Genomic DNA, 288358 nt, shown 5'->3' with positions numbered 1-288358 from the left:
ACATCAGCTCTACCCAGACCTAGCGGAGAACTTAGAAGACAAATATAAAGCTACTTTTTGGCTTATTTTATCATGAGAACTGGTCTTTTGCTGGCAGTTATGAGCAGGCCAAGGAGGGCTCCACCATCGGAGGGCTCAGGTTGGCCATGCCCTTCCCAGGGCTAGAATTCAAGTCATTTCTCTGAGTTCATGGCTTCCTTCTGAATTTCATCCTCTGTAGTTCAGTTGCCTTTCATTCCTGGCCATGTTTTAAACTAATTAGACCCTTCCTTTCTGGGAGCAGCCAAGCCAGGGAACAACAGAGACCCCTGAGGGGTAGCTAGCCCAGTCCTAGCTGGAATTCCATCACCTCCAAACCTGCTCATCATCAGCGTCTTAAAGACACAGATTTCTTGAAGGGGATTTACTGAATGAGAACCTCTGAGCGGGGGTGTCCCCACTCATCTGCCAAATTTCTCATCCAAACTGACATCCACCTCAGTTAGCCTGGACCGAGGAGAATCCTCCTTCTGTAGGCTGAATTCACAGCTGCCTTTCATCCCTGTAAATGGATGCTTCATGTGATCTTTGATTCAGGTGCAAGTCCAGGACACAGGAAGAGTCATAGCTGTGACTAATACTCGGATATCCAACAGCCATTTGCCTCTCTTCCTCCTAAGTCATAGATTTTTGCTATCAACTCTACAGTAGAAAAGTGATCGAAAGCATTTAACTACCCAGCTACTGCATCTATTTGGAACCAGTCAGTTGTTCTATGTCCAGTTCTGACTGTTGCTTCCTGACCTGCATACAGGTTTCTCAAGAGACAGGTCAGGTGGTCTGGGATTCCCATCTCTTTCAGAATGTTCCACAGTTTATTGTGATCCACACAGTCAAAGGCTTTGGCATAGTCAATGAAGCAGAAATAGATGTTTTACTGGAACTCTCTTGCTTTCTCCATGATCCAGTGGATGTTGGCGATTTGATCTCTGGTGCCTCTGCCTTTTCTAAAACCTGCTTGAATATCTGGGAGCTCACGGTTCACATATTGCTAAAGCCTGGCTTGGAGAATTTCGAGCATGACTTTACCAGCATGTGAGATGAGTGCAATTGTGCAGTAGTTTGAGCATTCTTTGGCATTGCCTTTCTTTGTGATTGGAATGAAGACTGACCTTTTCCAGTCCTGTGGTCACTGCTGAGTTTTCCAAGCACTTTCACAGCATCATCTTTCAGGATTTGAAATAGCTCAACTGGAATTCCATCACCTCCACTAGCTTTGTTCGTAGTGATGCTTTCTAAGGCCCACTTGACTTCACATTCCAAGATGTCTGGCTCTAGGTCAGTGATCACGCCATCGTGATTAACTTGGTCGTGAAGATCTTTTTTGTACAGTTCTTCTGTGTATTCTTGCCACCTCTTAATATCTTCTGCTTCTGTTAGGTCCATACCATTTCTGTCCTTTATCGAGCTCATCTTTGCATGAAATGTTCCCTTGGAAACTAATTTTCTTGAAGAGATCTCTTGTTTTTCCTAGTCTGTTGTTTTCCTCTATTTCTTTGTATTGATTGCTGAGAAAGGCTTTCTTATCTCTCCTTGCTATTCTTTGGACTGGGGGCGAGAAGGAGAAGGGGACGACAGAGAATGAGATGGCTGGATGGCATCACCGACTCGATGGACCTGAGTTTGAGTGAACTCCAGGAGTTGGTGATGGACAGGGAGGCCTGGCGTGCTGTGATTCACGGGGTCGCAAAGAGTCGGACACGACTGAGCGACTGAACTGACTGCATCTATCTCTAAGATAACATCTTACCAGGTAGTACAGAGTAATGGAAGTACATAGAATTTTGAATCGGAAGATCCAGGTGTTAAGCCTATACCTCATCCATCATTAGTGGATCACCCTTCTGAACTCCAAACTTACCACAACCACCACTAAGCTAACATTCTTGAGGCAACTGGAGCTTCTCTGGTGGCTCAAACAGTAAAGAATCTGCCTGCAGTGCAGGAGACCCTCGTTTGAACCCTGGATCGGGAAGATCCCCTGGAGAAGGGAATGGCAACCCACTCCAGTATTCTTGCCTGGAGAATCCCATGGACAGAAGAGCCTGGTGGGCTACAGTCTATGGGGTCACAAAGAGTTGGACACGACTAAGCAACTAACACTTCCATTTTCATGAGGCAACGGGGCTTCCCAGGTGGTGCTAGTGGTAAAGAACCTGCCTGTCAATGCCGGAGACACAAGAAACTATTTTGCAGGCACGATGCTGAGGACTTGACCGATGTCATTGGCTCTAATGTTCCCAGAGTAACATTGCACAGAAAACTGAGTCTCGAAAAGTCAGCCACTTCTGCTAAGTGATCATAGTGATGCCCGCCCTGGGTACTCCACAGGGTTATTGTGAAACTATCGGGAGATGATGATGCCATGATGGCCCTACGTATATGTTTCTCTCCTCAATCTGTAAGTTACTACAGTCAAGACTGTACCTGATTTGTCTTCTGCCCTGTCACCCAGCACTGTACCTAGCACATCAGTAAACAGCTGAATGAAAATGAATAAATGATTCTTAAAAAAAAATAAATAAACATTTGAATGAAGCTCTATATAAATGAAGGCCCAACTGATTAACCTACTACATCAGTGTGACATAGGCTCCAGAGATACCATGTTCTATATCCATGGTGCGCATTGTATTGCCAGGGTGGCTAACAGGGGTTCTGTTTATAAAGGATCTCCTTGAAGGAATGGTAACCAGACATCTGGAGGGTGCGCTCAGCCCTGTGGATCTGGGCCAGTGCTGCAAACTTCCATTTTGCTCCCCTGAAACCCCTTCCCCGCCACCACACAGCAGGCCTCTGATAGGAGCCTCTGCTAGGCTCCTTGACAAGCTCCTCCCGCATCTCATCTGGACTCCTCTCCCCTGCATCCTTGGCCTGAGCCTGCCTCTCTGGTTCCAACCTTGGCTGTCTTTCTGTTTTGCAGTGGGCATTAACTCTGTAGACTGCACCTGCACTCTGGACAAACTCCCTTCTCACTCAAGCTTAGCCTCCACGTCAATTGCCCACAAGGCTGATTTTCTCACCATGCTTGGTCAGGCTTCGTGGATCAGATTCAGACAGCAGACTGTGCCTCCTGGTCAAAACCAGGGCAAAGTCTTTCTCCTGCATTCTCAGAGAGGGCTTCCAGGGGGGCAGGGAGCCACCCTGGGACTGGACAGAGCTACTGTCCCCAGTCTCAGCTGATTAAGTATTGGTGGTAGGGACAATTCAGGTGGGATACAGCATTGTACCATCCACACAGAGTGAAACCAAACACTCAGAGATATTGTCCATGTCCCAAACCCATGGTAGGAGAGGGAGAGGATTCCCTAGAAATGATTAACTTTGGTCCATTAGCAAAATTCTAAGAATAGAAGCAAGATATTCCTGATTTGGGGGTCCCATGAAAATAACACTGGAGGTGACTTAGTGAGATGAAGTGGCAGAGAACCTAAAGATTATGGAAACGAGTAAAAAATTATAACATTGATCTAAATGGCAAAGCGAAAGGACAGTTCAGTTCAGTTCAGTCGCTCAGTCGTGTCCGACTCTTTGCGACCCATGAATCACACAGCACGCCAGGCCTCCCGACAGGCGGGCCTCAAAGCTGAGCCAGGCGACATTCATTTGTTGTTGTCGTCCGTCTCTTTGCAACTCCAGGGACTGCAGCAGGACATTGATTTAGTTGCTGTAAACCAGGAATTTCCAGCCAAGTCCGCCAAGGATTAGCCATCAGGGCCACCAGGTGGCGATAGAGTAAAGAACTTTGGCGAGGTCTCAGCTGTGAGCCCGGAGAAGGCGATGGCACCCCACTCCAGTACTCTTGCCTGGAAAATCCCACGGACAGAGGAGCCTGGTGGGCTGCAGTCCATGGGGTCACGAAGAGTCGGACACGACTGAGCGACTTCACTTTCACTTTTCACTTTCATGCATTGGAGAAGGAAATGGCACTCCAGTGTTCTTGCCTGGAGAATCCCAGGAACAGGGTAGCCTGGTGGGCTGCTGTCTATGGGGTCGCACAGAGTCGGACACGACTGGAGTGACTTAGCAGCAGCAGCAGCAGCTGTGAGCAAAGGAAGACTTGAGGATTTGAGAGGCTAAGGGTCCAGCAATCCCATGGGTGGCGCCCACAGGGGACGATGTGAAGACACACCTTGGTCTTCACACTCTTGACTGTCCTTGCCTAAGCTGGAAGCTAAAAGCGGGGGCATGCTCTACTGATTTCCTAGTGACAAAATCCCCAGCATGGCCTCTAGGTACTATTTCAAATAACTGCACTGGTGTGATACTGGACAACTCTAGGGTGCTGGTCACCTGGGGGGGGAAATGCCATTTCCCTCCCATTTTCCAATTCAGTGAGAATTCCATACTGTGATCCCAAATCTCACCAAATACGTAAAAAGAGCGTAGCCCAGTGCCCCATTAATATATTCCCTGTTGGCTCAGGTGGCTCTGAAACTGAGACCCAGGTTCGGTTCCTGGTAAGTGCCCAAGAAACACTAGCTCTCCTCGTAAGTAAGCCCCATCCGTCTGGCAATCTGCCTCCAGAGTCATGCCCAGGTTGCTTAGTGCCCCCTCAAAACTGAAAAAGGTCTCATAAAGCCTGTGGCCCCTCTGGCCAGAGACCCTTTTTGTCCCAGCGTCTTCCTTGTTCCAGATTTCTCACTGTGAGGCCGGCCTGGGCAGCTGCCAGGGGCCACCCCGGGAGCTGGAATCTCAGCTCACAAACAGAGCGCTCCACGCAGGCCTTCTGCCCCCTCCATGCCCGCCCTGCTGGCCCTGGCCCCGCACTCAGCTTCCAGGCCCCCTGCCCTGCACACTCCGGGTCGCCTGGGCCCGCTTCTCCAACAGTGTGTTTCTAATCTGCCCTGGAACAGTCCACCACGCTCGGTTTTCCTGCCCGGTGTAATCAGCTTCGCCTCTGGGCCTCAACGTCCCGGGGTGTGTAACCCGGAGGCTCGCACGGAGGTGATCAGATTGCAGGGAACAGTATGTTTTCCTCCCTGCCTCCGCTTGTTTCCTTCAGGCGCCAGGGCCAGCCAGCTGAGCGGTCTTTTTCTTACTCCATTCTCCAGCCCCGCCTCACACGTTGTCTGCTTTCTGAGGGGGCGAGAAAGGTCCGCGGTGAAATTCAAGGGGCGCGCGCACGGGGCTCCAGGAGTGCGTGTGAAATGTCCGCAGGTTTTCTAGGGGAGACAGGATTGCTATGGCTGCGGGGAGAGTGGAAGAGGAGGGAGGGACAGGAATTTGCGCCGACCAGACCTGGGCAGATCTCTTCACATGTTTTGTTTTTGCTTTGCTGCTGCTGTCGGGTTTTATTTTGTTTTCTTTTTTTTTTTCCCTTCCCTCTGCTGAGCTGTCATTTCTTAGTCCAGGCAGGCCCCTGTGAACTTCTGGTTCCTCTAGGCAGTAAACACCCTAGTTTCTCAGGCCATGCTATTGCTCCCTTCTCTTGTTTTCTTCCAACGTGCAGTTTCTCAAAAAATGAGAGAAGTGGCAACCTCAATGATAAGGGCAAGGTTCAAATCAAAAGAACAATTGAACACAATGTTTATTTACTCTGATACCTTCTTCAATTGTATTCTCTCCTTTCTTGTTGTTGGCAGCATTCAGATCAGAAATCAGCAGTGGGGCAATACCTTTAAAAATATTCACCCTTTTAGATCAATGTTAAAATAAATATTTTCAATAAAAATATTAAACAGTTAATAACTAAAGCATGAGCATGCTTATCCCTAGGAGGGGTCAGAGTTCCTTCTGGCTGCATTAAATTTTCCGAGGTGATTAGGAATGTGAGATGTGAGGCGGGCCTCTCAAAGGATCATGAGGTCAGAGGAGGGTGAGTTTGCCTCTGGTACTCCAGCCTCCGTCCTGTGTCATCTGCTGTTTGGACTTGTCCAGGCAGACGTTGGCTTGCTGACCAGAGATGGCTGTGGGCTTGCGTGGTGCCAAGCAAGGCCCATGTCTACCAGCCCATTGTGACCATGCCATGCACACTGGTGATACAGAATGCTTCATCACTTGGCTGAAAGTGGATTTTTTCTTTTTACTGAAAACAGTTTGCTTAAGGAAAAAACTTCATAGTTTCACCATAAGTGCAAAATCAAGATCACTTCTGTAAATAAAAAGGAAGCATAAAAATAGAGAAATGACAGCACGAAGTCATGAAAACAGAACGGTGATATTTCAGATACCTTGCAAGTAGCAATAAATCTCATCAATGTATACAAATAAGTTCCTCTGCAAGAAAAAAAACACTTTCTAATCTTCCTATTAAAAAAAAAAAGAATATCTGATTCCATGTGTTAAGTTTTCGAGGATGATGAAACATGACATCTGTTAAGCACAGTTTCGCAGGCACAGCAGCCAGACCTCCTGGATCTGAGTTCCAGCTCAGCATTTAGGAGAGGAGCTGGAAGACCATTGAGGGCCAGTTTCTCCATACCCCTGTGCCTTAGTTCCTTGTTTGTCAAGGAAGACTAATAATAGCACTGATCTCAGAGTTGTTTCTGACGACTGCATGAGTTAATATTATACATGCAAAACAATTATGACATGGCCTGGTCTGGCACTTAGTAAGCTCTCAATGAATGTTAGCTATCATAATAATTAGTAGTCCCAGTATTAGCATTAGCAAGATTCATGAATTTAAAATTCATGCTTACTAGAGTATTGAGTCTGAAAGATGGAAAAAAAATTTAACTATTTTCCTCAGTGAGACTGGTTACTAACAGTCAGTTTCTAACCAAAATGATGAAAGTGACTGTGGCCCCCCCAAATTTCTCCTTTTTATGAGGATTCCAAAGCAATCTCTACAATCTTAGTCTTATTGAGTTACCTTGTAATGTTTAGAAAATGAAGGAAAATGGGTTCCTCATCTACTCCCTACTGCATCCCTCTCTAGAAAAATAAAGATATTTTATTTCCTTTTCTAAAAATCCCTATGTAATATTCAAAACAATTTTCAGCTAGTTATTCTGATAAGTTCATAACTATATGGTTCAGATAATAAAAACATTTTCTGATATTTAAAATGAATTGAATGCTTGAATCAGCTTAGCAGACACATCCCGAGTCCTTGGTTTACTATCTGATGTCAGCTACCACTTACTGAGGATTAACAATGTGCTACGCAACATTAAATTATTTAATTCTCATAATAGTCCCAATGACATACATATTGTCTCCATTTTACAGCTAAGAGAACCGAAGCTCAGAGAAGTCAAGTGACTTAGGAGCAAATGACTAATGGTGGTTTCAGGACTAGGATTCAGGTCTGTTCACCTTAGGGCTTGCATCCCATGCTTTCCTGCTTTAGTGGGAGCTATAATGTCATTCGAGGTTACAGCTCTGCCTTAGCCTTACCCATGAACCTGGGCCTCAGAGCAGGGCACCAGGGTGGGATGTTCTGCCCTCTGTAGATTCCTGCTGGCCCAGTCCTACCTGGAAACCCAGATAGTGAGCAAAGAAGCCTTGGGCACTTGGGCATGAGTGTGCGTAACACAATCATGGCGTGAGCAGGGCTAACCAGTGGCCCCAGAGCCCACAGAGAAACCACAGTGCCTTTTCCTTTGCCTGGGGCTGCTCCCTCAGAGAAGGCAATGGCACCCCACTCCAGTACTCTTGCCTGGAAAATCCCATGGACGGAGGAGCCTGGTGGGCTGCTGTCTATGGGGTCGCACAGAGTCGGTCACGACCGAAGCGACTTAGCAGCAGCAGCAGCAGCAGCTCCCTACCCCAGTCCCTTCCTTTTATCCTTCTACCCCCTCCTCTATTACTGGTAAAACCTACCCTTCTGCTCCATTTACCACCTTTTCTACCTCCTTTTGTGAAACCAGCATAATTACCTCTCTTGGTCTATAGATCATGTTGGGGAAACATTGAATTAACATGTAGCAGGTCTCTAAGACATGCATGTGTAAATGATGGATATAATTGGAAATTTCTTTTATTGTAAGTTCCTCTAGGGTAAGAACTTTGATTTATCTTACTAGAACCTGGAATAGTGCCTAGCCCAGAGTAGGTCTCAAAGAGTCTCAGTTACTGAATGTTTGGCACAAAGGAGCAGTCTTTTACATCTTGACTATTCCTGAGGGCTGGTGTTTCTTATTAAAACAACTGAGATATGTAAAGTCAGGGGAGACTTGGAGGAAGCTTCTGAGGAGGAAGGCAGGAGGGGAAGGAAGCTGTCTTTGCTGGGAGCACCTGGGGAGGGAAGGATGTGTTTCTGGAGGTGCTCCCCAAGTGACAGAGGTCCTTATGGGGCAACACATCCAGGGAGGGTGGACACTGCTCTAAGAAATGAGCTCCCGATGGCCCCCAGAGAGTCCTGAGGGGCCCCAACCTCGCGTTGCCATGGAGAGTCTCATTGCTATATGACAACAGATTTCCTCAGCTGTCATCTAGCTTGTGACAACGGAGCTCTGAGAAGGGGAAGGAAGGGTTGGCTCCAGCCCTACTGAATCACTGCAGTTCACTCTTCTGCTGTTTGTCCACTACATTTCTTTAGAGAGTCTCAGGACTGTTCCTCACCGTCCCTCTCTGAGAATATTTTCAGTTACAGAATTCAACGTTGAATACAGTGTCTCCCGATAGGATCATGTGGCCTCCAGTTTTGACCATCTCTCCTACTGACTCACTACTCTCTTTATTTTTCTTGACCCCTGAGAGCTGTGTACTTTGGTGCTATTCTGCGCAAGCAATTTCAACTTTGTCTTTCTGTCCTGGCCAGCCGTGGCTCCCTGTTATGTCCATCTCAGCTCAATATCACATTCACTCAAGCCATGTTTTTGTAACCTGGTCCTGACATTCTCATGACTAATTTAGTCATCTCTCACCTCGAAGTCTCAGCCCAGCCCTGGGCACAATACAGGATGGGTCTTGGATGGATTTTTGAGTTTGACAGTTAAAGACATGAGATATCTAAACCAAATTCACATGTGATCCAGGGCTCTCAACACTACAAGGACATGTAGTGACAGTCCCTGGGTGTACTGCTGAACATGTTACATGCAAAACACACACCTGCTAGGTGCCCTTTGAAGGCGAGCTCCGACATATTTACTTACTCCTTTGAATCCTTAAATTCAGACCATAAGAAAGGCCACCCCTAACTGGGCCCATGGGGCATTCAAGTCAGGTCGTAACTATAACAGCCAGTATCTAAAGTACCAGCATTCTGTTAAGCACTTCTCAAGTGTTTTCTCATTTAATTTGATTGTTCTTGTAACAATCAACTATTATCATTTTATAGATAAATCTAGAACTTGGGAAGGCTAACTTAATTTGCCCAAAGTCATGTATCTTGCATGCTACAAGAAAGGACTTGAACCCAGGGAAGCCCAGACTCAAGCTTTTAACCAATTGCACTCTGAAACTGAGGTTTTTAAGGAAGAATTGTATTCTATGAAAGGAACTAACCACATAAGATTGGGATTGGGCTCCCCAAAACACTGTTTAGTTCTCAGAACAACCATGACAATGTTATTATCTCTAAGTTAATTAAGTTCCCCTTGAACCTTAATCTTCTGCTTGCACAATGTCTTGAGTAAACTGGTTTTAATTGGTATCCAAGTTCTTCCTCTTACTTGAACTATCACCAATCTTTAAAGAACAGTACTTAATTCTGATCTCCAAGATTTGTAAATTCTAATTTCCCCTCACAGAAACTTCTGCTTTTCTTTAGATTTATTATATCATGCTCTAAGACCTCATCTTTCCAGGCCAAAAGTCATGTTTGCAGTGTTTTTGTAAAGCAACTCTTATGTGTCCCTTCTGACCCCTTGCTCCAGGCAAATCAGCAATTCTAGACTGTTCCTTGTCTATGCCTTCAGTTTCCCATAACCTTTCAAACTGAAACAGCCTTCCCCTTTTCCCACCTATTTCTTATTTCCTCAAAGCCAAAATCTACACTTGAGGACTGGCTCAAGGATGACCCCCTCCTTGAAGCCTTTTTTAAGCTCCCAAATGGAAGTGATTTCACTCTCGTGTGAAATAACCTCAGGACTCTATACCCTTCGATCCTTTGCAGGGTACGTTTCACTTTCCCTTTTGGATTTTAGTGAGGCAAAATCTTTCATATTTTTCCTTTTAGATTATTGCTACTTGAGGGCAGAGTCTGTATCTACTTTCTAGGGACTTGTATTAAATTAGGTACTCATGTATTGGTTCAATGCATCAATGAATATATAAATTAATGGTTTTGCTTGATTTTTTTTCTGGAACATTTCTCTTTCTTTATCAGAATTAGATAGTTCTAACTGCTGGATAGGGCTTCTCAGGTGGTGCAATGGTATAGAATCCACCTGGCAGTGCAGAAGATGTGGGTTCAATCCCTGGGTCAAGAAGATCTCCTGGACAAGGAAATGGCAATCCACTCCAATATTCTTGCCTGGGAAATCCCATGGAGAGAGGAGTTTGGCAGCCTACAGTCCATGGGGTCGCAAGGAATTGGACATAACTGAGCAACTAAGCATACATGCACAACTGCTAGGAGCATTCCCTGTGATAGATTAGTGAGGATTTACACAAGGACAGAGAATGAGATGGCTGGATGGCATCACCGACTCTGTGGACATGAGTTTAAGTGTACTCTGGGAGTTGGTGATGGACAGGGAGGCCTGGTGTGCTGTGCTTCATGGGGTCGCGGAGAGTCAGACACGACTGAGCGACTGGACTGAACTGAACTTAACTGAATAGTTTGTATCTGACAATTTCGAACATTTTATTAATCATTTAAAACTGCAGGAGCATATTGATGGGCGAAGTAAGACAGAGAAAGACAAATACTGTATGATATCACTTATATATAGAGAGAGAATTGTAAGAAATACAATAAAGTGGTGAATATAACAAAAAAGAAGACTCACAGGTTACAGAGAACAAGCTAGTGGTTATTAGTGTGGGGGTTGGAGGAGCCATATAGAAATGAGGGCCAGGGGTGTAAGACAGGCTCAAGGATGTACTGTACACACAAGGGAATATAACCAATACTTTCTAGTAACTAAATGAAGTGTAACCTTTAAAAATTGTATAAAGTTTTTTAAATTAAATAACTAAAAATTCAGTAGTATCTTGAACTGAAGTGTTCTTAAAAAGCCTGAGACCTTTCCTGGATCAGAACAAGGAGCTCTGTACTTGTTTTTGCAGAATGGAGTGTGGCTATTTCCCTCATAAATACATTACTCTGCTTAACTTTAATCTGAAAATATCTTATATGCAAGTTGAATATTGCACTGGGCACTCTTTCAAATTATATGTCTTACACAGATATTATCATTTGCTCCTTGTGCCTTTACTACCCTTAGAATCTCAAAATGATAGACACCTTTGTGGCCAAAGGAAATGAGCATCTTAATTCACTTCTCCTAAAATGTAAAGTCTGCAATGAGTTGGCCTGAATTTCTGGCCAGCAATGAAAAGCAGAACTCTGCTGAGTAACTGGCTAAACTCTCATTCCCTGCACGTATACCATGAGTATTTTGACAAATAGCATTCAAAATATATTGTTTACCCATGTGCAAATGATGTACAGAAAATTGAAAGGCACAGTTTGCAAGAGTTTTAGAGCCGTAAGAGCTGCCTCCCAGATCAAAAGTTGTTTCTTTAGCAAGATCTGAGGGTATGCCAAGAAGAAAAAGAAATCATGATTATCTAATAGGTACTCCTGCAACCATATTATGTTACCTATGTGAATACCTTCTTTTGAGGCGATCATGCATACTAAGTCACTTCAGTCGTCATAGCACTTGCAAAATGAAGGCTTTCAACCCATTTTAACTTCTAATCTATTTTGCCACCATATCAAAAAGTTTTCCCTGTGTCACATAGATGAGGATTCCAAAGCCACTCCAGGAGCAGCAGAATTTAAAGGTTAACGTGCCTTGGTAACTGCCTAGGGGGCTTCTTGGCATATTACAGACTCACAGGCCCCACCTCAGACCCACTAATTCAGCATCCCTGGTGGTGTGGACCATAATGTATTTTTTAAATGCCCTTTTATGATTCCCATCAACTGTCCTGGGTCCACAGACTTTGAGAAAAAATCAGAAATGGTAAAGGGAGAAAAATTGTGGGGGAGTTGTCCCAATATCCAGGGCCAACAGAATAGAAAGGCACTTACTTCCTGTGAGTTGCGGGGTCATCTGCACCTTGCTCAACATCTGATCTGGGTCAGATTTGCCTGATTTGCCTGGCTCAAAATGTGTAATGGAAATGCCGCAGGCACAAAAAGACCAGGGTCCCTGTCCAGCCAGCTGTGAGATTTTAGGGAAGCCCTTTACCTTACAGATCATCATTTATGAACTGAGAGGTAGGCCTGATTATCTCCATGGTGCTGGACAACTCACCCACAATCTTTCTCCCTTTCAGTTCAGTTCAGTCGCTCAGTCATGTCTGACTCTCCGCGACCCCATGAATCACAGCATGCCAGGCCTCCCTGTCCATCACCAACTCCTGGAGTTCACTCAGACTCATGTCCACAGAGTCGGTGATGCCATCCAGCCATCTCATTCTTGGTCGTCTCGTCCCCTTCTCCTCCCGCCCCCAACCTTTCCCAGCATCAGAGTCTTTTCCAGTGAGGCAACTCGTCGCATGAGGTGGCCAAAGTATTGTAGCTTCAGCTTTAGCATTAGTCCTTCCAATGAACACCCAGGATTGATCTCCCTTAGAATGGACTGGTTTCCTTTCATATGCAGCCAAATTCTGGAGCCAAATTCTGTTTCCTTGCTCACCTTAAGGAGTGGCAGGTGGCTACTTCTTGCCTTCCCCTAGCTCTTCAGCAAACACCTTTGGGGGTGGCAGCCTCTCAGATGACAGTTTTGGGAGCCCACATTCACATTTGGAGGCCAGAAATCACTGATGGCTATGACATTTCTTGTTTATTGATAAGAGATATTTCATTTCCCACCAGACACATCCTGATTACTCAGTAGCCAGCCATTGAACATGGAGCTATAAAGCAGGGGCTTATAAGCTAGCTCCCTAGACCAAATCTGGTCTTCTGCCTGTTTTTTTTTTAATTTATTAATATCTTATTGAAGTACAGTTGATTCACAATGTTGTGTTTATTTCTACTGTACAGCAAAGTAATTTTATATATATATATACACACACACACATCCATTTTCATATTCTTTTCCATTATGGTTTATCACAGGATATTGAATATAGTTCCCTGTGCTACGCAGTAGGTTCTTGTTGTTTATCCATTCTCTATATAATAGTTTAAATCTGCTAACCCCAAACTCCAATTCCATTCCTCTTTCACGCCCCCTCCCACTTAGCAATCACAAATCTGTTCTCAATGTCTGTGAGTCTGTTTCTGTTTCATAGATAAGATCATTTGTGTCATATTTTAGAATCCACATATAAGTGATATCATATGTTGTTTATCTTTTCTTTCTGACTTAATTCTATGTATGATAATCTCTAGGTCCATCCATGTTGCTGCAAATCTGTCTGTGTTTTGTATGGCTCATTAACTAAGAATGATTTTTATATGCTTAATTACTGAAAAAAATGAAAAGAAAAAAATTTTATGACACATGAAAACTATATGAAATTTAAGTTTCAGATCCACAAATAAAGGTTTATTGGCACATAGTCCTGCCCATTCGTTTACATGTTGTCTAAGGCTATTTTGGTATAACAGCAGAGTTGAGTGGTTGTGACAGAGACCATTTGGGCTGCAAAGCTTGAATATTTACTCTCTGGTTCATTATAGGCAAAGTTTCCGTTCCGTTTCGTCACTCAGTTGTGTCCGACTGTTTGCGACCACGTGGACTGTAGCCTACCAGGCTTCTCCATCCATGGGATTCTCCAGGCAAGAAAACTGGAGTGGGTTACCGTTTGTTTAGAGGCCCCAAAAAGGAAGTGTGAGAGCTGGCCCTGGAGGACTGGCTGCCTCTGGCTCTGTGCCATTTGCATATCAGTAGGACTTAGCTGAAGTTTGGCTGAGTTGATTTAGCAAGCTTCAATCCAAAGAGATTCGGGCAGGGGACTTCCCTGGTGGTCCAGTGGCTAAGACTCTGAGCTAAGCTCCCAATGCAGGGGTCCTGGGTTTGATCCCTGGCCAGAGAACTAGATCGCATGGCATAACTAAACGAACCTGCATGCCACAATGAAGACAAAGATTCCACAAGCCCCAACTAGGACCTGGTGCAGCCAAACAAATAAACAACAAAACAAAGAGAGAAGGATGGACAGTAGAGGTACAGGGAGGTCGCCAACACAACAGAGGACAGATGAAGATGCTGGAACAGAAAGGAAAGTCAGGCAGGCCTAGATCAGGGGCTTGGAACAAAGTGAGACATTCCAGAGCCAGGATACTAGACAGGACCAGGATCAGAAGGGGTTCCCCATGGAAGAAGGGGTTCTAAAATGGGCTTGGCCAACTTTAGAAGACTGATCCATTTTCCTATGGAAGAGATTGCTTTCTTCTACTTTTTGGCTGTGTTGAGTGGCATATAGTATCTTGGTTCCCTGACCAGGGATCAAACTCCTGCTCCTTACAATGGAGGCATGGTGTCTTAAACACCGGACCACCAGGGAAGTCCCTACTGTGGAAAGAATTGGATTTGGGCCTTAACTGAAATGAGGACATAAAACAGTGACTATCTGCTCCTATTTGCTGCTTTCTCACCCTTAAGGTCTGCTCTTATCTGGAGGTGAGCTTATTTAACCTCTTTCTAAGTCTATTACTTAACCTGCATCCTCCCTTGACTGTCATCTCAGGCTCTGGATTTGGATTTTGTTGGTTGGTTAGTTGGTTTTCCTCTTGCCCTGGCTGGGTATGTGGATGATTGAGGGACAGTCTAGCCCAGGGCCTTGAGTTTAGGGGACCTTTCCAGGACTGTAATTACCTGGGATGTAGCTCCATCAAAGATCTGCTTTGATCCATCAACCCCTCATCCTGGCCCAACCCTTTCAGTTCCTGTAAGTCACCTTTGGGTAAAATAAAGATAACATTTATTAATTATTTTCTTTTAAACAATTGGAAAAATATGACCAAGCCTTTGAGGGGGGAAAAAACCTTCCCCTGACCTCTTTGATCCATTTCCTTGTGAGTTACAAATTCCTGGTAGTATTTCTTTAATGTGGTAGCATTTTTGCTGTATTATTCCATACTTACTCTCTTAACCCTTTTGATCTAATCATTTCTGCTTTCATTCATTTTTTAAAAAATTATTTTAAGTGCTTTCTTTTCCATCAACTTATTTTAGTCCAAGAAATAGTACTGTGTTGTAGGGAGGGTGCTATTGTATTTGTTCCCTTTTTGCAGATGCAGAAACTGAGGCCCAGAGATGTCAAGCAAATCTTGTTACACAGCTAGTTAGTGGCCAACTTGAGCTAAATATAGTCTTTTGACTGGGTTCATGATCTTTCTACAGCATTTTACTGGCTGCCTCTTATTCTTACACTCATCTTTCCTTGTCTCAATAATCCTTCCTCTCAACTCATTCTAACTTCAGTCTATACCTTCTCCACCTCCAGCCTCTTCCATCACATGTTCTTCCCAGCCACATTTCCATCACATGTTCTCTGAAGCAGCCACACTCATCTCTGGTCCCCTCAGCATCGCTCTTTGCTGGATCAATGGGACCACATTATTAAGAGTCCCTCTCTGCCCTTCATGCCCTTGGTCTTACTTTATGCTCTTATCCCATAATCTTTTGAGCCACAACACACTAGATGATATGGGAAAGAAGATAACTTTTGTCTTCCCTGAGAGAGAACATCAAACCTGAGATGCCCAGAGCTGAGGTTTCTAGCCAGGGTTCTCTTCAGCCCTAAAGCACCCCCAAGATGCTGGAAATTTTTCAGCACGTTCAAAGGTCAATGTTAGTTGCCTTGATTTTTTAAAATCATAAATTATAGAGTTGGAAGATACTTCAGACATTCTGTCATCCACCCTTTTCTTTATAGGTGAGAAAACTGAGGCCCAAAGAAGTGTGTGAAATTCACCCCTCAACTCTGTGTTTTAAGATTCGGAAATGAGCATCCTAAAATCTTGTAATGATAGGGACATTTCAGTGGTTAAGAATTTGGACTCCCATGTTTAAGACCTTACCAGATTGTTGCTTACCTAGATTACTGGAATGTTATCAGACAAGGAAGGACAAGGAAACACGAAAACCAAACTATACAAAATTTTTCTTCTGCAATTTATCTCTGTATCTTATTGAAGTAGATAGTAGCTTCACTCTTTAAGTCTTCTGTACATCTCTGAAATGTTACCTAGTCATTTGTTTATTCATTTAACTAACATTGGTTAGGCCATCTCTATGTGTCAGCTATTTTTCTAGAAATAAAAGTTATAATCCTCCCCATTAATCCTCCCCTTACAAAGCTTGCCATCTGCTTGAAGGAAAGGACACACCAGCAGGCACTCTTATGTAGTATGAGAGGTAAGGCCAGGGTGCAGGGGAACATTCAGAGCAGACACCCCAAGACCTGGGAGGTAAGCCCATGGCAGGGTAGTCAGGAATGATTTACACAAGGAGGCAATCGACTTCTAGGTGGAATTTGGAAGGACAGATAGAAATGAGCTACTCTTTCATTTATTCAGTAAATATTGCACCAGGCAGTGTGATAAAGCAATAAGAAATAAACAAATATTACAAACATGCTGGGAAGAAATAAGAAGAGTGCTGATACAGAGGACAAGGAGGGGGCACATGAGAATGATCAGCCTCTGAGAAGCCTATGTTAGGTGAGACCGGAAAGATAAGAAGGAGTTAACCATGGGAAGACAGGTAAGAGCATGGAACGTGAGGGGTGGGGTGAGGGTGGAGGGTGCAAAGGCCGTGGGGCAGAAAACTGCCAAGACTATATGCTGCTGCTCCTGCTAAGTTGCTTCAGTCGTGTCCGACTCTGTGCGACCCCATAGACGGCAGGCAGCCCACCAGGCTCCCATCCCTGGGATTCTCCAGGCAAGAACACTGGAGTGGGTTGCCATTTCCTTCTCCAGTGCATGAAAGTGAAAAGTGAAAGTGAAGTCGCTCAGTCGTGTCCAACCCTTAGCAACCCCATGGGCTGCAGCCTACCAGGCTCCTCCATGCATGGGATTTTCCAGGCAAGAGTACTGGAGTGGGTTGCCATTTCCTTCTCTGGCCAAGACTGTATACTAACTGCAAAAAGGCCTTTGTGTCTGGTGCAAGGTGACTATGAAAAGCAAAGATGCATGATATACTCTGGGGAGGAAAGCAGGGGCTAGTACATTCAGGGCTTGGTAGGCCAAAGTAAAAATGGGCAGCAGGGACTCTCCAAGCAGGAGTAGCCCATGTTCAGTTCAGTTCAGTTCAGTTCAGTTCAGTCGCTCAGTCGTGTCCGACTCTCCGCGACCCCATGAATCACAGCACGCCAGGCCTCCCTGTCCATCACCAACTCCCGGAGTTCACTCAAACTCATGTCCACAGAGTCGGTGATGCCATCCAACCATCTCATTCTCTGTCGTCCCCTTCTCCTCCCGCCCCCAACCTTTCCCAGCATCAGAGTCTTTTCCAGTGAGTCAACTTGTCGCATGAGGTAGCCCATGTAAAAGCCTACAAATGTGAAAACAGTTGATAGTTGGAGGAACTGGTATGTGAGCATGGTAGCCTAGAGCATAGCGGCGTACTCTCCATGCACAGCGTGAGCTAGGTACCTAGAAGCCTTGGTCATTCCTGATCTGGGTCTTATAAACCTTTCTAACAGACTAAAGTCATCGATCATCTCCCTGGATCATTTGAATGGCCATGGTTCAGCCTTTCTCATCAGCTGCTGGAGGCACAATTTCCGAGAGCAAACTAGAGACAGCAGCTCACCCAGTGTAGCAATGGGGATGAAAACAAACTCTGCAGCCCCTGGGAGATAAATAGAAATTCAGAAACGGAGAATGGCAAGGACAGCTGGCCAGCAGGGAGACAGGCAAATGGCCAATGGTTTGTGTTTGGATGACAAGGAAAGGAAGAATAAAATGCAAGAGAAAACAAGGACCCTCTCTTCAAAGAGCTGGGAAACACCCTCTGCTTCCCTTCACTTCCCAGCTGGGGAGGGTAGCAGCAGCAGGACAAGAGGTCAGGAGGAAGCTTTCAGTCCCGGACACCCTGCCTGCTCCCAGGAGACCTGTTGGGGTGGATGTCATTGGGCCGGATGCCGGAAACGGGACACACAGGATGCGGTGCCCAGGCCCCTGCCGATGCCAGGGCCTGCCCTAGAGAACTGAACGTCAGCAAATAGAAAACCATTCAGACTCTACGGCAGGCGGGGTTTCCATGGCAACCAACTGGTTTCCCCTAGCAGCTACCCATTCTTTCCCTTCCTGGATTAAACTTTGCATTGGATCACTTTGAGTCAAGTACAGGTTGGATAAGAGGTGCGGTGGGTATGCAAGGTGGTGTTGAGTATGGGAAGAAGAAATCAGGTTTTCCTATTAAGTTTGAGAATTAAAAGCCAGTGGAAGTCTAGGCAGAGATGTAATCAGGCTGTGTTTGGGGTTTTTTTTGAGCCTGACTTTGCTTCCAGCTCTGGCACTTGCCCGAGGCTTTTTTATAGCCAAAGGCCACTGGTCACTGCTTCCTCTTGGCCCTTCCCTAGCCATCACTCTTGCCTGCTGGAAGGGCTGCTCTGCTGCCAATATTGTTCCCAAGCCCAAGCTGGCTAAGGTCCCTCTGCCCCTTTCAGTGGCTGACAGATTAAGGGAAAGGGACCCTGAGAATATTAAAGAAAGTCGACTCCTGGGCTCCACCTCCAAGTTCAGAAGTCATTAAGCCTTGGGTGGAATTTTAGAATCTGCTCTTTTCACAAGAACCCTAATCTATGACGATTTTGATGTATGCTGAACATGTAGTAAAAAAAAAAGAAAAAAAAACACTGCTCTCAGGGATCACCTAGATTGGAATATAGCCCAAGCCATGGGATAAACAGACTTCCAAGCTATAGGTAGATTCAGGCTATAGGATGTATACTCCCCAGGCCATTCAGAGCAGCTGAGTATCCTTTAGCATCTTTAAGCTGACACTGTAACTTTTCAAAAGAAGGAGTTTCTAGGTCATCATCTGGTGAAATGTTGTCTTCCATTCCCTCTTTCAAAATGATTCCAGAGTCTCTAAGAATAGCAGAGTTCATGCCATGCTTGACTTAGATTTAAGTGGGTTCACTGGCTGTCATTTCTGATTCAAATGACCCAAATAAGACCCAGGGGAAGTCACATGAAGTGAACCAGAAAATGAACAGAAATGAGCATGACCAAAACGCTGGGAGGAATTCCTCTCATGTTGGAAACGGAGGAAATGTTTGTGTTGACCTTGCTTTCCTCTCCAGTGCTGATTAGTTTTAAGGGGGGTTGTTTTTATTTTTGTGTGCAGTGAATATATTTTGCTTTGAACCTCTCCTAGCCCTTGGTTTCTCTGCCATTTAAGGCAAAGAAATTAAGGAGATTCTTAAAGAAACTGACAGACAAGAAACACAGAGTAAGGAAGAAGTGGGAGGTGATTGAATCTCTGCTCTAGAGACAAAGATGAGTGGTGACTTGTGGAGGAAATGTGCCAGCTTCATATAGCAAAAGTTAGCATGTAGAGATTTCCCAGAATGGACCATCCACTGCTCAATGTGTCAGAGAACTAAAATTTAGTTCTCATGTGTCAGAGAACTAAAATTACCCTGGATGTGTTTTTTAAAAGGGTAATATCATGCCACATTTTTTTGTATCCATTATAGTATTCAGCATGATGTTGGCTAACTAGTAGGTATTCAAAAAGTCAATGTTAATTTGTGGACTTTAAGAGGTAATTTTGATGGAGCAACATGCATTCTGCAATGCATTTAGTGAAGTGTTTAACAAGACTTATAAATTAATGTTTTTTGGAAGCTGATTTGAGCTGCATTCTCTACAGTGTTCTTGCTATGAATGCAGGAGATACTTATTCTGTGATATGCCTATACATTGTTAGTAGGACATGTGATGAAATGTTTCTTTCCATCTTAAAAAATAAAGAAGTAATTTTGATGGTTCTAATGCCTGATCAGGCTACGTCTGCTGGATAATACCCTGGGGTTGAGATGACAAAGGAAGAGAACTGCAGTGTTTCTTCTGAGTGTTTCTGTGTCCTTGCAGTATTGGTAACTCTCCAGAGAGACTGGCCCAATATGAGCCTTCAGAGGCATCTGTAAGACTGTTTGATCACAAGTTAGGCTTCTGAGTTGAAGAATTAAATAAGAGAGGTACGGAAGAGTGCTAAAGACCAAAGAAGGTTCTGGACCCCCACTCCCTTAGCTAGAATCCCAGCTCTACCATTTATTAACTGCATGACATCATACAAAGAACTTAACCAGTCCTCATTTGTAAAATGGGAATTGTAATAGAATATCATAAGGTTACTGTTGAGGATTAAATAAGAGAACACACTTAAAGAGCGTTTAGAAAATAGCCTGATGCATAGTAAGAATTCAATAACATTAGCTATTATTAGTATTATCAAGCGATCTAGTATCGATACTAGTATTATTAGTGATCAGAACTGTATTGGCTCATAAAGGCTCAGGACTATAGCCACAGCTCAAACCCCTCAGAGACACTCAGGTGAGATTCTGCCTTGTCTGTGTTTCCTACCCAGGCTATTTTCTACCTGAATTTGTCACTGAATCATGGACTATAATGATACCAGATCCCCAAACATGAGGATTCTTTGCCCTTGTTTCTGTTTCAGTCTCATTTCTAACAATTCCATTCTGTACAAATGTCCTGTCCACCTTCTTACTGAGCCTCTAGATCATCTGGAACCTGAATAAGGAAGGAAAAGAGGGGAGTGGCACATAGCAAAATGTCTGCTCTAGAAATCACAGTTAAGTTGCGTGAATGCAATGGGAGCTTTTGATGAGGGAAACAAAGGAATCAGAACAAATCTCTTCCGTTTTCCACTAACAGAGGAATCAGCTAGTTTCTAAGGGAAGCTGGGTTCTGCTCCTAGGAGTAAGGAGTGAAGGGAACATCTCAACAGGTTCTGAAGTCTGCCATTCTTAAAACATTGTTCTAACCTTTGAAAACTTTCAGAGTCAACAAAAGAGAGCCAGAGAAGTCAGCCACCACACAGTTTTGGCCATAGGATTTTTGAACCATTGTCTCCAGGTCTTTTATGGACAACAGTAGCTTCATAGCTTTCTTCCCTCTGCTGCTGGTCCAAAGTGAACGTTACACAGTAAATGCCAGGGGAGAAGCATAAGTGTTTATATATATTTAAAATAACATCAGGACCCTGGGGTCCGGTGGTTAAGCCTTTTCAATGTAGGGGATGCTGGTTCAATTCCTGGTCAGGGAACTAAGATCCCACATGCCTCTCAGCCAAAACACCAGAACATAAAACAGAAGCAATGTTGTAATAAACTCAATAAAGACTTTAAAAATTGTCCATATAAAAATCTCAAAATAAAATAAAATAGCATCTGAATATATGCTCTGTTACTTCAGTCGTATCTGACTCTGCAACCCCAGGGACAATAGCCCACCAGGGTCCTCTGTCCATGGAATTCTCTGGGCAAGAATACTGGAGTAGGTTGTCATTTCCTTCTCCAGGGGATCATTCCAACATGCATTGCAGGCAGATTCTTTATCATCTGAGCCACCAGGAAAGCCCCATCTGAATATATACATACAATGAAACATTATGAAGCACTAAAAAAGGAAGGGAATTCTGACATAGGCTACAAGATGGATGAACCTTGAAAACATGCTAAGTGGAATAAGCCAGTCTCAAAAGAACAAAAGTACACTTGCATGAAATAGTTAAACTCACAGAGATAGAAAAGTAGAATGGTGGTTGGCAGGAGCTGGAGAGAGGGATGAATGAGAAGCTCTTGTTTGAGTACAGAGTTTCTGTTTGAGATGATGGAAAGCTTCTGGAGACGGATGGTGGTGATGGTTGCCCAACAATGCAAATCTACTTAATGCCACTGAACTGTACAATTCAAAATGGTTTAAATGGTAAATTTGATGTTGCGTACATTTCACTGTAATAAGAAACCACACAAAGCAGGAAGAAAAATGAGGTCCAAGTTGTGGCTGAAGTTTCTGCTCCAACCCTGTTATGTGAAGGTTTCCAGTCTTATAGGCAGATGTCACAGCAGATGTTTTTCAGTGGATGTCATCATCGGAGGGATGCAGAATCTGCTCTCACCTTCTGGTTTGCCTCACTAGTTCTGATGCCTCTTGAGGGTTCTACTAAGACAGTGGAGGGAACAGAAGGAGGAAAACATGACTGAAGGCCAGGTGTTTTCTTGCATAGCGTAGTGGACTTCCTAAGAGAAATGTAGGTTCTTGGAGTCATGGGATTTATGCAGTGGGTAACTAGAAATATTTCTCTTCAGTTCCCTAAATAAACAATAGACTTGTCACTGCCCAACAGCAAGTTTTGAAGATAGTGAAACCAAACTTCAATTTTACATTTCAGTAGCTTTCAAATTATCTTGATTTCCACCCCACAGTAAGAAATGCATTTTACATCAAGACACAATGTGTTCTTTCATACTGCAGAATTTATATAACTGAAACAACAGTTTTGCCAAATAATTCTTGCCCTTGTTACATGTAGGGGACTGGAATGTTGAGCCTTCTCTCAGTTCTTTTCTATTCTGTTGCATTTTTTGATGTTGTTGTTGTGACATTGTTAACTATTTATTGAATGATGCAGTAATAACAATGGAAAACGACACAGAATCCATGCTCTGCCACTGAGGGTTTGCTTTTTTCTTCTTCTCGGCAATTTCTCAAACTATTAGGAGGCTATTTCACCACAAAGGAACACGGTCTTTAAAGCCCCTGGACAGTTTCACAATGATGACAAAAAATCATAATTAAAAAAAAATAAATTGCAGAACTAGGGCTGTTTTATGTAAATTTCCCTTTAAAGTGCTAGTTGTACTGCATTAAATTTCTTCGGAACCGTCTAATGCATCTTGATCTACAGCTCAGAAAATACTATATTGTATCTGCCTCTTTGGGCTTCCCAGGTGGCGCTAGAGGTGAGGTACCTGCCTGCCAATGCAGAAGACAACAGTGTGTTCAATCCCTGGGTCGGGAAGATCCCCTGGAGAAGGGCATAGCAATCCACTCCAGTATTCTTGCCTGGAGAATCCCATGGGCATAGGAGCCTGGTGGGTTAGTCTATGGGGTCGCAAAGAGTCAGACATAAATGAAACAACTTAACACGCGCGCACACTTATCTGCCTCTCTAGCCATTGGGTTAATATGAAATGACTTGTTCCAGGGAGCTGACTATAGGTAAGACTCTCAGCTAGCAAGAGGAGTCTTCAGGTCAGTTACTTTTCAGTTTCAGAGGGAAAAAGCCTGATGTGACGCAGGAACTGATTGCAAAATAAGTGTGTAGGAGCCACAGGCAAGGCTCAGCAGGAGAGGTTTGGATCATGTATCTGCCCTTCAGCAGAAACAGTGAATATGGGCGTCAGCAAAATCTCCCCTTCTCAGACACCACCACAAACAATTATCAAATCAGATTTAATTTGGGTGATTGGGGAAGCGGCAGGGACAGGAAACCCTGGAGTCTTGCTAAGCCTTGCAGTAAGGAGTCCACAGAATATGTGCCATTTTTTCAGGGAAATTAAAGTCAGGTAACGTTTGAGGGCACGTGTGGTGTCATTGGATTTTTCAAAGCCTCAAAGACTCAGTTACTATCTCACTTCTGGGCCCATCTTTCCTGCCATGTTGTACAGGGACCTGGGAAAGGGAATCTTGAAAACTCGTGCCTGTTTTCTGTTTTGGTGGATTTTTCTGTGCATGTGAGAGAGTTCTGAAGGAAGGTAGGCCCACTGTGGGAATGTGTGCTTACTGGCCACTTACAGTCCAGTCTGAGATGAGCAGAATTAACATCCATTGAGATCATATGGGAAAGCACATATTGTGATAATAAAGTACCGCATGCACCATAAAAACACCTATTATTTTTGCCAGATATATTGAGATGATTCATTTTCCAGGGCTCAGAAACTAAACTAATAATTTATTTCCCCCTCAAAAAAACAAAACCCAAAGCAAAGTCTATCTAAACAGACCCCAGAATACTCTCTAATGTATTATAGATGTTTAAGAAAGTCATCCAGAGCAGCAACCAACACAACATTGTAATGTAATTATCCTCCAATTGAAAAAAAAAAGTCATCCAGCATCTGACACACTTTGCTTAGGGCATTCTCGGGCTTCTAAAGTTAGTGTGTATATCCTTTCCTACCAGGGTCTTCCCTAGTAGCTCAGCTGGTAAAGAATCCACCCGCAATGCAGAAGACCCCAGTTCAATTCCTGGGTTGGGAAGATCTGCTGGAGAAGAGATAGGCTACCCACTCCAGTATTCTTGGGCTTCCCTTGTGGCTCAGCTGGTAAAGAATCCACCTGCAATGCAGGAGACCTGGGTTTGATACCTGGGTTTGGAAGATATCCTGGAGAAGGGAACAGCTACTCACTCCAGTATTCCAGCCTGGAGAAGTCCATGGACTGTATAGTCCATGGGATCACAAAGAGTCGGACATGCCTGAAGGACTTTCACTTCACTCAGTTCTCAAAGATGTGCCTAACAGGAAGGGAGGTGGGCCTCTCTCTGCTACCTCATGTACTGACTCTCTTGGGCAACAACAAAACTGTGGCTTCCACAATGTAAAGAAAACTGCCACAATCGGAGTCTGTAGGATACATTATGGGTACCAAACAATTCAGGTTATCATCTTTAGTTTCACTGATGGAATGTCCTACTGGAACAATGTTTAAAGATCATCTTTTTCCAATTCCTTCAATACATCATCCCAAGTCACTTGGAATACATGGGAATGGACTTTACTTCCAAGCTCACCTCCTCCAAATCAATTCAACTCATCCTTTCCATTTTCTAAATCTGAATAAACAGGTTGTTCTCACCACAGAGTTCCACTCATCATTTCTCTCTGTTTTCTCCACGTGGACAGCATGCCATGTTTCCACTTACATTACAATTTCCCTCTCTGGCCTTCACCCTCTTTCTTCCCCAGCACATGGCATTGGACTCTGTTTGTTGACTGACCCCACAAAGTCTCTACTTAGTACATGTTCATTCAGACAGGAGAATAAGCTGTGAAAGGTGTGGCTGAATCTTCTCCTAAAACAAAGTTCAGCCAAAAGTGTGAATTTCAGATTCCCGTCTGACTAGGTGAAGGAGACTTTGCTGAATATTCCAAGATATTGCCTGTAATTAGCAAAGTGTGTTGATTATGGCACCTTGAGCTGCCTGAAAGAGAAATTGCGTGCTCAAGCGGGCTTAATGAATGTATTGCCTCACATAACTTAAAATCCAGAGATGGCATGGTTTCCAGGAGAGATACGGTTCAATGATGCTCAGTAATGTCATTAAGGACAAGGGTTACTGCAGCCCTTCCATTCTGCTGTCTTTAGCATTGGCCTCACTGCATGGTCGGTTATTCTCAATAAAACAGAATGGCTGCCCCTAGATATCACGCTATGTGCCCCTTGCTCATGCCCAGCAGAAGAGAATCGAATGAAAGTAGCTTCTCCCCAAAGCCCACTCCATTAGTCCTATTGGGCCAGAGTAAGTCATGCGTCCACCACTGGCTCAATGACAGTTGCCAGAGGAGTGCTATATGCTAGTTGGTGTACATCAAGGCTTCTACGTAGCAGCACTATTGATATTCTGGGTGGGTTGTTCTTTGCTGTCAAGTCATCCTATACATTATAGGATATTTAGCATCACCCTTGGGCTTTATAATTCCCTATTACTACAAGTCATAAGAATTAAAAATATCTCCAGACATTGCCAAATGATGGGGGTGACGGGGTAATCACTGCTGGTTGAGAGTCACTGATATAGACCAATCAAGCTACTTATTGGCGCTGTGCCTCAGTTTCCCCATCTGTAAAATAGGAATCATAGCAGTAGCTCTCTCATATGATCATTATGAGAATTAAATTAGTTAATTATTGGTTAATTTATTAAGCCTGGTGGCTCAGTGGTAAAGAATCTGCCGGCCAAAGCAGGAGACTCAGGTTCAATTTCCTGGTCTGGGAAGATCCCACATGTCTTGGAGCAAGTAAGCCTGGGCTCCACAATTATTGAGCCTGTGTAATAGAGCCCATGCTCCTCAGCAAGAGAAGCTACCACAGTGAGAAGCCCACACACTGTAACGAAGAGTAGCCCCCACTTACTGCAACTAGAGAAAAGTCTGTGTAGCAGCGAAGACCCAGCACAGCCAAAAATAAATAAGTAAAATTACTTTTTAAAATATCAGTTAATTTATTTAACAATATAGAGTATGCTGCTGCTGCTGCTAAGTCGCTTCAGTCATGTCTGACTCTGTGCAACCCCATAGACGGCAGCCCACCAGGCTCCCCCGTCCCTGGGATTCTCCAGGCAAGAGTACTGGAGTGGGGTGCCATTGCCTTCTCCGAATAGAGAGTATAGTCAGCACTATTTAAATGTTAGCTATTACCTTTATCCACTACTTCTAGTGACTGGAAGGCAGGAAGTACTCAGTAAATATTTTCTGAATGAAATAATAAATTCAGTTAAAGAGTCATTTGAATCTGTGAAACACTGATGTAGTTCAGCAAAACAGTATTCTGTAATGCCATTCCTCCTAAAAATTTCTGAAGTTGGGGTTGTACTCTGAGTTGGTGGGGCATTTAATTTCGTCACTTGAGAAGAAACCTTGTGTTCCCAATGGAAGATAATGTTATTCCTTGTTATTTGTATAAAGGTAAAACCTGATGCCGATCAGAATTAGCATGGTCATTACAAAATGAGAAGAGTGAGCTAGTAGGAATCAGCGGCCTTAGATGGACCTGATGATTTACTCATTTAACACATGGAGTGGGTCTTCTCTGCATTGTGTCCTGGAAACCAATGTTGAGAATATTTCCTTAGCTGAATGCTGTGGAGGGAAGGCTGTCTGAAGTCCAATGATTAAAAATGCTGAGGGTTGGGAGTTCCCTGTTGGTCCTGTGGCTAAGCCTCCGTGCTCCCCATGCAGGGAGCCCAGGTTCAATCCCTGGTCAGAGAATTAGATCGGCACATGCCATTAAGAGTTCAGAGCTAAGACCTGGTGGAGCCAAATAAATAAGTAAATATTTTATTTAAGTGCTGAGGGTAGTATCTTGGTGGCATAATTTTAAATTTTATGCATTTTCACTTTGTTAATGTTAATAATAACAATGCTTATATTTGAACAGTGCCCCCATACAGTTTTAAAATGAAATAATAACTGGGAGTGAATCCATATCATAAAGATATTTTGTCTACAGAAGCTGAGCTTAAGGAGTCCTGAAGGAGAACTTAGGCCACACAGATTGGCCAGAGTTCAAGGGCTGGAAATCACCAAGGTTGAGGAAGCCAGCTTATGGTCATAAAGGCTTGCGTGTGTGGACAGTGGTGACACAAGTGCTTCTTCAGGAACATTTCTTGGCAAATCAGCAGAGGTGATGAGTGGAGAGTGGATTAGGGGCACATGTGGTGGTAAAGGTAAGTGACATAGCTTCTGGATAAGTGTGGTGGGTTAAGACGTGATCGCCATCCTAAACGCCGCTAATGTGTCAGGGAAAAGATTTAAGAACCACATTACACATAACTATCAAGGACAAAGAGAATGGGACAGACGCCAACACTAGGTAAGAAACAGGAGGAGCTGGGAAGAAGACAAGGGCACGTGTGTATGTGTGCATGTGGGCTGGCTGAGGGGTGTGTGCGCATGAGATGCATGTGTGTGTGAGGTGTATATGAGATGTGTGTGGAAAGTGAGTGTGCGTGAGTGTGAAGCGTGTCTGAATGCATGTGTATATAAGGGCTGTGTGTGTGTGAGGTGTATGTGAGGTGTGAGTGAATGTCTACAAGTGTGTGCATTGTTCATATATATGCGGTGTGCGTGTGTTTGTGCATGAGATGTTTTGTGTATGTATGATGTGTGTGTGTGTGTGTAAGGAAATTGTAGGAAGAAGCTAAGGTCTCTTTTTCACAGTAGGAGGTTCTTAGTCTGCTCAGGCTGGCTTAAATGGCAGACATTTATTTCTGACAGTTCTGGAGACCGAGAAGTCCCAGATCAAGGTGTGGGCCAGTTTGGTTCCTGGTTGGCTTGAGGGCAGCCACCTTGTCATTGTGATCTCCTGTGACCTTTCCTCTGTGAATACTCTTAGAAATCACTCTAGTGTCTTCCTCATCTTGAGAGCACTAATCCTATCAGATCGGGCTCCACCCTTATGACCTCATTTAACCTTAGGAGTTGGTACTTCAACATATAAATTTTAGAGGGAAACAAATCATTCTGCAGCAGAAGTCAACAGGAGATATGAAATGGTAAAATTAAGTAGCATATTATTTAGAGAAATGGTGGTAAACATAAGAAATAGCTAAGAGTTAGAAGAGATTGACCCTGGGGCAAAAAGACAGGGTACAGAGGAATGAGGCATGGGATATATGAAACTGCTGATTATTATTATCTGCCTTTAAAATTCACTTCTTTCATAAAGTTTCCTTTGAACTTTGATTGATTAAGGCTGGGAGGAAGAGGAATAGATGGGGTGCCTTGTCATTTATCAACCAAGCTGGGACATGTCTGAGAATGAAAAGGAGCCCTATTACATCAGGACAATAGGTGTAAATGGAACAACCTTGGATTTAGGGTCAGCCTACTAAGGCGGTAACTAAGGCTTGGCTTTATTAAAAAATGGGGAAGGATTATTTCAGTGCTTTAGGGGCAGAAGGATGGCTACCCTTCCGGCATTTGTGGAGTGGCGGATAAACAGGTCAGGTCAAGTTAAATCCCCTCAACTGAGTGGCATCATTTTGGGAAGTTGTCCCTGACCCTTCTGCCAGGCATCCCAGGGCAGAATTCAGTGTTGCTCTATGCTTCCTAATGGAGAAGGAAATGGCAACCCACTCTAGTGGTCTTGCCTGGAAAATCCCACGGACAGAGGAACCTGGCCAGCTACAGTCCCTGGGGTTGCAGAGGCAGACACAACTAAGCGACTAAGCATGAGCATGCTTCCTAAATATCTTCTTTATATTTTCATTGAATAATTTACCACAGCTCCATTGAGACCATGATTTTCTTATTTGTGTCCTGAGCTCCCCTTGTAGGACTCCCACCTCCAATACTGGACTGACAATTAAACCATGGTCCATCCAAAGTAAGGAGACCATGCAGTATAACACATGACATTACTAAAGAGCATTTAATTACGTGGAAAAAGGTTTTTCAGGTATTACTTGAAAAGTTTGTAAGATGTGTATATGATACACCCCCGTTTTAATAAACAAGCATATCTAGAGAGCTTTCCATATCAGTATATAGAGAGATCCACTCAATTTTTAGCAACTGTAAACCACTTCATTTCATGGAAGCACCATGAATATTTAACTAGTACCTATTGACAATTAGATTGAATAAGCCATTTGTTACTATAAACAACAGTGCAACCATCTTTATATACATATATTTATACACACACACATATATATCCACATACATATATATCCACACATAATATTTTTCTGTACTATGCAAAATCTCAGGTGAAATGACTGGTTAAAGGGTACTTGTATTTTTAAGGCTTTGTAGCAGCTGTTCTTTTGCTTAAAGTGTTTTTTCCTTAGGTCTTCACAAGTCTTCTTATTATGAATTCTATCATATCATTCTATCTTATCTTTATAGTAGAATTCATCACTACCTGAGACTTTATTTCTTGCCTAGTGTCCCACTAGAAGGTAAGTTCCTTGAGAGAGGTCAATAAATAATTGTTGGAAATATGAGTGAATGGTGAATGTGTTATATGTATGGACCAAAAACAAGGCAGGCAAATGTTTATGTTCACTATGGTTATTTCTGTTTATAAGTGAGTTTATCTTTATGCTTATTTGAATTTTTCAAATTTCTTACCATAGAAATGTATGCTTTTGTAATCATATGGCTATTTAGTGTTTTAAATAAATTATACAAAAAATCACAGGAGGACTAAATCTTAGAATTTATTATGGGTCAAGTGTACTTCACAATTCATAGCCAGTGTCTGCTATTTAAATTGCAGAGATTAGGACTTACCTGATGGTCCAGTGGTTAAGACTCTATGCTTCCACTGCAGGGGTCCTGGGTTCAACCCCTGGTCTGGGAACTAAGATCCCACATGCTGTGTGGTGTGGCCAAAAAATATTTAAAAAATAATAATAATAAAACAAATTGCAGAGATTGCAACTTATTTTTAAAGTTTACCAAAACTATTTTTTTTTAAAGAAAAAGAGAGAAGAAAAAAGAAAGGAAGGAAGGAAGGAAAAAAGAGGGAATGAATGAAGAAGGTGGAAATAAGAAATAAAAACGCCAACAGGATATACTAACATAACTGAAATAAAAATATTTATTTCACCCTTGCTTACTTAACTTCCACATGTATCCACTTCATAATGACATTCTGCTGGAAACGTTGGTTGACTGTTTTTACTTTGACACAGACTCAACTTTCTTGGGTCCTATAGGGCAGCTCCTCCTCTGAAGTGGCACATCCCAACCAGGGAACAGAGACTCATGAGTAATTGTTGTTTCCCATCAGAACAGGGCAGCCAGGTTTCCCACAGATTTCATGTCCATAAACCAGGCACAGGGGCATCCGATGCAATTTGGGATGCTCCAGGAGCAGGGATGGGAAGGACGCAGGACTCATAGGGATCCCTTGCAAAGTCAGAATTTGAACTGTGGGCCTGATAAACTCCCAGAGTCAGAGGGAGGAGAGTAAATAGGAATTTCTGGGGGAAATTCAAGTAGCACAGATTTAAGTGGGATAAACTGACAGTCAAGACAAGTTAAAGAAGAAAATCAAAGTTGGTCAACAGTTGGACTAAAAGAGATCTTGCGTTTATCTGCTGATTAATTATTTCACCTTGATTGACGTCATGGGGCTGCACTGCATTTAAGCCCCTCTAACATTTTAAGAGCTGGATATTCCCAATTATTTTTTAAAATCTATTGGGTATTGAGATGAACTGATTGTTTCTCCTCCAAATTTCACTTGTTGAAGCCCTACCCCCCACCAACAGTATGACTGTATTTGGAGAAAGGGCCTTCACAGAAGTAATTAAGATTAAATGAGGACACAAAAGTACTGGTATAATTAGTGTCCTTAAAAGAAGAGGATGCGAGACCAGAGCACGCGCGCTCTCTCTGCGTGCACACAGCGAACCAAGGTCACATGAGGACACAGTGAGAAAGTCGCTGTCTGCAAACCAGGAAAAGAGCCTTCACCAGGAACCAACCATTACCGGCACCCTGATCTTGAACTTCCAGTCTCCAAAATTATGAGAAAATAAGTTTCTGTTGTTAAGTCACTCAGTCTGTGGAATTTTGTTATGCAAACTAAGACATGTTGGGAACAGAAAAAAATGTCCACTGGGATTGCTGCAGTCCCCACAAGCAAATGTTAAAAACAAAAGTACCCATGCTTAATAAAGAAAAGGTAAAGACACAACAGCCAGGGCCATCCTTCTTGCACACAGGTCAGATTATAATGCTCCTCTGCCTAAAAACCTCCCCAAAGTCCCTGAGTCCGACAGGACAAAATTTGAGTCTTTTGCATGGCTAACCTAGCCCTGCCCAGCCTGACAGAGCCCACAGTGGAGCCTCTTCTCTAGCAATTGTCACCACACCCTGGCTGGAGCATGTCACCTTGGAGGAGGAGCAAGCCTCAGAGGATCCAAGAAATGAGTCTGTGTCAGAGTTAAAAGCCACCAAGCAGCATTTCAACAAAAGGTTCACTCTAAGATGACTTCTCCCCTGCCCTAGAATTCGGCCACAGTCAATCCTAGATGTCTACTCAGGTGCTCTGGATTTTCAGTGTCTACTTTGCTCATGTTATTCCCTCTGAACTTCAGGAGATATGATCTGGTTACAGGTGGATAAGATAAAGGCTGAGATGTGGTTGCAAGAGAATGTTAAAGGGGACTCCCATTTTCCACCATGATGCACTAAATACCTATACTGGATGTATGAAGGAGGTGTCCGGAAATTTTTTTAGACCATTAGCTGATCACTTTATACAAGATGTTTAAAGAGGCTGAGAGAGGGGATAGTTTTTTGAAGAGTCATCTGTGTCCTGCAAGTCACAGGGAGGTGGAGAGAGAAAAGGAAGTCCTTTCCTCTTGTTTTATTCAAATCAAGCGAGGGGAACTTGCATGGAACCACCTGGAAAGCTCATTATGTGTTTTCTGCAGTTTGTAGGGCACAGAGGACTCTGTCACATGCCTGAGGCATCTGAAGGCAGAGAAGCTGTGGTTGCGAGCTTCTGGATCCTGGTCTGTGGGAAGGGCCAGGAGAAGCAGCTGTGTTTGACTCTTTGCACTCCAAGGATTTATCACAGCCAAGGGATTGATCAGGGCTTCCCTGAACCACATGTGGGCCATCGGAGAGAGCCTGTTGGGTTTCTTAAACCCCACCTGGGACAGCCTGTTGGAGGGGAGAGGAGGTGGGGATCCTAAGTGACCTGCCAAAGGATGTACCTGTCCATTCAAGGGAAGAGCAGGAGAGAGATTCCTACAATGAAAACTTCAAAGAATCCACCAAGTGCCCTGACACCGAGTCGGATTAAAATATGTACCTGCTGCGTGCAAAGGAACCAAGTGCAATCCATCATGGTCAGCCAATTGAGATCTTTCCTAAGCCTCTTCCCTCTTTCCCCACTCCAATCTTTCAGAGATTAGAGCCTGTAGTTTTCAAGTCTGGGAGTAAGGGGTGAAGAGGAAGAGAAGGACAACCAAACATGGTCCCCTTACTCATCATGGCTTCTCACCTAGAGCTGCCCTGAACTCAGGGAGGGGACAAGATGTAACCTTAAATAAAAATTGGGCCTGGCATTTAAATACTGGAAATGGAGTTGTTTGTGAAACTCAGCCTGACAAGAGGGTTTCTTATTATTTAAGAGTGGTCAGAAAAGCCAGGGACCTATTCTAGATTCATCCAAAAAGTATTTTTTAAAAAAACACAAACCCAAAACCTAGACCCAGAGAGCAGGATTGAAGGGCAGCCAGGTGTCAGAGGAAGAGGAGATTAGTTGCATCCTTGTGTGATTAATACCTAAAACAGTTTCAATGGAGTAATGGATACAGAAGTCAAACTGCAATAGGCTGCCAGCAGTCCCCAACCTTTCTGGCACCAGGGAGCAGTTTTGTGGAAGACAGTTTTTCCACGGATAGGGTGAGGAGGTGGAGGGCTTGGGGAGGGGTTGGTTCAGGCAATAATGTCAGTGAGCCATGGAGAGAAGCACCTCCATTCATCTGCTGTGCCCGCCCAGGAGGTGGATTGGGTGGTGGTGGGGTTCCTAAGAGGCCACAGGCTTAGGGGTTGGGGACCCATGGCTGAGCCAGAAGGAGCTGAGAATGTAAATGCATGAGTAGGAGAGAGAAAAGGCAGCAGCTGGAGGATTATGCAGGGTAGACAAGAGATTTTTTTTTTAAATGGGAGAAATTTATAGAGTATGTGCAAAAACCAGTGGAAAGAAGCCAGCAGAGAGGAGGCTGATCAGTGCATGGTCCCTGAGCAGATCAGAGGGGGCAGGACCCAGGCACAGCTTCAGTCTCAGACTGAGCGGGTATCTCTTCCATCAGAATAGGAAGGAAAGGGAAAGGGAAAGGGAAGGCACGAGGCAGGCAGGAAGCTGAAGGAGTTTTCACCTGACTACTTCAGTGTTCCTTCTGTTATTTAGGAGTGAAGGGAAAACTGAGGGTTCAGCCCCATGAGGAGGGTGGAGAAGGTGTGAAAGCATCATCTCGAGAGAAAAGGAGAGACACTTCGCTTGTGGAACAAGGTTGGATGCACTTAGGGTCTGGCTGAGTTAATTGAATATTCATCTGGACTCTCTGCTAGAACCTTAGGAAAAGACCCAACTGTTGGCACCAAGTCCATGGAGTTAGGGAACATCTGAGTGAAAACGGAACAACATGGTGATTGCTCGGATTCAGGGAAACCACTGGTCTGAGATGCTTTGAGAGCTTCTGTCCTACATGAATCCACATCATTCTATTACTTTGGGATTTTTTTTTCAAGTTTTTAAAATAAATGGATAGCACTGTCTAAGAAAACTTACAACCTGAGCCTATTGAAAAAGACATGAGAGATGATACAGGCCGTTAGATATTATGACTGATGTTTCTGCAGTTTCCGCCACTAGGGACACGCTGCCCTCAGTCTTGTCTCTACAAAAGTCAATGACAAAAAAATTTAAGGAAATAGATAATGACGCACAGGTCCCTGCTCTCTAATCTACTGACAGACTGATCTAGCAAAATCAGATAAGGACTGCAATAGGGTGGAGATGAGGGCGTGTGAAATGTGAAACATAGAGAGGAATAAATACATCACACCATTTTCCAAACTCACAATTTCAGATCAAGCTCTCAAAGGCACAGATTAACTTTTTAACTTTCACAAAAAAATGTTTTTAAATGGCATCGTCCAGAAAAAAGACGAGTCATCTGTTTTATTCTCCATGATTTCCACATCCCCTAGCACAGTGCCTGGTACAGAGGTAAATGCTTGATAAATAATTACATAATGAATACAATGAGCTCCCGGGTGGTGCTAACCTGCCTGTCTTCTGCCCTGTACTCACACACACACATACACTCTCATGGAAAGCTGCTTTTCTCCTCCAAATATCTGTGGGAATTTGCATGTTGGAGAAAAATTAGCATTGTCGCCGGAAAGGATTTCTTAGCCTGATAACGATGAAACCAGTAAGAGATGGATGTTGAGCTGAGGCAGGAGAAAATGGGTTTTTGGTGCAAGGACCATGGACACAGTGAGGCAGGCAGAAGAGCCGTGAACTTTGGGGTTCCAGGTCCTTCTGGATGTCTGTAACTCAGCTAAAGATAACTTTGCCCCATGGTTATTCTCATTTGTCCATAGTGATTTTGATGGTGAGCAGCTAATATGAAACTACTGGTATGGTAACTGCTACTAGCAAAGTGCAAACAGAAATTCTGCCTGCACAAAAGTACAGCCCTTACTATCTGGAAAAGCCTTGACAAACCCATTTGATGACTCATCCTGGGCTTTCAGGCTGTTTTGTCTTTGCTGAAATCCTTGGCATACAACTACTGAAGGATTTTTTTTTTCAACTTTATTCCTTTTCTTTTAAATGGAATCCAGACCCAGCACTGTCATCTATGTTCCAATGCCTGAAAAATTCATCACCTTGCATTTCTGTAAAGAGTTGTGTTTTTTTTTTTCAATTAACTTGTTTACCCCTTTTTACTGTTTAAACCATTGGTCAAAACTGAAATGATAAACCCTCCTCTAATCTTCTGAAAGAAGGAAAAGAAAGTAAATGAACATTGAAGTAAAGTGAAAGCATTAGTCGCTCAGTCACATCTGACTCTTTGCAACCTCATGGTCTGTAGCCCACCAGTCTGTTCTGTCCACAGAATTCTCCAGGCAAGAATTGAAAAGGAATGGAGAAGGCCATTCCCTTCTCCAGGGGATATTTCTGACCCAGGGATCAGACACAGGTTCTCCTGCACTGCAGGCAGATTCTTTACTGTCTGAGCCATCAGGGAAGCCAAATACTAAGTCTCTGAATTACAACTGAAAGTAATGCAAAAATGAATTGCACAAGCAATTTTAGTGCCGGAAGACTCCTGAGTAATGTTTGAGCTCTCCCATGGATGGTACACCCTGCTGCTTTTGAGAATAATACATGGAAAGATGTTTCCAGGGTTTGCTACACGGGAAGGTTTGCATGACTCAACTTGGTTATCCCAGAAGTAAGTTCCCCAGAATTCCTTTCTCAGCTCCTTCTGTCACCCTCTCCCCAGGTTCCCAAGGTCATCCAGCAAACTCCACAATCATCTCTCTGTTGAGAGGGGTCCTGATAGTGTCTTACTCTGAGAAGATTGAGCGGCAGAGTAAATGTACATGTGAACTAGGCAAACCTGGCTTAAAGGCTCAGCTCAACCACGGATGAGTGGGATAAACCACGTGTTTAAGTGATTACCTGAGACTCAAAATGCAGGGAGGCTGGCCCTAAAAAAGAAATGAGAGAACTTTTTGGAGCAATGGAAATGTTATATCTGGATTGTGGCTAGTTACATGAACGCATTCATCTGTTAAAACTCATTGAGCTCCACTCAGTAAATGAATGCATTTTAACGTATATAAATTACACCTCAATAAAGTTCATTAATTTTTTTTCATAGAAGGGTATCACTTGCCCTCCTTAGGAAACTAAATTGCTTCCAGGAATTTCTTCCTGTCTAGCAGGGGTGTGCCAGCTGCCACTGAGTTCCATCTCCTCTTACCTGGCCCTCAATGAAGAGGAATAATAGCTCATCAACACTCTTCAAATTCTTTAAGGCATTTAGCCAAGAATGATCCAAGCCCTGAAAACTATCCCTTTACAGAGTTTCCCTGCTGCTGCTGCTGCTAAGTCACTTCAGCCGTGTCCGACCCTGTGTGACCCCATAGATGGAAGCCCACCAGGCTCCCCCGTCCCTGGGATTCTCCAGGCAAGAACACTGGAGTGGGTTGCCATTTCCTTCTCCCATGTGTGAAAGTGAAAAGTGAAAGTGAAGTCTCTCAGTCGTGTCTGACCCTTAGCGACCCCACAGACTGCAGCCTACCAGGCTGCTCCATCCATGGGATTTTCTAGGCAAGAGTACTGGAGTGGCTTGCCATTGCCTTCTCCGTTACAGAGCTTCCCTAAATCATAATTATTCCTGCAAATAGACCCATTTTCCTCACTGCAGAGTCCTAAATTGCTCACATTTGGAGAAATAACCAAGGCAAGAGAAAAGCTTGAACTAGAAGGAATCCTGATGAGCTGTCTGATACTAATTTGTTCCACTTTATCCAAGCTAGACCCCATTTCAGTCAGGCAATCAAAAAATGTCTGTGATGTTCTCATCCCTTCTAAAAAGAAATGATACAAATGCACTTACAAAACAGAAAGAGACTCACAGACTTAGAGAACGAACTTATGGTTGCCACGGGGTAGGGATAGTTAGGAAGTTTGGGATGGACATGTACACACTGCTGCATTTAAAATGGATAACCAACAAGGACCCACTGTATAGCACATGGAACTCTGCTCAATGTTATGTGGCAGCCTAGATGGGAAGGGATTTGGGGGGAGATTGGATATGTATGTGTTTGGTTGAGTGCCTTTGCTGTTCACCTGAAACCATCACAACATTATTATTCAGCTATACCCCGATATTAAGTTTTTTAAAAATGTCTGTGATGTTCTGTGTGCTGTGTTTTGAGCTAATTACGGTTCAGAGCTTACTCTGTCCCTGGGCAGGGCTGATTACTTCATGTGAATAATACAAATTAATCTTCATAGTAATCTCATGAGATAGGTACTATTATCACCCCTATATTATAGGTGAGAAATTGAAGGCAGGGTGCTTAAAGGACTGCCTTATTGTCAGTAGGGAATCAGGACTAGAACCCAGAATTGTAGACTGCAGAGTATTTAGCCACTGTCATATACTGCTGATCCTGTTGGAAAGGTGGCTTAGAAGCATGAAACCAACCACACAGGGAAGTGGGGCTCTATACTATTTGAAAAGTCTCTAGAAAGATCCTATCCTATTCTCTTTTCCTTGTGCTAAGTCACTTCAGTTGTGTCTGACTCTGTGCGACTCCATGGACTGCAGTCCACCAGGCTTCTCTGTCCGTGGGATTCTCCAGGCAAGAATACTGAAATGAGCTGCTGTGGCTTCCTCCAGGGGATCTTCCTGACCCAGGGATTGAACCCATGTATCTTATATTTAACCTGCATTACCGGTGCTTTTTTTTCTTACCCAAGACCCTGAGGTCTTTGTGATTAAGCAAAATGATACCAAAAGAATAAACTGCATACCTGATCAAATTCCTGATTTATAGAGAAGACATGAATGAGATGCCGTAATTTTTATAGAGTGTTTGGAGAATGAAGCAAGGACATGGCATTCATTCATTCAATCATTCACTGAACATCATTTAAATATTCTGTGGCAGTTACTAAGCCAAGGCATTGTGTTGGTACACAGAATACAGAAGACATAGATCCTATTCTCTGTGTCTAAATGTTCTAACAATCATCATCTCCTATTAGGCTTTTCCTGTTGTTGGACAAATTCCACCTCCCAGTGTGCACCATTCATTACAACCGGACACAGCCAGCCCTGCCCCTGGGGTGACCCTCTGAATGCTACTTCCCTGATGGTGTAGCTTGGCCAAACAATTGCTCATGAAAGAATAGTCTCCCCTTTCCTATTCTCCTCCACCCTTCTCAGTGAGCTGTAAAGAAATGGAGAAATAATAAACCGGGATTAGCTCCAGGGCCTAAACAGCTCCGACATATCCCTCTGGCATTTTAAATAAAAAGATAATAGGAAGAATAGATCTCTTGCACAATTTCAAAATGGAAATTGAGTTTAATTCTATACAATAGGTTCTTAGTTACATCATAAATAACGGTATGGGAACATAGAGATCTGAGCCAGAGAGACAAACTGTTCCTATAATTTAAAAATTCCTGATGTGCAAACAAACATGAGCAAAAGAACAGTTTGATCCCCAGATGCTGGGAGGCTAGATTTCCCTGAAAAGGAAGAAGTCCTGGAAAGAGAAGGATTGGCTGGGGGCTCAGGCTGATGTAGGTCAGCTGTACAAAGTCTGGCACGTAGTAGGTACCGCTCTGTATGTGGTTTGCAGCTGTCCTAGCTGATGACGTATGACAGTGACAGAGTACACGGTGCCCCACCCTGCACTCACAGAGCCTGGTTTAGAGTAAGCATTCAGATTATTTTTTGGTGGATGAACAAGATACACCATGGGGACTTTGCCTCATATAAATGGAGCAATCCTACAGGATAATTTAAAACACACCACCCACATGACCTAGTCTGGTAAACAAACAAAACAAAACTGTCCCACCAGCCACAGATGGTTTTGCTAAAATTTATAAATGCACTGAACATTTACTGCATTTAGAGCACTGTTATGGTGAGGACAACAGGGAGTATGGGATGCTACCTGCCTTCTAGAAGCTACATCGTTGTAGCCACGCGTTCCGGGAAACAAACTCACTCAGAAGGACAATGCAGATAGTAGAGTGCAGTTTATTACAACGGCGGGCCCAAGGTAGAGTCTCCTTAGCCAAGGACCCCAACCATTTTTTGTGAAAACCTTATATACCCTAAGCAACCGTGCCCAAACCCACCTCCCCAAAATTCCCTGAAACTAGTCTGAACAAAAGAAAATGAAAGATACAATCAAAGTTAACCCGTGATTCATAAGCCTTAAGCCTAGGTAGTTAACAGTGGACAATTATCAATAGGCTTGTGGTCATACCCCAATAAGCATAATAGAAGGTATGATTCTATTCTGTTACACAGATAATTAGGGTATTCTTTTAGGCGATGGAGAACCCTGGGGCCCTTCCTTCCGGGGGCCTGGTTTTCCAGTTGGTATGTCATTTCCATAGATACTGGGCATATAGCTCAACGTCCAGTCAGGCCCAAGATGTAGTCCCAGTTTGAAGAGAGAGCCTGTTCTGTTTCCTCCTTCAACATTTTATTATGTGCATGTGTGTGTACAGAGGGAGAGAGGACAGGTACAAATGTAATAAGTATGATGAAAGAATACAGGCAATCATAGAAGAAGAAAATTCATACTCCTTGGAGAATCTAGAAAGCCTTCTTATTAGAAAAAGGATTGAGCTGAGCTTGAAGGAGGGGGTGAGGTACATATTCTAAGAAAAAAAAAATTTCTGAACAAAAGTAGAAATTCATGGGAGTAGAGAGCATATTTTGGAAAGGGCGAGAAGAACCTGTAAGAGACCAGTGATCTGTCTGTCCGTACAGTGAGGCTGTGGGTGCCTCCATGGCCCAGAAAGCAGAACAGGTTTAAGACCTTCACAAACCCTGCTGCTGCTGCTGCTGCTAAGTCACTTCAGTCGTGTCCGACTCTGTGTGACCCCATAGACGGAAGCCCACCAGGCTCCCCCATCCCTGGGATTCTCCAGGCAAGAACACTGGAGTGGGTTGCCATTTCCTTCTCCAATGTGTGAAAGTGAAAAGTGAAAGTGAAGTCGCTCAGTCGTGTCCGACCCTTAGCGACCCCACAGACTACAGCCAACCAGGCTCCTCCATCCATGGGATTTTCTAGGCAATAGTACTGGAGTGGCTTGCCATTGCCTTCTCCGTCACAAACCCTAGGTGTAGAAATTTTATTATAAGGCTCTCCAGGTGCTATGTGAAATTTTTAAAACACTAAATTACAAAAAAAGCTTAAGGATGCCCAACAAAGTTCTGACTGCCCATTTAGAAGAGTTCGATTTCTAAAAAAAAAATACAAATAAAAAACAACTCAAGTATCAAATTCTTAAAAAAAAAAAAATTCCAGAATCTCTGACTTGGAGATTCTTGAGTTAGATTAGGAGAAGCTCTGCTGCAAGAAGAATGAACTCTGGGGATCAGTCCTCATGTGCTTGGTTGGGGAAGCCCTCTTAGACAACACTCTCCCACATGGTAACTTCAAATTGAAGGTTCCTTGCAAACAGTGGCTCTTCCCTCCACTGGAGCTTCCTTGGAACCCTAAAGATTTGTCTCTCTGGATTTGGCTGTCAACTAGCATAAAGAGAAATTGTGGCATGTTGCCTAGTTAGGGTGCAAACCACACATCTACTCCTGTTCTAAGAGCCAGAACTAGGCTCATAGCCCTACCTACACTCTCCCTGCAAGAGAGGCTGGAAAGTGTATAGAAGCACATGGGCATCTGTTTCCTATGGCAGCTGTAACAAGTTACCACAAACCTAGGGGCTTAAAACAACATAAATTTATTATCTTGCAGTTCCATAGGTTAGAAATCAGATATGGGTCTCACTGGGCTAAGATCAAGTTGTCACCAGGCCTGCTTCCAGAGGCTTGAAGGGAGAATCTGTTTCCTTACCTTTCCTAGTGTCTAGATGCTACCCATATTCCTTGGCTTGTGGCTGTATTCTTCCATCTTGATAGCCAACAACAATGCATCTCTAATAAATGCTGACACCTAATTCAATGAATATTAATGTTTTAATCGTCAAAGGTTATATTTTTGTAGCTGTACTATGTCTTCATATTTTTACTTTAATCCCACAGTTCCAAAGTTATATTACATTTGGTGCTTTTTTGAATTTTACTTAATATAGTTGTCTAAAAATTGTTGAAATTTTCACCAAGATGTTACCTCCCATTTCAGCCTTGAAATGAAAAAGTTCCTAATGCATAAGTTCAGGCAGACACCTTGAGAAGTGAATCAAAGTTTGTCAGAAGAGGAGTGAGCACTCTGGCACAGTTTTTATTAAAGGAACAACCAAGTGTGTTTAGACCCGAGTAGGGTTTCATTTTGTTGGATAAACACACTGAAATCAGAGACAACAAACATCCAGGTGGAATAATTTGGTGTAAATGACTTACCCTTCATGAAAGGACTCAGACATAGATCTGACAAAATCTCCTGGCTGATTTTCAAGAGGAACTGTTTAACGATCCTCAATACATAATTTAATTAAGAAAACAAAATATCTGCTTAACCCAATAGGAAATATAGACCAAACCCAGATACTGCTTAACGCATCTCAAGTTCAAGGTCAATATTAAATCTGCAAAAGCAGTAGAACTCTCCCAAAATAGCAGCTTCTCACTACAATGCTCTGCATAACTGCCCATGGTCAAAATAAATAAAAAGAAACGTTAAGCCTCTATTTCTGTCCCCCACTCAAAAGATTTTGTTGAGTCAGTGAGGTGATTTAAGGAATTATGGTATTTGTAGCAATTCATTTGTGATACCTCTGTCAGAATTGATGGCAATACACCATGAGCAAGAAATATTTATTCATAGACTTTGAGGTCCCTTTCATTATCCTATGAGCCTGCAATCAGTGGTGTGCTGGAGCAAGGTTGCACTGGTTCTTAAGAGTCATTGTACGTATTTTTTTCTCCAAAGCTGTATTTAGTGATATATCGTGTTAATTTGAAATGGTTAGAGTATTTATACCACAAAAATTAAAAAATGGGAAATGCTATAAATGGGGACTTAATTGCTTTTATTATTTATTTCTGAGAGCCGATTGTTAAGCATTTACCAGCACACCACTGGCCCACATTGATTTTAAAACTGTCTTCAGGATCTATTTGCGGCAATTATCATTGTAACATACTGTTGAATTCTATTATTTTGGTGAGACTTCAGGATCAAGAGCTATAATGTCTTATGGTTTCTAGTAGTTGATGGCAACAAAAAACCAATTAGATTTCTCCCTGTTACTTAAAAGGAAGTGCTTTTGCACTATTCACAATAGCCAAGGAAACAACCTAAATGTTCATCAACAGATGAGTAGATAAAGAGGGTGTGCCACATATGGAATTCTGCTGCTGCTGCTAAGTCACTTCAGTCGTGTCCGACTCCGTGTGACCCCATAGACGGAAGCCCACCAGGCTCCCCCGTCCCTGGGATTCTCCAGGCAAGAACACTGGAGTGGGTTGCCATTTCCTTCTCCAATGTGTGAAAGTGGAAAGTGAAAAGTGAAAGTGAAGTCGCTCAGTCGTGTCCGACCCTTAGCGACCCCACGGACTGCAGCCCACCAGGCTCCTCCATCCATGGGATTTTCTAGGCAATAGTACTGGAGTGGCTTGCCATTGCCTTCTCCGTATGGAATTCTACTTAACCATAAAAAAGAATGAAATAATGCCATTTGCAGCAACATGGATGAAACTAGAGATGATCATACTAAGTGAAGTAAGTCAGAAAAAGAACAACAAATATCATATCATTTATATGTGGAATCTAAAATATGACACAAATGAACCTATCTACGAAATAGAAAAAGACCCAAAAGGCTCACAGACATAGAGAATAGACTTGTGGTTGCCAATGGGGAGGGGCTTGGAGGAGGGATGGAGTGGAGGTGGAAATCAGCAAATGCAAACTATTCTGTATAGAATGGACAAACAAGAAGGTCCTATTGTATAGCACAGGTGACTATATTCAACATCCTATGGTAAACCATAATGGAAAAGAATATGAAAAAAGAGTGTATATATATATATATATATATATATATATATATACATGCACCCATATATAAATATAACTGAATCACTTTACTGTACAGCAGAAATTAATACATGGTAAATCAACTATTTTTTCAATTAAAAAATTTAATATAAATAAAAAGATTAAAAAGAGGAAGTGCTTTTATTGATCATTGCCTGTTTTCTTTGCTAGAGTATAAGGGTAGGAATCTTCTTCTTTTCTGTTAATTGATGTAACCCAAAAAAGACAGGATGATCTCTGCTCATTTCCAAGGCAAACCATTCAATATCACAATAATCCAAGCCAATGCCCTGACCAGTATTGCTGAAGAAGCTGAAGCTGATTGGTTCTATGAAGACCTATAAGACCTTCTAGAACTAACACCCAAAAAAGATGTCCGTTTCATTATAGGGGACTGGAATGCAAAAGTAGGAACTCAAGAAATATCTGAAGTAACAGGCAAATTTGGCCTTGGCGTACAATATGAAGCAGGGCAAAGGCTAATGGAGATTTGCCAAGAGACCTCACTGGTCATAGCAAACACCCTCTTCCAATAACACAAGAGAAGACTCTACACATGGACATCACCAGATGGTCAATACAGAAATCAGATTGATTATATTCTTTGCAGCTGAAGATGGAGAAGCTCTATACACTCAGCAAAAACAAGACCGGGAGCTGACTGTAGCTCAGATCATGAACTCCTTATTGCCAAATTCAGACTTAAATTGAAGAAAGTAGGGGAAAACACTAGACCATTCAGGTATAACCTGAATCAAAACGCTTGTGATTATACAGTGGAAGTGACAAGTAGATTCAAGGGATTAGATCTGATAGAGTGCCTGAAGAACTATGGATGGAGGTTCATGACATTGTACAGGAGGCAGTGATCAAGACCATCCCCAAGAAAAAGAAATGCAAAAAGGCAAAATGGCTGTCTGAGGAGGCCTTGCAAATAGCTGTGAAAAGAAGAGAAGTGAAAGGCAAAGGAGAAAAGGAAAGATATATCCATTTGAATGCAGAGTTCTAAAGAATAGCAAGGAGAGATAAGAAAGGCTTCCCTGGTGATCGATGCAAAAAAATAGAGGAAAACAATAGAATGAGAAAGACTAGAGATCTCTTCAAGAAAATTAGAGATACCAAGGGGATATTTCATGCAAAGATGGGCTCAATAAAGGACAGAAATGGTATGGACCTAACAGAAGCAGAAGATATTAAGAAGAGGTGGCAAGAATACACAGAAGAACTATACAAAAAAGATCTTAAAGACCCAGATAATTGTGATGGTGTGATCACTCACCTAGAACCAGACATCCTGGGAGGTGAAGTCAAGTGGGCCTTAGGAAGCATCACTACGAACAAAGCTAGTGGAGGTGATGGACTTCCAGTTGAGCTATTTCAAATCCTAAAAGATGATGCTGTGAAAGTGCTTCACTCAATATGCCAGCAAATTTGGAAAACTCAGCAATGGCCACAGAATTGGCAAAGGTCAGATTTCATTCCAATCCTAAAGAAAGGCAATGCCAAAGAATGGTCAAACTACCGCACAATTGCACTCATCTCACACGCTAGCAAAGTAATGCTCAAAATTCTCCAAGCCAGACTTTAGCAGTATGTGAACAGTGAACTTCCAGATATCCAAGCTGGATTTAGAAAAGGCAGAGAAACCAAAGATCAAATTGCCAACATCCACTGGATCATCGAAAAAGCAAGAGAGTTCCAGAAAAACATCTACTTCTGCTTTATTAACTATGCGAAAGCCTTTGACTGTGTTTATCACAACAAACTGTGGGAAATACTTAAAGAGATGGGAATACCAGACCACTTGACCTGCCTCTTGAGAAACCTGTATGCAGGTCAAGAAGCAACAGTTAGAACTGGACATGAAACAACAGACTGGTTCCAAATTGGGAAAGGAGTACGTCAAGGTTGCATATTGTCACCCTGCTTATTTAACTTATATGCAGAGTACACCATGAGAAATACTGGACTGGATGAAGCACAAGCTGGAATCAAGATTGCCGGGAGAAATATCAACGACCTCAGATATGCAGATGACACCACTCTTATGGCAGAAAGCGAAGAACTAAAGAGCCTCTTGAAAGTGAAAGAGAAGAGTCAAAAAGTTGGCTTAAAATTCAATATTCAGAAAACTAAGATCATGGCATCTGGTCCCATCACTTCATGGCAAATAGATGGGGAAACAATGGAAACAGTGACAGACTTTATTTTTGGGGGCTCCAAAAATCATTGCAGATGGTTATTGCAGCCATGAAATTAAAAGATGCTTGCTCCTTGGAAGAAAAGTTATGACCAACCTAGACAGCATATTAAAGAACAGAGACATTACTTTGCCAACAAAGGTCCGTCTAGTCAACATATGGTAAGCACTCTATAAATATCTGCTGAGTGAATGAATCAGGGCCACTGTCTTTCTAGTTGGTGATTCCACCAGGCTTTTTCTGTCTTTAGTGTTGCAAATTCTCTGCAGGAACTCTTGTCAATAACTCCTTCTTCTTCATTCTCGTAGCGAATTAGAAAATACCTACATTATATGGGTGGTAACTGTGTACATTATAATCATGTTTTTTATAATACACATTGTGACTCTTCCATTATAATAGTAGCTCCAAAAATCAGAGTCAGTTTCCATTTTGTTTAATGTTTATTTCCTTTTGAAAAGTAGTATTTCACTTACTTTTTAGTATTTATTCTCATAAACATGTCACATGGTAAAGACTTGTCTTTGGCCATGACCCTTAGCCCAGTGCAAGCCCATTTGCAACAGGTGTGATGGCCAAATCCTCACTCCAGCTCTCATATTCCCTTGTGTCCTTGGCCCTGACAAGAGTTCAGGCTCAATACATGTTTGTGAAAGGAACAGTGCTGACTTTGCCTTTGAAAATGCTGGACAGCCTTCAGTAAAGCTCAAAGGAAGAAAAACTGAATGTCTTCCTATATAACTTTGCATGGTCTGTGCTCCCTACTCATATGTAGTAATTTATAACCTTGGTCTTCACACTAGTCACCTGTCAAAGCAAATCTTCCTTAAAGAGGCTTAAGCAGCAACAAAGGTATATTGTTCAGGACAGGGATATGTAGCCATTAATTTGTAATAACTTTAAAGGGAGTATAAAATATTGAATCACTACACTGTACACCTGAAACTAATATAATATTGTGAATTGACTAAGTTTCAATTAAAATCATAAGTAAAATAAGGGAAATAATTTTGCCCCCTGAAAATAAAAAAGAAGCTTACGCAAGAGGCCAGCCCAAGACTTGACTTCGATGGAAGCTGTATGTCTGAGTGAGGCTGACCATGTCCATGGTCTTGGCCACCCCATCTTGTGACTCAGAAATAAGCCAAGCTCCTCTGATGTCACAAGCTTTGAGAAATTCTGCTAAGCTGATTGACAAATCTTTTCCAGGACAGCCTGAGACGCCCTGACACTGCTTCATTGGCACACTGACAATAATGATCAAATTAAACAGCTTTCCTTGAGTTTTACCATTACCAAAGGCAGAGGCAATCTTGAAAACATGGGCCTTGAGAAAAATATGCTTGGAAAATACTTTGGCTTCTTAATGTGGGCTTCCCTGGTGGCTCAGATTGTAAAGAATCTGCCTGCAATGTGGGATAGGGCATTATGTTTCTAGCTTTCTAAAGGGTTTCAGGCTACTGGCATAAGCACAAGTGCCACTATATTGCAACCACTGAGAAATAAACAGAAAGCTACAACACACAGGGCCAGCATGCCCTGTACTGATGCTCTGTGGAAATTCCCTAGGGGCCCAGGGTTGCACAAAACTCAACAGGAAAAGACCATCAACCCCATCTAAACCCTGTGTACTCAATATAGAATTCTGTAATGTTTGAGCTTGCCAACTGTGGCTTTCAGAATTAATCTACCATTCAGCTGCTTCACAGAAAGCAATTTCCATCTGGGCAGCTCCTTCAGGAAACATTGGAGGTCAAAGCATTGTATGAGCTTTGGGGTCACTTGGCCAGAATACCAGGTAACATTTTCCCAGTCAATCAAGGTCAAAGCTTCAGGTGCCTGTTTGTGCTGGTGGAATACATATTTTTGTGTGTATTATGTATTTATGACTGTACAATGTATAATGGGATGGATACAGAGAGAATCCCTGTCCCAGAGGCAAACAGAAATGATGCTGCCTTCTAGTGGCAGAGAGAGTGGAAAATTGAGAGAAACAGCCATTTTGAATAGACTGGAGTAACTGGAGAGGATCTTAAGACTCCAGATAAATATACAATCTCTACTCCTCCCTGCCTTTTAAGAATCTGACTCTATACAATGCAAGAGATCCCTTTCTAAAAGTCTATGCAACCTTTCTTGGTAGCCCATACAAACCCACCAACCAGCATATTTTGTACTTTCTTTGTGCTTCAACATGTGTGTGGAATCATAGTGGACACCATGGAAATGTTAGGAAGGACTGTGGTGAAATCATAATCACAGGAAACTAGTTGATCTGATCACATGGACCACAGCCAAATGTGGTCCACTGGAGAAGGGAATGGCAAACCACTTCAGTATACTTGCCTTGAGAACCCCATGAACAGTATCAAAGGGCAAAATGATAGGATACTGAATGAGGAATTCCCCAGGTCGGTAGGTGCCCAGTATGCTACTGGAGATCAGTGGAGAAGTAACTCTAGAAGGAATGAAGGGATGGAGCCAAAGCAAAACCAATACCCAGTTGTGGATGTGACCGGTGATAGAAGCAAGGTCTGGTGCTATAAAGAGCAATATTGCATAGGAACCTGGAATGTTAGGTCCATGAATCAAGGCAAATTGGAAGTGGTCAAACAGGAGATGGCAAGAGTGAACATAGACATTCTAGGAATCAGTGAACTAAAATGGACTGGAATGGGTGATTTTAACTCAGATGACCATTATATCTACTACTGTGGGCAGGAGTCCCTTAGAAGAAATGGAGTAGCCATCATGGTCAACAAAAGAGTCCGAAATGCAGTACTTGGATGCAATCTTAAAAACGACAGAATGATTTCTGTTCGTTTCCAAGGCAAACCATTCAATATTACAGTAATCCAGACCTATGCCCCAACCAGTAACGCTGAAGAAGCCGAAGTTGAACAGTTCTATGAAGACCTACAAGACCTTTTAGAACTAACACCCAAAAAAGATGTCCTTTTCATTATAAGGGACTGGAATGCAAAAGTAGGAAGTCAAGAAACACCTGGAGTAACAGGCAAATTTGGCCTTGGAGCACGGAATGAAGCAGGGCAAAGGCTAATAGAGCTTTGCCAAGAGAACGCACTGGTCATAGCAAACACCCTCTTCCAACAACACAAGAGAAGACTCTACACATGGACATCACCAGATGGTCAACACCGAAATCAGATTGATTATATTCTTTGCAGCCAAAGATGGAGAAGCTCTATACAGTTAGCAAAAACAAGCCCAGGAGCTGACTGTGGCTCAGATCATGAACTCCTTATTGCCAAATTCAGACTTAAATTGAAGAAAGTAGGGAAAAACACTAGACCATTCAGATATGACCTAAATCAACTCCCTTATGATTATACAGTGGAAGTGAGAAATAGATTTAAGGGACTAGATCTGATAGATAGAGTGCCTGATGAACTCTGGACGGAGGTTCGTGACATCGTACAGGAGACAGGGACCAAGACCATCCCCATGGAAAAGAAATGCAAAAAAGCAAAATGGCTGTCTGAGGAGGCCTTACAAATAGCTGTGAAAAGAAGAGAAGCGAAAAGCAAAGGAAAAGGGAAAGATATAAGCATCTGAATGCAAAGTTCCAAAGAATAGCAAGGAGAGATAAGAAAGCCTTCCGCAGTGATCAATGCAAAGAAATAGAGGAAAACAACAGAACAGGAAAAACAAGAGATCTCTTCAAGAAGTTTAGAGATTCCAAGGGAACATTTCATGCAAAGATGGGCTCGATAAAGGACAGAAATGGTATGGACCTAACAGAAGCAGAAGATATTAAGAAGAGGTGGCAAGAATACACAGAAGAACTGTACAAAAAAGATCTTCACGACCAAGATAGTCATGATAACGTGATCACTGACCTAGAGCCAGACATCTTGGAATGTGAAGTCAAGTGGGCCTTAGAAAACATCACTACAAACAAAGCTAGTGGAGGTGATGGAATTCCAGTTGAGCTATTTCAAATCTTGAAAGATGATGCTGTGAAAGTGCTGCACTCAATATGCCAGCAAATTTGGAAAACTCAGCAGTGGCCACAGGACAGGAAAAGGTCAGTCTTCATTCCAATCACAAAGAAAGGCAATGCCAAAGAATGCTCAAACTACCGCACAACTGCACTCATCTCACACACTAGTAAAGTCATGCTCAAAATTCTCCAAGCCAGGCTTCAGCAATATGTGAACTGTGAACTCCCAGATGTTCAAGCAGGTTTTAGAAAAGGCAGAGGCACCAGAGATCAAATTGCCAACATCAAATTGCTGGATCATGGAGAAAGCAAGAGAGTTCCAGAAAAACATCTATTTCTGCTTCATTGACTATGCCAAGGCCTTTGACTGTGTGGATCACAATAAACTGTGGAAAATTCTGAAAGAGATGGGAATACCAGACCACCTGACCTGCCTCTTGAGAAACCTGTATGCAGGTCAGGAAGCAACAGTCGGAACTGTACATGGCACAATAGACTGGTTCCAAATAGGAAAAGGAGGACTTCAAGGCTGTATATTGTCACCTTGCTTATTTAACTTATTTGCAGAGTACATCATGAGGAATGCTGGGCTGGAAGAAGCACAAGCTGGAATCAAGATTGCTGGGAGAAATATCAATAACCTCAGATATGCAGATGACACCACCCTTGTGGCAGAAAGTGAAGAGGAACTCAAAAGCCTCTTGATGAAAGTGAAAGAGGAGAGTGAAAAGGTTGGCTTGAAGCTCAACATTCAGAAAACAAAGATCATGGCATCTGGTCCCATCACTTCATGGGAAATAGATGGAAAAACAGTGGAAACAGTGTCAGACTTTATTTTTTGGGGCTCCAAAATCACTGCGGATGCTGATTGCAGCCATGAAATTAAAAGACACTTACTCCTTGGAAGGAAAGTTATGACCAACCTAGATAGTATATTAAAAAGCAGAGACATTACTTTGCCAACAAAGGTCCGTCTAGTCAAGGCTATGGTTTTTCCCGTGGTCATGTATGGATGTGAGAGTTGGACTGTGAAGAAAGCTGATCGCCGAAGAATTGATGCTTTTGAACTGTGGTGTTGGAGAAGACTCTTGAGAGTCCCTTGGACTGCAAGGAGATCCAACCAGTCCATTCTAAAGGAGATCAATCCTGGGTGTTCATTGGAAGGACTGATGCTAAAGCTGAAACTCCAATATTTTGGCCACCTCATGCGATGAGTTGACTCACTGGAAAAGACTCTTATGCTGGGAAAGGTTGGGGGCGGGAGGAGAAGGGGATGACAGAGAATGAGATGGCTGGATGGCATCACCAACTCTGTGGACATGAGTTTGAGTGAACTCCGGGAGTTGGTGATGGACAGGGAGGCCTGGCGTGCTGTGATTCATGGGGTTGCGGAGAGTCGGACACGACTGAGCGACTGAACTGAACTGAACTGTGGGCTATAGTTCATGGGGTCGCAGAGTCAGACGTGACTGAATAACTAACACTTCTTTCACTTTTTTTGCCCTCAGATAATGTATGTATCATTCAGTAGGATGGAGCAGCTTGTACCCTAGAACAATCAGGGATAATTGCTCAAAGAATAAGCAGTGTGTGGCTCAGTTTATATGGCAACAGCCTGATCTTCCTTTTGCCTCTCTGTCTACTTGCAAAGATTTTCATAACCTGGTTTCCCATTCATATTCCATCTAGTTACATTTCATGCCACCTCTCTTACATTTTATATCCCAGTCACTCTTGGAACTGTCTGAAGGGTGACGAGTCCCCTTAGGGAGCTAAGCTGTAAGACTTTCTAACACATCACTAGAAATCAAGCAAAGTATAGAGAATTGAACTGTCCGAAGTCCTCAAGGAGTGGACATTATGTGAGACCCTATGATAAACTGCTAAGAGGAGGGAGTAATATCCCCCCTACACACACACACACACACAGAGGGAGCTGTGTAAGTAACAGATTTCTAAATTCCTGCACAATTTTGTTGAACTGAGTCAGGGGCCAAGAAATGGACTTGCTTGGGACGATTGAGATGAGGAATTGCATGTTGCCATCAGAGAGCCCTTCTAGTTTCCTCTGAAGAAAGTTGAAGGAAACCAGTTAAAAGTGAGCTGAAAGCTAAATGCCCATTTCCAGATGAATGAATAAAGAAGATGTGGTATATATACACAATGGAATATTACTCAGCCATTAAAAAGAACAAACTGATGCCATCTGCAGCAACATGGATGAACCTGGAGATTATCATACTAAGCGAAGTAAGACAAAGAAAGACAAATATCATATAACATAGCTTATTTGAGGAATCTAAAAAAAATGATACAAATGAACTTATTTACAAAACAGAAACACTCACAGACTTAGAAAACTAATTTATGATTACGAGGGGGGAAGGGTGAGAGAGAGGGATAGTTTGGGAGTTTGGAATTGACATGTACACACTGCTATATTTAAAATAGATAACCAACAAAGACCTATTGTAAAAATTTTTTTTTTTAATTTAGGGAACTTCCCTGATGGTCCAGTGGTTAAGAATCTGTCTTCTAATTCAGGGGCAGTGGGTTTGATCCTTGGTAGGGAAACTAAGGTCCCATATGCCACAGGACAACTAAGCATAGGCATCGCAGCTACTGAGCCTGCACACTTGAGAGCCTTAGCTCCAAAACTAAAGGAGCCTGTGTACTGCAAAAAAGACCTAGCACAGCCAAAAAAGAAATTTTAAAAAACTTTTTTGCAAAAGTGAGCTGAAAGGGGCTGTTTATGGGCTGTGAAACTATCTGAAATTCTCTGGATTTCCCATGGCATCTCACAACTCTGTGATTTTGACAGATTTGCCTGAAACCACCCCATTGATAGTCTATACTAAGTTAATCTCAAAACTCAACAAAAGCTATTACCTCCTCCAGAAAATCTTCCGTGACTCCACACTACACTCTGGCCTAGCCTGATCTGTGCAGATGCCCAACCTTTGTGCTTCCATTGTTGCCCATGCAATCTTTCTCACAGCAGTGTTACAATAAGCTATTGATAAATCTGACTCCTTCACTAGGCTGGATGCTCCCTGATAGGTATGAGTTGTGTTACATTTTTCTCTATACACATAGCATCTCTCCAGTTCCTGGTTATTTCTGGTTATTAGAGCTCTTTATTTACTAGGAAAGAGAGATCACTAAGAATGCCTCAGTAGTTGGATTCACAAACAAACACTTGGATTGGATTCTGGCCAACAGGTAAGTGGGATTTGAAGTCAGGGGATGTCCTTCCTGCCGGTAGAGTGATCCTGAGCATGAATATGTGAAACAAACAATAAAGAACACTAGCCCAAATGTGAGAAGCAAATGTTTTCCCACATATCTAATGAAGATCTAACAAAGTCCATTTCCTTTTGTTCAGTCCTTTCCAGACTATCAGAGAAATAAAAATATGGTGCATGCATGCTAAGACACTCCAACTGTGTCCAATTCTTTGCAACACTATGGCCCACCACACTCCTCTGTCCACGGGATTCTCCAAGCAAGGATACTAGAGTGGGTTGTCGTGCCCTACTCCAGGGGATCTTCCCGACCCAGGAATGGAAACTGCTTCTCTTACACCTGCATTGGCAGGTGGGTTATTTACTACTAGCGCCACTAAAAATATGGTATAAATGTGCAACTGGAATCGTGAGCACACAGAAACCTTGGTTGCCATTCTGGCCATGAAATCGTCTTCTCAGGAGCCATATGAATTCAGAGGACAAGATCCTTTCCAGCACATCCCCTTCCCATGACTCCCCCCCCACCCCCAATAAAGTCCCTAAACTGAGAGATTTTGTTCAGGTAGGTATCACAGCTCAAAGCCAAAAAGAGGCTGACCGGAATAGTGGGTCCTTGACCTCTCTACCCTTCCCACCCATAGGCTTACTTCCCATTGGTGGTACATCTGTTTTTTGAGCACTGGGTAGAAGATTATTTTTCAGACAAGATAGGGTTTATTTGTACTTTTTATGCTATATGTGTGTGTGTGTGTGTGTGTGTGTGTCTTCAGTCATGTCTGACTCTTTGCAACCCTATGGACTGTAACCTACCAGGCTCCTTGGTCCATGGAATTCTCCAGGCAAGCATACTGGAGTGGGTTGCCATTTCCTTCTCCACAGGAATCTTCCTGAACCAGGGATTGAACTTGCATCTCCTATGTCTTCTGCACTGGCAGCCAGATTTTCAACCACAGTGCTACCTTGCAAAGGAAAATATATAATACCATCGATTTTATTCCAGAATACATTATCTTAATAAAAAGCTTTTGTGTGCACATAAGTGCCAGTACATTTCTGAGACCCAAATTTTAACAAATAGAATAGACAAATTCATAAGACAAGAAATCATAGAGTACTTTGGCCAAAAAAATAAAAATATCTGGCTCAACATTCTGCTTGCTGGTTTTACATATGCTGTATGAACAGTGAGTATGGATGTGTTATAGCTTTCTTGACAGAATGAAGTAATGTCTAGCTCACTTTTCCAAGGTTATACAGGAACTACAATGCTCTTTGACAGCAAACAAGAAGTGCAAAGACTGCATTTCCACCATCTCAGTGCAAAGCACCAAGAACTTCCTGCAAAAGATAGCCAGCACGGAGAATCTGGTCAATGTCTGCAGCAGGAAAAATTAATGGTGCAAGAAAGGAGGGACGAGATGCATGGCTGGGAGGGGGTTCCAATTTCAGAGTGGCTCTGAAGCTTCAGAACATTTTCTCTGGTCTCAGGCCTGTCTCCCACTGGATTCTGTGTGCCCGGATCTAAATCTTTAACCAATATGAACCTGGATGACGATGACTCAGTTTGCTCAGAAGTTTGATTGAGGGCATCCTCCTCACTTGCTAAAACTCTGGGTGAAATTTCTATACCGAAGATGCAGTGTAGTTAATTAGATATTTTAGCTGAGGCTAGAGTGACAGAATTGCTCTCATTTATCAATTCCCTAGACTTGGGGACACCTTCCTTATCAGTTATCAGGTCATCACCTAGACCCCTAAAGTTAATATTTTCTACATCTTCTACTCCAGCTGAAGTGTCTGTTAATTCTTCTGTCTTCATAGATATGGCCTAATGAAAAGAGACTTGTGAACACTGATCACTCTGGGTAGCTATAAGATGTTCATTTGGGGACCATCTTTCAGAAAGATCTTTATTACCTGTCTGGCCCTCAGTTACTGTCTCTGATTGACAGATAACATCTTCAGATGTACTTTCTGAAGCTGGTTTACTACAAAAGACCAAATTCATGAAGTTCCTTCAAGGCTGCTGTTATAGATAAGCAAGATTCCTCTGTTTACTCCACAGAGGGCTAACTGCCACAGAGACTTAAAAAGACTTATATTTGTTCAACATTATTTTCTGGAAGCAGTACATCCTGAATGGAAATGGACTTACTCAAAATTTCAAAGGAAGGGTTTCATTTCTACTTCCATCAAGGGACTATCTAAGGTGAGATCAGATACACCAATGTTCTTGACATTAGTATTCTGATTGCCTGCTGAATTAAGCAAAGCAACTAGGGATTGTTCTATTGTATCTATTTACATAAGAGTTTCTGAATTTGAGGAGCCAAAGCATCCTGCTGCTAAAATTCTACCTGAAGGTAGAATATTTTTCTCTTAGCCTGTCTCCCTTCACTGTAGTTTCCAAACAAACACTTCTTATTGATTGTTACCTTTTTTCAAGAAGTTCAAGGTCTTCTGTGTTACAAAGATGTTCTCCACCATGTGAAGCATTTTGTCGTGTACTCTCATGCTGTTCATTCCTTGGTTCTTCATGTTGCTGAAGGCTATTTACTTGACTCAGGTACTGATATTCTGGATGCCAATTGTTTTCACCTGTAAGCCTCTGTAGTTCTTGCTTCCTAGTAGTTGTGACAGATGAACTCGCTTTCTGTCTTGTATGGAGATGAGATCTGAGGCCCTGGGTGTTTCTTTCTGCTTCCCAGGTGGCTCCAGGTGAAGAATCTGCAGGAGATGCAGGTTCGGTCTCTAGGTCTGGAAGATCACCTGGAGGAGGAAACGGCAACCCCACTCCGGTATTCTGAAGGGATAATCCGGTGGACAGAGGAGCATGGTCAGCTACAGTCCATGGAGTCGCAAAAAGTCGGACACAACTGAGTCAGTGACCGCACACATGCTTCTTTCAGCAGATTTCTCTAGGCCAACTGCACCCACGGCTTCTTTGAGTGAATTCCGCAAAGGAATAGCTGTAGTCTGGTTTGCAGGAGCACTGTCTGCTGAAGAAGCACAGTCAGAAAGGTCCTGTAGAGGAAGATGTTCTTTCATTTCTGAGGGTTATCTGGAATTCAGCTGAGGCCTTCAATGTCTTCACAACTTTAGGTTCAATGCTGTCTGGGTCACTGGGCTTGATCGGGGGAGCAGACTGAAGCAGAGACGGAATCAGTAAGACTTAAGAATTACCAGTCACGAGTGTCTGTCAGGAAGGATGGGCTTGATGGTTAAATGCATTTAAATTGGTGACAATGATATTCCCAGTGAGTTAGTTCCTTTACTGCTTTTTCCCTCTGGTCTGGGGCCCACTCCAGCTCAGTACACACACACTATACATATGCATTATGGCTTCTGACACTCTGCATCTTCTATGGATTTCTGAAGGGCTTCTGCTAATTCTTGGTCAGCAGTCTCCTCTGGCCTCTTACCTGGCCCCATATGCCAACGGGGTACACTCTGGTAACTCTCCCTCAGGAAGGAAGATGGTCTGAGAGCCTGTGGTGCTCATCATGAATACATTTTTCTTGAGGTCAATGGAACATTGATGCCATTTTAGCATGTCCAGTCCTGGAAGCACATCTACAGGCTCTTCCTAAAGTACAGAGAAGGAACAAGCCAGGAAATCTTCTTCCTTCTGAAGCTGAACTAGATGTACCCTTCCAATAATCTTCTGGGAGCCCATTCCTTTGGCCATCCCTGCCCACCAATAGTCCACCAGCCTCATTATATTACAGCTTTCTGCACAAGTTTGGTTCATCATAATCATCCGGGCACCAGAGTCAACAAACACTTTCACAGGATGTCCATTCACTTCGCAGTTAATACAGCACCATTACTCAGCCCAAACTTTCCAGAGCCTCTTCCATGGTTATTGCCATGTTTTCCTCCATGTTCTTTTACCTTGTATCTTCTATTTCTGCCTGAGTTTCAAGATTATAAGGGTCCACAGAAAAGAGACAAATCCTTTCTTTCTCTCTCCGTGAGGCTCCATCAGGACCCAAGAAAATTTCTCAAGATCTCCTCTGAGCTGAGCATCTGCCAGGGGTAGGTTGTGTTCCTTCAGCAAAGACAGAGGGGGCTGGCAAGCAATAGGTCTCAGAGCAAGGCTGGATTGACCAAGCCCTGAAGCTATTTCTCCAAGAGATGAGTGGGACTGCTGAGCTCCTTGTAGCTGGCGCTATGGGAATTTTAGGTTTTTGGCTTTAATTTTTTTCCTGGAAGGCTGATTTTATATTAAGAGGTGAGAGTCTTTCATACATATAAGTAAAATAGGCTATAAAAAATAAGTGCCTCAAAATAAAATGGCTCTTATGGCAAGCCACTCCAGTACTCTTGCCTAGAAAATCCCATGGATGGAGGAGCCTGGCTGGCTGTAGTCCGTGGGGTCGCTAAGGGTCGGACACGACTGAGCGACTTCACTTTCACACATTGGAGAAGGAAATGGCAACCCACTCCAGTGTTCTTGCCTGGAGAATCCCAGGGACAGGGGAGCCTGGTGGGCTTCCGTCTATGGGGTCACACAGAGTCGGACACGACTGAAGTGACTTAGCAGCAGCAGCGTAGCTCCCCATACCCACCTCTCTCTTCACACCTCTCACTTTAGAAGTACTGTTGACTGAAAGTACCCAGTTGTATTCCTTTGAAGAAAGCGTTCTGATAGACGACGGAGTCTGTTGGGTAAGTTTGGGAACTGCACCGGAGGCCGAGGGTCTGCTTTCTCCTTGTGCGGTAAAACCCCAGGGCCGCCGTCTTGTAAGCCTTCAGCAGCCCATGACCCGTGGTGCTCCGTGAGGTCTTTCCGCGGAGAGGGTCTGCTCTCAGCTGCAAGGAAGGCGGATTTCAGCCCGCACAGCGCCGGAGGCGTGCAGCTGCGAGTCGGCGTCGACCTGGAGGGAAAATGTCACCTCGAGGAAGACCCTCCGCCCCCAGTACACGGTGAGCAGCCTGGCCCGGGTGGACCCGGCCCTGCTGGGCGCTGCCTCGGCTGGGCGTCGGGGCGGCAGCGGGGCCAGGGGGTGCTGCAGGCGGCCGCTCGCCAGATAGTTGCGCCCCTCCCTACGGCGCTCGGTCGCTCGGCGGCCCCCTTGGCGAGCGGGGCCGCCGCCACCGGCCTGAGGCCGCTCCTGGTTTTACTTGAAAGGCTGCTGCTCGGGCTGTTATCTGGTTAAGCAGATGAAGGGTGGACAGTATTGACTCATACTTCCCTTTCTGGTTTTTGACGATGTTCTTCTGAAACAGAGACACTAGAGTTTTCTGTGTCTTGGCTGCATAAGAGAGAGGAGAGAGTTGGAAGAAAAGGAGAACACCCCTTCTTAGGGGAAAGGCTGAAATGATAACTGTGACACTGCCATGAGAGATTATCCTGGAACAACAACCTTAAGACCATGTTTTAAGACTGGAAGTGTTATATCCATATTTCCCCTCCAAAGCCCCCCGTTTTTAAGCAACCTTTAAAAAAGTCTTTATTGAATTTGCGACACTATTGCTTCTGCTTTAGGTTTTGGTTTTATGGCCAGGAGGCATGTGGAATCTTAGCTACTCGACCAGAGATTCAACACACACCCCTTGCCTTGGAAAGGGCTGCTAGTCTAAACCACTGGATCGCCATGAAAGTCCCTATAAGCATACTCTTATAAACTGTTTCACCTGCTTCTTCATTGCGGAACAGCTGAACATGCATTTAGAGAGCTGACCCTAACCTCTACACAAATCTTATTAATAAAAAACAATGTCAATTAAATGGATCATAGACCTAAATGTAAAAGCTAATACTATAAAACTTCTATAATACTATACAACTTCTAGAAGAAAGCATAGAGAAATTTTGTGACCAAAATTAGGTAAGGTCCAAATTTCTTAGATTTAGCACACAAAAAATAAACCATGAAAGGGGAATTCTCTGGCAGTTCAGAGGTTAGGGCTCAGCACTCTCACTGCTGAGTTTCCTGGTTCTATCCCTGGTGGGGAACTAAGATCCGACAAGCTGTGAGACCAAAAACTAAATAAACAAATAAAACTTAAAAAAATAAAAATAGAATATTCAACTGAAAAAAAATAAAAGGAAAAATTGATAAATTGCATGTCATCAAAATTAAACATTTTAATTTCATCAAAATCATTTGCTCTTGCACAAAAATGTCAACTGCATTGATTAATTCATTTTAAATAGTTATTAAATTTTTATCATGTGCCAACACCCTTTTAGGTGTTGAATTATGGCAATGAACTGGATTCCCTCTATCACACTGGAATTGCAGAAAAATGAAAATCTTTAAAAGCTTTTCAACAAACAAAAAACACAAAACAAAGCAAAGTTTATTAACACAAGCATCCCTGCTATATGTTTTTAAGTTTTTTGTTTAAGTACATGGACAGGATGCAATACCAGAAAATGAGGGGAAAATGCTGAGAAATAAGTATGTGTATTATCATTTGGTATTTGTTGAATCTTGTATCATTTGAGCAAGAATCCTAGGGATGTGTATGCAGGATAAAGAACATTAGAGCTTTGGAGGATGGTCTGAGGCCACATTTCGCTCCAGATTGTGTATTGTACTGTGGGACTTGAGAATTAGGCAACCATGGGTTAGATGATTAGTTCCTGCCATGAGCTGTGGGATCTCAGATTGTGATGAACATGCCTAGCTTGTAGAGTTGTTGTAAGGATTAATGAGGTAATGAATGCGCAGTGCGTAACTATACCTCAGTAAAAGGAAACTCACTGGATGATGACAGTGATGATCATAATAAAATCCAATCAGTTTCCAAAAGTTGACCGGGACTGAAAAAGTCACTTGTTAATTTTGAGAAATATGCCTGCTCCCTCGGGTTTGCGGGAGGATTGGGACACTTCCTTTCCTCTCCTCAACCCGTGCGTATGACAGGTATCACTAACCAACCCGCCACAGCACTCTTCAGTCAGCCTAGATCAGGCTTCAAAGTCCTGTCCAGGCAGACAACTCTCCAGTTGGCACTGGAGATAAATGTGTCTGCCATTCCTAACCTAAGGGTTCAGTAGACAACTGAAGAATGACTATAAATTTATTTTTCTTACAAAGGCCCAAGTTAAGCCTAACAAGGGATGACTACGGGTTCTAGAAGGTGCTTGGCCACAATATACTACAAGTTTATATCCTAAATAATCAGTCACTGGTTGACTTTTTATTTAGTTAAACTGTGTTCTGTTGGTTCTAAATTCAAAAATAAGTGATTGATCATTTACCCAACTCTTGGGAGTTCTTAAAAGTAGGTCTTTGATTTTTCAAGCCTAGAGCCACATACCTGCCATCTCATTTTATAATTAGAGGGGTTGTTCTAGGTTAGGAGGCCCTTGAGCTCTATCTGACAGGAAATAGCTCCATGAGGCAGAAAGAAAACCTGTCAGGTCAATGTTCTGGTAATCTGACTCAGCTAAGGCAATGATGCTCAAAAGGGCAGAAGCTCCCTTGCGGCATGGTTCTCAGCCTTGGCTACTGCATAGAATCAACTGAACAGTTTTTAAAACCCCTAATGACCAGGAATCGGTCCTGACCAACTATTAACACATCAGAGGCTCTGCATATGCTGCCCAAGTGTCAGCATTTAAGTTAAAGCTCTTACAGTAATTCTGTGTGCAGCCAAGGTTAAGAATTATTGTTCTAAGGTGTTTTGGACATTTACAAGGTGTCTCTATTGTCCCAATAATTGGGGCAGAGATTATTGCTGCCATTTTTCTTAGCAGAGATATGGATGAGATGTTGTTATGTCTTATAATGCCAGGACAATTCCTTCCCAATAAAAAAATTGCCCCACCTTTTGAATGTCCTACTGGATATCAATATGGTTGAAAAACTTATATGACCTGTACCTTACAAATAAACACAAAGTATTATTTGCATGTTTTTAATTCATACACACAGAATTTTCCTGGAATGTAATCAGCATTTAAATCAAGGTAAAATTTTACTTTATTTAGAAATTTACTAAGAGTTGCTTACCTTGTCAGATAATCATATCACCAATATCAGCACTACTTGTGGTATTTGAGTTGTCAGCATTTGTAGCTGTGGTTTCCATGGTGATGCTATAAATAAGTGACAGTCTCTGATGATCTCTTTGTGCTTGAATGTTTAGATATTGCAATGTATACGCCTTTCAGGGAAGACCAAGTTTTGTTTTTTTTTAGTGGCTAAGAAACAGTTAACAGGTTTTACCACAGTGTCAGTGTTTTGGGATCTCAGAGATTTTGCACCTGGACACTCTTAGGGCCTTTCAAAGTGGAGCCAGAAAACACCTTTTTCTGTTTGTTTGTTGTTTGTTTTTTCAACTGTCTTTTGCCTTACTGTCACCCTTCTATGTCATTCTTGCCTCCATGTAAACTTGTGAGAGCTATGGCTTCTGTTTAGGAAAGCCTTAACTAGGCGTTCTGTGCTTTTATGAACAGAAGAACTAAAACTATTCTTTTGGGGCTCATCCATAAATCTTAAAGGCTAGACTCTTAACATTTCCTTTCCGTTTTCCATCCAACCCTGACTTTGCTCACCTTGAGTACTGTATTTGCTAGTGAAGAGATTCATTTCCCTCATTCAGGGGGACACTGTCGAATGTTGCTGTCAGAGTCCATCCAATCTGTGCCAAATAAACTGTCAGGTCTTGTAAGCATAATATACTAGGGTCTTTTTCCAGGAGCAATCCTCTGTGTAACCCATTTTTCACTGCGAGGACCTTAAGTACCATAGTTGGAGGTGGTGGGGAGGGGTTCATAGCCATCTGTGGATTTCCAGCTGAGGAAGCACTGAAAAGGTAACATAACCCCATATTACAAAACCTCATATTTTGAATAGGATAATACACAAAGCATTCCAGATAGAGGAGGATCCATCTAAATGTTAAGGACCCTCCAGAATGAAGGTTTCACAGTGAGTATCCGACACCATCTAGTAATAGAATTTCTTCTTATTTAAGGAGAATTAGTATTTCTTGTTGCCTGGAGAATCCCAGGGATGGGGGAGCCTGGTGGGCTGCCGTCTATGGGGTCTCACAGAGTTGGGCATGACTGAAGCGACTTAGCAGCGGCAGCAGCACTATTTCTTGAGTACTAATTAACAGCTGGGAATAGTATTCAGACTTTTATACATTGTCTTCACTAATTCTCCCCAAAGCACTTAGAGTTAAGAACCATGAAGTCATTTCACAGATGAGAAAACGGAAATTCAAAGAGGTTAAGTTACTTGACCGAGTAAGTGGCAGAACCTGGACAACCCTAGTATGTCTAGCTTCATGGTTCAGGAGATCAGCTGCCACGCTTTAGGCTCCATTGCCTTACCTAACACGTTGTGTGTGCTGTAGTTTACACTTGCTTCCTTATATTTGCTCCTGGCGTATCCTCTGCTGCTGCTGCTAAGTCACCTCTGTCGTGTCCAACTCTGTGCGACCCCATAGATGGCAGACCACCAGGCTCCCCCGTCCCTGGGATTCTCCAGGGAAGAGTACTGGAGTGGGTTGCCATTTCCTTCTCCAATGCAAGAAAGTGAAAAGTGAAAGCGAAGTCGTTCAGTCGTGTCTGACTCTTCGCGACCCCATGGACTATAGCCTACCAGGCTCCTCCGTCCATGGGATTTTCCAGGCAAGAGTACTGGAGTGGGTTGCCATTTCCTTCTCCAGGCGTATCCTCTAGTCTGACTCAAAATCCTGTGTTTGACCAGAGCCCCCAGCTAACTGGACCAGGGAATGCTGTCCCTTGGAAATAAAATGTGAGTCACAACTTTGAGCCACATTTGTTAATTTTAGCTTTCCAGTAGCCACATTTTAAAAGGTAAAAATAAATAGATGAAATTAATGTTAATATGTTTTATGTAATCCAGTACATCCAAAGTGTTATAATTTGAGCATGTAATCAATATAAAAATTACTAATGAAATAATTTTCACTTTTTTGTACTATAACTTCATAATATGTTATATAATTACACCTCCAGCACCTCTCAGTACCCACATTTTAATTGCTCAGTGTGGCTAGAAGCTACTGAGTTGGACTTTGCCAATCTCGATGCAGAGATCTCAATCCTCATAATAATCGTAGGTGTTCTTCAGAGAATAGGAAAGAAAGAAAGAGCAAGTTTCTTGTTATTTGCTTGATTTAGTACAAGAAAAGAATAAAAGGAATAAACTCTATAATTTCCATCTACAACTATGGTCATATTTGCCTGAGAGCAGATGAGAAGCTGAGTGATGAGTCTACGCCATTGCATTCTCACTGACATTCTCTTAGAGGGATGCTAGACACAGAAGATTAGGAAGTCCCAAACCCTGTCCAAAGGGTGACCCATGAAGCCAGCTCACTGAGGACATCCAGTTGGGTCACCATCAGCTCTCAGTCCTCACATTCACTCTCACACCTGCCCCAGTATGAGAGGCAAGGTGCATGAGCCAGCCCTCAGGAGCATGGCACAGGCTCTGTTCTTCAAACACTGATTCTTATATCTGAAGAGCAGAGGGAAACCTCAAACCTTCCCTGCCCGCCCCCAGACCTATGGACAGTCCTCTACTCTAGTGTTTCACAGACTTCTGCACATATCACAGTCACCTGGAGGGCTTGTTAAAAGTCAGATTGCTGGACTTGAGCCCAAGAATTACTGATGCAGGGAGTCTGGTCTAGGGCCTGTGAATGTGCATTTGCAGTAAGTTCCCAGGTCATGCTGCTGCTGCAGGTCCAGGGACCACACTTTGAGAACCAGCACCCAATCCTAAAGAATCAATAAATAATTCAAGAGCAAGAACAAATCTAAAAGGCACAGGTACCATTTTCACCCTTAATGAGACCAATACGATTTTTACATCACTGATGTGTTTGACTGTTTTTCCCCTGCCTCCCATTATCTCCTCTAGTCCAGGAAGGGATATTGTGATTATGATGAGAAGAGACAACACTGAAGGGAAGAAATTAAGGGGGGTGGGAAAGCTGGAGGGACATAAGGAGAAGGACTGCGACAGATCACTGGGAGTTCAGGGTGGTGGAGAATCACGTGAAACCGGTACTCAGAAGGAAAAAGAGCAGCAGCACCCCCAACCCTGGCCCATTCCCCTCAGCTCGGACAGATGTACAGATTAGAGGCAAGTTTGCCAAGTCACAAAGGCATCTCAACGAAGATGATTTTCCTCTTTGCTTTTGAAGTGGGGACACTGTGTCTGAACTCTGTGTGACAGCAGGCAGTAGCAAATGCATCAGAGTCTGGGACACCTTTTGGTATGAGCTTCTTCATTTCTAACCTTTCAGGGCACCTGGATGTTAAAAGGAGGAGCAATGAGACTTGCTTAGTTGCAAGCAGCTGGGAATTTGGAATGCATCTCTGGAGATACATGCTGAGCCTGGCTCAGAACTTCCAAGAAAACTCAGTGGGAGGGAGGAAAAACAGTGCAATGACATGACGCCTGGTAGGGCTTGCCTCGGCCTTGCTGAGTCGCCCAGAGATTGCGTTCCAGCTGTACTGCAGTGACCCAATGTTCCGGTAAACAAGGGGGGATGGGCAGGACAGACCTCAGATCAGGCTGTGCCGAGGCTTTTAGAGTAGAACACAGGGGGCTAGCTGGGTGTGGTCGGGGTTGGGGGGTTGCCTTTGTGCATTTCCTGGATCAGGGCGGTACACCCACACCACCCACCGGACACACATACACATCCTCATTTCCAGTGGAACTTGGACAAATATCAAATTCTCAGCTGGTCTAATCTGCAATGGTCAGAAACTAGTGAACTCCTTTAGGACGCCTCCCAGGAACCCCAGAACAGGAGTGTTCAAAGGGGCCACTGAGTCAGGCCAAGGCAGGCTACCGACTAATACTGTCCACTCCCTAAGCAATATTTCTGCCTTCCAGAAAGACAGACCTGCTGCAGACAAGCACAGTCAGTCAGTCCATTTCCCTATTTGATTTCATGGTACAAAACAACTGACTGATGATCCTATGATTCCTTGGGTTTTTTTCCTACCCTCCCTGCCTCACCCCTCCCTGTCTCATGCCTATTTTCTTCACTTCATTTCACCAGCCAGTGAATGGGCTTAAGTAGAAATCAGAGGGATTAGTAAAAATATGAGGAAGAGTACTCGGGCTTAGAGAGCAAGGTTTTGGAAGTTCCTTCCCTAAGTGTCTGTCTGCCTGGAGCTTTGTAGCCTTATTAGCATAGATAGGTTCCCCCTCCCATCACATAAATGTGTGAGTGTTATTTTGGAGTCCACACGACTACTAGGTGAGCAAATGATTCATTGTCCATACTGGGACTGCTCTGAGAATTAGAGGTGGCGGGTGCTATTGAAACTTCCGGGACAAAGCCCTTACCCAGGACATATGGTCACCTGCATGACTGGTGGGTTCATTTCTCATCCTACATGTCACCATCCCACCTCACGTCACAAGTTACGTTGTTATTGTGGCCAATTTGTCCTTTCCCTTTCCTGGTTTTTGACCAACTATTCCTTTATTTTCTTGGATAACAGTGATCTTCAGGTGATCATTAGATCTCTGTGTTGAAGTGGGAAAAAGTCAGGTTTAAAAAATTCCCCATATGACTCCTCCACTGAAGGTCTGGGTGGTGTTTTCCAGCAATCTCCAGAAGCTGGTTTTCTATTCCAGAGACTTAGTTCATTCTGGATTTTAGTGCCCAGTGAGTATTGTGTCAGCTTTTACTCACCAAATGGTCACACCCCAGTTTTCGGACAAGCAGAACATGAAAAACGGTCATCATGTCTTAAGTACTCAGGGCAGGAAAAAAAGCCTTTCTCATACTGTTTCCTTCAGAATGAGGATAGTAGGCCAGGCCTCCTTTCTATTTCTCTAGTGTGTGTGGATTATTTCTAATGTTTATAGCCACTCTGTGAAGTTCTAATTATCCTCATTTTATTGACTAGGGCTGTACGTTGAAGCCAGAAAAAGGAAGTCGGCAAATAGTGTGTGTGCCTGCTCAGTTGTATCTGACTCTTTGTGACCCCATGGACTATAACCTGCCAAACTCCTCTGCTCATGGAATTTTCCAGGCAAGAATACTGGAGTGGAGTTACATTTCCTTCTTCAGGGCATCTTCCTGACTCAGGGATCAAACCCGAGTCTCTGGGGTCTTCTGTATTGGCAGGTGAATTCTTTATCACTAGCGCCACCTGGGAAGCCCCAGCCAGTTCAGTTCAGTTCAGTTCAGTCGCTCAGTTGTGTCCGACTCTCCACGACCCCATGAATCACAGCACGCCAGGCCTCCCTATCCATCACCAACTCCCGGAGTTCACTCAAACCCATGTCCACAGAGTCGGTGATGCCATCCAGCCATCTCATTCTCGGTCGTCCCCTTCTCCCGCCCCCAACCTTTCCCAGCATCAGAGTCTCTTCCAGTGAGTCAACTCATCGCATGAGGTGGCCAAAGTATTGCAGCTTCAGCTTTAGCATCAGTCCTTCCAATGAACACCCCAGCCAAGTAGTATCCAAATCCAGATTTACCTGGTCCCAGAGCCCATTCCTGTGCTCCACCAGGCCATCTATATACCTGCCTTTGCAAATCTGACTTGACTTCCTTCCCCAGGGACTGTGGGACCTATAGACTCTTTCGATGGCAGCCTTCATACAATGCTGAGGCCCTCTCTCATAATTGGCTAGCTTAGAATAACCTCCTGATGGACACTTGCTTGTTCTTCAGAGACCCATTTTTCTTTCTTTTCCATTATGTTTGGTGATGATTTCGTAGTCCCACAAGCCCTACTTACTGCACATCGAGACTCTGGCAGCCCCAGAAAAGTACTGGGTGTGATAGCACGTGGGCTGGGGGTCTGGCAATTTTGGCTAAAGTTCAGAGAGGTCAGAAAATCTCAGACCCGGTAATAAGATTAGATTAAAAACAACAGTGAGACGAAAGGTGTAGTGACTTTGGGTCTAAGTCTCCTCTAGGATCAAGACTCAGTAGCAAGCAAAGGTCTCCCAGGCCAAGCACCTGCCAGGGCAGCATTCTGTGCATGGAAGCAGGGAGCACATCGGCTTAGAGCTGGGACCAAGGTAGTGGAGACTGCTGCTGCTGCTGCTGCTAAGTCACTTCAGTCGTGTCCGACTCTGTGTGACCCCATAGACGAAAGCCCACCAGGCTCCCCCATCCCTGGGATTCTCCAGGCAAGAACACTGGAGTGGGTTGCCATTTCCTTCTCCAATGTGTGAAAGTGAAAAGTGAAAGTGAAGTCGCTCAGTCGTGTCCGACCCTTAGCGACCCCATGAACTGCAGCCTACCAGGCTCCTCCATCCATGGGATTTTCTAGGCAAGAGTACTGGAGTGGCTTGCCATTGCCTTCTCCGAGTGGAGACTAGGACAGACTAATTACCTGAAGTTCTGAATGTCCTTCCTCATCCCAATTGACTTACCTCTGATCATTCTGCCAGGTGTATACGTTTCTCTAGCCCTGAAAGACCATTTCTCACAATGCCTGACTTCCTTCTCTTCCCCTGCCTCTTTCAAAATATAGCATAGTGTGCCCATGAGCATGGGCTTGGAAATCAGATACCCCTGGATTTGCTTCTATTGGCTGTGTGACTTTGGGCATGTTCTAACTTTTGTTTGTAATCCTCATCCATAAAATGAGGATGATAAGTAGAACCTACTAGAAGGATTAAAATAAGTAAAGTTATCATTCACATGTTATAGGGTAAGCATTCAACAAATGATTAGTGTTCATATTACTGTTGTTGCTATGGCTTGAGGTTGGCATAATTTCTTCCTCCAGAATCCTCCAGCTTGAGTGCAGTAGGAACAGAGAACATGTAAGAGAAGGACTCTAGCATCGATCTAGTTCAACTTCTTCACTTGGGAAGGAACCTCGTGTTCAGAGAAGGTTAATTGGCTTGTCCAAGGTTATTTGCCTGAATACGTCCAACCTTCATATAAGGGAGTTAATTAGTCAAAGCAGGAGAAAAAGCTTTGGCTTTGGAATCAGACACGTGAATTTTTTTCCACTTGCCAGCTTGGAGGTCTTCGACAAGTGACTTGACCCTATTCTGCCTCATTTCCTCATCTTTGACAATGAGTTAGTAGAGCCAGTCTCCCAGGACTGCGGAGAGGACTTAGCAGGCTGGTATAGATCATGTACTCAGTGGGCACTAGTTGCTTGGCTCCCCACACATCATTAGAACCTTCCAGGGCCAGTTATTACGGTACAGCCTAGTAGAAGGAACTGAGTGCAAAGTGGAGCTTGGAAACACAATGAGCTTTGCCTGAAAGTTGAAACTGGGACATTGAGAAATAACTTTTGCTTATCAATCTGCAAATGCCCACTTTACAGAAAGTTGGACGCATTAATCAGACAGGAATTCCCTCTGATGAGGCTCAGAGCAAAGACTGAGAAGATGATCTGTGGTCTGACCTAGGATTCTAAATGAGGGAGAATGAAGAGAGCTGGGGCTGGAGTGGAGGGGAGTAGTCAGGGAAGATAATCTTGAGGACTTTAAACTGATCTCGTAGAATGTCTTCCAAAACAATTTTGAAAGCACCCTGGTTTTTAGACACAAATTGTATTTTGAATTGGTAACACAAAGTAGGGGGTGGCTTTGAGATGGGTGGCAATTTTTCAGATGCAGTGGTTTTGGAACAGGGAGCACAAGGCAAGTTTTGGAATGAAAAGTGAGTTCTGGTGTGTGTTTGTTCCAAGATGAATATGGAGAAGGACATAGATACTCCACAGAAGCTCAACCCCTGAGTGATCCGATTACAGGTTTTGAAATGGACCCAGGGACAGAATTTGGAAACTTAAAATGGAAAGGCAGAGGAGAAGCAATTTTGCAACTAGACAAATGACTGACTCTAAAAGTCCTCTGGGGAGAAAAAGGTTTGGAAAATGTTGTGTAAGCCATTTCTAAATGCCCCAGGGGAATTAGAATGTACTTTTCTAGGGATAATTAGGGTAAGATTGATTGAGTCTGAGAGAGGACTGTGGCCTTGTTCTTGTAATTCACCCAAATGCTGGGTGACCGGTGGAATGGAGAGTAGTGATGATTACCCTCAGTGGAAGCAAAGTATATGGCCCTGTTTAACAAACAAACAAGTGACAAACACAGCAAAGAAATTTGTTCTTAAACTATAAACTTCTTAAGTATTGGGCCTATGTTCTTGTCACCCGGTAGGCCTAGTGCCTGCCAGAGGGAACACATTCCATAAATATTTAAATGAAATAATGGCTTGGCTGCCTTAGAAGATAGTGAGTTCACCAGCATACAAAGTATTCAAGCAGTAGTCACGCAGCAGGAACTGTAGAGATGCTTTCAAGATCTTTGGGGTATAACTAATAATCATTAAGATTGTTAGCAATCCTAAGATTCTGGGCCTCCAGCATAGTATAGTGATTCTCTATAACAGTTGGATCTGATTTGAACATTGGGGTCCCAAGTAATAATTATGAAAATGTTCAAGGAACTCCAGAGAAGAATAGATGAACATAGGAAAACACAACAATCCAAAATCTACAGGATGCAGAAAAAGCAGTTCTAAGAGGGAATACAATACAATACTTTATAGCAATACAAGCCTACTTCAAGAAACAAGAAAAATCTCAAACAATCTAACCTTATATCTAAAAGAACTAGAAGAATACACAAAGTTATTAGAATGAAAGAAACAGCAGAATCAGAGCAGAAATAAATGAAGTAGACATTAAAAAATTAGAAAAGATCAATGAAACTAAGGTTTGGTTCTTTGAAAAGATTAAAAAAAAACAAAAACCCGGATAAACCTTTACCCATACTCATCAAGAAAAAAGAGGGCCCAAATAAATAAGATCAGAAATAAAAGAGAAGTTACAACTGACACCACAGAAATACAAAGTATCAAAAGAGGTTACTATGAACAATACACCAATAAAATGGACAGTGTAGAAGAAATGGATAAATTCCTCGAAACATGCAATCTCCCAAGACTGAATCAGAAAGAAAATATGAACAATCCAGTTACCAATAATGAAATTGAATCAGTAGTTTAAAAACTTGCCCCTCTAAAAAACATCCCCCCTCCACAAAAACATCCAGGGCCAGATGGCTTCATAGATGAATTTTCTCAAGCATATGTAGAACAGTTCAGTTCAGTTCAGTTGCTCAGTCGTGTCCGACTCTCCACGACCCCATGAATCACAGCACGCCAGGCCTCCCTGTCCATCACCAACTCCCAGAGTACACTCAAACTCATGTCCACAGAGTCGGTGATGCCATCCAGCCATCTCATTCTCGGTCGTCCCCTTCTCCTCCTGCCCCCAACCTTTCCCAGCATCAGAGTCTTTTCCAGTGAGTCAACTCGTCGCATGAGGTGGCCAAAGTATTGCAGCTTCAGCTTTAGCATCAGTCCCTCCAATGAACATCCAGGATTGATCTCCTCTAGAATGGACTGGTTGGATCTCCTTGCAGTATAAGGGACTCTCCAGAGTCTTCTCCAACACCACAGCTCGAAAGCATCTATTCTTCGGCGATCAGCTTTCTTCACAGTCCAACTCTCACATCCATACATGACGACGGGAAAAAACCATTGCCTTGACTAGACGGACCTTGGTTGGCAAAGTAATGTCTCTGCTTTTTAAAATACTATCAAGGTTGGTCATAACTTTCCTTCCAAGGAGTAAGCGTCTTTTAATTTCATGGCTGCAATCAGCATCTGCAGTGATTTTGGAGCCCCCCAAAATAAAGTCTGACACTGTTTCCACTGTTTTTCCATCTATTTCCCATGAAGTGATGGGACCAGATGCCATGATCTTTGTTTTCTGAATGTTGAGCTTCAAGCCAACCTTTTCACTCTCCTCTTTCACTTTCATCAAGAGGCTTTTGAGTTCCTCTTCACTTTCTGCCATAAGGGTAGTGTCATCTGCATATCTGAGGTTATTGATATTTCTCCCAGCAATCTTGATTCCAGCTTGTGCTTCTTCCAGCCCAGCGTTCCTCATGATGTACTCTGCATATAAGTTAAATAAGCAGGGTGACAATATACAACCTTGACGTACACCTTTTCCTATTTGGAACCAGTCTGTTGTTCCATGTCCAGTTCTAACTGTTGCTTCCTGACCTGCATACAGGTTTCTCAAGGGGCAGGTCAGGTGGTCTGGGATTCCCATCTCTACAGTTAATACCTATCATTCTCCAACTATTGTGCAAAAATTGAAGAGAAAGGAATACTTCCAAATTCATTCTATGAGACCAGCATCACCTTGTTAGCAAAACCAGACAAAGAAACCACAGAAAAGAAAATATCCCTAATGAACATATTTCCAGTGAACATTGATGCAAAAATCCTTAACAAAATGTTAGCAAACAAAATTCAACAGTACAGTAAAAGAATCATACACCGTGGTTACATGAGATTTATCTCATGAATACAAAGATGATTCAAATCAGTCAATTTGATATACCACATTAACAAATTGAAGGACAAAATCATATGATTATCTCAATAGATGCAGAAAAAGCTTTTGACAAAATTAAATATCCGTTTATGATAAAAGCTCCAAACAAAGTGGGCACAGAAGGAATATACCTCAACATAATAAAGGCCACAGATGATAAGCCCACAACTCAGTGGTGAAAAACTGAAAGCATTTCCTCTGAGATCAGGAGCAAGTCAAGGATGTCCTCTCTTACCACTTCTATGTAGTCTACCATTGGAAATCCTAGCCACCACAGTCAGACCAGAAATATAAATAAGAAGAGAAGAATTAAAATAGTCAGTTTACAGATGACATAATACTATATGGAGGAAATCCTAAGAATACCAAAAAAACATTGAAAGTGAAAGTCCCTCAGTCATGTCTGACTCTTTGTGACCCCATGGGCTATACAGTCCATGGAATTCTCTAGGCCAGAATACTAGAGTGGGTAGCCTTTCCCTTCTCCAGGGGATCTTCCCAACCTAGGGATCAAACCCAGGTCTCCCACATTGCAGGCAGATTCTTTACCAGCTGAGCCACAAGGGAAGCCTACAAAGGAAGCCCACAAGGGAAGCCACAAGGAAAGTACTAAAAAATCATTAGTACTAATAAATTCAGTAAAGTAGCAGGATACAAACTTAATATGCAGAAATCTGTTTCTATACACAAATAGCAAACTATCAGAGAAATTAAGAAAGCAATTTTGTTTACAATTGCATCAAAATGAGTAAAATACCTCAGAATATATCTAACCAAGGAGGTAAAAGACTTGTACTTGGAAAACTATAAGACATTGCTGGGAAAAACTGAAGATAGCACAGACAGATAGAAAGATATGCCATGCTCATGGATTGGATGAATTAATGTTGTTAAAATGACCATACTACCCCAAGAAATCTACATATTCACTGCAATCCCTATCAAAATATCAATGGCATTTTTCACGGAAGTAGAACAAATAATTCTTAAAAAACCCAAAAACCCTGAATATCCAAAACAATCTTGAGAAAGAAGAACAAAACTGGAGGTAATATGCTCCCTAATTTGATACCATACTGTCACTAAAACAGACACATAGGTCAGTGAAATAGAATAGAGACCCCAGAAATAAACTCACACTTTTATGATCAATTAGTCTACGACAAGGAAGAAAGAACATGCAATGGGAAAGAAATAGTTTCTCAGTGTATTATGATGGGAAAACTGGAAAGTTGCATGCAAAAGAATCAAACTGGACTTCTTTCTCACACCGTATATATTTGTGAAAGTCACTCAGTTGTGTCCGACTCTTTGCAACCCCATGGCGTATACAGTTCATGGAATTCTCCAGGCCCGAATACTGGAGTGGGTAGCCTTTCCCTTCTCCAGGGGAGTCTTCTCAACCCAGGGATCGAACATTGCGGTGATTTCTTTACTAGCTGAGTAGTCTTTATATACTTGAAATAGGTTAAAGTCTTAAATGTAAGACCTGAAACCATAAAACTCCTAGAAGAGTACATAGGCAGTACACTCTTTGACATCAGTTTTAGCAGCAATTTTATTTTTTTGAGATTTCAGTCAAGGGAAACAAAAGCAAAAATAAATAAATGGTACTATATTGGACTATAAGGTTTTTCAGAACAAAGGACACTGTCAACAAAGGCAGCCTACTGAATGGGACAAGATATTGGCAAATAATATATTCAACAAAGGGTTAATAACCAAAATATAAAAAGAACTCCTACAACTCAGCATCAGAAAATCAAACAACCAGATTAAAAAAATGGGCTCAGGACTTGGATAGACATTTTTCCATAGAAGACACAGATGGTCAGTAGGTACATGAAAAGATGCCCCAGATCACTAGTCATAAGGGAAATGCAAATGAAAACTTCAATAAGATATCACACCACATGTGTTAGAAAGGCTATCACCAAGAAGACAAGAAATAACAAGTGTTGGTGAGGATGTGGAGAAAAGGAAAACCTTATGCACTGCTGATGGGAATGCAAATTGGTATGACTACTAGGGAAAACATTATGGAGGTTCCTCAAAATATTAAAACTAGAACCGCCATTTAATCCAGCAGTTCCACTGCTGGGTCTTTAACCAGAGAACAAAAACACTACGTTGAAAATATATATGCGTCGCGGAGAGTTGGACACGACTGAGCGACTGAACTGAACTGAACTGAACTGAACTGAATGTTCATTGTACCATTATTTACAATAGCTAAGATATGGATGCAATCTAAGCGTTCATTGACAGACAAATGTATGTCCATTGACATATATATGTGTGCATGCGTGTGTGTGTGCGTGCGCTCAGTCGTGTCTGACTCATTGCCACCCCATGAACTGTAGTTCTCCAGGCTCCTCTGTCCATGGAATTTTCCAGGCAAGAATACTGGAGCAGGTTGCCATTTCCTACTCCAAGGGATCTTCCTGACCTAGGGGTCGAATCTTGTTTCTTGTGTCTCCTGCATTGGCAGGAGATTTCCTTACAACTAGTGCCACCTGGGAAGTCTATATATGTACAGTTTGTCCTTTGTTTTTGTTTCTCTTTCCTCCTAGTTGAATTTATAGCAGTAATAAAATAGCATTTACTTTTTCTAAAATGCAGTCTTGGGAAACAGAGAGATCTTAGCTTAAGGTTTTTTCTTTTTCCTTTACTGTAAAAATTGATTGCACTCTACATCACCAGGCTTCTGTACCATTTGTTTGCTTCTTGCCCTCAGAGGACACTTCTCCACAGGGTGGTCCCACCCAGGCTTTAGAGGTTCTAGGCAGGATTTATATGTTGGCTTACAGCTGCCCTAAGCAGTTGGCTGCTGCTGACTCCTCCAGGTTTGCATGGCACCTGGATGGGAAGGTCCCTGCCTGTTGTCTCCCAGCCTCCCCGTCCCTGGTCTTCCGACATGCTGTAGCTCCTCTGCTGAGCTAACAAGATGCTGCCCTGGTTCTTAACACCTGGGCTCCCACCTGCCTGTTTCCCACTATCCATGGAAGAAGTTGGACTTCTCTGGTGGTTCAGCTGGTAAAGAATCTGCCTGCAATGCAGGAGACTTGGGTTCAATCCATGGGTCGGAAGATCCCCTGGAGAAGGAATTGGCAACCCACTCCAGTATTCTTGCCTGAAGAATCCCATGGACAGAAGATCCTGGAGAGCTACAGTCCATAGGGTCACAAAAGTGTCACGACTGACTTTAAGGACACAACTGAGCAACCAAGCACATGCACCATGGAAGAAGGTATTCTGCAGTTGAGCTGCATGGCAGAGTGGAGCGAAGGATGGAAAGAAAGAGAAACGTTTGCTAGCACTTTTATCTTAAAATAATGATTAAGAATGCACTCTATAAAACAAATAAAAAAGTATTTTAAGTACAAGGCTTAATGGAGCAATCACAATAATGGGAGCTAACACCATGACGCTGTAAGCCTTTGCCCATTCTGTAAATATTTACTGAATTCCTGTCACCTGGGGATTCAGAACTGAGCAAAACAAACAGGCCTCTGACTGGGGAATTGCCACCCACTAATTATTTATCATTCCAATAAATGCCGTCATGACAACCTATGGTAAATGCAATAAAGGGAAAGTCCAGGACACTATGGGAGAGTATAACTAGAAAGTCTGTTTTGGAATGGGAAGTTAAGAGGGGACATTGAACCTAAGACCTGGAAGGCAGGAATGAATCAGCCAGATGTGGAACATGCTGGTCAGCAGAAACACCTAGGGTAAAACCTACCCATATGAAAGAAGATGAGAGAGTGTGGTCTGCCAGGAATATGGTGAGCAGAGGCGGTGGCTGGTCAGGAAGCAGAGCCTGATCACACACTCTGAAGCGGCCACATAGAGGACTTCAGATTTCAACTAAGAGTGATGGTTCAAAAAACTAAGATCATGGCATCTGGTCCCGTCACTTCATGGCAAATGGAAAGGGGAAAAGTGGAAACAGTGACAGATTTCATTTTCTTGGGCTCCAAAACCACTCCAGATGGTGACTGCGGCCACAAAATGATAAAATGCTTGCTCCTTGGAAGAAAAGATATGACAAACCTAGACAGCATATTAAAAAGCAGAGACATCACTTGGCAGACAAAGGTCCCTCTAGTCAAAGCTTTGGTTTTTCTAAACAACAACTACTCCGGTATGACCTCATTTAACCTAATTAATGACATCTGTTGTTTTGTCACTAAGTCATCTCCAACTCTTTTGTGACCCCATGGACTGTAGCCCATAGGCTCTTCTCTCCATGAGATTTCCAGGCAAGAATACTTGAGTGGGTTGCCATTTCCTTCTCCGGGGTCTCTTCGTGACCCAGGGATCGACCCTGTGTCTCCTACATTGGCAGGTGGATTCTTTACCACTAAACCATTAGGGAAGCTCAGTTAGTTACATCTACAAGGACCCTATTTGCAAATAAGGTGACATTCAGAACTACTGGGGATTAGGACATATCTTTTTAAAAAACTAAGTGCTAAGTCGCTTTAGTCATGTCTGACTCTTTGCAATCCGATGGACTGTAGCCCGCCAGGCTCCTCTGTCCGTGGGATTCTCCAGGCAAGAATACTGGAGTGGATTGTCATGCCTTCCTCCAGAGGATCGTCCCAACCCAGGGATAGAACCCATGACTCTTTTATCTCCTGAGCTGGCAGGCAGGTTCTTTACCACTAGTGCCACCTGGTAAGCCAGTTCAATTCATAGCACTAGGTATAAGTTTATATTCTCTTTTTAAAAATTTCCTGAGCCTAATTTCTTTTTGTGTAGTTCATGTACAATATTATATACGTTCCAGGTGTACAATATAGTGATTCACAATTTTTAAAGGTTATACTCCATGTATGGTTATTACAAAATTTTGGCTATATTTCCTGTGTTGTATAATATATCCTTGTAGTTTATTTTATACCTAGTAATTTGTGCCTCCTAATCCCTTTCCCCTTTACTGCCCCTTCCCCCTTCCCTCTCCCTTCTGGTAACCACTAGTTTTTTCTCTATAGCTCTGAATCTGTTTCTTTTTTGTTATATTCACTAGTTTGTTATATTTTTTAGATTCTACATGTAAGTGCTATCATACAGTACTTGTCTCTGTCTGACATTTCACTTAGTGTAATAGCCTCCAAGCCCACCCATGTTGCGGCAGATGGCAAAATTTCATTCTTTTTATTGCTGAGTAGTATTATGTTTTGTGTGTGTGTGAGTGTATCATATTTTTTACCCATTTATCTGTTGTTAAACATTTAGGTTTCTTCCATGTCTTGGCAACTGTATTTAATGCTGAAAAGGAGTACGTCAAGGTTGTATATTGTCACCCTGCTTATTTAACTTATACGCAGAATACATCATGAGGAACGCTGGGCTGGAATAAGCACAAGCTGGAATCAAGATTGCTGGGAGAAATATCAATAACCTCAGATATGCAGATGACACCACCCTTATGGCAGAAAGTGAAGAGGAACTCAAAAGCCTCTTGATGAAAGTGAAAGAGGAGAGTGAAAAAGTTGGCTTGAAGCTCAACATTCAGAAAACTAAGATCATGGCATCTGGTCCCATCGCTTCATGGGAAATAGATGCGGAAACAGTGGAAACAGTGTCAGACTTTATTTTTTGGGGCTCCAAAATCACTGTGGATGCTGATTGAAGCCATGAAATTAAAAGACGCTTACTCCTTGGAAGGAAAGTTATGACCAACCTAGATAGCATATTAAAAAGCAGAGACATTACTTTGCCAACAAAGGTCCATCTAGTCAAGGCTATGGTTTTTCCGGTGGTCATGTATGGATGTGAGAGTTGGACTGTGAAGAAAGCTGATTGCCGAAGAATTGATGCTTTTGAAGTGTGGTGTTGGAGACGACTCTTGAGAGTCCCTTGGACTGCAAGGAGATCCAACCAGTCCATCCTAAAGATCAGTCCTGGGTGTTCATTGGAAGGACTGATGCTGAAGCTGAAACTCCAATACTCTGGCCACCTCATGCGAAGAGCTGACTCACTGGAAAAGACTCTGATGCTGGGAGGAATTGGGGGCAGCAGGAGAAGGGGATGACAGAGGATGAGATGGCTGGATGGCATCACTGACTCGATGCACATGAGTTTGGGTGAACTCCGGGAATTGGTGATGGACAGGGAGGCCTGGCGTGCTGTGATTCATAGGGTCGCAAAGAGTCGGACACGACTGAGCAACTGAACTGAACTGAACTGAACTGATGAACATGGGAGTACATATGTATTTTCAAATTAGTGTTTTAATTTTCTTCAGATATATACCCAGGAGTGGAATTGCTGGATCATATGGTATTTCTACTTTTAGTTTTTTGAGGAAACTCCATAGTGTTTCCTACAATGGAATTTAACAGTTTTAAGGCTTCCGGTTCATGATCACAGAACAGTTTAAATTTAGGTGTGCGTTTTATGTTTTATCATGTTGAGGTTCTATCAATTTCTATGTTATTTGAAGTTTTCATGATGAATGGGTGTTGAAGTTTGTCAAAAGTCTTTTTAATAATCTCCAAAGATGCTAAAATAATATTTAACTTATAACAAATGCTGCTGCTTCGTCACTCAGTCATGTCTGACTCTCTATGGCCCTACGGACTGTAGCCCTCCAAGCTCCTCTGTCCATGGAATTTTCCAGACAAGAATACTGGAGTGGGGTGCCATTTCCTACTCCAGGGGATCTTCCCAACCCAGGGATCAAACCCATGTCTCCTGTGTCTCCTGCGTCGGCAGGCAGATTCTTTACCACTAGCTCCATCTGAGAACCCTGTAACAAATAGTATAATGAATTCTGTTAATGAATTTCATAATACTGAACCATCCTTTTTTGTATTCCTAAAAGAAATTCCATCTGATAAATATGAATTATTTTCTTAATGTGCTGAAAGATTCTTCTCACTAATACTTTATTCCAGAATTTTTGCTTTGGTTTAGGTCTATAGAATTTGGACTTTTTTCCTTTTTTTTTCTGCATTTTGGAATTTAACACTGAGAATTCCTGATCTTTGGTTTTTTGTTTCTTTTATTTTTCCTTTTCCCCAATTGTCTTTGGGTTTCATTAAGAACTCCTTCTTAAATTAAGACTGTCTTACAGCTCTCTCAGTTGTAGCCCACTGTTATACTGGAGCCCTGATGGTGTGGTGGTGAGGTGTTGGAGAGGATGTATTGTATAATCTTATGATTAGTTTCGATTTTTAACAAGCCTAAGTCCCTGGGCTGTGACCTTCAGAAATGTGTCTCATCATTTGTTTTTCCTTAGACAAAAAGAGTAGGGAGTGCTGGAGCTGATCCCTGTCCCATTGAGATAAAGGAAAATAGTTTCCCCTGGAGGGCAGGACTTTGCTGTGAAGAATGCCCTCTGGACATATTTCAAAAAGTTTTCTTTTACTCTGGGCACACTTGTAAATAGTTATTTTCCCCTTCCCCCTTCTAGAAACCCCAGAATATTTTTATTCACTCTTCAATGTGAAAACCTGGAGGTATAAACCCTTCAAAAATATGGATCCTCCCTAAGCCTGGGAATTAGGCTCGCTGCTGCTGCTGCTGCCAAGTCTCTTCAGTCGTGTCCGACTCTGTGTGACCCCATAGACGGAAGCCCACCAGGCTCCCCCGTCCCTGGGATTCTCCAGGCAAGAACACTGGAGTGGGTTGCCATTTCCTTCTCCAATGTGTGAAAGTGGAAAGTGAAAAGTGAAAGTGAAGTCGTTCAGTCGTGTCCGACCCTTAGCGACCCCACGGACTGCAGCCTACCAGGCTCCTCCATCCATGGGATTTTCTAGGCAAGAGTACTGGAGTGGCTTGCCATTGCCTTCTCCGGGGAATTAGGCTTAGAAATGTTTTAACTGTCAAGCTAGTCTATGCTCTGCTACTGCTGCTGCTGCTAAGTCACTTCAGTCGTGTCCGACTCTGTGCGACCCCATAGACGGAAGCCAACCAGGCTCCGCCGTCCCTGGGACTCTCCAGGCAAGAACACTGGAGTGGGCTGCCATTTCCTTCTCCAATGTGTGACAGTGAAAAGTGAGAGTGAAGTCACTCAGTCACGTCCGACTAGTAGCAACCCCATGGACTGCAGCCCACCAGGCTCCTCTGTCCATGCGATTTTCTAGGCAAGAGTACTGGAGTGCCTTGCTATTTCCTTCTCCGAGTCTATGCTCAGCCCCCAGCAATTAGTCAAAATCACCATGAAATGTTTCTACCAGTTAATGGCTCGAGTGACTTTGATCTTGGCTGTGATATCTATACTTTCATGTCTCTCCAAATTACATGGTGGACATTTGCCTTATGACTTCTCTTCTCTGATGGAACTAAGAAAATCCATTTTTAGTTAGTGCATTCAGCATTTTTCTTTTGTAAGAAGGGTGGAGAAGAGAATGGCAACCCACTCCAGTATTCTTGCCTGGAGAATCCCATGGACAGAGAAGCCTGGTGGACTATAGTACATGGGGTTGCAAAGAGATGGACATAACTGAGCAACTTACATGGATGGGTCACAGCAGAGCTTTGACAAAACATGGTCCACTGGCGAAGGGAATGGCAAACCACTTCATTATTCTTGCCTTGAGAATCCCGTGAACAGTATGAAAAGGCAAAAAGATAACACACTGAAAGATGAACTCCCCCGGTTGGTAGGTGCCCAATATGCTACTGGAGAGGCGTGGAGAAGAATTTTCAGAAAGAATGAAGTGGCTAAGCCAAAGCAAAAACAATGCCCAGTTGTGGATGTGACTAATGATGGAAGTAAAGTCTGAAGCTATAAGAACAGTATTGCATAGGAACCTGGAATGTTAGGTCCTTGAATCAAGGTACATTGGAAGTGGTCAAACAGGAGATGGCAAGAATGAACATTTTAGAAATGTTCATTTTAGAAATCAGTGAACTAAAATGGACTGGAATGGGCGAATTTAATTCAAATGACTATTATATCCATTACTGTGGGCAAGAATCCCTTAGAAGAAATGCAGTAGCCCTCATAGTCAACATAGTCTGAAATGCAATACTTGGGTACAATCTCAAAAGTGACAGAAAGATCTCTGTTCATTTCCAAGGCAAACCATTCAGTATCACAGTAATCCAAATCTATGCCCCAACCACTAATGCCAATGAGCCGAAGTTGAATAGTTCTATGAAGACCTATAAGACCTTCTAGAACTAATACCAAAAAAAGACATTCTTTTCATCATAGGGGACAGGAATGAAAAGTAGGAAGTCAAGAGATATCTGGAATAACAGGCAAGTTGGGCCTTGGAGTACAAAATGAAGCAGGGCAAATGCTAACAGAGTTTTGCCAAGAGAACGCACTGGTCGTAGAAAACACCCTCTCCAGCAACACAAGAGACAGCTCTACACATGGACATCACCAGACAGTCAATACAGAAATCAGATTGATTATATTCTTTGCAGCCAATATTGATTATATTCTTTATATTGGAGAAGCTCTATACAGTCAGCAAAATCAAGACCAGGAGCTGACTGTGGCTCAGATCATGAACTCCTTATTGCCAAATTCAGACTTAAATTGAAGAAAGTAGGGAAAACCACTAGACCATTCAGGTATGACCTAAATCAAAACCCTTGCGATTTATACAGTGGAAGTGACAAATACATTCAAGGGATTAGATCTGATAGAGTGCATGAAGAACTATGGATGGAAGTTCATAACATTGTACAGGAGGTGGTGATCAATACCATCCCCAAGAAAAAGAAATGCAAAAAGGCAAAATGGTGGTCTGAGGAAATCTTACACATAGCTGAGAAAAGAAGAGAAGCTAAAGGCAGAGGAGAAAAGGAAATATATACCCATTTGAATGCAGAGTTCCAAAGAAGAGCAAGGCAAGATAAGAAAGGCTTCCTCAGTGATCGGTGCAAAGAAATAGAGGAAAACAATAGAATGGGAAAGACTAGAGATCTCTTCACGAAAATTAGAGGTACCATGGGAACATTTCATGCAAAGATGGGCGCAATAAAGGACAGAAATGGTGTGGACCTAACAGAAGCAGAAGCTATTTAAGAAGAGGTGGCAAGAATACACAGAAGAACTATACAAAAAAGATCATGACCCAGATAACCACAATGGTTATCTAGATCACTCACCTAGAGCCACACATCCTGAAGTGCGAAGTGGCCTTAGGAAGCATCACCACGAACAAAGCTAGTGGAGGTGATGGAATTCTGGCTGAACTATTTCAAATTCTAAAAGATGATACTGTTAAAGTGCTACAGTCAATATGCCAGCAAATCTGGAAAACTCAGCAATGGCCACAGGACTGGAAAAGTTCAGTTTTTATTCCAGTCTCAAAGAAAGGCAATGCCAAAGAATGTTCAGACTACCACACAATTGTACTCATCTCACATGCTAGCAAAGTAATGCTCAAAATTCTCCAAGCTAGGCTTCAATAGTATGTGAACTGAGAACTTCCAGATGTTCAAGCTGGATTTAGAAAAGGCACAGGAACCAGAGATCAAATCTCCAACATCCATTGGATCATAGATAAAGCAAGAGAATTCCAGAAAAACATCTACTTCTGCTTCATTGACTATGCTAAAGCCTCTGGTTGTGTGGATCACAACAAACTGCGGAAAATTCTTCAAGAGACGGGAATACCAGACCACCTTACCAACCTCCTGAGAAATCTGTATGCAGGTCAGGAAGCAACAGTTAGATCTGGACATGGAACAACAGACTGGTTCCACATTGGGAAAGGAGTCTGTCAAGCCTATGTATTGTCACCATGCTTGTTTAACTTATATACAGAGTACATCATGCAAATGCTGGACCTAATGAGGCACAAGCTCGAATCAAGATTGCAGAGAGAAATATCAATAACCTCAGATGACACTACCCTTATGGCAGAAAGTGAAGAAGAACTAAAGAGCTTCTTGGTGAAAGTGAAAGAAGAGAGTGAAAAAGTTGACTTAAAACTCAACATTCAGAAAATTAAGATCATGGCATCCAGTCCCATCACTTAATGGCAAATAGATGGGGAAACAATGGAAACAGTGACAGACTTTATTTTCTTAGAGTCAAAGTCACTGCAGATGGTTAATGCAGCCATGAAATTAAAAGACACTTTCTCCTTGGAAGAAAAGCTATGACAAGACAGCATATTAAAGAGCAGAGACTTTCCTTTGCCAACATAGGGTCCATCTAGTCAAAGCTGTGGTTTTTCCGGCAGTCGTGTATGGATGTGAGAGTTGGACCATAAAGAAAGCTGAGCACCAGAGAATTGATGCTTTGAACTGTGGTGTTGGAGAAGACTCTTGAGAGTCCATTGGACAGCAAGGAGATCAAACCAGTCAATTCTAAAAGAAATCATACCTGAATATTCATTAGAAATTAGAATATTCATTAGATGCTGATGCTCCAATACTTTGGCCACCTGATATGAAGAACTGACTCATTGGAAAAGACCCTGATGCTGGGAAAGATTGAAGACAGGAGGAGAAGGGGACACCAGAGGATGAGATGGTTGAATGGTATCACCAACTCAATGGGCATGAGTTTGAGCAAGCTTTGGGAGCTGGTGACAGACAGGGAAGCCTGGCGTGCTGCAGTGCACGGGGTCGCAAAGAGTCAGAAACAACTGAGCAACTGAACTAACTGAACTGAATGGCTAACACTTTTCACTTTCAACAGCTGTTTATATGTCGGAGCTAAGCTAGAAATAGAGTGTTGATAAAAGTTCTCCTGTGAAATAATCAGGATCTTATTCATGTTTTGTAGGGTAGTGTCTTGATGGCTTTATTTCTTCTATGGAAATGTGTCTATTTAAGGTTTCTCTGTTTATGGGGGTCAATTTTGGGCCAATTTCAAGTATTTTCCTAAGAAATTATCTCAGTTATCTGGATTTCCAAATTTATTTGCTTAGGCTTTTTCAAGTTAATGCCATTTTTAGAAAGCTTCATCTTTTTTTCTTATGTTTTCCAGTTTTTTATCGGATCAGCTAGTGGTTTACCTACTTCATTTAGTTAAGAACCAGCATTATTAAATTATTAGTTCTTATTTTCTATTTCTGACTCATTAATGTTTGCTCTATCTTCACTGTTTATTCCATCTGCTTGCTTTCAGCTAATGTTGATTTTTTTCTTGAGGTAAGCTTTATATATTAATTAAACCTCACATTAATCCCCATGTCCAAACCACGGAATGTATGATATCAAGATGAACCCTAATGTAATCTGTTGACTTTGGGTGATTTTGATGTATTAGTGTAGGGCCATCCGTTGTACCAAAGGTACTATTCTGGGATGTTGATAATGCAAAAGGTTACACATGAAGGGGTGTATGGAAAATCTCTATATCTTCACCTTATTTTTGCTGTGAACCTAAACCTTCTCTAAAAAAATTAAATCTTTAAATATGAAAAAAGTGTGGGGAAAGGCATACTGTGTGTTAGTGTCTGGCATTTGCTTTCTCTTAAACATCAAGTTTCTAAAATTCATATTATGGTGTGGAGTGGGAATTTTTTATTTTTCATATAATATAGTAATCCAAGGTGTGAATATACTACAGTGCATTTATTCGTTTTCCTTTAGACATTTTGGATATTACAAGCAATACTGAGATGTGTGTTCTTGTAACATGACCCCTGGTTTACAAGTGCATGAGGGTTTCTAGGGCATATAGTTAGGAATGGATTGCTGAGTCATAGGGTGTGGGAAACTTTGCAAAATGGTTGTATCACTTACTTTTTAATATTTATTAACTCTTATCTTGTTAGGAGCCCTAACATCTGAGTAGCCAGGATAGGCCTGAGACCTTGCTTAGGCCTAGTTTCAATTTCCTGGAGACAGGGTGGAGGCTAAAGAAACTCCTCCCTAGAAGAGTCCCGCAGGCGCCAAAAATCAGGCCAATCAGAGGAAAAAGGGAAATCCCCCAGAAAAACCCCGCGCGCGCATAAACTGGCCAATGAGCTTCTGCGCGCGCATGAACTGGCCAATGAGCTTCTGCCAGTTTGATCTTTTGAACAAAAATAGGTGCTTATGTAATCTAAGACTATAAAAACCGCTGTGACCTGGGCTCGGGGCTCTTGTCCCACTCCACTGCGCTGGAGGAGGCATGAGCCCTAGCTCGAGCTAGAAATAAACCCCATTCTTGCTTTTGCATTGCTGCGAGTGTCTTAGTCTACCAGTATGGGGGGACCGGACTCAGGGCATCAACATTAAAAAAAAAAGAAAAGAAAAGAAAGAAAAGAAAGTTAGTTGCTCAGTCATGTCTGAATCCTTGCGACCTCATGGACTGTAGCCTGCCAGACTCCTCTGTCCATAGACTTTTACAGGAGAGAATACTGGAGTGGGTCGCCTTTCTCTTCTCCAGGGGATCTTCCTGATCCAGGGATCAAACCCTGGGTCTCCTGCATTGTAGGCAGATTCTTTACTGTTTGAACCACCAGGGAAGCCCATCAACACTTGGCATTAATATATATCTTAATTTTTTGCAAATAGAATCATACCTGTCTCCTGAGAAACCTGTGTGCAGGACAAGAAGAAATAGTTAGAACCGGACATGAAACAATGGACTGGTTTAAAATTGGGAAAGGCGCATATCAAGGCTGTATATTGTCACCCTGCTTATTTAACTTATATGTAGAGTACATCTTGTGAAATGCAGGTCTGGATGACTCACAAGCTGGAATCAAGATTGCTGGGAGAAATATCAACAATCACAGATTTCAGATAATGCCACTCTAATGATAGAAAGTGAAGAGAAACTAAAGAGACTCTCAATGAGGGTGGAAGAGGAGAGTGAAAAAGCTGCTTAAAACTTAACATTCAGAAAACTAAGATCATGGCATCTGGTCCCATTACTTTCTGGCAAATAGATGGGGGAAAAGTGACAGATTTTATTTCCTTGGGTTCCAAAATCACTTTGGGTGGTTGACAGCAGTCATGAAATTAAAAGACAGTTGCTTCTTGGAAGAAAAGCTATCACAAACGCAGACAATGTACTAAAAAGCAGAGACATCACTTTGCCAACCAAGGACTGTATAGTCAAATCTATGGTTTTTCCAGTAGTCATGTATGGATGTGAGAGTTGGACCATAAAGAAGGCTGAGCTCCAAAGAATTGATGCTTTCAAATTGTGGTGTTGGAGAAGACTCTTGAGAGCCCATTGGACAGCAGGGAGATCAAACCAGTCAATCCTAAAGGAAATCAACAGTGAATATCCATTGGAAGTACGGATGCTGAAACTCCAATACTTCAGCCAACTAATGTGAAGAGCCGACTCACTGGAAAAGACTCTGATGCTGACAACGATCGAGGGCAGGAGGAGAAGGGGGCAACAGGCAATGAGATGATTGGATGGCATCACCGACTCAATGGACATGAGTTGGTACAAACTCTGGAGATAGTGAAAAACAGGGAAGCCTGGTGTGCTATAGTCCATGGGGTCGCAAAGAGTTTGACATGACTTAGTGACTGAACAGCAACATGTTCCCCCCAAAACTCAATGGTAAGATGTCTAGGAATGCAATTAAGGATTAGGGTTAGGGTTAAGTTAGAGTTAGGCTTTCTGTACTGAAGGCAGAGAAATGGGGTGACTTTGTTCTGAGAGCATGTAGAGTACCAAGAAAACAGGGAAAAAACACTTTCACTCTAATATCAGAATACCAAACTCTATGTACAGTATTACTTATATAGTAATCTGTGTATAAATATATTATATATAAATACTGAAGGGCATGGCAACGCACTGCAGTATTCTTGCCTGGAGAATCCCTTGGACAGAGGAACCTGGCAGGCTACAATCCATGGGGTGGCAAAGAGTCAGACACGACTGAGCGACTACACTACTCCTACAGTGTATATATAAATATTGTGTACAGTATTACTTGTATAACATGTACAATAGTATGTTTTGATTATGTATAAATACACATCCAATTTTAAAGAAGTTGGAAAAAGTTTTCAGTGTTAATGATCATTATCAACATTTACCTGTGGGTGGTTTAGCTTTATTTTTACTGAACTGAACTGAACTGATGATTTTCTTTTTTTTTTTTTGATTCCAAATTTTAGTATTATTTTTTTATTTTAAATAATCTTATTTTAGAAAAAAGACAAAGGAATGAAAAAAGGCAAGTGGTGGATTTGAACTGTGATTTGCCATTAGATCTTGAGTGTATTTATACTCTGTGAATACAGCAGGTATTTATTGAACATCTGAATGTATCAAGTGCTGCTGTAAGTTTTCAGAATGTATAAGTCTGTGTTCTGTGGAGCTTACATTCCAGTGGGAAGGGGAGACACAAGGGTTATCAGACAATCACAGTAACTATGGCTCAGTGGGTAAAGAATCTGCCTGCAATGCAGGAGACAGAGGAAAAGGGGTTCGATCTCTGGGTCAGGAAGATCCCCTGGAGGAGGAAATGGCAACGCACTCCAGTATTCTCGCCTGAAAAATCCCATAGACAGGGGAGCCTGGTGGGCTACAGTCCACAGGGTCACAAAGAGTTGGACATGACTGACCGACTAAGGACATAATGCACATAATAAATTAACACATTATCTGATATATTCAGAGGTGATATGTACTGTGGGGAAAAAATGGAGCTGCATAAGAAAGATAGGGGACATGATAGTTTCAGGTGAACAACAAGGGGACTAGGCCATGTATCCATTCTCCCCCAGACTCCCCTCCCATCCAGACTGCTACATAACTTTGAGCAGAGTTCCGTGTTTTATTCAGTAGGTCCTTGTTGGTTATCTACTTTAAGACTTTGTGATTTTATTTCATTTCATTTGTTGGCTGTGCGGCAAGGCATGTGGGATCTTAATTCCCTGGCCAGAGATTGAACCCACACCCCTCCACTGGAAGCTTGGAGTCTTAACCGCTGGACTGCCTGAGAAGCCCCTGTGATTTTAAATAGGGCAATCAGGTAGGCCTTACTGAAACAGAGGGCAGAGGGACATAGGAGAGATGAGGCAGTGAGCCTTGGGGATGTCCGGGAGATTTCTGGTGTGAAGACTCCAGGGCAGAACCACACCCAGTGTATTTAACGTCTAGCAAGGAGGCCAGTGTTGTTGAAATGGAACCAGGAGTTTCAGTAGGAAACGGGAGGTTTGTTGTCATTTGACACGGGCACTGAGCCGTCAGAGCGCCGGCCGAGGATCACCAAGCCTGTTGACCACTACCTCCTCCCACCAGTTTGCATGGAAAGAGAAAACACGGCATGAAGGTATTTGGTGGCGCATCTCAGATGGCTGCAAAGTCTTTAACAGGAAACAGGCATTTGGGAGCAATGAAGACCATTTAAGCCCATATTCCAGTTGAAATTAATGACCTTGAAAGAGAAAAGGAGGTATTGCAAGGGAACCGCTAGCTTCGTAAACAAGTTGAAAAACAGGTTTGGTTTTCCTGGACCATGGCTTATAACAATAGTGCGATGGACTTTTGGCAAGAGACAGAACGGGAAGGGAGAGTTTGGCAGGTAGTTCATAAACTGACCAAGAGGGTTTTATATTAACATTTCATGAGGAGGGAGAAAAAAATTCAGATAAAACTGACAACTCAGGTGTTAAATGGAAAGAACAACAGTGGTGAAGATTTGCAGCTGATCCCAGGAGAAAACACGAGGGGAAAGATCTGGCAGCCAAATATATGATCTCAGACGTGAGCTGAGCGTAGATAATGAAAACCAACGTGATAATTCATATCAAAAGGAAATCACGCTTTTGTAAAGAAGACTTTGGCTTTTTACAAAGTGACTCCAGGCTGAAGTGTATTCTCTGCCCTATTAGGGCATGCGTGATGTGCCAGCATCCACTGCCCGAAAGGACGACGACTAACTGAAGGGTGGGAAAACTGCAACATATAATAGAATTGTTTATGTTTAGGGACATTTATAAAGCAGATCAGATGCTTTTAGATGAGGATTAAAGAATAGAGAAATGAAATGATCAAAACTGCAGATGCCTTTAAGGATGTGGAGGATATTTAGCCAATCAGATGAGAAAACTAACATAGGAAGAGACTTAATAGCAGCCGAGGAGGAAATCTGTCCAAACACCACGAAGATTTATACTCCAAAAACAAAGAATCTGATAAATTTTTTCCTTCCTGCAGAAAGCAGAAGAAGTATCATTTTGAGGAAATGACCCTCCAGATGCAATCTTAATGTACAAGGGTAATAAAAATAGCAATAGCTTACATTTATTAAGCCCTTAACATCTTTTTTCGGTTGCTCACTATGTGTCAAGCATTACTTTCTTTAATCCTCTCACAACCTGTGAAACTGTCCTTGTGTTATAGACGAGGAAGCTGAAGGTTAAAGAGGTTGACAGGTGCAAGATTACTTAGCTAACGATAAAGGACCTGAGAATCCAAGCCAGATCTACTTGACTCCAAAGCCCATATTGTTAACCAAGCCTCTTAAAATTAGTGAAGGGTAACCACTCCAGTGTTCTTGCCTGGAGAATCCCAGGGATGGGGGAGCCTGGTGGGCTGCCATCTATGGGGTCGCACAGAGTCGGACACGACTGAAGCGAATTAGCAGCAGCAGCAGCAGCAACCATACCATTTCAAAGACCATATAGTTAAGAAAAATAAGTATGAAGAATCAGCCACATACATAAACCTTAGGAAAGTGGATATCATAAAATAAATGGAAAAGGGAAAATATCCTGTGGTTAATGATTCCAGAAGGCAGGATATCTCAAGGAACTTGGAAGATTATTAAAAAATAACATTTTGTTAATATAGCCAGTCCTAAGTCTTCCAGCCTTCTGTGCATGTATGCATAAATATGCCAAAAATAACACTTGGAAGTTAGCAGTTTGGCTGCTCAGGGCGCTCAACTGTTACGAGCATGAGCACAAAAGGTGAAACCTAAGGCCTCCAAAGACCGATGTCAGAAGAAGCTGAGGTTTTAAGACGCCTAAGGACAGCAAAGATTTTTGTCTCAGTTGTGTTCCGAGCAGAAAGAACCAGAAAAAGGCTAGGCTCACTGTTTGGAACTAGTTAGCACAGAAGGTGAAGGGTTTGACTTGACAGAATTTGCTTGAAAAGGACCTGGGAATGTTCACATGGTGAATGAACGAGGAATGGACCAGAACACAACTTTGCACAAGCCTGCAGTTTTGGCTATATTCATGAAAACATGGTGTGGAAATTAAAGAGAGTGTTTGCACTGCATCTGTAGTGCCCATTCCCTATTTGGAGAAATGATTTTTAATTAAAAAAACCAAATTATAAAATCATCTTTAACGAATAAAAGGGATTGTTGATAGCAGAAGTCAGCTGTGGGATCTTGGAATCAGAAGACGTATTACAGAAAAAAATGATAGAGAAATGGAAGTAATTAGCTTTGGAAAAAAAAGTAGAAATTCTAATACTGAAAAAGCTGAGTTCCATGGAGACTCACTTTATCACATTTCCCTATCTACTAGGCTTTGTAGTATTTCTCATCATCTGAAATCCCCCTGCCTCTTTATTGTTTATTGTATGCCTGTTCAGACTCTTTGCAACCCCATGGACTGAAGCCCGCCAGGCTCCTCTGTCCCTGGAATTTTCCAGGCAAGAATACTGAAGCAAGCTGCCGTTTCCTCCTCCAGGGGAACTGAAGCAGCATCTCCTGGGACTCCTGCTTCAGCAGATAAATTCTTTCACCACTGAACCGCCTGGGAAGCCCCTTGTTATTTATTTCCCTGTCTTATAATGTAAGGTTCACAGGAGGAGGGGCCTAGGCTGATGGTTCAATATTTTATCTCCTATGCCTGCCACATAGTGGACACCAAGGTAAAGAATTTCACAGACAGCCTCCCTTGGCTCCAGTGGGTGGGGACAGACTGGTCTCTGGGGCTGACCTGACAGCAGAGGACGACACAGGGTGGGGCCCTTAGAAGAGGCTAGGGAGTAAAACCCCCAAACATCTCACTACATGCAGAGGGATGTGTTGCTTGAGCCCAAGGCTTTTGCTGACCCTGCTGAGGCTTCAGGCATGTCTGGACACATCCAGAGAAATGGCGGGACATGCTGGGTAGAAGTCAGATTTTCACAGTCAAAGAGCCTGTTGGAAAAAACCAAACAAACAAACGATCTCAAGCAGTAGCCCCTGGATGACTTTCACTCTGTATGGGTGGGTCTGGTGAGTTGATGGGGTAGTCAGTTAAAGTACACTTTGTGGGGAAGATGTGGAGAAACTGGGTTCCTCCCCCATTGCTGGTGGTGGTTTCTAGCCATTCTAGAAAACCTTTCGGGAATTTCTTATGACACTAAACATACACCTACCATACAACCTAGCAGTTGCACCTCTAGGCACTTGTCCGAGAGAAGTGAAATTCTATGTTCACATAAAAATCTACAAAGAACACTTTTATTCATAATAATCAAAAATTGGAAACAACTCAGATGTCCTTTAGTAGGTGACAAGGTGAACAAACTCTGGTACATCTGTACCATGGAACACCGGTCAGTGATAAAAAGGAAAGGGCTATTGATAAATGAAACAACTTCAGTGAAACTTGTGCTGACTGGAAAAAAATTCAGCTCCCAGAAGGCACACGCTGTATGATTCCATTTATGAAAGTAGTCTCACAATAACAAAATAAGGATGGAGAATAGTGATTGCCGGGGATCAGAAATGGGGGAATGAGGCAGGGGTGGTATCAGGGAATCGTGTAGTGGTGGATGCAAAAATGTTCTGTCTGGTAGTGTTGATGTCAGTTTTGACAGGGATATTATTACATCATCATTTTGCAAGATGGGAGAAACTAGGTAGATGGTACATAGGATCTCTTCACATTATTTATTACAGCTGCTAATGAATCTACAGTCATCTCAGAATAAAATTTTCAGTAATTCATTTATTTATTTTTAGTTGTGCTGGGTCTGTGCTGTCTTGCAGAGGCTCTCTCTAGCTGCGGCGAGCGGAGGCTGCTCTTCATTGTGGTGCACGGGCTTCTCATTGCCGTGCCTTCTCTTGTTGCAGAGCACGGGCTCTAGGCGCACGGGCTTCAGTAGTTGCAGCCTGCAGGCTCAGTAGTTGTGGCACACAGGGTTAGATGCTTCTTGGCATATGGAATCTTCCTAGACAAGGGATCGAACCCATGTTCGTTGCATTGACAGGTGGATTCCTATCCACTGTACCACCAGGGAAGTCCTAGAATAAAAATTTAATTTAAAAAAATGTTGACTTGCAGATTGGGAAGGTGAGATGGTGGGGAGGGGTGTAGAAGGGAGTGAACGATCCAGATAAGTCTCCCAGGAAAGAACTTATCCTAGACAAACAAAGAAGTTGGTGTGATAACGTTGACCTTACAGAATGAAGATCCAACAGAGCAGGAATTGTGTCCACCATGTTTGTCCCTGGGTCACTTGTGCCTATCACTTGTCCATGGGTCACTTGTGACAATACAGCTTGACATATCAGAAGGCTTATGGCAAGGGTTCCCCTCTCTCCAAATAAGAGCACTTAGATATTGAAAATGACAGGCGACCCAAATCTGCTTTGAACCAAAAGGTTTAACTGAAAAGTGAAGGAAATGGCAACCCACTCCAGTGTTCTTGCCTGGAGAATCCCAGGGACGGGGGAGCCTGGTGGGCTGCCGTCTATGGGGTCACACAGAGTCGGACACAACTGAAGTGACTTAGCAGCAGCAGCAGCACCCTTAACTCCACTTGGTTCCAAAGTTCAGACTGACTGAACTTTCAGGAGACACTCAGTGGAAGCAAGCAGAGCTCTGTGGCTGTTAAATGCACCTGCCCCAGGGTCACCCCAGATACACAAAAACTGACATAGCTGCTCAGTTAACCCTTGCATCACTGAGTCGTGATAACATTGCTTTGGGAGCCTCTGACAAAATATGATCCCATGAAGAGGGTGCTGCTATCCCCTACTTGGCCACAGACCAACAGATGTCCTTGATAGCCTGAGGACTTGAAACGGGTCCTAAGAGAAACTGCTGGGGCTGGTGGAGTCTCAGGAAAGAGCACAGCTCTAGAGAGGCCACAAAAATGTTGGGGTTGGTCCTGATCACAATAGCCCATGGTGCTGTAACTCTCATAGGGCCCAGCCAGAATGGGGGCAGCCACCAGCAGTGAAACTTCTATGAATGGCCTTATTCTTGAACTCATGTGAGAAACCTGTTAGGGACTCCCAGAACTAATTAAGGGGTAACTGAAGGAGATCGAAGTCCCCTATACACTGGTGGGAGCTAGAATCAGGTAACTTGGACTATAGATCTTTTTTCAAAAAATTAGTATAACCTTATATCATATTCATCCTGATTTTCAGAAGGGAGCTGGATTTCGAATCAGAAAACCTCAGTGCCAAGCTTCAGTTTCAGTTTCTTAAACTAGCATCATAATGTCTGCTCTGCCTACTTGATAAGACAGTAATTCTGATAATTATATGAAATGATATATATAAGAAAGCTTTTAACATTGTCAAGCACTGTATGCATGCAGTACTTGGTATCATTATGGTGCTTTGTCATCCCAACTGTAAATTCCTATCATCTCATCTTCTAAATGCTGTGTAATTTCTTTATTTTTATGTTTATAAACTTGGTTTATTATTTATTTTCTTCTGTTCCAAAAATTTTTACTTTAAAGTATAATATACATATAAAATATGTATCTTTTTAAGCAAAAGAGCTTGAGGATATCCAAAAATTGGTCTTGTGAATCAGGGCATATTGTTTTATTTTTTAAACCCTGAAGTATTTGTAAACAATGAAGTACTGAGAAAGAAAAAAATAAGCAAACAACAATAACAGCAACGAAAACATACCTTTGCCCTCATGGCTTTGCAACTTACTTTAACTTCCATTGCTATGCATGAAAATACTCTGACTTCCACCCTCAGATCCAGGATAGGTGGTGTGTGTGTCCCACTGCTGTCAGCTTAAGGGGGCCAAATGACCTGCTATCGTGCCGTCCCCACACAGGAAGCTATCTCCTCAGATTTGTTTTTTGTTTTCTTAATTGAGTGTCTGTTTATTTTTTCTTTTTTTCAATTTTATGCAGATATAATTGACACAGCTTTGTATAAGTTTAAAGTTTACCACGTAATGACCTCTCATACATATATTGCAAAATGATTGCTGCAGTAAGTTTAATTCAACTTAGATGTAGCTCAAACAGAGCTGCTGAAAATTATCTTTTGAGCATGATCTGAAATGTGTCCAAAGAGTTTACACCTTCTGGAGAGCTACCATCTTCATGCAGACATGTTTACCAGGTATGTAACTCATGCAGTCTCTTGCTTAGTATCAAGAATGGTGAGAATGTAGATTCAAGGCTTTAGTTTAGTTCATTTCAGTCACTCAGTCGTGTCTGACTCTTTGCGACCCCATGAACCGCAGCATGCCAGGCCTCCCTGTCCATCACCAGCTCCTGGAGTCCACCCAAACCCGTGTCCATTGTGTCTGTGATGCCATCCAACCGTCTCATCCTCTGTCGTCCCCTTCTCCTCCTGCCCTCAATCTTTCCCAGCATCACGGTGTTTTCCAGTGAGTCAGCTCTTCGCATCAGGTGGCCAGAGTATTGGAGTTTCAGCTTCAACATCAGTCCTTCCAGTGAACACCCAGGACTGATCTCCTTTAGTATGGACTGGTTGGATCTCCTTCCAGTCCAAGGGACTCTCAAGAGTCTTCTCCAACACCACAGGTCAAAAACATCAATTCTTCGGTGCTCAGCTTTCTTAATAGCCCAACTCTCACATCCGTCCATGACTACTGGAAAAACCATACCCTTGACTAGACGGATCTTTGTGGGCAAAGTAATGTCTCTGCTTTTTAATATGCTGTCTAGGTTGGTCATAACTTTCCTTCCAAGGAGTAAGCGTCTTTTAATTTCATGGCTTATTTCCATTTAAAAAATGATAACATCTTCACATTCATAGTTAGCAGGAATTTGAACGAATAAGTGAGAGGAGGTCACGTAATTTTACTCATTCTCAGAGTGATCTGGGTCCCTGGAGATGGGTGTTCTCCACCCTCTGGCCTTAGGTCAACAAGAGTAAAATGGAGCCCTGAGCTCAGACGCTTTTGGCCAAAACACTACCCCATCTCTGACACCATCAGGACTAACTCATACAATTTATTCATCCTTATGTCTTCATCTCTTTCACCTCATGTGCTTATGATTCATAGAGATCATCTTTCACAGATGAAAGATGGCTCAAAATGAAATAAAAATATCCCCAATTTTTCCCAGGCACTTCCTGTATTTTTCCCACTTTTTTTCCTCTTTATTATTCAGTAACATCTAGCATAAACTATATTTTTTATTTTTTATCAATTGTCTTCCTGATCTGGATTGTAAGCAGCTCCAATAGATAAACGAATTTAATTTGTTTTGTGTACTTATTTGTTCCCAATACCTTGACCAATATCTTACAGGTCATACTTGTTTGATAATCAAGTTATTGAATGGATGAATAATTGATTAAATGGGATATTTCCAAATAATATTGCTACTCCTTTCAGTTTTCTTTAGCATCTCAAGTCCAGTATCGAGGACCAAGTAGATCCTATTTCATTCCATCAGACACTCTCATCATTCATACACACTCCATTATCTGCTTCAGTTTTCCAAGTAATGGAGAGGAAGATGATACAGCAAGGAAATGAGAGATTGTTCCTATCTCCAGCTCTTCTCCCATCTCATATATGACTAGTAAATTTCTAAAACTTTCTGAAAACGATGTAGAAGGTGCATAATTTCTTAGTCCCCTTTTTATTGTCCCTATAAAATGCTATGGTATTTTAGGTCTTTGTGACCTGAGACTATTTGAATTGTGCATCTGTGGTGGTCTTTTGTCTCTCATGCAAGATTTGAAAGTTGTCCTGAGACCAGAATCTCACACAGTTCCCTGCATCTCTGCCCAGGGCTTCTCTGAGGGTGTGGTCATGGGTGTTGGCTAAATGTGGAGACAGAGGAGCAAATTAACCATGGACTAGAAATTAGAAAATGTGTTCCGGAATTAGGCTACTGATCATCCAATTTACAACATTTTATGAGACACATAACCTGGAAATTAAGGGATAGTAGTGAATCCTGGAGAATCTCAGGGACGAGGGAGCCTGGTGGGCTGCCATCTGTGGGGTCGCATAGAGTCGGACACTACTAAAGCGACTTAGCAGCAGCAGTGAATCCTGGAAGCAAGGGAAGCAAAAGCCAGAAAGTCATACTCCCCATGTCTGGCTCCCATTCACTCAGTGGAACTCAGCTTCCATTCCTTCCAGGGCTGATGCTGAAGGTTGGTCTTGAACCTCCTGCTGCTGTGTCCAACTGGGCAAACAGGGACTCCTGAATCACGTTTGGGGTAAACAAGGAAAGAGCAGAAAGAGTATCCGTGCCCTGTGCTCCAATAACTCTGGGAAAGAGTTCCAAGAAAAACTGGAAAATGTACCAGTGGAGAATCATGGACTGTCTCAGCCACTTAAAGCTCTGTGGCTCTGTCTTCAAAAGCTACTCTTTTGAAACAAGGATCATGACCTGCTCTGCGTATCTTGATCGGTGGGAACTTTTTGTTTTTTAATTGAAAAAAAAACCTATTGTGAAGCTTGCAGATTCAAAGATTTGTATATCCCCAGGGTCTCCAGACCCTCAAAAAGGGAAGGTCAGCTGTAACTGGCTACCAGGATGAAACTTCCACTTAGAGATAGAAACTCTCACCAGTCCTTCAGTCGATAAAAAGATCTTGTTTGTTTCTGGATCGAGAGACCTTTCAGACACACATTGGAAGTCCTAAGTTTTTGCACATAAACTGCTAAATTGGAGCGAAGGAAAATTATTGCAGCTTCTGCCGAATGAAGATTGATATTAAGAGAGAAGCACCAAGTGAAGGCAAACACCAGCTTTTCAGATACTGGGACGAGGATGAGAGTAGGGCAGTCCATACAAGGCCAGGCATGTGAGTGAACCATAGCAACCAGAAGCAGGAGTGGAAAAGAGCTGAGAAGAGAGTGCAAGGGCTCCAGCCCCCCAGGTAGCCCGGGTTAGCAGCAGGCTGGGGTTTCTTCCTTCCTTCCTTCATTCTCTAAGTGTCTGCAGTGTGCTCAATGCCAGAGGTACAGACCTGAATAAGGCAAGGTCTCTGATCCTGAGGCAACCCCAGCAAGAAGGTGTTGCTACAGAGAAATCTTGTGAGAGACAGGGAGAAAGGCACCCTGAAGATGAGTGCACAGATCTGCCCCAGGGCACACATCTGCCCCAACTGATCAAACCCCCTGCTCACGAGCTTCACCAGCTGCCAGCTGGAACCAGTCCCACAAGGGAATTTGAATGTCCCAGGGCCTTTGATGACTCACCTGGATGAAAGAGTAGACAGTTGCCTTTGCAGACATGCAGGTTTGGAGTTCCTAAATCATTATTACATGAGAAACAGGCCACTGGATCTTTGAGGCCAGGTTCCCCAGCATAATTAGGAATCCAGAGGTCATGATCCCTTGCTAAGGTGGAAAGCAGACACCATCTTGGACTTCTAAGGCCCAGAGAGAATTAGACCTTTTCTCTTCGGAGCTCCCACAGTCCTGGGCCCACAGTGCTTTCCAGCATTTCTTAGACTATGTGGTAGCCATCCTCATTGTGCAAGACTCCTCCAGAGAAGGGAAGGAACAGAGAGTGCAGTAGTTAGGCACATGATCTAGGTGGCAAAAAGACCTAGGTTCACACCTTGATTGGTTCCCTTTAAGACTGTGTAATTTTGCTGCAAGGATGGAGTTAGATAACATCTGTAAAAATTTGGCCTTACGGAATAGCCTAAATTTGGTATAATTGCTCAGTCATGTCTGACTCTTTTTGACCCCATGGACTGTAGCCCTCTAGGCTCCTCAGTCCATGGAATTTTCCAGGCAAGAATACTGGAGTGGTTTGCCATTTCCTCCTCCAGGGGATCTTCCCGCCCAGGGATGGAAAGAGCATCTCTTGTACTGGCAGGTAGATTCTTTACCACTGGGCCACCTGGGAAGCCTGTATATTTGGTATAATAGCTGCTATTATTTTAATATTATTTAATATATACAAATTATATATTAATATATGCAAAGAATATATATTAATGTATATAATATATAATAATATGTCTATGACAATATTATAATACATTAATTATTATAATATATTAATATTAATAACATACTAATAATAGATGTATCCATCAGAATTCAGGGCAAGAAACAGAAATGCTTTATTTATATTAAGTAGGATTTAATTTAATGATTGGAAATGAACTTTATAAAGGAGTAATGTGCTGGCAAAGTTAGTAGAAGGATTGAAGGAACTGATTCTAGGCTGGGGCTCCAGAAACAGCTTCCAAAACAACACAGAAATGAACAGCCAGAGGAATTACCACCTCTGGGGCACCTTGGGAGCTGTGCTGGAACCTGAAGCTGGGGGTCCCTCTGCTCCAGCCCTTGCTTCTCAGTGCCCAAGAAGCTGGAAAATGAACTCTAGGGCACCATTGCAGAAAAGCCTCACATTTCCACAATTTTGTTTGCCAGCAAAAATGGCTAAAAGAGGATCAGCCTAAATAAATCTAAGAAGCAATAATGAAGCAAAAAGCTTGATTATTTGGGACCAAAGAATTGCAGATTGAGCACACAGATTTGAGTAACAACCCAAACAGTGGCCCTAGTGAGGACACTGAGTAAATTTCAGAGGCTTGTGTATTTATTTATTTTTAATTTGAGGGTAATTGCTTTACAATTTTGTGTGGCTTCTGCCCTATATCAACATGAACCAGCCATAGGTATATGTATGTCCCCTCCCTCCTGAGTCTCTCTCCCACTACCCATCCCATCCTCTCCCTCTAGGTTATCACAGAACATCAGATTTGAGCTCCCTGCATCCTACAGTAAACTTCCACCGCCTGTCTAAATTTCCATATGGTAATATATATGTTTCAGTGCTACTCTCTCAATTTTTCCCACTTCCCTGATAAAGGAACTGTGGTACATATATACAGTGGACTATTACTCAGCCATAAAAAGGGATGCATTTAACTTCGTTCTAATAAGGTGATCAACCTAGGGCCTATTATACAGAGGGAAGTAGGTCAGAAAGAGAAAGACGAATATCATATGTTAAGGCCTATATATGGAATCTAGAAGGATGGTACTGATGAACCTATCTGCAGGGCAGCAGTGGAGATGCAGACATAGAGAACAGACTTGTGGACACGAGGTGGGGGATGGAATTCAGGGGCTTTTTAAAGGCAAAGAAACGCAGAAGACCTAAATAGATGTTTCTCCAAAGAAGACATACAGGTGGCCGAAAGGCAAATGAAAAGATGCTCAACATTGCTAATGATTCAGTTCAGTTCAGTTCAGTTCAGTCGCTCAGTCGTGTCCGACTCTTTGTGACCCCATGAATCACAGCACTCCAGGCCTCCCTGTCCATCACCAACTCCTGGAGTTCACTCAAACGCATGTCCATTGAGTCGGTGATGCCATCCAGCCATCTCATTCTCTGTTGTCCCCTTCTCCTCCCGCCCCCAATCCCTTCCAGCATCAGAGTCTTTTCTAGTGAGTCAACTCTTCTCATGAAGTGGTCAAAGTATTGGAGTTTCAGTTTTACCATCAATCCTTCCAATGAACACCCAGGACTGATATACTTTAGAATGGACTGGTTGGATCTCCTTGCAGTCCAAGGGACTCTCAAGAGTCTTCTCCAGCACCACAGTTCAAAAGCATCAATTCTTCGGCGCTCAGCTTTCTTCACAGTCCAACTCTCACATCCATACATGACCACGGGAAAAACCACCATAGCCTTGACTAGATGGACCTTTGTTGGCAAAGTAATGTCTCTGCTTTTTAATATGTTATCTAGGTTGGTCATAACTTTCCTTCCAAGGAGTAAGTGTCTTTTAATTTCATGGCTTCAATCAGCATCCACAGTGATTTTGGAGCCCAAAAAAATAAAGTCTGACACTGTTTCCACTGTTCCCCCATCTATTTCCCATGAAGTGATGGGACCAGATGCCATGATCTTCGTTTTCTGAACGTTGAGCTTCAAGCCAACGTTTTCACTCTTCTCTTTCACTTTCATCAAGAGGCTTTTTAGTTCCTCTTCATTTTCTGCCATAAGGGTGGTGTCATCTGAATATCTGAGGTTATTGATATTTTTCCCGGCAATCCTGATTCCAGCTTGTGCTTCTTCCAGCCCAGCGTTCCTCATGATGTAGTCTTTGAAAGAAGTTAAAAGCTGGATATTCAAAGGAAAGAAATAAAAATAAAAGCAAAGAAGGGAGGTTTGCATTAGAAAGCCTTAATTAGAGTTGGAGACAAAAGCAGCTGCTGCTACTTAGTCCCTTCATTCATGTCTGACTGTGTGACCCTGTGGACTGCAGCCTGCCAGGCTCCTCTGTCCATGGGATTCTCTAGGCAAGAGTACTAGAGTGAGTTTCCATGCCTTCCTTCAGGGGATCTTCCCGACCCAGGGATCGAACCCTGGTCTCTTGTGTTGTAGGCAGAATCTACTGCTGAGCCATCAGGGAAGCCCAGACAAAAGCTGCTGCTGCTGCTGCTGCTAAGTCACTTCAGTCGTGTCCGACTCTGTGCGACCCCATAGACAGAAGCCCACCAGGCTCTCCCGTCCCTGGGATTCTCCAGGCAAGAACACTGGAGTGGGTTGCCATTTCCTTCTCCAATGTGTGAAAGTGAAGTTGCTTAGTCATATCCAACCCTTAGCGACCCCATGGACTACAGCCAACCAGGCTCCTCCATCCATGGGATTTTCTAGGCAATAGTACTGGAGTGGCTTGCCATTGCCTTCTCCGCAGACAAAAGCTAGTCTTGGCTAAACATGATTACATGCAAAGTATATCACTAGAGGAAGGTAGAAGTTTGTTACTGTAACAATTTTCAGGTGTTCTTACAGAGTCCTTGGAATTCTTGTGATTTGATCCATTTCAACCTTCATGGTTCCACCCAGTGAGGACATGTGTAAGGCTCAGCTCTAGCTCCATTTTAAGACCCCTTGACATAAGTGACTTCACTTTAGTTTACATTTTACAAAAGGGAGTAGTTTCTGCCTTGCACTTCTTATGCTGAGTACACCTACTTGATGAAAGATAATGTGCATCTAGAACTCTGATGGCAAAGATGCCTGGAAAACATGGTGCTCAGCCTTCTAACGTCTCCCTCTACCTAGGAGGCTGGAATGAAGGCCTGTGAGCCAGTCCTCACAAGAGATAACATGTGTGAACTATTGCATTCCAGGCACTCTGCTAGGTACTTCATGCTAAGTTAACCTCACAGCCACACAGCAAGGTATGTACTTATTTTGCAAATGAGGCAGCAGAGCCTTAAGGAAGTTGTCTTGTCAGAGACCACAGAGTAAGTGGTGAGGATGGGAGGTGAACAGGTGCTGTCTTATTCTAGAGCCCTTGCTCTGAACCACCATATTATTCTACCCATCTCGTGTCTTGCATGCCTAACCCAGGATGTGGCCACACCTGCTCAGTGAACATTGGAGGAGTTCATTATCAGAGGTTTAAACAGAAAATTAAACCTAGATACCATGGCCTAAGGCTTCTTCACCTTCTGGCTCTGACTCCAGGTCAGAAAGGCAGGTGACCAATGATGATGAGGGTACAAAAGAGGTGCCCCACGTGGTGGAGGGAGGCTGAGCCATGTGTGTAAGTCCAGCAGGGAACTGGGGCTGGAATATAGGGGACAGGCTGTATGATGGATTTGAATGCTTCTAGGATCAAAGGTTGTTGAGATGGAAGGGCCTAATAAGAATGAGGGTGGGATGGTTTGGGAGAATGGCATTGAAACATGTATATTATCATATGTGAAACGAATCGCCAGTTCAGGGTCCATACATGTTACAGGATGCTCGGGGCTGGTATGCAGGGGTGACCCAGAGGGAGGATAAGGGGAGGAGGGATGTGGGAGGGGGGTTCGGGAGGGGGAACTCATATACACCCAGGGCGGATTCGTGTCAATGTATAGCAAAACCAACCAATATAATATTGTAAAATAATTAGCCTCCAATAAAAATTTTAAAAAATAAAATAAAAAAAGAATGACTGATAGAGTCCCCCAAGATATTTTTCCTTTTAATGAAGAATGAAATATGGTCTTAGAGGAAAAGCACTCTCCCACGAATTCAAGCACTCTGGTGCCTGTGATAATGGCTTCCTGAGGTCCTGAGAGGCTGGTAACCACAGACACCTGTCCTCCCCGGAAGCAGCTGGCATATCACACACCCAGGCACACGACAACTGTGCAGACTTGTAAACCCCTGCCACAGGAAGCGCTTCCCCGCTCTCTCTAGACACAGACCGCAGTCCATGTGGGGGCCCAGGAAAGCTCTGTATTCTGGCAGGGATGAGAGGAGGGCCCCAGACCTAGACCTGTGAGGCTGCAGTCCCCATGCAGGAGTGAACACACACACATAGAAACACAAACACACACACAGAGGGACATAGACGTACACACCCAACATCACACACATAGACACAGACATGCACACCACAAATACACACACATATATACACACAGAGGTACACAACACATACACAAGCCTACACACATACACCACACACCCCTCCACATGCAGAGGTTCACCATGTACACACACAAACACATGCTACAAATCACACACATAAACACACGTGCACACCATACCCACCACACAACCCTCCATGCACCTCACCACACGAAACATAGACATTCACATACACTCCACACACCCACACCATGTTCACCACACACAGACACAAATATACATACCACAAGTAGATACACCGGAGAAGACAATGGCAACCCACTCCAGTACTCTTGCCTGGAAAATCCCATCGGCGGAGGAGCCTGGTAGGCTCCAGTCCATGGGGTCGCTACGAGTCGGACACAACTGATTGACTTCACTTTCATGCATTGGAGAAGGAAATGGTAACCCACTCCAGTGTTCTTGCCTGGAGAATCCCAGGGACGGGGGAGCCTGGTGGGCTGCCGTCTATGGGGATCGCACAGAGTCGGACACGACTGAAGTGACTTAGCAGCAGTAGATACACACAAATACACATACCATACCACACACATGAACATACACCACATGTACACAGTACACACACGCTCACATATAATGCACACAACCCAAATATATACTCACAAACATATACACCACATCCATATGTAATACACAGGCATGAGCTTCTGTAAAAGTGCCTCACCATGGTTTAGTCACATTACAAAAGGTTTAAGGTGATAGTTATGTGGACTACAAATGTGGGAGGTATGTATACAAAACAGTATCAGAAATGAAAAAGGAAGCAAGAATGGCAGATATACTGAGATGAAACCCAGTGATATGTGTGCCTGGAGGTATAGGGACAGGAAGACAATGTAAGCAACACAAATAATTGATGTTTAGTAAGCTTTGAATAGTTGCAAATGGATTTAGTTGAACAATAAAATGTTTCCAGTGACTACTCTTTAGCCCGATATATTCACTCTGTGGCCAGTGATAGTTCCATGGGGTAGGGTCTGCTTGGCTTCTAGCCTGCCCTCTCCCATTCTGAGCGTATCTGTTGTTAGGGGGACAGCCACCCAGAACCCCTGTAGTGTCTGGTTGACGACAGAGCTGGCCACCGACTCCCTCTTGTCACCCACTCCCTCTTGTCCTTCCCAGCGCCCTCCCTGCCCTGCCTTTCTTGACACAGCAAACAAATAGGGAAGTTCAGGGATTTGGCATTGACCTTATTGAGACACCAGCTTCCCATAGCCCTGATTCCCCCAGAGCTACAGTTTATCTCTGTGTGCCTAGGGGGCGCTCAGGTCCAGGAATTGAAAATGTCAGAAGTTCCCTCTAGTATTTCTAAGACCCAGTAGGGAAGGGCTGGCAGTCCCAAAGTTAAGGGCCTGCTGATGAGAATGATGGCTGAGGGTCGTTGAGGAGGAGAAAGTGGGCTGGTTGTAAATATACCTCCGACACCCATTGTTTCATTGAAGTTCAAATCTAAAAGGGATCATACATACCATCAGGTCTAATCCCTACATTTCTCAGAGGTAGAATCCAAGGCCAGAAGGGTGAGTGATATGTTTATTAAGACTAATTAGAAGCAACTTTATAATAAGACACGCTCCATCCTTTCTGATGGAGCAAATGATTACCATTTTTATCTTCCTGTTCCCCTGTATTGTTTCATTATTCAGTGTATGTGCCAAGATGCTATTCTACATACGAGATTTTATTAGAGAAACCAATCAAATATACTTTAAGATTTTTCATTTTATTAGATGAATGTAGAAGAATATTATATAAAAGTCATAAATCAGTTGTTTAATGCTAGCATGCTGCTGCTGCTGCTGCTAAGTCACTTCAGTCGTGTCCGACTCTGTGTGACCCCATAGACGGAAGCCCACCAGGCTCCCCCGTCCCTGGGATTCTCCAGGCAAGAACACTGGAGTGGGTTGCCATTTCCTTCTCCAATGTGTGAAAGTGAAAAGTGAAAGTGAAGTCGCTCAGTCGTGTCCGACCCTTAGTGACCCCACGGACTGCAGCCTACCAGGCTCCTCCATCCATGGGATTTTCCAGGCAAGAGTACTGGAGTGGCTTGCCATTGCCTTCTCTGTTAATGCTAGCATATCCTGCTTTAAAATAGTTCAAAATCCAAGAATTCAAAAGTGTGATTACTTCATCACAAGACATATCATTTAGTGGTGTTTTTTTTTTAAATAATAAATTTCCACTACATATTTCAATGCTGAAGTTTTCAGGGGAGAAAGGCATGTAACTCAAGAAAAATGATGATGAATTTATGTGTAGTTTTGGCATCCTATCATAATTAATTCTCAGCTCTGTGTTTTTACTATGTTTCACTAAACTGCAAGAAATGGGGAAGATGTATGGATTAGCGATGGGAGCCAGAAGTCTAATCCTACGGCCTCACGTGAGTGTCTGAACCTTTGTGAGCTCCAGCTTCCCCTGCAAAACAACAGGCTGGGACCAAATAAGCTCTGTGGGTTCCAGTTAGGTTGCAAAGAAGAATGAGCGTATGGTCAGACATAAAGAGTCAGACCACCTGGAGTTGGTTCATCTCCATCTTTAACTCTTTGAGCAAGTCACTTACCTTCTCCAGACTGCAGTTCTCTTTAGAGGATAAAATGTGTGCTATCCAGCACGCAGGGCTGTTAATTTTACAAAGAATTAATGGCATCTGTCTGCCTTAGGGTAACATCTTAGGGATGTGGTGGTAAAGGACATGACCTTGTGCTTTCGCAAAAGGCCTTTTGCTGTCAGTGTGGAAAAGATGGAAACCACCTGGATGGAGGAAGCCCTGAACCCATACGCCTGCCACCACTGCAGCTTTTTGGAGTAGATTGTTGCCCCACTGTGGTTTAGCTTTGTTTTGCCTTCTCTTCATTGAGTTTTGCTTTTATAGATGACTTTATTTTTTTGAGATTCATTTTTCACCTGACTTTTCCTTCTTTCATGCTATTATTTCCTGATTAGGTCATTTCCCCAAACTCGCCTCTCTTTCCTCTGGCTAATCCTCCGGGGCTCAGCTTTCCTCATGGAAATTTTTCTGAACCTTTGCCACCCTTCTGTTTGCTTTCATAGTACCCAACTCTTCTCCTTCCTAACACTTACCACAATTACAGTTACATAATTTATTTGTGTCATGTTAGTCTGTCTCCCTTACCTAGCAAAAGCTGTAAGAAAGCAGCTGTCTCTTCTTTTTAATTCGTTGATCTGCCCCTAACCCTATAGTGCTTCTCACACAGTGAAGCGTTCTGTAATACGTGTTGAGCGACTGTGTAGATGAATCAATGAATCAACCCCACAGCCAGCTGTCATGACTAGCTCATTAGGAGCACTTCTGTCCCTTTGCTCCTTCCTTAATTAATTCCATCTTCACTCTTTGCAGGATTTCTTCACAGCTTCTCCTACTCTTTTAAGAAAGAAATTTTATTTACAGTTGCCACAAAAAAATTCAGCCAGAAGTCCTGACAGACCATAATTTTAGAGAAACTTCATCTTGCTTACACTGAGGCTCACACATCCACACATTACACTGAGGACACATTCCCCGTGTCCTCTAGTTGGGCATTTAAATCTACTCTAGGGTATCCATGTGATTATCAAGAGACACAGAAGGGCTAAGGGATCTTACTGATGGCAGAGCCCAGTTTAGATCCCACCTCGACAAATTTTCCAGCCCAACAATTTACTACTAGAGATTCTGGGTTCTCCATCTTGGGATTTTGTATCTGGGATTTTCTACTCTCGTCAGGCTCCCAGGTAATCAAGCAGGTGAACAGGCAGGAGCTTCATAAAAGGAAGACTTGTAAGTCAAATCAATGTTTTCTTCTGATGGCAACAGAGCTAAGAGAACACCTGGGTATCGGAAAGTGCCTTTGAGGAAGGAGCAGAGAGGGGAGGCAGAACGGTGGGTTTCTCCTGAGAATGGCTGACACCACTCTTCCTTTGTATGTGTGTATGTTTCTCTCCTTAATGGAAAAGCAATACACGAGTAGTTTCCCTCTCCCAGTCTAGTCTGCCTGAAGATTGGGTCTCTGGAGGAAACATGTTCCACAATAATATTCTGGAGTGCTGCTGTGTTTGGGTCAGCCCTTAGGCTTCCTGACAATATAGCTTTGTTTTTGTTTCCTCCCCAGTACCTGATCTAGCAGCGAGTGCCCCGTTCTTAACCTCCCAGAGGTAAATTGTCATTATGCCGGGAACAATAGGCCAAGCTGTGCTGTGGAGGGTATATATTCAAGGATGCCCTGTTTAATTTCCCTACTTCCATGAATAGTCTTTAAGATGAATAGCTTTTCTTTTTCTTTTTGTTTTTGTTTGTTTGTTTCTTTCTTGGTTTGTTTCTTTAAATAGCTTACAGTGTCCCCCACTGCAGCCTCAATAGTGCCTGTTTCAGGGTTTCAGACCTGCCTGACCATATTCCATTTAAAGTTATTATGTGTGTCACAGGCTGGTGGGCAAAAGTCACTTTGGAAGGGATTTCTGAGGCTGGAGTGAAGAAGAAGAAGAGAAGTCACTCAGTCGTGTCCAACTCTTTGCGACCCCATGGACTGTAGCCCACCAGGCTCCTTGGTCCATGGCGTTTTCTAGGCATGAATACTGGAGTGGGTTGCCACTTCCTTCTCCAGGGGATCTTCCCGACCCAGGGCTGGAACCCAGGTCTCCCGCATTGTAAGTTAGGAATGGTTATCTCAGACATCTCACCCTCGGCCCCAGGGAAAGAGAAGCTACAAGCTGAAGCTACAACAGGCAGTTTTCAAAGATGTAAAACGCAGGATTCTGATGCTGTTGTGACTGAAGGTGGGAAGGGAGAGCATTCTGTTTGCTCCTGTGCTGAAGCTGCAGTGTTTCAGACACAGTGAGGACTGAGGTCTTAGGAGACTAACGGCTCCTTGGTCTGCACAGCTTTGGGGACAATGGGTGGGGGCAGAGGATGGCTGACAGCACCCCCACAGACATCAGCGCGGCGGTGGCAAGCACTGGCAGCTGTGGCATGGAGGGGTCCTCAAGTGACTTCTCAGGCCTTGGACCCCCGACCAGTCCATGGGAGAGGAGGAAGCACATGGCAGACCGGGTGTGGGAGCACGCACTCATGTGCAAAGGTTCCCTGGGGAGTCCAGAAACAGAACTGGGGCAAGAGGGAGTGCAGGGAGGAGCCAGCGACGTGCAGTCACTGTTGTGAATGTAGTGCTGTTTCTTTGTTTCAGTTTTTGTTTTTTTAATTATAGGTCATTTACAGTATTAGTTTCAGGTGTACAATGTGGTGATTCAGTGTTTTTATATATCGTATTCCATTTAAGTCGCTTCAGTTGTGTCCGACTCGGTGCAACCCCACAGAGTTTTATAAAATATGGGCTATACTTCATTTGTACAGTACATCTTTGTATCTTATTTATTTTACGCATAGTAGTTTGTACCTTCTAATCCCCTGCCCTTATTGCTTCTCCCCGCTTCCCTCTCCCCACTGGTAACCACTAGTTCATTCTGTTGTAACTGAGTCTGTTTCTATTTTGTTATATTAATTTGTTTTATTTTTTTAGATTCCACATATAAGTGATAACAGAGTATTTGTTTTTTTCTGTCTGACTTATTTCACCAAGCGTAGTACCCTCCAAGTCCATCTGTGTTGTTGCAAATGGCAAAATTTCATTCTTTGTGTGGTTGAGTGGTATTCCACTGTGTGTGTATGTATATATATATATACACACCATATCTTCCTTATCTATTCATCTGTTGATGGACACTTAGGTTGGTTCCATATCTTGTGTCTGTTAGTTGCTCAGTCGTGTCTGACTCTTTGCAACCCCATAGACTGTAGCCTGCCAGGCATTTCTGTCCATGGGATTCTCCAGACAAGAGTGCTGGAGTGGATTGCCATTCCCTTCTCCAGAGGATCTTCCCAACTCAGGGATTGAACCCTGGTCTCCTGCATTGTAGGCAGATTCTTTACTGTTTGAGCTACATGGAAGTCCATATCTTGGCTGTTATAAATAATGCTGCTATGAACATTGGGGTGCATGTATCTTTTCAAATTAGTGTTTCCATTTTCTTTGGATACACACCCAGGAGTGGAATTGGTAGATCTTTGGCCACCTCATGCAATGAGTTGACTCACTGGAAATGAGTCTGATGCTGGGAGGGATGGGGGGTGGGAGGAGACAGGGACGACAGAGAATGAGATGGCTGGATGGCATCACCGACTCGATGGACATGAGTTTGAGTGAACTCCGGGAGTTGGTGATGGACAGGGAGGCCTGGCGTGCTGTGATTCATGGGGTCGCAAAGAGTCAGACACAACTGAGCGACTGAACTGAACTGAACTGACGGTAGTTCTGTTTTTAGATTTTTAAGGAACCTCCATACTGTTTCCAATAGTGGTAGTACCAGTTTACATTCCTACCAATAGTGCACAAGGGTTTCCTTTTCTTCACATCCTCAACATTTATTCTTTGTGATCTTTTTGACAATAGTCTTTCTGATAGGTGTCAAGTGATATTTCATTATGGGTTTGATTTGCGTTTCCCTGATGGTTCGTGATGTTGAGGGTCTTTTCATATGCCTGTTGGCCATCTGTATGTCTTCTCTGGAAAAGTAGATATGACCCTATTTGGACTTATAGTTGGGTATAGCATGGAGAAAACACAGTCAGGTTAAAATAAAATTATAAATGTCAGTACTAGGAAGGATCTTAGAGATTATCTAGCCAAATTTTCTCATGATGTCACAAGTGGCAAGATTTCATTTTTATGGCTGAGTAGTATTCCATTGTATGTATACACGGAGGACCTTGAGGGTATTGTGCTAAGTAAACTAAGTCAGATGAAACAAACTGTGAGATTTCACTTGTTAGTGGAATATAGAAAACAGACAGACATATTAAATGAACAAACCAAGCAGAAATAAACATGTAGTCACAGAGAACAGAGTGCATGCCTGTACACCAAGTCGCTTCAGTCGTGTCCCACTCTGCGCAGCTCTATGGACTATAGCCCGCCAGGTTCCTCTGTCCATGAGATTCTCCAGGCAAGAACACTGGAGTGGGATACCATGCCCTCCTCCAGGGGATCTTCCCCACCCAGGGATCAAACCTGCGTCTCTTAGGTCAGGCAGGTTCTTGACCACTGGCGCCACCAGGGAAACAGTCACAGAGAATAGAGTAGTGGTTACCATATAGGAATGGGTGGAGGGGAGGGAAAAATGGGTAAAGGGGATCAACTGCATGGTGATGGATGGAAACTAAATTTGTGGTGGTAAGCACACTCTAGGACATGTAGAAGTAGAAATACAGTGTTTTACACACAAAGCTTGTATAATAGTATAAACCAGTATTACATCAATTAAATAAATAAATAAACCAGAAGAAGGGCAGGGGGAGCAATATAAGGAACTTTGTTCCAGCCTTGACTGTACCCATGTCAATACCCTGGTTGTGATTTTTTTTTTTTTTGGCCACACTGCATGGCTTGCGGGATCTTAGTTCCCTGACCAGGGATCGAACCTTCACCCCTTGCGTTGAAAACTTGGAGTCTTAACCACAAACACCAGGGAAGTGCCCTGGTTGTGACATTTTGCTGTAGTTTTACAGGGTATCACTATGGGGAAAGTTTGGGGGAAGGGTACATGGGATTTTTCTGATCCATTCCTTACAACTGCATGTAAATCTAGAATTATCTCAAAATAAAAAGTGTAATTTACACAAAAAGTCCTCATGACACAGGTGATGAACACGAGGCCCAGAGATTTAAGCAACTTGCCCTTGTTTTACAGCCAGTTAACAGCATAGCCAGGGTTGGACCTAGTTCTTCCAAGTCCCAGTGTTTGACCCTCAGTGGACTCCTGGCAATCCAGAAACGTGTGTAGGGCATCAAGGGCTTCTGCTGTGTCTGTGGGAAGGAAGTGTGATCTTGTGCCAGTGACTTTGAGGAAAGTCCAGGATGCCTGAAGTCAAATGGATGCTGTGGCGGGGAATTCTGTGTAGGAGGACCCTAAGAGGTAGAGTTCTGCTAGCACTAACCACAAAAAGGCGCTGCCCCAACTGTGACTTGATAAGGTCAGAAAGGAACAGGTGTAGCCTCATAGAAACAGAACATTCCCTGGATCTCAGGATGTTCAGTCCATTCACCTAACTATACCCACATCCTCACAGACAGAAGCTTTTCCTATTCAACAGTAGGTCAACTAACAGGGTCTAGATTCACCTACTAGGGCAATAAGACAAAAAATTTTTTTTGCTTTTTTTGCATCAGTGAGGTTTAGTTTTTTGTTTTGTTTTTTAAATCAAAATTCTCTCTTCTACTGTTTCAGGTCATTTACTCTTGATTTGTCCTGAGCATATCTGAAGCAGTGTTATTGTTGTTTGATATTTATTCATGAAATCTGGCCAGGGCCTCCCAGGTGACTCAGTGGTAAAGAATCCATCTGCCAGTACAGGAGATGCAAGTTCGATCCCTGGGTGGAGAAGATACCCTGGAGTAGAAAGTGGCACCCTACTCCAGTATTCTTGCCTGAAAAATCCCATGGACAGAGGAGCTTGGCAGTATACACAGTCCATGGGGCTGCAAAGAATCAGACACGACTGAACGACTGAGCACAGCACAGCGTGAAATCTGGCCACCCCTCAGTCTCCTCGGGTGAAATACCCTAACTCCTTTATTTATTGGCCCTTAGGAACCGGAGACCAAGTTAGCCTCTTGTTATGGAATGTTCCAGAAGCTGTGGAGAAGACCCAACTCTCCACACCTCATAGCATTCACTTTTAGTGATTCGCCTTTTTTATAGTATTAACAGACCCTGCTAAATTTAGTGTACCCTGGGGCACTCAGGATGGGTATTCTGACTTCGCAAAGATTCATGTCACTCTACTGGGTAATTTAAAACTTAATTTTAAAAACGCGTGCACAGGACTTCCCCAGTGATACAGTGGATAGGAATCCTCCAGCCAGTGCAGGGGGCGTGGATTCGATCCCTGGCTGGGGAAGATCCTATATGCCTCAGAGCAACTAAGCCCATGCACCACAGCTACTGAGCCTGTGCTCTAGAGCCCGCGAGCCGCAACTACTGAGCCCGAAAGCTGCAACTGTTGAAGTGTGTGTGCCTGGAGCCTGTGCTCCACAGCAAGAGAAGCCCCTGCAATGAGAAGCCTAGGCACCGCAAGAAGAGTAGCCCCCTCTCACCACAACTGGAGGAAAACCTGAATATAGCAACTAAGACCCAGCACAACCAAAAAAAAAAAAATTACACATCTTTAACTTAAAAATACACACGTATTTAAAAATAGACACGGAATAAAAGCACAGCTCTTTCCTGCGGATGGTGAAATTTGGATGTAGAATAAACCAATGGCCACCCGAGCCCATTTTAAGTCATGCAGACACCCCGTCTCTGCAGCTCACAGCATTCTCGTGAATGGGCCCTGATAAGTCTCAGATACAGTTTACTTCTTTCTCTTTCCCTCTGATTCCCCGACCTCATCTGGGTGCCCTTTATCCCCCCCACCTCCTTGGTTTGCCTTCACAAGTGCCTGTGCCGTGATCAGATGAGAGCTTGTTTTTGACTGACTTCTGGTGACTGTGTCATGGACTCACACAAAGGCCGCATCTGCAAAGCCAGCCAGTCGTCTAAGAGAGGCCATATTGACCGAGCGGGAGACAGACCCTTTGGAGCCATCATTTCACTGTGCAGTGAGTCTGGTGTGCTTAGGGGGAGAGTGAGCCTCCACCAGGTCTCTGGTCAAGCTCTATCCCACCCATTGCAGCCCACAAAACCCTGGGATCCACTCAAACACAAAGCGTTCTCTTGGGCCCATCTATGTGCATGCTTAGACTCCTGCCTAATCTCCCTAGAAAAACGGGTCCATCTGAAGACTGCCTATTCTTCCCCACAAAACTCTTAAGAGATAGTTTGCTCTAAGAGAAGTACTAGACACTAACGGCTAAAACACACAGGTTGAGATGAAGCCAGCAAGATGGAACTCAGTAGATTTTGTGAAAGGCTCTAGAGATTAAAAAAAAAACCTCTGATAAAGGCATCACTGCAGAATTGACGGTTGTGTTGTGATGAAGGCAGATGGGGTGTTATCTACCCTGTAGTCCCACAGCAAGTTATAAGAGTTCTCCTAACCACCCCATTGTCTTTCTGAAGGGAGGGATTGTCAGTAACAGGGCAGAGTTTTGTCACTGATCAAGTTTCACAAGGCTGGGATGACTTAGTGGACATGCCCCCATGGCCCTTCACTGCTCTGGGCTAATCCAAGGAGACAGCTCATGCTTAGGAGAGGGCAGATTCATCTATCTTTTTACCTCTGATTGCCTGCCCTGATCCTGGAGGACTGAGATCCTGTCCTATACTCAGTTCTTTTGGTCAAAAACACATAGACCAGTATCACACAGATGGAATGGCTCTCTGGAAGAAAAAGTCCCCAACTGTTAGAGCAAGAAGTTTTCAACTGCCAGAGTAAGGGGCCCAAAAGATTTGGAAGAAGCACCTGGATAAGGATAGTGATCCTTTTCTTCTATTTGTGGGGGTTGGGGGGGGGTGTGGTAAACCTTCTTGGAAGTTAAACCTCTCACATTTGTTTACTTTTCATTCTAGTTTTTTTCAATTTGTCCCCACTCTTATTCCTCCACCGAGTCTTTTTTTAATCTTCCAATTAAAATGGAATTGCAGGGCTTCCCCTGGTGGTCCAGTGGTAAAGAATCCGCCTGCCAGTGCAGGAGACATGGGTTTGATTCCTGATCCGGGAAGATCCCACATGCCTCCGAGCATCTAAGCCCCTGTGCCACAACTACTGAGCCTGTGCTCTAGAGCCTGGGAGCTGCAGTTATTGAAGCCTGCATTCCTAGAGCCTGTGCTCTGAAACAAGAGACGCCACCACAGTGAGAAGCCCGCACACCACTGGAGAAAGCCTGCGTACAGCAGTGAAGACCCAGCGCAGCTGAATAAATAAATAAGACGGAATTGTAGCAGCCCGCTTTGAGCATCTGGGGTACTTATGTGTGCTTTTATAATTCTTTCCATGGCTGCCTTCTCCACCAAAGTAGAAGCTTTTGTGTTGCTCCTGAAAGAGAGTTTAGCCTTTAGAAAGAGCAGTCAATGGGTTGTAATGACAGGAAATGCATAAAACTTTCCTGGGGATGAATAGACAACCCTTCCTCACTGCCCTGCCCCTTCCTTTCTACTCTCTGCCCTTTAACAGTGTTGACACCCATCCTATGGTCCAGAGAGTGGTACCTACTGGAACTGTTTAGGGGGAGGAACCTTGCTGAACAGGAGATGTGGCTGATGGAGCCTCAAGTGAACTATCTAGATAGAAAGAAGCACGCAGGGGAAGAAAACCCGATAAAGACCATGAGGGAGTTGTTTGGTGTTTCTCAAATTTGAAAGGGACGGGCTGGAGTTTTAAAGCTATAAGGCTTTTAAACAGCCTGCCCTAGATCTCACTCTGCACGACTTATCCTTTTTCCATAGGCTGCCTGGTCTCCCTTAGTGCACTTACTGCTTCAGTCGGGACCAGCAGTTCATGTCTCTTCCTGTTTATTCAAGGTTAACGAGTTGGTCTGTATCACTATCATAACATCATCGTCTCTATAATTATCACTGACATCGCCATCACCCACACATGTCCAGTGCTCCATAGCTTACAAAACGCCTTCATGCTCACTCTTACTCCATGCTAACAACAGTCCTCTAAGGACATTCTGCAGTTGGAGTTATGAATGCTGAAATCACTGGCTTTTCCTTAGGCCTTGAAATGGGTATTTTCATGGTGTAAGAGGAGAAAAAGTGAAAGTGGAGTTGCTCAGTTGTGTCCGATTCTTTGTGACCCCATGGACTGTAGCCTACCAGGCTCCTCAGTCCATGGAATTTTCCGGGCAAGAGTACCGGAGTGGGTTGCCATTTCCTTCTCCAGGGGATCTTCCCAACCCAGAGATCAAACCCAGGTCTCCCTCATTGCGGGCAGACGCTTTACCATTGAGCCATCAGGGAAGCATAAGAGTAAAGATAGGGTCATAAAGTCTACTATTGTGTAACCTGGGAGAGAAGGACCTTTTAGATAATTGTGTCTTTGAGGCCATTTTGCTGGGGTCACCTATTTGTCACCTCTCCTGGGTTTTTTTTGTTGTTGTTGCAGAAATAATGATATCAACCAAAATAAAAATACAGATATTGGTCATTAAGATTATGATAAAAAGAGTAATTTCCCAAGCTGTCCTTTTGTAAAATAAGACTAAGCCCCCCTAGGTCAAGTTACATGTGGAATGATAATAATGTAATGATAAAAATCATACCGAATAACATTGGTTCTTATATATATATATGTTCAGTTCTTTTCTCTAATTTTGCCCCACAACTACCTTTCGGGTTAGTAAAATAATCATTACTATCTCCATCTTACAGATGAAAAAGGATCTTAGTCAAATAGCTCACTAACTTGGTATCAGAAATGGACAAAGGGCCAGGTCACCTAGCTCCTGGACTAACACGCATACCTGTACTGGGCTGCTAAGGTATAGTTCCCCTTTGGCAGCCTGGTCTTTCTCAGAAGCCCACCAGGAGGGAATGAATCAACAGAACGATAGACTGCTTTTTCTGATTAGCACACTCAGTAGGAATTTGCTTGCCCATTTACAGAACCCAAATCAAAGACCTTATAAAACAATAACGTTACTTTTTATTGTCTCTAATTATTAGCAAATAATTTGGTTTTAATACATGAAATGTGGATTCAATATAATAGCGTGTTTAATTGCAAAGCAGAAATAGAGACACAGACATAGGGAACAGACGTTATGGGGTTGATGGGACGAATTAGGAGACTGGGATTGACATATATACATTACTGGGCTTCCCAGGTGGCTCAGTGGTGAAGAATTTGCCCGCTGATGTAGTAGATGCCAGAGACACAGGTTCGATCCCTGGGTCAGGAAGAACCCTTGGAGGAGGAAATGGCAGCCCACTTCAGTATTCTTGCCTGGAAAATTCCACAGAGGAGCCTGGCAGGCTACAGTCCATGGGGTTGGCAAAGAGACATGACCGAGCAGGCATGCACCATACCACATATACACTACCATCTATAAAATAGATAACTATGGAGAATATAACTACTGTATAGCACAGGGAACTCTACTCAGCCCTCTGTGATGACCTGAGTGGGAAGGAAATCCAAAAAAGAGGGGATATATATATTTGTATGGCTGATACACTTTGCTGTACAGCAGAAGCTGACATAGCAGTGTAAAGCCACTATATTCCAATTAAAAAAGTAAAAATGAGAAAAATAGTATGTTTTAAAAGGGTCACTGGATCCTTGTGGAATACAATAGGTTCATGAGTTATCATTTTAAAATGCACTTTGGTTTACTGGTTTTTGTAGAGCTCTTTTCTTTTATTAATAAGTCTCCCACTCGCCACCCCTACCCGTGCCAAACATATATTCTTCTGTGGGGACAGAAATCACCTGATGCTAGGTTAGATCAAGGTCTTGTTTGGTGGTTACCCAAGCTGCACATTTGATCTCCAGGAAGCTTTTGCCCCCTCACCCAGAACAACAGCACCGGAGCCTCAGGGAATAGACCCCACATGTCTTTTAAAGACCTCCCTCACAAGTTTTTCTCATCTAAAGTAGAGGTTGAAGATAACAGTTTTACTTTATTATTTTAAATATTATCACTATGTTCTCATCATTATTCTTGCATATTTACAAGCCAGCTTAATTTTATAAGAAGGTGTGCAACAGGGGCAGTATCCTCTGGGTCCCTTAGTCCTTTTTGACTGTGTTTTCCAGGATTTGGAGGGATTTTGTGGTAGCTGCAGAACCAGAAGAGGATGAAGACCAAACCTTCTGTAGACCAGTCTTTCTTTGCATGATAATGAAATGGTATTTGCTGGTTAAATAAGTTTCTTGGAAAAATCTCTGCCTAGTTTTTCATTTTCTCCTATTTGCTTGTGGACAAATCGCAATCTGAAATACAAAAGTTAATCAACGATCAAGTGGCTAATTGAAAAAAAAATCATCCTCCCCCCTCTGTCCTCCCAAAGGTTGACTGGGCTACTATAAATGCAAATTTAAGTGTACTTTCCACATATCCCTAAGTGTGTTTACATTAGATCTGTGTTATTCTTAGCTAATCCTGGTACAGAAAATCACACAGCCCTGTTCAGGTCTCAGAAGTCTGTGCCAGGACGGGCCCTAACCCAAAGCTGGGGATAGAGTTTCAGGAACTATTTGTTTTTGACATGCTGTCTATGTGTGCTGTGCACTCTCTGCCATGCGGAACCAGTGGGCCTCCAAAACCTATGAGGAACCCTCTGAGTTTGGGGCAGGTTCTGAAAAGGAGCCAGGTCAGTCTTGGGACAAAGGAAGGCTCCCCGCAAAAGAAGGAAGCTGATCTTTGGAAAATAAAATTCCATCCTCTCACTTGTGAGGCTGGGTGAGCCATCAGGGATCATTCCCACTAGAATTACACTCCAGTACGTTAGTCCATGTGTATTCTAGCCTCAGACCCCTTCTTCTGCCACAAAGTGAATGACCATAGGACAGTCCAGAGCTCTGTTCAATGGGAGGATCTTCTCTTGTCCCTGTCATTTTCAGGGCCAGGTCTGAGAGACCCTGTCCTGCAGCTGTCATCAACATTCAGCCATTCAACTTTCACACAAATACCAAGTCGATCCACTCATATGCAAGCTTGCGGTTTCTGATCCTCCTTCAGTTAGTTGTTAACAGTCCCCCGCACCTCCCTGGGTGTGAGCTGAGGGAGGGGCATGGAGGCAGCCATGAGGGGTGTGTGTATATGGGGGAGGGGGGTTCTGTTATGCAGCCTACATGTGCTCAATCCCAGAGGCACCACTTCTTTTTTGTAATGAATTATTTGGGGGCCCATTTGGCCTTACGACTTCATGGATATAACAGGATTCAGTTCGAGAAGAATAGTCCTGGACTCATGGTCACTTGGTCAGGCATTCTGTTTCTTTCAGGGCCCAGTACCATAGCTGGAGTTGTTTTTTCCAAAGGCATATTATTCATCTGCTTGCCAACTGCATGGCCTAGATCCATGGGACTCTCTTTCTAGGACTTTCCACACACTCACATAGCAGCTTTTCTTATCACTGATGCCTCTGACACCATTGGGTCTGTTGGATCATATGGTCCTAGTAGCGAGAATGCCTGTATTGCTGACTGGACCTGCCACAGGGCATTTTTCTGCTCTGTGCCTCACTCAGACCTGGCAGCCCTTCGTGCCCTCCATTCCTGGGAGCGGCATGTGCTGCCTCCAGACCCCCAAAGGGCCCCGAGTGTTGTGCTTCCTTCTTTGTACTAGGAAATATGTAATTCAATAATTGGGCTTCCTTGGTAGCTCTACAGTAAAGAATCCGCCTGCCAATGCAGGAGACACAGGAGAAAACCTCTGGGCTGGGAACATCTCCTGGAATAGGAAATGGCAACCCACTCCAGTATTCTTGCCTGGAAAAATCCCATAGACAGAGGAGCCTGGTGGGCTACAGTCCATGGGGTCGAAAAGAGTTGGACAGGACTGAGCACGTATGCAATCAAGCATATGATTTATGATTTTTTTGAAAGGGTTTTCCCAGCATGCTCCTAACTAGTAGACCTCTAAAAATTGTACAGAAATGGCAGGCCCCTGAATCTACATAGGGTTTATTCTTCCACTCTCTGGAGTGCCCGTGGGCTAACCATCAGTTGCTCATCCAGCCCGATTAACGTAATATCATCAATGTCAATATGATGGATCTGTACTTAGAATGTCCAGACAGCCTAGCTCTCTGTGGACTTTGTTCAGACACTCTGTCAGGAGCATTACCATAGCCCTGGAGCACCATGAAGACTGCTTCTGATCCTCTTTTTAAATCGGGTTTAAAAAGAAAGCATTCACCAGATTAATAATGATGTACCATGAACCTGAGGCCATATGAACCTATTCTTGCAGAAATACCTGATCTGGAACGGCAGCTGTAATCTGCCTGCCCCTTATTTGAGCTTGTAATAACCTGCAGTCATCCTCCAGGATTCATCTAGTTTTTGCAGTGGCCAGATTGGTGAGTCACGTGGAGATATTACAGGAACCACTACTCCTGAATCCTTTGGACACTTAAGGTTGACACTAACCTCCACCATCCCCCCCTGGGGAGGAAGGAGAGGCAGTTTCAGACGCTCCCATTTGGCCCTCTCACTATCATAACTCTTATCCCATAAGCTAAGGACCCAGTATGGGAGTTGGAGCAAATATATCAATTCTGATTTTCCACTCCAGGGTCAAGGAAGTCACACAGGTGGGTCTGCACACTTAGCATTTAACTAACTGTGTTTGAAGTTCAGTGACTCTTAAGTCACGAGCTTGATCCTAGGCTTTCTCCATTCTTCCTCTGCAGAGCAACCATAGAGGCCCTCTGGCTTCCACACCTGGCTTCTAATTGCCTGTGACTTTCATCCAGTCCTCATCTTCGTGCGGAACACCAGTGGCAGTTAGTAATAGCCATCCAACAGCGTCATCCTTCCCTCCACACACCGCAAACACCTGGAGTATCTACGCAGGCTAGTGCATCCCCTGCCACTAATACACCCTCCCAGATCACAGAAGTGAGAGTTCGAACACACTAAATAACCACCTGGTGACAAGGGCTGTCTGCTTTAGTCACCACCAGTGACGAGTACCTATTTGCCAGCCTGGCAGCGAGGGGTCCAGCCAGTGAAATCCCATTTCACCCCCTTGCTTTTTTGGCACACATCCATGCCCAAAAGCTGGGTTCTTTGGAAGATGTTGAGATGGAGTGTAGAGTGCAGATATTTTTTAGAGATGAATACCTGTGAAAGGATGAGAGGCAGAAGTAGGACTGGGCAAAGGAAGCAGTCAACTTGCAATGCGGACCCGACAGAACTGTGGGGAGATCTAGAGTGAGTGGTGCCCGCTGTGGCCATCGTGCCGTCAGCTGAAGTGCTGGGCCTTTCTACCCCTCCTCGTTAAGTCAGCCCTGAAAAGGGTGTGACTCAGATGGGGTGGGGCAACCCTGAAGGAGCTGACAATGAGCGGCTGTCTGCTGACTGGCTGCACGCCAGTGCTGGTGGGAAGGGCCTGAGAGATGAGTCTTCTAGTCCACCACTCCTCCACGGTGTAAAGGGGGGATGGTAAAGTTGGACCAATTTACTCACATGATCATAAGGAGCAGATAAGATGAGGCAGGTGAAAGTATTATACAATGCCAGCATTTTGGTAGGAATATTGTTAGTTTGGATGTTACTTATAAATATATTGGCCTTTTCAGAAATGTGAATGGACCCCGAGGTCATTATGCTGAGTTAAATTAGACAGAGAAAGACAGAAATACTGTATGAGACCACTTACATGTGGACTGTAAAAAAGCTGAATTTATAGAAGCAAGAGTAGAGTGGTGGTTGCCAGGGGCTGGTGATTGGGGGAACTAGGACATGTTGGTCAAAGGATAGAAACTTGCAGCTAGAAGATGAATAAGCTCTAGAGATCAAAAGCACAGAGTCGTGATTATAGTTAACAATAACTATACCATGTACTTCAAAATTTTTAGAAGACTCGGTCATAAATCTCACCACAGAAAGAAATGATAATTATGTGACATAATGAAGATGTTAGCTAAAGCTATAGTGGAAATCATATTGTAATATATACATATTGTATACCTTAAACTCACACAGACTATAAAAATCTTTAAAAAATGATATGCATTCATTAAAGAGATACCATTAAAATTGAAAAAAAAATAGATTGGCTATCAGTAGGGAGTTGAAACTTTCAATTTTATTCTGACCTTTTGAAAACTATTTTTATTTTACAATGGTATATAGTTGATTAACAGTGTTGTGTTAGTTCCAAGTGTACATCATAGTGATTCAGTTGTACATATACATAGATCTATTAATTTTCAAGTTCTTTTCCCATCTAAATTATAACGTATTGAGCATCATTTCCTCTGCTATACAATAGATCCTGTTGGCTATCTATTTTAAATATAGCAGTGTGTACATGTCAATCCCAAACTCCAAATCTATCCCTACCCTCTTACTCTGATCTTTTATGATTTTACTTTATAAGAGATGTTATAAGAGAATTTACTTTAAAATACAAAAAAAAAAGCAACTTTTAATAAAATCCGCAGTTCAGTTCAGTCGCTCAGTCGTGTCCGACTCTTTGCAACCCCACTGACTGTGGCACACCAGGCTTCCCTGTCCATCACCAACTCCTGAAGTTTGCTCAAACTCATGTCCATCGAGTTGGTGATGCCATCCAACAATCTCATCCTCTGTCGTCCCCTTCTGCTCCTGCCTTCAATCTTTCCCAGCATCAGGGTCTTTTCTAATGAGTCAGTTCTTCGCATCAGGTAGCCAAAGTATTGGAGCTTCAGCTTCAGCATCAGTACTTCCAATGAATACTCAGGACCTGTTTGGATCTCCTTCCAGTCCAAGGGACTCTCAAGAGTCTTCTCCAATACCACAGTTCAAAAGCATCAATTCTTCTGCTCTCAGCTTTCTTTATATCCAACTCTCACATCCATACATGACTACTGGAAAAACCATAGCTTTGACTAGACAGACCTTTGTCAGCAAAGTAATGTCTCTGCTTTTTAATATGCTGTCTAAGTTTGTCATAGCTTTTCTTCCAAGGAGCAAGCGTCTTTTAATTTCATGGCTGCAATCACCATCTGCAGTGGTTTTGGAGCCCAAAAAACTAAAGTCTATCACTGTTTCCATTTTTTACCCATCTATTTGCCACGAAGTGATGGGACCAGACCCTATGATCTTCGTTTTTTGACTGTTGCGTTTTAAGCCAGCTTTTTCACTCTCCTCTTTCACTTTCATCAAGAGGCTCTTTAGTTCCTCTTTGCTTTCTGCCATAAGGGTGCTGTCATCTACATATCTGAGGTTATTGATATTTTTCCTGGCAATTTTGATTCCAGCTTGTGCTTCATCCTGCCTGACATTCACATGATGTGCTCTGCAGATAAGTTAAATAAGCAAGGAGATGATATACAGCCTTGACGTACTCCTTTCCCAATTTGGAACCAGTCCATTGTTCCATGTCCAGTTCTAACTGTTGCTTCTTGACCTGCATACAGATTTCCCAGGAGGCAGTAAGGTGGTTGGTATTCCCAAATCTTGAAGAATTTTCCACAGTTTGTTGTGATCCACATAGTCAAAGGCTTTAGCGTAGTCGGTGAAGCAGAAGTAGATGTTTTTCTGGAATTCTCTTGCATTTTCTGTGATCCTTAGGGATAATATTAATAGATGTTGATTAGAAAATATCTGGTCAGCCTGGAAGCAGTCTGTGTGGCCAGAGTTTCTTGTGTGTTTTTATATTTTGGGTGGTGGTGATGGTGGCAGGGAGAGCTGATATTTCGTCTTTTCTCTGACAGAGGTAGTGATAAAATCCCTGTATCCTCCATCCCTGCCCAGCAGGAGTTCAGCAGCCCCTCACATCTCAAATAAATGAGACACTCCCAGGCTTTGGGACAAGGTCATTTAAATACACCTTTAATTTCACTGTCAGCATTATACATCTATTAAAGAAATATTCACCTTTAGAGCTTGATTGTATTGATTTAAAAATTGTGGTCAGAAGTTCAATCACCAAGTTACCTATGGACAGTGGGGAACTGGGAGGAGAACATCCATCTTAAGTAAATAATCAAATCTGAGCTTAGAAAGACAAGTGTTTGGATCATATATATCATCAATTGCAATTTGTAAATCAGTTATTCGATCGTGTTTGTGCTTGGTCCTGCTCAACTCTTTGCAATCCCATGGACTGTAGCCCACCAGGCTCCTTGGAAATCCTCCCCCAGGATTTCCCAGACAAGAATACTGGAGCAGCTTGCCATTTCCTTCTCCAGGGGATCTTCCCAACCCAGGGATTGAACCTGTGCCTCTTGCGTCTCCTGCATTGGCAGGCAGGTTCTTTGCCGCTGCACCACCTGAGAGGCCCTCCGTTTAAATTAGGACAGGTCACAACAGGTCAGGGGCCTTATCAGCATGGCCAGCAGACAAGTCAGATGATAATCTTCACCTGACCACACTGGCGGGACCTCAGTCCTGGTCTCCTGACTGGAAGACCCTGTTTCAGGCTCTAATCCATCCACTCAGACTCTGACAATTCCCAGCTCTGTTCTTCTTGTTTTCAGCCTAGGGAGGAGTTCCCCTTCAGGCAAGAGACGTAGCAGAGAGGGGGTTTAGAATCCTAGATTGGTGATGGTTGGTCCAGGGTCCGTCTCTGATCTCTGGCCATATTTTGACCTGCTTCTCTTTCTTCCTCCAAATTACGTTGACCTGCCAACTTGCTTGAAGAAGTCATCCACTGAGTTCATTAGATGCTGTCTCTAAAGAAGCTGCTTTGGCTGGCCTGGTGGTTTTGGTATACATACAGTGGAGGCAAATCATCCCAGAATTTCCAGCTCTCGAGGTGTGCACTAGAGGATCAGCTGTGGTGGAAAACAAAAGACAGGGTGCGGAGGTTGGGCATGTGCCTGGTGGATTGGGTTGGGTCAGAGCATTCAACCTGGGGTCAGTCTTCATGTACTGGCTTTCATCTAACCCTGGTGGTGAAGCCCAGCCATTTCTAAGAATGGACTTTGCTGTATCAGGAAGCGACACTTGCCAAAGATGTGCCAGAGAAAGCTTTTCTTTTTCTTTTCCTTCTTTCTCTCTTTCTCTGTCTTGTCTTGTTTCCTTTCTCACTTTCACTCTTTTTTTCCCTTTGTCTTAATAACAAGTGATGAAACTTTCAAAAGTTTGGCGTTTGGGGCCGGTGTCTTCATCCCACACATTTGTGTGTGATCAGTTAACTAAATTGCCCGAAAGTACAAGAGCGGTCACAGGGCCCCAGCCTGAGTCTTCCAAAGAAGTTGGCTCTGATCTATGACCCAGACTTCCCCTTGGAAGCAGCTATCTCGTTGCCTCATGAGACCAGACCACCATGCCTCCCCTCTCACATGACCACTCCAGGACCACCCTCGCAGCATCTTACCATGAGCCAGCATATTATAGCGCCTGCAGACAAAGCAGGCTGCTTCTAACTGCTGGGCTCCCTGGGTGCTTAGAACCTGTTAGAAACAAAAGTATCTCAACATATAGCACCATGGCCGCAGGCCTGACTGGAGTCTAACAGTTGTGCCCTGCGGTTATTTTACCAGTTGTGGGTGAACCTCAAACAGTTAAGAACTGGGCCTGTGCTCCCACCACCTCCCATGTGTCTCAGACGTTTCTCTTTACCTCATGAGTCTGCAGAAGAAGACAGGCAAATGTTCAAGAACAGACTGTCTCATGAGATTTCCTGTACTTCCTGCTGCTGCCTCGGCCACGCTTCCCCGAGAAAGACCTTCTCATGATAGATCAGCACTTCTGCTGCCAGTTGTGGTAGAGGCCAGATTAAAGAGGAATGTGAAAAAGCAAAATCATGAAGAAGAAATGTACCCTCTACCTTTTTTTCATAGCGGGGGAGAGTACAGGCAAAAGAGATGATGGCTTGAAAAAATTACATGTAAGCTCATGTAAGGTCTTCCCAGGTAAAGTGGTAAAGAGTCCGCCTGCCAGTGCAAAAGCCGAAGGAGATGCTCTGGTTTGATCCCTGAGTCAGGAAGATCCCCTGGAGAAGGAAATAGCAACCCACTCCAATATTCTTGCCTGGAGAGTTCCATGGACAGAGGAACCTGACGAGCTACAGTCCATGGGATCACAAAAGGGTCAGACAGACTGACTAACACACACACACAGTATTTTAAAGCAAAAGAGATATGCTATTTCATTGCCTGTAGAGTGATCTCAGGCCTTTGTCTTGTCCCTTATCCTAGAGAGAACCTGTGAGTGACTCTCCCCTGCCTCACCCCAATCACACACCCACTCTGAGTGCCTACCTTTTTTTTGTTTTAAGATGATAGATTGACAGGGAAGAACAGGGCAGTAACCACAACATGACAAGACCCCTGGCCTCTGTATCTTCTCAAAACCTCAAGTCTGGTTCAGCCAAGAGCTAGAGATGACCAGAGGTCAGTGGTCAACCCAGGATGACTCTGCTACACTTGGAATCACCCCTGAGCCAAGGGCCTGTGGAGACCACAGCACCCTGAGACGTCCACAGAATTCTAGAGAACTCTTGAGGGAAATACGTGACATTCCCAATCCTTTTTGTCCCTTCGCTCCAGAGAGTTATGGGATTGACCTCCTCGGATCTCTGAATGGTCTGTGGTCTCTTAGGTATCCAGGGTCTGGAATACATTCCCCATTTTCATCTGGACCCATCTTCTACCTCTTCAGTTCAGTCACTCACTCGTGTCCGACTCTTGGCGGACTGCAGCACACTAGGCTTCCCTGTCCATCACCAACTCCTGGAGCCTACTCAAACTCATGTCCAACGCATTGGTGCTGCCATCCAAACATCTCATCCTCTGTCGTCCTCCCCTTCTCCTCCTGCCTTCAACCTTTCCCGGTATCAGGGTCTTTTCCAATGAGTCAGTTCTTTGAATCAGGTGACCAAAGTATTTGAGTTTCAGGTTCAGCATCAGTACTTCCAATGAATATTCAGGACTGATTTCCTTCAGGATGGACTGGTTGGATCTCCTTGCCGTCCAAGGGACTCTCAAGAGTCTTCTCCAACACCACACTTCAAAAGCATCAATTCTTCAGCACTCAGCTTTCTTCACAGTCCAACTCTCACATTCATCCATGACTATTAGAAAAACCATAGCTTTGATTAGACGGACCTTTGTTGATAAAGTAATGTCTCTGCTTTTTAATATGCTGTCTAGGTTGGTCATAACTTTTCTTCCAAGGAACAAGCGTCTTTTAATTTCATGGCTGCAGTTGCCATCTGCAGTGATTTTGGAGCCCCAGAAAATAAAGTCTCTCACGAATAAAGAGTAGTCCCCTCCAAACCTATTTCCTCACGCTAGAACCCAAGGAGCAGAAAGTCAAAGACAGGGGAGCCAGCCTCTGAGTTTAGCTGGATAGATAAAAAGCCATGCCATCCATTCTGAAGACTCCATGACAGAGATGTCACTCACCCCATTCCTCTGCCATTGCTTCTGTGTGTTCACCTCGTCCCCGAGTGTATGCACTGTCCACCTACCTTCATCTGAAACAAAACAGGAAGTGACTTACTTGAAAGAGAATATAAATCAAAGCTAACTATGGTAAGAAGTATTAAAAAGAAAAAGGACACACAGAGTTGGGCACAAGATGGTGCCAGGGATGAAGTTAATACACAATGCAGGCTCCCAGGCACTTACCGAAGGTTGTGAATCTGGCCCGGAACTGCTGAGCAGGAGATGAGAAAGGGGAAAGCAGGTGAACATATCTGTTCATGGGGCCCAGAGATATGCCCGGCAGAGAGCCCAGGTATGTTTCTCAACTCCAGCGGCTTCCCCTTCCGCTAGCATGCCTGGTGCACAGGTCCTTCTGGGCCTTCGGTCTCACAGCTCGCACCCCCACTGTTCCCTCACCACGTGTCAGCCACCTTTTTTGTTCCTTGAAAACATCAAGGTCATTTCTGGCTTCATTTTTCCTCTTTCCTCAGATCTTCATATGTCTGACTTGTTCTTGTCATTTGGATCTCAGCTCAAAGTCCCATCCTTGAAGAAGTGGTTTCTGACTACCTACTCAAAAGCAGTTCCTCTTCCCTACAAGCCTATGGTGAGATTGCTTCACTCTGCTTGTTTTTTCTCATAGCACCTAATCACCGCATGAAAAAATTTAACTCATTTATTTGATAACATGGTTATTGTGTGTCTCTCCCATTACAGAAGGTCATGAGCTCAAGACCTAGCCTGTACCCCTTAAGAGAGAGTCTAGCAGTTGAGGGGAGCCTCGGTGAATATTGGCTGAATAATTGAACGAAGGCTGATACTAAAACTAGAGGAAGCTTTTTCGGAAGGGTCCTCGTAAAGGGACACAGCCGCATAACAGGTGTGTTCTGAGCAGCGTCCTTACAACAGTCACTGTGAGGCGTCTCCACAGACTCTTTCATTGTTTTAAGATTTATTTTTTCATTTCATTTTATACTTGGCTGCACTGGCTTTTCATTGATACACGCGGGCTTTCTCTAGATATGATAAGTGGGCGCTGCTCTCTAGTTGTGGTACATGGGCTTCTCATTGCAGTGGCTTCTCTTGTTGCAGAGCACAGGCTCTAGGCGTCAGTGTTTGTGGCCTGTGGGCTCAGTAGTTGTGGCTCATGGGCTCTAGAGCATAGGTTCAATAGTCGTGTCACACAGGCTAAGTTGCCCTGCAGCATGGGGGATCTTCCTGGAGCAGGGACTGAACCCATGTTCCCGGAATTGGCAGTTGGACTCTTAACTACTGGACCACTAAAGAAGTCCCATCTCCACGGACTCTTAATTAGTATCAGGTCAGCTCAGAGCAGGGAACAAGGGGAACCCACCAGGAGTAGTTTTATCTGTACTTTATCCAATTCTCCTTTCTCTCTGACTGCAGTCGCACTTGCTGCAACCAAAGACAATTATGCCATCCTCAATGGATTCAGATAAGAGTTCGCTGCTTGGGTTTTTTTTTTTCTTTTTGCTGCTTGAGGCAGTTGTAAAATAACTTAATGTCGCTTTTTACAACTGTGTATTCTATAGTATTTTTTTCATTTGGTGAAATTTTAACTGTTAATGTTTTTGGCATTGTGTTTTGATTTTCTTTAAAAAGAAAAAAAAAAAAAGAAAAAAAAAGAGTTTGCTGCCATTTTCTGCCCCCAAAAAATCATTTTTATCAATGGGAAAAATTCTACAAATTTGCATGAAAGTGTTGAGCAGAGTAGTGCTAGTGACTCAGATTAGTTTCTTAAGGGATCTGTCTGTGCTTTCTGTGGAAAATAGACTCCAGGTGCAAGCATTGGACTGAGAGGTCAGTTAGGAGGCCACAGTGGAGTCCAGAGTGATGGCGGCTTAGACCAGTGTGGCTACAATGGGGGCAAAAAGAAATGTTTAAAATAAAATTGATAGGGTTTGCTAATGAATTGGATATAGGGTATAAGCGAAGAGGGAAGGAACAATGTCTCCCAAGAATTTTAGTTTGAGTAATTGAGTGAAAGGTGGTACCATTTTGTTGATGTAGGATGCTGAGAGAGGAGGGTTGGTTTGGGTTTTTTTTTTTCTTTATTGTTGTTGTTATTGTTTTGTTCTTTGGTTGGTTGGTTGTTTTTTTGTCAGGGGAGGTGTTAAGAAATGTTAAAAGAGGGAAGTTAAATGAGAAGCTCTAAAATAATCCACTTCTAACAATATAAGTTATTCCAATGTAGAAGAAAGAGGATGGCATCTGAAGAAGTTCATGTAGTTACAGGGTTTGTTATTTAACAAATGCAGATTTTTTAAGTCAAAAAAGTAGTTAGAATGGCAAAGAACTATGCCCATGCATTGCACAAATTTCATTTCTTAGTTTTTATATTATATTGTAGTTAAGTAAGATGTACTGTTGGGAGACACTGAAAGAGTGGTACTTGAGATCTCTTTGTATTATCTTTGCAATTTCCTGAAATCAATCATTATTTCAAAATAAAAAGTTTTAAAAGTTACTCTTGTTCAAGAGGAAGAAATAATAACAGATACTTTAGAGGTTTGGGTTGAGTACAAAGTATTGTGAATCAGTACTGTGATGTGGGTGACAAACTAATGTTGATGCAGTTAGGATGAAAAGAAGTAAAAAATTTCCGAAGAGGGACTGTATAAATACCAGTCTGTTATGTGCAGGTCAGTCCACATCTGAAGTGGTAAATCCAGTTCTGGGTATCACACTTCCAGACTGACAACCACACTGAATGACAGCTAGACAAAAATACCCAGAATGGGGCAGCCCTGTCATATAAGAAATAGTTGAGAGAGGCTAATTTATCTACCCAAGAAAACTGCAGACCTCCGTGAGACATAACACGTGTCTTCAAATACTTGACAGACTGTCATTTGGCAATCAAATTTAGATGAATCTTTGACATCCCTTAGCTGCAATAAACTTACACTTTCTCTTCATAAAATGCCAGAAGTATTTTTAAAGAACACTTAGAGAAGCCATTTTAGCCATGCTAAGATTTCTGATTTTTTAAAACAATGGAAGCAGAATAAATCTGGAACATCAAAACGGTCTCCTACCTGAGTCTTTTAACTGTTAATTTCATTTGATTTGAAACTGTTCCTAATTTTAAGGACTCTCCACTTTATTACTGCCACTTTCAAGCATTTCTTCCTGCCACTGTCAAAAGAGCTTTTAAGATATAAGATCTATAACTCAGAGGTCTATCAGCCTTTCACATGGAACCAAGAAGTTTTATATTTGCCTTGACTAGCAAAGATGGGAGTATAGCACTTTTCCTATTTCTCCTGATCTGTGGATGGAAAAGAAGATGGATTTAATACTGCGAGCTTAATATTGACACCTCTTAATATTAGCTTATACACTGCAATGAAGTTGAGATAGAAATTTAAGAAGAAAGAAATAATAAAAGGCTACAAAAAGTATGATTTAAAACCCAATGAAGAGAATCTTGCAGACGCTGATTTTCATATCCCGATTGTGACAAAGGCAGTAATTACGCATTCTCACTATTGTGTGCCTGTTCAGTCTGCTGAAGAATTTTTCTAATTCTGACCCCCCACACACAGAAAAAAAGTCAAAAACAAAAATGTTGAGCATCATCATGAACCAGAAACTAAACACAGAACATTATTCTTCTTTTCAACAAAACCAAAACCCTTGTTACACCTGGAATGGGGACTGATTGTGGTTCTGGGTGGTAGCTGTCTTACGGTCTTGTGCCATTTGCATCATCACTGGGAACAGGCAACAAGCAAATTAAATAAGTAGAGATATAACTTGTTAGATGAGGCAAGTGTTATATAGAGAAAAATAAACTAAGAAAGGAGATTAGGAGATGCTGAGATAGAGGCCTAAAAGTGAGAGAGTAAGATAAGCCTAAAAGATCAGAGAGACGAGCAGTTCAGGAAGAGTCCTGGAAGTGTGCCTGGCATGTTCCAGGCAGAGTTAACAGCATGAGAAGTCACAGAGAACCTTGCAGGCTACTGTAGGAACTTTGGCTTCTGCCAGTGCCAAGAGGATCTGGTGGAGTTTGAGAGGAAGAGTGACCCAATCTAAAGTATAGTTTAATAGGAGCGCTCTGACTGCTACATTGAGAATAGATTGGATGACCTGGGAAGGGAAGTCATAAGCAGAAGAGGAGCAGTCAGGAGACTGTTGTCATGATCTGGATGAGAGCTAATGATGGCTTGGGGCCCAGGGACAGTGGTTGAAATGGGGAGAAGTGATTGCATCCTGGGCTCCATTTTGAAGGTCAAGTTAGCAGGTTTTTCTGATGGGTTTTTGTGGGATGTGAGAGGAAGAGGAGTGTCAAGGAAGGGTGAAGTTGCCATTCACTGAGAGAGGAAGACGGGCTGGGGGAGAGAAAGTGTGGGAGATGGAGGCTGTCAGAATCTCCCTGCGGGATGCTTGGCTGGATATGCCTTGGGTCAGGGGTCCCCCACACACAGGCCACAAACCTGTGGCGTGTTAGGGACCGACCACACAGCTGGAGGTGAGCGGCAGGCGAATGAGATAAGTTTCATCTGTATTTACAACCGCTCCCCATCTCTCGCATTACCGCCTGAGCTCTGCCTCCTGTCAGATCAGGGGTGGCATTAGATTCTCATAGGAGCACTTGAATTCATCCCATAGATCATCCCCTAACCTCCATGGAAAAACTGTCTTCCAGGAAACTGATCCCTGGTGCCAAAAAGGTTGGGGACCTCTGCCTTAGATATCCAATTGGAGGTGACAAGCAGGCAGTCAGATATATGAGGCTGGAAAGCATGTCGGTACCAGAGGTATAATTGGGAATGGGTCAGTATTTAGATGGTAAGTAATCTGTATATTGTCACCTTGCTTATTTAACTTATATGCAGAGTACATCATGAGAAACGCTGGGCTGGAAGAAGCACAAGCTGGAATCAAGATTGCTGGGAGAAATATCAATAACCTCAGATATGCAGATGACACCACCCTTATGGCAGAAAGTGAAGAGGAACTCAAAAGCCTCTTGATGAAAGTGAAAGAGGAGAGTGAAAAGGTTGGCTTGAAGCTCAACATTCAGAAAACAAAGATCATGGCATCTGGTCCCATCACTTCATGGCAAATAGATGGAAAAACAGTGGAAACAGTGTCAGACTTTGTTTTTTTGGGCTCCAAAATCACTGTGGATGCTGATTGCAGCCATGAAATTAAAAGACGCTTACTCCTTGGAAGGAAAGTTATGACCAACCTTGATAGTATATTAAAAAGCAGAGACATTACTTTGCCAACCAAGGTCCGTCTAGTCAAGGCAATGGTTTTTCCCGTGGTCATGTATGGATGTGAGAGTTGGACTGTGAAGAAGGCTGATCGCCGAAGAATCGATGCTTTTGAACTGTGGTGTTGGAGAAGACTCTTGAGAGTCCCTTATACTGCAAGGAGATCCAACCAGTCCATCCTAAAGGAGATCAATCCTGGATGTTCATTGGAGGGACTGATGCTAAAGCTGAAACTGCAATACTTTGGCCACCTCATGCGACGGGTTGACTCACTGGAAAAGACTCTGATGCTGGGAAAGGTTGGGGGCGGGAGGAGAAGGGGACGACCGAGAATGAGATGGCTGGATGGCATCACCGACTCTGTGGACATGGGTTTGAGTGTACTCCGGGAGTTGGTGATGGACAGGGAGGCCTGGCGTGCTGTGATTCATGGGGTCGCGGAGAGTCGGACACGACTGAGCGGCTGAACTGAACTGAATCTGCCTATGATGTTGAAGACCTGGGTTTGATCCCAGGGTTGGGAAGATCCTCTGGAGAAGGGAATGGCTACCCACTCCAGTATTCTTGACTGGAGAATCCCATGGACAGAGGAGCCTGGCAGGCTACAGTCCATGGGGTCGCGAAGAGGCAAACATGACTGAGCGACTTTCACTTTCTACAAAGACCATAGTCACTAGACTGGATGAAAACTCTAAGGACAAGTGTCGAGAGAAGAGAGACGTGGCCCACTGCCTGAGCAGCATTCGGCATCGGGGAACTAACTAGAAGGAACAGGACGAAGGGAGGAGAGAAGCCTGGAGGCTGTGGGTCCTTCGTTCCCCCTTGCTTCTCTCCCTCCAACTCTCGTTCTCCTTCTTCACTTTCCACCTCTCTCAGCCTCACCTCCTTCAGCCCCACTCTTAGACACTAACAAAGACGTTTTCTATCAGAGTGCACAAGCCGAACAGATATTTACCAGCTAAACCCTATCCTATTTAATTGGGTGATTCTTTTTAAAAAGGCTGACAGATCGCTCCTAGGTGCATTAGTTACACTGGGTGGATCAGCCAGAACAAGTTGCTCAGCTCTGTGTGTCCACCGACCTGCCTGCCAAGTAGTGTTGAAGATGTTCTCATTAGTGTTGCCGTTGTTATTGTTCAGGGAGGCTTCAGCCCTCAGTGCACCCCTCCCTCCTGCCTTCTCCCACTCCACCCCCTGATCCAGAGGCCAACAAATGCTCACATCATTTCGCTTTGGTCCAGCTGCCAGGCTGGGGAACAGATGTTGTATTGTTAACACCAAGAAGAGAACAAACAGCCCCGCTCCTCTGTGTTCTCCCACCTCCCCCTCCATCCCCATTTTAGTTCCCTGGTGAAAATGGGCAAACAGTGTTGGGGGGAGGTGAGGATGGGGCTCCAAGTAAGTAATGCCATCCTCCCCAGCCAGGGCAGAGCCCCGGCTGGAGGCGCACGGAGCGTTCTGCCCAGCCCTGTTTACAGCAGACACGAGTTCCATCAGCTGAGAGGCTGGCTCGTGGCTGGTGACGTGAAGATACTCACACTGAGCGGGCCATTGAGAGAAAGGAGACAATGACCCTCTTCTCCGTGTAGCCCCAGTAACCCGTCTACCTGTGTTTGATGAGCAAAAGCGGTGCCCAAAAGACAGTCCCAAGGAAATGATTTCCTAGCTGAGGTCTATCTCTGTGTCTGCTCATTTCTCCTTTAGAAACTTTTAAGAGGTGGAGGGACCTGGACTATTTTCTGGAGACTAGAGGTTTAAATTCTTCTGATTTTTTTTTCATTCTTTTGCAGACCATTTCCTCAGGTTCAGGGACATTTTGGGGTGCAGGGGTGGAATAAACATGGACTGTTGAGGGCCACGGCTAGAGATGAAGCAGGGCATGGGACTGAGGAGGCCAAGTGCGGGGCAAAAAGGTGTGCAGGGCCATGACGACCAGGCTGAGTAGTTGGAACTTCCTTGAAGTTACTAAATGGCAATGAACAGATTTTTGACAAGAGAGTGATGTACAGGAAGATGATATTTCGTCTGTGAAGGACAGATGGGAAGGAAGAGCTTGTTAAGAGGCTGCTGTAAGAATCTGGGTAGCAGACAGCAAAGACCCCAAAATTCCATTAGAGTTGGTTCAGCTGTTGTCAATGAGGTGAAATCAACAGGGCTTAGGAACCAACTGGGTGTGGAGAAGGGATGGCTGAGGAGAGGGGATGGCTGAGGATGACTATGGTTATAGTGAGAATGTACCGGTTCTCAGCCCTGACAAGGTTATGCCCATCCATCCTCCTGTATACATCATTCAAAATAAAGTAGGCGTAAGGAAGTGGGATGGAGAAGGAAATGACAACCCACTCCAGTATTCGTGCCTGGGAAATCCCATCACAGAACTTGGCGGGCTATAGTCCATAGGATCGCAAAGAGTTGAACACAACTTAGCGACTAAACAACAAGAAAGAGGGGAAGGAGACTTGGGATAAATTGGGAGATTGGCATTGACATATGTACACTATTGATATTGTATATAGAGTAGCTGGGCTTCCCGGGTGGCTCAGTGGTAAAGAATCCACCTGCCAAGCAGGAGATGTGGGTTTGATCCCTAGGTCAGTAAGATCCCCTGGAGAAGGAAATGGCAACCCACTCCAGTATTCTTGCCTGAGAAATCTCATGAACAGAAGAGACTGGCAGGCTGTGGTCCATGGGAGTCAGACATGACTTAGTGACTAAACAACAGCAACATAAAATAAATAACCAATGAGAATTGATATAGCTCAGGAAACCCTATTCAGTGCTCTGTGGTGACCTAAATGGAAAGGAAATTCAAAAAAGAAGGGGATATATGTATACATGTAGCTGATTCACTTTGTACAGCAGAAACTAATACAACATTGTAAAGCAACTGTTCTGTTGTTATTTAAGTCATATCCAATTCTTTGTGACCCCATGGACTGTATAGTCCACCAGGTTCCTCCATCCATGGGATTCTCCAGGCAAGAATACTGGAGTGGGTTGCCATTCCCTTCTCCAGGGAGCTTCCTGACCCAGGGATAGAACCCACATCTGTCTCCTGCATTGGAGAATCCTCCTTGGTGAATTCTTTACCACTGAGCCCCCGGAAAAGCAACTATACTTCAATAAAAATTAATTTTAAAATGTTTTTAAAGTAAGTGTAAGGAATTTTTTAAAGTTTGTTTTATTCTAGAATGGCTTACTTGACACTTTTTTAAAAGCAGTGAACACTTTCCAAATAATTCCTTGGCACCCTGTTTTCTTGGTATTTCAAGCACGTACATTTCCGTGCTTGTTGGACAAGCCAACACGGGAGAGAGTTGAGAAATTCATGTTTGGGCCACTAGGTGGATGGCACGCCTCTCACAAAGAACAGTGAAGCAGGAAGAGAAGAAGCAAGGGCAGAGTGGGGCTGATGAGCTCAGCCTTGGACTTGAGTGTGAAGTATCAATGGAGACAGACACTGCCAGAAGGCAGCTGATTAGATGAGTCTGGAGCGGAGATGGTAGAACTGGGCGTCATCAGCACTCATGGGGCAGAGTCATGGGAGAGGGTAAGGTCATTTAGGGTGAATGTGTGGAGGGAGAGGGAAGAGAGCCTGGAATAAAACCTGCAAGAAACTGGCATTTTAGTAATTGCACAGGAAAAGGAGTCTGATGAGGACTATCTAGGAAGATGAAAGAAAATTCAGAAGGCAGTAAAGCCTCAAAAGGCTAAGGAACAAAATAGATTTAAGAAGTAGGAAATAATCAATAGCATCAAATGCTGTAGCCTGATGCAAGTCAGATAGGAGGATGAAAGCACTGATTAGCATCACTGCATGTAATATCAAAGAGGTCCCTGTTTAATTAGGTCCCATTTGTTTACTTGCGTTACTCTGGGAGGTGAGTCAAAAAGATCTTGTTATAATTTATGTCAGAGTGTTTTTCGTATGTTTTCCTCTCTGAGTTTTATAGTGTGTGGTCTTACGTTTAGGTCTTTAATCCATTTAAAGTTTGTTTTTGTGTATAGTGTCAGATAGTATTCTAATTTCATTCTTTTACGTGTAGCTCTTTGGCCACCTCATGTGAAGAGTTGACTCACCGGAAAAGACTGATGCTGGGGGGGATTGGGGGCAGGAGGAGACGGGGACGACAGAGAATGAGATGGCTGGATGGCATCACCGACTCAATGGACATGAGTTTGAGTGAACTCCGGGAGTTGGTGATGGACAGGGAGGCCTGGCGTGCTGTGATTCATGGGGTCGCAAAGAGTCGGACACAACTGAGCGACTGAACTGACTGACTGAACTGATCCAGTTATCCCAGCACCGCTTATTGAAGAGACTGTCTTTTCTCCGTGTATATTCTTTCCTTCTTTGTCATAAATTAGTGACCATAGGTGTGTGGATTTATCTCCGGGCTTTCTATGCTGTACCATTGTGTGTGTGATACATGTATACAATGGGATGTTACTCAGCCATAAAAAGGAAATTGAAAAGGAAAAAGGAAAGTGAAATTGGGTCATTTGTAGAGATGTGGGTGGACCTAGAGTCTGTCATACAGAGTGAAGTAAGGGAGAGAGAAGAACAAATATCTTATATTAATATATATATATATGTGTGTGTGTGTGTGTGTGTGGAATCTAGAAAAATGGTACTGATGAACCAATTAGCAGGATAGGATGCAGACAGAGGGGACAGACAGAGGGGACGGTGGGAGATTAGGACTGACATATACACACTGCCGTGTGTAAAACAGATAGCTAGTGGGAACCTGCTGTACAGCACAGGGAGCGCAACTCTGTGCTCTGTGATAACCTAGAGGGGTGGGATGGGTGGGGAGGCGGTGGAAGGGAGGTCCAAGAGGGAAAGGATATATGTATACATATAGTTCCGTTTCCGTTTCGTCGCTCAGTCGTGTCTGACTCTATGCGACCCCGTGGACTGTAGCCTCCCAGGCTTCTCTGTCCATGGGATTCTCCAGGCAAGAATACTGGAGTGGGTTACCGTTTCCTTCTCCAGGGGATCTTCCCGACCCAGGGATCAAACCTGGGTCTCCCGCATTGGAGGCAGACGCTTTAACCTCTGAGCCACCTAATTCACTTTATTGTATAGCAGGAAGTAGCACAACATTGTGAAGGAATTATACTCCAATAAAAATACAAAGAGGTCACTGTTGACCTTTATTGTTGAGGGTGATTCCTAAGGAGTGGTATATGTGGAAGGATGTGTGAGAAGCGAATGAAATGATAGAAAAGAGGTAATGAGTTTACCCTATTAGCGGCAGCTATAGAAAAATGGAAGCTTGAGGTTGAGACCGAATTTTATGAAAAGATGGCACAGAATATATTAAAACCATATTTATACCTGCCAGACAAATACATCAAGACCCACCAGATTCAGGGGCAGAGTGGGAAGCTTTAACACATAAATGAATTCTAGGGGAAGACTTTTCTTTTCATCACCTATCGGCTACAGAGCATCAGCTGAGGCAATGATTTTGCTTGGCTTGAATGTGGTATTAGGCAAGTTGGACAGTCGTTTGTCAGACATTTATTACACATGCTAGTTATTGCATGAGCTGCTGTGGGGGATTCAGAAACAATGAGCTCAAGAGGCTCATCGCCTTCTGGAGAGAGAAAACTTATGTCAGAGGCTATAAACCTATAGTGTGAAGCACCTGTTCTATTTGTCCTATGTAGTATTTTTATAAAATTGAACCATCATTTTAAAAGATCACATACAAAGCTGGATATCTGGCTTCTCTCAAAAAACTAGAAGATATATGACCCTTAACCTGCATTACTGCCAGGCAGTGGTTGACTGGAGTGAAGGTGTGACTGCCCATTACTGAGAACATCCATTCTCTAGTTCCCTCCCTTGCTTGCTGCTGCTGCTGCTGCTGCTAAGTTGTTTCAGTCGTGTCTGACTCTGTGCGACCCCATAGATGGCAGCCCACCAGGCTCCTCCATCCATGGGATTTTCCAGGCAAGAGTACTGGAGTAGGGTGTCATTGCCTTCTCCCTCCCTTGCTTAGAACTCTTTATTAGCTGACTCATAGAGAAGATGTCATTTACATTATCTGCCAGCCCTTGGGAGTCATTTGTCTTTGTGACTGCCCCTGAGGACAACCCAAGTCATGCATGAAGCACTTCATGCTAGAATGCGTGAGGCCAATAGCTATGTTACAGGTATTCAGGAAAGGAAGAAATGAGTAGAATTAAATAATTAAGCAAAGCTTCTCAGATTTGGTCTTGACAAGTATGTAGGATAAAAATAGATGGTTGGATGAATGAATGATTGGGTAGAGGAAAGAGAGCAAAGCATTTCCCTTGGGTTCCAGGATGGACTTGATGCATGTGTATGGCGTGCCATAGCTGGAATTGAGGGAGCACAGATCTGGCACTTTTCCTTTAAAATATGAAAACTTATTTTCAGAGCAGGAAGAAGACATTTTAATTGAAGACAGTGGTATCTGTAATTTCTCCATTCTCATTTGACTGTCTTCTTGTAGACAGCTTGCTGGTCAACAGCAATGATCCTATAGTGATATTGCAGTGTGCAGCTCACTTGAAAGTTAAACAGAAAGGTCATTTAACGTTAGGATTTTATATCTATATAGTCCACTCTTGCTTGGCACAGTTGCTTCAATCTCAGTTCCCTGGGTAGTCGTAACATCCAAATCCCCTTTCTTTTAATCTTTTCCATTGTTTGTGCCCACCCCCAGAAAGGGTGCTCTTCAGGCTCAGTGAGCTGCAGTTCCAACCTTGCATCCAGTTTCAAGTTTTGGACAGCATTTGAAACGACCTCAAAAGGATAATCACTTATTAATCCCTTTGATGATTTCTAAAGTTTAAGAATGAAAGAAAGAAAAGTCACCCTAAATAAAAGGGAAAAGCACTGAACTTATATCATGCTACTTCAGTGACCCTTGTCTCAAGGATCTGGCCTTTGCACTGAATTTTCTGCATTCTGAATATGACTAGCTATGTGTGAAAAAGCCCACTTGTCACTTGATGACCATAAAATGTAGCCTACCAGTTGACAAACCTCACTCTTAAATAAGCATAGCAATCAGATGCTTAAGGAAGCCCTCCGACATGAAAAATAAAGATAACAACAGTAATAAAGCAACTTGGAGAAGCAGAGGCAGTGCAGAAAGCAGAAAATACCATGACTATATAATCAGTGTCTTCAGAGAAGTGAGGGAAAGTTTATATCCATGAAACAAGATTAAGATGCAAAAACAACAGCAAAAGAAATCATGAAAATAAGAAAAAGTGCTCGAGAACTAAAGATACAGTAAACTCATTGGAAAATGTAAAGACAAAAAACCAACTTCCAAAAGGTAAGGGAAAAAGTGTACAGTGATGGGTAAGAAGATGTTTTTTTTTTAAGTTAGGGAATCAATCCAGGCAGTTATTTTTCTGAACAATTATAGATCCAGAAAGGAAAAAAAAAGGAAAAATAATAGAGAAGAAATTATCAAAGATGTGTTACAAGAAATGGAGGAATAAATAAAAGCTTCTATGTAAAAATGTTACAAACAAAGCAATGGGAAATAAGAATAGCAATAAACTTCTCAACATCAGCACTAGACTAAGCTAATAGACAAAAAAAAATTTTTGAAGGAAAATTATTTTCAACTATTCCCAACTAAATGTGATCATAGAGTAGACATTTTCATATGAGCATGATTTCAAAGCACTGCCTATGTATGCTTTCTCAGGAATTCTTGGTGAATGTGCCCCACCAAAAGGAGGGTGTCAACCAAGAAGGGTAAAGGCATGGAATCCAGGAAACAGGAGATGCAACAGAAGAGAAAGATGAAGGGAATTTTTGGCATGACTATGAAGGGAATTCCCTTGTGGTCAATTTTGCAGTGAACCTGGAAAACAAGCCCGAAGAGGAGCTGGAGGACAGGGACTCCTGGAGGAAGAGCTGCAGGAGAAAGTGAAGTTAGACACAGGGCAGGCTTCAAGACGAATGCAGAATTGTCTCCATCCTCCACTGACACCTGGTTTGACCACGTGGAAATTTATGCACAGTGACTGTTGAATGGTGTAGGGAAATTTAGCCATAGATACAAATATAATTGAAGAAGGAGGAGAGGAAGAGGAAGTGGAGAAGGAGGAAAGAGGAAGAAGAGGAGGAGGAGGAAGTAGGCTATAATGAGTGACCTGAAAAAGCAAAAGGTTGAAATCATAGGCCTCAGGCTTGGCATGCAGTCTTTCAGTGATGATAATAACCTAAACCCTGAATATTGTTTTTAATTCTCTGTTGGAAGAATTGGACGCACTAGAGAAAGAAAAGAGGGTATGAGAGATCTAATACCTCATTTACAGTAAAATTTTAAAAATAAATCATGAATCAAGTGACAGCAGAATTAGCATATTATTTTAAAATTAAGAAGCACATATCATAAGAAAGAGCTGAAAGACTTGAATACAATTGCCTCTAGGGAGCCGGATGTGGGGGAGGTAGTCAGGAGGCCACTGGACTGCTGGGTTGATAAGTATCTAGCACGTTTGACTTGTTTCAACTCAGGGTCTGCCTATGTTGCTTTGATTAAATTTTAAATTACTATCAGAAATAAATAGTAGCCCCAAGGCAGCTTTAGAATAACTGTGCCTACCAAGATGAGTGCTTGGGAAGATAATGACTCACTTAGATGCATCAGTTGCGCATCTGGTATCTTATCAAACAGTTACCAGCCTGGAGTTACAGTTTTATGTACAGTCCCCCGTGCAAACACTTGCCCAGTGTGCTCAGGGAACAGCTGCTTCTGCCAGTCCTTGTTTTGGGAAGAAGGAAAGTGGATGAGTTAGACAAAAATAGCTGTCTGTGTGGGAAGAGATATTTTTACCTTCATCTTTAAGCCTGCTCCGTGTACAGCTACTATGACAGAAGACTGAACGTTGAAGAATATTGAAGCCAACAACTAGTTCTCAGCCTCTTTCTGAGATATCCAGGCAAAGGTAGAGAAAAACAGAATGAAATATGCCAAGTTGCTGAAATTTATAGTATCGTTTTCAAGTAAAAACTGTCAGGTTGCTACTCAGAAAAAAACACTCTACCCGAGGTGTTAGACTGCTTCACACTGAAAAGTTAAGTGTTAGAAAGGAACTTAGAAATCATCCAACTCAGCTATCCCCGGAGACTCAGAGAGGCAGAGACTGTCCAAAGCTACCCAGCTTACTTGTTTGAGAACAAGATCCAGAACCCTGGATGAGACTCCATACTGCCTACCTCAGAGTCTGACTTGTAGCCTTCAGATACATAAATAGATACAGATTGTAGGGCATGGTCGGGATCCGAATACGATTGTAATTGTAAAACTTGTGATCTTTCTGCCACTCCAAACTGCCTCACAGAGCAACACCAATAAAAGGAGAGCTATAAAAACCTAACAAATCAGAAGTTTATCTCTCTGCCTGAACTACCAGCTTTTAGGGTTTAAGCGGTCCATTCATTCAACAATGACTTATTGAGCACCCACTGTGTCCTTCCAGATAGAGGTGGCTAGTGGACAGGGGGATGCTGGGGTTTGAGGTGAGCGATTTCAGAGTCATTGACGCAGTTCGGTGGCGCTCACTGTCACTCTGAAGAATGAGATTGCCCGGGGAGAGTGAGCACACTGAAGAGAGAAGATGCCCAAGAAAGGATCCTAGGGAGAGCCGGCCTGAGGACAGGAAGACTCAAGGAGTAAACAGGGAGTGCCTGGAGCCTACTCCTGTCTCTGAGTGTCGGCTCTTCCATGTCTTACGTGCCTTAACTTGTTGCTTGTTTTTCTCCTGAGTATTAAATTTGTGTCATAGGTATGTGTAGCCAAGGCTAGAAGTACTAGAAGGAAGGAAGTGGGAGGATTTGAGAGTGAACAAAGGCATTCAGACTTCTCCAGGTTCGTCCTGGAGAAGTTAGTGGAACCCAGCACTGGACTTCCTGTGGAGAAGTGAGCTTCAGCCCACTCTGCCCCCTTCCGAGCACTGTGGCCACCAGCATGGGCCCCGGGGAAACCTGGGGAGGACAGGTGTTTCCTGGAAGGGTCAGTGGAAGGCCATCACCCTGCGGCCAGATGGGCCTGGTCCAGACCAGAGCATGTGCTGCTCAGAGCCATGTGGTATAAAGGTTGGGTAAACACGTCCTGTGATGAGGACAAGGACCAAGGAGGCTGGACAAGACCAGAAAGGTTATCACATGCTGAAAGCAAAGGGGAAAAGGCCTAGACATGAACCTTTCACCTCAGTTCAGTTCAGTTCAGTCGCTCAGTCGTGTCCAACTCTTTGCGACCCCATGAATCACAGCACGCCAGGCCTCCCTGTCCATCACCAACTCCCGGAGTTCACCCAAACTCATTTGCATCGAGTTGGTGATGCCATCCAGCCATCTCATCCTCTGTCATCCCCGTCTCCTCCTGCCCCCAATCCCTCCCAGCATCAGGGTCTTTTCAAATGAGTCAACTCTTCAAATCAGGTGGCCAAAGTAGTGGAGTTTCAACTTTAGCATCAGTCCTTCCAATGAACACCCAGGACTGATCTCCTTTAGGATGGACTGGTTGGATCTCCTTGCAGTCCAAGGGACTCTCAAGAGTCTTCTCCAACACCACAGTTCAAAAGCATCAATTCTTCGGCGATCAGCTTTCTTCACAGTCCAACTCTCACATCCATACATGACCACGGGAAAAACCATAGCCTTGACTAGATGGACCTTGGTTGGCAAAGTAATGTCTCTGCTTTTTAATATGCTATCTAGGTTGGTCATAACTTTCCTTCCAAGGAGTAAGCGTCTTTTAATTTCATGGCCGCAATCACCATCTACAGTGATTTTGGAGCCCAAAAAAATAAAGTCTGACACTGTTTCCCCTGTTTCCCCATCTATTTGCCATGAAGTGATGGGACCAGATGCCATGATCTTCGTTTTCTGAATGTTGAGCTTTAAGCCAGCTTTTTTACTTTCCTCTTTCACTTTCATCAAGAGGCTTTTGAGTTCCTCTTCACTTTCTGCCATAAGGGTGGTGTCATCTGCATATCTGAGGTTATTGATATTTCTCCCAGCAATCTGGATTCCAGCTTGTGCTTCTTCCAGCCCAGCGTTTCTCATGATGTACTCTACATATAAGTTGAATAAGCAGGGTGACAGTATATAGCCTTGACGTATTCCTTTTCCTATTTTGAGTTAAGTGTATTTCTCACAGAAATGTTGTTTTAGAAAAAATAGGGATTCTAAGTAGGAAAGTGTTGAGTTGTTCTAGAAGGAGTATTGGTTGTTAGCTTTTGATTAGGCCAAGATCCAGGAGATTTTATGAGCAAGAAGTTCCAGATCTCCTCTCTCATGTCCTAATTACGTAGGCCCTCCCTGGAGGCTCTCCCTGGCTGGGCCTTCATACCCAAAGGGAATTGAGAGAGCTGGAAAACACTGCAGTGGAGAAGAAAGAGCCCAGGTTTTGGAGCTTTGCAGCCTAAGTTTTAACCCCGACTTCAATAATTGATCAGTGTGACCTTGTGAGATTTATGTAAACTCCATGGGTCTTGGTTTTTTCATCTGAAAATGGGAATGGCATTTATCAAAGGATCAAAGGACCTAGTGAGATAGTATTTACAGAAAGACACCGAACTGAACCGAAGAACCAGTGGGTACTCAACCAGTGCTCCTTTGCCTCCTACTTGCTTCTGTTCATTTCCCCTTGAAAGCTACCCTTGATTGGGCAAGATAACAGTTAATAATCTTGGCTTCCCTCCAACTCCTTACAATTTAGACACATTTTCCAGATAGACAACGGTCTCGGGATGTTACCGTCGTGTCAACAACCTATTGCATCCTGAGCATTGCATGCGTCAGTCGTTGGATGTGAGCTAACATGCTTTGGTAACTCTCAGCTGTTCTCTGAGAAAACATTGCATTTCTGTCTATCATTAGAGGCAGTGGAAGCTTGATAAGATTCCTCGTTTTCCATCATCTTTAAATTCCCAGGATGGCTCAAGTGCCTCAATTAAAGAGAGTCTCTCCCATCCCCACCCCACACACACTGTAATTCACACAGCTAAGCAACTGCTACTGGTCAGCACTGAAGAGACTTCCCTTTTTTGCTGCTGTGATTCACCAGCCATGGGCACCATCTTTTCTGGTCTCGTTTAGCCTATAAGTAGTTCCTCATTTGTATTTCTTTCCCTGAAGTTCATCCCGCAAGCACCTCCAGCAACCTGGATAAATTTAGCTCTTCTCAGGAACTTCTGCTGACTTGGTTCCATGACTGCTGAAGGTTTGACTGCTCCCCAGAAAGAGTTTGGGGCTGACTCCCCTTACTCGGAGATCTTATCTGGTTCTGTTGATTGCTGTGTCACCTGCATAATTGGTCATCTGAGTCACCTCAGGCCACCCAGTTTGAGAACCAACCAGTTTGTGCTCTTGGAAGCTGAAGTCCTTCATTCCTGCTTCTGACCCCTTGGAACTCCTTCCCTGTTTTTTCCTTTCTCTGAACAGCCTGTGGCTACTGCTCTTAGCTATCATGGTCAATTCCCATTAGGGCTAAGAAAACAACTAGGCTTCTTGGCTCTCTTCTCCAGAAGCAAAAACCTCAGGTCCCATTACCAGGATTCAGCAGAGAGAAGTGTACTGAGCAGATGCTCATTTAATGCTCACCAATTTGACTTCTTCTAACTAAACACCAGAGAGGCTAGACTCAGACTTCCTTGTGAGTGAGTGAAGTTGCAAAGTCATGTCCAACTTTTTGGGACCCCCTGGACTGCAGCCTACCAGGCTTCTTCATCCATGGGATTTTCCAGGCAAGAGTACTGGAGTGGGTTGCTATTTCCTTCTCCAGGGGATTTCCCAACCCAGGGATCGAACTCAGGTCTCCCACATTGCAGGCTGAGCCACCAGGGAAGCCAAAGAATACTGGAGTGGGTAGCCTATCCCTTCTCCAGCAGATCTTGTCGACCTAGGAATTGAACCAGGGTCTCCTGCACTGCAGGCAGATTCTTTACCAACTGAGCTATCAGGGAAGTCCCCAGACTCCCTTGGTCAGCCACTAAATGGAAGAGAAATGCACCCCCAAGGCCATAATGTTAGTTTAGACACGCTCATTTTCAAGGGTCCAAAATAAAGTTCATGGATCCCATTGAGTAGGTTTGTGTCAGATCTTAAAGGATGGGAAAGATTTGAATGGGTACAGTGGAGAGGGAAGGACTTGTTAGGGGAAAAATACAGTGCAAACACAGAAAGCATAGACCGGAGGAGAGAACTGGCACAGGGTCCATGTGTGTATGTGACTCAGTGGTGTTCATAAAGAGCTAGTTTTTCTCCAGTGAAAATACGTATAAGGAAAGGAAGAAAGAAAAAGTGGGCTGAGGTTAGTCACTATTTGTTGGGCCTTGGGTGCTAGGCTCTGACCCACTCAACCAACCAGCTGCAGACCCGCCCCCACCCCTGCCCACCCTGACCTCCCAATGGCACAAATGAGCTCCAGTTGGGAAGGGGAGATTTTGTCCTTGCTCCTTACAGGAACAACTAGAATGGCCTCTTTCTGGTCCCATATCCACCCACACCCCAGTTTAGCTGCCCTTGTTTCATGGAAAACCAGGTTTAAGAAGTGTCTGTAGAACCAAAGTAATCTACTACAGAGAAATTCATGAGCATGCATCATGGTAAGGGTCTCTAGCAGTGTCTGGGGCGGCAAACACTCATCTGAGGACTCTACTGCTTGGTGATGATCAGGGCTATGGAAGACTGCGACTTCAAGAGGCAGTGAGATGAAGGAACAGCTGTGCCCTGTGTAAATGAGGAACCCATGCACTCCTGATTGGCCATTGTTCTGGCAAGAGAATGGGACCAGTGACCCTGATGTCACTGTTGCCATCTTGGCTGATCCACAGATAAGTGAGTCAGTTCTATTTTAAGACTTTGTTCAACTGGTCACATGAAGAAATTGCTGTTAAAAAAACACCTATTTACCAGGAAAGTAAAGCTCCTGCAAAACAAAAGGTTAGTATACTATCCCCGGTAACTCTTTAAACCAAAGCAAACAGCAGGGCAGTCCATGTTTGCTCTGTAGTTCTGCTTTCCGCCCTGGGTTATCCAATTCCCAAGGTTCCTGGTTGATCTCCTCCTCAGGAACAAGCTAAGACTGGGGCAGCTGGGAATCTCAAAGAACATGGGTTTCTAGAGGGTAAGAGACTTAGGGACACTTGGCAGTTCTCTTGTTAAATGATTGGTTGGTTTTTCCTAGGAAAGTCAGGGAGCTCAACCAGGCAAAAACACAAAAGAACCTGGAAGGCCTAAGACCCTTTTTCAGGAAAGTATCCCCTTGTATTCGAGGATTCTGTATTAATGGATGGGAGGTACATCAAATATGGTCCACGGAAACACTGCTCAAACTGGAGGACCAAACCATCAAGGCAGGAGCAAGAACATTAAGATCAACATTGAAGAGACAACAAATGTGCTGATTATGGTACCTGTGCAGCGACTGGCATTTCCTCCAGATCGTCACAACGGTATGACCTCAGCTTCTCCATGGGTATCCCCTTAGACTCAGCTTAAGCTGTACTGAGTCATACCAACTTAGGACATCCTTATGTGACCTGTCCTGTGAAACTGACAGTCTTGCTTAGGGCACTGCTGCTGCTGCTGCTAAGTCGCTTCAGTCGTGTCCGACTCTGTGCGACCCCAGAGACGGCAGCCCACCAGGCTCCCCTGTCCCTGGGATTCTCCAGGCAAGAATACTGGAGTGGGTTGCCATTTCCTTCTCCAATGCATGCAAATGAAAAGTGAAAGTGAAGTCAGTCAGTCGTGTCTAACTCTTAGCGACCCCGTGGGCTGCAGCCTACCAGGCTCCTCCGTCCATGGGATTTTCCAGACAAGAGTACTGGAGTGGGGTGCCATTGCCTTCTCCGGCTTAGGGCACAGTGTGACATATGTATCCAACAGAGAAAATAAGATAAAACAATATATAAATACTAGAGAATAAGTGGCATAAAAAATTCAAAGTGTGGCTGGGGACACATCAGTATGCATCTGGTGGGCAGATCAGATAATGTGGCCTCAAGCACACACTGAAAAGACATTGTCTGTAATGGATATTGAAGTCCCTAGCCTGACCGCCAGAGCTTTACAATCTGGCCTCCACCTGCCTGTCAGCCTTACCTCCCAGGACCCCCCTTTTACCGTCCAGCCTGACTGCACCACAGGTGGTTTTTCACGCCTTAGCCCAAGTCTTCCTTTCCTCTGTTTTTCCAAATACTAACCATGTTTGAGGTCTGACTCACATTTCTTCTGTTCCTTGACATCACTGCAGCCTCCCAGCCCGCCCAGCCCTCAGTGACCTCACCCTGCCCTTTGTCCACCTGTATTTCACTCTCAGTGTTCACTATCTGGATACTTGTCCAGCTGTCTGCACAGCTTAGGATGACTCTGAGTTAGTTAACTCAGACTGTTACCTAACCTTTGACTTTTTGTGGGGGTTGCTGCTCTGTGTCTTTTTTACTGTACATGGGATTTCTCTAGTTGCAGGGAGTGGGGTCTACTCTCTAAATGCAGTGCATGGGCTTCTCATTGGAATGGCTTCTCTTGTTTCAGAGCATGGGCTCTAGAGCGTGGGACTTCAGTAGTTATGGCCCAAGGCTTAGTTGCCCCACCACATGTGGAATCTTCCTGGACCAGGGATCGAATCCGTGTCCCCTGTGTTGGTAGGTACATTCTTAACCACTGGGCAGCCAAGGAAGTCCCTAACCTTTGACTCTGTGTATCATCTCCCCTAGCTATGTTATTCTCCCTTTGAGAGCTTGCATCTCGGATACCCTGCATCACCCAGCACAGGGCCTAACACATAGTAGGTGGTTGGTAATCTGTAAAATGAATGGCATTATAGCTTTTTGATGCCCAGCTTATACTTTCTAATTTATTCCACCTGGGGAAGTAAACGAAGGGTCTATCATCTACACCTGTTTGGCACTTTCTGAACATATTTAAACTTCACATCAGTCTGAGAGGAAAGAATGTCATCTTCAGTTTATACATTAGGAAAATGATCAGAGTTTTGAGATAATTTGTTTAGAGTCAGTCAGGATTAAAATAGCTACAGTTGAGAGCAAACTGTGGTGTACCTGACTTAGAATATCACACTCTTCCAGTAGTCCTGCCCTGCGTCCCCCCCTGAACATCCAAGGGAAGGTTGCTGATATTCTTTCTGTGGGTCTTGAGGGTGGTCTGCCCATAACTTTTCATTTCATGGCTCCAGACATTTCCCCCTCCCTGCAAGCCACCTCCCAGAGTTGCTTTTCCTGGAACCCACTGCAGGCTTGCATATTTCCTTGTGACTCCCTTGACCTGGAAAACGTCCTCCCATCTTTTCTACTTGTCAAATCTTGCTTATCCTGAAGATCCACCTGAAATGAGTATTGTCTCTGTGAAGTTTTCTGTAATCACGCTGACAATAAAATTAAATGCCTTTACATCTGAGCCCCCACAATCCACTGCCTCTTCCACAGTTTGTAACTCACTTTATTATGCTTCAAATTCCAATCAGTTGTTTACCTTCCTGCATCTTCTCCTAGGCTCTAACCCGAGGGCACGGAATGCATCCTCTTCATCTCTGTATCAATTTGGGCCTTGCTTGAAAGCATCCCGGTCTCCTAAGAGTCTTTGATGGTAAAGGCAGTTGTTGGTTCAGAGCATGGATTCAGTGGCGTCACCTGTATCTTCAATGATTCTGCCTGGATAATGAGCCACTGGATACCAAGCAGAGTCAAGAAGAAGAAGCTCCAAGCGGGGACTTCCCCTGTGGTCCAGTGGCTGGGAGCCAGGGTTCGATCCCTGGTCAGGGAACTAGATCCCACATGCTGTAAAGATCTTGTGTGCCGCAACTAAGCCCTGGTGCGGCCAAATAAAAAAATAAAATTTTTTTTTTTTTTTAAAAAAAGGAAGTTCGGCAGATTTCCCAGCCTGTCCCCAACTCTCAACCTTGAGGGCCTTCACTTTGAGGCTATATAGTCCCCAGTGTTCAGCATTTCAAGGATGGTCCTACCTCCCTTCTGAATCTGCTCTAAGGTCCAGCTTGTTTCCAAGATAGTTAATGCCACAGGGAGAGGCTGCCATGACAGTTTTCTCAGTGTTTTAAAGTACTATGGACAAGAAATGGCTCTACATATTCTTTTTAACCTCACCTTTAGGAATAAGGTGTAACCTTTAGGTTTGAAAAATGAACAAATGGGTGAGTGAACGGTGAACATATTAGACCCCATTTAAATGAAGACATATGACATTTGTTTGATCTTCCTTACAGAGTTGCAGCCCTTCCCCAAGGTTCTAGAACATAGTCCACCTAAAGATGGAAATTGGGTTTCCTCCTGAAGTGCAGGTGCCATAAAGGGATACTGATTAGGGAGCCAACCCAGTGAATATGACCAGCATGGTGTCTGCAGCCCAGAAATCTGTACACAACCTCTGACTCCATATGACCCAGCCTCAGACCACCTGGGCAAACCAAACAACGAAGGTCTTTGGAAGCAATCACTCGGCAGAGGTTTAGGAACACATTTTCTGTGGTGTGCTGTTCAAAAGTTTTACAACTTGAAACTTTTCATTACATGTTCCTAGTTTCTAGCGAAAAGTCTGCACTATGGCTGACACTTTATCCATATTCATAGATGGAAAACATTCTTACTTTCTCTTCTTTTATCCTCCAACTTTCTCTTTTTCCTCCTTTCCTATCTCCTTTCTGTCCATTAGGACCTGTTGAGGCCCTAATAACTGGAGAGTGTTAAGGCCTTAATCACCTTCCCTCCAGGCAATACATGAATATTCCTTATGACACATTAAATATTGGGTTCCCTTGTTTTTTGGATGCCCAAGCATGATAGTTGGCTTCTTGGTGATCAAGCCCTGTTGCTATTTCTCCACTTTACTCTCGTTTTTCCTCTCACTTTTTTCCAACTGTTAGTAGCGTCGAATCCTGCTGACCCTCCACACTGACCCTAGAGCAGCTGCTGACCCGCCACGCTGAGGAACTTGGCCCTCAGAACCCTTCCTTGGGAACTCTAGCCGGCTGATTGTGTCAGGTTTCTTGCAGATAGGTTCATAGCTACCATTGGCCATAATTCCCACTTATACCCCCATTCTCCTACTCTATGCTCACTGCCCCCCAAATCCAAAATATTACCGAGAACTATGCGCTAGGGGACTGGACACATAGGCTGTGCCGGTAGACTTTGGGCTGTGCTGGCCACCATCTCCAGACTAAAGGCAGGCCACAGAAGCAGGAAGATAAACCACAACGTGCAGAATGTCAACACTCCCAGGAAGACAGATAAAACTCCCTTGTCTGATCTGGTTTTATTTTGGCAGAGTTCATGCTGAATCACTTTTCTTGCCTGAGCCTCACAACATACACCCACATAGTTCTGAGCCCTGGTCCCAGCACACTCCAGCCCAGATGTTCTCTGGTCAAGGGGTGGAGCTTTCAAGATAAGGAATGCGCAGCTGTAAATAATCCCCCTGCACTGCATGCTTACCTTCTACCCCCTCCCCACCCCCACACCCCCCACCTCTGGCTTCCACCCCACCCCAGGCCCACAGATCCCATTCAGAGAGCCTGCCCCCTATAGTGAGGAGTATCTGGTCCTCCTGACTTCCTGATAAACTCTCAGACAGATATGTGTGTGTGTGGGGGGTGTGTGTGTGTGTGTGTGTGTGTGTAGTATGGAATGGGGATGGCAATGTCCGCAATAATAATTCAAAACGATTTCCTACATATGAACATTGTCTAGTTTTGGAAGGCAAATATGTATTCAGTACATATCAGTCATTGCTTGAGAAGAATTTTAAATGGGGAAATACTCAAAAAAGAGTGCCAATAGAAAAAAAGCAGGCTTTCAAGTGGTTGATACTATATGTTATAGGTAGAGAGAGAGACCACTGAGCAAGGAGTAGACAGAAAAAGATCAAATGCTGGAAGTTTTCCCAGGGTTGTGAATTATGGGTGCTTTTGCTTCCTTTTTTTTCTGTAGGTTTCTGTGCTGTCCGAGTTTTTTGTTTTTGTTTTTTACCATGAACAAATATGACTCTGTAATGGGGGGTGGGATGAATACATTTTAAAATTTGTTTTTCAAATATAGATCTCCTTGCCTTGACACAGCTTCATCACGAAGCCTCACTGAAAGCTGAGTGATCTGAGTCCAAAGACTTTAGATCTTCCTACCTCAACGGCTCAGCCCACCTTCCTGTTGTCCAGCACAGCATCCAGCAAAGGCCCTCACCCTTATCTGAGGGCAGAGGGTGAGTGAAACCACACAAAACGGGTAGTTCAGCACACAGGTCTGTGGGAACCGAGTTCAGAGGTAGGCCAAGAGGCCACCCAGTGCTCCATTGCTGTGCCCTAACCCCCAGTGCAACCAGCCCCCCACTCCCACCCCCTTCTCCCCCAACCCCCAGCTTGCTCCAAAGAGATTCATTAGCAAAATGGAAAAGGGAGGAGATCAGATATAGGAGGGGAATGAGACAAAGGAACCAAGAAGGGATTTCTAACAAAGAATTGAAACTGCCCTGTTCAGGAGCAGGCGTTTCCGAGGATTTCTATGGGTGGGTGGGAAGAAACCAGAGGCAGGAGCAAGGTTCATCTTAGCTCCAGGACACCCCACCTCCTTCTCTGGCTCCAACTCCCTCCACTCACTGTCACCTCTCTTAAATCCCCTTTTGTGCTTCTTATCTCCCTCACCCAAGCTCTAGCTCCCACCCCCACCCCAGCTTAATTCTGTCCCCACCTGACCACGTGAGCTTGTCTCTCCAGGGCCTGCAATTCCTGCTATAGGGGTGACAGTCACACCCAGTGCTTGCAGAGGGAAGTAGCTTGTGAGGTCAGGGAGGAAGTGGCGGGTGGGGCTGGGTGTAGATGAGAAAAGCTGCAAGTGGACTTTACAGAAGTGCGGTGAGGGCAGCTGAGGGCACCCAGCTCCACGCCACCCCCGCCCCCATTATGCTGTTACTGTGGCCCGCCCTTTAGCTGCTCTCCATGTTGGCTTCCCAGTGGGTGGGTGTCCCCGAAAGAGAAACTATGGAAGCAGAGGGCAGGAAAGAGCAGGCACTGCTGGGCGATGCCCACCTTTGCACCCACCTGGCAAGGCCTGCTGGAAGCAGTGGCCGTAGGCTGACATCTGTTCTTTACATCCCAGTGCCAAATAGGTTGCTTGACAGTAGCTTAACATGCACACCTAAGATGCGCACGTGCATGAGTGTGTGTGTGTGTGTGTAGGGGGATTAGTGGGGGCTCATGGGAGGCAATGATGAGAGGGTCCCTCTGGAGAGTGAGATGACTTCTGCATTCCTCCAAACTTCTGGGGGAAGAACTGGATAACGAGTTCAGAAAAGTCACTAAGTCTTGGGGGATTTGGAGCCAATCTTCCCACAGCCAGATATGCCCACATCTGTCCTTCAGACCTTATTGCCCCCAATTTTTTCTTTTGGAAACCATACTTCTTTTTTTTGTGTATATATATATAAAATCTGTGTTCTTAAAAAATACAAGCCATTACTTATGATTTCCACAACACTGAGAGTTCGCCACAGGAGACAGTCTGACACAGTGGTCAGGACATGCACCACTGAACCAGGCAGACCTTGAAAAGCCTAATTCTGACCATGGTGAGCTGGGTGACCAGTCTGAGCATCTGTAAAGCAGGGATGATCCAAGTTCCTCCCTCACAGGGGTGTTGTAAGAAATAAATGAGAGCATACGTGTTGCACTGAAGCACAGAACCCAGCACTCGGTGAGACTACTCTGGTCCTGTCATCCGGTCCGCACTCACCATATGGCTTTGCCCCCAGTAAAGCTATTCCGGGTAGTTAGTAATGGATTGGGCACCAGAAAAAGGATAGCAAACTGTGGCCTGTGGGCCACATCCTACCTGACACCTACTTTTGTTTGGCCTGAGAGCTAAGAATGCTTTTCCTTTTTTATTATTTTTAAATTTTGACTGTGCTGGGTCTTGCTTGCAACACAAGGGCATCTCTAGTTGCGAAACAAGGGCTTCTTGTTTCCATGCAATGCCTTCTCTTGTTGCAGAGCACGGTCTCCAGAGCACGTGGGTTTCAATACTTAGCCAATTTAGTTGCCCCATGGCATGTAGGATCTTAGTTCCCCAATCAGGGATTGAACCCTCGTCCCCTGCATTGGATGGCGAATTCTTAACTACTGGATAGTTGGATTTTTTTTATTTTAATTTTTAAATGATTGGAAAAAATCAAGAAGAAGATTTTACAACAGGTGAAAAGTATATGAAACTCACATTACAGTGCCCATGAGTAAAGCTTTTTCTGGAACACAAAGCCCCTTCTGGAACACAACCACAGTCATTTGCTCTGTATCTTCTATAGCTGCTTTTGCAAAGGACCCACAGAGACTATAATACTCTCTGACCCTTTGCAAAAAAAAAACGGTCAACCCTGAATTAGAGGATCAGTAGCCCAATTCCTGCCGTGCTTCCCACCTATTACCAGAGATAATACTTTCCCCTTTGTCACCACAAAAATGCCCACCAGCAGAGTCCACACACACCATTTGGCTCATTCACCATGTTGTTGTTGACACCAGCTGGCCTACACATTGAAAAGTGTAAGACAGGACTTGGCAATAAAGCATTACTGTTATTTTCTGAGTAAGCACTTGGGGGTGGTGCAGTCCCAGTCACCCCTACTGAAAAGATTCAATGTGTTCTTTGTTCTCCCAGCCCTTGATCTTTCACTCTTAATGCTATTTCTCAGGCCTGCTGTGTCCATGAGCACTAGCTCAGCTGGGAAAATATGAGTTGGGCTTTGTCTATACCTTTAATCAGTTTACTGGAAAGAGGTCAGAAACCAAAAATAAAAGAGAAAAAGCCTTAAAACGTATACATTATTGAGTGCTTGCTATATGCCAGGCACTTTGGGGATTAGAGTGTGAATAAAGAAAGATCCTTGAGAGAGGAAGAGAGAAACAATAAGGCAAATAGTTCTAAAACAGCGCAAAAGCTGCTATAATTGAGGCATGTACAAAGTCCTGAGGGAGCAGAGAAAATGACTTAGTTCACTGGGATATTGATAAGGAGCATGAGGAAAAGTCACAGGGAGGTGACAGCTTAGAAGAGTGGAGAAGAGTTTGTTAGATGTGAAGAGACGGTGAAGTTGTGAAAGTACAGGAGAACAGTAAGGGCAAAAGTAGAGATAGGGTACCCAGGGCATGTTCAAGCAGAGGGGGTAACACAGGGAAAATAAGCTGGCACTAGTGTGTGGGTGAACCTAGGTACCCTAGTCAGGGGGTAACATTTTTATTCTAGATGGGTAGCCTTCAGAGACTTCATAGACTTAAAAGAGGGGCACGAGATCATAGATTTGTGCTTTAAAAGTGATTATTGATAGCAACAGAGAGGGATACACTGGGGTAGAGTAAGTCTTGGGTTAAAAGCAAGTCCTGGGTGATAGAGAAGTGTGTCACAAAGAGAAATCTTGGATATAGAGGTAACAGGACTTCATGATATGTTGAGTTCTTAGGTGAAGGAGAGAACAGAGTTAAAGAATGAATCCAGGGATTCTGGAGTGGTACCTAGATAGATATTAGTGCCATTAACTAAAGCAGAAAATGCTGAAGAAGTAGCAGTTCTACCTGGGCTGAAGGTGATCCTTGGCCATGATTAACTTGTAGAAGACGCACAGTTTTAGGTCATCCAGGTGAAGAAATCCAGTAGGCAATCACTGACACTATAAGCTGAGAATCCGGAAGATGTAGGGGCTTAGAAATAGGTGTTTAAGAATCACCAGTCAGTGGGACTTCCCAGGTGGTCCAGTGGTTAAGACTCCACACTTCCCATGCAGGGCTTGTAGATTCAATCCCTGATTTAGGGAACTAGATCCCACATGCTTTTCAATGGGGCCAAAGGAAAAAAAAATCATCAGTCTATGATGCATGGGAGTAGAGGACATTATTCAGCAAATATGAAAGAGAAAGAAAAAATTACAGTTAGAACCCTGGAGAGTACTAGTGTTTCAGTTCAGTTCAGTTGCTCAGTCATGTCTGACTCTGCGACCCCATGGACTGCAGCACTCCAGGCCTCCCTGTCCATCGCCAACTCCTGGAGCCTACTCAAACCTATGTCCATTGAGTCGGTGATGCCATCCAAGCATCTCGTCCTCTGTCGTCCCTTTCTCCTCCCACCTTCAATCTTTCCCAGCATCAAGGTCTTTTCAAACGAGTCAGTTCTTCGCATCAGGTGGCCAAAGAATTGGAGTTTCAACTTCAGCATCAGTCCTTCAGGGAATATTCAGGACTGATTCCTGAATCCATTAGGATGGATTGGTTGGATCTCCTTGCAGTCCAAGGGACTCTCAAGAATCTTCGCCAACCACAGTTCAAAAGCATCAACTCTTCAGCACTATGACTACTGGAGAAAACACAGCTTTGACTAGACGGACGTTTGTTGCAAAGAAATGTCTCTGTTTTTTAATGTGCTGTCTAGGTTGGTCATAACTTTTCTTCCAAGGAGCAAGTGTCTTTTATTTCATGGCTGCAGTCACCCTCTGCAGTGATTTTGGAGCCCCCCAAAATAAAGTCAACCACTCTTTCCCCATCTGTTTGCCATGACGTGATGGGACCAGATGCCATGACCTTAGTTTTCTGAATGTTGAGTTTTAAGCCAACTTTTTCACTCTCCTTTTTCACTTTCATCAAGAGGCTCTTTAGTTCTTCACTTTCTGCCATAAGGGTGGTGTCATCTGCATACCTGAGGTTATTGATATTTCTCCCGGCAATCTTGATTCCAGCTTGTGCTTCATCCAGCCCAGTGTTTCTCATGATGTACTCTGCATATTAGTTAAATAAGCAGGATGACAATATACAACCTTGACGTACTCCTTTCCCTATTTGGAACCAGTCTGTTGTTTCATGTCCAGTTCTAACTGTTGCTTCCTGACTTGCATACAGGTTTCTCAAGAGTCAGGTCAGGTGGTCTGGTATTCCCATCTCTTTAAGAATTTTTCAGTGTTTAATGGGATGCAAAGCAAGAGAAGCCAATTAGACATGGGAAAATAAAAGGAGAACCTGAAATGTGGAGTATCACCAAAGCCATAGAGAAGAGAACTCTGAAAGTTTCTCTTGTGCAGGAGAGGAAGGTCAATAGAACAAAAATGAACAGAGCAAAAAAATCCTCATATAATGGGTTCCCACAAGACCCGCTTGGAATTCTGTGAAACACTAAGTGTCAGCACAGAGAGTTATGAAAATCAGTCTGTCTGCTTCCATAGCTCGGTGCCCAGGATTGGTAATTTAAAAAGCAGAGGTATTTTTCAGGACAGATCCTTGGTTTTGGATGAGCACCAAAAGAAAGCTGCTGGGTTTGCCAAAAAAAAAGGCAGTCGTCGATGAGCTGGACAGGGGCAGTTTCCATAAAGTAGTAGGTACAGAAGGCAAATTCCTGTGGGCTGAGAGTCAGTGAAATCTGGAGAAATGAGGGCAAGGAGTATACAGTGGACTTTCAAGAAGTGATATTTCTAGAACTCTTCTTTTTTTTCCCCTCTCAAAAAACAATTGTCTGTCCTGGAAAACCCCTCTGCTTTCCAACTTACTAATCCTGGGCACTGTGTTCTGGAAATAGACCAAGTGGCTTTTATAACTCTCCTAGGTGGCATTTATCCTTTCACAGAATTCCTGGTGGGCCTTGTGGAAACCCATTATTTGAGGGATTTGGGCTTTTTGCCTCTAAAGTATTTCTAGGTAAAATCAATGAAAAGGATTAAAAAGTCTTGTTGTGAGGGCATCCCTTACAAAGATAGATTCTTGTAAAGGACTCAGACATGAGTCCATGCAAGCAGTCAGCCCTTCTTTTTCTCCAGTTTATGGCATGGTTCCAGGAAAGGAGGAAAGGGTGGTAGCTCTTCTCTTAAATTTCATTTCTAACCCAAGGCCCCCTTTTCACTTTAATCTGAGACCAAAAAAGAGAATAGAATATAGGGTAGTAAGAGGCTAGGCCCCTGGAGAGCTGCTATCTAGTTCCAGCTCTACTTCTTATCCACTGCTGCTGCTGCTGCTAAGTCACTTCAGTCGTGTCCGACTCTGTGTGACCCCATAGACGGAAGCCCACCAGGCTGCCCCGTCCCTGGGATTCTCCAGGCAAGAACACTGGAGTGGGTTGCCATTTCCTTCTCCAATGTGTGAAAGTGAAAGTGAAGTCGCTCAGTCGTGTCCGACTCCTAGCAACCCCATGGACTGCAGCCCACCAGACTCCTCCATCCATGGGATTCTCCAGGCAAGAGTACTGGAGTGGCTTGCCATTGCCTTCTCCGCTTCTTATCCACAGATCCTACCAAAAGGAGACAGTTGTCCCTTTTCTATTTTGACTCTCTTTTATGTATTTTTAATTTTTGAAATATATTTTGGCTGCACTGGGTCTTTGCTGCTGCATGGGGGCTTTCTCTAGTTGCAGCAAGCTGGCTTCTCTCATGGTGAGTGCGCTCTAGAGTGCACAGGCGCCGTAGTTGCAGCAAGTACCAGCTTCTGCAGAGCCTCAAGGTGCTTCATGAAGCTCTTTGCAATCCCCAAGACTCGGTTAGACTTCCTACTTTAGACTGTATGTCCCTTTCCTAGCATCTCCATCCCAAAGCTTGCTTCAGATCAGTCTTTCCTCCTAGAATATTAGGTATCCATCAGGGCAGAGAACTCTATTTCCCTGGTAAATAGTGATGTCAAACATCTTTTCACATGCTTATAGCCATATGGACCCTCTCATTTATATACAACTTCTAAATAAGACATATAATTTGTCATGACCTTGGGACAGGCAAAGACTTCTCAAATAGGAAACATAGAAGATTATCCCTAAAGGAAAAGAGTGATAATGCAGACTCCCTTAAAATGTAAATATTCTGTTCATCAAAGGACATCATTAAAAGCATGGAAAAGCAAGTTACTGAATGAGAAAATATATTTGCAATCATAGCCAAAATTCTTAAAGAACTCTTGGCAATCAGTAAGAAAAAAAACACATGCCTCAATGCAAAAGTGAGCAAAAGACATGAATTAAACCTTTATTGTGAAATATCCAGAGTCATGTATGGATGTGAAAGTTGGACAATAAGAAAGACTGAGCACCGAAGAATTGATGCCTTTGAACTGTGGTGCTGAAGAAGACTCTTGAGCATCCCTTGGACTGCAAGGAGATCAAACCAGTCAGTCCTACAGGAAATCCACCCTGAATATTCATTGGAAGGACTGTGCTAAAGCTCAAATACTTTGACCACCTGATGTGAAGAGCCAACTCATTGGAAAAGACTCTGATGCTGGGAAAGACTGAAGGCAGGAGGAGAAGGGGATAACAGAGGATGAGATGGTTGGATGGCGTCACCGACTCAATGGACAAGAATTGAGCAAACTGCAGGAAATGGTCATGGAAGGGAAGCCTGGCGTGCTGCAGTCCATGGGGTCGCAAAGAGTCGGACATGACTGAGCAACTGAACAACAACAAGTGTGAAATGTTACAAACATTAAAATGTTTTTGACTGTACTTTTTCTTTTGTATAATTTTGGTCTTTAATAAAGGCTGTTCATTCAGTGCAGTCTCATTATTTTATATCTTTTCATGATCTTTTACATTAAAAAAAATCACATCAGAATGTAAACAATTCTTTTGTGACACAGTTTATACTATTATATTGGTTTTAAAAATTTGATCACAATGATTACTTCATCTGGTCCAGTTCCCTACCTACCCTGAGCCCTTGTCTGGTGAATGATCTCCCTATTTTCGGGACTTAAAGATGCTCAACAAAAACATGGAAAAGAATGATTGCCCCTCTGCCTTACAGGATCAGATTCGGGAAAAGCTCAGGTTCGGGTAAAGCACTCCCAGCCTTCAGGCCTTTACGAAATGTGTACAGCCTCACCTTTTTCATCTCTCCTGGTATTGTTTTCCCCAAACTACACACAGACTCCCTTTCTCCCCATACCACCACCACTATCACCACATTCTTTGAAAATCTTCAGAGTGCCAGGAACGGGCAGAGAAGTCAATAAAAGCATGAAGGCATCTCTGCAAGGAGGGAGGAGGATGGGGAGAAAGACCAGGGAAGGCGCCAAAGTTCTCTTATCTACAGAAATAACATCTCTGCTGTCCCTTGGGGCTGGACTACAGCCAGAGTTAGGAAATCTCTATAAATAAATGCAAATATCTTTTTCCCCCTTTTTGTTCTCATATGACTCAATTAAAAAAATGTATTGAGAACCTGAAGTGACAGACGCAACACTGGAAACAGAAGAAAGATACAAAACCCAAATATCCACTGAACACCTACCAGATTCCAAGCTGTATACTAGATATTAAATAAAACTTTGCCCTCAAGTCACTTAGAGTCTAGTATGGTTGAACAATAATAACAGCTAGAATAACAGTGACATTTATTTAGTGCTTACAGTATACAAAGAATTTTAATATATGTTTTGATATGTATAATCATATATTTGGTGGGGTGGTTTAGTTGCTAAGTCGTGTCCGACTCTTGCGACCCTATGGACTGTAGCCCGCCAAGCTCTTCTGTCCATGAGATTCTCCAGGCAGGAATACTAGAGTGGATTGCCATTTCCTTCTCCAAATCATATATTTAACATAAAACAAATACTCTGATGTATAATATATTTAACATATGTTATAATACATTTTCATGTTTTAAATATCTTAAATCTTCAGAGCACATTTATGAGAAATGTCATTTTTTCATTCCCTTTTATAGATGAGTAAACTGAGGTATCAAAGCATTAAATAACTTGCATAAGGTCAAGTAAGTGGTTAGGAAGAAGCCAGGCTAGGAGTTGAACCTAACACAATTAGGAGGTAGTAATAGCAAATGCACGCATTATAAAGTACACTGGGAACACAAAAGAGGAGCAGTTAAACCAGCTGGGGGAAGTCAGGCAAGGCTTCAGAGAAGAAGTGAAATGTGCACCATCCTGAAGGGTAGGTATAGGGTTAGGAAGATAGGTGAGGGAAAAGCATTCAGGAACAATTATAGCACCTGGGAAGATACAGAAGTGTGGGACAGCAGGCTTGAGGTGTGACAGGTGGAAACAGAGCTAAAGGGGGTGGGCAGAACCCTCACCAGGAAGGGTCTGTGTGTCAGCAAAGGCAGTAGCAAATAGATGGGGAAACAGTGGCTGACTTTACTTTTTGGGGCTCCAAAATCACTGCAGATGGTGACTGCAGCCATGAAATTAAAAGACGCTACTCATTGGAAGGAAAGTTACAACCAACCTAGACAGCATATTGAAAGTAGAGACATTACTTTGTCCACAAAGGTCCATCTAGTCAAGGCTATGGTTTTTCCAGTGGTCATGTATGGATGTGAGAGTTGGACTATAAAGAAAGCTGAGCGCCAAAGAATTGATGCTTTTGAACTGTGGTGTTGGAGAAGACTCTTGAGAGTCCCTTGGACTTCAAGGAGATCCAACCAGTCCATCCTAAAGGAAATCAGTCCTGAATATTCATTGGTTGGACTGATGTTGAAGCTGAAACTCCAATACTTTGGCCACCTGATGCAAAGAACTGACTCATTTGAAAAGACCCTGATGCTGGGAAAGATTGAAGGCAGGAGAAGGGGACGACAGAGGATGAGATGGTTGACAGAGGATGAGATGGTTGGATGGCATCGACTCGATGGACATGGGTTTGGGAGGACTCCTGGAGTTGGTGATGGACAGAGAGGCCTGGCGTGCTGCGGTTCATGGGGTCGCAAAGAGTCGGACACGACTGAGCAACTGAACTGAGCTGAAAGACAGTGAGAATCCATAAGAGGATTTTAACTAAGAAACATACAAGGTTAAATTTGGATGGTATTGAAAATGATTTGCTGAGAAAGAATTGTAGCCCTTACCAGGACCGCAGGTTAGGAGGACATGGGAAGCCAAGGGAAAGAACTATTTAGAGGGAAGATTTTTGTTTTAAACTTATTTGTTTTTGCTTCTCTGGATCTTAGTTGTGACATGCAGGATCTTTGATCTTTAGTTTCATCATGTGGGATCTAGTTCTCTGACCAGGGCTCGAACCTGGGCCCTCTGCGTTGGGAGGATGGAGTCTTAACCACTGGACCACCAGCGAAGACCCTAACCATATAGAATCTTTTGACTTTGTTCAGAACTGTACACCCAGAGGTATGGACTTCCTAGAGCAAACAAGACCCAGCCCACCACCAGTTGTGGCTAAGGTAGCTTTGTCCTAGTTCTTGATCCTGCAAACAGCCATCTCCTATCCTTGCCTCAACCCATCATTTCCAGCCTCCTTCACCCTGCACTGCCTTATAAGCTCCATACGGGCATTTTAGCATCATTCATATGCAGAAGGTTATATGATCAAGAGCCTAGGCTTTGGAGTCAAAGAATCCTGGGTGTGAATTTCAGCTGAACTATATCAGATATGTAGCCTCTTGGCTTCGTTGCTGTAGTGTGTAAATAATAACATAGGGCAGATTAAGCACTAGTGGCTTTGTAGGAAAAGTGTGCCTTGTTAATTGTAGCTTTTATTGTTCTTATTATTCAGATCCCTTATCATCTGGCCCCTACCTACTACTGCAAGTTAACATCCTGCCAAACATCCCCTTGCTCTATATTTTACGCTTCCATCAATATCACGCTGCTTGACATACTATTTGATTTTACATGCTGTGTGCTGTGCGAAGTTGCTTCAGTTGTGCGACCCCATGAACTCTACCCACCAGGCTCCTCTGTCCATGGGATTTTCCATGCAAGAATACTGGAGTGGATTGCCATGCGCTCCTCCAGGGGATCTTCCCAACCCAGGGATCGAAACCGGGACTCCTGCATTGCAGGCAGATTCTTTACCATCTGAGTCACCAGGGAAGCCCAAGGTTTCACATACTCATGCCTTCTACATACTATTTTCAATACCTAAAATACCATACCTCTCTTGTCTGTCACGGGAAGTCCATTTCCATCTATCTTTCAAAATCCATCTCATGTGTCACCTCCTCAAGGAAGCCTTTCCTCATATTCCACCTCCGAGTCAGTCCTTCTACTGTGCTTTCTCTGTGTCTTAAATCTTAGAAGTGCTTCTGTTCCTGCATTTATCCCTCTGGTGATGTCTTACAGCATACTTCTCTGATTGCTTACCTGTCTGCAAGTGCTCAGTTGTGTCTTATGTATCGCTGTACCCTTCAGGTACAGGGCCCAGTGTCTAGGATCTAGTAAGGAAGAGATTTGTCCACTGAATGAATGATACGTCAGGGAACATAAGTCTAGATAGTCCATGGGTCTTTGGTAATGCCAGTCCCCAAGATAAGTGTTAAAGTAGAATAACTGGCTTAAGGGTTAAGTTTATCCAGTAAAGTTCTAGCAGGGAATTTATGACATGTGACTACATGTGAGATGAGTGATAAGGGCCTGATACAGTTTTGAGAGCCTAATCCATGTCTATATGATAGCTGAAGCTGTGGTTTTGCTGAATGATGCCCAAGAACTATGGATAAAGTGAGAAAAGGAGAAAGCCGAGGACTCCTGAGGATTCCTTTTCATTTCAGAAGTCAGCCACGGGATTTCCTTGGTGGTTCAGTGTCTAAGACTCTGTACTCTCCCAACCTGGGCAGGGGCCCAGGTTCAATTCCTGGTCAGGAAGCTAGATTCCACATGGCACAACTAAAGATCCCACATGCCATGACTTAGATCAAAGATCCTCTGTGCCTAAACTAAGACCCAGTGCAGCCAAATAAATAAGTAAATATATTTTTTTCAGTTAGCCAAATTAGGTAAAAAAGATTAAAAGATGAGCAGGTGGAAATGGAGAAGGAGAACCAATGAGAAGATGTGTCCCAGAAAAGCAAAAGGAAGGCAGATTCTCAGGAGATGTCAATACTCCACAGATGCGAGTAGATATGGATTTGGCAAAATGGAGGTCTTTGGGAAATTTAGTGGAAACAACTTAAGCAAATATCAGAGGGATGGAGTGGTTGATATTACAGATTACTAGGGAAAAGGGAAAAACCTAGACAACGTATTAAAAAGCAAAGACATTACTTTGCTGACAAAGGTTCATCTAGCCAAAGCTTTGGTTTTTCCAGTAGTCATGTACAGATGTGAGTGTTGGACCATAAAGGTGAGCCCTGAAGAACTGATGCTTTTGAATTGTGTTGCTGGAGAAGACTCTTGAGAGTCCCTTGGTCTGCACGGAAATCAAACCAGTCAATCCTAAAGGAAATCAACCCTGAATATTCATTGTAAGGTTTGATGCCGAAGCTGAAGCTCTAATACTTTGGCCACCTGATGCAAAAAGCCGACTCATTGGAAAAGACCCTGATGCTGGGAAGGATTGAAGGTGAAAGAAGAGGACAGCAGAGGATGAGATGGTTGGATAGAATCACCAACTCAATGGACATGAGTTTGAGCAAACTCTGGGATATGGTGTAGGACGGGGAAGCCTGCCAAGCTGCAGCACATGGGTTGCAAAGAGTCGGACACAACTAAGCAACTGAACGACAGCAACAGGGAGAAGGGGTAAAAGGAGATGAGGAGGATCCACCTACCTGACCATTCAGATGAAGCATTTTATTACTTGCTTAAAGGTCTTAAGGTCGTATTTGTGATTTCTTCAAGGATAGTCAACAACCTCCAGAAATCCTATCATAGTGCTGGCAAAGGCCTAACACACAGTAGGCACTCATTATTTGTGGAGTGGATGAATAACTGGAATTGAAAGAAAGTAAACACAAAGTTGTTTTAGTCTAACTCCACCTTGCCTGGGGCCTTTTTCAGCTTTTTTCTTCCCAGAACAAGGCAGTTCCTGGTCTTATCTCACTCTTTCCCACCTTCTCCCACCTGTTCCCTTGGCTGCTGACTTCAAAGCTTTTTTAACTTTCCACACTTCAGTAAATGTTGTTGCATTGAATTGTGACACAGACGCCCCAGGATTAATCAGATAAACCCAGCCAATCAGTTAGCTAAGAATTTTTACTCCTCCCCAGCTTAAAATTTTAATCCCCTTTTGTCTCCAGAAGCCCTTGAAAGGAGAGCTGGAAAAAATCACTAGGGCTTTTGCTATCCCTATAGTTACTTCCTTTCCCCCATGCCACTGTGACTCTCAAAATTCTGCAACTCCCCCCACCATACAAGCAGAAGAATGTATTTTTGAGGTGGGCCAATGAATTTTTATGCAGAGTACATCATGCAAAATGCTGGGCTGGATGAAGCACAAGCTGGAATCAAGATTGCAGGGAGAAATATCAATAACCTCAGGTACACAGATGACACCACCCTTATGGCAGAAAGTGAAGAACCTTAGAGCCTCTTGATGAAAGTGAGAGAGGAGAGTAAAAAAGATGACTTAAAGCTCAACATCCTAAAAACTAAGATCATGGCATCTGGTCCCATCACTTCATGGCAAATAGATGGGGAAACAATGGAAACAGCGACAGACTTTATTTTCCTGGGCTCCAAAATCACTGCAGATGGTGACAGCAGCCATGAAATTAAGATGCTTGCTCCTTGGAAAAAAGCTATGGCCAACCTAGACAGCATATTAAAAGGCAGAGACATTACTTTGTCAACAAAGGTCCATCTAGTCAAGGCTATGGTTTTCTTAATAGTCATGTATGGGTGTGAGAGTTGGACTGTAAAGAAAGCTGAGCACTGAAGAATCAATGCTTTTGAACTGTGGTGTTGGAGATGACTCTTGAGAGTCCCTTGGACTGCAAGGAGGTCAAACCAGTCAATCCTAAAAGAAACCAGTCCTGAATATTCATTGTCAGGACTGATGCTGAAGCTCCAATACTTCCGTCATCTGATGCGAAGAACTGACTCATTGGGAAAGATCTAATGCTGGGAAAGATAGAAGGCAGGAAGAAAAGGGAACGACAGAGGATGAGATGGTTGGATGGCACCCCCAACTCAATGGACATGAGTCTGAGCAAACTGGTAGATGGTGAAGGACAGGAAAGCCTGGTGTGCTACAGTCTGTGAGGCTGCAAAGAGTTGGACACGACTGAGCGTCTGAACTGAGCTGAATGAATGAGGAGACTTCTCTGCCAGCCCCTTGGCTTACATGGTAAGAGACAGTGCCCCAGGACTGGCTGAGACCAGGTTTCAGTGACCTTCCGCCTTGTTCCCTTTATTGCTTCATCAAGGTGATCCTGGGAGAATGCTTGTGTCACCTCCTAGGCCTAAGGGAAGATCTCTGGCTGCTGAAGCCACTCACCCCATCTAGCCACCATCTTCAGTTACCCTCTTGCTCCCCTATCCCAGTTTGCCATCCTTGGCTTGCTGCTGGGGCCTCCATGGCTCAGGTGATTTCTTCTGTTGATGGTGGTGGTGTTGGTGTTGAGCTTTGTTTTGGCTTTCTCCTAATCTGGACCACATGGAATGAGAAAATGAAAAACATTTGACTTATCTTTGGTACAAACTTCAAAGACAGATTAGAAGCAAATAAACAACCATTCAGTAAACAAGAATTTAATGCACATTGAGGAGTGTTTTTGTGATCCAAATTAGTCCTGGCCAATAGAAATATAATGTGAGTCATGAATGCTATGAAAAAAATTTTAGTAGCCACATTAAAAAGATTTTTAAAAATAGCTTATAAAATGTTATTATAAAATTATAACATGTTATTTAACCAAGCATAGGTGGCACTAGTGGTAAAGAACCTGCCTGCCAATACAGGAGATGTAAGAGACACAGGTTCAGTCCCTGGGTCAGAAATATCCCCTGGAGGAGGGCACAGTAATCCACTCCACTATTCCCATGGACAGAGAAGCCTGACAGGCTATAGTCCAGGGTCACACAGAGTCAGACACGACTGAAGCGACTTAGCACACATGCACTGTATACCCAAAATATTATCATTTCAACATGTAATCAGTGTAAACTTATCAGTATGATGTTTTCATACTAAATCTTCAATGTCTGACATATATTTTATACTTCAGGCACATCTCAATTCAGACTAACCACATCTGAAGTTCTCAATAGCGCACATGGGTCCAGCAGCCCCCATAACTGGACAACACAGGTCTAGATAGAAATCTTTGTGGCCGTCATACAACTTTAGAAAACAGGTAACGAAGATGATTTTAGATTATGAGAGAGAGAAATGCTAGAAGTGAAACAATGCCACTGAGAGGTCGGGGTGGGGAGCGTTGCTACTTTAGATGAGGAAGTCACCATGGGCCTCTCATGGGAAGCATTTGACTGGGTACCTGCAAACTTAGAAATGGACAAGCTGGGGGAGAAGTGGGGAGGAGCATTCCAGGCAGAGAGCGCAGAGCAAAGGCCCTGAGGCATCAAATGCTTGGCCGGTCTTGCTCTCAGCGTGGCTAAAGAACACCATGGGAGAGTGGAGGGAGAGGACCATAAGCCAACCCCAGAGCACATGGGGCTTGTAGTAGGCCTTAGAGGAGAACTGGATGCAATTCTAGCTGAGAAAGGATTTAAGCAGAGAAGTAATGTGATCTAATTTGCACTTATAAATGATTTCTCTATCATTTGCATGGGCTTCCATGGTGGCTCAGTCGGTAAAAAAAAAAAAATCCACCTGCAATGCGCATAGAGAATTGATTAGAAATTAGCGAGAGTGGACTTCCCAGGCTCTCCAGTGGTTAAGACTCTGTGCTTCCAATGCAGGGGGCACAGATTCAGTCTCTGGTCAGGGAACTAAGATTCCACATGCTACCCAGTGTGGCCAAAAATTTAAAAAAAAAATTCTTTAAAAACTGAGAAATTAGCAAGAGAGCTTCACAAAAACTAGTTGGAGGAGGTAATCTGGTTGACTTGGTGAGAGACAGCAGAGGCTCAGTTAAGGTGATGGTAATAAGAGTTAACAGAGAGAAGTGACTTCAGGACAAACTTTGAAGGTGGGACTGCCTGAGTTGCTAATAGACTGGTTATGAGCGGTAAGTAGGAAAGAAAAATCAAGAATGTCTCCTTTGACTGTCTCGAGCACATGACTTCCTTCCTCTTCATATCCCTAGCTCCGCCCTCTGTAACCCACATCCCCAGAATCAACTCCGTCTAGTCAAGGCTATGGTTTTTCCCGTGGTCATGTATGGATGTGAGAGTTGGACTGTGGAGAAAGCTGATCACCGAAGAATTGATGCTTTTGAACTGTGGTGTTGGAGAAGACTCTTGAGAGTCCCTTAGACTGCAAGGAGATCCAACCAGTCCATTCTAGAGGAGATCAACCCTGGGTGTTCATTGGAAGGACTGATGCTAAAACTGAAACTCCAATACTTTGGCCACCTCATGCAATGAGTTGACTCACTGGAAGAGACTCTGATGCTGGGAGGGATTGGGGGCGGGAGGAGACAGGGACGACAGAGAATGAGATGGCTGGATGGCATCACCAACTCGATGGACATGAGTTTGGGTGAACTCCAGGAGTTGGTGATGGACAGGGAGGCCTGGCGTGCTGTGATTCATGGGGTCACAAAGAGTCAGACACGACTGAGCGACTAAACTGAACTAAACTGATAAGACTTTAGCCAGAAAACCAGCTTCCCTGGGTGCTGAACAGGAACTTGTCTCCAGAGTTTGAAGCCAGCATATGCATCCTGCTTCTCTGTCGAACTGTGCTCATCACTCCCGAAATCTTCCAGGAATTCCCAAGTTCCCATGTCAGGACTGCCTTCCTGAGTGGAGTGTGTCTATGCACTGGGACCAGTGAGGTGCTGAGAAGGCAGCCCCATTCAGGTCACTTAGTACTGAACAGGTGAACCAGCCTAAACTGGCATGTGAATTTATCCTACCAACTAGAGAAAAGGTAGAGATTTCTTCTAGGGGTGAATGTCAACCAACAATGCATTCAAAATAAGGAGTCAGAAAGGCAAGCCTGTGGGCACCGCTGTGAGGAGCAGCTGTAATAACAAAAGGTGCTGGTCTAGCTTAAGACATAAATAAGATCCTAAGGAAAGAATGTCCTAACAGCACTTCCTTATTTACTCCAGGCAAATGTTGAGCCTTAGTACACTTGATACAGAATTCACAGAGGTATTTAAATCGTGTTGTGGCTTGAAAACTAAGGGAGGGTGTTGCTGTGTATGTGTGGCGTCAACAGGATGAGGGGTGTTTACAGCAAGCTGAGAAAATAGGCAGAACATACAAAAAGAGGTGAACTGGATGACGGCAAATGCCTGAGCCCTACCCTTGTTCCCTGCCACCTGGGACAAGACTAGCAGGAGGCATGCCAAGAAGCAGCTACACCAAAACCAAACTAGTAGCATTTATGCTGCCCAGAAATAAGTACCCCCAACAGATGGCATTTCCCAGGAGAAATGAATTGGAGGCATAATGGATAATGAGCCTGACCTTAAATCTGGGAATTGGCCGAGTCACAATACAATGAAAAAGAGTCCCTGTTCAGTTTATCTTTCAGGCTCCCCGCCGCCACCCCATAGTCCACACACACACACCTTTCGGGCCCTCCCCGTCAACCCCCCCCACCCCACCACACACACGCACACAGACACACACGCACACACACCCCCAAGTCCAAGAACCAGTGTTGCATGGATTTAAGAGATGGGAGAACACGGTATGTAATTATTTCAGTCTGCTTCACGACACCTTAGCAATGGGCATAAATCCTAGGCCTGGTTCTCCAGAAATAACCAGTAGCTCCTTGGGCAGGAAGCCTGACTTTCTCTCTAGTTGAGGCATATTTTCTTTTCTGACACTCTCTCATGCTTTCACCAAAGGATTAAGGAGGGTGATTTCCAAGGTTAGTAATACCATGACTTGAAGCCCGTCCCCAGAGAGACTCAGGAAGAGGGACTGCCATTTCCCCACCAGATCCAAGATATGAATGGATGGCAGGGAGACGTGGAGTGGAGGATGGAGGTGGGAAGAAAGGTAAAGGAAGGGAGAAGCCATCAATGGAGTTCAAACCAATTCTCACCCCTTTTGGACAACCAGCAGGATTTCCCATCCTGACCTGGTAATTTGCATTGTACATCGTCATTAATCTTTTCTTATTCACCCTTCAAGTGATGGATATCCATGACCTTCCCCAGCCTCTTTTTATATTTTCATTTATTTGTGTTTTCAAACTGTAACAACCATGCACTTCAGTTTCATTGACAGAGTCTGTTTTTCTTTAAACTAGAACTGGCCTTTCAGCTGGCGGTGTGATGCTGTCCCTAGAATTAGTAAGGACTAAACATTCTAATCAACGGAGCCGCACAGCATTCCGATAATAATTGTGTGCGCATGCATGTGTAATCTCAGCAAGGCCTTTGGATCTAATCTAGTGCCTGGAGAGAAGAGACCCAGAAATCAGGTGTCCTAGAGTCAGACTACAGCTTTGCCTTTGAGTTATGTCACTTTCAACAGGTCATTCCTTCTTTCTACTGCCAACCCTCAAAGCTGAATTTAGGGAAACACCAGATCAAAAATAGCAACAATTCTGAGTTTGTCCCTGATTGGAAATGGAGGCGGGGCAGGGGGTGGGGGTGGGGTGGGAACTGGCACACTTGCATATTTTTTTTTTCTTTTTGGCTGCACTGCGCAGCACGAGGAATTTCCCCGACCGGGATAGCACCCGTGCCACCTGCAGCGGAAACCCAAAATCTTAACCACTGGACCACCGGGGAAGTCCAACTCACTCACATTATTAAACCGTAGAGGTGCACATATGAAAAACCCACTCAGCAGTTGCGTAAAAAGCTGATCTTAGATAAAATTCTGAACACTATCCTTATTATGAGGATCCACAAATTTTAAACATTCACCAAAGCTTCTTGGTGGTTTGTCTTTCTGGGGCTTTCAGATCATTTGGTCTTGCACAAGCGGCAGTTGTAATCAGCAGGGAGATTCTGCAAGGGGAAAGTGCATTGCTGATCCTGGCCAAACAGACTTGCCTTTCATTTCTAGAGATCTGAAATTATGCTGCCTGCCTGGGGGGCAGAGAGGAAAGAAGGGTTAATCTAATCTGCCTGACTGCACAAGACAACCCTGTTTACATGGAGCAGGGTCAGGAGACTTAGGGACTTATACTACATACCTTCAAATTGCAACTGAGAAGTTAAACTGAGTCTGTTTCCAGTGGGGTTTGGCTTTCTTAGCAGAGGAAAACTGCATATTTGAGTCCAGAGAGGAAGGCAAAGTCTAGCTGGACCAGTAGTTCTGAACCTATTTGATGGTATTTCATGTTACTATTTGCTTATTATTTATCATTTGCCCCCTCACTAGAATGCAGGTGCCATGAGGTGGGGCTAACATCTATTGTACTTCTACTATATTCTCTGGGCCTAGTAGGGTATCTCACACACAGTAGGCACTTGAAAAACATTTGCTGAATGAGTGATAAATGAATGCATTACTTGGCCTTTTTTAAGGTCCTGGACTCCTTTTTTAAAGTTGGATGAAAGTTACAATAAATCTCTCCATTAAAAGAACTGTATGTGAATATGTGTGTGTGTGTATATATGGGCTTCCCAGGTGGCTCTAATGGTAAAGAACCTGCCTGCCAGTGCAAGAGACATGAGAGACTAGGGTTTGATCCCTGAGTCAGTAAGATCCCTTGGAGGAGGGCATGGCAATTCACTCTAGTATCTTGCTTGGAGAATCTCATGGACAGAGGAGCCTGGTGGGCTACAGTCCATGTGGTCACAAAGAGTCAGACATGAATGGAGTGACTTGGCGTGGCGCACATATATATATCTTCCAGTGCAGAATTCTAGCCTCCAAAGGATATTCCTGCTTCACTGGTAACACTTAGTATGCCTCAAAAGCACATAAACAAAAGCTGTTTTGTCACTACATTCTCCAGAGGAGCAGTTCTGAAGAGGACCAGGATTGGGACTGGGGTCTCCTGACTCCTGGACTACAATGTCTGAACTTGGTCCTCAGATGGCCCAAGGATTCTGGGTCACCTTTGGACACACACCCAATAAAAAGACCCTTGGCGACGGGGAATTTGTGATTCCGAAAACTGGAGTTGAAACCCAGCTCTTGCCCCTTACTAGCTATAGTATCATAGCCAGGCAACAGACCTCTCTGGGCCTTGGTTTTCTCATGTGAATTAAGTGGTGCAGCCTAGGCCCAACATTCCATAATATGGGTGTGTGCAGAGTCACTAAGTCATGTCTGACTCAATGCCACCCCATGGACTGTAGCCCACCAGGCTACTCTGTCCATGGGATTTCCCCAGGAGGGGGTTGCCAATTCCTTCCCCAGAGAATCTTCTTGACCCAGAGATCGAACCTGTGTCTCCCTCATTGGCAGGCGGGTTCTTTACCACTAAGCTACGAGGGAAGCCCATTCCATAATAGTAACTTGTGAATCAGGCCAGTGAAGCAGCTGGCAGACTTGCTTTGTAGTTCAAGCCATCTGTCTCATGGCAGGGCTTCCTCACTCTGAGAAGACAGAACAATTTATGCTGAAGCAGGAGAGATTTTAAGTAAGACATTGGGAAGAACTCTGAACTATAGAGACTATGAGACACCGAGTCGGGCACTGAGTGGAATCTCCCTCTGGAGACGCCTTGGAATGATGGCCAACACTCAGCTCTCCAGTGATCTACTCCCAGTAATGCCTGGAAAGGAGTCATCAGGTCAGATTGTCTCCAAAATCCACTCAATCTCTTGATTGTAAGAAGAACCCTAGGCTTACCTTTGCCACAAATAAGATCTTAGGTGCAAAATTCCTGGTAATCTGTTCTAATTCTTTGGAACAGGATATTGGTTGTCTTGAGATGTTTTTCTTCTGGTTGGTTCTTAAAGAAGCCTGGTAGAAGGCATCATGGGTTGAGGCCCTATCTGAGAGTCCTTTCCACTTCCTGTCTTGTTTAACCCTGGAATAACCCTGCAAGGCATGTTTTTATAGATAAGAAAACTGAGACTCAAAGGAAGAAAGCAACTCTCTGTCACATAGCGAGGAAGCAGAGTTTAAATCCAGGTCTGTGTGGCTTGGAAATACCTTCTCCAACACTGGGCTGCCAGTGGGGAGGAGCCAAGTGCTGGTGGAGCAACCGCAGCGTTTCCAGGCCTTTAGGTAGTGCCATGTGCAAAGCACAGTCTCCTTATTCTGCTCCCAGAGGGCCAATATGCACTCCGTACCTGGAGTCTTCTCTGTTTGATCTTCCCCTGAGTTACTATCTCCAAGTCTTTTCCATGAAACAATGGACTTTTAGACCCCAGCACATAGTTGCAGTGCAAAACTCTGAAGAAAAGAAGACACAATGAATTTGTGAAAAGATGCTCAACCTCATTAGAAATCAGGGAAATGGAAATTGAAATCACAGTGAGAGGGCACGTCACACCCACTATAAAGGCAAAAGTTAAAAAGTCCGACAATATCCCATGTGCAGTGCAGTTACTAAACACAGGGAACTAGTATACCAGTGTGGAAGAATAATTTTTATACCACCATGTTGGAAAACAATTGGCCATATCTTACAATACTGAATAGGCCTTATAATCTTTGACTCAGTGATTGTTAACTAGGATGATTACATATATTCTTCTGTAACCATTTAATAATAAAAACATGTAAAAATTAATAAATTAGTCTATGACGTACATAGACAGGGCTTCCCTGGTGGCTCAGTGGTAAAGAATCTACCTCCCAATGTAGGAGACACGGATTTGATCCCTGGGTTGGGAAGATCCCCGGAGGAGGGCATGGCAACCCACTCCAGTATTCTTGCCTGGAGAATCCCATGAACAGAGGAGCCCAGTGGGCTGGAGTCCATGGGGTCACAAAAGAGTTGGACCCTACTTAGCAATTAAACAACAAAAACGTAGATACCAAGGGACTATAGGACTGAAGGGCTTTATAGAAGCCTTGGATGAAGAGGTTCCCAGTAGAAGGGGGTCAGCCATGGAAGACAGCAGCATGAAGTGGCCCACAGAGAGACTAAACTCACCAACTTGGTCTTGTTCATTATGAATAAGGAGGCCAGATAAGACACTGGATGCCCAGTAAATTTGAATTTCAAATAAACAAAGAATAGTCTTTTAGCGTGAAGTCTGTTCCATTGTAATATTTGGGACACACACTAAAAATATTTAAACTAAAACATTTTCTATCAGAAATTCAAATTTATCAGACATTCTATGTTTTTATTTGCTAAATCTGGCAACCCTAATAATGAACCTCTTATTACTTGTAAGGGAAATGTCTTTTGACCCATCCATCAAAACCAGTTTTTCAGCATATAAAGAGAATCATATCATAGCAGTGAGACTTTCTTGCCAATGGGGAGTCAAATAGGACTGTTACAAGTTTGAAGGGTAAAATCAGGCAAACTTGGTTCTGAACTCTAGCTTGGCCACTTGCTAGATCTAGAGTAAGTTATTCACTCTTTGTATATGTTGATCTCTTGATCTGTATAACAAAGTACCTGCCTTATTAGGGCTGGTGTGAGTACTGAACGGGGTAGGATGCATTGCATATCCTCAACATGGTGCCAGATACACCATTATGTGCCTTCAATAATATGAGTCACTCTTATCCATGCACTATGTTCCTTTAAAACTAAATACTAGAACAGATTGATAGCATCTTGGTGGCCAAGACGTCATTCTCATTTCTGAGATATTTAGGACAAAATCAGAGACAGAAGTTTCCTCACTCTTCCCCGCCTTCCACCAGCTGACTCATTGTCTGAGAACTATAAGGCAGGAGAAAGGACTAGATGACCTCCAGAGTCCTCCCAGCCCTAACATTTGGTAGCCTGTATGTCCTTAGCAGTCTTAGGTTCCTTTACTGATGGCCCCTTTCTTTGTGGCTGTAACCGAGGAGCATGTCAAGTTGTGTAGTATTCATTGTGAGTCAGTTCCATTATAGGAATTCATTTGAGGCTGTAAACCTCATACTAATACCCCTACTCTTTGAAATGCACTTTTCCCATGCTTTTTAACTCTTGTTCATACATCACATTATTACTTCAGATTCAGAGAAAACAACATTCATGATTATATTAGGGCTTGGCCAAGGTATTAGAGACCCCACCACTACCACCCTCTGTCACCTGCAAAACTCTATCTCTTCCCTTTTCCTTGCTCTTATCGTCCCTGCCTCTTCATCGCTTAATCTCTATATTCTGCCTTAAAAATGATTTTTATGACTGTAGTCACAGGTATAATTAACAGTTTCTGTCATTGCATATTAACTTTAGGAATGTGGTTAACAAATCACTGATACTTGATAATATTGCCAACCATAAAAAAGCTCACATAACAGAATATCTATCTGTCACAAGAATAAGGAATAAAGGATCTAGAACAAACACTGCCATGTTCTGTACCAGTGGTTTCATAGCATTGAATGACATGAAACTGTGAACAGGAAAAGTCCCCCTTGAAGGAGGATTCAGCTAGGTAGGGTTTATTTTAGCTACAGAACTCGAATTACATGGTGGTCATCTTTTGTAGGAGACTGCTTTTCACAGCATAGCTGAGAGGCCCAGCATTTAAACTCAGCTATCACCTCATTAAAGATGGGATTACACAGGGGTTTCAGATGATGTAAGAGTTCTGGTGGGTTTCCCTGAGCCTGGGGTATTCCACACCTTGCTCTGTGTCCCTCTTACTCCATCATAGAAGCCTTAAACATTGTGATTTTGGCAAACTAACTTTGGCTGAGTGCTTAGAAATGCATCAAGCATGTTTTCAATATCTTTGGTTTTTAGGATAAGGAGCCTTTCTTTGCTGGCTGGTTATCTCATCCTTGGCTTCCCTGGTGGCTCAGTGGCAAAGAACCTACCTGCCACTGCAGGAGACGTGAATTTGATCCCTGGGTTGGGACGATCCCCTGGAGAAGGAAATGGCAACCCACTCCAGTACTCTTGCCTGGGAAATCCCATGGACAGAGGAGCCTGGCAGGCTACAGACTGTGGGGTCACAAGAGTCGGACACGATTAAGCAACTCAACAGCTGCGACAACAACAACGCATCACTTCCTTACCTCAACCACCCTGTCCGCCCAAGCTGACCAAGTCTCAGCACAATCCAGAGGATGCTCTGGCTCAGAGGTTCCAAAAGTGTCACGTCACCCCTGCTGCAGAGAGAGCTGCAGCAGAACTCATGACATTGCCTAAGAAGCTCTGCCCACCCTGCTTCCAGCCTGGAGCAGAGAAAGCGGCAGTGCTGTGATGAACAGTCCTGTGCAAGAGATCAAACTTTGGGTCCATCTTCTTTGAGAAGATGAGTCAGGACAATCCCCAAGTCCCTCCTTATTTTGACATTCGAGGCTTCCACTCTGGAGAAGGCAATGGCAAGCCACTCCAGTACTATTGCCTAGAAAATCCCATGGATGGAGGAGCCTGGTAGGCTGCAGTCCGTGGGGTCGCTAAGGGTCGGACACGACTGAGTGACTTCACTTTCACTTTTCACTTTCACACATTGGAGAAGGAAATGGTAGCCCGCTCCTGTGTTCTTGCCTGGAGAATCCCAGGGACGGGGGAGCCTGGTGGGCTTCCGTCTATGGGGTCACACAGAGTCGGACACGACTGAAGTGACTTAGCAGCAGCAGCAGCAGGCTTCCACTCTGTCATGGAAGAGGAAGCTCTTCCCCTACTCCCAGATGCAGATTCTTTTTTAAAAATTATTTATTTGTTTATTTGGCTGTGTCAGATCTTAGTTGCAGCACTCGAGGTACTCACTGCCGTGCACAGACTCTTTGGTTGTGGCATGCAGTCTCAGTATTGCAGCGTGCAGGTTCAAGTGCTCCGTGGCACGTGGGATCTTAGGTCCCCAACCAGGGATCGAACCCACGTACCCTGCATTGCAAGGCGGATCCAAATGCAGTTTTTTCTGGCTTTCTATTGTTACCTCTCCCAAATGAGCAATATTTTGTTATCCTTTCCTCTTTTCATTGAAAGGAAGGAAGCAGGGGAGGAAGAAAGGGAGGAGAGGGAAGGAGAGAGAGGGGGAGGAAAGAGAAAAGCTTTTGTAAACAAACTTTTAAAAATCACAAAACAGAGCCATGCGTTTTAGAGTTGGTTGGTTGCCGGGGGGAGGCAGTACAGTGCTCCCCTGCCTTGCAGGCATGGTATAAGTGCCATTTCATCTTATCCTAAAGCCGTGACTCTGTGATCCCACTTAGTTATTACAGCCCACTGTTTATTCAAAGTGAAATGTGGGACCTGGACAGCTTGCCAGGTGGCATCAGAGATCTCCTTCAAAATAGGAGACAAGAGACCACTTTCTTCCCTGTTTCTGCCCCTAAAAGATCTGGGGCTGTCAGTCCATGCTTCCTAATCTAAAAGCACCATCTCCTTGTGGAGTTTTACTGGGATGATTAATGAAAACATCATCCACGAGCCCCAGATGGGTGCTTTGTTAAAAAGAATATGAGACACTGAGAAGTATTTAAGATTTCAGGAGTACTTGATTCTGACAGTCCTTCCAAACACAGTGTCTTTCCTCTTCCCACCATCAGTCAGAAGTGGAAACCAGATTTTGCCGAGGGGTTTGAGGAAGGGCTTTCTCCTTGTTTCCATCACCGCAGTTGAATAAACTGTCCCCAAACTGCAGCAGTGTTAATCATTACTGGAAAATGAAGACAAAATCACTTAGCCGTGGGATCTAGGCAACCAGGGGTGCAACAGTCAAATCCACTTAGTTCAAAAGGATTTCCAGAGGAAAATTCCACTTGGTGTTCCCTAGGCCAGCGCTTTCCTGGCTGCCTATCACTTATTCCCAGAGCTTCCTCCTCCTCCACCCATCCTAATTACCTCATTAAAGAGCAGCAGTCCCCCTCCCCCCAAAAAAAGAGCAGCCCCTGTGTCCCACCCAGGCAGCAATTACTGTCATACCTCAGGCCAGCTTCACATCTGGAGGGGAAGAGAACAGAAAGGGTCATTTCAGATACTTCCTCTTCTGCCTATCTGGGGATTGAGGCTGGAGGCAGCTTAGGGTGTTTCTGTGTGTGTCTGTGTGTGTATCAGCTTGTTCTTGCATGCCTACATGAAGTTTCCATCACAAACAAAACAAGATTCCTCCCTTTGAAGAAAGAAGGTATTCAAAAGCAGTGCTTCTCTAAATATGTGCTACAGTACTGGTGTTATAAGCAAAAATGTTCTTTGGTCCTATTTCCAAATACTGAGCTTAACAATCTTAACTTACTGGGGAGGTGGGGTGGGAGGAAGGCTTAGGAGGAAGGGGATATATGTATGTACATAGCTAGTTCATTTTGCTGTACAGCAGAAACTAATACGATATTGTAAAGCAATTGTGTTTGACTTGCTTAGTCATGACTTGGCTTAGTCGCCAGGCTCTCCTCTGTCCATGGGATTCTCCAGGCAAGAATACTGGAGTGGGTAGCCATTCCTTTCTCCAGAAAGCAATTATACTCCAATTAAAAAGAAAAAATATCTAAAGTTGATTTCTTGGCCACAAGACTTCTCAGACACGTTACTGTGGATCTCTGAGAAGAGGATATGACTTTCAGCATTCTGTTGTTTCATTTGACTATGAAATGCTTTTGTCATGGCGTGACTTGATCACAAATATTCTTCAGAATACAGTTTGGGAAAAGCTGTCTTTGGAGGAAAATGAGAAATCCCCTCCCCGCGCCCACCTCCCCACCCCCACCCCACCCCCGCCACCCTTAACCTCTGGTTTAGATCTTTGGGGATTTTCAACATTGAAGGTAGAACTGATTTAGAACACAAATCGATACTGCAAGTCACAGGTATGATGGATGTTTAGTTTGGGAGACTACGAACTGTTATCTAGCTGTGCTTGTTCTGGCAGCCAAGGAAAGAGATCTGTTTATTCACCGTGGCTTCCTCGTTGGAAAAGCAGCCTTTTATCTCTGAAGCCCAGGCTCTCTGAGTAGAAAGAGACCTGATGATTGTCTTGGAGCCCCTTACCTTTTCCGTGGTACCTTTGAGGTCAACTTGTCTTGACTTCTCCTCTCCCTTGACATGAACTCTCTCCTCCCAGGCTCCTCCTGTGACTGATCAAGAGATACATTTTAATAGGGTCCAGATGGGGATGTGCAGTCTCAAACTACGGTCCAACAGCATCAGAAGCACTTGGAAACCTGTGTAAGAATGGAGTATCTCTTTACATGTTAATTTCCCCTCTGTTCTTTCCTCATCTTCCCATGAAAGTTAAGTTACCACTGCTCTGTACTAAGTCCCTTTTAATTATATGGAATCAAAGTCTTGGATAATGGTGACAGGAAATGCATTTACCTTTCAACAGCCTTTCAAAAGACATGGGCTGCACATTTATAACAGTAAGAAAAGAAACACTCAATACCATACATAATGTCTGATGAACACATAATAGGTAATAACCGATGTTGCTGATGAGTTGAGATTTCAGGGTTCATTCTCTTCTGCATCTATTTGGATGCGGACCAAGCCCCTGCCCACATACATTAACTAAGTACACTAACTTGAATATAGATTAAGGAGTTCTCACCAGGAAATAAATAAAAATTTATAGTAGAACTATAAATGCATATCCAATGGTCAGGGCTGGACTCCTCCCAAGCATAGCATATCTTAAAGGACAACTCAGGCTTCCAAGTGTCACTAGTGGTAAAGGACCTACCTGCCAATGCAGGAGATGCAAGGGACATGGGCTCAATCCCTGGGTTGGGAAGATCCCTTGGAGGAGGACATGACACCCCACTCCAGTATTCTTGCCTGGAGAATCCCACGGATGGAGCAGCCCGGCAGACTACAGACCACAGGGTCACAGAGTCAACACAACTGAGCAGGCACATAAAGGACAGCTCACGGTAACAGTCATGAGCAAAGAGAGGTCTAGCCTGATTGTGATGCAACCCATGCCCTACAGATTTCAGGGGAGTGGGTGATTGCATGTACAACACGCAGCTGAGAGCAGAGGTGAGTCCACCGTCCTGGTCCCATCAAACTGAGCGTTCGGTGAAATGTAAATGTGAACTTCTTTTACTTATTTATTTATTTATTAGCATTTTGGAGTTAGGAAACCTGGCTCCAGGTTTCTCTTTTAGTGAGTATAAATAGAGGAAGAAACCGTTTTTCTCCTCACTTAAAAAGTGATTTCTAGATTGCACAGTGATGAAAGACATAAAGAGAAATTTGGGGGGAGGAAAGAACTGAGTAACTGCCCAGAAGTGGGAATGCTGAGTCATGAAACACACAGGCACGTTTGCAACTTTGCTTGAGGTTGTCCAGTTCTCTCTCATAAGTGCTTGACCATTTGCAGTCAACTAGCGTTTTTATGGCAACCCACTCCAGTGTTCTTGCCTTGAGAATCCCAGGGACGGGAGAGCCTGGTGGGCTGCCGTCTATGGGGTCGCACAGAGTTGGACACGACTGAAGTGACTTAGCAGCAGCAGCAGCAGTGTTTTTATTCTGCTGCATCCTAGCCAACACTCACTATTGTCAGGTTGTATACTTGCCCACCTGGTGGGTCTGAAATGGTTTTCCAATATGAGTTTGATACGTTTTATCTTTGCTTATAATGAAGTTTGTTATTTAGTAACTTTTCCTGATGGGTTAACTGCTCTGGCCCTGATATTTAAGGGGAAGAAAGGGAAATCAATTATTCCACCCTTCTCATTACAATTGAAATTGCATGACTCACTTTACTATATCCAGCTGATGTGTTTGCCTGTCAGTGGGTGTCAGAAAATACCTTGATGTCCTAACCTGAGTTTATTTTTTAATCACACAACGTTGACCCTGTTTGAGTCCATTTAAACCAGATATTTGAGGAATTAGGGAATGTTTTCAGACACGGTAGGTCTATTTCACTGGGCTTTCAGACATTCTGTCTTTCCCAAGGGAGAGAGAAGTGGGTGGTGTCATTAATTCATCTAGCATTTTATGGATCAGGCCCTGGGAATAATTAAGAATAAGCCCCTACTTTTCTAGAACTTGCATTCTGGCAGCACAAATGTAATTAACAGCCCACCCCCAACTGCCCTTTCCACCTCTCCAAGTCTCAAGTCTTCATCCACACAGTCAGCATTACTGAGCACACACCCTGGGCCCCACACTCTGGGAAGCTTCGGGCCACCTTGGAGGAGGCATTTTTTCTCATAGTGCCTCCAGGAACCCTGCCCGGCAGCCTGGCTTCAGGGCTCCCTGAGGAACCATCAGTCCTGTAAGGGAGGTGTGAACTGAATCATGACTTTAAACAGCCAGGTTTCCCCAGCTGTGGTTTACATGCAGTCAGAATCACTCATCAATGCCAGTTAAAAACAAAAACTCCTGCACCCCTAACTCAAAGAGCTACTGATTAAGCAGCTTCAAGGAGCTGTGCTTCCACAAGCTCTCAGAGATTTCTGATGCCTGTTGAAGTTTGAAAACTACCATGTTCCTAAAGTCACACAGCTAGAGAATGTTAGCACCAAAGGATGGAACATGAGATAGCAGAATAGGCTGCAGGCTTAACAGGCAGGGACTCCAGCATTGTGGCTCTGTCCAGCGACCCTGGCTCTGAGGGGACATGAAGTAGCGGCCCTTCTATGTCCCTTGAGCTGAGGCTGCTCACTCGGTCAACTGGAGAACTTTGCTGCTGGAGTTTCCTAAGGTAGATACACTGCATGACCGCTCCACAGGCCCCTGGATATTTGTCCAAGAAGACATGTGGAAACATTCCAGCCCTTGAGTGGCCCCTCTGGGTGGTAAACGGCCTCAGTTCACAGTCGAGGCATGCTTGGATCCCCACTGGCTCCCCAAAGGGATATAGCCAGACAGCAAAATAACAAACAAATGGATAGCAGGCAACATGGACCCACACGTGGACAGGCTGGGAGAGGGGGCCTTCCCAAGGCCTGAGTTCCTCTCAGAGGAGGGGAGAGTCCCTGTCTCTCAACCGGTGCTCCATAAATGCCAGTAGAATGTTGCAGGCAGGTGACAAAGACCCGAAACACTGGGAGGAAATGGGTCTGCCTAGAGAGGCTGGATCATCACGTCCTCAGAGAGAGCAGAACTCATCCACCCTTCTTCCCACCACACCCTGCGGCTTTCATTGTCCTTACGCTGCCTTCCAGACACTGGCCAGTGATGCCAGCTCCAGGCTCTGATCAAGGAATGCGTGGCAAAGCCACAGAGGCTGAAGACAATTTAACTCCTATTAAACTTGATGACTGCGTTGCACTATATAGTTCATAGAGCATTTTTACTTTTATTAGCTCAGAGATCTACCCGGAATGCTCTTCCCAGGTTTCAGGGCTCGCCCCTTCTCAGTTTGGAGGTGGCGGCTTTGGAATAATATCATATCCTCCCAGGGGCTGTTTCCTCATCCTCTGAATCGCCCCCAGAGCAGCTGTCACTATCAGTAATTGTCTTATTTACCTATTTCTTCTGTTGCCTCCTCACTCTGGAATGCATGCTCCAGGAGGGCAGCAATTGAAGCTGTCTGGTTAAGCACCATATTGCAGCCCTGGAGGAGCCAGCACACAGTTTTTATTAATGACCGAGTAACAGTTCATGGGGTTGCGGAGAGTCGGACACGACTGAGCGACTGAACTGAACTGAACTGAACAGTTCTAAGGCAGGTGTTACTCAGATACATGCCTGGGGCACAAAGGGAAAAAGCAAGCTGCTTAACTGTGAGTACCTGATTAGTGACAAGACCTGTACTAGATCTGAGGTCTCTGGCTCCTAGTCCAGCAACCAGCAGGATGCCAGCACCTGTCCCTGTCCTGGAAAGGAAAGGAAACTCAATAATACGCCTACAGAAGAGGAAAATGAGGGAGAACCAAACCCAAGAACAGAACTGTTGCAGGAAGGCGGACCCCTTCCAGGGCCTGAAACTGGGCTTTGTCTAACACTCAGAAATGAATTGTCTGAGGAGACACATGTGTTGACAAAGCAAGAGATTTTATTGGGAAAGGGTGCCTGGGAGGAGAGCAGCAGGGTAAGGGAACCCAGGAGAACTTTCTGCCACATGGCTTGCAGTCTTGTGTTTTATGGTGATGGGATTAGCTTCCGGTTGCCTTTAGCCAATCATTCTGACTCAGAGTCCTTCCTGTTGGTGCACGCCTTGTGCAGCCAAGATGGATGCCAGCGAGAAGGATTCTGGGAGGTGGTTGGACATGTGGTGTCTCCTTTTGATGTTTCCCGAACTCTTCGGTTGGTGGTGACTTTTTAGTTCCGTGTTCCTTACCAGGATCTCCTGTCGGAAAACAACTCATGCAGGTGGTTACTATGGTGCCTGGCCAGGGTGGGCGGTTTCAGTCAGTGTGCTTCCCCTAACGGAACCAGCCAAAGTCTGTCCTATCTATGACCAGTGTTTTTAGTAGATTTCCTTTGTGCTTGGGCCCTGGGGACAGAGGAGAGAGTGAGTGTGGGTCCTGGCAAGCCACACCAAGGGTGTATCCTCCTGCTCCAATTTGCTCCCTGCTTGAGCTTTGGTAGAACCCAGACATGAGGGCTCACTCCGGTCCCTAGGATCAACGGCTCAGGCTGCTGGGCTGCTGTAACAAAATACCACAGACACTCTGTGGGTGAAACAGAAATTAATCTCACAGTTCTGGAGGCTAGAAGTCCAAGATCAGGGTGCCAGCCTGGTGGGGTTCTGGTTAGGACCCTCTTCCTGGTTCTCAGATGGCCACCTGCTTACTGCGTCCTCACATGGCAGAGAGAGGGGGACTAAAGTAACCACCTCCCAGGACTTCCCTGGAATCCGCCTTCCCGTGCAGGGGATGTGGGTTGCATCCCTGGCTGGGGAGTGAAGATCCCCCATCTGCATACAGACTCTTTACCAACTGAGCAACCAGGGAATTTCAAGATCCCACATTCCGTGGAGCAACTAAGCCCACGCTCCACAAGTAGAGAAGCCCGCACGTTGCAGCTACTGAGCCTATGTGCTCTAGAGCCAGTGTTCCACAAGACAAGCATGCATGCCACAACTGGACAAGCCCCTGTGCCTCACAATTAGAGAAAACCTGCCTGCCGGACCAAGAGTCAACACACCACAAGGAGGACCCAGTGCAGCCGGTAAATAAGTAAGCAAACTAATCACCTCTCAAAGGCACACCTAACACTATCCCTCTAGGGGTGGGGGAGGTTAGGGTTTCACCATACAAATTTTGGAGGGACACAAACATTCAGCTCTTAGCCGGGACCCAAAAAGTGGCAGCCTCAGGGCAGAGGAGAACCAAATGTAAAGCTCCCATGACCCTCTGCCAAAGGTGAGAGAGGAAGAAACAGGAAGTGGGCAGGGAGATGGAGAATTCCACCCCCATGGGTCGGTGCGCTAAGCCCTCAGGTGGTTCCCACGGATTTCACGGGCTCAGCAGATGCATTGGGGAGGAAGGCTGCTGGGCTGGCCCCCATCGGCAGGCCTGTGTTCCAAGACAACTTGCTAGCATGCTGCCCCGGGCTGGGAAAGTGTGAGGCACCACCCCGTGCTGAGTCACCCAGCTCAGGGACCAGGAAACTTACATAAAGAGACAGATTGTGTGTGTTTGCACATCAGGCTCAAGCTCCAGGGGCCCGAAAGAAAGAAAGGCAAGGCGGAGGGCAGCGGGAGGGCCGGGGAGGTGGTACTCCTGGGGACCCCGAGTCTGTCCGTGCCAGGAAGTCGCTGAGGACCCAGGAAACGGTGAGAAGGCACACGCCACGGCCGGATTCCTGGGGATTACAGACACAGATTAAAGAGAACAACAAGAGCAAGGACCTCTAGCTTTCAGTCAGTCTGGCTCGATTCCCTTGCAGCCTGTTCTCCAGGGCTGGGGAATGTTAAGCCAGTCCAAAAAGAACACAGGTGGCAAAAGAGGACCTTCATAAAAATGTGAACTCCTGAACCGCCTTGTCTTCAGGATATTGTTAGCGCCACAGATAGGCCTGCAGTGACATGGGATGCTGTTTATTGGGCAGGGAAACAGCCTGTGGGCTAGAAAAATGTGAGTGGGTGGCTGTTTGAACTTCACTGCAAAGCTCCTTTCAGTCAGGAGCCTTTGTAGATGAAAATAGACTGGCTAGGGCAGGAGGCATTCCTGAGAACTGGTAGAAAGGACTTATTTTCCTTTGTAAGAATATTTTTTCCACCCCAGCCCTTCAGATTGTTTATGCCATTCCTATTCTTTATCTGTTAATGGTTATACTAAATTTACATTGTCAGAGCATATTGCTGTTATTACATACGCTATGCCCTACTGCCAACTCTCATTTAATCTAATTCTACAAGGAGCCATATATTTAATATTTACCAACAGTCCTTATGGACTTCCCTAGTGGTTCAGCTGGTAAAGAATCCGCCTGCAATGCAGACCTGGGTTTGATCCCTGGGTTGGGAAGATCCCCTGGAGAAGGGAACGGTTACCCACTCCGGTATTCTGGCCTGGAGAATTCCATGGACTATAGTCCATGTGGTCACAAAGAGTCAGACATGACTGAGCGACTTTCACAATAGTCTTTATACTAATTATTCCTAAGTTGTTCAGCTTGTCCAAAGCACATTTTTTACAACAATATTCCTTGAGCTCTCACTTGTTGATAAATTTTTCAGGGCTGTTTCTACTTTACAGGTAAATTTTGCTGGATTTAAAATCCTCAGTTCAGGACTTCCCTGGCAGTCCAGTAGTTAAGACACCATCCTCCCAAAGCAGTGGGTTCTATCCCACATGCCGCAACTAAGAGTTCACACTGCTGCAACTAAGGAAAAAAAAAAACAAAAAAGATCCTGGATGCTGCAAGATCCCATGTAAGCATCCAAATAAATATATTATTTTTAAAGAAGTCCCAACCTTAAATAAATAAAATCCTCAGTTCATCTTTACTTCCTTGAGTAACGTAAAAATGGTACTCCATTTGATCCTGGCGTAAAGCATTGCTGTGACAATGATAAACAAATTTTCTTTCTCTTATGATGGTAAACAAATTTTCTTCCTCTTATAAGTAACATGCTCATCTCACTTTCTTTCCAATCTAAAAGTTTTACTAATACATGTTTGTTCTCTAGCACTTTATATGTTCTTCCAATATATAGTTAAAATCTCTTTCTTTTCTTTTTGAAATTTAGGCAAATTTTCTCAAGTTACAGTGTTTAGTTTTTGTTTCCTTGCTTTGGTTTTCTTCTTCAATACTCCCATTAATTAATACATAATATTAATAGTTATATATAATTATATATATATTAATATATAAATTATATATGATATAATTTATTTCTTTTTGCCAATCTGCAATATTTGTCACGTTCTCTCAAATCCTTGTCATCGTCATTACTTTTTGCTTCTTTCTGCATCTCTTTTGTCCTGGTTTGTTATATTTTGAATCCACCCCCAGCAATTTCTCCTCAAATAGCACTGTGTCCAGGAAGGGAGCCTGCAATGGGCAGTTTCAAAAGTTCAGAGAGACTGGTGTGCTCCAGCCCCGGGACCTGACCTCAGGCCCCACAGTCACCTGCCTGCAGAATGATCTGCTCAAATTTGCCTGTCTGATACCACGACACGGAGAAGCTGACACCATGCAGATCTTACAGCTCTTGCTGTTGTGTTTCTGTCCATTTCTTTTTTGTGAAGATGCCTTGTCAACTCATTTTGAGCTAAATGTTGTCCCTGGGTTTTTCGTTTCCATTCTCGTTTCTCCATCTGCTGTCACAGGGAGATTCAGAAATGTCCCAGAAGTATGTCTCCCCTGCTGCCGCCATCTTTCCAGAACGATCCTGTTGAATGTCGGATCATGCCACTTCTCAAAAACCCTGAAAGTGACTTCCAATCTCATTTAAAGTGGAAACCAAGGTCTTCACGGTGGCTTCCAAGGCCCTACTGTTTCAGCGCCTCCCCCACACTCCTCACTTCCTCACTAAGCCTTCATCTTAGCTCTTTCCCCTCCAGCTACTCTGGCTTCCTTGTGGCTCCTTGAACAGGCCAGACATCTTCCCATCTTTGCACCTTTCCTCTAGAAGTTACCTCTGCCTTGATCACTCTTCCCTCAGAAAAGAGCTGAGTTAACCACTTCCTTCAAGTCTTTGAAATCTCTTTCTCAATGACATCTAGAATGACCTCCCTGTCTAACACTGTATCCTCCCCACTGGCACTTCTGGTCTCCTTTGATCTGCTCTTTTCTTTTTTCATAGCATTTAACATCTTCTAACATTAAACACTCTATTTAATATGCTTATTATTTATTATCTGTATCCCCCTTGCTAGAATACAAAATCCATGAAAGCAGGAATGTTAAGTCTGATTTGTTCTCTTAGGTGCATGAAGTTCCCAGGTGCAGCTGTTTAGTGAATTCACAGGACTTCCCCAGTGGCCCAGTGGTTAAGAATCTGCGCTTCTGGCCACTCTCACCTTCTGAGATGGCCCACGGTCTGTGAAGAGTGTTTCTCTCTAAATAGCTCCACTTCCTGTCTATCACTTTGTTTCGCTGAATCCTTTCTGCAATGAGACATCAAGAACGTGAGCTTCACTGAGTCCTGAGACCACAACTAAGGCCCCCACTGTGTGGAGGATGGAATGATGATGTTGACCCTCCTGACTTCAGTCAACTAAAGCTTGGACTATGTCACCCTTTGCCCCAATTCTCTGTTAAATGCTTCTCTGTTCAAGCCCCCTCATGAATATGCATGTACCTTTAGCTTAAAACTTGCCCAGTTTTGCTGTCAAGGAGACTCTACTTCGGAAAGGTGTTTTCCTTACTTGCTGCTAGTAATAGTAAATCATCCCTTCTCCTGCTTAAAAAAAAAAATTAAAAATCTGTGCTTCCACTGCATGGTGCATGGGTTCAATCCCTGGTTGGGGAACTAAGATCCCACATGCCACATGGCATGGCCAAAAATAAGTAAAAAATAAATAAATGCACAAATGAATAAATAAATAAAGCAGCCAAGGATGTGGTTTGCTCTGAACCAGCCACTAGAGAGCTGCTTTGGTGTCACCACTTCTATCACCCTTCCTCCCTGGCCCCCTGTGGATGCTATGGTCCACAAGCCTATCGTCTGAATGAGTGTCAGGAACAGCCAGGCAGAGCATTATGAATTCTCAGAAGAGAAGTAGTATCACAAACATTCTTTCTAGGACTTCTGAGTTCAGCCCAAGCAGAAATAGCACCCCAGCCATGTGCCTTCTAGCAGTTGAGCACATCTGCCACTCATTGCACTGAAAGAGCAGAGGAGCCTGGAGGGCTCCTGAAAACAGAGAGACAGCCCCAGGCCTCAAGAAGTAGCTCAAAGGTAGGGAAGATGAGAACACACGCCAGCCCAGGCCCAGCTGTGTGCTGTGTGCTGTTCAGAAACCCAGTAACTAGAGTCAGTTGTGTCCTTGTCTCTCTGGATGGAATTCATGACCACTATTTACAAGGTGTCCTCAGCTTAGTCTTAGGGTATAGACATCACTGGCCTATCTTATAGCTGTTCCAGCATGACTAATGAAGTCAGTACCGACCAAGCAAGCATCAGCTCAACAGTCTTACCTTCTAATTAAGCCTACTAGGTCTCAGGCAAGCAGGTACCGACCTCCTCTCAGGGCAAGGAAGCCTAAGGCAGAGGCCGTCTTAACAGGAAAAGTCTCTCCTAAACGCTAATTAGCCTTGGGAAATGCTCACTGAGCTTGGATGCCCGAGGGATCATTGTCCATTCAGGAGATTGCAAGCCTATTGCCAGGGGCAAGAAAACAGGTAAAAGGCCAAAATTGAGGTGGTTTCCAGCCTTAAGCTTAACATCTCAGCTCTTTGCTTCACTTCATATTTATTCGGTTCCTATTTACATGGAACCTGCGAACACAGCAACCAAGATGACCTCTCATCCTCTCTCCACATTGTCATGGGTGGGCTCATGTCAGATCCTCCCCCATGCCCTTCTCTGCCCCATTTCCAGGGCAGTACAGGAAGTATGTTTTGAAGTGCTTTTTTTTCTCTTCTTTTTTCCCCTTCTTATTCCTGACTGGTAGATGGATATTCTTTAACTAGTAAAAATGAATGGGCCCCACTTTCATTAATTTATAGTGGGCCAAGAATCCTCAGATCACAGGAACCTGAAACTCAGATCTTCTCTCAGGGTTTCTAGAGATCCTCTGACCTTGGAACCAAATATTTAGTGGTTCCCACCACCACCCCAACACCCACAAGGGTCGCCAGCCCAGCTGAGAAAGAGATTGGTATGCAGACTTAGTACCTATGATATTCTTACTTATTCCATATAAGCTGCCCTGAGATGAATACCATTTGCTGTTATGTACATGAGGAAACTGAGTTCAGTGAGGCTGAGTGGCTTATCCAAGGTTATGCAGATTGGAAAAGGCCCCATAATTTTTTCTGCCTTATGATATGTCCTATCTCACCTGTACACATGTGTTCCCTGTGTTCAAGGATGTCAAGGCCATTGACCTCTGAAAGGTTTCTGAAATGTTACGGAAATAAGACTTCTAAAACAGAGAGGCCAGGGGGACTTCCCTGGTGGTCCAGTGGTTGAGAATCTGCCTTCCAATGCAGGGGACGCAGGTTGGTTCCTGGTCAGGGAAACTACGATCCCACGAGTCATGTGGCATGGCCAAAAAAGAGAGAGACCCTGCATACTGGTTTCCCCAGGAGATTCTGTTATCCTAGAGTTATTATTAATATTGTTCTCCTTTCAAAATTGTCTTAGTTTGGACAGTGTTACATAGTTACTCTATGCAAGATAGACCAGGAGCAAAAAAGTAGGAAAAAACTACAAAAAGAATTGCTCAAGGAGTCACTGAGCAGTAGGCAAGGAAAGGCCTCATTAGGGCTTTGATGTTCCCCACCCCAGCTTTTTCCACAGGCTTTGTCTCAGAGGCACTCTTCCAAAACCGCTTGTACCCTCCTTGTGCAGTGCCAGGGAGGAAATGAGGCTGCAACATGCCAGAGAGTTCTTACCACCCCCAGATGACCCTTCCAATGAATCCCTGTCTTACTATGAACAAACTACTTCTCTAGGCAGGAAACACATGTCCTTCCAACCCTAACAGAAAGGATTCTCTCCTGTAAAGGAGAAATCTAAGACACTACCAAGGTTTTGAATGTCCTGTTAGAGAAAAAAATAAGAATGTTTTGACTAAAGCTTTTACTCCACATAGGAGCTTCCCCAGAGATTCTCCTCCATCACACAGTGAAATGACACATGGAAAGAACAAATATGTAGAAATCAGACCTCTGAGTTTGTATTCTAGCATGCCTGCTTCTGAGTTGGGTGACCTTGAGTAATTTTCTTAACCTCTTTGAGCTTCAGCTTTCTAATTCATCTGGAAAATGGGTATAAGAATACCGACTTTGCAAAGTAAATATCAGATAAGATTATGTGTAAAATATTTGGCACATAAGAGACTCATTAGATGCTTCTCAGGTGGAACCATAGAAAAGAATCTCCCTGCCAATGCAGGAAATGCAAGGGATGTGAGTTCGGTTCCTGGGTTGGAAAGATCCCCTGGAGTAGGAACTGGCAACCTGCTCCAGTATTCTTGCCTGGAAAAAATGGACAGAGAAGCCTGGCAGGGTCCCGTGCCATGTACGATAATGGATACTGGAGATTTCAGGGATACAAATGAATGAGTTCATGCTCTTAAGCTGCTCACAGTCAAATGGAGGAGGGGCCATGTGCCATATTGTTATATCTGGCCTCTTGCAGTTTTTAATTGCTTTCATCTGTACGATCCATTCCCACTCATATTCTTCAGGTGTGTGTTGATATAAAACTCATAAACTCTTAAATAAATAAAAGAGGGGCCGTATGGAGAGTTCCCTGGTGATCTAGTAATTAGGATTCAGTGCTTTCACTGCTGTGACCCAGGTTCAGTCTCTGATTGGGGAACTGAGATACTACTAATCTTGAAGCACTGCCAAACACTAAATAAGTAAATAAATAAAGTCACACAGTTTCACTTTTAAAAAAAAGAGGGAACATGTGTCCATACCTCACCGTGTTGTCAGGCAGGGTTCTTTTTTGTTTTGGCTGCACTGGGTCTTTGGTGCTGTACACCGACTTTCTCTAGTTGCAATGAGCAGGCTTCCCATTGGGGCGGCTTCTCTTGTTTCAGAGTACAGATTCTAGGCACTCGGGCTTCAGTAGTTGTGGCTTTCAGGCTTGGTTGCTCTGTGGCATGTGGGATCTTTCCAGACCAGGGATTGAACCCACGTCCCCTGGTTTGGCAGATGGATTCCTATCCACTGTACCACCAGGAAAGTCCTAGGCCGAGTTTTAAAACACTGTCAGAGCAAAGAGAATGAGATAGACCATTCTGCCTTAGCAGGTGCAAGAATCTCATAGAAGAGTAGGAACGTGAACAAACCTGGATAGCTAAGGTTCCCAAGCACCTGACAGCATGTTTATAGTCTAGGTTGGGAAAGTTTGGTTCCATTCTTCCCTCTGTAAAGCAGACAAGTTGTTTCTCAAAAAGAAAGATAAAGGATACTGCATACTCCTCTTCCATTTTCTCATCTGAGATCAATTTCCAATTCTAAAACTAAAGACACACCTTGAGAGCCAACCTAGACCAAAACACAGAACTTTTGGTGCAGAAATTAATCAAGACTTGGATATAAATTCAGGTTACATATGAAAAATGTTACAACTCCAGAGTTCACTTTGAGACATTTAATAGAAGACACAGCATTAAAATCACAAAATAAATACACAAAATATGACTTTTCAGAGGTAAAAAAATAAACAGTACTTAAGACATGTCACTGCTAAGAAATATTAACCAAGGTCATTGGCTTGAAAGGGGAATTAGCAAATTCATTCATTAGCCTTCTGCTTCTACTAAGATTCTCAAGCCTTGTTCAAACTATTAAGTTAGAACTTTTTATTAAATAAACAAGTAATTGGCTCTGAATGGAAAATGAAACAGAAGCATAATTCAGTTTGCTTGATTCATACTTGGATATCAGCTAGTAGAGCATGAAGTGTTTCCATGTCTTCTGCTAGCCATCTTGTCCAATTTTCCTCCATTTGCTCTAAGTCTGAAGCAATAGGAAATTGCTCCCCAGAGGACATTTGGCAATGTTTGGGAACATGTTTGATTGTCAGAATGGAGGAGGGTGGAAAGTGTCACTAGCACCTAGTAGGTAGAGACCAGGGATGATGCTAAACATCCTGCCATGCACAGGACAGTCCCCCAAGCAAAAAAAAAAGGCGGGGAGGGGGGAGGGGCACGGGGATCCAGTCTGATACATCAGTAGTGCTGGGATTGAGACACTGGACAAAGTCTGGGTGAGTTGAGAAAGGTCTTGCAGAGAAAAAAGAGAAGATAAAATTCAGGAAACCCATAGCTTTCTTAATGATGAAATTGTGAGAAGAGTGTTAATATGGGCAGGTACTTAGCATCAAAGATTCTACAGCATTTTGAGAAGAGCAGATCAGAAGCTCCACAGTTGCTGTTCAGGTTCTGCAGTGACTCCATTTTATGAACTCCAAATTGAAACTATGGTTTGGTAGACATTTTCCTTTTCTAAGTAGTGAATTTGTTTATGTGAAAAATTTAAATAATAAAAAATAGAAAACTACATGTGTATGTTTGTGTTTATCTGTATCTGTGTGTATACATACACACACACACACACACACACACACACACACAGGCTTCCCAGGTAGCTCAGTGGTAAAGAATCTGCCTGCCAATGCAAGAGAGGCAGGACACTTGGGTTTGATCTCTGGGTCGGGAAGATCCCCTGAAGTAGGAAATGGCAACCCACTCCAGTATTCTTGCCTGGAAAATTCCATAGACAGAGGAGCCTGGCAGGCTACAGTCCATGGGGTCGCAAAGAGTCAGACACGACTGAGCAATTGAACATGCACACACACACATATACATATATATAGATAGATAGATATAATTCCATTTATTAAAAAGAATTATACTGTGGAAACATATATCCATTGATGAAGGACTGATAAAATAAATTATGGTATATATCTTTATATCAGAGTATTTGTATATCCATTAAAAATAAGAAAGATGAAAATAGAAATATGATATGGCTTAAGATTCTACAACAAAAATTTTAAAAGAAGAATAGGTTTAAAAATTGGCAAGTTAGCAATAATTGTTGAGTGTTGATGGAGGTTATTTGAAAGATTAAATTTTCCATATACTGTTTTAAATTTCTATTAATAGAAAAAGTCAAAAGTAATCATTGGGAAGCACTATGTGTTTTCATTTAGAAATATCAAGATATAATGTGAGTAGGGACCTAAATGGGAAGGAAATCCAAAAAAGAGGGAATATATGTATACATATAGCTGATTCACTTTGCTATACCACAGAAACTAATGCAACATGGTAAAGCAACTATACTCCAATAAAAATTAATTTAGAGAAAGATATAATGTAAATAGAAGTGAGGAATAGGGGTGGGGGGCAGAGTGAGGAAACACAAAAATTTCTTTAAGTATCTGTGTTTAAATAAGGAAGTTATGGAATGCTACCCGAAATGAATTAAAGTGGTTATGTGGGGACCTGGAAAGAGGTGTCAGGAACTAAAAGGATGGGAACAAGACTTTTCAGTGCATACCTTTTGTAAATTTTTGAGCCCTATGAAAATACTACATATTTAAAACTTTAAATGGTATGAAATAGAGTTCATAAGATGGAAATGAACCTGTCCTTAAAAACTGGGGACATGTTACCATATTACATTCTACCCTTGAAAAGAACTCAGACTACTTTCACAAAGGTTATCTCATTCAAAAACCCTGAAAAATTTTAAATGGGCATGGAAATAGCGGTAGAGCAGCAATCTTCAGTCCGATATAAGCTGCACAGATCACACAAAACTGGAATTAGGTTTGTTCTCCCTGGATCTTCAAAATAGAAAAGAACCGAAGTATAAGGGTAAAGAGAGAGACGTTAATTCCCTGGTGGTCCAACGATTAGGACTTCATGCTTTCTCTGGCAAGGGCACGGGTTCGATCCCTGGCTGGGGAACTGAGATCTCACAGAGGGACAGAGAGAGAACATTAGACTCAACAGGATGAACTTTTAGATCAAAAACCCGTCTAAGGGAGGCCTCAGAAATAGCAAATCGACTGGGTCATCTCTATATGAAATCTTGGTGGAGCGTGCAATTCAGCAGGCATTTATTGAGCTTAGATTGTGCTAGACCTAAAGGTAGAATGGAGTTAAAGATGAACAAACCACATTCTTAGATATGGTTATCTCTGCATGCGAGGAGAGGGTTACCTGGCAATACTTGTAAATTGCCTGCTTCCTAAAACCCAGAAATTTCATTTTATGGTATCTATATATACAAAAGAGCCATGTGGATAAGAATGATCTGTGGATCATGTTTCTTCAGTATCCTAAATTGGAAATGACTTATGTGTCAGTTAATAGGGGATTGGCTGGCTGTAGAAGCTAGAGTAATATATTCATATTAGGAAATATCGGGAAGCAGTTTAGAAATAGAAAGTAGAAGAAAACTTGAGAAAGCTACATGTAATAAAAGGATAGATTGCCAAAATATGCAGTTGAATTGCAAAGGGAAGAAAAAGGTTGAAGGACCATCCATACAATATGATACACATGAAAATTTTTAAAAGCTTCATATTTTCCATGGGCATATACAAATGTATGAAATATGCAGGAAAAGTTCTGAAGGAAAAGAAAAAAGTGAGAACATTGTTCACTTCCAGGGACTGGGAAAAGGAACAGTGAAAGGATGCCTTTAGCCTTCTCTGTAATGTTCTAAATTTTTACAAGCCCAGTGAATTTATGGATCATTCATTTAAATAAAATAATTGCTTTCATGTGTGTGCTAAGTCACTTCAGTCATGTCCGACTCTTTGCAACCCTGTGGACCATAGCCCGCCTGGCTCCTCTGTCCATGGGATTCTCCAGGCAAGAGTACTGGAATGGGTTGCCATTTCCTTACTCCAGGTGATCTTACTGACCCAGGGATCGAATCTACATCTCTTACGTCTGCTTCATTGGCAGGTGGGTTCTTTACCACTAGCACCACCTGGGAAGCCCCATACTTAAAAGCAAAAAAGAGAAGGCAGCATCCTTCCTCAGTAATGCTAAGAGATGCAAAAGTCATCTTTAGACTATGAGAAGAGCCACATACTAAGGATCGTGGAGCAAAAACATCTTCTGAGGAGTTTGGTACCTTGATTATATCCCAGCACTGCTGTATAGCCTAGGCAGTTACCTCTGACTTCTTCCTTTTATAATTTTTTTAAGAGACATATTTCTTTGTTTGGTTGGATATTCTCTCTCTCTCTTTTTTAAAAAAATTTACTTATTTATTTGGCTGCATCAGGTCTTAGTTGTGGCATGTGGGATCTAGTTCCCTGACCAAGGATCAAACCTGGGCCTCCTGGCATTGGGAGCATAGCATCTTAGCCACTGGACCACCGTGGAAGTCTCACCTCTGACTTCTTGTTGTGTGGGAAAAATAAACCTGTTTTGGTTAAGTCCACAGTCAGGTTCCTTGCTGACAAATGTGGTCTAACAATCACATAGGACTCTAGAGAGGTTCATTTTGGGGAAAGAATAGAGATGCCAGAAAGGCCTTAGCCAAGTCTGGCTTTGAAAATGTAAAGGAATTGCCTCTCCACTCCAAGGTCCCTTGGGACCACCAGGCCCAGAGCATGTGCCAGACACACCGGGAATCAGATGGAGCCACAGCCCTCAAAAACTCAGAGAATCGTGCAATGGAGGGAGGGGAGATGCACGAGGCTTCAAATCCCTCTAAGCAAAAACACAGGGCAGAAGGACAGTCTGCTAGAAAGCTGAGTGTCTGCAACTTGACTCCAGTGTTTATGGCCATAGATCCCACTCTACACACAGCAGCAGCAAGTGTGGCAGGGGAAGGGCTGGGGCTTTGGCAGCTGTTTGTTTGAACCTGCCTGGGCAGCTCCCTAAACACTTGTTTCAAAAGCGGGCAAGGGATGGGGACATTTCAGGAGTCCCCAAAAAGAGCTTAGGAGAAGGGAAAAGAATGGCACACACCCTGGAAATGGATTATGTTCCCCAAGGCAATCTTTGTCCTTTCAGATAGGCCAAATCTCCCCTGATGGGATTTCCATGAAACAGGAGGGAAGGGGGCAGGGCACAACCTTTAAAAGCATGACAGAACCATAGGACATGATAAAAAACTGAGTCCAAGATGGCACAAGATTCAGCTTCCAGTGGACCTTGAGCCTCATTATATGTTCACTGTTATACACTTACAAACTAAAACTCCAAACTCAGTATTCAAGATCGTCCCATCACTTCCTGGCAAATAGAAGGGGAGAAAGTAGAAGCAATGACAGACTTTATTTTTCTGGGCTCCAAAATCACTGCAGATGGTAACTGCAGCCATGAAATTATAAGATGCTTGCTCCTTTGAAGTAAAGCTATAACAAACCTAGACAGCTATTAAAAAGCAAAGACATCACTTTGCCAACAAAGGGCTTACTAGTCAAAGCTATGGTTTTTCCATTAGTAATGTATAGATGGGAGAACTGGACCATCAAGAAGGCTGAGTGCCAAAGAATTGATGTTTTTGAGTTGTGGTACTAGAGAAGACTCTTGAGAGTCCCTTAAACTGCAAGGTGATCAAACCAGTCAATCCTAGAGGAAATCAACCCTGAACATTCACTTGAAGGACTGATGCTAAAGCTGAACCTCTAATACTTTGGCCACCTGATTCGAAGAGCCAACTCTTTGGAAAAGACCCTGTTGCTGGGAAGTATTGAAAGCAAAAGGAGAAAAGGGCAGCAGAGCATCACCAACTCAATGGACATGAATATGAGCAAACTCTGGGAGATAGTGAAGGACAGGGAAGCCTGGCATGCTACGGTCCATGGGGCTGCAAAGACTCAGACAGCACTTAGCGACTGAACAACAACAAGCTAAATGGCATCCACCAGTGCCATGACAGTTCCAAGGCCAACTATAAAAGGCCAAAAAATGGGGAGTGGCTCAATTCCTGGAAGTGATACACAAAATTTTGATCATAAGCATTTTTTTCATGTGATACCTGCTCCAATACAAAAGCTGAATTAGAATGAACCAGACTCTGGGTATTGCCCTCTCTCACATCTTCTGGGATTTCAGCAAAGGCAACCATGATGGGAACTGGAGGTAGGAAATTAGGTTTCAAATCCTGGCTCTGCCTCTTAAGCAAATCACATCATTTCTTGGAACCTCAGTCTCTTCATCTGCTAAGTGAGAATAGTGTACCTATCACCTCGAGGAGGAAATGGCAACCCACTCCAGTATTCTTGCCAGGATAATCCCATGGACAGAGGAGGCTGGCGGGCTACAGTCCATGGGGTCACAGAGACTCAGACACAACTGAAGCCAATGAGCACATCTAGAGGACTGCTGAGAATCAGATGAAGGCTCGCTGAGAGCAAGTGCACCCAGATCAAGCTTTGCATGACATTGGCCTTCATAGACTGTTGGTCACATCTGAATCTGGGGAGATGGGCAGCCCCACTCTCTGAGCTGGATTCCTAGAGGGTCTTAGTGGGAGCATCTGGTTGAAAGAGAGTCCTGGGCTAGTTGATTTGAAGCTATATTTGCATAGCAAACACACTGTTTTTGTTTTGTTTTACTTAAAAACCCTATCATTTTATAACATAAAGTTCCCTATTAAGAAATTAATTTTAAACGTTTTCATCATAACGTTATACATTCTCACCTTACTAAACATTTTTAAATGTAGGAAAATCAACCATAGTTCTAGTATTTAACATTTAACATATTTTTTCTAGTTTTTTTCGATGTGTGCTTTTTTTTTTTTATCTTGGTAAAGATGCTGGTAAAAACTAATTAGGTTCTACTTTCTCCTAGGACAAAATTTGTAAATATATATATGCTTATCTATAAATAAATATATATATGAAGTGAGAGAGAAAGAGATAGGGAAAGAGTGGGAGAGAGAGAGGTTTATTTTAAGGAATTGGCTCATGCAATTACAGAGGCTTGGCACATACAAAAGAAGTAGAGATTCAGAGAAGAGTTGCAGTTTGAGTCGCAACAGAATTCCTTCTTGCTCAGGGAAAGTCACTCTTTTTTTCACTAAGTTCTTCAGCAGATTAGATGAGGCCCATCCACACTGTTTCTCAAAGTCCATCAATTATTTTATTTTATTTGGCCATGCCCCGAGACCTGTAGGATCTTAGTCCCCCAACCAGGAATCGAACCTGTGTCCCTTGAAGTGGCCCCACAGAGTCCCAGTCACTGGACTGCCAGGAAATTCCCAAAGTCCATCAGTTTAAATGTTAACCTCATCCAAAAACACCTTTACAGAGGGACTTCCTTGGTGGTCTAGTGATTAAAAATCTGCCTTGCAATGCAGAGGATGTGGGTTCTATCCCTGGTCAGGACACTAAGATCTCACATGCCTCGGGGCAACTAAGCCTGTGAGCTGCAACTACTGAGCCCTAGAGCTCTAGAGCCCGTCCTCTAAGAAAGCCCGCGCGCCCCAGTGAAGATCCAGCACAGCCAAGGTTTAAAAAAAGAAAAAGATATAACACAAAAATGCCTTCACAGAAACAGAAACCATGGGTGGGCACCATGGGCCAGCCTAGTTGACATATAAAATTAACCCTTTGTAAAACCTTTTTATAAATGAAAGCCCTGAGGGTCAAGTGGAGCTCTGTATAAGCTGCTTCTCATACTATAAAGGTATTTGCGTAAAACTTTGTGGAGACCATGGCAGCTGTTGAACCCTGGGCAAGTTTAGCTTAATTCAAGGAAGAGTTTGGTAACAGTTATGGTAGTGTGTGGGGGTGATTTTACTATCTGCAGTCAGCAAGCTCATTGCTTTTGTTTAGATTATGTGATGAATACAGGACTACGTGGAGCTGGTAGAAATTGGGGTAGGAGGTGTTTGAAGCACATGAGTTCCCTTAGTGAGGTCACGTGGCTTTAACGAACAAGGTGGGACGGGGATACCCTGATGGTGCTTCTTAAGGAGACAATGTTCTTGCATGTTTCTGTAGTTTACGTCCTCTGGAAAGCCTGCCAGCCCAACCCTACTGCTTTGACAAAGCTCCATCATCCTCAGGAGAAGGCTTGAGGCAGCCAAGGCAATAAAGGGAATTAAAATTCTGGCAAAGGTAGAAAAAACTTCAGGCCCAAGTCCCATTCCCAAAGAATAGGAGTTGGAACCATGAGCCCAGCTATTTCTGTCTTCTCCGAGATTACAGTGTGCAGCCGGCAGGCATCTCTAACAAGAGAAATTTGTAGAGCATGAGAGCCAGTAGGTCATAGGGTCTGAGGAAGGCTCAGCCCCACCCCTGCCACACCTCCCAATACACCACCAGTTGCCTCTGTCATCAGCAGCTTTAGTCATCTCCAACCTAAGATAGAGGTTGTCCGGAACCTTAACTGGAAAGGTCAGTTGATTTAAATAGCTGTGGCATTCACAGCAACTTTCCTGGCATAAGAAAGGAAACTCAAGCCGCAATAGATGATGTACCCAGGGCGCTACCTATGGTTGCAGGAACAGAAACGGAGGCTACCGAGCATTCGTTTGATACCAGCTGTGTTCCCTACTCGTGTGCTTTGGCACGTCCACAGAGTGACCTTACTTAATCCTGAGGGCTGTATATCATTGTAACCATGTTGTAGGTGATGGAAAATCTCAGCAGGATTAAATGACTTGCCCAAAGGCAAGAAGATCAGACAATGCTCCTTCACTGACTCAGTGCTGTAGACTTAGAGCCATGTGCTTAAAAAACGGAGGCACTTTTTTCCCTCGGAAAAGATGATAAATGCATGCTTTTTTTAAAAAAAAACTCCAAACTGTAGAGAAAAACAACCACAAACAATTCTCTCTTATCCCTGTCTCAAGTAAGTCACTATCAGTACTTGTAAATTTTACCAGGAATAGTCTATGAATATAAGCATATAAATGTATTTGGAAGTGTGTGTGTTTTTTGTGTGTCTGCTTTTTGTGTGCACCCACCTTGCTTTTTCACTTGGTCCAGGGGACTTCCCTGGTGGTCCAGTGGCTAAGACACGACGCTCCCAGTGCAGGGGACATAGGTTCAATCCCTGGTCAGGGAACTAGATCCCACATGCTCAGCGTGGCTAAATAAACTTAATTAGAAGCTACTGTATAGCACAGGGAACTCTGCTCAGTGATCTGTGATGACCTAAATGGGAAGGAAATCAAAAAAAAAAATGGGTGTGTATGTGTATATATAACTGATTCATTTTGCTGAACAGCAGAAACTAACACAACATTGTAAAGCAAATATATGCCAATGGAAAAAAAAAAAGCAAGTTTGCTGATTACAAGACAGGAGTTCCAGCGAGCACAATGGAGAGGTCAGTTGTGGGGAAGGGAGGAATAAATTGGTCCACATTAGGGGATATGTGGAATAGCAGGGATATGAGAGGCCCTGTGATAAAGGCTGCGGTTTGGAGCTCTGGCTGGATTGGGAAAAATAGGGATGGGGACTTGATGAAATTAGTATTGGGTGATCCATTCAAAATGCAGTCCAGAATATTCCTAATTCCTGAGTGAGGAGACTAGGCTTTGTAGCAACAAGCTCCTTGGGCAGCTTGGGGTGTTATGAGTCCCACTTCACAAGTATAGCGAATTACTCTTGATGAACTTAAGTAAATTGATGCCAGATGGAGAGTGAGCTAGATCCTTTGAGTCCAGAATCAGGAGTTGGTCCACACTCTGAAGCTAAGAGGTATTTCCTAAATTTGATTGAGCAGAATTATATGGGATGGTTCTTTTTTTTTGGCTGTGCTGAGTCTTAGTTGTGGCAGGTGGGATCTTTAGTTGCAGCATGTGGGATCTAGTTCCCTGACCAGGGATAGAACCCGGGCTTCCTGCACTGAGAGTGCAGTGTGTTAGCCACTGGACCACCAGGGAAGTCCTTGGGATGGTTCTTAAAAATATGTACTCGCTCTCTTCCTCCTCTGGAGGTGGGGGTCCCTGATTCTGCAAGTTTCTAATTTGCCCCATTACCAAAGTTGTAGAAAGAAGATGGTGCTGGGAACCCAGAACTCTTCGGTTAGTTTGGAATTGTAGAGGACCATCTTTCATATACATGATTGTGATGTTTGAAGAAAAGGTGATGGGGAAGTGAAAGCTTAGTACTAGTTTAGTCTAATATATCCCTACCAGTTAAAAACAAACAGCATACAAACAAGTCCACTGCGTTTTGAAAGCAAAAATTATATGGTCAAGGAATACACTAACTCTATAGCTTCCCTGGTAGCTCAGCTGGTAGAGAATCCACCTGTAGTGCAGGAGAGCCAGGTTCAATCCCTGGGTCAGGAAGATCCCCCGGAGAAGGAAATGGGTACCCACTCCAGTATTCTTGCCTGGAGAACCCCATGGACAGAGGAGCCTGGTGGGCTATAGTCCATGAGTCAGACACGACTGAGCCACGCAAAGAGTCAGACATGCAAAGAGTCAGACATGACTGAGCAACTAAGCACGAAGACGAAATAGGTTGCCTGTTAGGTTGCTAGTATGTACTTAGGTGTGAAGAGCCCAGGAAACTGAGAATCATAGTGGAAAACTCAAGTTGGTTTTTCTTCTTCATTCATCTGATCGTTTTAGCCCTTGTGGCAGTTCTTTCAGAATATGATAGAATCTGGACTTCCCTGATAAGTCCAGTGTTGAGAGTCATGCTTGCCAATGAAGGGGACATGGCTTTGATCCTTGGTGCAAAAGGATTGCATGTGCCACAGCTACTGAAGCCCACACACCTAGAACCCGTGCTCTGCAACAAGAGAAGCCACTGCAGTGAGAAGCCTGTGGTCAGCAATGAAGACTCAGCACAGTCAAATACATATACACATACATAAATAAAATTTTTAAACAATAATATAATAAAATAATTATCATTACACTTAGTCTTTTCATATCACAAAAGAAAAGCGATAATGAAATTATGTCAAATGGATTTGACATACAGGTATCCCCTGCTTTTTAGAAGTTCACCTTATTCTGGGTTCCTTTATGCCCCCTTTGATTTCAGGAAAGACCTAAAGACCTAGTACTTGTTTTGGTAACAAATCCAAAGAGGATTTTTGCTTTTACAAAAAAAAGTCGAAAATTGAGAGTAGCGTTCAGTGTTTGTAGAAACAGCACGTACCCCTCTCCGCCCCCCACCCCAAGCAGAGTGGCAGCACCAGGTTCCTTTCCAGGGAGCCACACTCCTCATCTCAGCATCAAGCCACTGTATCCCTTTCGTCTGTTTTATTTTTGTTTAAACTTTTTATTTTATCTTGGAGCATGCTGTGATAGTTTCAGGTCCACAGCACCGTGACCCAGCCATACATATACATGAATCCATTCTCCCCCAGACTCCCCTCCCATCTAGGCTACCACATGACATTGAGCAGATTTCCCTGTGCTAAACAGCATGTCCTTGTTGGTTATGTATTTAAATTTTTTAATTTATTTTTTATTCATTTATTTTTGGCTGCATTGGGTGTCTGTTGTTGCGGGGGCTACACTCTAGTTGTGGTGTGTGGGCTTCTCACTTGTTGCAGAGCACAGGCTCTAAAGTGCGCAGGCTTCAGAACTTGCGGCTCATAGGCTTAGCTGCTCTGCAGCATGTGGAATCTTCCCATACCAGGGATCAAACCCATGTCCCCTGCATTAGCAGGCAGATTCTTAACCAGGGAAGTCCTGGTTATCCATTTTAAATATAACAATGTGTACATGTCTAACCCAAACTCTCTTAACCATCCCTTCCCTCCACAAGCCGCCATAGTTTTGAACTGTGTCTATGAGCACTGAGGCTTTATCTCAGATTACTTTGTGCCTCCATTAACAAGACGTGTACAGAGGTGATCGCTTCTTTGATTTACGCCATTTAGAGTTAGGAGAGGTTTCAGAGGAACACGCCAAGGAACCAAAAAGTCAAAACTTAAACTTGAGTTAGAAACGTTCTGTTTGTGAAACATAAAGACAAAGGAGTAGGAGCCAAGGACACAAAATAAAACTGGCCACATCACAAAAAGTTAAAACAAGAGAAAGGGCTCTGTTACACTTGTAAGTAACTAAAATTAATGTACGACAATGCCACGTTGCGCAAGTTACAAAGCACTTTCACATTTACTATGTCCCTGAAGCAGTCGTGGTAGGCTCAGGACGGTTATCACTGCCATTGCCATTTTAAGGATGACAGACCGCAGAGTTCCAGGAACCTGTGGAACTGGACTGCCTGGGATCAGATCCTAACTATGCCTTTACTCACGTGTGGCCTTTGGCAAGTGGCTTAAGCTTTACGTGCCTCAGCTTTGTCTGTAAAATGGAAAAAACAATAGTGACTGTAGCTCATAGGATTCTTGTGAAGTTAAATGGATCAACAGCACCTAGCAGAATGAGGTTCAAGAGGGAGGGGATATATGTTTACATAGAGCTGATTCACGTTGTTGTACAGCAAAAACTAACACAGCATTGTAAAATAACTATTCTAATAAAAACAAACAAAAAACAGCACCTAGTATGCAGTAATTACTGATGCCAGGAGGAGAATTACAAAAAATACAAAAACTTTACACAGTCTTTTATAATAGAGATTTTTATTTACACTTTTTTTTCAAGCACATGCCTAAAAGATTAAGGAATATAAATGGGTAACTCAGCTCCATTAAGAATTCATCCACTCATTCAACACTTATTGAGTATCTGCTAGGAACTTGGATAGATGTCAAGAGGTGCCAAAGATAGGGTAAAGACCTCTGAATTTACACACATAAAATGTTATTTTACTTCATCTGCTTTAATTAAATGAAATCTGAAGCCAATAGGAGTGATACTGAGGTGCCCTGGTAGCTTCAGCAACCTCATACTCTCCATCAGAATCTCTACTCAGCCATTCCAGATAGATTTACAAGCTCAGTTAAAGGTGTCCTTGCTCTGCAAACGCAGCTCCAGGGTGAGTCGTCTGGCTGCACTGACAAGGCAAAAGCTGCCCTACTCGCCTCCTCTAAGTGGGGCCCTTGGTGTACTCCAAGCCTGGGTTGCTGTGTCCCTGACCCTGCCCAGAGCTGGAAAGAAATTCAGAAGAATTACCTGGTGCCCAGAACAGAAGGAAAAGGTGGCAAGCCGCTGCTGCAGGTGATGTCAATGCCTGCAGTCCCTGGAAGCACATGGCCGGCTCACTGCTCTGGCCCAGCCTCTTCAGGTCAGTCCTGTCTCCTTCCTGAGCCCTAAAACCGTATCCATGTCTCTTCTGTCTTGAAGAGCACTTCCTTTAAATCTTTTCAGACGTTCCCTTTCTTGTGGAGCCCCCTGTGCCCGTTCCCTGTAAGATTTAAAGCGTTTGAGCTTTCACTTGAGGACTGCTAGGCTGCCAGTAGCTTCAGATTTCCACCCAGCAACCCAACCTTCCTCTGAGGCAAAGAAACAAAAATCCCAGCTAACCGCCTGCCAAGCGGTGGGGCCAGCTGGGGGTGGGGGAGGGGAGGACTACCTGCTAAAGTGCTCCTGGAACCACTCTCAGTAACCTTAGCACGACGGAAGCCAGAATACTGTACACTGGGTGATTGCTGCCCTAAGTTTTTAAAATACAAACTTTGGTAGTTAGACTGGTAAGCTTTTTTTCTTTTAAATTTATTCTCAGTCGGAGGATAATTGCTTTACAATGCTGTGTTGGTTTCTGCCGTACAGCAGCAAACCTGGTGAGCATTTTTTTAAAATAAGAATAGACATAAAATCTGTAAACATCTAAGTCCCTGCTATGTGCTAAAGGCCACGGTTGAGGCTTGAACTGACCAGAGACCAGAAACCACACAATTCCTCTTCTCAGAGTTAAGTGGGAAGAGAGGCGTTGAACAAGTTAATTTAGAAATCAAACACTCTATTGTTTAGAATTACACGTGTGCCAAGCCATAAAGTGAAGCAAAGGACTGAGTAATGTGAAATTCAGGCTGTGATAACTTCTGTGGAGAGGGAAGGTGACACAATGGGACAGAGGCCATACTGGGAGGGCTTCAATTATTTTTTTCCCCCAAAATCCTTTTTTTTAAAAAAACTTTTCATTTTATATTGGAGTATAGCCGATTGACAATGTTGTGTGACAGTTTCAGGTGAACAGTGAAGGGACTCAATCATACATATACATGTATTCATTTTCCCCTACTCCCCTCCCATCCAGGCTGCCACATAGCATTGAGCAGAGTTCCATGTGCTGTACAGTAGGTCCTGATGGGTTATTCATTTTAGACATGACAGTGTGTACAGACAACCATAAGTTCATTCTCTGAGTCTCTTTTTGTTTTATAAATTCAATTGTAGCATTTCTTTTTAGATTCCACATATAGGGGGTGTTATATTTCTCCTTCTCTGACTCATTTCATTCAATATGACAATCTCTAGGTTCATCCATGTTGCTGCAAAAGGCGTTATTTCATTCCTTTTAACGGCTGAGTAATGTTCCATTGTATGTATGTATCACATCTTCTTTATCCATTTCTCTGTTGATGGACATTTAGGTTACTTCCATGTTTTGGCTGTTGTAAACAGTGGTGCAGTGAACATTGGGGTGCATGTATCCTTTCAGATCATGTTTTTGTCCTGATGTATATCCATGAGTGGGCTTACAGGGTCATGTGGTAGCTCTATTTTTAGTTTTTGAGGGAACCTTCATTTGTTCTCCATAGAACTGTACCAATTTACATTCCCACCAGTGGTGCAGGAAGGTTCCCTTCTCTCCACACCCTTTCTAGCATTTATTGTTTGTGGATTTTTTGATAATAGCCATTCTGACTGGTATGAGGTAGTATCTCATTGTAGTTTTGATTTTGCATTTCTCTAATAGCATATTAAAAAGCAGAGACATTACTTTGCCAACCAAGGTCCGTCTAGTCAAGGCTATGGTTTTTCCCGTGGTCATGTATGGATGTGAGAATTGAACTGTGAAGAAAACTGATCGCCGAAGAATTGATGCTTTTGAACTGTGGTGTTGGAGAAGGCTCTTGAGAGTCCCTTGGACTGCAAGGAGATCCAACTAGTCCATTCTAAAGGAGATCAATCCTGGGTGTTCATTGGAAGGACTGATGCTAAAGCTGAAACTCCAATACTTTGGCCACCTTATGCGATGAGTTGACTCACTGGAAAAGAGTCTGATGCTAGGAGGGATTGGGGGCAGGAGGAGACGGGGACGACAGAGAATGAGATGGCTGGATGGCATCACTGACTCGATAGACATGAGTTTGAGTGAACTCCGGGAGTTGGTGATGGACAGGGAGGCCTGGCGTGCTGTGATTCATGGGGTCGCAAAGAGTCGGACATGACTGAGCGACTGAACTGAACTGAATAATTAACAATGTTGAACATCCTTTCATGTGCCTATTGGCCATCTGTATGTATTCTTCAGAGAAATGTCTATTTAGGTTTTCTGCCTATTTTTTGAGTGGGTTGTTTGTTTTGATGCCATTAACCATCATGGGCTGTTTGTATTAATAAATTTTGGAGACTAATCCCTTGTCCATCACATCATTTGCAAATGTTTTCTCCCAACCTGCAGATTGTCTTTTCATTCTGTATATTGTTTCCTTTGGTGTGCAAAAGTTTTTGAGTTTAAGTAGGTCCCATTTGTTTATTTTTGCTTTTATTTCCATTATTCTAGGAGATAGATTTCTTTAAAAAAAGGTATTGCTGTGATTTATGACAGAGAATATTCTGCCTTTGTTTTCCTTTAGGAGTTTGATAGTGTCTGGTTTCACATTTAGGTCTTTAATCCATTTTGAACTTATTTTTCTGTACTGTGTTAAAGAATAATCTAGTTTCTTTTTTTTTTTTAACATGTACCTGTCTAGTTTTCCCAGCACCATTTGTTGAAGAGATGGTCTTTCCAACATTGTGTAGTCTTGCCTCCTTTTCATAGCTTAATTCACCATAGGTATGTGGGTTTATTTCTGGGTTTTCTATCCTGTTCCATTGATCTATATTTCTATTTTTGGGTGGATACCATACTGTTTTGATGACTGTAACTTTGTAGTATAGTCTGAAGTCAGGGAGCCTGATTCTTCCAGCTCTGTTTTGCTTTCTCAAAATTGATTTGGCTATTCAGGGTCTTTTGTGTCTCCATAAAAATTTTGAGATTTTTTTGTTCTAGTTCTATGAAAAAATGCCATTGGTAATTTGATAGGGATTGCATTAAATCTGTGGATTACCTTGGATGGTACAGCATTTTTATAATATTGATCCTTCCAGTCCACAAACATGGCATATCTTTCCATTTGTTTGTGTCTTCTTTGATTTCTCTCATCAGCATCTTATAGTTTTTGGAGTACAAGCCTTTTGTCTCTTTAGGCAAGTTTATTCCTAGGTATTTTATTCTTTTTGATGTGATGTTAAGTGGAATTATTTCTTGAATTTCTCTTTCTGATCTTTCATTGTTAATATAGAAAAATGCAACAAGTTTCTGTGTACTAACTTTGTAACTTGCAACTTTACCATTTTCATTGATGAGCTCTAGTAGTAGATCTTTAGGATCTTCTGCGTATAGTATCATGTCATCTGCAAACAGGGACAGTTTAACTTCTTTTCCAAGGATTCCCTTTACTTCTTTTTCTTCTCTGATCGTGATAGCTAGGACTTCCAAAACTATGTTGAATAAATGTGGCAAGAGTGGACATCTTGTCTTGCTCCTGGTCTTAAAGGAAATGTTTTCAGCTTTTCACCATTGAGTAGGATGTTAGTTGTAGGTTTGTCATATAAGGCCTTTATTATATTGAGGTAAGTTCCCTCTGTGCCCACTTTCTGGAGAGTTTTTATCATAAATTGACGCTGAATTATGTCAAAAGCCTTTACTGCATCTACTGGGATGATGATACCATTTTTACTCTTCAATTTGTTGATGTGGTGTATCACATTTGTTGATTAGTGAACACTGAAAAATCCCTGCGTCCCTGGGATGAATCCCACTTGATCATGTTGTTGTTGTTCAGTCACTAAGATGGATCTGACTCTTTGCAGCCTCATGGACTGTAACACACCAGGTTGCTTTGTCCTCCACTATCTCTTGGAGTTTGTGAAAATTTATGTCCATTGGGTCAGTGATGCTATTTAACCATCTCTTCCTTTTCCTTTAGTCTTTCCCAGCATCAGGATCTTCTCCAATGAGTCAGCTCTTTGCATCAGGTGGCCAAATTATTGGAGCTTCAGCTTCAGCATCAGTCCTTCCAGTGAATGTTTGGGATTGATCTCCTCTAGGTTTGATCTTTCAGTTCAAGGGATGCTCAGGAGTCTTCTCTAGCACCACAATTCAGAAGCATCAGTTCTTCAGTTCTCAGCCTTCTTTATGGTGCAGCTCTCACATTCATACATGACTACTGGAAAAACCATAGCTTTGGCTATACAGACCTTTGTAGGCAAAGTGATGTCTCTGACTTTAGTATGCTGTCTAGGTTTATCATAGCTTTTTTCCCAGGAAGCAAGCATCTTTTAATTTCATGACTACAGTCACTGTCCGCAGTGATTTTGGAGCCTAAGAAAATAAAATCTGTCACTGCTTCCACTCTTTCCTCTTCTGTTTGCCGAGAAGTGATGGAGCCAGAAGCCATGATCTTAGTTTTTTGAATGTTGAGGTTTAAGCCAGTTTTCTCATTCTCCTCTTTCATCCTCATCAAGAGGCTCTTTAATTCCTCTTCACTTTCTGCCATTAGAGTGGTATTATCTGCATATCTGAGATTGTTGGATATTTTTCCTGACAATTGATTCCAGTCTGGCATTTCACATGGTGTACTCAGCATATAAGTTAAATAAGCATGGAGGCAATATATCACCCTGTAGTACTCCTTTCCCAATTTGGAGCCAGTCCATTGTTCCATGTCTGGTTCTAAATGTTGCTTCTTGACCCACATATAGGTTTCTCAGGAAACAGTTAAGGTGGTCTGGTACTCCACTATTTAAGAATCTTTCATGGTTTATTATGATTCACACAGTCAAAGGCTTAATCATGGTATATGATTTTTTAATGTGTTGTTGGATTTGGATTGCTAGTATTTTGTTAAGGATTTTTGCATCTATGTTCATCAGTGGTATTGACCTGTAATTTTCTTTTTTTGTGGTATCTTTGTCTGGTTTTGGTATCAGAGTGAGGGTAGTCTTATAGAGTGAGTTTGGAAGTTTTCCTTCCTCTGCAATTTTTTGGAATAGTTTCAGAAGGATAGGTGTTAACTCTTCTCTAAATGTTTGATAGAATTTGCCTGTGAGGTCATCAGGTCCTGGACTTTTGTTTGTTGGAGTTTTTAAATCACAGTTTCAATTTCAGTGCTTGTGACTGGTCTATTCATATTTTCTATTTCTTCATGTTTCAGTCTTGGGAGACTACCTTTCTAAGAATTAAACAATTTCTTGAGACTGGTAAGCTTTTTTATGCCAACAAAATTTTAGAAAAGTCATGAAAGCAAATTATCATATGGTAATTAGAAACAAAAGGTCACAACAAATCACGACAAATAGACTAAGAACAAGTCATGGCAACCTGGCCAGTTTTCTTTTGTTTTCTTTCTTCCTTCCTTCCTTTATTTTCTTATTCTTCTTTTTTTCAATAGTGTCATTAAGCTAGTAGATAAGGACAAAATTTGTCTTGATTTCAGTAAGAAAAAAATCTCTTGTGAATAAACTAAGCAAATTGAAAATAATGTAAACTGGATAAATGAAAGTTAGATGGATTGAGATCTGGTGGAACAATGAATATTCAGTGTATTAATTGATGAATTGATTCCAACCTGAAAGGAAGATTTTTCATAGTTTTGCACAAAACATTCTACTTATATCTGCCTCTATTCTCTTTTTTGTCATTTATTTGATTGAAGAATTTATAGTAATACAGTTCCATGATTTGCCAGTGACTCAAAAAGGAGAAAAAAGATGAATTCAAAAAAGTCACAGTGACTTGAAAAACTTGTACCAAAATCAGTAAGGTGATTTGTAACAAGGATAAACTTTAAAAAATTTTTTATTTTATATTGGATTATAGTTGATTTTAATGTTGTGTTAGTTTCAGCCATACAGCAGAATGATTCAGTTATACATATACATATAGAAATTCTTTTCTCAGTTAGGCTATTACACAATATTGAGCAGAGTTCCCTGTGCTGTACATAGGTCCTTGTTGATTATCTATTGTATTTATTTATTTATTAACAGTTTATTTTATATTGGATTATAGTTGATTTACAGTGTTGTGCTAGTTTCAGGTGTATAACAAAGTGATTCATTTATACATATACATGTATCTATTCTTTTTCAAATTCTCTTCCATTTAGGCCATTACATAATACTGAGCAGAGTCCCTGGGCTATACAGTTGGTCCTTGTTGGTTATTCGTTTTAAATGTAACAGTGTGTACATGTCAGTCCTAAACTCCCAGTTTATCCTTCCTCTACCTATCTTTCCCCTTTGTTAACCGTAAGTTTGTCCTCTAAGTCTGGGAGTCTGTTTATATTTTGTAAAAGTTCATTTGTATCATTTTTTAGATTCCTTTATGTAAGCGATATCATATGATATTTCTATTTCTCTGACTTAGGGTAAATGTTGTATTCTAATGAAGACCTAACCTGAAAATCAAGGGCACAGTATATGTTGGTTTAAGAGCCATGCAGTCCTGCTGTCAAGGGTTTAAATAGACTGCAAAGCAACAGGTGTGGTAAGACTTTCAAAAAGTCAGCAACATTTTTCTTACATTAATTAGAAATGTAATGTCTAGAAGAGGGAAGAAGCAGGCTGGACATGGAACAAAAGACTGGCTCCAAATAGGAAAAGGAGTGCGTCAAGGCCATATACTGTCACCCTGCTTATTTAACTTATATGCAGAGTAGATCATGAGGAACACTGGGCTGGAAGAAGCACAAGCTGGAATCAAGATTGCCAGGAGAAATATCAATAACCTCAGATATGCAGATAATACCACCCTTATGGCAGAAAGTGAAGAGGAACTAAAGAGCCTCTTGATGAAAGTGAAAGAGGAGAGTGAAAAGGTTGGCTTGAAGCTCAACATTCAGAAAACGAAGATCATGGCATCTGGTCCCATCACTTCATGGGAAATAGATGGGGAAACAGTGAAAGCAGTGTCAGACTTTATTTTGGGGGGATCCAAAATCACTGCAGATGCTGATTGCAGCCAGGAAATTAAAAGACGCTTACTCCTTGGAAGGAAAGTTATGACCAACCTAGATAGCATATTAAAAAGCAGAGACATTACTTTGCCAACCAAGGTCCGTCTAGTCAAGGCTATGGTTTTTCCAGTGGTCATGTATGGATGTGAGAGTTGGACTGTGAAGAAAGCTGATCGCCGAAGAATTGATGCTTTTGAACTGTGGTGCTGGAGAAGACTCTTGAGAGTCCCTTGGGCTGCAAGGAGATCCAACCAGACCATTCTAAAGGAGATCAATCCTGAGTGTTCATTGGAAGGACTGATGCTGAAGCTGAAACTGTAATACTTTGGCCACCTCATGCGACGAGTTGACTCACTGGAAAAGACTCTGATGCTGGGAGGGATTGGAGGCAGGAGGCGAAGGGGACGACAGAGAATGAGATGGCTAGATGGCATCACCAACTTGATGGACATGAGTTTGAGTGAACTCCGGGAGTTGGTGATGGACAGGGAGGCCTGGCATGCTGTGATTCATGGGGTTGCAAAGAGTCAGACACTACTGAGCGACTGAACTGAACTGTAAAATTACACCTATTAGAATAGTCCTAGAGAATCAACCTTTTAGAACTGGATCGATGATCCAGAAAATATCTAGAGGAATGAGAACAGGCTGGGGAAGGATCTAGGAGTCATTATAGAACAAAAGTAACTGGGAATGTTCAATGTGAAAAAGAAATGACTCAATGTAGACATGAGAGCTATATAATTTCAGAGGGCAGGATGAGGATAAAGATGAAAAGAAAGAAAAAAAAGATAACAACAGCTGCAAAGAAGGAAATTTTACCTCATCTTGAAGAAAAGCATAAAGCATTTCATAAATAAGAAGGGCTTTCTTATGATAGAATGACCTCCCTGCCTTATAGAGCTTGAGCATGAATTGCATGATCGCCTTTAATGGATGCTATAAAAACAGTTCCTGAACTTGGAATTCTGCGCAAAATGACCTGTTGGGCAGGAGTTTTTAAACCTTATTCCCTGGTTGGGCTTCAGGAAGATTTTTAACACACTGAAATGATAAATAAAGCATATTTGAGAAGGATATCCATAACTATCTGTAACTCCTTCTGTTTGTATGTTTTAACCAGAGTATCCAAGAGAGGAATAACCCAAAAGAAAGTTTAGGTGACTGCCCTAGGCTGACTTCCAAGTTCAAATATTCTAGGATTCACATTCCTGCACCAACATCTTTGATACCAACGGTCAGTGCAACGTCTGGCCTGGGACATAGAGCAGGTCATCCCTGCTTCAGCACCACTGCTTTTGACTTCAGCTTTCATTCGACTCAAGTAAATGAAACCAAGTGACATTTTGTGGTACAAACTCAGAACCCTTCCCCCTGTCTTTGGCACCTGTCCCTGATGACTACTTAAGTTCCTGGAAGTGGGTGAGACTGAGCTCTAATCTTCTGAAATACGGCAGAAGAGAAGGCCTCAGGTCTCCAGAACCCTCTGGGGCTTTCCCACTCACCCGCCCCTGGCCCATGTGGTCAGCGTGGAATTGTGTTGGAGGCCGAGTGAATGGAGGCAGTGCCATGCCAGTTTGTATGTCACTGAGAACACTCTGTGCTACACCATGCAGCTGCAGCCTTCTAGAACACCAGTGGGTCCTGGGGTGATGCCTGCAGGCAGCTGGCACTCAGCAGGCTCCTCCAAAAATGGTGACCCAAAGGAAGCTTCCAACCCAGCTCAAAGGAGGGGAAGAGAACATTTTAGGTAGCATATCTTATCTCTGGAGACCAAGAATATATGAACAAGCAAGTGAAATAAATAGTCTCCCTGTCTCCACGTCGGACAAGACTTAGCAACTAAACAACATCACCTCCACTCGGCCCTCCATTTTTTCTCCCACTTTTCCCCTCCTTCCTTCTTGCCCTCTTTCTATGTTCTTGCTCCACGTCTTCTTCTCTTTTCTTTGGCACCAAGCAGGATCCTAATTCCCCAACCAGAGGTCAAATGCCTGCACCCTGCTTTGGGAGGGTGGGGTCTTAACCACTGGACCACTCATCTCTCCATGTCTTTGATTGCTCTTCCCTTTCCCTTCTGTTGTGATGTTCAAAATTTTAGCTACATAATATCGCTGATGAAAACAAAATAACCCTGCTGCCTGCCATGCTGTGCTGGGTGAAGCTCAGATGGAAGGAAGACACCTGGGGCTCAGTGCTTCTGGGCTCTCTTGGACTCTTTGCCAGGAGGATAAGCAGAAATCACTAGAGAGAGAGTGAAGTGAGAGTTGTTGAGTCGTGCCCGACTCTTTGCAACTCCATAGACAGTCCATGGAATTCTCCAGGCAAGAATACTGGAGTCTCCTTTCTCCAGGGTATCTTCCAAATCCAGAAATCGACCTGGGATCTCCTGCAAGAATCTGCCTGCAATGCAGGAGACCCTGGGTTGATTCCTGGGTTGGGAAGATCCCCTGGAGAAGGGAAAGGCTACCCACTCCAGTATTCTGGCCTGGAGAATTCCATGGACTATACAGTCCATGGGGTCGCAAAGGGTAGGACACGACTGAACAACTTTCACTTACACTTAAGTAGAAAAGGGCTGACATGTTCCGAGGGCACCAGACATTCTGTCTCTCTTGAGATGAACTCAGTCAGGTCTTGGAGCTTTCCAGTCTGTTTAAAGGCAGAGAAAGAACAGGTCAGAGACCAGGGACAGTGGGGGTGGAGTGAGTGGTGGCAAAGAGAGATTCAGTGATTAGATACAAGTAAGATCTGAGATGAGAGCCTTCCATTCTTTCCATGCTCTGTCACCACCTCTGGAATAAGTCAGCATTTCTACTGAAAACCGCACAATCCACACTAGCTTAGTAGCCCCTAAAAGTATTTATTGGTTTCTCAATAGTTGTGTAGACAAATGGCAGGACCATATCAATAGTTTCAAGCTCCCCGAAGTGACTGATGTCAACCTTATACCCTGGGAGATGTCCCTGGCTCGCAGATCTTGATTATTCAGGCAGAAATATTAATGCAACCCCACAGGGGTCTCTCCCGGGAATGCTGTGGTAAGAACACAGAGGTTTTTGGGGGGTTCTCAGTCTGCCTTCATTCTGCTGAGGATTTGCTTTTTTTCCCTAAGTATCAATCAGGAGAAGGGATGATCTATAATATCAGTTGTTAGGATTAGACAGGAACTAGGTTTAGTGGGAACCCATCTTATTGTGTATATATCTTCTCCAAACATTTTCAGTTCAGTTCAGTTCAGTCGCTCAGTCGTGTCCGACTCTCCGCGACCCCATGAATCACAGCACGCCAGGCCTCCCTGTCCATCACCAACTCCCGGAGTTCACTCAAACTCATGTCCACAGAGTCGGTGATGCCATCCAGCCATCTCATTCTCCGTCGTCCCCTTCTCCTCCCGCCCTCAACCTTTCCCAGCATCAGAGTCTTTTCCAGTGAGTCAACTCGTCGCATGAGGTGGCCAAAGTATTGCAGTTTCAGCTTTAGCATCAGTCCCTCCAATGAACATCCAGGATTGATCTCCTCTAGAATGGACTGGTTGGATCTCCTTGCAGTATAAGGGACTCTCAAGAGTCTTCTCCAACACCACAGTACCCAGGTGAAATATGGATTACAATGACCATCAAAGGCATCCGTGACTGGAAGGAAACCTCTCACAGAGGAGCATGAAGGTTTGGGATTGTAGTGGAGCTAAAATGAATGCAGGGGTTGCAATTGGCTTTAGAAAACCTATAGGAGCCCAGTCTGGGAATTCACTTTATATACACATACCCACTCTGGGGCTTTTTTGGTCCTTGGAAATGTTGCTTCTGTCCTCTTGCCTGCTCCAGGTTCCCTGTATGGCTCCTAGAGTACCCGTGTGCTGTTGGGGATGGAGAAAGGGAAGGAAGTGACCATATCACCCTTCACTCCCACTTGAGTGCAGACACTGAATGGGAAATCCTTAATTCCACTCTGTGACAGACAAGTGGGAATAATTAAAAACAGGAATCAAAGGAAGGAAACAACCATAAATAAAACACTTGCTCCCCAGGTAGTACTTACTATTGTCTCAGGGCCAAAGCTGCCCATCCTGATATATATCAGGATTTCCCGACAAATTCTTTGATACTCCTCCCCTCAAGAGGTGGAGCTTTTCCTTCAAAGCATGGACCAAATTTATTTTATGTTTTATTTTATATATTTATTTGGCTGTGCCAGGTCTCAGGTGCTGCATACAGAATCCTTAGCTGTGGCAGGTGGGATCTACTGCCCCAACCAGGGCTCCAACTTGAGTCCCTGCGTTGGGTATCTTAGCCATTGGACCACCAGGGAAGTCCCAAGTGCGGAACAATTTTAGTGATTCACTTCTGGCATACAAAGCATGGCAAAAGTGATGGAATAGCACTTCCAAGGTTAGGTTATAGAAAGAGTGTGTCTTCCATCTCCCGCTCTCTTTCACTTTCTTTTTTCCTTTTCGCACTGAAAAACAACGTGTCGTGAGTGGCACCGTGGAGAGGCCTGTGTGAGAAGGAACTGCCGCCTCCTGCCCGGTCATGTGACTGAGTTTGTGATCAGTCATGTGACTGAGCAGATCCTACAGTGCAGTCAGATCTTCACAGACTGCAGCTCTGACCGCTTGACTTAGCCTCCCAAGAAACTCTCAGGCAGAACCACCCAGCTAAGCCACTCCCAGAGTCCTGACCCCAGGAAACTTGTTGTTGTTTAGTCACTAAGTCATGTCCAACTCTTTGTGACCCCATGGACTGCAACCCGCCAGGTTCCTCTGTCCATGGGATTTCCCAGGCAAGAATACTGGAGCAGTTGACATTTCCTTCTCCAGGGGATCTTCCTGACCCAGGGATCGAACCCATGCATCCCTTGCTTGGCAGGTGGATTCTTTACCACTTAGCGACCTGAGAAGCTATGAGACAATGATGGATAATACACTTCAATGCTTTCAAAGTAGAGAGTCCCTCAGGGGTGGAGAGTACTGGGCTGATCTCCCTGGGGAAGATTGTCATCTGCTTTAAGACTCCTACACATAAGCTGGAGTCTTCAAACAGAGAGAAATTCTTCTAACCTAGAAGAAATGAGTTTTAAATAGGTTAAATATTCCTATTATTACTCATACTAAAACGTTGCCTAGTATTTTTCCCCCCAAAGAAATGCTGTGTGAAGGTATGACTTGTTCTTTTCTTTCACACTTCTCCAACATCCTTAACTTTTTAAATTCAGTTGTGAACGTTGATCACAAACAAATAACTGTCAGTTGAAATCACTCATCTCCCAAGAAAGCAAATTCAGCCCTTAACTTCTTAATTTCACTGTTGGACATGGTTTACTACACAGAATGATAAATCCAAAAGAAACTTCAGGGGTGTGCATAGCTTATCTCAGGCTGATTCTATTAGGATGGTGCCAATTTATGTACAAATGAATCATTTAATGCCAGACAGTCTAGAGATCAAATTGCCAGAATCCATTGGATTATCGAAAAAACAAGAGAGTTCCAGAAAAACATCTATCTCCGCTTTCTTGCCAAAGCCTTTGACTGTGTGGATCACAATAAACTGTGGAACATTCTGAAAGAGATGGGAATACCAGACCACCTGACCTGCCTCCTGAGAAATCTGTATGCAGGTTAGGAAACAACAGTTAGAACTGGACATGGAACCACAGACTGGTTCCAAATAGGAAAAGGAGTACGTCAAGGCTGTATATTGTCACCCTGCTTATTTAACTTACATGCAGAGTAACATCATGAGAAATGCTGGGTTGAATGAAGCACAAGCTGGAATCAAGATTGCTGGGAGAAATATCAAAAACCTCAGATATGCAGATGATACCACCCTTACGGCAGAAAGTGAAGAACTAAAGAGCCTCTTGATGAAAGTGGAAGAGGAGAGTGAAAAAGTTGGCTTAAAGCTCAACATTCAGAAAACTAAGATCATGGCATCTGGTCCCATCACTTCATGGCAAATAGATGGGAAAACAGTGGAAACAGTGGCAGACTTTATTTTGGGGGACTCCAAAATCACTGCAGATGGTGACTGCAGCCATGAAATTAAAAGGCACTTGCTCCTTGGAAGGAAAGTTATGACCAGCCTAGATAGCATATTAGAAAGCAGAGACATTACTTTGCCAACAAAGGTCCGTCTAGTCAGTTCAGTTCAGTTCAGTCGCTCAGTCGTGTCCGACTCTCCACGACCCCATGAATCACAGCACGCCAGGCCTCCCTGCCCATCACCAACTCCCGGAGTACACTCAAACTCATGTCCACAGAGTCGGTGATGCCATCCAGCCATCTCATTCTCCGTCGTCCCCTTCTCCTCCCGCCCCCAACCTTGCCCAGCATCAGAGTCTTTTCCAGTGAGTCAACTCGTCGCATGAGGTGGCCAAAGTATTGCAGTTTCAGCTTTAGCATCAGTCCCTCCAATGAACATCCAGGATTGATCTCCTCTAGAATGGACTGGTTGGATCTCCTTGCAGTATAAGGGACTCTCAAGAGTCTTCTCCAACACCACAGTTCAAAAGCATCGATTCTTCGGCGATCAGCCTTCTTCACAGTCCAACTCTCACATCCATACATGACCACGGGAAAAACCATTGCCTTCACTAGACGGACCTTGGTTGGCAAAGTAATGTCTCTGCTTTTTAATATACTATCAAGGTTGGTCATAACTTTCCTTCCAAGGAGCAAGCGTCTTTTAATTTCATGGCTGCAATCAGCATCTGCAGTGATTTTGGAGCCCAAAAAAATTAAGTCTGACACTGTTTCCACTGTTTTTCCATCTATTTCCCATGAAGTGATGGGACCAGATGCCATGATCTTTGTTTTCTGAATGTTGAGCTTCAAGCCAACCTTTTCACTCGCCTCTTTCACTTTCATCAAGAGGCTTTTGAGTTCCTCTTCACTTTCTGCCATAAGGGTAGTGTCATCTGCATATCTGAGGTTATTGATATTTCTCCCAGCAATCTTGATTCCAGCCTGTGCTTCTTCCAGCCCAGAGTTCCTCATGATGTACTCTGCATATAAGTTAAATAAGCAAGGTGACAATATACAACCTTGACGTACACCTTTTCCTATTTGGAACCAGTCTGTTGTTCCATGTCCAGTTCTAACAGTTGCTTCCTGACCTGCATACAGGTTTCTCAAGAGGCAGGTCAGGTGGTCTGGGATTCCCATCTCTTTCAGAATGTTCCACAGTTTATTGTGATCGACACAGTCAAAGGCTTTGGCATAGTCAATGAAGCAGAAATAGATGTTTTTCTGAAACTCTCTTGCTTTCTCCATGATCCAGTGGATGTTGGCAATTTGATCTCTGGTGCCTCTGCCTTTTCTAAAACCTGCTTGAACATCTGGGAGTTCACGGTTTACATACTGCTGAAGCCTGGCTTGGAGAATTTTGAGCATGACTTTACTAGCGTGTGAGATGAGTGCAATTGTGCGGTAGTTTGAGCATTCTTTGGCATTGCCTTTCTTTGGGATTGGAATGAAGACTGACCTCTTCCAGTCCTGTGGCCACTGCTGAGTTTTCCAAATCTGCTGGCATATTGAGTGCAGCACTTTCACAGCATCATCTTTCAAGACTTGAAATAGCTCAACTGGAATTCCATCACCTCCACTAGCTTTGTTCTTAGTGATGCTTTCTAAGGCCCACTTGACTTCACATTCCAAGATGTCTGGCTCTAGGTCAGTGATCACATAATCGTGACAAGGCTATGGTTTTTCCAGTAGTCATGTATGGATGTGAGAGTTGGGCTATAAAGAAAGCTGAATGCTGAAGAATTGATGCTTTTGAACTGTGGTGTTGGAGAAGACTCTTGAGAGTCCCTTGGACTGCAAGGAGATCCAACCAGTCCATCGTAAAGGAGATCAGTCCTGAGTGTTCATTGGAAGGACTAATGTTGAAGCTGAAGCTCCAGTACTTTGGCCACCTGATTCGAAGAGTTGACTCATTGGAAAATACCCTAATGCTGGGAGGAATTGGGGGCACGAGGAGAAGGGGACAACAGAAGATGAGATGGCTGGATAGCATCACCAACTCGATGGACATGAGTTTGGGTAAACTCCAGGAGTTGGTGATGGACAGGGAGGCCTGGTGTGCTGCGATTCATGGGGTCGCAAAGAGTGACACAACTGAGCGACTGAACTGAACTGACTGATATTCCCAACTGTCCCCTCCTTAGGGAAGGGAGGAGCCTGCAAGCCTCAGCTGCTTCCAGGATACAGATGATCATCCCTGAAGGCTTGCCTTTGGAATCAGGGAGAGGAGAATATTTCTGCACCAGGTAATTAGGGGTTAACAGAATGAGTGAGGAAGCGCATACACAAATTATTAACATCTAAGATTAGTGCCCTCCCACCCCCACAGTCACCCTCCACTCCAGGTTCCTAGCCACTCCTTTTAGCTACTGACTGACACTGTCAATGACCTTTCTGTTAATTCAACAAACATTTACCAAAGTCTTACATGGCTAAGTGCCCTAAGTAGACTAGGCCAGAATGCACTTATGTAAAGATGTTAATAGGGTGGGAGTTTCTGGTTCCTAAGCCTGCCTGGGAATGAGTCTGGAGATAGGTTGTTTGGGGAGGAAGAGCCCAGTGCATTCACTCTTTTATTTTAAAAAATATTTAATTTATTTATCTGCCTGCGTTGAGTCTTAGCTGTGGCACACGGGATCTTGTGCCTCACGCAGATCTTTCGTCGCAGCACACGGACTCTCTCTACATGCAGAGTGAAGACTCCAGAGCGCATGGGCTTCAGTACTTGCAGTGCCTGGGCTTAGTTGCTCCCAGGCATGTGGGATCTTCCTGGACTAGGGATCAAACCTGTATCTCCTGCACTGCAAGGTGGATTCTTAACCATGGGACCACCAGATCATGCATTCATTCTATGATCCTCGCTTGTAAAGAAAGCCCTGGGGAAGTGGATTCTCCTACTATACTGCCTCTCAATTCAGCTCCTAATATACCGCAGATTCCTTTCCAGAGACCAGATAAGCATTCTTTTCTCCCCCACCCTCACCGCCCTCTCGCTGCCCCATAATCCTCTTTCCTCCCTTCTACCGATATGATGCTGTACTTTATTATATAGTATTATTTGAGTAGTTATCAGAACAGCTCAAAAATTCATGAGGATAATACAAGAGAATCATAGTATACATAGCAATAGGCCCATACCGGAAGTCTCTTACCAGTCTCATGATGCCAGTGACATTCTTAGCTGTAAGAGGGAGGGGAATGAAGAGGAAGAATTTCTATTCAGTTGACCCCCTCATTCCTGTTTCTGCCAAAATACCAAAAAAAATAGTGCCTATTTGGTCCCCATAAATTTTGGAGGTATCTTGAATGCCTCCCCATTTAATGTCAATAGAGCAGAATAATAGTGACAAAGGAGGAGTTATTCTGAACTTTCATTGAAAAAGGCAAGCACAGAAAGTCTGCCTTGGAGATTTTAGATTTTTTTTTTTGCAGCACCATTCAACTTGTGGGATCTTAGTTCTCTGTCCAGGAATCAGACCCATGCCCCTTGTGTTGGAAGCACAGAGTCTTAACCAGTGGACTGCTAGGGAAGCCCCAGAGTTTAGATTTGATGAGTGTGCACCCACTGGAGTTAAGTCTGCGGATCTGATGACTACGCCATAAGGTGGAAGAGTAGAGGAAGCTGAGACAGTGACAACCTCAAGACAATGCAAATAATCTGAAATGAGAAAAAGGACAGCTTGCTGAGGTCCAAGGCCCTCCAAAAGCAAGTCATCAAGTGACAACAGGAACGACACAGACACTTCCTCTGCAACATGGGACTAGGTAGGACACCACCCCCTTCATATCAGAGGGGCTCCAGGCAGTGAATCGTAGATAATCAGTTAGTTGACAGTGCCCAAGAACCTCCTGTCCATTAAGCACAGGAGACGGTAGAATTAGAAAGGGTTGGCAGTAGAACTGTGCTTTGAGAATGAGCATGTATATCTTGACTCCTTACTCCTGGTGACCGCTTCTCAGACCAGTGAACCCACTTGAATGTATACTACTTCTGGAAGAGATATTCATAAATTCCTGTCTCCTTTATAAGGTGCAATAGTTTTTGCAAAAGGTTTTGTGTAGGATGCTTCTATTGTGTATCTAATATGTACATATATGCATATGTCTCAATATGGTATATGTCTATATTTTATATATGTGTGTATATCTATTACAAAATCAAGTTGACTTTTTTAATGAGTGGCTGGTGACTGAGCTAAAGGCTATAAAATGATAGGGCTCTAGTCAAGTCAGATTATTTACAGTAGCAATTTACCTGAAACCTTTGGAATGACATGATGAATTGCCACGACTTATAAAACATGAGGCTCTTGGCAGCTTGACTCCAGACAAAATTAACCAAGCCAGCAGTCATTAAAAATTCAATAAAATGGAACTTCATCTTAGTGCCATGACCAGAGTTAAAACATAGCCAAGCCACCAAGACCTTATGGGTTTAACACCACCCAATAGAGCTGTGGGCTTAAAGCTCCCAAACCTGATACTTAAAAAATAATTCATTAGACAAGTCCTGCAGACAATGTGACAGGTAAGGATACAGTCCTGAGAAAGAAAAACAGGATCCTTGCCTGTTTTTTCAAGTTTACAGTCACAAAAGCTGTGAGTGATAGGCTTTCTTTGGGAAAGCAAGTTACTTTTCAAACGTTGCGCTTCTGTTGGTGTAAGGGCCAAGGAGTAGATGAAATTAACCTCAGTGAAGCCTTGTTGAGATTTTTGAAACCCTGGCACCAAGTATTTGTTTAGGAAGTTCTTTTATCCACTAGGTGTTCCCAGGTGGCACTGGTGGTAAAGAACCTGCCTGCCAACACAGGTTAGACATAAGAGATGTCATTTCGATTCCCTGGGTCAGGAAGATCCCCTGGAGAAGGAAATGGCATTCACTCCAGTTTTCTTGCCTGAAGAATTCCATGGACAGAGGAGCCTGGCAGTTTACAGTCCATAGGGTCACAGAGTTGGACACGACTGAAGTGACTTAGCACAGCACTACCATCCTACCCAGTAGCACAGATATGACTTGTTAAATGATCCCAATAGTAACCATCCAAGGAACTCCTTGGAATCCTCTATTAGCTCCTTACAGGCTTCCCAGGTGGTTCAGTGGTAAAGAATTTTGTCAATACAGGAGATGTGGATTTGATCCCTGGGTTGGGAAGATCCCCTGGAGAAGGAAATGGCAACCACTCCAGTGTTCTTGCCTGGGAAGTCCCTTGGACAGAGGAGCCTGGCGGGCTGCAGTCCATGGGTTCATAAGAGTAGGACACAAGTTAGTGACTAAACAGTAATAATTCTTCTGTTAGCTTGTCTTGTCATTCAGCTCCTATCCAATCACCGACAGGATGAAATTCATCCTTTTGTGAATACTGGCCTGTCTCTTTAAAGCTGAAGGCTTGACCGTCAGTCTCCATTTAATCTATCACTGATAAAGTTATCAAGTAACCTAGTGTCTGCTAAATGAGCTATAAGAAAACACCTTAGAAATACAAAGGGATTGCACTGTGACATGTAGGCCAAAGCTAACTCTACCTAAGAGGGTGGAGAAGGAAATATACTGATTGTTTCCACCTAGATCCTGATGACTTTAATTTAGAATTCCTTTTCTGTCCTTTTGAGAATTGGTTTCAGTGAGCACAAAAACAGCATGCTTGGCTTATTTACTCGATGTAGTGCTGTACAGAATATGCCAACCCTCCCACTGCTCCCGAGAATCGTTGAGGGGGTGTGTGTTGGGGGGTGACCCAGGGAAGGGAAACTGACTTTGGCTGGGGAGAGGGAAACAGTTTCAGTTGAAATAATTTATCAGCAAAACCTGGAAAATGCCGAGAGCAAGAGGGCACTCTTAATAATCATGCTACAACATGGTGCCGACTGGGGCCACACCCAGCAAACAAATAGGTAAAGATCATCCTACTTTGAAAATTGTGTCAGGACCTAACCTTCCAAAGGCTTCCTTCATAGCTCAGTTGGTTAAGAAGCCACCTGCAATGCAGGAGACCCCGGCTTAATTCCTGGATCGGGAAGATCCACTGAACGGATAGGCTACCCACTCCAGTATTCTTAGGCTTCCCTTGTGGCTCAGTTGGTAAAGAATCCACCAGCAGTGCAGGAGACCTGGGTTCAATCCCTGGGTTGGGAAGATCCCCTGGAGAAGGGAAAGGCTACCCACTCCAGTATTCTGGCCTGGAGAATTCCATGGACTGTATAGTCCATGGGGTTGCAGAGTCAGACATGACTGAGCGAACCTTCTAAAACAAGAAAAAACAATGTCTCGATTACATTAGACTAGTGTGATACACACTTGCCCAAAGAAAAGTCATGTCTAAATCTGCTGTTAACAGGCTGTAGCTACCTCCAAACTGATAGAGGACACCATCTTTTTAAAAGGTAATTACTATTGCCTACAGTACCTGGCACCTTACAAAGTGAAACTGTTGGATGAGTGTTTTTGCTGGAGGTGTGTGCACCAGAGGATGGAGCTCCTACCCAGCTTGATATGGAAATAAACTCAGGTAGGAAGAAGTTGTGGAGAAGGCAATGGCACCCCACTCCAGTACTCTTGCCTGGAGAATCCCATAGACAGAAGAGCCTGGTAGGCTGCAGTCCATGGGGTCGCTGGGAGTCAGCTGAGTGACTTCACTTTCACGCATTGGAGAAGAAAATGGCAACCCACTCCCATGTTCTTGCCTGGAGAATCCCAGGGATGGGGGAGCCTGGTGGACTGCCATCTATGGGGTCGCACAGTTAAGACATGACTGAAGCGACTCAGCAGCAGCAGCAGGAAGAAGTTGAAAAATTTCCAGGGAAAGGGACAAAGAGCAGAGGCACACAGGTGTCTCCAGAGCCTTTGGGGGCATCGTGCACAGCTCACTAGTGCAGGGGAAAGCGTATCAAGGCGTATCTGGGGCTGGCTCACCCTCAGAGCTAGGTCAGCCTCAGGTTTTGACCAGCATAGCAACGTGGTCAATATTTAGATGACCCACTGGCAGCTGGGCAGAAGACGAAATGGAGTAGGGACGGAGACCAGCTGCAAGCAGACAAGGCGGCAATAAAATCAAAACGTTGATAGTGTGATAGGCCAAAGGCAAGCTCTGGAGCGCAGGGAGCGCAGGGTTGGGGTGTGTACACTACTGCAAACTTTTAGGGCCTGGAGAGGCCTTAACCCAGACACCCCAGATTCCCAAAGCATAGGATGGGCCTGGTTGGCAATAAGCCTCAGGAAAGATTCTTGAATTCCAAAAACAGGTATACCTGAACTTACTTTGCCTCTTTAAAAAAACACAAAACACACAACTCCCTTTTTGGTAGTAAAAGGGAAATGAAGTGGCACATAGGGACTTAAAAGAATCACAAGAGTCAGAAGAGATCTTATAAATCAACCTAACATTTATAAGAGCCGCTCTGGGCAGTTAACACAGTTTGCTTACAATGAAGAGTTATCTAACTCTGAACATACTGTACATTGGCAATTAGAAATTGTCATGGTAAGAAAAAAACCACTGCCCACTTTCCGCAACCAACACAAAACAGCCAGAAACAGTAAGGAAAATGTAAGGACAGAGGTGGGGTTTGTTTTTATTATAAAAGAAAAAAAAATAGTAACTCCTTAGGAATCTTAACAAAGGAAGGGAATATTTCGCTCAGAGAACAGACACCAAGATACAAAATTACAACTGTTTGCACTCCAGACTTGTCCCAGCTCCTCCAGAGCAGAGATGGGGAGGAGACAGCCGAAGCAAACAAGCAATTCTGTAAAACAAAGACTTAGAAACCCTACAAATATGATTAAAATCTAAAATTCTGTTTTGCTTTAAAAAAAAAAATTTTTTTAATATTATCAAAAGGCCTGCTTTAGTGACATGCTAGTCCCACCGGAAAAATAACCCCAAAACCCCCTTGTCAGTAACATGCTCAAGTTGACCAGCCAACTCATATTTCCAAACCCCTGTGTGTACAAGTACATGTGTGTCTTTTAAACCGGGGCTCAGGTGATGGCTACTGCTATCATGGGCTGCTACCTGTTAACCAACCAATGTCAGCCTCCCCAGAAGGGCGAGCAGGGCAGAGAGACGCCCTGAAGTGTAGTGAGGGAATAACAGCCCCAAAGAGCCAACTTTTCCAGCATAGCCTCCCCCATCCCCACACCCACTCAAAAGGAGATCCTTATTTCTAACCAGACTACTTGTCTCAAATTTGGGTTCCCCGTAACCAGAATGGCTTTTTCTCCCTAAAGAGAAAACACACATTTATCTGCACACCCATATATATAATTTTTTTGTTTTTACATTTAAATATAAAAATACTACTCTGCTTTGTGTTATATATGGAGGACCACACAATGAGAACTTTTTCTTTTAAGGTAGGCCTATCCATCCATTTATGCGGAGACTGTCAGGGTGTCGAGCCCCAGGCAAGGGAAGCACCACACCAGGAGATCTAGGGCGTTTTCCTACCTGACTTCCCACCCTTCCTTCCCCCCTAATTCTCACTTTTGATAGGAAGTTGGTTACAACCTTTTAAGTAATGGAACTTCCCACCAAGAAGGGAAATCCTAACCTAACCACAGAATCCAGCACCCCTGTCCCCTGCTCAGTAACCACTCAGAAAAAGTCCTCCCCATCCCTTCACAATGACTGAGCTCTCTGTCCAATAGGCAAAGCTCTCCAGAAAAACACACCTGATTAAATGGAAGCAGTAGTTATGTTTCCCCGCCCCCCTCCCAACTAATGCACTAGAAAGCTTCAGTGATAGGAAAAAGAAAAGGGCAGGGGTAGTTAGGTGGTTGTGAAGTGATTAAGAACTTGACCCCTTCAATCCTGACCAAAGAAAGCAAGAGAGATTAACTGGGTATGAGGAATTAAAAAAAAAAAAGACCTTGATATTCCATCCCTTGAGTTATAGCTATTATGACACTGAGAGGGGCGAGAGTGGGAGTAAGATGGAGAATTAAGAGGGGTTTTGAGGGCTGCAAGTCTAGTCCACTTAGTTCTTGTACTGGAAGGGCTCGTCGCCGGTTTCGTTCAGAAGACATGTGCGGATGAGGGCTTCCGTCACGGCAAAGGGGTCACAGTTGGCAGATGGGCGACGGTCTTCGAAGTAGCCCTTCTTCTCCTGGCCAACAGTCCGGGGGATGCGGATGCTAGCACCACGGTTGGCCACGCCGGCAGAGAAGTCGTTGATGTTGGAGGTTTCGTGGAATCCAGTTAGGCGCCGGGCGTTGTCCAGGCCCCCCTTGGGATCGTAGGCTCGGATGTGGTACTGGTGCCGCTTGCTTAGTTTCTCAATGGCCTCCTCAATGTACCTGCAAGAAACAGGCAAGATGAGGGTCCCACCTGCCATCAGGAAACCTGCCCTTCAAGGAGCAGGTGTGGATCCAAGAATGGAGTGAGTCATCTACCAAAGACTGTTTTCCAGGTTCCAATTCACCAAAACATGGCCCTAGGAAAAGAAATTCTCCACAAAGGCAGCATCCTGCCTGTAACTGATGTCTCTAGTGTTGGGCAGGCAGTAGATGTCCCAGTGAAACTCTCTCCCACCCACAGGCATTAAGCTCATTCAGAAGTTTGTATTGTTACTAATTTAGTTCTTACTAAAGTTTTTCAAATGCATTCATCTGTGTCAACTTTCCCCATCACCATCCTTGAATACTACTCTTGAAGAGTATTTTGGGGGTACTTTCCAAATAGGAATAAAATGACAGGATCAGAAGACAAGTTTCTGAAGCTGAGTACCAAGAGCTAAAGGCCCCAGCTGGGAAGGCAGCTTACTCATCCTTAATACATCAAATCCCTGGCAGGTATTCTTGCAGAGAGAGTGAAATGGCCCCGGCAAGAGGCGGCACTCACTTCAGACCATTCTCCTCTCGCATGGCCTTGGTGCTAAAGTTGGTGTGGCAGCCGGCACCATTCCAGTTCCCAGGAATGGGCTTAGGATCAAAGGTGGCGATCACTCCGAAGTCTTCACACACACGATGCAAGATGAAACGGGCCACCCAGAGATGATCACCCATGTCAATTCCTTCACAGGGTCCTATCTGGAATTCCCACTGCAGAGAACGAGAAGATGGGCCTTGAAGCAAAACCAGCTGCTTACCCCAACCCAGAAGCTGACACTTGCTCCCTGCTCACCTCTACTCCAAGCCACCTTGAGGGCTTTGGGTTAAAGAGTGGGCACCACAATAACCCTTCTGAGCAACAGCCCCCACATGCCTCTAGGTGGGGCAGGTGGTGGGCTAGAGACCTTTACCTGTGCAGGCATGACCTCGGCGTTCGTGCCCCCGATCTTGATGCCGGCGTACAAGCAGGCCCGGTAGTGAGCCTCCACAATATCCCTGCCGTAGGCCTTGTCCGCTCCCACACCACAGTAGTAGGGACCTGGAGAGGCATCAAGACGGAAGATCAGGAGGCAGGATGTCAAGAAAATTCCTATCTAAGTGAGATGCATGGCCCACAGTCAGAAGTCAGAAAGTTCTCATGCCTTCTCCTGGAACCACCATCCCTGCCGTTACTGGGAGGCAGATGAGTGGTGTGCAGTGGGCTCCTCTGGGTTGACCCGGAGTAGAGCCCATGGTTTCCCTGCAATGTTAACATCTCAACATCCATTATTTGGATTTAGGTAACACATGCGACGAGTTGACTCACTGGAAAAGACTGATGGTGGGAAGGACTGGGGGCGGGAGGAGAAGGGGACAACAGAGGATGAGATGGCTGGATGGCATCACTGACTTGATGGACTAGTTCACTAGTTTGAGTGAACTCCGGGAGTTGGTGACGGACAGGGAGGCCTGGCGTGCTGTGATTCATGGAGTCACAAAGAGTCGGATACGACTGAGCGACTGAACTGAACTGAGCTGAACTGAGCACAGGGGCTAACTCTACAGTATTATTCCAGCCAGTCTCGGGGATGTCCCTCTAGCTATTTGGTCTACAAGGATTCACTCCCGTCTCCAGAAAGACTTCCCTTGGCAATTACGCACTTGGGGAGAAGCAAGATTCACCTCTCACCAAGGGGACTTACCTTGGGGCCCAGGAAAGCCGTTGGAAGGCCAACCAAAGGGGTGCCCATCAGTGCCCATGAGGGTATATTCCTGCTCCATTCCAAACCAGGGGCGCTGGTTGCTCACCATGTCCATTATCCGTTTACAAGTGTGCCTTAAATTGGTCTCTAGGAGAAAGAGTGGACATGCTATTAGAGATATATGGACAAATGCACTGAATCCGTGTTGATGGGAAGTGGTCCTCAGATTCCAGGCACCTGAGATGTTATTTACTGAACTGAGGGTCAATCTTTCTGTGCCCCGATCAGTGTGAGAGGGGGATGATAAGAGAAGCTACGATTATGTATCTGTAGGGAGACTCTCAAAAGGCTTTATTTATAACTAAACTGGGTCACAACAAAGTCACATGGGAGAGGACCCAGAGGACACAGCAAGGGTTCACCTTATCTGCAAGCTGGCCCCCTCCCAAGTACCAAATGTCAGGCACTTGAACCCTCTATTCACAGAAGAACTGCTTCTAGCTGTTAGAACTATTCCTGGTTTCTCAAGCATTTACAGCCAAATCTACAATTTTTATTGAGAGAATCATTTGTCTAGTCTATCAACAGCTTTACATTCCCAGTGAGAAGATACAAAGTGCTAAGTTCTATAGTACTAGCTCATGCCAAAAAAAAAAAAAACCCAACCAACCAAAAAAAAAAAAAGCGACAAGCTCAACCAGGAAAAATTTCTATGCTATAACAGATCTTTATAGATTATTATTGGCTGTTTCACTATGTCCCAGGAACCATTTTCAGACCTCTATGATATGCAAATGATAATACTCTAATGGCAGAAAGCAAAGAGGAACTAAAGAGCCTCTTGATGAGGATGAAAGAGGACAGTGGGAAAAGTATGCTTAAAATTCAATATTAAAAAAATTCAGATCATGGCATTTGGTCCCATCACTTCATGGCAAATAGAAGGGGGAAAAGTACAGTGACAGACTTTATTTTCTTGGGCTCCAAAATCACTGTAGATGGTGACTGCAGCCATGAAATTAAAAGATGCTTGCTCCTTGGAAGGAAAGCTATGACAAACCTAGACAGCGTATTAGAAAGCAGAGATACCACTTTTCTGACAAGTCTATCTGGTCAAAGCTATGGTTTTTCCAGTAGTCATGTACAGATGTGGGAATTGGACCATTAAGAAGTCTGAATGCCGAAGAATTGATGCTTTCAAATTGTGGTGCTGGAGAACTCTTGAAAGTCCCTTGAACTGCAAGGAAATCAACCCTGAATGTTCACTGGAAGGACTGATGCTGAAGCTGAAGCTCCACTACTTTGGCCACCTGATGTAAGGAGTTGACTCATTGGAAAAGACTTTGATGTTGGAAAAGATTGAGGGCAGGAGGAGAAGGGGATAACAGAGGATGAAATGGCTGGATGGCATCACCGACTCAATGGACATGAGTTTGACCAAACTCCAGGAGACAGGGAAGCCTGGTGTGCTGCAGTCCACAGGGTCACAGAGTTAGTGCATCTTCCTAATAACTCTCAGATGGGTATTATAAGTCTCCCTTTTTACAAGTGAGAAAATGAGGCTCAGAGATGGCAGGGAGCCTGCCCAGGGTAGGCAGCAGAGTCAGGAAACCCTGCCTGTCTCCTTCAGAACTCAGGCCTTTCACCACAATTTAATGCCTCCTAAAACAGACTTTTTGGGGGGCTTCCCTTGTGGCTAATGGTAAAGAGTCCATCTGCAATGCGAGAGACCTGGGTTCCATCCCTGGGTTGGGAAGATCACCTGGAGAAGGGAAAGGCTACCCAATCCAGTATTCTGGCCTAGACAATTCCTTGGACTGTATAGTACATGGGGTCGCAAAGAGTTGGACACAACTGAGTGACTTTCACTTTCACTTTCCACTTCAAAACAAAGACAAGTAAAGCTCAAAGTCACTAAGTGACTTGCCAAAAAGTCTCACTAGACAAGTATGGCAAGACTTCATGGAAGTGAGACTCCCGCGGAGTTTAAAAAAGTGAAATGGCAGAAAACTGGGACAAACAGGTCTGCCAGAAAAAAACCAAAGGTGCAGTTATAGCAAACCTCACAGCAAATCTATGTTATCAGTGAACCAAGATGCTCCTGTTTTAGTCAGTAGACAGAGAAAGAAGACAAGCTCTCTGGAACAAAAAGGCAACCAGTATTTGACATACAGTTCTTCTCAATCATTTGCACATAACTCAATCCTCTATAAGCAATTTTATGAGATGGATTTTATTAGTTGCTCCATTTTTTCAAATTTATTTTTTAACTGGTGGATAATTGCTTTACAATATTGTGTTGGTTTCTGCTGTACGACAACATGAATCAGCCATGTGCTGTGCTTAATCACTCAGTCATGTCCGACTCTGCAACCACATGGACTATAGCCTGCCAGGGTCCTCTGTCCATGGGGAGTCTCCAGGCAAGAATACTGGAGTGGGTTGCCGTTTCCTTCTCCAGGGGATCTTCCCGACCCAAGGATCAAACCCAGAATCATACAGCTATACTTAACTATAGCTCTAAGTATACATATAGCACCCTCCCTCTATTCCCCCCCCATTGTAAATGGGGGAAGTGACAAGTACAGGGGACAAAATAACTTGCCCAAGTTCATAGCAAGTAAGTGGCAGATCTACAACTCAAACCCAGCATTCTAACTTTAGAATCCAAGTTCTTAAAATCTACAGGCAGGGAGACTGTGACATGGGGCACTTCTCCAGCAAAGATTTAGAAGAATCCAGTGTGGTTTTCTGCAGCCAACAATGGGAGGATGGACCATACAACCTCTCTCAACAAGGAAGTTCAGGGTGGGGAGAAGAATGTCCAATCCTTCAGACTTCTAAGAGTCAGTTAGAAGTTAGTTGTAACTTCTAACAGCTAGTTCTGGGATAAGCTCATCTTCCCGATTTTGGAATATCCCCCCACTCAACCGACTTTACATTTCACGGATTAGGATTAAGTCTATCCTATACACACCTGCAGGCTTTCGGTTGTACTTGAAGACTTCACAGAACACCAGCTTGTTGGGGTCCTTGCGGAAAGGGTCCCGAAACATGGCAGCAGGGACAAGATACATGTCACTGTTGGAGCCTTCAGACTGAAAAGTACTAGAGCCATCAAAATTCCACTCAGGCAACTCTGATAAAAAGAGAGGGGGGAAATTAAAGTTACAGGCACAAGAACTTTTCAGGGAGGAGTACAGCATCTCACTTACCTTTTTATCTCTAAGGATCTACACTGTCTTGTCCAGAAAGCCATGAGGCGTGACTGCTGCTAATGACAGGCAAACCCTGATGTTTGCAGACTGCCCTACAGTCCTGTCTGAGTTCCAAGTAAGACCATTGCATCACTTTCTTAAAAGAAGTACCAATCACAGAAACAACCTAAGAATAATGTTTCCTCTGTAAATAAGTCTACTGGACACCCAGGAGACAAAGTGGACATTTCTAGTCAGTCATCATTTAAAGTATTGAAATACAGGAGAAATAAAGACTCTCTGATGGGCCATTTCTTTCACTCCCCACCCCGCCCCACACTGTGTAATGGACACCAGTTCATGTGGTGTCCTTATTTTAACAGATAAACAGACACTAGCAGGATGACTTATTCAAGGGTGCTCCCACGCAACTTATCCACACTATGTTTTAAAGGCGAGTTCCCTCATCTCTCTCCAGTTGACTATGAGCTCTCTGAAGGCAGAGACCAGACTTTCATACTTCCAGGGCCTGTGCAATGCCTGTCACATAGCAAGTACACAGTATATGTTTTGTATTACAGCCATTCATTCATTCCCTCAAATGTGAGCATTATCAGAAGAGTAAGCTATCCTAAATCAGGTAAAAGATGATGGACCTCGGTCCCTTTCCTGAAGGAGGGCAGATATGGTTTGTTCTAAACCAAAGAGTAAAAAAAGACAAAGTTGTCCCAATTCACATAATAGCTTCTGTAGGATAAACAATCAGCCAGTTTAAGAATTCTAAAAGGGTATCAACTAAATACAAACGATGGCTAGCTCTACTTAGAGACCACTTTTAGAGTGTTTGCTTTACATCTAGAACCTAAGTGACAGTTCACAAGAGTTTGTATAGCACATCAAACTGGGTTCCTGGGGGTACCTTAGGTCAGACTGAGATGGGATGCCCAAGTCAACAAAGTTCCCAATCCCACTCCCCCCAGACTTCATCTGTTTTCTTTCGATACGCAAGACTCAATTTAAATAAAGGGGTCCATTGTTAATGCTTGGAGGCAGTGTAGGAGCTTAATGTTGACTGAATAAAGTTTGTAAAGTCCTGCCTTAGGAAAGCTTTACATCAGAATAAAGAGGCCAGATCTAGTGGCTTGGTCTCAAGCTGCCACCCACCCCCACGCTACTCCCATCCAACACGTACTCCCAATTCCGCCCAGCCTCTCACCTTCTATACACTTGGGTTCAGAATCCAAGGTTCGGGTCTTGCAGCGCAGTCCTTCTCCAGTACCGTCGATCCAGATGTACATAGCTTGGACTTTCTCGCCCTGAGGTAGGGCCATGTACACCTGCTTGATGCCTTTGTTCAAGTGGGAGCTCGCCGAGGTGGCCATGGTGGAAGGTGTTCTGAGAGAGAAAAAAATAAAATAAGAACACCAACTCCAAACAGATCCTCTGAAGGAATGACGCAATAAGGACAATTAAATCAAGAAGTCACAGTGGAAGTGGTGGCCCCTCCCTTTGGAAGTCACACACTTAAAAGTACATTTATTTAACTTGCTTTCAGGGAGATTAAAGTTTTATACTGAACAAAATTCTCCTTATTAGCTTCCTCAAGCCAGAATCTAAACTTTTGAGCACTAAGTTCTATTTTTGCAGTTTGTCAGAGGTAGAGGAATTGTTTCATTTTTCATACTAAGATACTGGGGGGTTGGGGGGGTGAACCCAAAACATAATACGAAAGTTCAGAAACAGTCTGCAGAACAGACATCTGTCTCCAAGTAAAATCCAGCCACAGAAAGGCTTGGCTGCTATGATCTCTTGGTTAAGTTTTCCCTTTTCCTTACACCCCAGAGGATGCCTCAATAAAAAGTTCTTTTGAAGATTCCTCCACCCTTCCAAATAAACAACCCACCCCACTCCCATTTAGCTGGAAGGATGAAGCCGGGGGCTAGCTAGAAGACTTAAGAGCTGGTAATGTGTACTTTGGTACATTTGATCCAACCTGGATTTTAAGACACACACTGGCCCGACTTCCATCAGTTTGAGGCAAAGTTCTCATTTCAGAGAGTAGACTTAAGTTTGAGAATGACCAGAGAACTTTAATTAAGAAATTCCCACTTCTAAATAAAAAAGATCTGGGGTTACAAAAGCTAAGGCATGCTAAAATCTGCGAGCCACCACCGCAAAACCTCTCAAAGAAGAGACACTGAAGCCACAAAAACAAACCCCAACACAAAGAGGAAACGTTTTACGTCCTCCCTCCCCCACTGATCGCCCAGGGTGGCTGGAGAGAGAACATATTGTTCTCCTCCAATGACTTGGGCAACTTTCTGAAGTACAGTGGCAAAGTTTCTATGGGCAACCGTCCATGTTTGCCCAGCTGAAAACAACTGCTTCTCCCTGCAACAGCCTCACCCTTCCCCTCCGGGAAGAGGAGAAGCTGTCTGTCAAGTTGTGTTAGCAGACAACCTTCGCCGACTCCCTCTAGACTTGGTCAGTCAAATCCCACCCCTTATGCCCGTCGCCCATCCTGCCTTTTAAAAGCCAGTAGGAGCAATCCCAGTCCCTTTCAGCTCCCAGCTATAACCGTCTCTGGCTTTCCTCTTCCACCGGTTACCACCTCCAATTTCAAGTCACACTTTCTCCCTTAAGCCTCGGGGCCTGCTCTTTTCCGTGATGCCAACTCGGTTCCGTGGCAGGTTGGATGCCAACAGCCGCCTGCTCTATCAACTAGTGCCGCCGAGATGCCGAGATTTTACGTGGTGGGGGGGATGGGAGGGCTGGGATTCTGCGGTCCTTAGCGGTTTCTTGCAGCTGCGGTGGGTGCAGGGTCCTGGATCCCTGCTCCTCACTCACCCTAGCCACGTAAAATCAAAGGTATCGATGATGCCCTCCTTGGCCCTTCTCCTTTTGGAGTGGCGTTCGCGCCTCTCGTGGGTCTCCGATTCTCGCTGGTCCACGCACCGGAGCTTTCTGGGCGAGGGGGACGGAGAGGGAGAGGGAGTCGGAGTGCGGTCGGAATCGCACCGGGTGGAGCAGGAATACGAAGGCTCCTGAGTCGACTTGATCTTGACTCGCGGTTTCTCTCCGGCGTTCACCGAGTAGGCGACGAAGCCGAAGCAGTTGGAGGGGGACCCCGAGGCGCGAGATTCCAGGTCGTCTTCATCTTCGTTCGTGTTCTTCGCGGATTTGCGGCCGGGGGAGCATCCCCGCTTCCCGCCCCCAGGGTAGTTGGGAAAATCCACTTTGAGAGCAGCCCTTTCCCCCTGAAACGTCCCGAAAGTCGGCGCCCCGCCCCTTGGGCCCCCGTCTGGATCTCAGGGCGTCGCCGAGGGGGCCATACCCCTCCAAGGCCGGGGCGGGGAGCAGGGGAGCCCGCCGGAGGGACAGCGCGCCGCTGCTGCCCCCGTCCCGCCAGCCAGGCCTCGCCACCCGCCGCGCCCGCCGGCCACGCCGCGCCCCCGGGCTCCCCATTGTTCAGTCACAGGGGCAGACCCCGCGGCGGGAGCGGGCCGCACCACCGACTCTCGGCGCCCGCAGCCGCGGAGGAGGGCGAGGCTCCCGCCGCGGGGGCCGCTCCATCCACCGCGCACGCCACACGGCCGCGCGGGGGGCGCCGGGCCCGGGCAGCGAGAGGGCGCCTCGGCTCGTCCTGCCCAGCGACCTCCAGGGGCGGCGCTTCGGGCCGCCGGCAACTGAAGGAAGATCAAAACAACTCCCCGCCCTCCGCGAAGCCTGGCGCCCCACCATCGGCGACCCAGACCCGCCGGCAGCCGCGGGCGGCGAAAGCCAGCGGGAGGACCCCCCCGCCCCGACCTCCCGCCAGGCCGGGGCGCAGAGTAGGGCCAGGAGGTGGGAAGGGGCCGAAACGGTCGGTCAGGGCGCGGCGGCTCCGGAGGCGGTGGGGCCGGCGCGGCCGGCGCGGCACACTTCCGAGCAAACCCCCACCGCCGCCCTCCTCCCCAGGCCGGCCAGGTGCTTACCTGGGCGCCGAGCAAAGCGGCAGGGCGAGCGGGCGGCGAGAGCGCGGTGAGGAGAGAGGCGAGGAGGACCGGAAAGTGCTGCTTACACAGCCCGCTCTTCTCCCATTCTCGGCTCTGCAGGGCGGCCCGCCGCCCCGCGCGCTTTATCTGCGGCCGGGCCCGCCCCCGGCACCCTGATTGGTTCCCAGAGGCCCGGAGCCCGGGCGGATCAGCTGAGGCACCGTCCCGGCACCGCGGCCATTGGGCGAGCCGCCGAGCGGGCGCCGCCGGGTGGGGGCGAGCGGACCCGGGAGAGAAAGAAAGGGAAAGGGCGCGGGGGAGGGGCGCGCGGCCGGGCTGGGGGAGGGGCGCGGGGGGAGGGGCGCGCGGCGGGAGGGCCCGGGGCCTGCCGGGAAGGACCCCGCGGGCCCGGGCTGCCGCGCGCCGCCGCCCGCCTGGCCCCGGGCCGTCCCCGCGTGATTCCCAGCCCCGGCGCCCCCAGGGCAGATATTCTGAGGGAGGGTTCTTTTCCCTGGCCCCACTGCACGGCCCAGAGGAAATTGCAGCCCACAGGCACCAGCGTTTGCCTTCCGTTGGTCGAGACCCCCCAGCTCCCTTGCCCGGCCCTCAGGTCCTGCCTGTGAGGGGGTTCGGGGGTGTGGGGGCCGGCCTCGGAGGCGGCGGCGCAGACGGGGGGCCGCCCGAGGCCCGCCGGAAAGAGCCCCCTGGCCGGCCCCGCGGCGGGTCCGGGGAGGTGACCCGAAGTCGCCCATCTCCCGTCTGCAGTGAACGCGCTGTGTGTTGTCTCGTTGCCTAGAGAGGATCCCGGCGGGCGGAGACACAGCCCCTCGGCCACACCTGAGGCAGCTCTGCAGCCTCTCTGGACCCAAGTTCCCTCGTCTGCACATCAAATAAGGCGGTTCAAGAGACGACCTTTAGAGCCGCGCAACAGATTTGAAATCCTCTGTGCGAACTGTGTCCCAAAGGCAGCTGACAGGGGATGGAGGTCTTAGCATCTCCCCCTTTGAAACCTAGGGTACGTCAAAAATTTAAGTTCTGTCTGGTGTTGCTTTTTATGTAATTTATTGCACGTCTTTGAAATCTGGAAAACGAGAATTAGTACCCCTTCCTCTTCTCTCCTCAGAGCTTTATTAGGATAGTTGAGAAAATGTGTGTGTGAACAAAGTCTTGAAAAGGATGTTTGTCAACAGATACACAATTTTATATATATGTATACAACACACACGAATATAATGTCTTCATTGCTACCAGTGATAAGATTTAATCATACTGTTTTTATTGCCTGAATCCTCCTGATGGTGTCTAGCCTTTATCGCACCTTTCAAGAGCCCCACTATATGAGATTTTCTGTTTGAAAACTAAGAAATCGTGTTTCTTTGGAAAAGGAAGGGAAGAAGTTTGCTCTTCTGGTTATTTTTTGTACCACAAATATGGAAAAGAAATGTCTGTGACCACACACATAACTTGGCTTCTTTGGTCAACATCCCTCCCCTGTGAGAGTGTGGCTAACACTGCAGTGCTTTAAGATGGCAGACTCAAGATTCATCTCAAACAGAGGCTTTTGGTATGTTTCAGACAGGTGACATTCTGGACCAAGTAAGTTGCCTTGCAAGTGTAAGGTATTCTGTCCTTACACTTGCATTTAAACTTGTGAACCTTCAAATGATGGTGAAAGGCTGGGCGTCAGGTCAGGCAATGTAGGTTCAAATCTGGGCTTGACTTCTTACCAACTTTATATTCAGGTGGATGCTTAGACTGAAGCCTCAGTTTCCTTGCCTACAAATTAGGCATAACAGCTACCTTGTATATTAAGGATTAACTGTGATGGCACACACATACAGCAATGCTAGAAAGCAATAATTGTAATTTTTATAGGCCAAGATAATCTGAAGGGATTAGATTATTTCTTTCTTTGCCATAACCCATGAAGTACAACTTTCTAACTCTGGGTAATGCGCCACCATTAGTTTTATGAGAGTGGGTTGTTTAAATCTGATAACAAAGTGAGCTATCTTCGTTCCATTTATTTATTTAAGTCTTGAGCTTAAATAGTTGAGGACAGGGTGTTGGGAGGGGAAAGGCCATGTTCTGGTTTTAAAAAATGTTAATTTTCAGTTGCCAGACTGCCAGAAGTGAGCCAGAGCCTTCTACTGTACTGGTCACCGCCAGCACCCGAGGTAGGGATGGCACACGGAATAGAAAACAGAAAAGTAAGACGCAAGCACAGTTCTTAAAACTTCTAGTATGTGAGTCAGCCTGCTGCCCTGGCTTGTGTCTTAACCTTCCTTATTCATCTGTGTGTCCCCCAGGAGTGTCCAGGGGTGTCAATAACTGGTCAATAACTGATGTTTGTTGACCACACAGAACTGACAGCGGCACCATCAAGAGAACATGTGCTTTGAGCTGCTTTTCCAAGAGTGGAAATGGATTTGCTTTGATCCATTCATGTGACCGGGGGCATAGCAAGGTAATACATGACCACTGAGCTTTTCAGGCAGAACAAGAGGCCTTGTCCTCCTTAGTCAGCCCCCTACTTACTTAACCAAACTGAATTAGGGCCCAAATGAGTTCAAGGACTATTCAGGGAAGCTTAAAAGCGTATGAAGGAAGAAAAAGCAGAAGAAAGAGCTTAAACTAACTGGTTTGCCGCCAGAAACCCAGACTGGATTTTTAGAGAAGTTATAAGGCGAATGGCCTGTTTCATCCAGTTTGACTTTGCTGTGTCTGCTGCCCTTTGTTCTCTTTCTCCTCCTTCCCTAAATTGCCACCCACCCCCAGTCTCCTCCTGCCCCCTAAAAAGCATTAGAGCACTTGAACCCGTGAACTATTCTGTCTCCTGGTACACTCAGTATCAAAGCAGACAGGGGATTCTGTTTCATGGGCTTTGAAGTCAGGCTTTTTTCTTTTAGAGTAGCTGTGTCCAAGGGGTGGGTGGAGTGGGAGAGAAACATCACAGGTCAGAATTTGGTTCCAAATCTGTGGAAATGGCTGGAGACTGAACAAAAGGACTTCATCAGTGTTCTACTGCTTGAAATAAAGGCCTTGTTTTGGGTGGACTTTACCTGTGAGTTCTTCTCTCAATTTCTTTCTCTTTTAAAGGACCCAGTCTCACTTTGCAGATTGTAAACCCTTAATCTAGTGACCTGAGCATGCCTTACTAGGGCCTGTGTGGTTGGTTGCCTTGCACTCATTAGAGACAAGATTTGGGGTAAGGCTCAAACATACTCAAATCTTCAAGCAGAACATGTAGTTTGGGAAATGGACTGTTTCCAACATTTGGATGATTTCAGTAGGCAGTGAACAAAACCCTTCAGTTCAGTTCAGTCGCTCAGTCGTGTCCAACTCCCAGCGACCCCATGAACCACAGCACGCTAGGCCTCCCTGTCCATCACCAACTCCCGGAGTTCACTCAAACTCATGTCCATCGAGTCGGTGATGCCATCCAGCCATCTCATTCTCTGTCGTCCCCGTCTCCTCCCACCCTCAATCGCTCCCAGCATCAGAGTCTTTTCCAGTGAGTCAGCTTGTCGCATGAGGTGGCCAAAATATTGGAGTTTCAGCTTTAGCATAAGTCCTTCCAATGAACACCCAGGATTGATCTCATTTAGAATGGACTGGGTGGATCTCCTAGCAGTCCAAGGGACTCTCAAGAGTCTTCTCCAGCACCACAGTTCAAAAGCATCAATTCTTCGGCGATCAGCTTTCTTCACAGTCCAACTCTCACATCCATACATGACCACGGGAAAAACCATAGCCTTGACTAGACGGACCTTGGTTGGCAAAGTAATGTCTCTGCTTTTTAATATGCCATCTAGGCTGGTCATAACTTTCCTTCCAAGGAGTAAGCGTCTTTTAATTTCATGGCTGCAATGAACAAAACCCTTCAGTTCAGTTCAGTCGCTCAGTCGTGTCCAACTCTCCGCGACCCCATGAATCACAGCATGCCAGGCCTCCCTGTCCATCACCAACTCCCGGAGTACACTCAAACCCACGTCCACAGAGTCGGTGATGCCATCCAGCCATCTCATTCTCGGTCGTCCCCTTCTCCTCCTGTCCCCAACATTTCCCAGCATCAGAGTCTTTTCCAGTGAGTCAACTCGTCGCATGAGGTGGCCAAAGTATTGCAGTTTCAGCTTTAGCATCAGTCCCTCCAATGAACATCCAGGATTGATCTCCTTTTGAATAGACTGGTTGGATCTCCTTGCAGTATAAGGGACTCTCAAGAGTCTTCTCCAACACCACACTTAACTCATGCTAAAGAGACAGCTGAGACTCAGGCTTGAGGAACACCCTGGAAACCCAACCTAGCATTATAAACTTTTTCCCTTTTTAATAAACCGACACCAGTTCTTTCCAAAAGAATAGACCATTGTAAAATCTAAAAGCAAAACAAAAATAAAAGGAAAAGAAACAGCCTTGGAAGCTGATGTCATTACTCTTAAAGCAAATTTGGGGGAGAAGCTGCAATTAACTGAGCTTTTGGACTTGAAGCTACATAAGTAAAGAAGGAAAGGCCAGGTTTCACCTCAATTCGGTATTATCTAATACTGAACCCAGAGGAACTGTTCTTTATATCATTTCTGACTGTGGTATACTCTTAAGCTCATGTTAGGAAACGATAAGTTCAAGTCTCAGTTATTTTTGTTTAGTCTGAATTGAGTTTTGTTGAAGGCCCCTTGAAACCATTCAAATGTAGAGAACACTTGGTTTCCCAGCTCACACCTTACACTTAAAGTCTCAGGTCTCGAGCCTTACCCCAAATCTTGCCTCTAAAAGGAAACTGCTTGGAGAATTGGGAGGAAGTAAGTTTGAGTGTACTCCGGGAGTTGGTGATGGACAGGGAGGCCTGGCGTGCTATGATTCATGGGGTCGCGGAGAGTCGGACACGACTAAGCGACTGAACTGAACTGAACTGAAGTTCATCTTAGCAGACATGAAGTAACATGGTAAAATAAGTAGGACTTCTACTGAGAAAATTATAGCCATGCCATCCTAGAATTAATCTTGACATCATTCTAGCTTAACGGTGAGAAAGCTGAGGCCTTGCTCATTTGCAGCCTCTTGCTCAAATCACCTTAGTGCAGTATTTCACAGCCTTACATGCTTCTAAGGTACAGCTCCCCTGAGAGCCTTTTTGTGTTACCCTTCCTTCAGGCTTCTCAGGCTGGGGATGATGCATTCCTGGGCACCACCTCTAAACTCTGAAATCCCTGCTGTAGCCACAGTGCAGGAACCAACTGGTTTACTCTCAGTCCTTCATTGTGGCTTCCCCGTGCTGCCTCACATAGTAGACATTCAGTATATTCGGGTGGGGGGATTGCTGTATGACAGGTTCTTTTTAAAAGGAATCTTTGGAGATCATTTTGTGTGTTTAATAACCTGTTTCATGGTTTCGTGAATCTGGGATTTTCATAGATAAGTGTTGTTCCTGTTCTCAATGTATTGAGATTTGTATGGATTTATCTTTGTTCTCTGGATTAATTGGAACATTATTGAAGCTTATTTAAAGGTTTAGAAAATTTAGCATTATGGTCAAAAACAACTTGGATCAGAGTATGTCCTTTAGTTGGTGCTCTTCTCAAAGATGTCCTCAGCTGGGTCCACAGCCCTTCCTACCTCACCCCCATCCCATTAGTTGATTAGAATCCCTGTTTATTTCACATTCGCATGCCAAATTTTAACAGGAAACAAACAGCCCTTGGGTATGTTTTCTGGATACTTGGTTCTGTATTTTTCCTGACTCTTTCCCCTCCCCCCACTTCGTTTGAACCAGTACTTGGGAGACTTGTTTACTGGGTTGGAGAGTGAGAGGCTTGGCTGGGGGTGATGTGGATGTAGTGCCCTCTGGTGGAATTTTGTGAGAATTGCAAATTTCTCCACATAACCTTAGAAGTGTTTGGGAAGTCTTAGCTGGCCTTCAAGGCCAGCTGTTACGTCTCAAATACTATATAGTAAATTAATAACATTCAAGTTTATTATCTACACTGGATATTTAAGAGATAATATGTTGGGGACATCAACTGATTACTTGGTTTGTTTATCATTATAAAATTTGACCTCAAGTGACTAGAAATGGGCTGCCGGCAGCATCTGTGCTTTTTCATCTCCCATCAGTGTGTATGAGAGGTAAAGAGAAAAGGAGTTCCCCACGAAACGTAATTGAAGAGAGTCTAGGAACCAAGAGTTAAGCAGAAATAACAAGGATCAGAAAACTTGGTCACAAACAATTCTTATTCTCAGCCCTCACTTGGATCTGAGCCCAGACATTTTAAGGCCTAACTAGAGGTTGAGAGCCTGCCAGACTTTCATTCCCAGGGGAGACTTGGGGGTGGTCATGGACAGAAAGTGACAGACGCACTCTTTGGGGGGGGATGTCTATAGAGTATTGGTACTATGCCTCTTGCTCCAGCTGGGCTTTCTGGCTGACTTTCTTCATTTCCTTTCTTTCAACAGTTTATTTATCTGACTGTGAAGGGTCTTAGTTGCAGCATGCGGGATCTTCATTGCCTCATGCAGATCTTTCATTGCTGGCACCACAGGCTCTTTAGTTGCGGCATGCGGGCTCTCTAGTTGTGGCACACAGGCTGTGGAGCACACGGGCTTCAGTATTTGCAGCATGCAGGCTTAGTTGCTCCAAGGCATGTGGGATCTTAGTTCCTCAAACAAGGATCAAACCTGCGTCCCCTGCATTGCAAGGGGACCCACCAGGTAAGTCCCTCAACAATTTCATTTTGAGGGTCACTCCTTTATCCATTGCCATCGGCAAAGTCCCCGTGGCCCAGAGGACATAGTCACTGGCTTCAGTCAGACACACCTGCACTTGAATACCTGTTTTGCCTTGTACCAATTACAAGACTTGGACAAGTCAACCTGCTGAGTCTCAGCTTTCTAGAGGTTCCTTATAGAAACACGTGTGAGGATTAAAAAAATAATAACAGAGTAAACATTTCAGAAACAGCTTAGTGGATTTCCTTATCCCAAGAATGAGGAAGAAAGTGGGCCCATTGCTAAGGAGGTGACTCAGGCTTTAGGATTGTTGGTGTCTTCCAGAGGTTCCCAGAACCTTGGGTCTGTCCAGCAACACGTTTTGAAGGAACAGGAATGTGGAAATTCTGGAAGCAAATAAGCCTTTATTAAGCATCACCTATGGTACATATTTGGTGCATAGGTACATAGGAAGTGCATAGGTACATAAGAAGTTACGTGACTTGGCTGTGACAAAGTCCTTACCTCTTAGGAGACTACACTCAAGGTGGTAAGGAAAAACCTACCCAGGGAAAATGATTGCAGAAACAGAACAAAGCAAAGTGTCAGCTGTGTGAGCAAATTAACGAGGCAGGTGTGGCATAAGTGCTTAGGAGTTCCAGAACAAGGGAGTCAGTAGGAATTCTTGGAGAAGGCCTCCTTCGAGGTACTCAGTGGGATTAGGATGAAGGTGGTTTTTTTGCTGGGTACCAAAGAACATGGCAAAGATGTGATTGTGGAATGGCTTTCTGTGAGATGCAAGACAGTGAAATTTGCCACTGCCCAAGGGGGACAGGATCTAGTAAATTATATGCACCTTGGTAGTGATGGTGACGAATAAGAGTACTAAAGGAGGAAGTTGGAGAGAGATTGAACATTTGAAGTCTACAAAAAATTTAAGCCTGCAAATTTGAAATGTCACCATAGCAAAGCATTAATAAAGTTTTACTTTATTAGTTTGAATTTGAAATGAAGCCAGTCATTAGAAAGTGTTGGGGTGGGGGGTGGGGGAGAGAAGAGTTGGCAAAAGTGTCATTTCAACCAATATAAATTATAAATTCTATGTATCTTATTTCCACATGGTGGTGCCACTTTGCTAAGCACGCATGCTGCTGCTAAGTCACTTCAGTCGTGTCCGACTCTGTGTGACCCCATAGATGGAAGCCCACCAGGCTCCCCCGTCCCTGGGATTCTCCAAGCAAGAACACTGGAGTGGGTTGCCATTTCCTTCTCCAATGTGTGAAAGTGAAAAGTGAAAGTGAAGTCGCTCAGTCGTGTCCGACCCTTAGCGACCCCACGGACTGCAGCCTACCAGGCTCCTCCATCCATGGGATTTTCTAGGCAAGAGTACTGGAGTGGCTTGCCATTGCCTTCTCCGAGAAGCACGCATAAGTACCCACTATTCTTTGTCAGGATGAGACTTGAATGATTCTAGTTTTGAGTTGTGAGAAACCAATATTCCATCAGGTAAAAGGCAGGCAGTCACTTGTGCCTGGAGAAGCATCTGGTGGTGAATAACAGACTCTCCTCTCACCCCTTCATAGCCCCCCTTCTATTGCATTCTCTCCCCCTATGACTCTCCTTGCACACTTCCTCTTACTCCCATCCCCCAACCCCATCGATCCTATCAGCATCCCCTTCTCGTCTCCTCAACGATTAGATGTTCAGGGACAGGAGGTGCGCTGGCAGATGGAGACCAGTGGCTTTTCTTCATGGCCACTATGTCTTCACCAGGGACCAAAGAGGGTACAGTGCATGTCTGGGAGAAGCCACAGGGGGGTAGATGGGGTAGAAAGTGAGCCAGGTTTTCCAGGCCCTGTCTCAGGGTGAACTCTTTGAAAGCAGAGCCTGGTCATCTTTCTCTGACTGCTCCACTTCCTGTAGCAGTTGGTAGAGGGGTCTCCTGGAGTATATGTAACATGGAGCTTCTCTGGACCCCGTCAGCTTCCAGCTAGGATGGTAGCAACGATGCCAAAAGGAAGACACTCCATAGATTCCCAGCAGGCACAAAGCATTGATCATCACGTGCCAGCAGAAGAAGGTGGTAACAAACATGATGTCACTAATGTTATCGTCCTCCCATGGGAAGCCAGAGACTGGTTTGTACAGAATGAAGCCCGCCTGTACCAGCCAGGAACCCATCATCTGAAACAGAAAGGTCTCGATCACAGCGAGTTGAAACGTGTCGGGAGCCCACAGCTTGGCGGTGAACACCAGCATCAGCAGCAGCACCACCAAGATGAGCAGAGAGTGAACATGCATCTCCACCCCCGCGGAGTCCTGGACATGCGACACCAACAGCAGCAGGAGCACATAAAAGGTCAGCACCAAGACCCCTTTCTCCAGGGGCACACAGCGCTGAGGCAGCAAGTTTTTGCTCATGATGTCTATACAGCCGTTGAGGGTGAGGAGGATGAACATGGTCAGGTGCTGCCACTGTTTGGCGTACATGAATCTTGGTGGCAGGTCCCTGTTCATCAGTGTCAACCCTCTCTCAACGCAGCTGATCTCATACGCCATCAAGCCAAAGCCAGCCAGCATCTTCAGCAAACCTCTGTGGGACATTTTCCACAGCCTGGCCCATCTCCCCTTATTCTTGGGAGGCAAAGAAGGATCCGGGAAAGAGTCGCTGAATATCACAGCTTTGGAGACCACTACTGCTCGATACAGTCCGTATGCAAGTAGGAACAACCCTGGATACACGTGACCGATAAAGGTTCCCATTGAATCACAAATCGATCTAATGAAGGCGAGAAGAGTAAAACCCAGGCACGTCCTGCTAGGGCCACCTCAAGGTCTGGACTTTGGATAGAGTTGCCTTCCACCAACTTTTATCGTTTTGCCCCACCCACCGCTCCCCCACAGAAAGGAAGTGCTTCTTGAAACAAGCCTACGGCTTTAGTGGCATAAAGCCTCATTGTTCCATTCCATTCTGGAACACTGGGAACTAACTGGCTTCTGCCAAAGAAGAAAGTTGGTGAACGTGCCTTTAGGGGCCCCCTCTAGGGCCCTTGGGGTGCTTCTGGTCATACTTGTCCCTTTCTCCCATGGCTTCCTCCCCCTGGGACTGCCTACCCAGCACTCAGAGGAGAGAGGAGGATAGAATGGGACTAGGGGTTGCCATGCTCTCGAGAGGAAGCCTGAGCACTTACAAATCCTCGGGTGTCCTTCGGCACCTCTCAGACGTAACTCTGGCCCAATCACAGGGTTTTCTTTCTGGACACATATATTTTAAAACATTTCGATACATGATCATATTTCGCACCTGTCTGGCTTTTCTGTTGTTCTTCTATAGACTTGCTTTGAGGATCACCCAGAAAGCTCGCTTCCTCTCTACCCCTTACCTCTTTACATTCCCACATTTGTCTCCCCACATCCGCATTTCTAATGGCCAGTAAATGGATCTGAAAAGCTACCTTTTGATACTGATTTTAGGGACTGGATATTTTGTACTGTGTCAACCTACGCTTGAGCCATGTTTCCCAGAGTTACCTTCCCTATATGGTTTGAGATTGAGTTGACTGCAAGAGAAGTTTACGTAAGAATCTGAAGATGGAAGTAAAGCAGCAACCTAATACACTCTGAAGGCGTAGGGTACCAGGTGCCCAGAGATTCAGTTACTGATCTGCTCACCTTGGTATAGGCAGCCAGGCCTATGGCTCCCTCAGCTTCTCTTTGTGTAAAGGACACAAGCTTCTGCAAGCCACCTGCCACTGAACTGTGAGGTGATGAGAGGAAGACAAGCTATAGCCTGTCTTCACAGGTTGTATTTTGTCCTTGCTCTTTCCCAGTTTTTTTTTTTGTGTGTGTGTGTGTAACATACTTCTTCCTGCCTGCTGCCACACAGAGATGAAAGGACCACCAGCCCACCACACAGAAGAGAGCCAAAAGCCTTCCATAGACTTCTTCACTCCAAATGTGTAAGGTCTAATATCCTTGAGAAATTCATATTCCCATGATCCTTCTGTAACTGATACAAGGAATTAAGGTGTAATCCCTAAAATTCTGGTTCTGTCGAGAGGAGTGACTCCAGTGAGCTGGTGTTGGCCATTCGCATTTTAACATGGATTATCCCCTCAGTTTCATTTATCTATGAGTCCTCTAGTGTCTAATGCATCTCAGAAGACAGAGTTCTAGGTACTGGGTAACAGCCAGCTGAGTATAAGGAAGAGAGAATGATGAAGAACAAAGTACAGGGAATGTGAAGCCTACGATGGTTTTGGGTTTATTGTAGGAGGTACAAGCAATAGGAGTTTCTCTGGGGGTGATAATTATGCTGAGGGAACAGGAAGTTCACCCCTCAACATGAACAGTACTGACCTCACAGTCTGCATAACCGTCTTTCTCTAAGGTACAAGCAGTGCTGTGGGGCAGAGAGGCAGCACCTGTATGCTGGCAGTGCCCCTAGTGAAGAGGAGGAGAATTTACATGCAGCTCACAGCACTGCCTCTGAGACCTCACTCCTACCCAACTACCTGTACATTCTCAAGTCTAATCAATACCAGAAAAAAAGTTAAATCTTTCTGCCCTTGAGAACGACAGCAATTCAGATTTCTTCTTACTATTGAGAGATTTGGAGGGGCTAGGGATTTGAGTGTGAAAGTAAATTAGGAAGAGCTTAATTCAGCTTTCTGAGGGAGTTTACTCTTTAAAAAATTGTAACATAAGGTGTTTTTTATTCAATGTATAGTCATTGTAGAAAAATGAGGTAAAATACATTCACAAAAAAAGAGCACTACAAGTCATCTATAATTCCATAATCTGGAGGCAACAGCTGTTTTCTTTGAGATATGGAAACACAGTTCTAAGAAGCCAGCATGAAGAAGTGAAAAAATGCATCAACTGGAAGTCAGAAATCTGAGTTCTCTGACTTGCTGCATATCATACCTTTCACCTGAAAAGAAAAATTGTGTTGAATTTAACCTTCTATTAAAGTGAAAATAAACAGCATGAATATTGTTGCACAGAAAGGAGAATATTTATCTCCTGTCTCCATCTCCTTTTTGGTGAATTATCAAAACACTGTGAGAGCACCATAGGGCTCAATGATCAGAGGAAGGAGATTCAAGGGGAAAATCTGAGTGACACTTCTGAAGCAAGTCAGGAGGCCAGAACCCCAGGGATTGTCTTGGGTTTGGGGATTTGATCTGGGAGAAGCACAAGATGTATTGCTCTTCTGCATATCAGCAGGGCTGGGACAGAAGTACATGGTCTGCAGGCCTCAAGGGAGCCACACATGCTCTTTCTTACTGTTGCTTCTACTGCTTTGAGGCTGTGATCCTAGTGAACTGGGAGCAGCAGAGCTTCCTCCAGCTCCCACACTCTCCTTGACAATTGTTCTGGCAGCTGTGAGCCAGAGGCCAGAGGAGGAGAGAAAACAGCAGCACTGACCCAATAGCAGTGTGAGGCTGAAAGTGGCACACATGAGGACAAGAAGCCCCACTTCAGGTCCCATCCGGGTTGCTCAGGCACCAAATCTGCGTGTTGTTCATTACAACATAAACATCCTGATCAAGACTTTGAAGATAAGAATCGCCCACCCCAAACCAGACACTGCCCATGAGTAGCCGAGAAGGAAGCCAAAGGTAGTGAATGATTAGCAGAGCTGGCAGGCAGCTCCAGGGTCTGTGGACACTGAGTACCTGAAGAGAGTTTCATGAGGAAAACTCTGACCACAGGAACCCATAGAAGTCCTTCTTAGCCTGGTTGCTCCATGGTGAGACTTCCCTCAAATCTGCTCCCCCAGCTACCACCCCATGTAATTGAAGGCCCCTAGGCACAGCCACTGCCATTTGTCTGGCATGAAATACCAGAATGAGCCACAAAGCCTTCAGAAATTTAGTAAATACGAATTTACTAACTGCTGTGGATTCTACTGAGTACAGCAGGCATATTAAAAAGTGTATGATGTAGTTATCCTCAAAGGGCTTACCATTTGAAGGCACACATCTCTACACACACACACATACTCTCAAACAAAACATTAGGGAAGTATTTAGACACCTTGGTTCCATAGTAACCAAATGTCACATAGGTAATTTTAAATGTTCTAAAGCATTTGATAAAATTCAACATTTATTGATGATAAACTCTTACCAAAGTGGGTACAGAAGGGAACATATCTCAACATAATACAAGCTGACAAACCCACAGCTTATATATTAATCAACAGTAAAAAGCTGAAAGCTTTCCTGCTAAAATCTAGAACAAGATAAAGATGCCCACTCTCACCACTTCTATTTAAGTATTCTATAGTGTTGGAGGTCCTAGTCACAGTAATCAGGTAAGAAAAAGAAAAGTATCCCAATGTAGAAGGGAGTAGGTAAAATTGTCACTATATGCAGATGATGTGATACTATAAATAGAAAACCATAAAGACTCCAAAATTACTAGAACTGATGAACGAATTCAGCAAGGTAACAGGATAGGATAAAGGTTAACATGCAGAAATCTGTTGCGTTTCTTTGCACTAACAATGAAATATCAGAAAGGGAGAGTAAAAAAAATCCCTTTTAAAATCACATCATAAAAAAAGCAAACTTAGGAATAAACCTGACTAAGGAGGTGAAAGACCTATATGCTGAGAAATATAAACATTGATAAAGGAAACTGAAGATGATACCAAAAAAATGGAAAAATATCCCATGTTCTTGGAAGAATCATATTGTTAAAATGGCCATACTACCTAAAGTAATCTACATATTTAATGTGATCTTTATCAAATTACCCATGACACTTTTCACAGAACTAGAACAAATAACCCTAAAATGTATATCAAACCACAAAAGACCCAGAATTACCAAAGAAATCCTGAGGAAAAAGAACAAAGCTGGAGGCATAGCCCTCCCAGACTTCAGACAAGACTACAAAGCTACAGTAATCAAAACACTGTGGTATTGGCAGAAGAACGGACATATGGTTTAATGGACAAGATAGAGGGCCCAAAACACCCATGATCAATTAATCTTCCACAAAGGAAGCAAGAACATACAATGGAGAAAAGACAGTCTCTTAGCAAGTTGGCAAAATCTGGACAACTGCATGTAAATCTATGAAGTTAGAACACTCCCTCACACCATACACAAAAATAAAATGGCTTAAAGACCCAAATATAAGACATGACACAATAAAACTCCTAGAAGAGAACATAGGCTGAATATTCTCTGACATCAATCTTAGTAATGTTTTCTTAGGTCAGTCTCCCACGGAAATAGAAATAAATCCAAAAATAAATGGGACCTAATTAAACTTAAAAGCTTTTGCATAGCAAAGGAAATCATAAACAAAGCAAAAAGACAACCTATGGACTGGGAGAAAATATTTGCAAGTAATGTGACCAACAAGGGCTTAATTTTCAGAATATACAAACAGCTCATACAAGTCAGTAACAAAAGAAACAGTTCAATTTTAAAAAATGGGCATTTCTCCAAAAGAAGACGTACAAATAACCAGTAGGCATATGAAAAGATGCCCAATATCACTAATTATTAGAGGAATGCGATCAGAATTATGAGATATCACCTCACACAAATCAGAATGACCTTCATTAAGAAGTCTACAATTAATAAATTCTGGAGAGGGTGTGGAGAAAAGGGAACCCTCCTACACTGTTGGTGGGAATGTAAATTTTTGCAGCTACTATGGAAAACAGGAAGGAGGATCTTTTAAAAGTGAAAAATAGAGTTGCCATATGATCCAGCAACCCCACTCCTGGGCATTTATTTGGAGAAGGCTATAATTTGAAAGCATACTTGTAACCCAGTGTTGGTAACAGCACTATTTACAGTAGTCAAGACATGGAAGCCACTTAAATGTCCATTGACAGATGAATGGATAAAGAAGATGTGATATATACATACAATGGAATACTGCTCAGCCATAAAGAAGAATTATTGCCATTTGAAGCAACATGGATTTAACTCAAGACTATCATACCAAGTGAAGTAAGTCGGAAAAACAGACAAATACCATATGATACCCTTTATAAGTGGAATCTGAAATATGATAAAAATGAACTTATTTACAAAGCAGAAACAGACTCAGAAACATGGAAAACAAACTTATGGTTACCAAAGGTGAGAAGGGGTGGAAGAGGGATGCAGTAGGAGTTTGGGATTAGCAGATATACACTGCTATATATAAAACAGATAAACAACAAAGTCCCACTTATAACTCATGGAACTATATTCAATAGCCTGTAATATACCATAATGGGAAAGAATATGGAAAAGGACATATATATTATGTAACACATATAATATATATACATTATATGATATATATATAACTGAAGCACTTTACTATACACCAGAAACTGACACAACATTGTATATCAACTATGCTTCAATAAAAAAAAGTAAAAAAATATTTCTAACAGCAACATTTAAAAGATGAAATTAGTTTTAATAAGATATATTTAACTCAATATGTTCACAATATCATTCCAACATGTAATTAATATAAAAGTTATAAATGAATTATTTTTAATAAATGAAGTATTTGACTCCATATTTCATACTAAATGTACAAACTCCAGTGTTATGTTTTACACATAACAGCACATTTCACTTCAGACAAGCCATGTTACACGCTCAATAGCTACATGTGGTTAGTGGCCGCCATATTGTATTATGTAGAGTCATACAGTATAGAATGACAAGTTGAGTGAATTTTAAAGTTTTAGTGAGAAGAACAGTTCCTTGTGGGGGTAGAATTTTGTTCAGAAATGATATCTAGACAGCTACACTATAAACTCAATGGTTATAGGATTTTAGTATGGTGCTGAACATCTTTTAATTTACTTTCTGTTTGCAAGGGGCACTCTCATTATCATCAGCATCAAAAAATGACTACAACTCACCTTGCTGCTAGGCAGAAACCCACCACAGGAAGAGAACAAGCCAGAGGTGGGGCCTTGAGCAAAACCACACAGGGAATGGGTCTGTGGAAATCAGAATAAGGTCAGAGCCCATCTGTTTATGTGCCAGATTTCATCTTAATTTCAAATAAGTATTACTAAGCCTTGGGGTTTGTCACTAACTTACCAAAATAAAGCCATGAGAGATGGAAACAGCATTCTCATTTCTTCGTTTGAAGGGACATATTTGCTTTATTTCTCCTGGCACACCAATTCATAATTCTCCTCTTTGAAATTTCGTATAATAGGAGCTTTATACCTCATTGCATAATCATAGCTTAGGTTTCACAGTTGGTATAATAGATGGTGATCACATTTCAACAGTTGCTTTTTTTTCTGAAAACTTTTGGCAAGGTGGGAACACGTACTCACGTTATCTCTGTTATACCTATTTCTTCCTTTATGACTATGGTATTAACTCTCACCCATGGCTGAGGACAGAACTCAAGGACCCTGAGTCTGTTGCTCTATAGATCAATCCTTTTCCATCCCAGAATATGCATCTCCAAATTAGGAGTTAACCTTTGTGCTGTCTTCTGAAGGATTCTTAATTCTGCAATTTGGGAAACCCACTGTAAACTTCAAAATTCCCTGTGGGAGATGCGTCTGTCTCATCATTGAATGTTCTTGTTCTCCTCCCACAGTATGGGGTGTTGCTGGGGAGTTGCCACCCAGCCAGGGACCATGTTACCTGACAATTACGTGACTGAGTCTGGGCCAGTGGGATGTGTATGGAATTGATACATACCACTTCAAGACATGGCCCTTAGAAACCTCTCTCCTATTTTTCACCCTTTCTTTTTCCATATCTGCTGGCTGAATACAGAAGATTATGAGGCACTAGAGAAGGACAGAGTCACAAGATTTAGAGTCTGACTTCTGAGAGACTAGGTGAAAGGCTGCCTATGCTACTGTATGCTTAGTCACTCAGTCGTGTCTGACTCTGTGACCCCATGTACTGTAACCTGGCCAGAGTCCTCTGTCTCATGGGGTTCTCCAGGCAGGAATACTGAAGTGGGTTGCTATTTCCTTCCAGGGGATCTTCCCAACCCAGGACTCGAACCCAGGTCTCTTATCTCCTGCATTGGCAGATGGGTTCTTTACCACTAGCGCCATCTAGGAAGTTGATCTACTAACTAGAAATGCTGGCATTTAATTTTATGAGTGTGGGAGAAATAACCTTCTGTGGTGGTAAGCTGATGTGATTTAAGGGTTTATCTGTTTTAAATCAGTTAATCTACATTGTCTACCAAGCCTCCAACAGGCCCACTGCACGCGCTGCATCACTTCAGTTGTGTCCGACTCTGTGTGACCCCATAGATAGAAGCCCACTAGGGTCCCCCGTCCCTGGGATTCTCCAGGCAAGAACACTGGAGTGGGTTGCCATTTCCTTCTCCAATGTGTGAAAGTGAAAAGTGAAAGTGAAGTTGCTCAGTCGTGTCCAACCCCTAGTGACTCCACGGACTGCAGCCCACCAGGCCCCTCCATCCATGGGATTTTCCAGGCAAGAGTACTGGAGTGGCTTGCCATTGTCTTCTCCGAACAGGCCCACTAGGAGCTGATATAAATGTATCTCTTGGCCATCAACTTTGATGTGCAAACTACCAGAAGGGTGAAGTTGGTTGCTCCCACCCAACTCCCTCCTCACCTTCAGTATCCGAAGTCTAGAATTCTCATGTACCCTGTCCATGCCACAGTTTCTGAGGCCAGGAAAGTGAATTCTCAAAGTTGCCTTGTAACTATGGATAGAGAGCACAAGAACTTGATGGTCCCAAAGCTTCTCATTCTCATTTTGACCTTTGCTTCATTTTGGACACAATCTTCCAATAATAGGGCCACACATCTTAATGAGGTACATTGTTTCTCATTATTGACCAGTGTTGCATAAACCTTCACCCCAAGGACTTCCCTGGTGGTCCAGTGACTGAGACTCTGTGCTGCCAATGCAGGGGGCCTGGATTCAACCCATGGTCAGGGAATTAGGGGCTTCCCAGGTGGCGCTAGTGGTAAAGGACCCTCCTGCCAATGCAGGAGATGTAAGAGGCCTGGGTTCAATCCCTGGGTCAGGAAGATCCCCTGGAGGAGGGCATGGCAACCCACTCCAGTATTCATACCTAGAGAATCCCATGGACAGAGGAGCCTGGCGGGCTTAGAGTTGCCAAGAGTCAGCCATGATTGAAGTGACATAACACACACGTATGCAGGTAACCAGGTCCCACAAGTAAGAGTTTGCTGGCATGCTACAATGAAGACTGAAGATCCCCAGTGCCAACCCAGCACAGGCAAATAAATATTTTTAAAACAAACAAGCAAAAACCCACTTCACCTGAAACTAATGCTACCAGTAATTCGTTTTTTATTGCTGTGCCACAAATTAGCATATAATTAGGAGCTTAACCAACATGAATTATCTCACATTTTTACATGGGTCAGGAATCTAATATAGGTTAGTTGAGTCCTTTTCTCAAAATCTCATCAAGTTGAAATTGAGGTGTTAGCTGGCTCAGGATCCTCTTGCAAGCTCACTGGCTGTTGGCAGAATTCAGCTCCTTGCTGTTCTGACTTGCTGGCTGTTAGTGACTAAAGGTTTGCCCACACTTCCTTGCCATGTGACCCTCATTGGAAGTTCACAGCTTGCTTTTGTCCAGGCCAACAGGAGTGTATCTCCTTGATGATTCACCTTGTAATGTCCTCACCTGACTAAGTCAGACCTATTCAGGACACTCTTCCTTCTCACTAACTCACAATTCAATGATTAGTATCATGGAAGTGATATTCCATTATATTCTGTAGTCCCACTCACACTCAAGGGGAGAAGATTATACAGAACATGTATACCAGGGGCAGGAATCTTGGGAGCCATCTAGAATTCTGCTTACCACACCATCCAATCCTCCTTTTTTGTTCATTATTATAAGCTGCAATATAATTTGCACATGTTTGTGTCTTTCTCATTATTATATTATTATATTGCTAATACCTTCATAGTAGTAGTAGTGTTAGTCACTCAATCGGGTCCAACCAGGGGATTTTCCCGACCCAGTGACTGAACTTGAGCCTCCCGCATTGCAGGCAGGTACTTTACCATCTGAGCCTTTTAGTACCTGGAAAATAGCAACTCTTTTAGGATTTTTTCATTGAATTATTAATCCTTTGGTCTTCTTGATTGAATTTGCATGACCCGCTTAATGTGTTACCTGCGAGATTACAAAGTTAATCTCCTTCATTGTATGTTTACTTTTGTGAAATTCATTTGTGAAAAAAATTTCTCTTTTCATTGTTTCAAATATCTGGGAGTAAATTCTGTTTAAGGCTTCTGGCCTCCAGTGCAATTACTTCACTGGTGTTTCAGATAGAGTGCCAGCAGGAAATAGATGGCAACCCAAGCAAGGATAGTTCAAGGAAGGCTTTATTTATTTATTTTTTTCTGAGTTGTGTGGCCTAAGGGATCTTAACTCCCTGAGTAGGGATGGAGCCTGCACCCGCTGCAGTGGAAAGACAGCCTCTTAACTAGTGGATCACCAGGAAAATCCCAAAGGAAGGTTTAATAAAGGTACTTCTCTTACAGATGTGGATATATGGGTATGTGAAGTGACGTGAAAGTCGGATCAGTCGTGTCTGACTCTTTGCGACCCCATGGACTGTAGCTCACCAGTCTCCTCTGTCCATGGAATTCCCCAGGCAACAATACTGGAGTGGGTAGCCATTCGCTTCTCCAGGGGATATTCCCAACCCAGGGATCGAATCCCGGTCTCCTGCATTATAGGCAGATTCTTTACCATCTGAGCCACCAGGGAAGCCCAAAAAGGATAGCTGAGTCACCACCAGAGCTATTATAACCCCTCGGGCCCAACGGACATGAAATGAGAGAAGTTCCTCAGTGTGTGCAAGTATAGCGTCGTGGGCTCGATGGCCCCCAAGAAGATATTTTCAAGTGCTAACCCCAGAACCTGTGAACATGACCTTATTTGGCAAAGGGGTGTTTGCAGACATAATTAAAGATCTTGAGGTAAGATTATCCTGGATTTAGAGTGGGTTCTAAACCAATGACAGATGAGCTTATAAGAGAAAGGCAGAGGGAGGTTTGAAACACAGAGGCACACAGAGGAGCAACGTGAAGGTGGAGGCAGACTAGAGTGATGTATCTATAAGCTAAGGAACACTGAGGACTTCCAGCAGCCATCAGAAGTTAGGACAGAAGCATGGGACAGACGTTCTCTGAGAGCCTCCAGATGGGAGCAGCACTGACTGCACCTTGATTTGGACTTCTGGCAACCATAACTGTGACAGCATAAATTCCTGTTGTTTTAAGCCACCAAGTGTGTAGTCACTTGTTATGGCAGCTTAGGAAACTAATACTGATTGTGTTGTGGTGGAGGGGTACAGCCAGCCTGAAGTGACCCCAGGGAAAGAAGCTAAGAGAATAATACCCCAATCTCACTCTTATTTCCATCCTCCTACTGGGGCTAGTCATTGGCCAAAAGCCAGAGGATACGTGAGCTCAGTGATGTGTAATATACAAAGCCAGTCTCCTGGGAGAGGAAGCAGGATAGAGGAGAAAAATGAATTTGACGGGGCAAATTAAAAGTATATGGCACACCTCTTTTTAGGTTATGGTAGACTAACCATAGATCCTGATTTGTCTAGAGTAGTTTGGTTTTCACCTGTTGTTTCAATGGAAAAATTAATTTTGTATTTTTTCTCCCTCGAGTGTCCAAGTTTGAGTGATAAATTATATAGTCACACTAATTATAGGTTAAAATCCAATTGGTTCATTATTCAAATGGAGATAAAATCAGCTGTAGTGTATGTTAAGCAAGTCACACCTATCAAGGTGTTTTTTCTCTTGACTACCCTATGGTCCTAACCATTCTTGACAGATGTAAGGAGAATTTTTAAGACTTTCTGAAGTTAACAAGAATACATCTGTCTCCAAATCCTGCATCATATGCCCTGTATTTCCTGCATTTAACTTTTTTCACTTCATCTTGGAGATCTTTTCATGTCAGGACACAGGTCTCCCCTATTCCTTTTAACTTCTACATTGTACCCCATAATTTATTTACCCATCCTTCTATTGGTCAACATTTATTATTTAAAGTTACCTATGGACACAGTGCTTCAGTACATGTTTTTGTACATACTTTTTGTGTAGATCTGTGAGTATTTCTAGAATATACATTGTATCAGAGTTCTTAGCTACAGACAACAAGAATCCATTCTGGCTAGTTTAAAGGAAAGGAATTCATTATAGAATCATTAGGAAGGCTGGAAAAAGACTCCAGGTTAAGTTTGAAGGACTAGCGCCCAGAATTTCACTGTCAGACAGGCTTAGGTTGTTGCTTCTGGCACTGACCTCAGAACTACAGGGCAAATCAATTTGGTGATGGACAGAGGTTTCCATCTTTGCTGGTACTCTTGTTACAGAACAGAGACCTCATATGGATTCAGTTTCCTTACATTGCTCAATTCAGATTTGAAGTATTAAGTGGGTGTGTCTAATTGGTCACATACCTGGACCCTCAGTTCAGTTCGGTTCAGTCACTCAGTTGTGTCTGACTCTTTGCAACCCCATGGACTGCAGCACACCAGGCCTCCCTGTCCATCACCAACTCCCAGAATTTACTCAAACTCATGTCCATTGAGTCAGTGACACCATCAACCATCTCATCCTCTGTTGTCCCCTTCTCCTCCCACCTTCAATCTTTCCCAGCATCAAGGTCTTTTCAAATGAGTCAACTCTTTGTATCAGGCTGCCAAAGTATTGGAATTTCAGCTTCAACATCAGTCCGTCCAATGAACACTCAGGACTGATCTCCTTTAGGATGGACTGGTTGGATCTCCTTGCAGTCCAAGGGACTCTCAAGAGTCTTCTCCAACACCACAGTTCAAAAGCATCAATTCTTCGGCACTCAGCTTTCTTTATAGTCCAACTCTCACATCTATACATGACTACTGGAAAACCATAGCCTTGTCTAGATGGACCTTTATTAGCAAAGTAATGTCTCTGCTTTTTAATATGCTGCCTAGGTTGGTCATAATTTTCCTTCCAAGGAGTAAGTGTCTTTTAATTTCATGGATGCAGTCACCATCTGCAGTGATTTTGGAGCTCAAAAAAATAAAGTCTGCCACTGTTTCCCCATCTATTTGCCATGAAGCATTGGGACCAGATGCTATATGATCTTAGTTTTCTGAATTTTGAGTTTTAAGTTTAGTTTTAAGTCATCTTTTTCACTCTCCTCTTTCATTTTCATCAAGAGGCTCTTTAGTTCTTACTCACTTTCTGCCATAAGAGTGGTGTCATCTGCATATCTGAGGTTATTGATATTTCTCCCGGCAATCTTGATTCCAGCTTGTGCTTCATCCAGCCCAGCATTTCTCATGATGTACTCTGCATATAAGTTAAGTAAGCAGGGTGACAATATATAGCCTTGACGTACTCTTTTTCCTACTTGGAACCAGTCTGTTGTTCCATGTCCAATTCTAACTGTTGCTTCTTGACCTGCATATAGATTTCTCAAGAGGCAGGTCAGGTGGTCTGGTATTCCCATCTCTTTCAGAATTTTCCAGAGTTTATTGTGATCCACACAGTCAAAGGCTTTGGCATAGTCAAGAAAGCAGAAATAGATGTTTTTCTGGAACTCTCTTGCTTTTTTTGACGATCCAGCAGATGTTGGCAATTTGATCTCTGGTTCCACTGGCTTTTCTAAAACCTGGACCCTAGCTGACTACAAAGGAGGTGAGAGGTTAAAAGCAGATATCTATCAGGAAGGCAGGCCTGACAAAATGGAAATGATCAAAATATTGGGAGGCTATTTCAAAGATGTTGTTAGGTTCACATGACAAATGTCCTCTGCAAGTAGCAGGAAGTGGAATTGTTTGCTTGGAAGATCTATGCACTTTAAATTCTGGCACACCAAATGTCTGTCAAACTGACTTTAAGAAAATGTGGACCAATTCATATTTCTGCCTACATTATATGATAATTCCTTTTAGTTGTTGAGGCAGAACCTCCTCACCAGAGACACAGGACAAAGCACAATATATCTGCCTAACAAAGGAGAGAAGAGCAAAACGCGGGCTGCCTACTCTCCTCTCTCGTGCTCTTGTTGTTCAGTCACCTGGTTGTGTCCAGCTCTTTGCAACCACATGGACTGCAGCACGCCAGGCCTCCCTGTCCCTCACTGTCCCCTGAAGTTTGCCCAAGGCCATGTCCATTGCATCAGTGATGCCATCCAGCCATCTCATCCTCTGATGCCCTCTCCTCCTTCTGCCCTCTTGCTTGAGGGCTCTTCAAGTTTTGGGATATATATATAAATAAATAAATAACTTTCTACCTACTTTTATCATCTCCTGGTCACTGGTCCCGGACAAAATGGAAAGTTCTCGACAGGAGTCTATACTTTTAGTGAGCTGGTTCTCACTGTTCCATTCCACTCTACACTGAGAACTAATTGACTTCTGCCAAAGGAGGAAGATAAATATTTCCCAATGTGCACCTGTGAGAATATATGCTCTCATGAGGTCTGTTTGAGTCTTTGAGATGTTTCTGGTTGCACTTGTCTTTCTCTCCCTTGGCTTGCTTTCTTCTGCTACTGTCCAGTACTTAGAGGAGCAGTGGACAGGTATATGAACACAGAGATTACCCAGAAAAGGCCTGGGTTATACTAAAACATTTGCACATCATTTAAGATCCCTTACTTATTCTCTGATCATATTGAAAGCATAAAACTTTATAAACATTTGTTAGTGTGCTCACATTATACATATTGAGTATCTATTCCAGCCTCTTCATTTTTCTGTAAAAGACAGTTTTAGGGGACCACCAAGAAAGCCCTTCACTTGCCCCTAAATCTCCACTGGACAATAGATGAACCTGAAAAACTACCTTTTGAGATTAATTTTGGGTGTCAGAGTATTATTTCTTATTAACATGCAAATATGTTGAGACAAGTAGATTCAGTGAACAACATATGAATTAGCTCATCAACCTTATTCTCATCTGCTGTGTGTCTAATACATATATAAGTAGAAAGAGTTCTAAGCACTAGGTGATATTCATCTGCATTTGTAGAATTGTGTTCAAGGTAAGAGTCTTCTTATAAGGGGGATAGTGAAGATCAAGGTACAGGGAATGTGAGGCATGCCCTGGGCACACCAAAGGTTCTGGGTTTGTTGTAAGAGGTACATGGAATAGGAGTTTCTCTGGGAGGGATAGGTGTCATGAGAGGAGAAGTCCATCATTCAATGTGAATGATGGTGACGTCAAACAGTCTTCTGCATAATCAATTATCTCTCCTTACTGTATAAGCAATGCTGTGCACAGAGAGGCAGCACTCATATCTGATAGCACACCTAGTGGAGAGGAGGAGATTTTACACCCAGGTCACAGCACTGCCTGAGAGCCCTCAGTCTTATCTTTCAGCTTCTCCCTTTCCTGCATCTCTTTAATATCAGAAAGTCCAATCTGTCCATGCTTTTGAGGATGAAGGTCATTTCTTAACTGAGGGAGAGTTAAGAAATTTTCACACACAAATCCCACTTTGAGTGTGAAATCACATAGAATTGTGTTCAAGGTAAGAGTCTTCTTGTAAGGGGGATAGTGAGTGTGAAAATGCTGTGGGAGAGTTTAAGATTGCTTTACAAAGTGCTTGCCTTCCTTATTCCATTTTAACTTCAAACTATTTTCTTTTTCTTATGCAAGTGTGGCACAGATTGGCTAACAATTCATCCCATTCATTTCCATTTCCTTTGCTGATAAACTACATTTTCCACCTGTCTTAAAGGTGGATGCAACCTTGCAGTTGGGCCAATGGAGTTTGAATGGAAATGACATATATTAGTTTCTGGTCACATCCATAAAATCCTTTCTCACATACTCTTCCATGCTATTTTCCTTTCCTCTGGATTTATACAGAATATCACACCTTATTTGAAAGTCTTATGTTGTTGAGGTTTGAGGAGTCATACGATGAAAGGAACAGGCTTCCTGGGATATTTCTTTTAGCAGGCCTGTACATTGTTCAGGAACACTCATTTTAGACTACATATGGTCAAGGAATAAACCTTTTTTTGATTAAGAAATGGAAATTTTTCACATTGTTTGTTATAGCAGCTAGTTTACCCGAACTAATACAAAACATTATATGTAGTCTTTATAGGAAAATTGTAAAAAAATCAATAAGCAAAAATGAGAGAAAAAATAAGCAATTCCAAACTTAATGATAACCACTGTTAATATTTTACTAGAATCCCAGCTTTTAAGAAGGCAGTATGGTGAAATGTGGGGGGGGAGGGGAATGACTGGAAATAAATCAGGAATCCAGTCTTATTTTCCCCCTAAATACCAGAGCTTTGGTTTCTCTTTAGAAAAAGGAAAGAGCCTTGTCATCTCTGTTATTTAAGGATGGGAGGAAGGATGCAGGGAAGGGAAGGGTAGAGAAGGAAATGGAAGAGAAAAGGGAGGGAAAGAGAGAGAAAGAGGGAGGGAAACATGCAGTTGTTGCCTAGAAAGGAGTGATTTGTCATCCCACAATTTTTCCTTCTTAGCTCGTGATCAAAACACTCAGACAACTTCGCAGAGCTGAACTCTCAGGCAGAGTAGGCACAGTGACATGCACACGACACTGTGATGGGTGAACAAGTGGGGAGAAACCTCCGGGACCCTCTTTGGTTCTTGCCTTTGCTCTGGGGAGTTGTTGAGCTGCTCGGAGCAGAAGTGGCCTTCTGTGCAGCAAAGACCATTGTTCCACCAAGTATTTGCCATTAGCAAAGAGCCAGTGCACTTTTCTGAGTAGTCCCCTTCTACCTAGATGGGACTGTAGATGTCAAAAAATAACTATTTTAGATCACTCATAATGAGATCTCCAGCACATCAGAGCTGTAGGTCTAAGTGACATAGTGGACATTAAGGGACAAGTAGACACCACTCATCTCCTGACCACCATATTTATCTCCACCTCTTGGCCATTTCTGGAAACTGGGAGTCAGCGGCCACAGGATGAGAGAGAACAGCAGCACTGGCCCAGCAGCATTGTGCGGTTGAAAGTGGCACATATGAGGACAAGAAGCCCCACTTCAGGTCCCGTCTGGGTTTCTCAAGGTGCCCCCACCTTGGCCAGGCGCCGAAGCTGCATGATGTTCATTAAAACATGAACATCCTGATCAAGATTTTGAAGATAGGAATCGCCCACCCCAAACCAGACAGGGCCCACGAGTAGCCAAGAAGGAAGTCAGGGGTAGTGAATGATTAGCGGAGCTGGCAGACAGCTCCAGGGTCTGTGGATACTAAGTACCTGAAAAAAGTTTCATGAGGAAAATTCAGGTTAACCACAGGAGCCCACGGAAGTCCTTCATGGTCTGGCTGTTCCATGGCGAGATTCAGCCTCAGACCTGCCTCCCCCAGCCCCCACCCCATGTTCTCAAGGGGCCCCAGGCACAGCCACTGCCATTTGTCTGGCATGAAATATCTGAATGAGCCAGAATGCCTTCCAAAGTTCAGTAAATATGAATTTAGTAAATCTTGAACTCAGAAAGCTTCTGATATAGTTAAAAGTATAGTATAGTAGACTCAGACACGCACAGGAAATACACAGCTCATACATTGATTAGAGAATGTTACGCTGAGTGATGCATAGAGTACAGGTCAGAATAGTTCATTGACACGACAGGAGTGTTCCTGGGGGAGGGTCAAGGTTAGTCAGAGTCACTGGTCAGTATTCTTAGAAGACTTCAGAAGCTCAGGGAAGGTTTTAGTGTCAAGTTCTTTCAAAAGTCTTTATACCAACTTTAGAAGAATTCTTCATTTCTTATGGTTGCAGGGCCAATATGGCTAAGAACCCAGTGCTGTACTGGCTGGGTCACAGAAGAGCAGGGCCAATTAAATGCCTGTCCTACCAGTCTCTGGGGGTTTCCCCAGGTGGCTCAGTGTAAAAAATCTACCTGCCAATACAGGAGCCCCAGATTTGACCCCCCCAGATCAGGAAGATCCCCTAGAGTAGGAAATGGCAACCCACTCCAGTATTCTTGCCTGGACAAGAATCCATGGACAGAGGAGTATCCATGGACAGAAGAGTATCATGGACAGAGGAGTATCCAGGGACAGAGGAGCCTGGTGGGCTATAGTCCCTGGGGCCACAAAGAGTCAGACACGACTGAGTGACTGAGCACCACCAGTCTCTAATGATAAGATTAGCTCACCTATGGGGAAAGGAATGGGACCCTGAGATTTGGGATGGGGGAAACAAGTGAAGCTGAGAATTTGAACTCCCAAATTCCACAGGACCTCTCTTTCTGATGGAGGAAAGACCTATTCCCACCTGTGAGAAAAGGTCTTCCCCTGCACAGATAACTTTCAATGGCTGTACCCAGGAGGGATCCATCATCAGTGGATGCCAGTCTTTGTAGGACCTACTCCCACCACTCTTATTACCTTTGTGTCCATAACAAGAGTAGATCCTAATACAGGCCAGACAAGAATGTACAAGACCTGGTCTGGGGTGAGAGAGGAAATCAAGACACCAAAAGAAGCATAAAAGCTCACCAATCAGCCCTGGCCAGAGTGTGGGAAATGTGAACGTGGATGAATTCTAAAGGGGTTTGACATGTAAAGTGAAACTGAAGAGTTGATGGAGCCATATTTATCAATGTGAGTTTACTTTCCTGAGATTCTAGGTTCAATATGTACCTTGAGCATCTGGGAATGCTATAAATAGTTGGCCAGGTTGGGAAATGGAAACCTGGGCTCAATGGTGGCCTAGAGTCAAGCTAAGTTGACATATTGGAACTGCCCTGGCAAATTCTAAAGAAGCAGTGCCCAATAGAACATTCCATAATCTGTGCTGTCCAGTATGATAACTTCTAGCCACTTATGGCTATTGAGTACTTGAAATGTGGCCAGTACAACTAGGGAACTGAATTTTTTAAATTTTGCATTAACTGTTTATTTTTGGCTGTTCTGGGTCTCTGTTGCTGTGTGGGCTTTTCTCTAGTTGCGGTGGTCTGGGCTACGCTCTAGTTGGCGTGCATGGGCTTCTCACTGTGGGGGTCTCCCTTGTTTTGGAGCACAGGCTCTAGGGCACGTGCGCTTCCATAGTTGTGGCACGTGGGCTCAGTAGTTGCGGTTCCCAGGCTCTAGAGTACAAGCTCAATAGTTGTGGCACGTGGGCTGCGTTGCTCTATGGCATGTAAGGTCTTCCTGGATCAGGGATTGAACCCATGTCTCCTGCATTGGCAGGCAGATTCTTTACCACTGAGCCACCAAGGAACCTTGGAAACTGAATTTTTAATTGCAATGAGTCTAAATCTAACTGGTCAGATGTGGATAGTGGACATTGTATTGAATGGTGCAGCCCTAGTGTAAAGAGACTGAAAGTTCAGGAAATGTCAAAGAGACTTTTTTTCTTTTTGTCCACAATGCACGGCTTGTGGGATCTTAGTTCCCCAGCCAGGGATTGAACCCAGGTCCTCAGCAGTGAAAGCACTGAGCCCTAATCACTGGACTGCCAGGGAATTCTCAAGGAGACTTCCTTCTTTATCTGAATCCATTCTGGTTGCATCCCATGGACTTTCAGACGTGGAGTGGTTTCATTGTCATTCACTTCTGAATAATTTTTCATTTACATATTAATTTAATTATATTTTTTCTTGAACCTAAAATTTATCTGCTGCTGCTGAGTCACTTCAGTCGTGTCCGACTCTGTGTGACCCCACAGACGGAAGCCCACCAGGCTCCCCCGTCCCTGGGATTCTCCAGGCAAGAACACTGGAGTGGGTTGCCATTTCCTTCTCCATCAAAATTTATCTAGAAGACCATATTTTAATTTCCAAAGAAATTGTTTCTTTTTTCTTTTGTTATCTTTTTTATGTTGATGTTATTTCTTAAAAATATGTTGTTTTTCCTTCATAAATGTTCCATGGGAAATACTGAAATATTCTATATTCCTCTTAATTTTTACATGATATATATATGATAATTTCTGAGATGAGCATGTTGTGTTCTTTTGACTATGACTCCAGATTTGTTCATTTTTCTATTTCTATCAGTTTTTATTTTATGCATACAGATGCCACAATGTTAATATTAATACATTAAAATTGATAATTGTTTTATCTTCTTTGTGAATTAAATAGGAAAGAGGAAATATATTTGTCCCTTTTAATTGTTAGTGATTTTCACCTTTAGTTTTGTTTTGTCTGATGTTAGTATTATAACATCTACTTTCTTTTATTGTTTTTCTAATCTACTTTAATGCCTGTCTTCAACCTTTGTGCACAGTTTTTTAAGGATATCTCTTATAATCACCATATTGCTTGACTTTGTATTTTAACATGTTCTGAAACTCTGTTACTTTGACAGAGGAATTTAAGATACATTTATTGTGATCATTGATATAGTTGGACTTATTTTTAGAATTTTATCTTATGCCTGTGTTATTTCTTATTTTTGTCCTAACTTCTGTTCCTCCTTTAAGAAGATTTCCATAGGACTTCAGTTCAGTTCAGTTCAGCCGCTCAGTCGTATCCGACTCTTTGCGACCCCATGAATCACAGCACACCAGGCCTCCCTGTCCATCACCAACTCCTGGAGTTCACTCAAACTCATGTCCATCGAGTCGGTGATGCCATCCAGCCTTCTCATTCTCTGTAGTTCCCTTCGCCTCCTGCCTCCAATCCCTCCCAGCATCAGAGTCTTTTCCAGTGAGTCAACTCGTCGCATGAGGTGGCCAAAGTATTGCAGTTTCAGCTTTAGCATCAGTCCCTACAATGAACACCCAGGATTGATCTCCTTTTGAATGGACTGGTTGGATCTCCTTGCAGTCCAAGGGACTCTCAAGAGTCTTCTCCAGCACCACAGTTCAAAAGCATCAATTCTTCGGTGCTCAGCTTTCTTCACAGTCCAACTCTCACATCCATACATGATCATGGGAAAAACCATAGCCTTGACTGGACGGACCTTTGTTGGCAAAGTGATGTCTCTGCTTTTTAATATACTATCTAGGTTGGTCATAACTTTCCTTCCCAGAAGTAAGCATCTTTTAATTTCCTGGCTGCAATCAGCATCCACAGTGATTTTGGAGCCCCAAAAAATAAAGTCTGACACTGTTTCCACTGTTTCTCCATCTATTTCCCATGAAGTGATGGGACCAGATGCCATGATCTTTGTTTTCTGAATGTTGAGCTTCAAGCCAACCTTTTCACTCTCCTCTTTCACTTTCATCAAGAGGCTTTTGAGTTCCTCTTCACTTTCTGCCATAAGGGTGGTGTCATCTGCGTATCTGAGGTTATTGATATTTTTCCCAGCAATCTTGATTCCAGCTTGTGCTTCTTCCAGCCCAGAGTTCCTCATGATGTATTCTGCATATAAGTTAAATAAGCAGGGTGACAATATACAACCTTGACGTACTCCTTTTCCTATTTGGAACCAGTCTGTTGTTCCATGACCAGTTCTAACTGTTGCTTCCTGACCTGCATACAGGTTTCTCAAGAGACAGGTTAGGTGGTCTGGGATTCCCATCTCTTTCAGAATTTTCCACAGTTTCTTGTGATCCACACAGTCAAAGGCTTTGGCATAGTCAATGAAGCAGAAATAGATGTTTTTCTGGAACTCTCTTGCTTTCTCCATGATCCAGCGGATGTTGGCAATTTGATCTCTGGTGCCTCTGCCTTTTCTAAAAACTGCTTGAACATCTGGAAGTTCATGGTTCACATATTGCTGAAGCCTGGCTTGGAGAATTTTGATCATGACTTTACTAGCGTGTGAGATGAGTCCATTTTGCAGTAGTTTGAGCATTCTTTGGCATTGCCTTTCTTTGGGGTTGGAATGAAAACTGACCTTTTCCAGTCCTGTAGCCACTGATGAATTTTCCAAATTTGCTGGCATATTGAGTGCAGCACTTTCACAGCATCATCTTTCAGGATTTGAAATAGCTCAATTGGAATTCCATCACCTCCACTAGCTTTGTTCGTAGTGATGCTTTCTAAGGCCCACTTGACTTCACATTCCAAGATGTCTGGCTCTAGGTCAGTGATCACGCCATCGTGATTATCTTGGTCGTGAAGCTCTTATTTGTACAGTTCTTCTGTGTATTCTTGCCACCTCTTCTTAATACCTTCTGCTTCTGTTAGGTCCATACCATTTCTGTCCTTTATCGAGCCCATCTTTGCATGAAATGTTCCCTTGGCATCTCTAATTTTCTTGAAGAGATCTCTTGTTTTTCCTATTCTGTTGTTTTCCTCTATTTCTTTGCATTGATCGCTGAGGAAGGCTTTCTTATCTCTGCTTGCTATTCTTTGGAACTCTGTATTCAGATGCTTATGTCTTTCCTTTCCTCCTTTGCTTTTCACTTCTTTTCTTTTCACAGCTATTTGTAAGGCCTCCTCTGACAGCCATTTTGCTTTTTTGCATTTCTTTTCCATGGGGATGGTCTTGGTCCCTGTCTCCTGTACAATGTCACAAACCTCCGTCCAGAGTTCATCAGGCACTCTATCTATCAGATCTAGTCCCCTTAAATCTATTTCTCACTTCCACTGTATAATCATAAGGGATATGATTTAGGTCATACCTGAATGGTCTAGTGGTTTTCCCTACTTTCTTCAATTTAAGTCTGAATTTGGCAATAAGGAGTTCATGATCTGAGCCACAGTCAGCTCCTGGTCTTGTTTTTGCTAACTGTATACAGCTTCTCCATCTTTGGCTGCAAAGAATATAATCAATCTGATTTTGGTGTTGACCATCTGGTGATGTCCATGTGTAGAGTCTTCTCTTGTGTTGTTGGAAGAGGGTGTTTGCTATGACCAGTGCGTTCTCTTGGCAAAACTCTATTAGCCTTTGCCCTGCTTCATTCCGTGCTCCAAGGCCAAATTTGCCTGTTACTCCAGGTGTTTCTTGACTTCCTACTTTTGCATTCCAGTCCCCTATAATGAAAAGGACATCTTTTTTGGGTGTTAGTTCTAAAAGGTCTTGTAGGTCTTCATAGAACCATTCAACTTCGGCTTCTTCAGCATTACTGGTTGGGACATAGGCTTGGATTACTGTAATATTGAATGGTTTGCCTTGAAAACGAATAGAAATCATTCTGTTGTTTTTCAGATTGCATCCAAGTACTGCATTTAGTACTCTTTTGTTGACCATGATGGCTATTCCATTTCTTCTAAGGGATTCCTGCCCACAGTAATAGATACAATGGTCATCTGAGTTAAATTCACCCATTCCAGTCCATTTTATTTCAGTGATTCCTAGAATGTCTACGTTCACTCTTGTCATCTCCTGTTTGACCACTTCCAATTTGCCTTGATTCATGGGCCTAACATTCCAGGTTCCTATGCAATATTGCTCTTTACAGCATTGAACCTTGTTTCTATCACCAGTCACATCCACAACTGGGTATTGGCTTTGCTTTGGCTCCATCCCTTCATTCTTTCTGGAGTTATTTCTCCACTGATCTCCAGTAGCATACTGGGCACCTACCGACCTGGGGAATTCCTCATTCAGTATCCTATCATTTTGCTTTTTCATACTGTTCATGGGGTTCTCAAGGCAAGTATACTGAAGTGGTTTGCATTCCCTTCTCCAGTGGACCACATTCTGTCAGACCTCTCCACCATGACCCGCCCGTCTTGGGTGGCCCCACACGGCATGGCTTAGTTTCATGGAGTTAGACAGGGCTGTGGTCCCTGTGATCAGATCGACTAGTTTCCTGTGATTATGATTTGAGTGTGTCTGCCCTCTGATGCCCCCTCACAATACCTACTGTCTTATTTGTGTTTCTCTTACCTTGGTCTTGGGATATCTCTTCACAGCTGCTCCAGCAAAGCGCAGCCGCTGCACCTTACCTTGGACAAGGGGTATCTCCTCAAGGCCACCCCTCCTGACCTTGAACGTGGAGTAGCCCCTCTCGGCCCTCCTGCGCCAGCGCAGCCACCGCCTCTTGGTCATGGGGTAGCTCCTCTCGGCCACCGGCCCTGCCCTCGGGCGTGGGGTAGCTCCTCTTGGCTGCCGCCCCTGACCTCGGGCGTGGGGTAACTGTTCTTGGCCATGCTTCTGCGCGTGGTCGGTTGCGCCCGAGCCGGCGTCTCGCATCTGCGCTGCCGGAGCAGGAGTCTCGTAACTTACATTTACCAGAACAATAGCATTTGTTGTTATTAAACAACACTTATTAACAATAAGTGTTGTTATTGGCAACACTTTACTATGCTTCTACATTCTCTAACCTTGTTCACCCCTGTGGCTCCAGCTTTATAAAACTTTGCAAACTGTCCTGCTGAATCTTGGAACCTGGACGTGATTGATACAGGCATGTCAGATAGGCAGAGTTGTCCTTGTATTCTCATGGCACTGACTGTTTATGTGACAACTTCTGTTCTTTCATTCCTCAAATAAATGAATTTTTATATATGGAATTTAACAAAAACCAGGGCCTTACCCCACCGGTACTTCATTAAGAGCAGTAGCATCTACTGCTGCTAAGTCACTTCAGTCGTGTCCGACTCTGTGCATCTAAGGTAGCTGTTATTGGTTAGTATCTTTTCTGTCTGCTAAGAAAACATTTTGAGACATCCTAAGAAACAATAAGATGAGGGGGTTAGTAATCCAGACCCTGGGCTTGCTCTGCCATGGTTGGAATCTCAGTTTTGTTACCTTCTCTGTTCAGTAATTGTATCAGTCCAATAAGTTAACTTCTCTAGGCCATGCTTTCCTCATATGAAATAATGTCAATTATAGTATCTCCCTGAAGATTACTGTGAGGATTAAAAGAGGTAATCCATGTGAAAACATTCAGCACAATACTTAGCATATAGTAAGAACTCAGAAAATGATAAATGAGATATATATATATATATATATATATATATATTTTTTTTTTTTTTTTTTTTTTTTGGCCTCACTATGCAGCATGTGGGATCTTAGTTCCCTGGGTAGGGATCAAACCTGTACCCCCTGCAATGGAAGCTTGCAGTCTTAACTGCTGGACCGCCAGGCTAAGTCCCAATAACTGATATTCTTAAGAGTGATCTTAGTCCATAGCCAGGACTCAAAACAAAGCTATTTTCACACAAATTGGCATTTTCTGAATCCCTTCCTGAAGGAGAGCTGTGGAACTTCTTGAAGACTCATGACATCTCTATAAAGAGATATAATCTACTTCTCCTGATCTTCTTAGCATCCCAAAGCTGACTGAAGATGTATATCCATGAACAGAGGGGCCAGGGTTTAAAGAAGTGCTACGTGCACTGGCCTCATCCTGATAACCTCTGCCCTCTCTGTACGATTTGTCTGCAGTTGCTGGATGAAGAAGACATAGCTTGAATGAAATATTCTGTCCTGGATCTTTTCATGTCCCAAATTAACATTAATGAGCAAACAGGGAAAGATCAAGAGGGCTGCGACTGGGACTTAGGGGAAACTTTGAAGCAGAAGCCAGGAAGGGGTAGATGCCCTCTGGAAATGGGCCAGCGTTTGCTTTTGATGACAGCGAACCCTCAGATCTTGTTCATTTGAGCTGAATACAAGGAGTTCTGGTACCAGCATACCTGAGATTTCACCTTTTGCAATGCCTCTGTGTTCCTCATTCAACAAACATGTGTTGAATACCTACTACGAGCAAGAAATTTGCTCTAATGCTTTTATTACATGTCATGAGTAGTACCAAGATGGATGAGACACTGTCACAGCCCACAAGGATTCTTTTGTTCTAGCAGAGGAAATAAGATGTACACAAATGGCCATATTACAGGGGGGATTGTGACATGCCAGAAAAGAGGTACAAAGTTCCATCTGATTGAGAAGAAGCAATTGTTTCCACCCTGGAAGGAACCAAGAACTGCTGTGAGCAGGTTGTTAGATGGGAGCTATCCTTTTGGAGAAGGGGACGACAGAGAATGAGATGGCTGGATGGCATCACCGACTCGATGGACATGAGTTTGAGTGAACTCCGGGAGTTGGTGATGGACAGGGAGGCCTGGCATGCTCTGATTCATGGGGTCGCAAAGAGTCGGTCACGACTGAGCAACTGAACTCAACTCAACTCATCCTTTTAAGACTAGTGGGGTCTGGACCAGTAGAAATGAGCAGTGGTCTTTCCGGTGGAGTGCACAGAATGAGCACTGACCGGGCAGTCCAGGGAGTGTTCTGGACCTAGCCTGTTTCTTCTAGCTATGTTTTCATGGGGAGATCTCCTGAATAATTTGAGCTCGGTTTCCCCTTGGGGCTAGTTCTGAATACTTCTCGAAATAGTTGTAAAGATTAAAGGGCTTGTGGGAATTCCCTGGTGGTCCAGTGGCTAAGACTCTGTGCTCCCAGTGCAGGGGGCCCAGGTTCAATTCCTGGGCCGTGAACTAGCTGCCACATGCTACAACTAAAGATCCCACATGCTGCATCTAAGTCCCAGTGCAGCTAAATTATCAATACATATTTTTTTTCAAGTAGATTAAATGGCTTGTAATAGGCAAGTGTGTAAATCATTGTATATGCTTGAATAATGGTAATTTGTTTCCCTCGTGCCTGTTTCTGTTTCTCCCCTTCATTCCAGGCCCTAAGCTGGTGAAAAGCAGATTCCCAGGAATTTCTACTGGGACATGGAATTTGAGGGCAAAAAAGGGAGGGATCTGCAGGTGCACACTGATTTTAAATAAGGAGATGTAGGATTGCCACAGGCAGTCCCCAGCAGAAGCAGTTCTCTCCTTTCATCAGAGGACCCTCGTGTCCAGGTTAGAACTGTTCCCATCTTGTTACAAACTCCAGGATATCATGAGTATCTTTTCCAAGTGTATTGTCACATCTACGTCATCACTTCTTTCAAAGACATTCTCTTCACTGTTTCCCCAGTCTTCTCGTTAAAGACTTTTCCAGAAAGGAGCTTAAGAATCCATCAGCTGTTGTGTTCCTAGCAGAGTTGGTCATCTGGACTTGTCTCAAGAGTAATAGACCTCATTTGGAGCTCTGTCGTGTCATTTTCCATTTTTGGTATTCAATTCAACAAACACTTGAAATAAGATCTTAACTGTAGCTCACACTTTTGTCTCTGTAAGCTTCAACAGAGACTTCAAAGGCCAGTAATACAACCATGTTGGGAAATCCCATTGTCCTTCCAAGGGGAGGTGCGGGAACCTCTATGCAAGACTTTCAAAGGGAAGATTTGGAGTTACACTGCTGCCTTTTGCCCATCACCCAGCTGTAGCCCATGTAAGAAGATTGGTGAGAGATTGGAAAGTGGGGATTTCTTTGCAGAGAATATCGGTGAGAAAGCATAAATTCCTTCTAGCTTGCTCCCTGACATGTTGAACTCACTCAGCCAACTGGAGGCTGTGCTATCTCCATACTGTGTTAGGAGCTGTGGGAGTAGCAAAGGTGAATTGGCCCAATACCTGCAACCTGAAAACTACTAGGGAACAGTAATACCTTTAATAACACACACACCCTGTAAAGCCTGACAGTGATATTTCACTGTCATGTAGGGAAATGGGAAGGAGATTCTCTTAGGATCTGGAGCTTTTGTAGTAGGGGATCTGAGCCAGGGCAAGTGGCACAGGTGGAGCAAAGGCATTTAATATAGACAGAACTGCTTGAGACAAAACAGGTATACAAGAAAGCACAGGAATGCTTGGAGATCAAGATCATTAAGGCTGTAATTGTGTCAATGGGAATAAATGAAAAATGTGGTATATTTTTAAAGATAAAAACCAGAAAACAAATTCTTTACAGTTTGCAGAGCTTTTGGGGATATCTTACTAAGTTTGACAATTACTACAACCCATGGGATAGGCAGGGAATGTACTTGTTTAACAAATGAAATAACTGTTGGTCAATGTTATTCTCTTACCCAGTAGGACAGGGCCAGTTGACGATATAACTAGGATCTAACCCGAGGCTTCCTGGTTTCAAGTTTTATTTGTTAGTTGTTTCAAGGCATTTTATCCTCTCCCTCCACATATGGTATAAGCAGTTCAGTCCTAGCAACTATTTCAAATTTTACTTCTGCAATTATAGAGATGTGTTGTGAAGATTACACTGATTCACTCATTCAACACATAATTACATTTTAATGGGAGGAGATAGATAATAAAAGATAAGCAAGCAATGTATGTATATATTGGATGCTGGTAAAGTCGAGAGAGAGAAATAAAGCAGAGAAAGGGAATAGTATTCACCAGGCCTGTGAGAGGTTGTTGTTTTAATTAGGGTCATCAGTGAAGACCTATGTGATAATTGTGACATTTGAGCAGAGATGTAAAAGAAGTAATGTGAGCTAGTGAGTCCTTCAGATATCTGGTTCAGTTCAGTTGCTCAGTCGTGTCCGACTCTTTGCAACCCCATGGATTGCATCATGCCAGGCCTCCCTGTCCATCACCAACTCCCAGAGTTTACTCAAACTCATGTTCATTGAGTCAGTGATGCCATCCAACCATCTCATCCTCTGTTGTCCCCTTCTCCTCCCACCTTCAATCTTTCCCAGCATCAGGGTCTTTTCAAATGAGTCTCTCTGCACATCAGGTGGCCAAAGTATTAGAGTTTCAGCTTTAACATCAGTCCTTCCAATGAATATTCCAGTGAATATTCAGGACTGATCTCCTTTAGGATGGACTGGTTGGATCTCCTTGCAGTCTAAAGGACTCTCAAGAGTCTTTTCCAATACCACATTTCAAAAGCACCAATTCTTCGGTGCTCAGCTTTCTTTGTAGCCCACTCTCACATCCATACACGACCACTGGAATAACCATGGCTTTGACTAGATGGACCTGTGTTGGCAAAATAATGTCTCTGCTGGGGAAGGGACCAGTTAAGAAGATAATAGTTATCCAGGTGGGAATTGATAGTGGTGTGGACCAGGATGAGAGAGGTGAAGATGGTGAGAAGTGGTCAGAGTTTGTATGAAGAAGGTAGTGTCAAGAGGATTAAGAGATTGATTAGATAGATGTGTAGTATATCAGAAAGAAAAGCATTTAAAAGAAAAAAAAGTCAGCACCAACATTTTTTAGCCTGAGGAACTGAAAAGATGAATTTGCATTCATCTTGTGCTTTTGAACTGTGGTGTTGGAGAAGACTCTTGAGAGTCCCTTATACTGCAAGGAGATCCAACCAGTCCATTCTAAGGGAGATCGATCCTGGGTGTACATTGGAAGGACTGATGCTAAAGCTGAAACTGCAATACTTTGGCCACCTCATGCAACGAGTTGACTCACTGGAAAAGACCCTGATGCTGGGAAAGGTTGGGGGCGGGAGAAGGGGTCGACCGAGAATGAGATGGCTGGATGGCATCACCAACTCTGTGGACATGAGTTTGTGTGAACTCCGGGAGTTGGTGATGGACAGGGAGGCCTGGCGTGCTGTGATTCATGGGGTCGCGGAGAGTCAGACATGACTGAGCGACTGAACTGAACTGAACTGAACTGTGATACAAAGGCTTCGGGAAAAAGGATCTGGGGGAAAGACAAGGAGTTTATTTGGGGACACTTTAAGTTTGAGATGCTTGTTGGATGTCGATGTATTGATATCGTGCTCAGTCATGTCCCACTCTTTGCGACCGCATGGACTTAAGCTCTCCAGGCTCCTCTGTTCATGGAATTTTCCAGGGAAGAATACTGGAGTGGGTTGCCATTTCCTACTCCAATCAAGTATCGATATCAATTGGTTATAAGTATCGGGAGCTCAGGGAGAAGACAGGACTAGAATACAGAAATGGGAGCTAGCATATAATTCTACTGATTTTCAGTGAAGTGATTCTTAGGAACTGTGAAGGATCTGAGCTTTAAGGTCAGCTTACCACAGCCTAATGGATGCTGACAGAAGACATGAGTTCCTGGGGTCACAGACAAGACCTTATTACTCTTTAATAGCAGTAGACAGAGTACCCGCCTTTCCCTGCCCTGTTCCCTGAATCTCAGTTCCCTAAGGCAATGCGGAGAGGGCCAGAGGGACCTGCACAAACACAGTGGAAAACAACCCCAGGCTGAGGAAGCCTGAAGCTTTTGTAATAAGCAATAAGCGTGCCTATCCTCTGCTCTCAGACAGACCCTATCTATTTGTTCCAAAACTGTTTGCTACACCAATGTCCTTGAAAAGACAGCCCACATCTCTGTTCATGAGCTGTTCAGACATGCAGAAGACCACAGAGAATTCTCCCACATGGTGTCACTCCCAAAGGAACATTGTGGAAATCTTATGGGGCACTTTTGGTTTTTCAAAATGATTGGGGGTGCTACTGGCTTTTCATAAGCAGAATCAAGGACTATTCAATATCCTGATGTGTGTGGACCAATATCACACACAAAGAGAATGATCTCAGGTCCCACACAACTGTTCCTGTCTTGTCAGGCGTTCACTTAAGTGAAAAATTATAATTATTTGAATTATTTGAAACTAGACTCTATTTCTGCTTTACAAAATATTCTTTTTATTATGACAATATACACTTAATATTTAATCATTTTAAATCAAAGGAACATTGTACTTTGTTTTTCACAAAATTTTATCAAAAGTTACTGTTTGGGGAAAAAATACATTGTTAGCAGCAAGACCCATTATTTGAGTAGCCATCCTTATATCAGATTACAGTTGCAGTTAAAACAGTTATAGTAATTGTAAGTGTGTGTGTGTGTGTATTCAGCCTTTATTTCATAAAGTCAGAGAGGATGAAATAGATATTTTTTTGGAATATTATCTAACTTCTCTTAAGTAAAACTTACTCTTTATCGGAGGACATGATAGAGTCAGATGCTTGTATCAAATCCTGTTGAAAAGTCAACAAAGAAGAGGACTGGAAAGTGACCATTGGAGTTAGCAGCATAGAAATCATTAGTGACCTTGAAAAGAACAATTTCAGTGGAGAGGTGGGGGCAAGAATCTGTTTGAAGTTAGTTCAAAAGAGCATGAGAGGATAGGAATTGAGACATGAGTATAAACAACTTCTTTGAGGAGGTTTCCTATAAAGGAGAGCAGAGCAAGAGGATGATTTGCAACATATTTATCTCAGTGCCTGGCACACAGAAAAGGTTTTAAAAAAATATTGGGCAAAGAAGGGCATGATGACTTAATGGAGGTGCTCAGTATTTGTTGGTTTGTTATAGGGAAGAGCCAATTTTGACTACAAGTTGGATCTGTTTCTTTGATTTTAATCTTTGCTTCTCATTGCTTTTGTTATTATAATCATGCACAATGTCCTGCTTGGGGAACCCTGCCCCTCTACTTAATTAAACTAAAATTTTGTTAAACTAAAATGCCCTGTATTCAGAACCCTGTACACCTGTGGAAGGGGCTATAGGAAGGGAGAAATTAACACATTCCCTCCTCCAGACTGGCCATTCTAGGAGATATTTGTAAGGTTAATGGCTTTTTAAATTTTACTTCTTCACCTCCCCCTCCCAGTTCTATAAAAGAACCGGGCATCCAGACCCCAACAAGATGGTTATTTTGAGACATTAGTCCACCACCTTCTCATCTGCCAGCTTTCCAAATAAAGTCATACTCCTTGCCTCAACACCTTGTCTGTAGACTTATTGGCCTGTTGTGCAGTGAGCTTGGACTCAGTAACAGTTTACTGAATAAGAGCTAATGAAAAGAAATGCAGACATAGAGGCTGGTCAGGAAAGCCCTCCTGGAGCCTTGTGAGTCTTAAAAGAAATGATGGAGTTAGAGGGGAGGATAGAGGTGAGAAGGCATTTCAGGCATGAACCAAGGCAAAGAGAGGAAGAGTTGGGCAGGGGAGGGGACTGCCTGCCAAGCTCGGGAGCTTTGGAGGGTTAGCCAGGTTTGACTAGAGACAACTAGAGACAGATAACAGAAGACCTTGGATGCCAGACTGTAGCATTTATTTTGGGTCTGATGAATCAGTAGGGAGCTAGAGATCTTGAGCAGTCAGGGACATAGTGGGAGTATAGCATTAATTGTGTTTCTCAGACTATGTGTTATGTTTCTATTCCAAGTGTTGAAGTTGGGCATGTTACAACTTGTGCTGGCGACAATCTAATGAAAAGCACATATTTTTATGCAAATCCAACCTTTGCTTTTTTCCCTGAGTTAGGTCCATTCTGGGAATACAATTCTGGGGATAAACATTAATGGGAAATAGAAACTCACCAGAGTGAGGGGTGGGGAGAAGGAGTTTTTCCGAATGAGTACATTTGATGCTGGCTTTAAAACAGACTGTTTCTGCAGAAAGCCAGGCACTGCTGTCAGCTGGTTGTTAGCAGCAGGCACTGGTTTCTCAGACAGGAGCCTAGATGCCTTAACAATGCCTCTTCATTTCCATGAATCAGGGTGAGAAAACTGCAACCCAGCTGGTATTTTAGAAGTAGGGTTATTCATCTTGTCATGTATAGTATTGAGATTCTGATCAGGCAAGATTGACACAGTCCAGTTACCCAGAGAATGAGTGATGAGGGTCAGTCCAAGAGGCAGTGTGGCCCAGGAACAAGTACCAGGCTATGGTCCCAACTCAACCCGGGTTTAAATCCCAGTCTTTCACCTGCTGCCTATGTGACCTCTGACAAGTCCCTGAACCTTAATTACTTTGTCTGTCAAATAGGGCGGATGCTCATTGTAAGGATCTGCTATCCACAGAGTGTGTTGCATAGAAGGTTTATTGGTGCCATTGGTTAATGTTTAAATGCCATCCAGTTCTGAGGAGTCAATAAATGATGGAGTAATGGAGAACCATGAGAGAAAGCAGCAATACTAGTTGGCCAGAAGGTGACAGCTCCATCTAGTTAAACCCCACTTAGCTTCAGATTATAGCCCCTTCTTCAGAAATCCTATTTTTTCACGTGGCCCAAGTTGTAAGGAAAGCTCTCACAGGAGATTGCAGTCATTGCTGAATTCTTTAGATCGTTAGATTATAACTCAATATCCTCTTTTGATCCTGGGGCTTTTCACATAGAGAGGTCAGTCAGGTGCATAGCTGGAAGGAAAGAGCAGGCAAAAAAAAACCTGTGACGTTGGGCTCTGACAGCAGCTTGGAGCCATATAGAAGTCTGTAGAAATCTAGCTTTCTATTAGATCATCAACTGCTGGCTGGGGTGATGGAAGCAACCAGATGTGTCTCCACGGGTGTTAGGGCCTTGCTTGACTCACTGCACCATGGGAAAGTTGCAGAGGCAGCTGCATACAGGGATCCATAAAAACTCAACATGGCCAGTGGGGAGGTGGCTTTGTCCTCTCTACCTGGAAGGGAGTTTGACTTATTCTTGAAGTGGCACTCTGAAAGCTGGCTGTGGGAATGTGGGGCCAGGACTGCTTCTGTGCCTGAAGAGAGAATGGTGGGGAGACAGCCATGCATGGGGCTGTGATCTGAGGGGCCTTCGCTAACCTGCTCCCCTTCCTCCTCCCTGACACCACCAGCAAAATATATGAATTCTGCCATTGAATGGAGACTGAGAGCTCGGGCCTGGCATCCTCCTGCCTGAGCTTAAAACCCTCTAACTGTAACACTTATTACCTGCATGAACTTGGGTTAAGTACTTAGCCCTTCTCGAAGCTAAGTACTTAGCTTCTCGAAGCATCAGTTTTCTCATTCTCAGAATGAGGATAAAATTAGCATTATTGTTAGCATAAACTAGGATTTTTTTTGGTGATGATTAAATGAGAAAAAGGTCCATATAGTCAAAGCTATGGTTTACCCAGTAGTCATGTATGGATGTAAGAGTTGGACCATAAGGAAGGCTTAGCGCTGAGGAATTGATGCTTTTGAGCTATGGTGTTGGAGAAAACCCTTGAGAGTCCCTTGGACTGTAGGGAGATCAAACCAGTCAATCCTAAAGGAATTCAATCCTGAATATTCATTGGAGGGACTGATGCTGAAGCTACAATACTTTGGCCACCTGATGCAAAGAGCCAACACACTGGAAAAGACCCTAATGCTGGGAAAGGTTGAGGGCAGGAGGAGAAGGGGATGACAGAGGATAAGATGGTTGGATGGCATCACTGACTCAATGGACATGAATTTGAGCAAGCTCCAGGAAATGGTGAAGGACAGGGAAGCCTGACGTGCTTCAATTCATGGGGTCACAAAGAGTTGGACAGAACAACAAAAGGAGAAAAAACTATAAAGCCTAACTCAGTGTCTGTCACAGAATAGTTCTCGATAGTTGTTAGCAGCAAGGATATGTGAGAAGGTTACATTGGTTAATGACAATATTTTTAGAAAATGCTTTCACAAGCATTAACACTTTTCAGTTTTCACAACTAAGAAGAATTATCACTCTTTTTAATTAGATGATTGAGGTTCAGAGCAGCTATATGACTTTCCAAGTTTATGTCATAAGAAAAATTAGGAATTTGACTGGGGGATCCAATTTTATTATTTTATTTCATCATTGTTTTATGAAGCCAATTTTATTTCATAACAATATGCTGCTTGCATGCACGCTTAGAGAGGAGGACAGAGCAGTATTAGCTGGGAGAGGGAGGGCACACAGAAGGAAAAATGAAAGAGCATTCAAATCCACATTTTTATGCATGGAGTTAAGTGTTGAAGAGAGGAATCTCTGAGAATAATATCCATAGTTACACTTCACTTACTTTTGGAAGATTATAAATAGAAAACCTCAAGTATCCAGAACATAGAGAAGATGCAAGGGAAAGAGCACTCTTAAAAACTTTAGCTGGGGCTTCCCTGGTGGTCCAGTGACTAAGCCTTTGCACTCCCAGTGCAGGGGACCTGGTTCAACCCCTGGTCAGGGAACTAGATCCCACATGCTGCAACTAAGAGTTTGCATACTGCAATGAAGACTGAAGATCCTACATACAACTAAGAGCTGGTGCAGCCAAATAAATAAATAAATAAATATTAAACACACACACACATGCTCTAACTGGAATCAACCTTCTGAAATTCAAGTAGTGAACCTCAGCGTTGCTGAGAGGTGTCTAGAAACCTCACTCAGCACCAATTTGATCTTTATATGTAATGTTAATAAGTATATCTCCCTAATTCATTGACTAGGTCATAGATTAAAAACAGCGTATTAATTGAAGGGAAAATTGACATATTGACAGTAGATAAGAACTAGCTGGTAGCCTAAGGGGGGAAGAAAAGCAAACTCTTGACAAGCAAAACAAAACTTAAATGACATTAACAGTTTGAGTTGAAGTGTGAATAATCACAACACTCCCTGTGTATCCCTGCCTTATGATGTCCCTGACTATATGATGGCACAACTAGATAACTGAGCCATTAAACAAATTAAACTATATTCACCACACCTTATTAAAGGTACCAGAGATGTTTCAACACATTTTAGTGATATTAATGTCTAAAATTATTTAAAAAGCTGAAAATAAGCACCCTATTTAATTTGTTTCCTGGACCACTTGATGACAAATAAGCTTAGGTTTCATTGTCACTAAAAAGTAATTTGTTTGCATAAATGAATTAGAAAATGTGCTTCTCTTTATATCTACTCCAAGGACTTCCATTTTTTTTTTTGCAACATAACAGACTGATTTAATCCCATATCCCACCTCCATTCCAACCTTCTGGTGGCTCAGTCGCTAAAGAATCCACCTGTAATGCAGGAAACCCAGGTTCTATTCCTGGATTGGTAAGATCCCCTGGAGAAGAAAATGGCAACCCACTCCAGTTTTCTTGCCTGGAAAGTCCCATGGACAGAGGAGCCTGGCAGGGTACAGTCTGTAGAGTTACAAAGAATCAGACATGACTTACGACTAAACAACAACAATGCTGGATAAAATAAACAAGTAGCAAACAAGATTATTATATTTTCATTTTTCTTGGAGTATAGTTACTTTACAATGTTGTGTTATTTTCTGCTATACAGCAAAGGAAATCATATATACAGATAGATCATATATATATATATATATATATATATATATATATATATCACCTCTTTTTTGTATTTCCTTCCCATTTAGGTCACTACAGAGCAAGAGCATTGAGTTGAGTTTCCTGAAACAAATATTGTATATTAATGCATCTTTGAGGAATCTAGAAAAATGGTACAGAAGATTATCAATTGTTATCCAAGCTCTAAAGAAGCTCCAAATCCCCAGGTGATAAAATATAAACTGTAACACAGAGCTAGAGGCCAGACTCATGAGTTAACCCCAGGGCAGGCCATGTGGCTGAACCCACAGAGAAACCCTACCACCTAGGATGTTCGTGCCAAAAGTATGGATGAAGAGGAACTGAAACACAGATTTCTGCGTGAAGGTGTCAGCAGAGTCGGTTCCTTCCAAGGCTTCTGGTGGTTTACTGACAATCGTTGGTGTTCCTCGTGGTGTAGAAACATCACCCCAATTTCTGCCCTCATTTTACATGTGTTCTCCTTGTGTGTGTGTGTGTGTGTATCCCATTTCCTCTTTCTCTTTTTTAATTGTATTTATTTATTTGGCTGCGTTGTGTCTTAGCTGTGGCACGTGGGATCTTTATTGCAGCGCACAGACTGTCTCGTTGTGGCATGTGGGCTCAGTCAGCTTGCAGGGTTAGTTGCTCTGCAGCATGTGGGTCTTAGTTCCCCAATCAGGGATTGAACCCTCATCCCCCTGCATTGCGAGGCGTCTTCTTAACCACTGGACCACTAAGACGTGCTCCAAATTTCTTCTTTTTGTAAGGACACCAGTCCCATTAGTATTAGGTCACCCTACTTCCTTCCGATCTCATCTTCACTTGTACAGTTACATCTACAATATACCTATTTCCAAATCAGGTCACATTCTGAGGCATTGGAGGTTAGGACTCCAACATATGAGTTTAGGAGTGGGAAATAGACACATTCCAGCCCATAGCAGATAATCCACAACGAGGAGGGTGAGCTGACACACATAGTGAGGGACTAGCAGCCCAAGGATGGACCATAGAATGTACTAGAAGAATCTGAACGAAACAAAGCTCTTCACCTCTCTCAAACACGGTCTCCTCAGCATCACAGGGAGGGAGCATCCTCCCCCTAGCATGGCTGTTGTGAGGATCAAGCCAGATAACGTGGAGAAAGCTCCACAAACTGTGGTAACATGAGTTTTCATTTTTATAGTACTAATTAAAAATAGGGTTTCCTGGTGGCTCAAACAGTAAAGAATCTGCCTGCAACGTGGAAGACCTAGGTTCAGTCCCTTGGTTGGAAAGGTCCCCTTGAGAAAGGAATGGCTACCCATTCCAGTATTCTTGCCTGGAGAATTCCATGGACAGTGGAGCCTGACGAGCTGCTAATAGCTCCCATTTATTGAGGGCAATGATAAACTTTGTCTCATTCAAGTCTTACTATAACCTTGTGTGGTAAATATCCTCATTTTATGGGTGAGGACACTGAGGCACAGAGAGGCTCAGTCATCAGCCTGGAGTCACGTGGCTCGTACATGGCAGAGCCAGAGCTGAGACTTTGGCTTGTCAGGGTCCAAACTCTGAGCCTTGGCTTATTCTAAACGTTTCCTGGTATTAGGACTGAGTTCTGGGCAGTGGTAAGGCTGAGGAAGAGGCAAAAGAAAAGAGGTATGTTTTATACTGAGAAGGAAAATGAGGAGAGTAGACAGAGGTTTATTTTAAAAGTAACTAAGCCTGAGGAAAAGGGGGGGAAAAGAGAAATAAAACAATGGATGAGTCCTGGCCCTGGAGGAGGCGTGGAGAGTAATATCATCTGTGCATTGCAGCCTCGAGAGGGCAAGAAGCCTCTGACCCCAGAGCGAGTTAACTGCCTGGAGGCTGAGGTCAGGAAGGCAGGGGAGGCTGCAGAAGGCAGGTAACTTTGACCTGATTTGGAGCGTGTCAGCGGAGAAGGCAATGGCAAGCCACTCCAGTACTCTTGCCTAGAAAATCCCATGGATGGAGGACCCTGGTAGGCTGCAGTCCGTGGGGTCGCTAAGGGTCAAACACGACTGAGTGACTTCACTTTCACTTTTCACTTTCACACATTGGAGAAGGAAATGGCAACCCACTCCAGTGTTCTTGCCTGGAGAATCCCAGGGGCGGGGGAGCCTGGTGGGCTTCCATCTATGGGGTCACACAGAGTCGGACACGACTGAAGTGACTTAGCAGCAGTAGCAGGAGCGTGTCAGAGTACGGGCTCTGTTCTGAATCCCAGCTCTGCTACTCACAAGTTGTATGACCTTGAACAAGTTACTTAATTCTTGAAATATCATTTCTAAAACTTTAAAAAATAATTTTTTTTTTTTGCCTTAACAACCACTTGCCTCTCTATTCTTCCTATAGAACACTCCCTTCTCCCTTTTTCTTCACTAGCTCCCTCCTCCCTCGCAGAGAGAAGTGGGCCTGCTTGCCAGCCATGCGGCAAGGAGTAAAGTGGAGTAGAGCAGTCTTAGCACAGTGGTGATTCCCTTGCTGCTGGTGGGTTTAGGCGTGGAATGAAATCCAAGTCTGGGCAGAGAGATGGGAGGGGAAGCCTGTTCTAGTTCTTCAGGTAAACAATTCCATCATAAAGGAATGTTTTATATACACAATAGAGCTGTCTTCTCCTGCCACTGGACATTCTATGAGGATATGGTGTCTCTAAGTGTGGCAGCATCCTGAAGCCATGACGGTTGTTAATCTGAGCACAAGGCCAAAGAGAATGGCAGAGAAGAAAACTAGAAATAAACTGGACCCTTGATGATTTCATTCTGCAGCAGGTTTTTCTATTATTTACTGGCAAAAACATGATAAATGATTTATTACCTCATAGGTTTGAGTGGGGTAAATGTTGTATTTCCTATAAAATGCTTAGCACTGTGAAATGTTAACAATGATCATTGACAGAACACTTTATTATGGAATTATATACTGCTTTCTTCTTTACTAATACATGTCATATTTCTCCAAATATATATGACAACGTTTTGGCCAGAGTCAAAGACTGCATTTTTGGTGCTCAGTTGCCAAACACAACACATAGTAGATGTCTAATGTCTGTTTTAGAATCTATGTATCTAGTCCTCTAAATGTCACCCCGATAGACAATATAATCCAGGTGCTCTTGTTAGTTAGTTGGGTGGAGATCCTGTTCCCAAGGTGTCTTTTTTTTTTTTTATTTTTTTTCCAGGATGTTTTATTTTGCTACTGGGCAGTAAATTCCTAAAGAATTTAAGTAATTTGAAAAAAAGGGGAACATGGCAGACCTTTCTAAATCTAGAAGTCTCCAGAATCACAGGCTTTCAGGGCTGGAGAGGACCTAGGAATCACCTGACCCATCTTCTTCATTTTACGACTGAGACCCAGAAAATTCCTTATGGTCACACAGCTAGAGGCTGGGTCAGGACAGGAACGCAGCCCCCAGACTCTGCCTCAATCCCCTTCCATTGTATGTCATTAGTTTCTCGACTTTCTCCAGAGTCAGCTTCTCTTACAAGCTGAATAAGGGAGAAGCCTTCTCCCCAGAGGCTGTTTGGGCTGCCAGGAATCTGTGGGAATCCGTGGGAATCTGTGCATCCACTTCCTACCAAGGTCATTCTGCAGAGTCATTGCCAGCGACCAGGTGGCCTGGCATGAGATCTGAGACTCGGCATCCTTTGCTGTCTGTCTGCAAACATCAGCCCCTCATCCTCCAGGGGTCACCAAGGGCCAGGAACTGGGAAGAAGCTTGTCCCTGGCCACGCACTGGTTGGACCCTAGTGTGGAAGGCTGGTGACAAGGGCCATGCAAACAGCACAGCACATATAGGCTGGGCAGCCATCCATGATTTAGGAGCTCCTGAAGGACCTTTGTTCCAGTCTGTCCCAGTCTGACTCTGTACATGGCCTAGCCTTACCCTCACCTCCACCCCCACCCACATCCCACACACATTCATAGTTTTATTCATGCCCTGTTCCATGAATGAGTGCTCCTACCTACTCTCAGTTGTTCCCAGCCCCAAGTTGTTGGCCAGTTCAGTTTCAGTGCAAATGGCTTCTCCTCCCTCAGAATTAACCAGACCCTTCTTGCTATTCCCACCATACTTGGTTTATTTCACCTCTACAAAGTTTAATTCAAGATAGCTATAGTTGGATCTTTTCTACTAGATCAGTACTTCTCAAGGCAGGTGCTATGTCTTACTTATCTTTGTAATACTAGCTTTTGGTATAGTGTCTGGCTGATTATAGCTGGTTAATACACATTTGTTAAAATGAAATGGATTAAGGCATTGGTATTTCTGGGGTGTTTCCCTTAAGTCTAAGTATGTGATTTGGGCAGTATTAGAGTACTATTTAGCTGAGATGGTGGAAAGTAGGTTGGGGCAGGGCTTAGGGCTCACAGGAAGACAGGATAAATCCTGAGTGGGACCAGCACCTCAGTTTTGCAGATCCAGAAGTTCACTTTTATCAGTCCGTTTAGGTTCTGAAAGACTAATGGACATTTACAAACCAGAAGGCCAAATATGTTCATTAACATTAAAGGATATGTCATTCCAGGGACTGAATTACTTGTGCCTGCCTATGAGACACCCCATGCCCCCCACCACCCATCCACACTCCACCCCCACCCTGCTCCTCACCTGAGATCACAGTAGCAAGGGATATGTTAGTTCAGAACGCTGACTCAGGACACAGATAACTAAATGTACTCATGGAGAAAATAAAGCAGGTAAAGGAAAGGCTTGATAAATTGTCCCTTCTCCAAAAAGATTTCACTTCTTTAATATAGTATGGATTTCCTCCCCGATCCAGTCTTTCTCCTTGGTTAGCACTGGATAAAGACAGATACATTCCTGCTTCTAAGTGTCTGTGTTCCTGGAGTCCATATTGACTAGCCACTCCAGCCAACTTCAGTCAACACATCCTTTTACCAGGAAGCCCAGCCTGATCTCATTAGAACCTTTTCCAGCTGCATTCCCTTCTTGAGGGTGCATTCAAGTGAGCGTTTTAATGGTGGATGTGTGTGGGGATGGGATGCTTCTGCTCTTTTGACGCTGGCTCTAACTGTCCCCCAATTCTGAGGATGCCTCACTTGGCCTTTCCTCTTAACAAGATGGCTGAGGGGTTGGGCAGGGTGGGGCAGACCAAGATCCAACTTGTGGACCAGCCGGAGTACTTGTGGCCTTGGGGCCGTCAGTCGAGGGGGCTGACTGGGAAAGAGGCTTCCCCCGCTTCCTGCCCCTTTTGCCTGATGCTGGTCTGGGGGTTCTCTAGCTTCTTCTTGAAAGCTGGTGACTGAGTATCTCAGCATATACTGTTACCCACTCACCAGTCACCATGTGACATCCTGTGGGTCACTTCTCTCGGCTTCAGTTTCTTCCTCTAAGAAAAAAAGGACGTGGAGGAAATAGACCCTGTGGTCTCATCCAGCTCTGAGGTTAACAGCTTAAGGTACCTTATGTTTATGACTTGCTTTAAAATGAACTAATTCGTGGAATCCTCACAATTACAGTTCCACATCTACTCATGAGGAGAATAAGTCTTAGAGAAGATACATACCTTGTTTTAAACATCTGCCCAGCAATTAGCCAAACTAGGTTGTGTCCACCTTGTTTGTCTTGCTTCTGCAGGGTTCTCTGTGTTCTCCCCCACCTTCTCCATCTCGCTTTCTCTCCTCCACCCTCCCTTCCCTCTCCCTCCCCAACCCATCCCCCTCTCAGCCGCCTTCCTGTCCGTCCTCCTTTTTTCTCCTGCATGCCAGCCTTTCTTGGTAAGATACTTTCAAATTATGCTTTTATGAAGATGTTACCCACACTCCTGTGGGCATCTGTGGGTCAGTGAGGGTGGGAAGATAGCTTCCAGGTGTGACCTGATGACCAGAGTGGTGTTTTCTAATCTAGGGCAACAGTTTCCAAGCATCAGCTAAAAGATAGCCTGCACTGGGATCACCAGTGTCGGGAGAGGGCATGTGACTCAAACTGCGGATTCCTGGACCCCAACTTAGAGACTATTCAGTAGAGTCACTCTGAGTACCCTGCATTTAAAAAATTTATTTATTTGTTTGTGACTGTGCTGTGTGGGCTTTTATCTAGTTGCAGCTGCTGCTGCTGCGTCACTTCAGTCGTGTCCGACTCTGTGTGACCCCATAGACGGCAGCCCACCAGGCTCCCCCGTCCCTGGGATTCTCCAGGCAAGAACACTGGAGTGTGTTGCCATTTCCTTCTCCAATGCGTGAAAGTGAAAAGTGAAAGTGAAGTCGCTCAGTTGTGTCCGACTCTTAGCGACCCCATGGACTGCAGCCTACCAGTCCATGGGATTTTCCAGGCAAGAGTACTGGAGTGGGGTGCCATTGCCTTCTCCATCTAGTTGTGGCAAGCAGAGGCTATTCTCTACTTGTGGTGCACAGGCTTCTCATTGCTGTGGCTTGTCTGGTTGCAGGGCATGGGCTCTAGAGCATGAGGGCTTCAGTAATTGTGGCTCCTGGGCTCTTAGAGTACACGTTCAATAGCTGTGGCACACAGGCTTATTTGCTCCATGGCATATGGTATCTTCCCAGACCAGGGATCGAACTCATGTTTCTCTGCATTGGCAGGCGGATTCTTTACCTCTGAGCCACTAGGGAAGCCCTGAATATTCTCTCTATATTTTTAAAAAGCACAGTACTCTACATTTCAGTGAAGTTCTTCTTTAGTGATTCTGATGTGTAGCAAGACGCATGCTCTACTGTTGAGACCTGTGCCCATTAGACTGTGTCCCTGGGAGCAAACCATCGAGTAGCCAGGCATGCACAGTAGTTCTAGGAGTGTTGCCTCAGGCAGAGGCCTCGCCTGCGGGTCACAGAGCATCGGCGAGCAAGTCTTGTGCCTGCTCTTCCCCCATCGTTGGTGGGGGCCCCGTCAGTGCTATAATAGAGGGGGGCTCGTGGTTTCTACCACACTTGGACAAACTGAATCTCCTGATTTGCAGTTCATCCATTTTTGGCTAAAAACTCCAAACCAGAGGTATCCTTCTTGATGACACTTCCTTCTCTCTTAACAGTTGTCACCCTGTTATTGACTAGAGAGGAATAAGAGGAAAGCAACTTTCACTCACATCCCTCTAATAGAACATGAGATTCCTAATGGGCTTAGTTTACTAATTAAATTCATTTTCTAATTAAATACCAGAACATTCCCCCTGAGATCTCTAGGTTCTGACAGCCAGAATTTGGAAGAATCTTTGAGGCCATCTCGTCTACCTCTCACTAAGGCGCCCTTACTGCCTACTGTTGAAAGAAAAACATTTTTTGAAGGTGAGCTCTGTACTGTATCAGAGTATAGAGTACAGATTCTTTGCTGGATCATACTCCACCCTTGGTTTACACCATGTGCTCTCAAAGGGTGCACTTCACCCCAGAGGAATTAAAAATGTGTGCCTTTAGATGTTACAATGACTTGTGGCTTTCCAAAGGGCCATAGGACATAAAAATATAGACAGTATATCTAGGTATTAAGTTTTCATGAAGGGATTATAAGGGAACATACGTTGAAAAGCTTTCTTAGGGAGGACAAAAAAAAGAAAAGGGTTGAAAAACATTGGTTTATACAAAAGGAGTCTGTGTCTCTGAGAAGTTATAATTATGCCATGTCTTCCATGTCCCTTCATTCTACCTCTTCTGTGTTTAATTAAGGACAAATGGAACTCACAAAAGTCAGTCTCTCTAGTCCTTCATTGGGAATGATCCCATTTTCCCTGACTTCTACAGCTGGAGTGAGCTCTCTTCCAATTGCATATTCTGGTCATTTGTTCACTCATTTGGTATTTCACTCTTAGCATTAGTGACCTAGTATGTATCATTTGTATGTATCCATTCTGTCTTTATAACTAAATTATAAGCATTTTATGGTAGAGACCATGTGTTTATGTGATAATTTATTCACGTATTCATTCATCCATCAAACAACCATTGAGTATCTTCAGGCATGGAGCTGGATCCTAAAGAGACAAAACAGGACTTCCCAGGTGGTCCAGTGATTAAAGAATCCACCTGCCAATGCAGGGGGCTCTTCCTGGCCTTGGAAGATATCAGTTTCTGAGGGGCAACTCAGACACACACAATTCTGTGCACTGAAACTTCTGAACTTGTGAGCTGAAACTACTGAAGTCTGCACACCTAGAGCCCATGCTCTATATCAAGAGAAGCCACTGCAGAGAGACGCCCGTGCACCACAGCTAGAGAGTAGCCCCCACTTGCCACAACTAGAGAAGGCATGTGTACAACAGTGAAGACCCAGCACAACCAAAGATAAGGAAATAAATAATAAAATTTTTTAAAAATAAAGGATAAAACAGGCCATGGTTTCCGGCTTCAAAGACTTCCCAGGAAATAAGGACTGCTGAAACAGCGTGACAAGCGTAACTATGGAGATGAGAAGATGTTGCATGAGTGGTATCCTTCCCAGCTGTGAGGAAGCAGTGTTTGAGTTGAACTTTGAAGGAAAGGCAGAGTTTCTCAGGTAGAGAAAAAATATGTAATAGGAAGTCCATTGTGTACTGAGATGGAATCTTCTGATATGCCTGGAGACAATGGTATATGTGGGAAGAGACTGGAAATGAGGCCAAGGCAAAACATGAGGGGCCTTGAAGCCCATTCTAAGGGCATGGATTTTATCCACAAGTCATGGGATGCCACTAGAGAATTCAAAGTAACCAGTGCATGATTTGGTCTTTATTCCCCAAGCCTCACTATGGTTGCAATGTAGATAGAAATTGATGAGGATTGGAACCTGGTCAAGAGATACTGCAACAATGCAGGGTTGGTGATCCCTGAACAAATGTGGTGGGTAGGTTTGGACTAGAAGGAACAGACCGGAAAAGTTACTTAGGAAGGAGAATCTAGAGAACTTGTTGATGAATTTGGGTTGAATGAAAATTGATACCAGCACTTTGAAGGGACATTTATCACTATTAAAACCAAGAAAGGGAATGCTCATCTATGACTCAGAAAGTCATTTATGGTTATCTACCCTAAAGAAAAATAGCTTCTCAGCATTATGTGTTTTTTTTTTAATAAATTAGTTAATTTTTGGCTGCACTGGGTCTTTGTAGGTGCGCACGGACTTTCTCTAGTTGGAGCAAGCAAGAGCTGCTCTCTAGTTGAGGTGCGCAGGCTTCTCACTACAGTGGCTTGTCTTGTGGAGCACAGGCCTTAGGGCACCCAGGCTTCAGTAGTTGCAGTTCAGCAGTTGTGGCTTGCGGGCTTGGTAGCTGTGGGCCATGGGCCGAGTTGGCCCCAAGGCATATGGAATCTTCCTAGACCAGGGATCAAGTGCCCATTCCTTGACTGATCTGTCACTAGGAAAGCAGAATCTATTAATAGATGACAGCTCCCACTTTAATGAGATGGTTTGAGGGGGACACTTCTCAGAAGAGGGAAGCTTTCATAAACAAAACAGCAATAGATTTATACCATGACAATTCAATTAGGAAAGGCATTTAGAAAAGACAAAAATATATCTAAAAGGACATAAGTTTTTTATTATTTACAGATATGATGGCCTAAGAGCATTTGGAAATTAGTAAGAATAGTGTGTAAATGCAAAAAAATGATTAATATAAAGATCAATATAATATTATAGTTTCTTATATCAGTAAAAGTAAAATGGAAGATCTATTCATAGTAGCAACAAAAGATAAATAAACCAATATGGAAATCTACAGGATCAATAAAAAATGTCATTAATTTGAGACATCCCTTGTATTTGACTGTTATAAAGGAAAATATGACCATCACCACTCTAAATGAATGCTATTTCATGAGAGAAAATATGTTTTTTGAACTTTTTATTTTGTATCAGGGTATAGCCAATTAATATGGGCTTCTCAGGTGGCACTAGTGGTAAAGAACCCACCTGCCAATGCAGGAGACATAAGAGACATGGGTTCAATCCCTAGGTTGGGAAGATCCCCTGGAGGAGGGCATGGCAACCCACTCCATTATTCTTGCCTGGAGAATCCCATGGACAGAGGAGCATGATGGGCTACAATCCATCAGGTTGACAAGAGTCGGACACAACTGAAGCGACTTAGCATGCACACATAGCCAGTTATCAATGCTCGGATAGTTTCAGGTGAACAGTGAAGGGACTCAGCCATAAATATACATGTATCCATTTCCCCCCAGATATCTCTTACATCCAGGCTGCCACATAACACTGATCAGAGTTACATATGCTATACCATAGATCCTTGTTGGTTATCCATTTTAAATATAGCAGTGTGTTACATGACCGTACCAATCTCCCTATCCCTTCCCCTTGGCAACCGTAAGTCGTCTTCTGAGTCTCTTTCTGTTGTGTAAGTAAATTCATTTGTGTCATTTCTTTTTAGATTCCACATTTAAAGGATCTCACAAGATGTTTTTCCTTCTCTGTCTTACTTCATTTAGTATGACACTCTTTATAGGTCCTCCGTGTTGCTGCAAATGTCACTACTTCATTCTTTTTAATGGCTGAATAATATTCCATTGTATATATGTACCACATCTTCTTTATCCATTCCTCTGTCGATGGACATTTAGGTTGCTTCCATGTCTTGGCTATTGTAAACAACGTTCCAGTGAACACTGGGGTGCGTGTATCCTTTCAGATCATGTTTTTCTCTGGATATATGCCCACGAGAGGAATTGCAGGGTCTTATGGTAGCTCTCTTTTTAGTTTTTTAAGGAACCTCCATACAGCTCTCCATAGTGGCTGCACCAATTTGCATTCCCACCAACAGTGTAGGAGGGTTCCCTGTGAGAGAAAATATTTGATGATTAATTCACATGAAGTTACTAACTTAATAGGATCTTCTTTGTTATAAGTACTTATATTTTACTCAGTGATTCTCAAAATTTAGTATGCATAAGAAAATTACCTGGGCTTCCCTGGTGGCTCAGTGGAAAGAATCCAGCTGCCAGTGCAGGAGACATGGGTTTGATCCCTGGTCTGGGAAGATGCCATGGAGCAACTAAGCCCATGCACCACAGGAGCACAGGAGCCTCCACTACTGAGCACATGTGCTGCAACTACTGAAGCCTGCATGCTCTAGAGCCTGGTTCCACAAGACACTTCAATGAGAAGCATGCACACTGCAACTCAAGAGCAGCCCCTGCTCTCTCCAACTAGAAAAAGCCGCATGGCCAAAAACAAATAAATGAATACAAATTGTTTTGAAAAAGAAAATTACCTAGGAGTTTTTACTGAAATGCTTTTTGCAAGAGATTTCAAATCAGTACCTCTGCATAGTTAAGTGCTGCACTCAGTATGCCAGCACATGTGGAAAACTCAGCAGCGGCCACAGGACTGGAAAAGGTCAGTCTTCATTCCAGTCCCAAAGAAGGGCAATGCCAAAGAATGCTCAAACTACCGCACAGTTTCACTAATTTCACATGCTAGCAATGTGATGCTCAAAATCCATCAAGCTAGGCTTCAACAGTGTGTGAACTGAGAATTCCCAGATATACAAGCTGGATTTAGAAGAGGCAGAGGAACCAGAGGTCAAATTCCAAGCATCAGTTGGATCATAGAAAAAGCTAGAGAATTCTCGAAAAACATCTATTTCTGCTTCATTGACTACGCTAAAGCTTTTGACTGTGTAGATCACCACAAACTGTGGAAAATTCTTAAAGAGATGGGAATACAAAACCACCTTACCTGCCCCCTGTGAAACCTATATGCAGGTCTAGAAGCAACAGTTAGAACTAGACATGGAATAACAGACTGGTTCAAAATTGGGAAAGGAGTATGTCAAAAGGAGTGTGTCAAAGCTGTGTATTGTCACCCTGCTTATTTAGTTGTATGCAGAGTACATCATGTGAACTGCCAGGTTGGATGAAGCACAGGCTGGAATCAAGCATGCAGGGAGAAATAATAACCTCAGATACGCAGATGACACCACTCTTATGGCGGAAAGCGAAGAGGAACTGAAGAGCCTCTTGATGAAAGTGAAAAAGGAGAGTGAAAAAGCTGGCTTAAAACTCAACTTTCAAAAAACTATAACCATGGCATCCAGTCCCATCACTTCATGACAAATAGATGGGGAAATAATGGAAACAGTGAGAGACTTTCTTTTCTTGGGCTCCAAAATTGCTGTGGATGGTAACTACAACCATGAATTAAAGGACACTTGCTCCTTGAAAGAAAAGCAACGACAAACCTAGATGGCATATTAAAAACCAGAGACATCACTTTGCCTGCAAAGGTTCTTG

The 288358-nt window shown here is 43.7% G+C and overlaps 2 protein-coding genes, 2 long non-coding RNA genes and 2 pseudogenes across 13 annotated transcripts; 1 reads left to right on the top strand and 5 right to left on the bottom strand.

Moving 5' to 3' along the window:
• Positions 1-53757: 53757 nt before the first annotated feature.
• Positions 53758-55845, bottom strand: LOC129550945 (regulatory solute carrier protein family 1 member 1-like; annotated as a pseudogene).
• Positions 55175-58160, bottom strand: LOC129550944 (protein DDI1 homolog 2 pseudogene; annotated as a pseudogene).
• A 59434-nt stretch (positions 58161-117594) lies between these two features.
• Positions 117595-200575, bottom strand: LOC129551311 (uncharacterized). Of its 9 annotated transcripts, none has more exons than XR_016039591.1 (12): positions 200437-200575; positions 199616-199662; positions 196348-196537; positions 180925-181113; positions 176090-179800; positions 175399-175484; positions 169637-169739; positions 169191-169382; positions 162784-162933; positions 161117-161276; positions 124340-124410; positions 117595-124005 (listed from the first exon to the last, which is right to left on the bottom strand). It is a non-coding gene; the product is annotated as an uncharacterized LOC129551311 (long non-coding RNA). The 9 variants fall into 9 exon arrangements; XR_016039594.1 differs by lacking the exon at positions 169191-169382 and having other exon boundaries at positions 117595-121762; positions 122308-124005; XR_016039595.1 differs by lacking the exon at positions 169191-169382 and having other exon boundaries at positions 117595-121762; positions 122553-124005.
• On the top strand, positions 200415-228395 carry LOC148775099 (uncharacterized). The gene is made up of 3 exons (XR_016039599.1): positions 200415-200548; positions 215661-215762; positions 227757-228395. It is a non-coding gene; the product is annotated as an uncharacterized LOC148775099 (long non-coding RNA).
• GLUL (glutamate-ammonia ligase) lies at positions 220877-231856 on the bottom strand. Of its 2 annotated transcripts, none has more exons than XM_055419134.2 (7): positions 231698-231856; positions 228940-229118; positions 227504-227665; positions 224527-224673; positions 223756-223883; positions 223356-223555; positions 220877-222811 (listed from the first exon to the last, which is right to left on the bottom strand). In XM_055419134.2, the coding sequence occupies exons 2-7, from the start codon at positions 229103-229105 to the stop codon at positions 222493-222495; spliced, it is 1122 nt and encodes a 373-aa protein (XP_055275109.1). In that variant the 5' UTR covers positions 229106-229118; positions 231698-231856; the 3' UTR covers positions 220877-222492. The 2 variants fall into 2 exon arrangements, with proteins under 2 accessions (XP_055275109.1, XP_055275110.1); XM_055419135.2 differs by lacking the exon at positions 231698-231856 and adding an exon at positions 230571-230594.
• An 8406-nt stretch (positions 231857-240262) lies between these two features.
• Positions 240263-241165, bottom strand: TEDDM1 (transmembrane epididymal protein 1). The gene has a single exon (XM_055418798.2). The coding sequence runs from the start codon at positions 241163-241165 to the stop codon at positions 240263-240265; it is 903 nt and encodes a 300-aa protein (XP_055274773.2).
• Between the last annotated feature and the right edge of the window lie 47193 nt (positions 241166-288358).

The sequence above is a fragment of the Moschus berezovskii genome, chromosome 17 (assembly GCF_049115385.1).
Source record: "Moschus berezovskii isolate FMDL1 chromosome 17, NW_MosBer_1.0, whole genome shotgun sequence".
Lineage (NCBI taxonomy): Eukaryota > Metazoa > Chordata > Mammalia > Artiodactyla > Moschidae > Moschus > Moschus berezovskii.
This window is presented reverse-complemented; position numbering and strand designations above follow the sequence as displayed.

Coding starts and splice junctions, on each gene's coding strand:
- GLUL (XM_055419134.2), bottom strand. CDS start 229,105: ATGGCCACCTCGGCGAGCTCCCACTTGAACAAAGGCATCAAGCAGGTG. Junction 223,884..224,526: donor CGGCTTTCCTGGGCCCCAAG/GTAAGTCCCCTT, acceptor ATGCCTCTCCAG/GTCCCTACTACTGTGGTGTG. Junction 222,812..223,355: donor CGAGAGGAGAATGGTCTGAA/GTGAGTGCCGCC, acceptor TGTTTCTTGCAG/GTACATTGAGGAGGCCATTG.
- TEDDM1 (XM_055418798.2), bottom strand. CDS start 241,165: ATGGGAACCTTTATCGGTCACGTGTATCCAGGGTTGTTCCTACTTGCA.